General features: G+C 42.4%; 2 protein-coding genes and 1 pseudogene across 2 annotated transcripts in view; 2 read left to right on the forward strand and 1 right to left on the reverse strand.

The window, feature by feature from the left end:
• The window catches only part of LOC145413517 (uncharacterized), a 136,043-nt gene extending 78,529 nt beyond the window's left edge, over window positions 1-57,514 (forward strand). Inside the window, exons 2-9 of the mRNA XM_080283213.1 lie at window positions 25,714-25,887; window positions 27,258-27,772; window positions 32,069-32,209; window positions 37,298-37,437; window positions 39,116-39,363; window positions 46,196-46,335; window positions 51,688-51,946; window positions 57,322-57,514. Coding sequence (XP_080139339.1) covers window positions 25,714-25,887; window positions 27,258-27,772; window positions 32,069-32,209; window positions 37,298-37,437; window positions 39,116-39,363; window positions 46,196-46,335; window positions 51,688-51,946; window positions 57,322-57,476 — 1,772 coding nt within the window. The 3' untranslated portion in view covers window positions 57,477-57,514. The remainder of the gene's footprint in view (window positions 1-25,713; window positions 25,888-27,257; window positions 27,773-32,068; window positions 32,210-37,297; window positions 37,438-39,115; window positions 39,364-46,195; window positions 46,336-51,687; window positions 51,947-57,321) is intronic.
• A 57,492-nt stretch (window positions 57,515-115,006) lies between these two features.
• Window positions 115,007-234,278, forward strand: LOC145413518 (igLON family member 5-like; annotated as a pseudogene).
• Window positions 234,279-239,411: 5,133 nt separating this feature from the next.
• LOC145413519 (uncharacterized) overlaps window positions 239,412-251,384 on the reverse strand; it is an 18,622-nt gene continuing 6,649 nt past the window's right edge. The window contains exons 6-12 of the mRNA XM_080283214.1: window positions 250,913-250,984; window positions 250,424-250,592; window positions 249,908-250,045; window positions 248,538-248,712; window positions 247,065-247,230; window positions 243,990-244,115; window positions 239,412-239,565 (exon numbers count right to left, since the gene is read on the reverse strand). Coding sequence (XP_080139340.1) covers window positions 239,412-239,565; window positions 243,990-244,115; window positions 247,065-247,230; window positions 248,538-248,712; window positions 249,908-250,045; window positions 250,424-250,592; window positions 250,913-250,984 — 1,000 coding nt within the window. The remainder of the gene's footprint in view (window positions 239,566-243,989; window positions 244,116-247,064; window positions 247,231-248,537; window positions 248,713-249,907; window positions 250,046-250,423; window positions 250,593-250,912; window positions 250,985-251,384) is intronic.

The following is a 251,384-nucleotide window of genomic DNA, read 5'->3' on the forward strand; positions in this document are numbered from 1 at the left end:
TGTGTGTGTGTGTGTGTGTGTGTGTGTGTGTGTGTGTGTGTGTGTGTGTGTGTGTGTGTGTGTGTGTGTGTGTGTGTGTGTGTGTGTGTGTGTGTGTGTGTGTGTGTGTGTGTGTGTGTGTGTGTGTGTGTGTGTGTGTGTGTGTGTGTGTGTGTGTGTGTGTGTGTGTGTGTGTGTGTGTGTGTGTGTGTGTGTGTGTGTGTGTGTGTGTGTGTGTGTGTGTGTGTGTGTGTGTGTGTGTGTGTGTGTGTGTGTGTGTGTGTGTGTGTGTGTGTGTGTGTGTGTGTGTGTGTGTGTGTGTGTGTGTGTGTGTGTGTGTGTGTGTGTGTGTGTGTGTGTGTGTGTGTGTGTGTGTGTGTGTGTGTGTGTGTGTGTGTGTGTGTGTGTGTTAATGGACGGATGCTGCCTGCCCGCCTCAAAAGGTGGCGCATACAGCTTGAGATTTTAGTTGAAGAGTTCCCAGCCGTAATGCCGGTGACGAAGAAAGTGATACAGCATTACGGTGAAGGAAAACACAGAGACGAAAAGGAGTCAGCGAAAGGAGGGGAGCTGATGAGACGAAATGCTTCTGACTCAGCCTTGCATTCAAGAGCTTTCTCTGCCAAGTTCTCAGTCTTACCAATCTCCTTTGCCTTTTGTCTCTCTCTTCGCCCTTCTCCTCTGTATTTCCTTCCCCTCTCTTCCCCCTTCCCCTCTTTATTTTCTTCCCCTCTATATTTCCCCCTTTTCTTTATCATCATCCCCTTTCTTTCACCTTCCCATTTCCTTCACCTTCCCTTTTCTTTCTCCTTCCCACTCCTTCACCCTCCTTTTCTTTCTTCCCTCTATTTCCTCCTTTTATCTTTTTTCTGTTGTCCTCTTCTTTCTTACATCCTTCCTCTTTCCCCCTTTCTTCTGTCTTCTTCTCGTACTCATTCCTGTCTGTTCCACTCTTTTCCTAGCTCCTTCCCTTTTCCTCCTTTCTTCCCCTTCTTCTCCTCCCCCACACGTAAGAGCCGAATTCCACACAGGGTCGAATAAGACCCCTGAACAAAGTAAGCAAGCGTGCAAAGTTTAAGTAAACACGAAGTCTGTTCAGCACACCCACCCTCTGAGAAGCTTATTTCGCATCGCAAGGAATGTAATGTGCGTTAGGTTTGTACGTGGGTATACCTGTGTGTGTGTGTGTGTGTGTGTGTGTGTGTGTGTGTGTGTGTGTGTGTGTGTGTGTGTGTGTGTGTGTGTGTGTGTGTGTGTGTGTGTGTGTGTGTGTGTGTGTGTGTATTGTGGTACCGTATGTGTGTATATGTATGCAAGTGTGTGTCTGTGTGCGTATTGGTGTTTGTAGTCCATTGTGTGTGCGTGTCTCTGTGCACTCCATTTTCTGGCCACCTGTGTATTTACATCACCTGGGAATTAGGGACACGGTGTACACTACCATTACGCGTGAAGCAACATTGAACTGAAACTAAGAACACAGACTTTCACGTAAACAATCTGCTTAAAACAAAGGTTTCAAACAGATAGACGAATAGAGCAATAGACAGACAGCTCGAAATTTTTAAGAAATAATAGTTTCATTTCTTCAAACAGTTTCAATTAACATATAAAGTAAAACCATCATCATCACCACCATCATCACCATCATTATCATCGCCTTAATTCTCATTATAAACAGAGTTAGTCACTGGAATCTGAAAGTGCTAATACCGTCGCCATTAACCCACTCATGATCGTGACGACTCTAGTCTTCTCCTCCAACCAACGTCAGCTGATAAGGACACCTAGGAGCCAGAGAGTTGTGCATTTATATATAAGTGTGATTAATTGTTGTTTTGCACGTTATAGGAACATTTGAGAAGCTTACAGTTAGATTTATTCGTGCAACAGTATACGGTATTTGGAGAGATGTGAAGAAGATGCAGGAAAATAAATAGAAAAGCAAGAGGTGTTTAGTATCCATTCCATTAGGCAACAAACCCCTTTAAGTTGAGGACACCTATGTTTTATTCTTGTTATCTTCGGACGATTGTATTCAACTTAGAAGACTTTTCAAATTAGGGGTTAAATATATCCATCATTATTCCCTTTGTAGGACAGATTGTACCTTAAAAATCGTCTGGTAGTAGCAAGAAAATCGTTATCGCAATACTGAGCTTAATAAAAAATATGGTAACTGGAAATGAGAAGTGGTGGTTTATGTGTAGGGTACGAGGATGTATGTATTGATGTGTGTGGTGTGCTGAAGATAGGAGAGAGAGAGAGAGAGGGAGAGAGAGAGAGAGAGAGAGAGAGAGAGAGAGCACAAAAGAAACGAGCTGATCAATTAGACGCATTCAGTTAATTTAACCTTTTCAGCAGTAGTTCCTTATTGTTATTTCACTCTTGCTACCTACAGACGATTTTATTCAGCTAGGGGGAGATTTTTGGAACTGGAGAAGTTAGATGCAACTCTCAGTAACCCCTTCATTGCTAGGGAGGAAGGGCAACTGGCCAGAATAGGACAGAAGGAGGGAGTATAGCAGGTGGAGCGAAGACCAGAACAAAACAGATGGACACACAGCCAGAGCAGGACAAAAGGAAGGAATAGACCAGGACAGGAGGCCAGAACGGGACAAACAGACACATGAACAGAGCAGGTCAAATAGACACATCGTCGGAACAGGACGCAAGGAAAAAATCAGAAGAGGACAAAATCATTACTAAATAGCTTGGAGTTAGCTAGGACAAAATGAAAAAGACGTTCTCGGTCTGAAATAATTAACTTACCTCTTTAATCCGGTGATTTCTTTGTGTGTGTGTGTGTGTGTGTGTGTGTGTGTGTGTGTGTGTGTGTGATAGATGAAGGCTCCCATCATTTACACTCTTGATGTAGCGCTACCTTCAAGTGACTGCACTGAGTGATAAACTAAATTGTTTCCCGTAGTCCAGGAAGCTATTTACTACGCTGGACGGTAACCATTATAACTGAAGAAACGCTAATGGTCTAGTAGGCTAATGCGCTCCAGCTGGAAGTGACCTGTAAGGTTATACATCCGATGGATGAGTGGGTTTATTGCTCATATAATGCCACTCAGTGAAGGGTGACTGACCACTCTTCCCTTAAATGTGTAAACTAAGTAACCTAACCCAGGGTCTCTATGCTCCTCATGGGACAAGGAAGAAGTGTATGATGAATGGAAGGCTACTGTCAGGCGATCTTATTGAGTTTATGAAGACTTCCAAGTGACATAAGGGTTAATCAAGGCAGCATCTAACCCCACCAGTTAAAGAAAAAAAATAAACAAACTTCATCAAGTGATAGCTAGATCATAAAATCCTTCATCGTACTGAAAGCATTAATTAACTAAAGAGGATCACTTTTACGTTCATAGAGACTTATTACTTCGTCTCTTTTGAACGCAGGATGAACAGCGTAGCATATTGGCGTCCATTCTAGGAATTCAGCATTATCAGGATGGAGGGAGGGCGGCTGTGGGTGGGCCTTCAGAAGTGATTAGCCGGGCTTGGACTTGATAACGTGGGGATTAATAATGCTTAGTTATTAATGTGTTTGAGTCAGTGTTAATCTCTCGGAAGTCCATCATTTAACACTGAGCCTCCCAAGACTCACTCTCAGATTAATAAAATCATCTGACTATCGCCGGAATAGAAAACTGGAGTTGTCAGGACCATGAGAGGGTAAACAACTAGGCTGAATTGCGTACCATTTCTGTTATTCACGTATATATCAACATGTGTACTTTTCTGTGTGTGTGTGTGTGTGTGTGTGTGTGTGTGTGTGTGTGTGTGTGTGTGTGTGTGTGTGTGTGTGTGTGTGTGTGTGTGTGTGTGTGCCCAACTACTAGGCTGTCTGTTTATCTTTTAATAACGCAAATATTAATATTAGTAGATTCTTACTATACGGATATGCTTTTCTGTTTGAGTGTTGATTTTTTCTTCATTTATTGGGTAAAAATATCGGCATTTATCCATTTGTTTACATGTTTGCCAGATGTGAAACGGTGTGCATCATCCACTCACTTGGTGTAGTGTTATAGTCTCTCTCTCTCTCTCTCTCTCTCTCTCTCTCTCTCTCTCTCTCTCTCTCTCTCTCTCTCTCTCTCTAATTCCACACCAGATACTCACTCATTTTCTCTCACACACGCCTTAAAGGTGAAACTGGCTCTAATGAGAAAGCAGTCATTGATCCATGCTTCATTAAGTTTCATCCCTCCGTTTGTTTGTTTGTGTGCATGTGTGTGTGTGCGTGTGTGTGTGTGTGTGTGTGTGTGTGTGTGTGTGTGTGTGTGTGTGTGTGTGTGTGTGTGTGTGTGTGTGTGTGTAATTAGGTGTACGTGTGTGTGTAGATATGTCTGTTCAGGTGTGCGTGTGTGTTTGTGCGATTGTGCATGTCTGTGTGTGAATGAGTGCGTGTATGTGTGCGGTCTGTGTATGGGGGGAGATGAATGAGTGTGTGTGTGTGTGTGTGTGTGTGTGTGTGTGTGTGTGTGTGTTTGGGAGAGGGGGAAAGGGGGGATTTTCGCGTGCCAAAAAAATTAAGTGAAAAACTGAGTGTACTTTTTTAGTTTTTTAAATGATGCGCTTTAATTGTCAGTGTGTGTGTGTGTGTGTGTGTGTGTGTGTGTGTGTGTGTGTGTGTGTGTGTGTGTGTGTGTGTGTGTGTGTGAGAGAGAGAGAGAGAGAGAGAGCGTGTGTGTGTGTGTGTGTGTGTGTGTGTGTGTGTGTGTGTGTGTGTGTGTGTGTGTGTGTGTGTGTGTGTGTGTGTTCATTCCACCAGGCTAGTTTCTACAAACAGCAGCTTAGAGCCGTGTGTGCATGAGAGAGAGAGAGAGAGAGAGAGAGAGAGAGGGGCTGTACAGAGAGAGAGATGCTGTCCATGTATGTGTATGTAGTGTGTTCACGTTGCTGTGTAGACATAAAGAAAGAATGTGTGTGTGTGTGTGTGTGTGTGTGTGTGTGTGTGTGTGTGTGTGTGTGTGTGTGTGTGTGTGTGTGTGTGTGTGTGTCAAAGAGAGAGAGAGAGAGAGAGAGAGAACATATATCAGTCCTCCAGCACGTTGTTTCATCCTTTTGCAGATATTAAATTTCATGTTCACCGACATTGTATCGAATATCGAACTCTCCTTTGCAGCAACAACAGTAACAATAACGACAATAACAAGGACAGTAACATCAACAACAACATTACCAAAAACATCGGCTTCATCATCGTCACCCTTTTTCAGTCGTCACCGTGATCATCTTCATAGCCATCATCATCATCATTATCATCATTATCATCATCATCATTAGAAGTCATCCTTTTCACCGCCATCAGTACCACAAAAAAATGCTTCTTATTTGTAATCATCATCATCATCATTATAATTTTCATCCTTTTCACAATTATCATTTACATAAAAGTCATCATCATCACTAATCACCATCATCAGTCATTATTTCGTCCTCCTCCTTCTCCCGTACATTTACAGCAAATTCGATGGGCAGGATCAAGAATAGCAATTTAAAGGCAATAAAGTAAGAGAATTATCATTAGAGTACACAGGTATCCCCTTCAACTTTGGGATGCCTTTTTATGCTTTGTTTTGGCCAACTTCAAATGATTTTACTCAGCATAGGGAGAACTCCTGCATGGAATGGGTTACTGAAGGATCTGACTCTAACCCTTATCGTCCTACAATGTCTTATAAGCAGAATAAAATCATCTAGAGATAACAAGAACAAGATAACACGTACAATACGTCCTTATGCTGAAAGGTTAAGAAGTGGCCAAACTTTCCGATGCTTTACGAAGCTTTATTTTATTTCCTTTCCTTTCTTTGGGGTCATTTTTTTTTACTTTTAATAGCCCCGTAGCAGAGAAGTTAATGGAATAAGTATCTCGTTATCTCTGTGTTTCAAAAAGTCTTTTCTGAAGTGTTTAAAATTTAGGAGGTACCAGGAATAAAACCGTATAGAGACAGCAAGAATAAACTCGTCTAACCTCAGTAAAATATGTAGGCCTACGTAATGGAACAGCGGATTTTAATACACAAGAGTCTTCGTGTTATTAAATATTAGGTTAATTTTCTCACTCCAATACGGCCATCTCTCTCAGCCCCAGTTCCCCCACTCATCACGTATTCTACCTTTGTTCCACCCACCCAGTTCCACTCACTCTTTTCTACCCAATTTACCTCCACTTTCTTCTAACCAGCCTGTTCCACTCGCTTAGTCCCACCCAGTGATCCGATCACTCTTCCACCCATTTTGCCTCCACTCTCTTCCACCCATTCTGTTCCACCCTTCCTGTTTTATCCATTGTGCCTACACTTTGTTCCACCCACTCTGTTTCACTCAGCTTTCCATTCGGGTATTCCACTGCACTACACTCCACCTCCCCCTCCCACTCTCCCCCTCACCAACACAATCACCGCCACTACCCAACTCTCCCCTCCACTCAAATCTCCACCGTCGCTACCCCACTCCATCTCCCACTCTTCCATTTCACTCTATTCTGCCATCCAGCTCTGTCCCTCATCCCCTCACTACACACACACACACACACACACACACACACACACACACACACACACACACACACCTTCCCCAGTTCCCCAGTTCCTCCCTCTTATAATTTCTCTCTCCCCAGTCACTCCACCTCTGTGCTCCCCAGCCAATCCCCCTGTCCAATCCCCACCTTCTCCCCATCCCCAATCCCCCCAGGCCTAGGAGTAACTATTATAGTCCTTGGATTAGCTGATCATCGCCTACTTCAGTGGAACGTGAGGCAACACATTGTGCTGGATCAGTGAGGTGAGAGACAGACAGACAGACAGACAGACAGACAACAAATAGACAGACGGAGACAGAGAGGAATTGCTGCAGTATGTGTGTGTCTTTCATTAAATGATTGTGTACTCTTTCAGTGGATGAGAGTTTTGTTTTTTGAGTGTGTGTGTGTGTGTGTGCTTGTGTGTGTGTGTGTGTGTGTGTGTGTGTGTGTGTGTGTGTGTGTGTGTGTGTGTGTGTGTGTGTGTTTATATATTTGCAATTCTGTGTAGGGCGTCATATTCCACCAGTCATATTCCACCAGTCATATTCCACAAGTCTTCCTGAAGGAGAATAAAATCGCCTGACGGTAACATGAATAAGATAAACAGAGACATTATCGTACTGAAGGGATTGTGTTTAGGTGAAGAGAATAAATTAATTTCAGTTAATATTCAGGACCTGTTACGTGGATTGTCTGTGTGGTCTGTGTATCTAGGTAACACGGTGGAACTCTCTCTCTCTCTCTCTCTCTCTCTCTCTCTCTCTCTCTCTCTCTCTCTCTCTCTCTCTCTCTCTCTCACACACACACACACACACACCGTCCCACCTGGTTTCCGTGGCCAGCCCAGTTAATTTCCTAATGGGAGTTTTTAATGGCGTTTTTTATATCGTTGCCACATTTTTATTATGATTTTTTGTGTGTGTGTGATTAGGGTGTTTTTTTTTTTTATTCGTGTGGCTGCTGGCTTTTGTCGTGTGTTTGTTGGGGGAGGATGCTTGTGTTTGGATACCGGTATGTTCGAAGTGGGTGTGTGTGGGGTGGGGGAGCTTTGTGTGTGTGTGTGTGTGTGTGTGTGTGTGTGTGTGTAAATAAGTAAGTAGTAAGTTAATATTTGTGTGTGTGTGTGTGTGTGTGTGTGTGTGTGTGTGTGTGTGTGTGTGTGTGTGTGTGTGTGTGTGTAAATAAGTAAGTAAGTAGTAAGTATATATTTGTTGCCATTAATAAATTTTATACTGTACATATATACAAAATTTAAATAGTGTGTGTGTGTGTGTGTGTGTGTGTGTGAGTGAGCTTCATCTTGCCCCCTCAGAATCTCATTATGACATTTATCTCTATTGCCATTAGCATCCCCTGTCCCTCTTTCAACGTCTGGCACCTCTCTCTCTCTCTCTCTCTCTCTCTCTCTCTCTCTCTCTCTCTCTCTCTCTCTCTCTCTCTCTCTCTCTCTCTCTCTCTCTCTCTCTCTCTCTCTCTCTCTCTCTCTCTCTCTCTCTCTCTCTCTCTATCTATCTATCTATCTATCTATCTATCTGCGTGTCAGTCTGTCATTGTAAATCCCTCTGTTCATCTGTTACTATCAGTAGCGGTGTTCTTCAGAGTTCTGTCTTATTTCTAACATTCGTCATCCTCTTCGTCGGTGACCTTCTGACCTGCACATCTGTCCCTATCCACTTGCTGCTCCTCTGAACTCTATTCATACCTCCCCATCACGATCGACACGCAGCACCCGTCTAGCTATGCATTTTTACTCTTTTTCTTCTCAAATGTCAAATGCAAGAGTTAATCGTTACGTAGCTGGTCGACTCCACAACTATCTTCCTCTATCAAAGTCTCCCTCTGCATATGATCTGCAATCTTTTAAATGCAATGTGTCCATGTGTCTCAAAATACATTATTCTATACTCTTTTGACTTACTTGGCCCTGAGCTACTAACTCTCAGTCATGAATTCTGAGTTGTAACCATGAATAACATTGGAATATTATGCCTGTCACGAATAAGTACGATAGAAATGATGCTAAGCCGCATTTTTTTTTTCTTTTTTTTTTTAGCAACGCGAAAAAAGCAGCAAAAATGACGAAAATGTGTCAGGTAGGGTAAAATGAGTATACAGAAAGGAATCTTATACTGTACATGATTCCGATTATTTACGAATGCTTATGTAAATTTATGGAACCGAAGGGGTGGATGGTGAAAGAAATGAGAGAAAGAAGGGAGAGGATGGAGTAGTTAAGGTGGTGGAGGAATGATGGGGAAAGTGTGGAAGGGAAGGGAATGACCGGAGAGGGTAGAGAGGAGAGACATGATGGAAGGGAAGGGAGTATAGGGGAAATATATGAGAAACGAGAGGGAAATGAATGAGAGAAAGTGAATGTATGGTGCAGGGGAGAGAAACGGGAAAATGTAGTAAGGAGAAAGGAAGAGGGAAGGGAACAATGATGAGAGAGGGAGAGAGAAATACATTAGTAAAAGGAGGGAAAACGAGGGAAATTAAGGTTATGAGGACTGAGAAAGAGAGCGGAAACAAAGAGAGAGCAGGGGACTGAAAGAGAAGTATTTAGGATAGAGGAAGGAAAGCCCGAAAGAGTAGGAAATAAGAAGGAAGGAGGAAATGGAAATGGACACAAAGGGGTAAGAAGGAAAGATAGAGAAAAGAAAAGGAATAAGAGGACGGGAAAGGAAGTAGGAACCAAAGATTAAGAGAAACAAAAGAGAGGGGCTGGGAATGGATGAGAGACGGGGGGGCGATAGAGAAGAAAGAAGAGGAATAAAGTGGAAAGGGAAGAGAATGGAATAAAAAAGAGAGAAGGAGAATGAAAAGGGGGGAAGAAGAGAACGGGAAATAAACGAAAGACTAAGAGCAGGGAAGAGAGGGAGGGGAATAAAGGGGAGAGACGAGGGGACTGGATATGAAAACGAGGAGAGAGAGGAATATGGGAAAGGGGGCGGGGGTATGGAAGAAATAGAGGGAATTTAGCACCAAGAGATTAAGATAGTAGATGTGGAACTATATGGAGTTTCGCTAAAATACATCACCAAATGGCCCCGTGTGTGAAAACCCTTTGGGAGCTACGATAAAACTTTCATTGGGGCGGTTTAAAATGCGTATTCTCACCTGTTAATGAAGCTCTCTAACACCTTTTCCCTAGCGATTTATTTTGCTTATTACACCTTACTGTCCTGTTTTGTGTTATGTAAATCCCTCCAACATCGCCATACTCTGCATAAATAACGTACAAAAGGATACTGACCAACCATATCCAAAAATAAATCTCTAAGAAAAAGGTGTTAGGGAGCTTCCTTACCTGACTAAAATAGAGGCCTAGGTGTGACTGACTGGCCGTGCCCTCCTTGAAATGCTTTCCCATCTAGAGAGAGAGAGAGAGAGAGAGAGAGAGAGGACGAACAAACGATGAAGAAAAGGTGGAATAAAGAGGGGAGAAAGGGGAAATGTGAGGGGAAGGGAAATGAGATGGGAGTGAAAGGGAGAGAGCCAATGAACATTAGAGAAAGTGAAGAGGGGAAAACAGGAAAGGGAGAGAAGTGGGAAATATGAGGAGAGGAGAAGACAGGGTGCAATAAAAGAGAAGAGGGGAAATGTATGGAGATGAGAGATATGAATGAATGTGGGGGAAGAGGGGAAACGTAAGGGGAAGGGAAGAGCGACATGATTAAAGATGAGAGAAGAAGGAAATGTAAGGCCATGGAGAGAGAGAGAGAGAGAGAGAGAGAGAGAGAGAGAGAGAGAGAGAGAGATGAAGGAAGGTGAGAGAAGAGGGGAAATGAGGGTAAAAACCGAAGGCGAGGGGACTTAATCATCCATCAGTGTGTCCCGTGAAATTGCAGTACGATGGTGCGACTTATTGCTAATGTTTAGACGGGAGTGTGGAGGGGAAATGAAGGAAGGAAGGAGGGGAATGGAAGGGAAGGAGAAGAAGGAAGGAAGGAAAGGAATGGAAGGGAAGGAGAGGGAGATATGAGGAAAGAATGGAAAGGGGAGGGAGGGGAAGAAAAGAAATAAATGAAAGAAGGGGAAAAGAAAATTAACAAAGAAGAATGGGAAAAGAAGGGAAAGGGAGGAAGGAAATTAAGCAAGAAGGAGTAAAAGGAAGGGAAGAACAAAAAAGAAATGAGAGAAGAAGGGGAAGGAGAGGGGAGCAAGACGTAGAGAGGTGGCCTGCAGTCCTAACGGACCCAGGTTCGAATCCCGGCTGGGGCAGGGAACAGTTTAAGGATTTGAATTTCATTAAATCAGGCTTTACTGATCTACCAGAAGACCCGCCGACATGTCGTAAAAATACCCCCGCTAATACCAATACACCAGTCCTGTATGAGACAGCCCTAGCATGTATTCAGTATGGACGGTGGGTGTTAGCGCCGAAGTGGTGACATGTAGAGGTGTATGGTATGTAGGAGGACTGCTGGGCCTTGATAGCAGGCTGTGAAGCCTATGCCCAGAGTCGGACACATAAAAAAAAAAAAAAAATGAAGAACCTTAAGAATGGAGGGGAAGGGGAAAAAGGAAATGGAGGAAGGAAGGGGAGGTTAGTTTAGAAAGAAAACGAGGCAAGGAGGAGGGGATGGTGATGAGGGATGGGCAAGAGACGGGAGAAAGAACGTGAATAAATCATCTCTCCGTCAGTTAGTTTGGTCCGTCTGTCCTGTCGCATGAAACTTGCCAGGATAAATATTTGTACAAAATTATGGAAAAGGAATGAACGAAGGAGCCAGGGAAGAAAAGGGAGGGAAAAGAGGAAATGATAGAAGGGTGTAGTGGACTGGAAAGAGAGGAGGCAAGGAACGTGATGGAAGGGGGATGAAGAGTAATGGAAAAGGAGGGGAGGGCGGAGGTGAAGGAAGGAGGGGGGACGTAAGGGAAAGTGTGTGTGTGTCAGCGGTATAGCCAAAGGTGTATATAGGCTTGTGAGGGTGGAATAGCCCAAAGCATCAGAGAAAATAAACAATTCAGTCCCTAACCTGTGTCTCTCTCCCACCCAACATTTCCACTTGTCGCAATGCTTCATGTACAGAATGGAACGTGGAGGGAAGGGAGGAGGAAGACGGAAAAGGATGGAGGGATATAAATCACACATCCGTCTGTTAGTAAGTCTGCCTCTGTCGCTAGGAAATTGTAGAGTCCAGGATCAGAGTTATTGCGAACGCTCATACAGGACTGTGGCACTGGGGTAAGGAAGAGGGTGGAAGGGGAGGGGAGAGAGAGCAAATGGAGGAAAAGGGGAAGGGAACTGGAAGGGTGGGGAAGACAGGAGGTGACGGATGGGAGAAGGGAAGTGAGAGTGGAGAAATGAAAGGAAAGGATGGGAAGAAGGAGCTAGAGAGGAAGGAGAAGGGAAAGGAAAGAAGACGGGGGGAATGGAAGGAGGGAGGAGATTGTAAAGGAAGTGAAGAAGGGATTGGAATAAGAGGGAAGACAGAAAATGAAGAAAGGAGGGGAGTGGAAAGGAAGAGGAGAAAGAGTATGAAAGAAGGGGGAAGGGAAATGGAAGGAGAGAGGGTCGATGAGAGAGAGGAGGGAAATAAATCATTAATCTGTCAATAAATATGGTCCTTTGTGTTAGCACAAATGTTTATACACAATTATGGAAACGGAAAAAAGAGGGGAAGGTAGGAAGAAGGGGTCAGGAAGGGAGGGGTGAAAGGAGGTGAACTGAAGGGAAGAGAAGAAAGAAAGAGGAATTAAATCATCAACCCCTCAATAACTATTCGTTTAGTCTGGGATATGGTTAGCGATTTATACTATAGGCTACTATGGCAAGGAATTGAAATTTTTGAAAGTCAGGCCTTTCGTAGTTAGGCACATTCTATCAACTTACCTTCACACTGCCATTGCTAAGATTTAGGTTAGATGTGACAATACAATTATCATTATTTATATGTTTTGTCCGCGTCTCAGGATGACAGGCTAACGAGAGCACCGCGAGTATCTCTTTTTTTTTCTATGTGTTCTTGTTGGAGATCACTTTGAAATAGCACTCGAACCATTCGCTGTGCAGCACCCGTTTTCATAAGATATACTCTCATGGCCCCTTCCCACCCCTACCACAGTTACAGTTCATCCCATCTTTTTTTGTCCCTAACGCCCATTTCTCCACCCTTCTCGACATCTTTTAAGGACACTTCACTGCCTTCAAACCTCTATTCCTACATCACCCATTTTCACAGGGCATACCTTCCTACCGTAGTCCCATCGCCCACTAACATTCCAGTCCATCCCATCCATTCCTTTACTCACCACTTTCCTTTCTTTACCTCTCTATGACAGTCCCATGGTTTGACATTGGGCCTGAGATCGACGAACACGTTTATTTCCTACTAACAGAATTTTCCTTTGTGACGAAAGCAAAATGTAAAATGTTTCCTCCTTGTACTGGGCGGTCTGCGAGGTGATGCAATGAACGTTCGTGCAGGCTGATGTAAAGATTTAGCCCTGAGTGCTAATATAAGGCTTCTCCCTATCTGGAAACGTGTAAATTAAAACACCAAGGATTACAGCATTTTGAGGACATCAGATTTTGGGAATTTGATTGTAAAGACCATGATGGATGACAATAATTTAACCTAAGCATCATTTTTCTACATAAGGTGGAGCTTTTGAGTTGAAATTGAACTAACTCTTGCTTTCCTTTCTACCAGTAAATTTCCCCTCCCAGCCAATCATTCCTGTCACTAATGAAAATATAACAACGTGGTAAATAATATATGCTAGAAATCTGCGCATCGGGTATTCAGCCTTGATTCGTAATGTCATTAACGTCTTCGGCAAAAATAACATGCGCCTCAAAAAAAAAAAAAAATCTCAACTACGCCTTTCAAGAAGACTTCAGTGTGTTTATCTGAAAATAATGGAGAAGGGTGGTATATAAATCAAGTCCCCGTCAGTCAGCAAGGTCCGCGAATTTGTTGGTGCCATGGGTAATAGTTATGTTGGCTGAGGTGGGTGATTGCGAGATGTTGAAAATGCTCATGCAAAATATTAGGAAGGAATATAAATGAAGAAAGAGGGAAGGGGAGGGGGTGAAGGAGCGAGGAATGAGGAGAAGGGGATGGGAGAAAGGATATGATGGAAGGAGGAGGATGGAAAGGATTGGGAGAAAGAAAGGAGTGAAATGGACAGAGAGAGGGGAAAAGGAAGAGGACTGGGGAGGAAGGAAAAGAGAAGAGAGGGAAGTGGAAAGAGGGGCAAGAAGAAGAGATGGGACCGGAAAGGGATGGAGGGCAAATGTGAAGAGAATGGAAAGAGAGGGGAGGAGGAAAAGTTTAAAGCGGAAGGGGAGGGGAAGAAGAAATAACAGAAAGGTCGCTTAAATATATGAGTGCCTTGAATAGAGATATATGTTGACCGTGATGGGAGAGTCAGATTTGTGCCAATGCTTATATAATATTTTTGGAAGAAAATGACGGGGAGGGTTATATAAGGAAGGAAATGAAGGGAAGGGGAGTCGCATGGAATAGTGATGAGAATGTTGACTGGAATGGGAGTTATCTGAAATTGTTGAAAGGAAAATGAAAGGCAGGGAAATGGAGAGGGATGTGGAGGGGGAAGTTAAAAGGGGTGAAAATATATCGTTGTTGAAAGAAAATCGAATAGAAGGGGAAGGGGAGATGAAAAGGGATGTGCATAAATCATCTAACTGTCTATCAGCAAGTATGGGCGCGAGTCAGGTTAAATTGTCGAAAAGGAAATAATAAAGGACAGGGGAATGGAAGCGGGGAAGGGAGATGAAAAGATAAAGGGTAACAGACAGCCCCTCCTTACGTCCTTTGAGTCGTAGGGGTCCGAGGCTGGGCTATCCATATTCCACTACATTTAAGAGTAGACGCACAGCCAACTTCCCTTGATAACTTTATATGATCGGTAAACGTCCAGCCGTCTCTTGGGATCTAAATAATTCATCTCTCCGTCTGTAAGTTGAGCGGGTCAGTTTGGGGAACACGAGAGCCTTAGTAATTATTAATGCTCTGAAGGTTTATAGGCATTGTTTAAAAAATATATATATATGAATAGGGGAACAGAACTCGTGGGGAGAAGGAGAGAGAAATAAGAAATATTCGTCTCTGTCAGTAAGATGAATTTTTAAAGTATAAGTTTGAAGATTCGAGTTATTGTCAGTGTTTTGAGTGTTTGTGTAATACCGTTGAAAAATGAAGAAAAGGAGAATGTATAAGGGGAGGAGAGATGAAAAGGGAGGTAAACAATTAATGCTTCCCCATCGAGAGAGAGAGAGAGAGAGAGAGAGAGAGAGAGAGGTAAACAATTAATCTCTCCGCCAGTCAGGTCCCATGAAACTGGATGGTGGGAATAGAGAGAATGTTGACTGGGACAAAAGAACTCAAGGTACTGGGAATATTTATGTGAAACTGTTGAAAGTAAATGAAGAAAGAAGGAGCGGAATGAGAGAGTGGGACAGGAAGAAAGGAGAAGACTGGAAAAGTGGGGAAGGTGGAGGAGAAATAAAAGAGAAAGGAAATAAATTATATGTCCATCATGAAGAAGGTCAGTTGCATGTGGGTCCAAAATTCTGCGAACGTTTAAGTAACACTGCTGAAAGAAAATGAATGGCTTGGGAGGGATGTTAAAAGAGTACAAAGGAAAAACAGCAACATATCTATTGGTCCTTTCGAGTAACGTAACTATCCAGTGAGTCAAAGTAAATGATGGCAAAACAGGAAGTAAACAAAACATCTAACATTCAGGAATTAAAATAATAAAAAATTATCGCAAACCAGGAAGTAAACAAAACATCTATCTGTCCGTCAGTGAGTCCCGGGAAACTGTGGGAGCCGTGGATGGAGAGAATGTTGACTGTGATGGGAGAGACTGAGCTATTGCGAATGTTTACGGTTAAGCGAATGTTTAGGGTTAAGCGGGTCAGCACGGGATTAGAGCTGGGTTGCGTGTCCGCTCGCTCACGGAAGGATAGGGGGGAGGATAGTGGAGAGAGGGTGGTGGGAGGAAGGGCATGGAATTTAAGGGAAGGTAGGAAAGAAATGGACGAGGTAGGGAGGGAGGGAGGGGGGGATAGCGAATGAGGATACACAGGAAATGGTGGAGGGGAAATATTGGAGGAGGAAGGTAGGAAGGAGGAGAAGGAACGAGAGGTGAAGCAAAGGGGGGAGGGGAGGGGAGGAAAGGTTGAGGATACTGAGTGAGAGTAGGAAGGAGGGGAGGAGGGTAGAGAAGGAATGGAGTTTAGGAAGAGAGGAGGGGAGGATAACGAGGGAATTTAGTGAGAGGAAGGTTGGAAAACAATGGAAAGTGTGAAGAGGGGAGTGACAGAAAGAAAATGGGCAAAGGAATGAGAGAGGGAATAGTGACTTTGGTAGTAAAAGTAGGAAGGAGAGGAATGAAAGGGGATATATGAGGGGGAGAGAGAGTGGAAAAGAATGGAAAAGGAGGCAAAGAAGGGGGAGTGTTAATAAGTGCGGGGAGAATAAAGATATGGAGGGAGAGAGAGACAGAGACAGAGACAGAGACAGACAGACAGACAGACAGACAGACAGAGACAGACAGACAGAGACAGACAGACAGACAGACAGAGACAGAGACAAACAGACAGACAGACAGAGACAGACAGAGGTTGGGGGAAGGAGAGGAAGAACGGAGAGGAGGGGGACTGAGTGATTGGAGGAGATGGGGAGAGGGAGAGGGTCAGGGGAGAGAGGGGGAAGGGAGGAGGACGTGTGGAAGGATAATCGCTTAGACAGAGTGATGGAGAGAGGAAGGGATGGGGGAGAGGATGGAAGGGGAGGGGGGTGTGAATGGAAGCAGGGAAGCGGGAAGGAGAGGTAGGTAGGGAGGATAGGAGTGGGGTGGGGGAGAGAGGTTAGGAGGGATTAACGAGGAGAGAGAGAGAGAGAGAGAGAGAGAGAGAGAGAGAGAGAGAGTTGGGGGTGCATCAGGGGCAAAGAGGAAGGAAGGGCTTGTCCGTGATCACGAAAATGGGGATATAAGAGGATGGGGGGAGAGAGAGAGAGAGGAGGAAGAGGAAGGAGGAGAAGACGGTAGGAGTAAGAATATAAAGGAAAAGGAAGAAGGGAAGTAGAGGTGCATAACTAGGACAGAGACAGACAGACAAACAGACAGATACATACATAAATACATACATACATTCCTTGATTCATACATACATACATATATGAACAGGAATAAATACTTCCATTACATACATACATACTTACTCATGCATTCATACATACAGAGAGAGAGAGAGAGAGAGAGAGAGAGAGAGAGAGAGAGAGAGAGGATGGGGGAGGGAGGGAAAATAAAAATGGAGATATGAAGAGAAAACTAAAGGTGGCAGGAGGGTAAATTAGACGAGAAAAAAAAGAAAACGAAGTAGAAATAAATGTACGACAGAGATTATTTTAAAGACAAAGCAAGAACATTAGCAAGAAAGGACAAAAGTGAAAACGGAGAGGTGAAAATGACGATAAAAAGGATGCAAAAGGATGGAAGAAAGGAAGAATGGAAGGAAGAAAGGAAGTACATAAGGCAAGAGGGAAGGAAGGAAGGAAAGGAATGGAAGGGAACGAGAGTAGAAAGAGAAGTCAAGTTAGATATTGAAAAAGAAATGAAATGAAGAATAGAAAAGGAAGTTGACAAAAATATAGCATGATAAAAGGGGAGAGGTGAAACTAACAATGAAGAGGCCTGTCAGGAAGTGGAAGGAAGAGGGGCAAGATGAAGAGACAAAAAAAAAGTGAAGATAAAGATAAGAAAAGGAATATCAAAGGAAGAGGATATTAAACTGACAAAAAAAATAGAAATGTAAAAGGTGAAATGGGAAGAGGTGAAAATATCAACTGGAGTAAATAAATGGAAAGAGGGAGATGGGAAAAAATTGAATTAAAAAAAATAAAGGATTTAAGACAAGGAATATATGGAGGAAAAAGAATGTGGTGAAAGAAAGAAAGGGAAAGGAGGCAGGTAAGAATATTAATATGAAAGATTAGTAGACAAAAGGAAGGAACAAAAGGAAGGAAGATCTGAAGGAAGAAGAAGAGAGGAGAAAGACAACAGAAAATAAGTAATATAGGGATTAAAGAAAAAAAAGAGAGAGAGAGGATATTAAAAAAAAAGCAATAAAAAGGGAAGTAGTAAGTAAATGAGAGGAAGAAGAGAATGAAAAATAAAAGGGTAATGACAATATTAAAACAGAGTATATTGAAGGAAATGAAAGAAAAAGGGCAAAAACGAGAGAAAGAGAAAGGGGTGAAGTGAACATAGCAATAAACAATGAGATCAGTGAAGAAATAAAAGGAAATGAGGGAAGGAAATGAGAGGAGAAAGAAAAATACAAAATAAGGTATACAATCAAGAAAATAATATGAAACTTATTGTACGAGTAAAAGAAAGCACAACAGGAAGAGGTGAAGATGATAATAATAAAGAGAGAAACAATTGGAGAAAATAAAGGAGGAGAGGGAAGGGAAGGAAAGAGAAAGAAAAAAGAAGTACAGATTAAATATAAGAAAAGAGAGTACATTGAAGAAAGAAGTTATGTGGCAAAACGAGAAACAGAGAAATGGGGAGAAGTGAAAGCAGCAGTAAGACCGACAATTAGTGGAGACAGAGGAAGGAAGGGAGGGAAGGGGAGGAGAGAAAGAGAGGTAACGCTAAACGTAAGAAAAGGAAAATATGGAAGAAAAGAAAAGGAAAGTGATAGGAAGAGTTAAGGAGAGAAAAAAGGGAGCAGGAGAAAATAACAATAAGAAAGGAATCAGTGAGGCAAAAGAAAGAGGAAGATAGAAAAGGAGAAGGACACTTATCTAAGGAGTAATATCTTGAAGAAAAATATTTCGTAAAAAAAAAAAAAATAGAAGACACAAAACAATATGAAAAGCAATTAAAGTGAGACTAGTGGACAAAACTAATCGAAGGGAGGAGAGGAGAGGAAAGAAAAAAGAGAAGATAAAATATTAGAATATGAATAAGAAAGAAGAAATAGTGAAGAAATGGAAGAAAGCGAGAGAAGAGAAATAAATGTGATGATGGTTATAAAAAAATAATAAGTAGAATGAGGAAAGCTAGGAAAGGGGAGGAAGAAAGAAGAAATGGTGAGGTGACGACAACTATAAAACTGAAGATTGGAGGGAGAAAATAAGTGAAGGAAGGGAGAGGAGAGAGAAAGAGATGTAAAGAGAGATGTAAAGAGGAGGTGAAAAGAGAAGAAGAAGTTTAAAAAAATAAATAAATAAGAATAAAGGAAGGTGGAAATAACTTCGGAGTAAGGGATTAGTAGACAATAAAAGCAGGGAAGGAAAAGACGAAAAAAAAAAAATTGTTTATAATTCCTGAAGAGAAAGGATGGAAGGGACGGAATAAGAAGAGACACGAAGAGTAAAGCAGGCAGGCAGACAGACAGACAGTGACTGAAATGAAGCGGAAAAATAAAAAATAAAAAAGATCGACAAGAGGGAAAATTTGATGAAAGAAAGGTTGTGTGTGTGTGAGAGAGAGAGAGAGAGAGAGAGAGAGAGAGAGAGAGAGAGATGGGGGAGAGGCAGACAAGGACAGTAGTCATACAGACAGACCGAGACCGAAATAAACGTAGAAGGAGGGAAATAAAGACATCCCCTGACGAAAGAATGAGAATTACACTGCATTGAGAGAGAGAGAGAGAGAGAGAGAGCATAAAAAAAGCTAATATACACAAAACAGATTCGTCCGAGAGAAAGGTTGGACTGCAGTGAGAGGATTCGTCATGATTACAACTCGTCCCCGGCTTAGAGGGTGTATCCGGCCCAGCGCAATTTCGGGACTACCAGTGATTTTCGTACTTGAGTGGAGTCTGGATTTTTTTTTTTTTTTCCTTGGGGGGGGGTTGCGGGAGTGGGGAGGATAGTTTTTTTTGGGGGGGAGTTGGGAGGATATATCTATCTATCTATCTATATACCTAGGCTGCTTCCCCCAAGGAAAGGGAGGTAGCCGAGACAGGACGACTCACTCTCCATTTACTCATCCATTCAAACACATTCATTCGCATATATATATATATTTTTATTTTTGGGGGGGAGCGGCGGTAGTTTTATTTTTAGTTGAGGGGAGGCACTTTTCGTGTTTTTTTTTTTTTTTTGCTTTTCGTTCTCTTTATCTTTCGGTTTTCTTTTTCCCCTTTTCTTATCTCTTTTTTTCTTTTATATTCTCTTTGTTTCCTTCTGTTTTTCATTTTTTTCTTTTTTTAACTCTATTCCACCTTCGATTAATGTATTAGTTGGCAGCTGACCAAGAACGTATACCCTCTAACTGCAAAGAAATGGGACTAGAATGAAAGACAGGATTCCTCTTCCTTTTTTTATCTTTTCTTTTCGTTCGATGGCCGCGGTATTGGAGAGCAGCTGAGCGAAAATTAAGATGGCCTCTAATCGAAAACGAAAGAGACTTGACCGATAGTTTAGACACGAGCCATGAATTCAGCCGATGACCCAAACATTCAGAAGCAGGACAGAAATATTAGAGATGAAGGATAATTAATGGTGTACTTACAGGCATCCTCCCCCCATCCTTAAGGTGGAAAAAGAAGTTGCGATGATGATGATGATGATGATGATGATGATGAGAAGGAGGAGGAAGAAGAAAAGGAGGAGGATAATAATGAGGAGAAGGAGGATGCTGCTGATGATACTGATGATGATTGATAATGTTGATGATGATCATAATGAAACTTACCAGAGTCTGGCAATAGATAGATAGATAGAGACTTGCCATACAAAACTTTTTTTTTAAACATAAAGTTTGGGGCAAGTTTATATATAGCTTTCATTAACCCCCTCAAAACGAGAAGTCTTTACTATGCTAAATGAAATTGTCTGGTTGTCTCAAGAATAAAAATGGAAAAAAATATTTTCGTGCTGAAGAGGTTAAGGAGTCAGATGTTGTGGAATTTGTGTAATTGATGATATTCTGTGAGGTTCTATAGCTCTGGGCCTTCCTCACGAAAATAATAATTATAAATCTTTTGGCGCAACCCTAAGTAATATCCCGAAGTATTTCAGTCTCTTTTAGAGGTTAATTGAAGTGGATATTGGCCTGTTCAGCCGGCGAACGTTAATATTATACAGTTCTTCGAGTCCTGGCGTACTTCTCTTTTTTCTTTTTTTTTCCTTTTTTTTTTTTCTGTGGACAGACTTTTGGAGCTGGAGTGAGAGGTTGGTTATAACCGTCATTAGCCCCTTCACTAACAGGGGCTCTCCTACGTTGAATAAAATCGTCGTGCAAGCATATACTACAAAATGATCCCCTCGAACTGAAAGGGCTGACTGTAATAACTCGACCCCTTCCGTACTGTGGCTTATTTTCTACTTTAATTTATAGGTCATAAACATTTATTTGCCCAGATTTTTGTCCTTTTTTTTTTTTTAGCTTGTTTCACGGAGTTCAGCGGCAGAAAAAGTCAACGCTATGGTTCTAAATCCTTTCCATTGCACTTTTTCGTGATTAGAATATGAAAATAAAAATGGTATTGTTACCAGCGTAAGGTTCAGCTCGGCTTAGGACAAATCTCCCGTACTGTTGTTGTTGTCGTTATTGTTGTTGTTGCTGCTGCTGTTGTTGCTGCTGCTGCCCCAGGCTCAACTGAAACGTGAACCTTGTAGACTGCTGACTGAAGTTGCTCTTCTCTACGGTCCGCAATCCCTTTTTCGGTGGATAGCAAGGGAGACGAGGGGAGTTTGTATAGCCGGGCAGTGAAGCCTACCAAGTATATCGGTTCCACCACACGAAGACGCCTCTCTCCTCCACCTTTCATGTACTGAAAGGGGTTAATAAAGGTTGTATCTAAACCCTTCACTTCGAAGAGTCTCTCCGGAACTAAGTAAAGCCTTGTAATGGTAGCAAGGTGAGGGTTTTAATATACGTCATCGTGGTGAGGGAGGTTAGGGCTTAGCAGACGACAGTTTTCTAACTCGTCCCCTTTAATCCTAAGCTTTGTTTAATTATTGCTATCTCCAGACGATGTTATTCAGCTTCGTGGAGACTTCGAATTCAGGGGGTTAGATATGGTCTTCATTAACTCCTTCAGCACAGAAGGACTTTTGTAATCTGAATAAATTTGTCTAGAAGTAGGAAGAAGAAAGCCAAAATAAAACGCCATGGCATTCAAGGGGTTAAATAGACTAAAATTTTGTGGCAACAGCGAAAAAATAGTAAAAATAAATATCATTACTACAAAGGCTAAATTACATGTTTCTATCTTCAGTATGCGAGGCCTCTCCTAAGTTGAATAAAAGTCCCTCGAGGTAGCAAGAGTAGAAGAGGAGTTATCGTAGGGAATGGATAAAAGATGGTTGTATAGCTCTCTTACTAAAAATCATACATACCTGTACTAAGCGGATTGTTTCCTTCATTCACTTACTCACTCACACTTTCACTCACTCATCCATTCTTTTATTCAGTCATTCACTCACCTCGTCATTGTTTTATTTATTTATTTATCAGTCAGTCAGTCTTATAAGCCGGATAAAATCGAATGGCTATATCAAAAGTTATATATAGAAAATGCCATCCCACTAAATCGGCTGAACTTGACGTATTCAAAAGTTTGGAAATGGTAGAAGTTAGGGATTTTAAAAGTTGAGGAATTCGTGTGTAATAAAGTTTAGTCGTATATCAGCACTACTGGGGTTATTAACACGACGTCCCACATACATACGCGTGCAAACATACATACACGCACGTACATGGACACACACACACACACACACACACACACACACACACACACACACACACACACACACACACACACACACACACACACACTGCTAGACATCAAAAACCTTCAACCATTTAGAACTTTTAAACCTTCAAAACTAACCCAGCTTCTAGGTCCTACAAAACTTCCTCAGTCTCCACCTCCGAAAAAATCCAATGCCTCTCTTTTCTCTAAACTTTTAACATTTCTAAAGCTTAGCCAAACCTCAAAGACCAAAAATCCTCCAAATTTCCAAAAATCCTCAAAGGCCTCAAAACCTCAGGAAGTCCATAAGCCGTAAATAAAAAAAAATACATAACTTAGAAAAAAAAGGTAAAATTCCCAGACCCTACAATTCTCCCAAACGTTAAGCCCTCCAAACGTCCAAAAGTTTCAAAAAGCTCCAAAGCCTTCAAGCCTTCAAATTCTCCAAAACCTTAAATAAGCCAAAACCACCAGCTAGCAAACGCCTCCAAATCCTCCAGATAAATCTTAATCTCTTCAAAATCTATAAAACACCTCCAGTCTCAAGCAGAACCTCCTAAAGCCTTCAAGCCTCTAAAACCACCTAAACCTACTTAACATCAAAACCACGAATCCTTCAAAATATACATGAACTCCAAAACTCAAAGAAATCCTGCAATTCAAACCCAGTAACTTCATAGAAACCATCACTTCAGCCAAAACCTCCAAAAATTTATCACCAGAAAACCACCAAAATCAAAATCTCAAAATCTCCCTATGCCCAAAATCACCATTAAAGACTCCAAGCCTCCAAAAAGTTCCAGACCCGAAAACACTAATACCCTAACATTACCCAACCCCTCCAATCCTCCAAAAGCTCAAAATACCGAAAAATAAGCAGCCCTCTAAACAAAAATGGCCATCCTCTTGCGTGCCTGGCTGCTTTTAAGATTAATTTCGGCTTCGTTGCGCGGCAGTCATGGGGCCGAGTTATGCAGAAACTCAAAAAAAAAACACACACACACAAAAGCATCCAAACCTCCAAAAAAAGAAAACCTTGTACTGCCCATACATGTTGCCGTGAAAATCTTCCAAAGTCCACAACTCCCGCAAACCTCCAATGCCTCCTCCAAAAAAGCAAAATCTCCAGCTATCTAAACTCTCTAAAATAGGCAGCTTCCTCCAAAACTCCAAAAACTCAAACCCTCCATAAGAGCAAAACCACCCAAAAATAAAAACCATAAAAAATAAAAACCTCCAAGGAATTCACCTAAATTCTACAAAATCTTCAATGCCTCAAACCTCCAAAACCTCAAGAAAGGAACCCGGCCCTCAGCTAGCGTGACTGCTTTAAGGTCGTTTCGGCGCCTTTGCGTGGCATCATGGAGCCGAGTTATTCAGGGCCTCCAAAAATCCGGAACCTCATAACCTCCAAAAATTCAAATCCTCAAAGCATCTCGATCTATCTAAATCCTTCAAAATTAAACCTCCAAGACCTCTAAAAATCGAAACCAACAAGTAGCTACATTCTCCAGAATCCTCAGCTTTCCAAAGCCTAAAAAAAGTCAACATCTCCAAAGTCAACACCTCCAAGGGTCAATACCTCCAAATAGTCGAAACCTCCCCCAAAAAAATAAATAAATAAAAAAACTCCAAGAAGTTAAAAACCTTCAAGAACTCAGTACCTCCAAAGAGTCAGTACCTCCAAAACCTCCAAGAAGACAAAACCCTCAGTAACTCCAAAACCCTGCCAGTAATATACCTCCAACCAAGTCCTCCCAAATCCCGAACTCCCTCAAGCCTCCAAAACCTCCAAAATAAAATCGGCCGTCCTCTAGCGTGACTGACTGCTTTAAGGTCAATTTCGGCGTCTTTGTGGCATTCCTGGGGCCGAGTTATTCTGGGGCGCCGGACTGGCCGTTGTACCTTTCAGTATTACACGCCCAATTTATCCCTACTATTACTGCTATTATCTTTTTTTATTGTTATTTTTTATTTTGTCTTCATCGTTTCATGGGTGTTGTTTATGGTGGGCGAGGTGGAGTTTTGTTTTTACCGTGTTGGTGTGGATGGTTTGTCTTTTGCTGTTGATCTGTGTGTGTGTGTGTGTGTGTGTGTGTGTGTGTGTGTGTGTGTGTGTGTGTGTGTGTGTGTGTGCGTTTCTTTTTCTGTTTATGCTGTTTTGCTGTTTATGTGCACATCTCTTTGTGTGTACCTTTTTGTTGGTCTCTTGTGTTTGTATACCTGTTGGTATTTTGTTTTACAGGGCTTGTGTGTGTGTGTGTGTGTGTGTGTGTGTGTGTGTGTGTGTGTGTGTGTGTGTGTGTGTGTGTGTGTGTGTGTGTGTGTGTTGACTGTCTGTCTGGTTGTCAGTTTCCTTATTCCTGTATGTTTTTCATGTCTGCCATTCTGTCTGTACGTCTGTTTATGTCTGTAAGTCTCTTTTCTTACTTCTCTGTGTTTTTTGCCAATCGATCGGTTTAATACATCCACCTTTCTGTCTCTCTGGCTATTTTAATCTGTCATCATAACTGGAGGATTTGCTGCTGCACAGTTTTGGATAACTGCATTGGGTATCTGATGGTAAGCCAGTTTCTTATCAGGCACAATCCCCTACCAACCTCACTTAATAATAAGAGACTGGTTGATGATGATGATGATGATATGACTTCCTCATCTCTTCACTCTTCTTTTACTGCTGTTTACTCAGCCAACCTCATTTAATAACAAGAGATTGGTTGATGATGTTGATGATGATGATTATGATGATATGATCCACTTTTCTACTCTCTTCACTCTTCTTTTACTGCTATGTACTCGTCCATTATTATTTCTTCTAAGGCATAAGCACTGGTGGAAAACTAACTGAGGATGATGATGATGATATTGGTAGCTGTAATGATGGTAATGATGATGTCAGTAGTTATGTTAATGATGATGATGATGATTTACGTTGACATTGATGTTGCTGGTGATTTTTATATAATACTGAAGATGATAACTAATAAATAAGAGTTATGCTGTTGTGTGTTGTGGCTTAAACCTTACCTGAACTTGAACCTGGTAGACTGGAGGCTGAAGATGCCGTTCTCCTGTAGTTCTCCATCACCCTTTCGAGGAACAGGGAGGAGGTTAAGGAACTTTTGTATACCCAGGCAACAGGGCCACCCAGTTATATCTGTGCCACCACATGAAGGCATCCATATCCATCTCCAGATATTAATGACAGTATGTATGATGTGCAGTATAGGGAGGTCCTTACATAATGCTTCCTTTCCACTCCGTCGGGCGACTGTTTGTGTGTTGCTGGGACGGCTGGGAGTTACCAATGTCAATCCTGCATCATTTACTCATTTCCTACTCTTACTGTCACACCCACACCCACACCAGCAGAATGGGCCGTCCCCGTAACCTATAAGATACCACCAGGAGAGTTTCTAGTGGAGCTCTGTTTAAGGACCACCCTGTGTAGGTAAAAAACAGTATTTAACGACCTCCATTCTCTCACCATCTCTAGGGTCGTGCTTGAGCCTAGACCACGAGTACGACATCTTCTACGACCGCGACACAGCCTACTACTACGACGGGGAGGAGGGGGCCGCGATACGACCCTCCTTCATAGCCCGCCAGCAGGCCTTTACCGTGGAGGCGGGGCAGTCCGTCATCATACCTTGTGACGCACAGAACCAAGGTGGGGGATGTTGTTTTGCACTGTCTGTAGATAAAATAAATTGTGAAAGGCGTCATCGTAACGAAAGAGTTAGGCACCTTACTCCGATGACGTATTTTTCATGTTATTCTACCTTCAGACGAATTTATTTAGCACAGGAAAGATTATTTCTTTTTTCGAACTGGGCGGAAATGCACCTTTTGTTAACCTGTCCACTACAAGAGCTCTTTCCCAAGCTGAGTAAAAGCGTCTGGAGGTAGAAAAAATAAACTAAAATTGGGTCACACTACTGAAAACGTCCATATTACTCGTATATCTTCACTGAAACGATTTATTTTTGTTTTACTTTTTTGGGGGGCAATGACAGTACTCGTTTCTTGTTTTTATTTGCTGTTTTTTTTTATATTACTGATTCTCATTTATATTTTTAGGACACTACATTTGGATTTGTCTTTATTATTTTTATTATTATTATTATTTATATTATTGCTACTACTACCACAGCAACATAAAAAACTACTACTACTACGACTACCACCACTACTACTACTACTACTACTACTACTACGACTACCACCACTACTACTACTACTACTACTACTACTACCACTGCTACTACTATTGTTGTTTTTGTTATTGTGCTGTTATTATTATTATTATTTTTATTATTATTATTATTATTATTATTATTATTATTGTTATTATTATTTTTACAATATTATTATTAATACTATTGTTATTATATATTTCTGTTATAATTATTATTTTGTCATTATTCATTCATTCATCATCTAATCCAGTGTTACCCCATGAGGAGCGTAGGAGCCCGGGGTTAGGCAAGTTGGTCCTGACGTTTAAGATGAGAGTGACTAGCCTCATTCATCCCTGAATGACATTAAGTGAGCAATAAACCCCAACTACCCCATAGATATAAACCGGCTCAATCCGATTGGAGAGCCTTAATTGCCCAATAAACCACCAGGCTCCATAATTTGGTTATATGGTTACCACCCAGCGTAGGAAATGGTTTCCTGGTGTAGAAACCATTTGATTTGTCACTCAGAGTAGAGTCACCCGTAGGCAGAAGAGAGAGGAAAGAATGAAGGAAAGACAGAAGAGCAAGAATGGAAAGAAGGAAGAGAGGAAAGGGTACTCATCCGAGAGCAGCACTACATCGAGTGAGTGGATGGTGAGCGCCCTCACCAACCACTGTATTGTAATTATTATTGTTATTATTATTATTATTATTATTATTATTATTATTATTATTATGGTTATTATTATTGTTATTATTATTATTATTATTACTACTACTACTACTATTATTATTATTATTATTATTATTATTATTATCATCATCATCATCATCCTTATTTATTATCACTTTCCAGGGAGCCACAAGCTGATCATCTCGAAATTCTCCGGACGTAGCTTAGGATGGGGAGGCGGCGGCGATGGCGGCGACGAGGGTGCGAGGATGGTGGTGAAGGGGATGAGGAGGGAGGGAGGAAACCCAGGCCAAGGGAGGGGGAAATACCTCGCCAGGCTTGGAGGGGGGATAGCAGGAGGGGCAGGAGGAGCGAGGTTGATCTTCGTGGGGAGCGAGAAGGTGCTGCGAGACAAGCGATTCAGTTTACACGATGGGTCTCGGCTCACTATCTCGCACGCCAGGCCACGAGATGCCGGGACTTATGCCTGCAGTTTCGACCTGGATCCCCCCGTGGTTCTGACACACACCCTAGACGTGCGGTACGCCCCCACCATCCGTGCCATATCGCCGCCTGAGCAGCACGTGAGGCAGGGCACGACGGTGAAGCTCCAGTGCCGTGCTCATGGCAACCCCGAACCAACGATCAAGTGGTTCAGACAGGGCGGTCGGCTGCCGTCTGGACATGAGAGTCAAACGGTAAGACGTAGGGCAGTATTCTAAGTTTTAGTGGAGGCTCCGTAGCACTTGTTTCTTGTCGATTAAATTGCACAGTACAACTTAACAATCTTTAGTATGCTATCTGTACCATTTACACTTTGACATACGTGAGAGTCAACCGGTAAGGCGTAACAGTGGTAATGGTAGCCTGTATTGAAGGGTCTAATCTGGTCAGACAAATGGTGCAGTGGATTTACTCTGACCCGACAAACGGTCCGGTAGGTTTACACTGATCTGGCAAATGGTAAGACGTAATAGTGATAGTGGTATGATTCACATTCATTTGAGCCTGAGGTTGCAACTACTACTACTACTACTACTACTACTACTACTACTACTACTACGACTACTACTACTACTACTACTACTACTACGACTACTACTACTACTACTACTACTACTACGACTACTACTACTACTACTACTACTACTACGACTACGACTACGACTACTACCCGATACAGGTGTTTCATAAATGACCGTCTTAAAGCAGGAGTTTGCCTTTCCTTTAGCTATTTCAGTTTTAACCTCTTTTTTTAGTCTGATGTCTTGATTGCCTTGGTTCCTGCTGCCTTCAGACGGTTTCGTTCAGTTAAGGGGAAACCTATTGACTTGAAAGGGTTAATGATGGTTCTACTTTTTCACCTGTTCTAAAAGTTTCCCGTATGCTGAGTGAAATCGTCTGGTTGTGGGACTAATGAAATACCAAAGTCGTCATGGAGTTGTTGTCTTTGTTTGTGTGGTCCAGGCTCAGCTAAAGTGTGAGGAGTATTAGGCAAGCTTAGAAGATACTTGAGTGAAATAAATTTAGAATGTAACTATGAAAATCTACAAGCGAAATGCAATGTTTGGCACAGATGTTGAGTAGATTCAGGACAGATTTAGTGAGCTGGATAGGTCTAGGACAGCGGTTCCCAACCTGGGAGCCATGGCCCCCAAGGGGGCCATGGGGCATTGACTGGGGGGCCATGGGCCTTATTGGTAATATAAGATATATAAGGTATTTGGAATGGGTAAAACCTGACAGAAATCAAGTATGAAATATACCTTACTGTGCTAGTTTAGCCTTAAGTATATTGGGGTAATTACCGTTTTCTGCACAATATCAAATATTAAAAATATATAAATATACGATCTGAGTTATATAGGGGCCATGGAGCTTCTCATAATTTTCTCGGGGGGCCACAGGACCAAAAAGGTTGGGAACCACTGGTCTAGGAAATAGGAAAAGACAGTGGTAAAACGAGTGTGGGAAACAGCAGAATGGAAACCTACAGAAGAAATGACATGTTTGGAAGATGTATGGGGATAGATTCACGGCAAAAATAAATATAGATAAATTACGGGCAAATGTAGAGAGAGCTGGATAACTTCTGGGCAAATAGGAAGACATTTTAGCGAAACAGATGCAGGAGGGACCAGATGTGAAAACGAGGACTGAGATAACTGTGGGCAGGTGCATGACAGGTGCGGACAGGTAAATCATGTCGCCTCAACGGGATGGACACGCAATCACCACGCAGGAATGAGGGAGGGAGGGAGGAAGTGTGTGTGTGTGTGTGTGTGTGTGTGTGTGTGTGTGTGTGTGTGTGTGTGTGTGTGTGTGTGTGTGTGTGTGTGTGTGTGTGTGTGTGTGTGTGTGTGTGTGTGTGTGTGTGTGTGTGTGTGTGTGTGTGTGTGTGTGTGTGTGAAAGAGACCAAGATTTGCTGAGAAACGTAGTAAACAGATCGGTGAAAGATGTGACTTGTGAAAAGCGATAATAATTTATAGAGAAATGTCCTAAATCGTAGCTGTTTGTAATTTTTTTGTGTAAAAGAGGTAACAGTTTACCGTGAAGTTTCGTAAATAGGAGTTCATTGTAAATTCTGATATGTGAAAACAATAACAGTTTACAGAGAAACGTCATAATAAGAGTCCATGATGCGTAATAGCAATGACAATTTACATAAAACCTCTTACACCAGGTTCAGTAAATTCTGAAAGAGATGAGGATTTAAAGAGAAACTTGGTAAATAAAAGAGAATGATAGATTTTCCAGATCTTACCGTATGACGTGTGTGTGATGGAGTAAGTAATTCATGAAAGCAAAGAAACATTGTAAGTTGAGAGTTGTTTGTAAATATCACCATGAGTTACCTTGCAATATGTGGGCAATGCAGTATGTGAGTGATTTGTGAATGCGACAAGAATTTTCAGAAAACCCTGGTACAGAAGAGGCTGTCAGCGGTCCCTAAGGTATGAGATGTGAGGAATGGAAAGCGTGAGTGATTTATGGAAGTGGCAACAGCGTGCATAGAAGTTTGGAAACAGAAGACCATGAGAGGTAACTGGTAGCTCTTGTTAATATTTAAGGAATCATGAGAAAACGTTAAGACAGAAACGTATATTAGCATATATTCTCATGGAAGATAGATCAGTTACACTCCTATGCTGTTAGGATCCGTATTCTCGTTGGCTGAGGAATCTCCCTAACATGTTTTCCTAAGCGACTTATTTTGTTTATTACACCTTACTGTCTTCCCTGTGCTACACAAATCATTCCAATATATACATAAATAACGCAGGAAAGGATATTAACCACCTATGTCTAAAAAAAGAAAATCGCTAAGGAAGAGGTGTTGGGGAACTTCCTAACCGACGAGACTACAAACCTAGGACTGACTCTTAATTAAATAAAATTGTCTGGTATTTATCTGGAATAGAACACTAGAGATGTCCTGATCATAGGAGAGTTATATATTTTTTATCTATGCGTCTAATGTCTTTTGTGGTGTTTTTATATACTTTTATGAGGTAATTTAGCCTTTCATCTCTGACAACTTTATTCAGTTAACACTAAGCCATTCTATTTGTCTGAGTGAATCAACCTAAGAGTGTTAATACTATCACCTTTAATTAACCCCTCCACACCGATGGCGTATATCTATCTCAAGCCACTCTTATTAAATATTGAAGATACATTTCATGCCGGAAGAGCCTCCATTAAACATTTATCTGTGTGGTCTCTCCAAATCTGAATATAATCGACAGCCGGAGTAAGATGAAAATAAGACACCAACGAGCTCAAATTGTCAGTGCATAAATTATAAGTCAGTCAAGAAGTACAATACCAGTAAAGAAAGCTGTCGCAGGTGTGGAGCATGCGTAATTTGTGGCAACATTGCTCTTGAGTATGAGGAATAACTTACCACTGTCTAATAAACATTGATACAAGTGTGTGTGTGGTGGGATTGATGGGTGCAGATGATGACTAACAGATCAGCAGTTATATAATAAATGACAGTCAGTGTATAGAAAAAACAGTGTATAGAAAAAATTGAAGAGCATTGGCTTAATCAGTGATAACTAGCAACTGTGTATTCACCAAGGTGTATTTACGTTTGTGATATACAGGTTTAGCTAAGCTCTCGTTGCCCTGTCTTCATATCTTTATTTATCCAGTGTAAAAAGTAACTGGAATAATAATGAGCATTGATAAGCAGCAATATAAGCACTGGTAACTAGAGTATGAAAGATTAATACTACACTAATGATCACTTAAATAGCTAGGTATTGAATGAAAGATTATTAATGTTAAACTGTTCTCTCTCCTTCCATTTCCTCCCTCTCCCCCGTTCCCCTTCTCTTTGTTTCGTCCTTCGTATTTTATCTCCCCTTTCTCCCTTCTTCACTCTTCTTCTCCCCTCTCGGCCCTTCTCTCCCCTCCCTTCTTTTCCCACTCACTTTCACAATTCTTCCTCCCCCTCTTCCGTTTTTGCTTCATCCTCCCACCTCACAAATCCTTCTTCCCTACCAACTTTTATCTTCTGTTTTTTCCTTGCTCACTTTCTACCACCCCGTCCTCTTTTTCCACTCCCTTCCATCGTTTTTCTCCCCTTCCTTCTGCTCTCCTTCTTTTCCTCTCTCTTTCCCTCGTCTCTCTTCCTCATCCCCTTCCTCCTTGCCTCTCTCCACACTTTCTCCCACTCCCTCTCGCCTCTCTCCACTCTTTCCCCCCTTCCCTCTTACCTCTCTCAACCCCCCGCATCCCCTCACCCCTTTCCCTTCCTCCCTTCCTTCTTTTTTTCTTTCCACTCTCCCTCCCACACTCCTCTCCTTTCTTCTCTTCCTTCTTACTTCTCCACCTTTCTATCCCTTCAAACCTTTCCCTTCTTCCCTTCCTTCGTACTTCTCTCCACCTTTCTCCCCCTTCCCACCTCTCTCTTTTACTCTTCCCTCTACCTTCTCTCCCTCCCTCCCTCTTTCCCTCCCCCTCCAACCTCCACCACACACAGGGGGCGATACTGGAGATAAAAGATATACAGAGGCGATGGGAAGGCACCTACCTCTGTACCGCCGACAATGGTGTGGGCGAGCCGTCTTCCTCTGCCATGACCATATCCGTGGAGTACCCCCCGGAAGTTACCCCGCACCAGGTGAGAGAGAGAGAGAGAGAGAGAGAGAAATATGTGTGTGTGTGTGTGTGTGTGTGTGTGTGTGTGTGTGTGTGTGTGTGTGTGTGTGTGTGTGTGTGTGTGTGTGTGTGTGTGTGTGTGTGTGTGGAAATTTAATGGTTCTCTGTTATTAACTAGTCATATTTCATTTCTAATGCACATATATTCTGCACACACACACACACACACACACACACACACACACACACACACACACACACACACACACACACACACACACACACACACACACACACACACACACACACACACACACACACACACACACACACACACACACCACTTCATTTACTCATATAGTTGCTACTTTAAAGCCACACTAGTATATTCTGTATGTCTACCACCAGTAAGCATTCTTTACCATGTGAGTAATCTAGCTGATTGTGTACCTGGGGCCTCACTCGAGGTAGTCTGCCTTTCGTTAACTGCACACTGAGTGACACAACCAAATGGTTTCCTGTAACTCAAGAAGTTCATAACTCAAAAAGTTCATTAAGTTCGGTGGTAGCCATATAGTCACAGATGCTCTTGTGGGTTAAGACACTCCAACCGCATGTGGCTCTTAAGGATTTATTTCCGAAAGACGGTTGAAGTTTCTTGCTCCCGTGATGCCAGTCAGGGGCGAGTAACTGCTCATCTCTCCTTAAATACCAAGACAGAACGCTCTTGCCCAGGGCCTCTACACTCCTAATGGGGCAATGAAGGATGATGATACTGATGATGATTATGATGTGTATTATGAAGAAGTTTGCTAAGCTGGGGTGTATTGTGTGTATCAGAAAATATTTGCTAAGCTACTGTGTATTATGTGTTTGTGTAGGCTGGCGGTGACTCATGGAAGCTGCTTTCATGGGTGGAAATAGCCTGGTTTCATTCACACAGTTCGCTGTTCATTATATTGCATCTTACAGGATTAGACCGAGCCAGGCCTAAGTGGCTTTACCCAGAACACTGTATTTATAGCTGGTTTAGTTATCATGGTATTTAACCTCTCTATGATGACCTCAGTTCCTAGTTTATTCTTGCTGCTACCAGACTAATTTATTTAAGTTAGGAAGAGCTTCTGGTAGTGAAGGGGTTAAAGGAAGCTGCTATCAGATTATTTAACTTTTGAAGGGCTTGTAGTACTGAAGGGATTAATGAAGGCAATATCTTACCACTTCAGTTCGAGAAGTCTCTCCTAGCGAAACAATTGCAGGTAATACCAGAAAAAAGTAAAATTCGTCAACGTACTAGAGGGATTAATCCAGTAAGGATTCAGTGGCCGAACAGTTTAATAACAGCATGTTCACAGGTGTATAAGACCTCGTAACACATCTTCCTTAGCGATTTAGGTAGCATATTACTCTTAAAAATCTCGTATGTCTCATAGATGTCATTTGCTTCTTAGTATTAACATAGTTTGAATCAGTAGCAGTCAAATTATGCGAAAGAATAATATACAAAATAAATCGCTGAAGAGGATGTGTTGCAAACTTTCCTAAGCCAAAGAGAATACGGCACTTAACCATTTCACCCCGAGGATGTAGGTTCGCCAGCGTTCTTATGCCACTTTAGACGATATTAAGCAGCTTAGGGGAAGAGTGTTGCGGTGAGGGGATTAATGGAGGCTATTTTTAAACCCTTCAACCCGGAAAGCCACTCCAAAGCTGAATGCAATCGTCTGGAGAGAGTAAGCTTAAAATTATATTGACGTCATTGTAATAAGGGGATTAGTAGCCAGTGTATTAAACTGTACACTGGTTATTAACTCTTTCGATCTGGGTGCCGTCCTATTTAATGTAGTTTTGATGGAGATTTTATTCAGTATAGGAAAGAACTGTCGTACTGAGTACGAAGGGGTTTACTAAGGCTTTATCCAATCAACCCCCCCCCACCTCAGTTCCAAAAGTTTATCCTAAGTTGAATAAAATCGCCAGTAAATGGCATGAACAAAATGAAACGTCGAGAACTCCGACCCTGAACTGTGGACGCAAAACGTCGCTTGGCATTCTCTGCTAAGCTTTGCGCACCGATTCGTCATACAACCTCCATGACAGAATTTTCATTGTGAGTTGAAGTGAGACTAAAGATAAACTAGTTGAATCCATATGACCTTGACCTTTGACCCCTTGACCTTGCTGACCTGGTCAGTTCATCGTCCTTTCAAACTGTATCACTGACAAAAGTTTGATTGAAATTTGTCGATAGGTTTAGGAAATATCGTGCTCACACCCACATGACCTTGACCATTGACTCCTTGACCTTGCTGACCTAGTCAGTTCATCGTCCCTTCGTACTGTATCACTGATAAAAGTTTATTTAAAATCTGTCGAGGGGGTTCAGGAGATATCGCTCCCACACCCATATAACCTTGATCTTGACCTTACTGACCTAGTCAATTCATCGTCCCCTCATGCCGTACCTTACTGGATCAGAAGTTTGGCCGAAATATGTTGAGGGATTCAGGAAATATCACGTTCACAAGATAAAAGGAGTCAACCTTGTATGACCTTGACCTTTGGCCTTTGACCTGATTGACCCAATTAGTTCATCCTCTCCTCATATTGCATGACTGACAAAAGTCTGGTGGAAATCTGTCGATGGGTTCAGGAGATATCGCTCCTAGAAAAGTGTTACGGACTCACGCACGGTCCCACACACCCACGTACGAACAGACCAGTCACTTAATGCGTCCTCCGCCATAGGTGAGAGGAGGCATAATGGAAAATACGGCTCCTGGCTCACTTGATTAATCTTCGGCCCTTAGGTGTTTCCATCCGTGGATTAATCTTCGGCTCTTAGGTGTTTCCCTCCGTGGATTAATCTTCGGCTCTTAGGTGTTTCCCTCATTTCAATAAAATTGTCTTATAGTGATTTCTCCTGTCTGTCATCAGTTTTTCCTCATCCTCGGGAGCACATTCATGAAACATATACTTCAATTATTTAAAGTAGGTGCATATTTTCTTCTTGTAATATTTCACGTGTCTCAGTGGCTGAAAAAAAGATAGTGCTACAGCTCTACATCCTTCCCATAGCACTTCTTCGTGACATATTCTAGTGTTCATCTGTAACAGCTCAGATCTCAAGGTGGAGGGAAAAATTTGTGCCCAGTTAAAATGAACAGATGAAGAGAAGGCAAATTTACACCTAATTTAAGAGAACAGGGTATTGTCTCTGCTCACCTAACCCTTTTCCCTGACGCAGAGGTAATCACGGCCATGGTCACACATATAACGATGAAGTCTTGTTGGTCATTCCAAGCATTTCTAGACGACACAAGCAAGGGTTGTTTTCTACGTGGCTTTGGAGATTTCGTATCGTTCCTGTCTTTGCGCTGTATCTTCACATTACGTTTCGGTATCCTCTTGTGTGCAAGTGTTGTGAAGTATGTCGTGTCAGAAACGATATAAATAACACGGAACAGAACATCAAAGTGTAATAAGCAATATAAATCGCCTGGCAGGAGGTGAAACGAGACTTATTATGCCATTTAGAAAACAGCCCCAGGTCATAGCGAACTGTTCCTCATCTAGTAGTGTCGACTTATCATTTCCTTTCAATGATCAACAGGCTTCCATCGACGTGAAAACCTGATTACTAATTTCCATGCGAGTGCACAAAGACAAAAATTCGCATGATATTACACTGCAAATATTCTTCACACTCAAGGAATATCTGTCAGGTTAACACACTTATCAACGACAATCATCTATAGGGAGTGAAACGTACCAGACCTATCTCAGGTTAGGAGTATTAGCCAACCAAGGAAAAAGACAGGTAGAAGCGGCAAAATATTAGGCGAACTTTTGTCCCCAGGTGCAGAGGAGATGAAATATTAGAAAAACTCTTGTATGTTAGTATAAGAAATGAAATATTAGGCAAACTTTTGTGTCCAACTGCAGGGGAGATGAAGTATTAGGCAGATTCTTGTACGCAAGTGCATAAGAAATGAAATATTAGACGATAAAATGGCCCCAAATGTAAAAGAGATGAAATATTAGGTGAAATAATGATCCCAAATTGTACCAGGTGGAGAGTTTAATCCCATCACGAAACTGAAACGTCCAATGGTGGCACAGAAACTGGGATAAAATGTGCGAAACGATAAGGCCCTTGTGTGAGGCTTAACTCTGTCCTTTGGGAGCCGGTGTGTATATATAGCATTAATCTATCAGTGTGTCTCAATAATGTGTTAGTATAAATGTGTGTGTGTGTGTGTGTGTGTGTGTGTGTGTGTGTGTGTGTGTGTGTGTGTGTGTGTGTGACTTATCCATGGCACAAACACCGATACCTAGTGGTGTGTGCTTGCCTGAAATGAAATATTCCAAAGCGTGCGTTCGGCCCAAAGAAATGTCAGTGCATAGTATGTATTAAACAGCGTGATATAAATCGAGGAATACTGAGAAATTCGGATCAGTCCTCGCACATGTTGACAGTTCTGACGGTGGATGATTTTTACTTTAACTTCCCCTGAACGTGCCATTTTCTTTTCGTCTGGAATGCTTAGTTGTTACAAAAGACCAACATTAGAATATGACACTATACTCCTTTTACTCTAACTTGACCTACAGACCCCCATCTCTCCTTTTTGAGTACTGAGTTGTAACAATAGATTAACACTAGAATATCATGTGAGTCACGAAGAAGTGTTATGAAGAGGATATGGATGCGTAGTACTGTCTTTGTCTGCCGCTAAGCTACGGGAAATAAGTTGCAAAAGGACGAAATTCTGGGCCAAGTAAATGTGAAAGAACCATAGCTGTAACTAATCAGGTATGTAAGGAATGGTCTTATAAAATTTACACTGGTATTAAAAGGCTGTTAATGTCCCGTGATGGAATCGCTCTGGATGACATTGGACTAACTGTGCAGTGATATTTTTTGGATCGAGAGTATAACATCATCATCATCCTACTCCAATCCCATGTAAGAACTAAGTTAGGATGATAGTGATGATGATAATAATAATAATAATAATAATAATAATAATGCTTAGGCAGGAAAAAGGCCAAGATGACTATTATTAAACAACAACAAAAACAACACTAACAACCACTCCCCCGTCAGACTGTGGTGCGTACGGGTGAAGGCGACAACGTGGAGCTGATCTGCATCGTCCGTGGCCGCCCAGAGCCGGACGTGGTGTGGACACGGGACGGACACCCCTTGCCGGACAGACTCATGGACACGAAACTGCATCTGCCTGGGTCCGTACACTCCCTTAGTGGGTAGGTCCGGGGGTTGGGAGATTAGAGAGAGGGAGAGAGAGAGAGAGATTATGGAAGGGAAAAACAGAGAAGGAAATGAGTGAGGAAAGGGAGAGAGCGGGAGAGAAAAAGGAGAGTGGCTGGTGATGAGGTGGAAATAGAAAATATATATATATATATATATATATATATATATATATATATATATATATATATATTAAAGAGGAGGGTTAAAGAGGAGAGGTGAGCTGGATCGAGGACAGAAAGAGAAAGAGAGGGAGAGAGAGAGAGGGGGGGTAGGGAGGGAAGCAGACAGACAGGCAGGCAGGGAAATGTTCTGAATGATTAATAGTCAGATCATTAGTCATAATGGGAATGAGACGTAGTAATAAACAAATCACTGCATTACACAGATAGACCGACAGGCAGGGTAGATAGATCACTCCTTCAGCCAGCCCGGGGACGTGGTTTTCATTTTATTCATGCTATTTTCTTACGATTTTTAAAACTAAGAATAGACTTTTCAAACCGAGGAAGCTGTTGTGGTCCCAGGTTCATCAGAAATGTGAATTTGGTGGACTGCAGGCTACAATTGTCCTTCTCCTTTAACAAAACCAACTGGTCATATAGGTACCATCACGTGAAGGCTACTCTCTCTCTCTCTCTCTCTCTCTCTCTCTCTCTCTCTCTCTCTCTCACTCCAACACCTAACTGAGAGTATAAGATCGTTATAAAGGCTCCATAAACACGTACAAAAGCTGTTCCCAAGTTGACCTAAAAATTCGTCTGATGATAGAAAAAGATATAATAAGAAAGATATGTCGATAAAACCCAGGGATCCATATCTTTTTCCAGTGATGTAAGTGAGCCAATTCCGTGTGTTAAGGGGGCGGGAGGAGGGTAGGAGGTTTTCTGGGGGGGGGGGGGAGGATGAGGGTTGTAAAAGTCTTAGGACATCTCACGCCACACTTCACTCACGGCAAGAGAGCTGGGGGATGAGATTTGGTGAGGGAGAGGGAGAGAGGTAGGAATGGGAGGGAGGGGAGGGCAGGGGGAAGGTAGTGAAGGAATGGGAGGGAAGGAAGGATGGAGAAAATGGAAAAGAGCAGAGGCAAAGGGGAATGATTGGAGGAAAGAGAGGGGTGAAAATGTGGGTAGGAAAAGAAGAGTGGAAGAGAGAGGGAGGGGGGGACAGAGGGGAGAAAATATGAGAAATAAGGAAGGATGGGGGAATGGGAAAGAAAAGGGGTGAAGGTGAATGGTGACAGGAATGAGAGGGATGGAAAGTAGAAATTCTTAGGACCTCTTTTTGCCATATGGCTATGTAATATCTACTTTGTACAAATATATTTGAAAACGCTGAATAATAATACAAAAATAAATATCAACAATCCACTTTGCATTAATATAACACAAAATACTCTGGAAGGAATAGACATAGGTATCTAAATTCCACTATACACTGAAACTCAGAAAATTGCAGATAATTGAATAAATCTGCAACTCACTTTTCACTAATATGTTGAATGTACCGTAAAATTTTTCAAAATAAAAAGGAGAAAATATGTAAACTATTCTTTCAACTAATATATCAAAAGGTTAACAGAAAGTATTATTACTTTTTTTAATTTATCTAAAAATCCTCATTACACTAACGCCCGCATTCCCCCTCTCACAGCAGCCCAGCAAGCAACCAAAACAGCCCCAACAACCTGCACGTACCACAGCGAGGCAACACAGTCCACGTACAGGACCACGGACACACGGACGGACACGGACGGAATAAGGAAGGACATGTGACGGTGGCCCATCTGGCGCACCGTCACAGCCTCACCATACACAACGTGACGGAGAGGGACTTTGGCGCGTACGTGTGCATCGCTAAGAACGTACACGGACAGAAGGACGCCGTGATCCAGATGACAGGTGTGTGTGTGTGTGTGTGTGTGTGTGTGTGTGTGTGTGTGTGTGTGTGTGTGTGTGTGTGTGTGTGTGTGTGTGTGTGTGTGTGTGTGTGCGTGTGTGTGTATTTTAGGACGGGCAGGTTTTTAGTAAATCAGGCGATGTGCGAAAGTTACAGGGAGAGTTTGTGGAGAGAATGTGTGTGTGTGTGTGTGTGTGTGTGTGTGTGTGTGTGTGTGTGTGTGTGTGTGTGTGTGTGTGTGTGTGTGTGTGTGTGTGTGTGTGTGTGTGTGTGTGTGTGTGTGTGTGTGTGTGTGTGTGTGTGTGTGTGTGTGTGTGTGTGTGTGTGTGTGTGTGTGTGTGTGTGTGTGTGTGTGTGTGTGGGTGTGGGTGTGGGTGTGTGTGTGTGTGTGTGTGTGTGTGAGAGGACTAAAGTTGGGTTAAAGGTGTGTATAGGACATGTGTACGGCTGAAGGCTAAAGTGGTCTGTGAAGATGAGCATGATTTTGAGGATAAAGATGCATGTGTATGTGGGAGTAGATTTGTGATCCTAAGAACAGAATTGTGTGTGTGTGTGTGTGTGTGTGTGTGTGTGTGTGTGTGTGTGTGTGTGTGCGCGCGCGCGAAGGTTAAAGTGAGGTGTACAGTCAGAGACGAAAGTTCGCCTAACATTTCACCTCTTCTACGTCTCACTTCCTCTGGCTAACATTCCTAAGCTGAGATGGGCTTGATATAATATTTCTCTGCCCATACATGCTTCTCTGTGATATGAGTCAAGAGGAAAGTGACGGACATGCCGACTGGATTGTAGGGAAACTCTTTTTTTTTTTTCCTTACGTGAGAGAGCAGCTGTGTGGGTGTGTGTGTGTGTGTGTGTGTGTGTGTGTGTGTGTGTGTGTGTGTGTGTGTGTGTGTGTGTGTGTGTGTGTGTGTGTGTGTGTGTGTGTGTGTGTGTGTGTGTGTGTGTGTGTGTGTGTGTGTGTGTGTGTGTGTGTGTGTGTGTGTGTGTGTGTGTGTGTGTGTGTGTGTGTGTGTGTGTGTGTGTGTAGCAGATGGTGTCAGGTAAGCTGGGGCAAGCGTGTACATGAAGGGAGATGTGCTCTGATGGGGTAGCAGGAATGTGAGATTTACTGTGACAGGTGTGTGGGTAGGAAGCTAAACTTTGTGCAGGCTAGAGTGACAGCTGTGTGGGAAGTGAGGCATCTGGGTCGAGGGTCAGTGTGAGGCAGGACAGGCGCAGGAAGTGTGAAGCGAAAAATGTTGATGAGAGGGCAGATGTGTGGAAAGGCAGGTGTATGGATGGGCAGGTGTGTGGGAGGACAGGTGTGTGGAAGGATAGGTGTATGGAGGGCAACTGTATGGAAGGACAGGTGTGTGGAAGGGTAAATCTGTGGGATGGCAGGTGTGAGGGAGGGCAAATGTGTGGGATGGCAGGTGTGAGGGAGGGCAAGTGTGTTGGAGGACAGGTGTGTGAGAGAACAGGTGTGTGGAAGGGCAAGTGTGTTGGAGGACAAGTGTGTGAGGGGGCATGTATGTGGGGGACAAGTTTATGTGGGAGGATAGGCATGTGGGAGGGCAGGTGTGTGTGTGGGAGGGTAGATGTGTGAGAGGGAGGGTAGTTGTATGTGTGTGGTAGGGCAGGTGTGTGGGGGAGGGTAGATGTGTGTGTGTCTGGGGGGCAGTTGTGTGTGTGAGAGGCAGGTATGTAGAAGGACGGGTTTGGGGAGGACAGGTGTGTTGGGGCAGATGTTTGGGAGGGCAAGTGTGGGAGGGCGTGTGTGTTGGAGGATGGGTGTGTGAGAGGGCAGGTTTGTGGGAGGGCAGGTGTGTAGAAATGCAAGTGCGTGTGAGGGCATGTGTGTGTGGGGAGGGAGAGCAGATGAAGGTAAATCAGAATGACTGGTGCGTTGTAGTTAAGAGACAGGCGTGTGAAGAACTGTGTAATCAGGTATTGGAAATCTAGCCCCTTAAAGCAAAGCGACGTCAGTTCTGTTTTTGAGGTGTACAACTACTTAATCAGTGCACTGTGATGGAAGAAGAGAATAATGAAGAAATAGCAGCAAGCCATAATATGGCTGTATGGCACTGTAGGAGTAGAGGGAGAATAAAGGCCGGAAGAAACGTGGAAATATCAAGAAGAGGGGTGGGACAGAAGAGAAGAAGAGGACAGTAAGGAGAGAATGACTGGAGACAAAAAGGCCCCTTTTAGTCACCTGACACGACAAACAGAGATACCGGGGAAGTATTCTTTCCCCAGGAAATGTTGAATTGTTTCACTGTGTTCCTACTGTGTTCCTATTCTGCTGTCCAGTCTCCCCTTACACGTGTTATGCAGTGCTGGCAGAGTGTGTGTTCCGTGTTAGGGGTTGTACCAGTGTATTAGGTTCACTGGCAAGTCATGCGTATCAGTGTATTTCTTCATTTGGCGAGATAACCTCTTGCAATTCGATGAAGAAATTTTGTTTTGCTTGTTCCATGCCATCCTGCCTCTGCTTACCTGCTGTACCATCACTCACTGCGGACCACCAGGTATCTTTTAGAGGCCCTGAGGCAGGCGGTACAGGAATGTCTCACGATGCAGGAGCCCCACTGTCTTCATCCAGACGTGACGGCCCCGCATCACCACTGGTCAACTATTTAAGGGTGACTTGACCTGGCAATCACGTTCATAGTGTTGGATTTGCCGCATCAGCGATGGATGACTCCGGGACTGCTTTCTCTGGAGAAGCCATGAATTTTGACAGTAGTTTGTTCATGAAAGACGGTCCAAAGGCCTGTTGGGACTCCCTGCTGACGTCAGTAATGGCGGCCCATTTGCCGAAGACATGGCGGAGGGGGTCATGGCCATGCTCTTTGGGCATTTCTTTAATTTTTATTGTAGCTGAATTATAGTTGACCTTTGGCAGCCGTTTTAGTAACCTTGACCTTGACCCTGAGTGCCCATATTCGAACTCGTCCAAGGTTTTGGCCATATCTAGATACCCTGAAAGTTTCACGTTGATAGCTCAAGCCGTTCATCAGATATCTTGTTTACCCACACACAAACAAAGCCAGCCAGCCAACCTCACAACTGAAAGCATTACTACTCCGTTCGCTTCGCAACGCGGGTGGGAAAAACCACAAGAATGAAGTACCTGTAGTAAAGATCAAAATAACCAACATGGTCATTACGTTGCTGTTTTTTATTCTTAACTTGGAGCAAATTTTCGTCTTTTTGTAGCTTATTTCACGTAGCTTAGTGGCCAAGAAAGACCATTCTGCTGTTCTGCATCCTTTCCATAGCACTTCTTCGTGACTAGGACCATGTTTTAGTGTTTTTCTAGTGTTACAAGTCAGCATTCAAAACAGAGAGATGGTGATTTTAGGCCTAGTTAACGGAAATACAGCAACGACTCAGCACCCTTTCCATAGCACTTCTTCGTGACTGGCATTATATTCTAGTGTTTATTGTTGTAACTCAGGAGTCTTAGGGGAGAGATGGCTATTTTAGGCCAAGTTAAAGTGAAAAGAATATATTTAAGTAAGGATTGTTTATAGTTCTTAAGTTGAATTATAAATGAAAAGCATCATACAGAACTGCTTGAGGACATGAAGAGGAATAATAATAATTTTAAAGGTGAGATACTGCTTAGACTTCTGAACCAAACACGAGAATGTCCTGAGGGTGTATTGGAGAGAGAGAGAGAGAGAGAGAGACAGACAGACAGACAGACAGACAGACAGACAGAGACAGAGACAGAGAGAGGGAGAGAGAGAGAGGGGAGGGGGGAGATGGAAAGGAGAGAGCGAAATCATTCAATACATGTCAGAGAAAGAGAGTGAAATCATTTAGCATGTCACAAAGAGAGAGAGAGAGAGAGAGAGAGAGAGAGAGAGAGAGAGAGAGAGAGAGAGAGTATGTGGATGATAACTGTGTTCTGAATACTATGACTATCTCACTTCAGCTTTTTTTCATTATTTGCAGTCATGTGTATTCTGTATTCTTTTTATTCATCCTAATATACACTGCACTTTCGTTTTTTTTTTTCTTTTTTTTTTGTTTATGCTTCAAATCTTTATAAAATTCCATCTCTCTCTCTCTCTCTCTATCTCTCTCTCTCTCTCTCTCTCTCTCTCTCTCCTACTTAATCAGTTCACATACTCTATCTCTTATTTGTATCTCTTCCCTTTCCTCCTCGCGTTTTTTCTCTCTCTCTTCCACCCCTTCTCCCCTTTCTCTCTCCCACATGTACTCTATCTTTTATTCCCTTCTTCCCTCGCGTAATCTCCTCCCTTCCTCGTCTCCTTCATCAGTTATCTCTCTATTCTGATTCCCCATCATCATCATCATCATCGTATCGTTCGTATCGTATCGTTTTTAAATGTTCCATAATACTTGCGTGCGTCGGCCTTGGTCACCAAATGGCGGCTCTCCACGCTGTTTGATCTCTGACAGCCTCCCTACTCAGTTCCTTATCCTTGAGGTGACACTATGATTTCGTCCCAGGTCTTTTCCGATCTGCCTTTCTCAACCCTACCCACGACGTTCACTCTTCTCTCCTTGCGCACCCAACGGTCATCCTCCATCCCCTCAGCATACCCAAACCATATCATTCCACCTCTCCTCATCACAACACCAATACACTCCAGTCTCATCCTTCCTCTCAACTCCTCAGTTGTAATGCTACCCCCCTCCCCCCTCGGCCTCGCATTCAAGGACGCACTACACATCCATCTAATCATTACAGTTTCTGTACGTTTGAGCCTACGACTATCCTCTTCCTTTACTGCCCAGGTCTCACTACTATACACCATTACACTCCTATCATTTTTTCCTTTCTCTTTATTCCTCTCTCATCTACTTTTACACTCACTTCCTTGCTCCAGTATACCTCTCTCCGTCTCCCATCTACCCCTCCCTCTTACTCCCAGATCCTATCCTCCCTCCTTCCTCTTCCTCGCAACTACCCCCACTCTTCTACAGCATTTTGTTTCTCTCTTCCATTATGCACCCCCCTCTTGTCCATTAACTGTGTGTGTGTGTGTGTGTGTATGTGTGTGTGTGTGTGTTCGGTTTATATCGAAATTATAGATTAGAGGTAGAGCAGGTCATAGAATTACCTTTTCTGCTTTTTCAGTATGAATTTCCATGCTTGTCCATTCCAGTGGTCATTTGTGATTTTTTTTTTTTTTTTTGCCGGTTACTGTGTAATTGTGTGTGGTGAACGGACTGCCTTCCTCCTTTCATTTCTTTTTTCACACGCTTTGTATGGAACTTTAATGTAATTACACGTAACTGTGCCGCAGACAACCTTGACATCGGATGATCGGCCTCCTGTTGTCTCTAATTCCATTGTGCTCCTATGTGCTACCGACACGAATCCTTCTCATCTAAACCCACTCCTCCTTCACTTTTTCCTTTTTCCTTCTGTAACCGCCCCCTCCATTCCCTCATTCAATTCCATCGTATTCTGACCCACTTCCCTCCTAACATCCCCCCCCCACCAACTAGCTTAACCACCCTTCCCCACTTTCCCATCTTCATCTCCCTCTTCTGGCTTCTTTCATCTCTCTCCTATTTAATAATGTCGAATGCAAAGTTATTAATAATGCTAGTGAGAATGAAAAATTTAGGTACACCATTAATGATACCCAGCTCAAGAATGTGAACCAAGAGAAAGATCTAGGAATAATAACAGCAAACGATCTGAAAACAAGTCGACAGAACACAGAGCCAACAAAGAAAGCTAATAAACTAGTTGGAATTATGGGAAGAGCATTTGAATTCATCTGTCTATCTATGTACCTAGGCTGTTTCCCCTCTAACAATGGGTAGCCAAGACAGGATGACACACTCACCAAAATAGTCATCCACACACACACACATTTACTCGTATTTTAGCCTCTAATGAGAGAAGGGACCGCTCCTTACCGCACCACACAGCACGAGGGCCAACTGCGTAGTGCAATCCAGCGACATCCGCAGCAGGGCCCGACAGCAGAGTATATAATTCTCACCTTGTACAGTTCCTTAGTTCACCTCCATCTGGAGAACTGTGTTCACTTTTTGTCACCTTATTGCAAGCAAGACTTGGAGAAAGTAGAAATGATGCAGAGTTATAAAATTAATTCCCAGATTAAGGAACAAACCATATGAGGAACACTTAGAAGTGCTACAGCTTTTTAAGTGCAGACTACGAGGGGATCTGATTCAAATAAACAAAATTCTTAAGGGACACTACCGTCTGGTAGTCGATAAGTACTTCTCAATAGACCGGTCAAATTACAATAGAGGCAATTGTTATAAAATCGTCGGCAAACGTTTCGAGTCCCATGAAGCAAAACACTTTTTCTTCAACAGAGTTGTCAAAATATGGAACAAATTACCTGCAGATGTGGTAGACTGCAATACGGTAACAGCATTTGAAAAATCGCTTGGATAAGCATCTGGTTTCGAATCCACAGCTAAGCTCATTCGTGGATGAATAATACAGATTTCTGGCTAACTTACTTTTTCCTCTCTTTCAGATAGTGGAGAACGCGACAATAATGCAGTGTTGTTAACAGATAATATTACTTCTACTTTACAGATTAAGTTGATGTAGAATGTAGATTTATTTTTTTCTTTTCGATCTTTCCTATGAAATTTTCGGGAAGTTTTTCTATGTTGCATAGTGGTCGTTCTTATTTTTCCTGTCGGCATCGGCTGAAGGGCTTTCTTGCTTTGCTACCCTTATATTGATCTTATATAATAGATATCATAATTATAGTCCTCTATATAACAAACAGCCCGAAAGGACCATTAGGTCTGTTGCTGTTTCCTGTCCTTTGTACTCTTTTGTTGTCCTATACTCTAACCCTCCTCTCCTCCCCCCAGGCCTGCCCCAGCCCCCACAGGTAACTAGCAGCCCCCAGGGAGGTGAGGGTCGCTCCTACACCCTCACCTGGACAACACACAGCTACTACCCCGTCACCGAGTTCCTTATTAAGCACCGCAAGACACACCTAGGATGGCAGGTAAAAGAGACAGACAGACAGACAGAGATACAGAGAAAGACAGATAGAGCAGGCAGACGGACAGACAAATAGGCAGACAGAGTGCCTGACAGACATATATAAACTGAGAGGAGAGATGGAAGAAAGGAAAGGGGAAAAGAACAGAAAGAGGAGTTATTTGAAGAAGGAATTCGGTTGAAATGAAGGGAGATAAGAAAGGAAGGCAGGGGCAGGAAAACAGTTGGAAGGAGAGAGAAAGGGAGGAGGGGAAAGAGCTAGCTGTGAGGAGAAGGAAAGGGAGAGAAGGAGAAGGGGGAGAAAAGTGAGAGGGAGGTGGGAATGGAAAGGGGGAGGATAGAGAAGGAAAATGAAAATTAAATACGAAGAGGAATCGATGACAGGATTTAGAGGGATGTGAAAAGTGGAGGGGGAACGGGAGAGAATGAGGAGGAGGGACACGAAACCTGCACACATAGTCCAAGTATGTTTCATTAAAGCAAGACAGATTGCAGTCATAATTTACATGCGATATATTTAGTACATTTCTCGATTAAGCGTAGGATCCTCTTTGCTTTAATTTGCATTATTACATTTACCGGTTTAGGTTACTGTTGTACACATATGCTATCTTTGCTTATCGTTTTTTCTCGGTCCATTTCGCTGAATGAGCATAGGTATTTTACTTAATTTGGATTTGGCACTTTTTTATTTCACAATTTCAGTTGCCACTCTTTCAACTGTTCCAATAACATATCAGGATCATTGTGCAGGCGGTTACAATCCTTCACCGAGAATATATATTTTTTTCCCCATTTTAGAGTAATCAGTGAATTTACTTATATTTCTACTTATACTTACACTCATATAACATTCATTTACCAACCAAAAAATAGACCAAGGAACCTGAAGTACCTACCAACCCTCTGCTTCCTCACCAGTAGCTCCTTCAGTCCGGGGAAATCTTTTATATGTTCATCTGGCGACCAAAGAGACAACTTGCCACAATTTGGGGAGACATCTCATAGTGAAGAGATTATTAAAGGCTATAAAAATTACTAACTTCTGTCGTCCTTGAAATCCATCTTAAAGTGGATAAAATCGTCTGAAGGTAGCCAACATAAAATTTATAATATACCATCCTAATTAAGGGACTATACCCTACACGATTCTGTCCATTTTTCAGACTCCGCTCCTATGCTATGTACGCTAACTTTCCTAATTAACTTCTGATGAGCAACCCTATCAAATGTCCTGCTGAGAGGGTAGGTGGGAGGGAAGGGGTAGGTGGGAGGGAAGGGGTAAGTGGGAGAGAAAGGGTAGATGGTAGGGAAGTGATAGGTGGGAGGGAAGGGGTAGATGGAAGGGAATGGGTAGGTGGGGGGGAAGGAGTAGATGGGAGAGGACGGATGTTGGTGGGAGAAGAAGGGAGTTGGTGGGATGGGAGGGGATATGTGGTAGAAGGGAGAAAGCAAATGAGTGGGAGAGGGAGGGGGTAGTTTATTGGGTGGGGAAGAGATAAGTGGGTGAGTGGGGGAATAGATGCATAGGGGAAATGGGTAGGTGGGTGAATGGGGGGAAGGAAAGATTGAGAAGGAAATACACTTATAAGCCTATAAATAAAAAGGAAGTAAACGTGGAAGAGAGTAGGTGGGTAGGTGGAAGAGGGGAGGAAGGAAGGTAGATGGTTGGGTGGGAGGGGGGTGGAAGGTAGGCGGGTGGGTGGAGGAGGAATATGTGGGTTCAGGTGACGGGTGGGAGGTCAGGGGCGGGGGAAGGGGTAACTTGTGGCTCAGATGTGGGGTAACTTGAGGTAAACTTGGGTAATGGCGTGACGTGGCCTGGCTGAGTTGAAGGTGTGGTGTGGTGTGGTTGTGGTGTCAATTGCACAGGTGATGGTGGCAATCGGTATAAGTGGTGGCAATCGGTGTAAGTGATGTTGACAATCGGCGTAAGTGGTGGCAATCTCCTTAAGTAGTGTCGGCAATTGGTGTAAGTGGTGTTGGCAGTCGATGTAAGTGATGGTCTGTGTGATGGTAGCAGTCGGTGTCAGTGGTGTCAGACGCAGAGATGGTGTCAGTATGGGTAAGGGCGCCATCAGTGTTATTGTAAGAAAATTATTACTGACATTTTTGTACTGGTATAAGAAGCCACTTAGGATAGACACCTCACAGGGAACAGGGTTAGATAATTCAATTGAAACTGAACTGTTCTGGATTCAAGTTAGACTGTAGAGATAGCACATAATGTTCATTTGTACAGAGCTGGAGTCAGATTTATAAACAAATTTACAATCAAAATATTATCTTCCTAAGTCACATATTTTACAGGAAGGGTAATACAGAGAGTACAGAATCTTCCTTTAACTCTAGCTCTTGCTGTAAAAAGATAATCCATAGTTTTTACCAGCGAGCAAGAGCAGCGAGCGAAGCTATGTTTACGTTTGGCTGAGAAATGAGAGACCCGACACAACCCGGCCCGGCCCGACACGACACAGGCCGACCGCGATGGTCTTCAGAGGCTATGTGAGACAGAGAAGAGATTCTTTCAGCGGGTAGTAGATACATAAATTCAATAACTTTTGTTTTTAGCTATATATTTACTCACGAGAACAAAGAAACCCCTTGGAATCCCAGATTTCCAAGGGAAAGTACCGAGGGCCTCAGTTGACATGCTCCACTATGAAATCGAATTAAGAAATATTTCCTGTTGTACCACTATATTTTCTTGCATGATTTCTAACAGTCAAATATCGGATATTAAGCTCAGTATTTTACATGAACGTTTTTTCTGTGTTTAGGGGGTGAAAACAACAAGACTAATCACCCCGTTTCTGGGTTTTATCATTTGATCAATAGCCAAGAGTTTACCAATTCAGTTCGTTGACATGGCAAGTCGGGAGCAGAGAACTGAACGTTGCACGTGTGATAAATGCTACGGCGCCTCGCTATACGCACATCCAGAGAGAAAACGTGAGAAAGAAAATATTTTAGCTCAGTTATTCCTCCGTTATTGTTCAGCTACCTCACCAGAAATGTTGAAAGCTTACACCAAGATGAAATTATGACGATAGGCGTATGTATAAACGCACGCTCGCTCGTCACTCTCTCACAAAGCGCACTTTACTGGTGACAGGAGAATGGCTGTTTATTTGTAAGTCCCAGCCCAGGTTTATACAGGGTAGTCAGTATATAGCTCTCCACTAAAAACTCATCTGGCGGCATCTTACGTGTTATGAGGACGGCTGAGTCTGTTGGTGTGGGTGTGGATGTGGTAGTTGGAGTGAGAAGTGAATAAATGATGTAGGATAGTCACTGAAAGGCAAAACTGAGCCGTCCCTACGGTACACGAGAATTCGCCCAGCGGAATGAGAAGAAGGAACGTGAGAAGTGAGTAAGGCAAGGAATAGAGGAGAGAAAGGTAATGAGGAGAGTAGAGGAGAAGAGAATAAGTATGTGAAAAGGAACAGAGGAGAGAAAGATTATTGGGAGAGTAGATGGGGAGGGCAATGAATAGTGAGAATAGGGACAAAGGTGAGAACGATAATAAGAGGAGTAGAAGAGAAAGGAAAATACGAATGAGAAATGGTCCAGAAAACAGAACGATAATGAGAGAAAAAAAAAAAAAGGAAGCGTGAGAATAGGAAACGGAGAGAGAGAAGAGTGAGAAAAGGAGAGAAGAGAGGATCGCTGCACATGGGCTGTTGCATTCAGGTGGGCAGCCAGCATATACGTGAGAATAATTAGGCTTGTGATGAATTATTCCCCAACCAATGAGGCCATCACGTGATCCTCTCAAGTCAAAGGAGTCAGGCGCTTCGATTGTATACAGTGCTGGTGAGGAATGGAATGACTGTGTGTGTGTGTGTGTGTGTGTGTAAGGGGGATAGGAGAGGGAAATGTGTGTGTGTGTGTGTGTGTGTGTGTGTGTGTGTGTGTGTGTGTGTGTGTGTGTGTGTGTGTGTGTGTGTGTGTGTGTGTGTGTAAGGGGGATAGGAGAGGGAAATGTGTAAGGATAACAAGTGCTGCTTTAAAGGGCTTTAGTCTGTGAGTGTCAGAACAGGGAGAGTAAAATGAAAGAAGAGAAGAGAAGAGAAGATGAGAGAGAGAGAGAGAGAGAGAGAGAGAGAGAGAGAGAGAGAGAGAGAGACAAAACTGAGAGGCTTGTGGGTAGAGTGCTTTTTTTGAAATTTCAGTGTTGAGTCAGGGATCTCAAGAAATTACGGGCCATATTCTGGTCACTCCCTTCATTCCGATTACGTATTTTTTATTGTATGTTTCCTACTAACAGACGATATAACTGCACGTAAGAAGAACCTGTCGTAGTAGTAATAGTGTTATTGTTGTAGCCCCAAATTCATCTGAAACGTGAACCCAGCGGCCTGCAGACTGAAGATGTCCGCCTGCAGTCTACCATCCTCCATTTCGGGGGATAGAGAGAGTGTTTAGATATGTCTGCATCCCGGGCAGTGGAGCCGCCAAGGTATATCGGTGCAACTATGTGAAGGCATCTCTTTCTGTCTGTTGTAGTGTAGGGGTTTATGAAGACTGTATTTAGGGTTTTTGAAGACTGTATCTTACTCCTTCGGCTAAAAAAGCATGTAATAAAAATACGTATTGAGAGCGCAGGAATAAAGTGAAAATTGTGACATCGGACTGAAGGATAAGAGGTTACCCATCACCTCTTTAGCTGGGAAATAATTTTAGACTTGTCTCGACCATGAGAGGGTTAACAGAACCCGTATTTTCACTCTCAGTAAGAAAAATACTAGAATCTCCTCGACCATGAGACCATTATTAGGCTTCATATCGTCTGAGGAATAAAATCGTATGGGATTAGTTGGAATTAAATACCAGAGTTGTCCCTACCATGAGAGACAACCCATTCAGACCGAGGGCGTACTTTTATTTTTGTCCGTCCTCCGCCAAGAGATTTGATTCATCAGTAGAAAAGGTCTCGTGGTGAGAAAGGGAAAATGAAGGTTTTATGTTCATCTTCCAGTTCAAAAATGCTTTCGTAAAAATAAATATAATCGTCTGGCGCCTGGCCGCACGGTGAGGATGGAGAATTTGAGACTGACTAGATGAGTGTATGTGAGTGAGGTAGAGGGAGAGAGGAGGAGGGGGACCAAGGTTGAGATGGATGGTTAGAGTGGAGAGATATATGAAAGAGGGGAGTGTGAATTGCAGGGAGGGGAGCCAATTGACAGAAAACATACAGGGCGACGTGGAGGCAATTTTTTTGTGGCCATTCCTTACTATTTAAGGCTTCTAGCAATAGATGGATAATCTGGACAGATAATCTGGAGTTAGTGAGTATAAACTAAAAACAATGATGTGGGATTCAAAGGACTAAAATATCTTTTTCCTGTTGCAGCCGAATCGGACGGTGGTGATGGCGGGGAAGTGGGAGAGTTTGTCACATCCCACCCACTCATCACCCCAGCCCTACGACGACGGGAACGACCACGGAGACGACGATGGTGGGCGACGACGACAGCGACAGACCTACCACCGCATGTCGTACACGCTCCAGGGGCTGGAGGAAGCGACAGATTATGTGGCCGTGGTGAGAGTGAGGAACAAGTATGGATGGTCGGGCGAGAGCGAGCACTTCAACTTTGCTACTAAGAAAGGTGAGGAGAGATGAGATGTGAGGGGAAACTAAAAGGGACGAAGAGAAGCAGGGAGGGAGAGGGGAATGACGGGAAAGAGAGAGAGGGAACTCGCCATCGACAGGAATGACGGGAAAGAGAGAGAGGGAACTCGCCATCGACAGGAAGGAAGGAGAAGAATTGAGGGGAAAGAGAAGTAGAGAATCAAAGGAAGAAATGACATTGTTTGCAAGTAGTGAGAAACCATACTTGTCAGTAAGTGGGTCGGTGGAGGGTTAGTGCCCCTCCCCGTAAAACAACTCAAAGGCAAATGGCCACCCCTTATGGGATTATGGCATCTGGCAATAGATAGATAGATAGATAGAGAGTGAAGAACAAGTATGGATGGTCGGGCGAGAGCGAGCACTTCAACTTTGCTACGAAGAAAGGTGAGTTGGGGGAAGAGAAAAGGGAGGGGAAAACTGAAAGGGAAGAATGGAGGGAGGTAGGGAGATAAGGAAGGGGGGGAGAGAAAGAAGAGGAGGGAAAACTGGGAGGTGAGAATGGAAGAAAGGAAAAGTACTTGGATCAGGAAGATGTGAAAAAATAAACAATGACGAATTTTGTGGTGGCCAGGGTCAGGAACAGGTATGGATGGTCGGGAGAGAATGGGCGCCTCAAATGTGCCACATATAAAGATGAAGAAAGATGGGATGGTAGGGAGAGGAAGGAAGGAGGGAAGAAAGGAAAGAAGGAAAAGAAATTGGAGGGGGGGGGAACTTAGAGGGAAGAGAGCAATGGAAGAGAAAGACTGGAGAGAAAGAGGAAGGAAGTAAACGAGGAGGCGACAGACTATGTGGAGGTGGTGAGGGTCAGGATTAAGTATGGATGGGCGAGAGCGAGGATTTCAACTTTTCCTCGAAGAAAGGTGAGAAGGGAAGGAGAGAAGGGAAAGAGAAGGTGGGTGAAAAGGAGAGAAGGAAGGGAAGTATAAGAGAGGAGAAAGAGGAAATGGCTGAAGGAGGAGAGTGAGAAGGAAGAAAAATGTATGAGAGGGAACTAGGGATGGGAGGGAAGGGGAAAAAGGATTAAGGAAAGCGAAATACAAAGGAAGGTGGAAAAGAGGGAAGGAAAGAGGAACGGAGAGAAGGAAGAGAAAGAACTCAGAAAGTAATAGGAATGGAAGTGAAGGATAGACAGGAGTTGGAACGGGACAGAAGGAATGAAGGAAGAGGGAATAGAATGATTGAATGAAAAAAATGAGCAGGAATAAGAAAGGAAAAATGAGAGAGGGAGAGAGAGAGAGAGAGAGAGAGAGAGACTATGGAGTAATGATAAAGTTAAAGAATAAGTTAGAATGGCGAGGGAAGAGCAAACACTGCAAGTTTCCTGCTAAGAAAGGTGAGATGGGAAGAAGAGAGAGGAGGGGAAAGCTGAGAGTGAAGAAACGAAGGGAGAAGGGAGGGAGGGAAGGAGGAACGGAAAAGAGGGAGAAAATGGAGAGTCAAGGTGAGAAATGCTCATGGATAGTGGAGGTAGAGCGAGACCTGCAACTTTGCCGCTAAGAATGGTAGGTGGGAGGGAAGGAGGGAGGAGAAACAGGAAGGAGAAAAGAGTGAGGAAAACCGACGGAAGAGGAGGGAAGGGAGAGGAAACTGAGGAAGGAGGGAAGGGAGAGGAGACTGAGGAAGGAAGGGAGAGAAGACTGAGGAAGAAGGAAAGGGAGAGGAAACTGAGAAAGGAGGGAAGGGAGAGGAAACTGAGGGAGGAGGGAAGGGAGAGGAAACTGAGGAAGGAGGGAAGGGAGAGGAAGCTGAAGAAGGAGGGAAGGGAGAGGAAGCTGAAGAAGGAGGGAAGGGAGAGGAAACTGAGGATGGATGGAAGGGAGAGGAAACTGAGGAAGGAGGGAAGGGATAGGAAACTGAGGAAAGAGGGAAGAGAGAGGAGACTGAGGAAAAAGGGAAGGGAGAGGAAACTGAGGAAAGAGGGAAGAGAGAGGAGACTGATGAAGGAGGGAAGGGAGAGGAAACTGAGGGAGGAGGGAAGGGAGAGGAAACTGAGGAAGGAGGGAAGGGAGAGGAAGCTGAAGAAGGAGGGAAAGGAGAGGAAACTGAAGGAGGAGGGAAGGGAGAGGAAACTGAGGAAGGAGGGAAGGGAGAGGAAGCTGAAGAAGGAGGGAAGGGAGAGGAAACTGAGGGAGGAGGGAAGGGAGAGGAAACTGAGGAAGGAGGGAAGGGAGAGGAAGCTGAGGAAGGAGGGAAAGGAGAGGAGACTGAGGAAGGAGGGAGGGGAGAGGAAACTGAGGGGAGGAGAGAAGTGAGAAGTTGAAGAAAAGAATAAAGGATGAACAGATACTGAAAAAGGAGAGAACAATATGCAGTGGGGAAGAAAACTCGAGTGAGAACAGAGGGAAGGAAGAGGGAAATAATAAATGAGACAGACAGACAGATGGAAAACAGAAAATGAGAGGAGAGAGAAATGTGAGCAAAAGATGGAAAGAAGAGAATGGGATAGACAAACAGAGAGACAAAGAGAAAAGAAAGAAGAGAGAAAAAGAAGGAAAGGGAAATGTCTAGATAATGAAAGGAGGCAATTGGTAAAGAATATAAAGAGGGAAAAGAGTGAACACAGAGAGAGAAAAATATTAGAAAAAAGATAAAATAGAGAGAGAGAAAGGAGAGAGCAGGGAAAAGAGAGAATATGGGGAGAAAGGAAAGAACACAGAGAAAGAGGAGAGAATAAATTAAAAGAAGAAGAGGTGGATATGGAGAAAATGGAGACTAGAGAAGCAAGGAAGGAAAAAGAGAGGAATGAAGGGACAGGAAAAGAAAGAAATAGAAGAAATAAATAACAAACAGAGAGAGAGAGAGAGAGAGAATAGAGAAAGAAAGGAGAACTGAGAGAAACAGAAATTGCATGGAGTAAAGTTACAAAGTGAGACGAGGCGAAAAGAGGAAGAGTGCAAAGAAGGAGAATAACAAGAGAACTGGAGAAAGAGGGAGAGAGAATATGGAGGATTGGTGCGGATAGGAGGGAAGAGGAGAGGGGATGAGAGGAGAGGAGAGGGGAGAAGAGAAAAGTGAAGCGATGGGAGGGGAGGAGAGGGGAGATGAGGGGAGGAGAGGAAAGGAAAGACGAGGAAAGAGAGAGTGTGAGAAGAGAAATGGAGTCGTGTGTGTAGAGAAAACTAATGAGGAGAGGGAAATTAAAGAAGAGACAGACAGACAGACAGACAGAAAGAAAGAGGCAGAATCGGGAGGGAGAAGAAAGGTAGTGAGGAAAAGAAAGTAGACAAGCAGAGATGAGACAAGGAAGTCTCATAGAAGGAGTGAGAAGAGACAAAATAAAGTGAGATTGAAAGAAAGGACAGAAGCGTCAGAAAATGAAAATGAGAGAGAGGGGAGACGAGCGAAACGAGAGTGAAGAAAAAAGTGAGGAGTGAAAAAGAGAGGCGAAGTGACGAGTAAGGAAAGAACAACGTGAAGAATGGAGAAGAAGAGTAATGACAGGAAAGGCGTTACGAGAAAAATACACGAAAAGAGTGAGAAGAGAAAAAAGAGAGAAGAATAAAACAAGGAGAGCATGAAGTGAGGGACAAACGACACATGATGAGTGGTTTCAAGCAAAAAAGAAAAAATTTAATTAGATGGCTGCATGTGAGGGGAGGACGAGGGGAGGAAGAAGGGAGAGAGAACATGGAAGAAGAAGATGAAGAAGAGGGAAACAGTAAAGAGGGGAAGCAACAGAGAGAAGCAATCAGGGCTGGGGAAAGAGAGGGAGAACAAGGGAGATGAAGAGGGAAGAGAGGAAGATAGCATCAAAGTCGGAAGAAGAGATGGAGAAGAAGGGTGAAGGAGAAGAGCAGGAAGAAGGAGGGAAACAATCTGAGGTTTAAGCAACAGTTTATATATTTTGTCATCTCTCTTTGTATCTGTATCCATCTCTGCTACTTAATTTTTCTGTCTATCAGTCCATCTACCCATCGGATCAGCAGTCATTCAGTCCAACCATCCATCTCTATGCACATGTTGAGCACAGAGATCAAAAAGTGTCAGTGTTCAGTAACCTAACATGTTGCGAAGTTAGGTCAGATATATATATATATATATATATATATATATATATCTATATATATATATATATATATACACACACAAAAAGTAACAAATGCTGGATGCATGCTAAAAAGTGCTCGTTTCCAGGGGAAATTCAACAAATGAGAGCCAAAATCCAGATTATCTCTCTAACGCAAGAGTTAACCGATACTCCTTGTCCCTCATGTATATATGCAGCAGGTCAGTTCTGGAAATGTCTTCCTCAGTCTCTGTTTCCGGTCTTTTAAGTGCAATGTGTGTAGACATCTCGAAATGATCGGATCCTGAATTTCTCTCTCTCTCTCTCTCTCTCTCTCTCTCTCTCTCTCTCTCTCTCTCTCTCTCTCTCTCTCGTCTTCTTCTTCTTCTTCTTCTTCTCCTTCTTCTTCTTCTTTTTCAAGTTGTAACCTTTGGTTCTTTCTTCCTTACTTTAAAAAAAAAAAATAATTTCAGTTCGAGGTGCTTGACACCATGCGTTTAACCCCTTCAGGCCGAGTGACATAACGATTAGTTTATTATTGCGGAAACCAGACGATGTTATTCAAGTCAAATAAAGCCTCTCGTCCTGAGTAGATTTATAACGGCTGTGTCTGACCCTTTCAGTTCGAAAAGTCCGTTCTAGACCAAATAAAATTGTAGGAAGGGAGCAAGAACAAGCTAAAAACTACGTCACTAGGCAACTAGAGATCATAGGCAAAGAGAAATACTGAAGAGGACAATTAGTAAGCTTCATGAAGGACAGGGTAATGGAGAAGGTGGGCGGATATGGTAAATGTGTATGCGAAAAGCGACGTATGGAAGTTGAAGAGGCTAGGGAACTGACAAGGGATCGACTTTTTAGACGAGGCATTTAGTGACGAGCACATAACAAAGGCTTGTCACCCTATTTTAAACTTAACAGCCGAATTAACTGACTGGTAGGCTACATGTGAAGGGTATCTGTTAAGGAAAATAATTTTAAGACAGAAAAATGAGAACAAAGGAACAAAAGAAGAATTTGCCTGTGAGGTGGAGACAAGATTTCGAAGACTTGAAGGATGTGTGGAATGGCTGTCTGGCCTGTTTAACTGGGCATCCTGTTGATAGTTCTCATTCTTTTGTACTTTATCTGTCCATATTGTGTAGATCCTACCTCGTCCATCCTTGAGGGAGGGGGGGGGGGAATAGGTCATGATGATGGAAATAATTAATTATTATATATGCAAGTTACTTAGTGTATGGCGTCTTTCTTGTGTTTCAGCAAAGATCATTCTATCTATTCATTTATTGTCTCTGTGTACCGATCAGTCTGTTCATTAATCTGAGGCGTCTCTTTTCTTTCAGCCATGGCCGTGCTTCAGTCGACGAGCGGAGCTAATTTCAGGGCCTCTGCTTCCTCCATGTTTCAGCTGTTTCCCCTCTCTCTCCTCCTCCCTCTCTCCTTCCTCACCCTTCTCTTCCTTTCCTCTCCATCTTTCCTCTCCTTCATCCTTATGTAGTGTTTACAGGGTGTTTATTCTTGTATTATTTAATTCTTCTTTCAGTCACGTATCTAATGCTGTGTTTTTCCTTTTTTAACATACGTCGTTTTGTACTATCACCCATACTGTTACTTCCTTTTGTTTTCCTTTGCCTTGTTAATTTCTCTCTCTCTCTCTCTCTCTCTCTCTCTCTCTCTCTCTCTCTCTCTCTCTCTCTCTCTCTCTCTCTCTCCTGCCATGCCTCTTATCCCTTCAATATTTCTTTTCCCTTTCTTCTCTAATCTTGTTTACCTTCTTTAGTTGATATGTGTTTTCGCACCGCTATATTGTCCTTATTCCAAATCACATGGGTTCATTATTTACTATTTGTAAGATCAAATTTGATTGTGAAGTTAGTAATGTTGCTTCTAGTTAACTAAGAATTATATGTTTTCTTTCAAGATTTGTAACAGAAAACTAGATATAAGGGGGTTACCTTATTAAAAAGTTGTCTTATACAGTACTCTGACATATGTAAGTGCAACCATTTCATTATGTGCTTGAAATGGTAATATGTATATTGTGACAGAAAAGCTGTGAGTAAATCAAATTGTCAGAATGTACAAAATATCCAAAGGTGATAGTTCCCCTTCTGATTTACGATGACCCCTGAGTTCATCTTAGCTTAGCATCCTCATACACCCCCGGTACGTTCCAGTACGAGGGGGTCATGGCTCTCATCCCGGTTACGTAGAGATAACTAGTCGTAAGCCAGGCATTTAGGATAAACCCTCTCCCTGCCATGAAAGCGCTTCGGAATTTTAATTAGACTAACACCAGACACTTTTTCTTGAGATGGGGAATAATTGGAGCACTCAGGAGGTTAATCGAGATGGTTTTAAAGCCTCCGACTGCAAGAATTACCCTCAGCTGAAAGAAATATCGTCTTGAAATAGCCTGAGTAAAATTCTAAGTGCTAACTCCTTGTATATAACTTTTTTCTAATGCACAGGGGCCAGCACGGAAATTTATGAGGCAAAATAAAGGAACAACGATATCAATAATTTTGTTCTTATGGGTTTGCAATTCACAAAGAAGTTTACAATCCTTTCCCTGTCGTAGCCTGTGACTTTATTTTTGAGGGAAGGATGAGGAAAGGTTTGTTCAGATCGAATATTCCCAGTCCTTATTCTTCTTGTTGAAAAAGTGTGTTAGTTAGTCTGGTGTGTGTGTGTGTGTGTGTGTGTGTGTGTGTGTGTGTGTGTGTGTGTGTGTGTGTGTGTGTGTGTGTGTGTGTGTGTGTGTGTGTGTTTGGAAGGATAAGAAAATGTGAATGCAGAATCTTCCCATTCCTAATTCTTCCTTCCAAAAAGAAATACATGAAAGAATAAATAATAAGTAAATAAATAATAGTCTTAGGTATGACCGGGATTTGACTGTAATTCTGGAGACCACATTCTTGTCAGCTGAGGAGGCTGTGTAGCACATTTTTCTTATCGATTTATCCTGAATATTACCCTCCAGTTGCCTTTTATGCTGTTTATGTCGTTTTCACATTGACAATGATTGCATAAATAACACAAGAGAATATTACGAGGATATATGAGGAAATAAATCAGTAAGGAAGAGGTGCTTGAACAGGACCTTGAGGTGGGGTACAGAAACACACGATCTATTTTCTGTCGTATGTCAGGTTCTTATTTGCAGGAGAGACAAGAAGGATGTCGAATCCTCCTCTTTATCCTGTTCTCACCTCATATATTAATCTTAAGTTACGAGACGGAAATTACAGCAGGTTATAACTGTTTTCTGTAGGATGGTGAATGAAAGGGGTCCAAAATCTTCCCCTGAGTAGTTCTTCCTGTAATATGTATCGGAGTTACGACAGGACATTGATTGTAAATATGTCTGATATTCCCACTCTTGGTTTGTTGCTTTCTAGATGACTTGAAATAGCGTCATTGTGCGTGGACACTACTCTGATTGGAAGAAGAGAAAATTGGTGAAATAGTGACTGATACACTAAAATTTTAGATATTTAAACCGAAACGGCATTAGAAAAGGTAATAAAAAATAATTCTATTTAACAGAATTTGTGTAATGAATATGAGAGGTTGATAGGTGATGAAGGATAACTAGTGATGGTAATAAAAAAGATTTAAAAAATAACAGTTAGTTGTAATTAAGTTTATTTTTATTACAAACACGAAAGCATGATAATTGATGATAATTATGTATTGTGCTGCGATGATGATAATAAGTAAATGTAACAACGAGGAAGCAATAACGAGGAAGGTGATGACAATAAACAATAATAAATACGAAAACATTTTGCCCATTTATACAAGTTTCACCATCTTGTTTTCTCACCGACCCTGCCTTATTCTCGTTGCCTAGGAGGATTTCGTAATGCCTATTCCTTAGCGATTTATTTTACTACTATCCCTTAATATTTTCCGGCATATTACTCACACACACACACACACACACACACACACACACACACACACACACACACCTCGCTGGTGCAGTGGTAACGTTCTCGCTTGCCATCTGGTAGACGGAAGTTCGCGCCTCGCTCAGGTTGCGAAAAGTTTCACTGACGAAGTGGGTGGTTACTGTCCCCCTTGAGCAAGGGGACGGGTGTGTGGGTGTGTGAAGGTCACAGCCTTGCCCTTAGATTGGACTATATGAGCTCTCAGCTCCCTTCCGGGAGGGTAAAATGCTGACGATCACGACCATCAAGTGATCCTGACCGACCCGGTGAATTACACACACACACACACACACACACACACACACACAGAAAAAAATAAATAAATAAATAAAAAGGTGTAATCCGCAAAATAAATCGCAAAGGAGAAGGTGCTGCAACGTTCCCCATGCCAACCCGAATAAACAGACTCCACATGTTTTTAAAATTTCGGACACTGTATATATAACCCGCACTAAGACAATGTAAATACCAGACACTCGAGTGGTGAATTTTGATGGGTAAATTATTGAGTAAAATTGCCCGGCTTTATTTTTGGATATCACACAAGCCAGATATTAACATGATCTAACATAACAGTGAAAATGACACAGTTCGGTCCTAACCTTGGCATTCTTTGGTCCTAACTTTGGTATCCTTCAGTTCAAACCTTGCCGTCCTTTGGTCATCACTTTGCGTCCCTCGTCTTTAACTTTGCTAGTCCTCGGTTCTAACCTTGGCATCCTTCTGTCCTAACTTTGACATCCTTCGACAGCAATCTTGGTATCCCTTGGTCCTATCTTTGTCATCCTTTGGTCCTATCCTTGTCATCCTTTGGTCCTAATCCTTACAAGTAAGTAATAAAACATGTGGTTCTTATGGTTGGGTTAGGTCGTGTCAGGTTGGCTCTGCACAATATCCGCACATAAAGCTGCGTAATTGAGGTTAATAATTATCTGCTGATGTCCTCATCTGGGCATCAGACTCCTTTATTAACCCCTTCAGCCCAGGGACGTCATCTCAGCTTCATTCTTGCCAGCCACTTGTGATTTTGTGCAAAGCTGGGAGGGATGAAAAATGGGAAGAGGGGAATGATACAGCCTTAATTGACTCCTTCTTCACCAGGGGTTTTTCAGAGCCGAGCAGAGGATCAGAGTCTTTTGGTAACAAGCATGAGAGAGAGAGGGGGGGGGGAGCAGTGACAAACTATAAAATTATGTATTGTGGTGAGGGAATCAGCCCCTTCAGTACACGGACACCTATCTCTATTTTTTTTTAATACGGTGCTGGAGAAGGACACCTTCACGTGGTGGCATTGATGTATATTGCCTGGGTATACACACGTCCCTCAGCTCCTTCACTATCTCCCAGAAGAAGGATAGTGAACTGCAGAAGACAACTTTAGCCTGCAGTCCACTAGGTTCACGTTCGGATGTCTTAGGGACACGAGATAGTTTTATTAACGGTTCTGAAACCGCTCTGTAGAGAGATCATAAAGCCTGTATCTAACCCCGCCAGATCCCCCTCTTCCCCTCTAAATATCACCTGAATAAAATCGTCTGTGGGTTGGAAGATTGAGGTGGAAGGGACAGCATGGAACTGAGTGGGTTAAACCATACCATTCCAGCTTGTACTGTTTCATAACCAATTTATACAGCCATTCCATGCCCCGTTACATGAAAGAAATGCATTGTGTTTATTATTTCTTGTTTTCTCAGAGTCAGTACTATTATTTGTGAGCTACGAATGCTTCGTGGCACTTTTTCCATGTTAATTTATTTTTGTATATGGCATGTTGATTTTCACTTTCGTGTTATATGAGTAAACTATGACGATATTAGGTGCTGGAGGGGGACGCCTTGCGCGGTGGCATTGATATAATCGGGGGTCCGGCTGTACAAACATCCCCCGACTCCCTCCTTATCCCTCATAAGGAGGGTGGTGAGCTGAGGATGGCTAACTTCAGCCTGCCCCTCTGCAGTCCACATTCAAGTGAGTCTGGGGCTGCAACAACAACATGACAATACTAGAAAGATTTAAATAACATGCAAGAGAACATGAAGGTGTAAAATACGAAATAAATTGATAAGAATGTGGGCCACGGAGCATTCTAAGCCCACACGAAGATGATCCCTAGCATTTCGAAGTTTGTACAGATTGGTATCATGTACATTTTACGAACTGTATTATACTAAGTTGACGTAGTGTTGCTATATGACTGTAGACGCTGACTCTTATTTCCTGCCTCAAACTATTTTCCTTTATTATGGCATTTTATCATGTAAGGATGTATGACTGAGATGAAAAAATATAATACATAGTAGTTGTTTGTATATGTTATCAAGAGGGTTGCTACTAGAGGCTATGAGAATGCTGCCTAGATTTGTAAGGATGACGATAGTGTAAAATATTGCAAGCGTATTTTAATAACTTAGTCCATAGTTTTTTTTTTCGGTATGGTAATTTTGGTTTTGTTATAATCAGGGAAAGACTATGAGTCGTATTTAATGGCTGATATTTTTCAAGTCCTGTATCGTTAATATATTTTCTCTGTCCTCTAGGGTAATCATTAGCTGTTTGATTGCTTTCATTAATCAGGTGTTCCCTTGTTCATTTCCCTTCTGCAGGAAAAGCTACAAACAGAATTAGATAACCTAGTATATTTCAAACTTTTCCTTGATACTTTTCTCTGCTGCCCCAAGAAAGTATGCAGTCAGAATTTCACAACCTTTTTATCATCTTTTTTTTATTATTGTTATTAATTTTCTCATCAACAGAAAAAATTAAGTACAGAGTATGAAAGCCAGGAACGCTGGATTTTTTTTTTTTTTTTCTTTTCATTACAGCTCGAAACCACGGAAGAGTTGAATTTTGAAAGCCCACGAGATTTTTTTTTTTTTTGTCCACATCTTGATCGTCACAATGAGAATTTATGAACCGAATTTGATAGCATAGCATAGAGTAACTTACGATTTTTTTTTTAATATTTACTCTTTACTGCGGAAAAACATATGCATAGGTTTAAGAATATATATATAATTGGAATAGTGAAGGAAACATGAGGGATGATTACCAGTATACTATAAGATTATTTCATTTATTATTTTTATACTGATCAGGAGTTTACCCTTTCAGTACGATGACGCCTTTTTTAATTGGCTTTTTTTTTTCTTTTTTTTTTTTGCTGACCTCGACGATTTTATTACTCGACTTTGGAATATTCTCTCCTGGAATATTCTCTCCTGCTCTCTGTACCTTGCCTCACCACTCCATCCTTAAGTAGGAAAAGAGGTCTGGTTGATGATGATAATGATAATAATAATGGAGATGGTGTTTCTGATGATAATGACGATGATGATGATGATGATGATGATGATGATGTGTAAAGACAGTTCATTGTTTTTTCTTCACTACTAAATATCTCTGCCTATTCTGAAAAATAAAATCGTCTGGTGTTTAGCAAGAATAAGACGTCACCGTAATGAAGGGGGGTTGGTGGATGCGTGAATCTCTCCTCGACTTCTCTTAACCCTTTCCGTGCGAGGGCGATTTTTATTTTTATTATTTTATTCGTGCTACAACCAGACGATTTTATTCAGCTAAGGGGACGATATTCGGACTGGGAGGAGGGATGTTGGAGGGAGGTTATATAGTCTTCAATAGCTCCTTTTCTTAAACTAAATAAAATCATCTAGAGAAAGTGGAGAATATACTGCTAGACGATTTTCTTCAGAAGAGAGAGAGAGAGAGAGAGAGAGAGAGAATTTCTGATCAGGTGAGAGGTACATAATAGTCTTCATTAATACCCTAACTACAAGAACTCTCCCCTCAAGATGAATAAAATCGTCTGGAGGCAGCAAGAATTAACTTATAATAAAGGAGTCGTCATCGTACTGAAAGGGATAAAGTGTAATATTAAGCCCAAAGGGACAAACCAAGCTTTTATATCATACCCTACTCAGCGCATGTGTCCGTCTGTCTGTCTGTCTGTCTGTGTTCTGTAAATACATGTCCTTTACAACTGATGTGGTTTTTGTCTTTATTCCTTAGCCCTAATGATTTGTGCGTGCGCGTGTGTGTGTGTGTGTGTGTGTGTGTGTGTGTGTGTGTGTGTGTGTGTGTGTGTGTGTATGTGTGTGTGTGTTCTGTATTCCTAACAACTGATAATGTGTTGCATTCAGAAACAATCACAGAAAACAAATCACACTGAAGAGACAGAGACGATAAGAGCTAACCTCCCTGGATAGTAAAAGATAAATATCCCAAATAAAAAAAAAAAAAAAAAAAAAAACAGCCTAAAGCATAATATTAGGTTTTCAAAAACTGTCAGACAGATAACATACAGTCCTCCTAAAAGATCATGAATAAATTGCGAAAAACATAAAGCAATATATTACCTGCCTAAAAGATGATAAATAACCTGCCGACAAGAATGGCCTCCTGGACAGATGGAGTGAAAGATGAGATAATGGAAGTCGGAGGGGAGAGCACAAGATTAATCCTTCAAATCAGGCGACATTTACTTTTATTTTTCATTTTTATTAATCAGTGACTCTCTTTAGAGAAGCAAACTAATTTCATGACCTCCCCAACATAAAAGCAAATTTAAGCAATATCAGCGTAAAGGTGTCTCGTAAGCTCGATGCACTGAAAAAATACTCACAGACACTACCTTGGACAGCAGACGGGATCTCTGAAAACATTCTAAAATAGTTTATCGGAACAGCGATAAATTACGCTAGCTTAAACTGGGCGCCCATCGTGGCAGTTACATTCGTGGAATGAATGTCCCATGGACTTTCAAAGGAGTACGTAATGAGTATAGTTAATATTTTCCACATTTATTATCAATCCACTCTGTCATATGCTGTCTCCAGCTCCATGAAAGCCGCATACAACTTCTTTCCCTTCTCTGGAAACTTTTCCACTAAAAACCTTAGGATGAATATCTGCTCTAGGAAGGGAGGAGGTTGTGCAGATCAGATATTCATCCAAAGGTCTTTAGTGGAAAAGCTTCTAGATAAAGGAAAGCTGTATGCGGCTCTTATGGATCTGGAGTAAATGGGAAGTTGCTGAATGCCGTGAAGAGTATGTATGAGGGTGCTAAGGCTGCAGTGCGTGTTGACAGTGAACTGAGTGAATGTTTCCATCTGAATGTTGAATTGAAACAGGGATGTGTCCAGAGGCGTCACCAAGGGGGGGCTAGGGGGGGCTTAGCCCCCCCAAATCAAGGACTCAGCCCCCCCAAAATTGCAGCCTCCCAAAATAATAATAATAAAAAATCACCAGCTTACATAGTATGCTTGCAGCTCGGCATTGACCCACCTAGCTTTCCCCCAACCCCCTACCGCCAATCCACTTTTATTCGTGCATCCATATTAGTTTAATACAATATTATTTATAGCTATATAATGTGATAAGTTATTCACAATTTACGTAAACCTATGACTCAAATCATAATTGTTATAATATATTAGTTTCCCATATACTTTTTCCAAGCTTGATTTTCTTTGAAATATATTTATTGCACAAAGAATGCAAGATTGTATTAAATTTATCAAACTTATTATATATTTACAATATATATTATGGTATATATTAATCACGGAGCTTTAAAATTGGATTATGCAGTCTAAAATATCTGATCTATGCAATTTTTCACAAATTCGAATGTTCAGAGTATCGGAACTCGGAATGTTTGTTTACATTGAGAAGTGTCTGTGAACTGTGGCTAAATTTTGTGTTGTTTTCGGTTTTATTTGAATGTATTGGTTTCAGTGGCTGTGTAGACGTTACTACGTTCCGGTATATTGCTAGCCACCTCACTGTACCTGTTCATTTTTGTTTTTACGGATATGAGATCTAGCCTATACTCTATACAAAGAGTCAGCAGTACTTAGTTGGTTCAGTCGACACTCGACCGTCAGAACTGAATGTCATTTCCCTTTTATAGGCTATTCTACAATAATACATTTGCGGATATCAGCCATCAGCCACTCAGGTGATGAAAAGGTCATCTAAAAATCCTCAGGGACAGGGTGACATAAGGAAATTCTTTTGCACCCGCACCTCCAAAGATGACTCAGATGAGTGCCAAGAAGTGGCTGTTATTGGGAATGAGGTGCCAGAAGCAACCCCAGATAACCCCAAAGCTGAACCCATTCAGACATGCGTAAGTAGCCCTATATCAAACTTTTTCAGTAGTCATTTGATGAAGCTTAGGCCAGGATTTTTTTAATTGATTTATTTTTAAATTGGCTAGGCCTAGGCTATTTCTCATTGTTGCAAATATATTGTCCTAAACGTACAGAGTGGGAAAGTGAATGGCTTTGTTTTCCTATCACAGTACCGGTAATGGAAGATAAATCTTGGCAATTACCGTATATCTATATACATTGATCTTCTTTGAATTATCAGATTTAATATGGTAAGTCTAAGAAACCGTTATGATACCACATAATACTAGCAGTTTAAGAAAAACTTATCTGCAAAAAAGCATTATACAATTACCTTGTACCGGTACACATTACGGTATATCATAAGGTTTACTGATACGTAGTATTAGGCCCATCAATATTCATGTGTCCTATAAGTTTCTTATTAATAGCCTGTGAGACTTTATTTTACTTTTTCTTCATCTGTAGGCCTCAAAAATTCCCCTAAAACTGCTCAATTTCCGAAAAATTTTCCGGGGGGGCTTACAGCGCCCCCCCGTACCCCCCAGCTGCATAGGTTCGCTTCGCTCGCCCCCCCCTACCCCCCAGCTGCATAGGTTCGCTTCGCTCGCCCCCCCCCTTCTACCTACACCAGGGCCACAGCCCCCCCAAAATCTGACCCCTGGTGACGCCACTGGATGTGTCATGTCTCCATGGTTGTTCACTCTGTGTATGGATAGAGTTATAAAAGAGATTCAACATAGGGCAGTGGATGTTGGAGCGGTCCTGATGAGAGGGAACAGCATTTGGAAACTTCCTGTTCTGTTGTTTGCAGATGATGCTGTATTGTTAAGTGAAGACGAAGGGGAACTGCGTGCAAGGCTTGGTGAATGAATCTGGGAGTGTGTGTAAGAAACGGAAGCTAAAGTGAATGTAAAGAGGAATAAAGTTGTGGTCTTCGAGAGAAGGGAAGTCATTGAATGCACAGCGAGGTTGGATGGTGGTGAGAAAAAGGAAAATGTGAGTCCATTTAAGTACTTTGGTAGTGTGATAAATAAGGATGGAAGTTTAGAGAATGAAGTGTTTGAAAGGGTGCAACATGGAAGAAAGGTTGGTGGTTCCTTGAAAAGCAGTGATACGAAATAGGGAAGTGAGCATGGAAGTAAAAAATTCGTTGCATGGTAGTAGAAAGCAGCGCATATGAGTTATCTGTGGGGAGCATGTGGGGTTGCATGGAGAGACAGACTGACAAATGAGGAAGTAGTGTTGTGGTGTGGACGTCGATGTGATAGAATGTTTTAGGAGAAACAGATCGAGGTAGTTTGGCCATGTGGAGAGGATGGAGACAGAGAGACTAACGAAGAGGGTGTATGTGAGAGAAGTGGTGGGGGAGAGAGGGAGGGGGAGACCGAGGATGAGATGGAGGGATGGAGTAAGGTATAAGAGAGAGAGCGGTGTGAGCTGCGAGGAGGGCAGCGAAATGGCGGGGGACAGGGCAACAGGGAGGCAATTTGTTTGTGGCCATCCTTTACGCCCGTAGTTTGAAGTTTACGGGATTAAGGCGTCTGGCTATGGATAGATAGATAGACAGAAAGATACACATAATGAATTTTTTTACTTATTTAAGTTCTTTATTTACCATTCAGCACAAGCCCCAACACTGTGGGGAACACTGTCCGTGAAGGCCAAGCAGGGAGGGGTACATGAGGAAAACAGAATCGGTATCTTAGGGTATAGAGGGTATAGAAGTAATTATCATTTACAAGCACAATAATGAACAAAAACATACAATGATACATATACGGTACAAAGTTGTTACAGTAATCATCATTACATGTTTTGAGATGAATAAAGTGGTACATACAGTAGATACACACGCGTGTACATCATTATAAAATATGCTATAGTCTGCCATTAAATTATACAATTTTCTCTTATGATACATTGAAAGAAAACAGCACTGGCTGATGATTTAAGGGCTAACTTATAAATATTTTCCTTTTTTTTTTCTCCCTCCCCCTCCCCTTTATTTTTTCATCATATGATTTTAGTTTGCAATATAATACTGAAAATAAGGAAATAGGGAGTGGCTAAAAGAAATGAACGACTGAATGCGAGGAAACTGAGAAACAAAGCGGCTTCAGATGAATGCGAGATAATTATTAGAGACGTTTAGGTTAATGAATTCTGAGCAAATGAATTATTAAAATTTGTGGGTTGCATATAGGGAATGTCTGGTTGGTAATGCTAAAGTTGTGTGTTGTTCTGCGAGGGTAGCAGTTACTGAGAAAGATAAGGTTTGGTACGATATGTATCCATCCATCCATCATCCAATCCTATGCCGCCCCATGAGAAGCGTAGGAGCCCGGGACTAGGCAAGTTGGTCCTGGCATTTAAGAGGTGAGTGACCAGCCTCACTCATCCCTGAGTGGCAATACGTGAGCAATAAACCCCAACCATCCCTTGGATATAAACCTGCACAGGTTCAATCCGATTGGAGCACCTTAATTACCCAGTAAACCACCAGGCGCCATAATTTGGTAATGTGGTTACCACCCAGCGTAGTTTACAGGAAACCATTTGACTTGTCACTCAGTGCAGAGTTACCCATAGGCAGAAGGAAGAGGAAAGAATGAAGGACTGAAAGACAGAAAACGGAGTGTAAAGGCACCCGTAGCAGAAGGAAGAGGAAAGAATGAAGGAAAGAAAGCCAGAAGAGAAAGGAAGGAAGAGAGGACAAGGCAGACACCCAAAGCAACACTACATCGAGTGAGTGGATGGTGAGTGCCCTCACCTACCGCCAGCAGGACATGTAAACTGGAAGATATATGGAGGAAAAGAGAAAGAAGTGGCTAGAGTGGATACAAGAAAGGGGTATAACACTGGTAGAAAGATAAGTAGGTACAATATTGTGGTAAATAGGTAGGTAGGCAAAACACTGTGATAATCTGGTAGGTAGGTAAGAAGGCATTGTGACAGGTGGATAGGTAAGCACACTGGGAAGATAGGTAGATGGGTAGGCTAGGTAGGTAGGCAGGCTGTGACAGGTGAGTAGGTAAGCACAGTGGGAAGATAGGTAGGATAGGTAGGTAGGCAGGCTATGACAGGTGGGTAGGTAAGCACAGTGGGAAGATAGGTAAATAGGTAGGCTTGGCTAGGTAGGTAGGTAGGCTGTGACAGGTGAGTAGGTAAGCAGAGTGGGAAGAATGGTAGATAGGCAGCTGGGCAGGCACTGAGGTAAGTAGCTAAGCTTTGTGGGAGATAGGTAGCTAGGCAAGTATGTAGGTACTGTGGGAGGAAGGGAGGTAGTTAGGTATTTCGGTAGGTAGGTAGGTAAGGAGTGTGGGAGAATGGCGGGTAGGTAGGTAGGTAGGCGCCGCGGTAGGCAAGTAAATAGGCAGATGGGTAGGCAGGTAAATAGTTAGATGGGTAGGCAGACACGTGGGCACTGTGGTAGGCAAGTAAATAGGAAGGTGAGTAGACAGACACGTGGGCACAGTGGTAGGTGGGTAGGTATATCTAGGTGGGCAGGCGGACACGTGGGCACTGTGGTAGGCAAGTAAATAGGTAGGTGGGTAGGCAGACACGTGGACACTGTGGTAGGTGGGTACTGTCGTAATTCAGTAGCCAATGTAGCAGGCAGGTAGGTAGGTTGGTTGGTAGATAATAGGACACTGCAAAATATTACCCTACTTACGAGGTGTAGGGGCTTGAGGCTAGGTTATTGCCACGAAAATCCGAATCGGCAGTCATTTACCGAAACGGGAATGGTGGTAGTTGGTGGTGGTGGTAATGGTGGTAGTTGGTGGTGGTAATGGTGGTAGTTGGTGTTGGAGGTAATGTGGTAATGATGGTAGTTGGTGGTGGTGGTGGTGGTGGTCGTGATAATGATAGTAACTGTTGTTGGTGGTGATGGTGATAGTGGTGGTAGTTAATGGTGGTGGTGGTAAAGGTGGTAGTTAGTGCTGGTGGTGATTGTGGTAGTGGTGGTGGTAATGGTGGTAGTTGTGTGATGGTGGTAAGGGTGGTATTGTTGGTGGTGGCGGTAGTTGGTGGTGGTGGTGGTGGTGGTGGTGGTAACAGTGGTGGTCGGTGGTGGTAGTAGTAGTTATTGTGGTATTTGGTGGTGGCAGTTGGTGGTGGTGGTGATGGTAATGGTGGCAGTTGATAGTGGTGGTAGTGATGGTAATGGTGGCAGTTGATAGTGGTGGTGGTGATGGTGGTGGTGGTACTTGGTGGTGGTGATAATGATGGTAGTTGGTGAGATGATGGTAAAGGTGGTAGTTGGTGGTGGCTGGGATGGTAATGATGGTAGTTGTTGTTGGTGGTGGTAATGGTGGTAGTTGTTGGTGGTGGTAATGCTGGTACCTGTACGTGGTGGTGATGGTAATTGTGGTGGCTAATAATGGTAATGGTTGTGGCTGGTGGTAATAACTGCGGTGGCGATAATCCTGTTTGAGATCATACGACCATTAACACTGGTTTAATCATCATCATCATCATCATCATCCCACAGAAAATCCGTGTGTGTGTGTGTGTGTGTGTGTGTGTGTAAGTTTTTATAATATCGAATGTTCTAGAGAGAGAAAGATTAGAAGAAGAAAAAGGAGGGAGAGGAAGAGGAGATTGAATGCGAAGCAGTAGGAGAGAGGAGTGTAAGGAAGGGAGGAGGGAGGGGGGGTATGGAGGGGAGGTAGGATGCAAGGGGGGAAGGAGGGAGGAGGGATGGAGGGAGAGGGAAGAGGTAAGGGGGAAGGAGTACGGGGGAGGGAGGAGAGGAGGGATGGAGGGGGAGGGGGGATGGATGGAGGGAGAGGGAAGAGGTAAGGGGGAAGGAGTACTGGGGAGGGAGGAGAGGAGGGATGGAGGGGGAGGGGGGATGGAGGCAGCGTGCCTTTCAGGAAGGAGTGGAGGGAAAGAAAAAGACAGGAAGTGGAAAGGGAAAGGAAGGAAGGAAAGGTAACTGAGGAAAAGGAAAAAAGGAGAGAGTAAGGGGGATGGAGGAAAGAATTAGAGGAATAAGAAGGGGTGTGAAGGGAGGGAGGTGGTGGAAACAGGCAAGTTAGTGGAGGGGGGTGAGCTAGTGGGGGGAGGGAGGGAGGGAGGAAACAAGTTGGAAAGAATTTGGGGAGGAGGTGGAATTCGCCGGCTTTTGGTCAGTCTGGCTTGAAGTGTGGCTGGTGAAGGTTGTGTACGATTTGGTAAGATATTTTTCGTTTTCCTTCCCATTAATTCCTTTTGTGAAGATTTTAGTGCGTATTGTAAACACTCCTGAGTAATTGTAAAGCTTATCCAGGTAAATGAAATAGTACTAAAAGATAACAGAGGGGCAACAGGGCTGTGTATGGTCTGTGTGTGAAGAGGAGTGTGTGTAGACTTTGCGATGGGGTGTGCATGTGAAGTCTGCGGTGATGTGTGTGCGTGTGCGTGTGCGTGTTCTTTTTGGAGTTTGGGGTGCGATGCGGTGTGCGTGTGGAGTCTGGGGAGTGATACGGTGTGCGTGTGGAGTTTGGGATGCGGTGCGGTGTGCGTGTGGAGTTTGGGGTGCGGTGCGGTGTGCGTGTGGAGTTTGGGGTGCGGTGCGGTGTGCGTGTGGAGTTTGGGGTGCGGTGCGGTGTGCGTGTGGAGTTTGGGGTGCGGTGCGGTGTGCGTGTGGAGTTTGGGGTGCGGTGCGGTGTGCGTGTGGAGTTTGGGGTGCGGTGCGGTGTGCGTGTGGAGTTTGGGGTGCGGTGCGGTGTGCGTGTGGAGTTTGGGGTGCGGTGCGGTGTGCGTGTGGAGTTTGGGGTGCGGTGCGGTGTGCGTGTGGAGTTTGGGGTGCGGTGCGGTGTGCGTGTGGAGTTTGGGGTGCGGTGCGGTGTGCGTGTGGAGTTTGGGGTGCGGTGCGGTGTGCGTGTGGAGTTTGGGGTGCGGTGCGGTGTGCGTGTGGAGTTTGGGGTGCGGTGCGGTGTGCGTGTGGAGTTTGGGGTGCGGTGCGGTGTGCGTGTGGAGTTTGGGGTGCGGTGCGGTGTGCGTGTGGAGTTTGGGGTGCGGTGCGGTGTGCGTGTGGAGTTTGGGGTGCGGTGCGGTGTGCGTGTGGAGTTTGGGGTGCGGTGCGGTGTGCGTGTGGAGTTTGGGGTGCGGTGCGGTGTGCGTGTGGAGTTTGGGGTGCGGTGCGGTGTGCGTGTGGAGTTTGGGGTGCGGTGCGGTGTGCGTGTGGAGTTTGGGGTGCGGTGCGGTGTGCGTGTGGAGTTTGGGGTGCGGTGCGGTGTGCGTGTGGAGTTTGGGGTGCGGTGCGGTGTGCGTGTGGAGTTTGGGGTGCGGTGCGGTGTGCGTGTGGAGTTTGGGGTGCGGTGCGGTGTGCGTGTGGAGTTTGGGGTGCGGTGCGGTGTGCGTGTGGAGTTTGGGGTCGGTGTGAAGTTCAGGTTTGGGGTGTGGAAATTTTTTCGATGTGTATAGATATTTTAGTGCTGATGTTTATGGGGTTTTCAGTGTGATAACAAGGATTTATTATTATTATTATTATTATTGTTATTATTATTGCTTCTTCCACATGGTTTTCTTGGAAGGTTTAGGTATGTTAATTTTCACCAATTCCAAATATGGTATAGCAAGTATCTCCTAAGAGTAATCCCTAGCCCTTTTTCAGTTAGTTTATGGCTAAGTGTAGTCAGACTGAGATGGTAATTTTGACTGTACTCCATTCCTCCAAGTCTGGCACCATCAGTGATGTCCTCATATCCTGCAGTGTTCATGTAAATCATTTGCTTTAGGTGAATCTCTACTTATTACCTTGATAACCAATATAAAAGGCAATACAAAAAGTTATATCCAGTGCTGAGGACCCTTATCAATGTTAGTGTTGATGCCAGACTCGGTGAAATGGAGTATAACCAGGGAGACATTCGTAACTCATTACACTCTTCCGAAAGATCTCCAGCCCCTTTTCAGTTAGTTGATGGCCAAGTGTAGTAAGAGTGGGAGGGTAATTGACTATAGACCTTGCACAATTATTTGGCCCAGATTTTCGTTTTTCGTAACTTCATATAGCATAATGGCGGCCAATGGTATGGCTCTACATTCTTCCAATAACTTCATAACGATTATCGTATTCTAGCATTAATGAAGCATTACAATTTGTCATTAAAGATGGTGAGATGGCAATTCTATGCCAAGTTTGAGTAAAAGCAGTACGGTAACCAAGGATTCATTCCAAATTCATAACTACGGCTCATCAAAATCCATGCATCCACATTGAATTTTTTGTAGGAGTGACCCAGTGTCAGATAAACCGGCTGTAGTTCTAAAATCGACAACTCCCCATTTTGAATGCTTAGCTGTAACAAAATACTTTTTAGAATATATCCTCTTAACTTGGTCTAATATATCTCAGCATCTTGAATTTTGAGTGTAGATGAATACTAAAATATGATCACGAAGTTTTGTGTAGAGGATAACTAGTTGTTGCATTATCTTGTTCTGCCACTGAGCTATGTGAAATGGACTGCATAAGGCAAAATCTAGGGCAACTGGAAGGTAGAAGTATTTGTGTTATCTACTGTATAATTGCCTACTCTAAATGTAAATAATTTGTACTATATTTCTGCAATCATTGCAGTGGTGTTCTTATGGTGGCCTTGGGTTCGTGTGGGTGAAAGCGAAATATCAAGAGCCTGGTTCCAGAGAGAGAGAGGACTGTTTCTGGTTCAAGAGGAGCGATGGGAGACTCCTGGAGAACTCGAGTAGCGAGGAGCCTTGACTGCTTGGAGAGGGGCAAGTCTATTCAGATAAGTTCAATAATGTAATGAATTTTTTAACCTGATAACTTTCCTCAGCATTTTCGGCTGTTTGTGTATTCAGGTGATCATGGAAGGCCGAACTGACCAGGGATTCGTTCCTATATGATAACAAAGGATGAGATGGAGAGAGAGAGGTGGGAGAGAGAGAGAGAGAGAGATGGGAGAGAGAGAGAGAGAGGTGGGAGAGAGAGAGAGAGAGGTGGGAGAGAGAGAGAGAGAGAGAGATGGGAGAGAGAGAGATGGGAGAGAGAGAGAGAGAGAGAGAGAGAGAGAGAGAGAGAGAGAGGTGGGAGAGAGAGAGAGATGGGAGAGAGAGAGAGGTGGGAGAGAGAGAGAGAGAGAGATGGGAGAGAGAGAGAGAGAGATGGGAGAGAGAGAGAGAGAGATGGGAGAGAGAGAGAGAGATGGGAGAGAGAGAGAGATGGGGGAGAGAGAGAGAGAGAGAGAGAGAGAGAGAGAGAGAGAGAGAATGTGGAGACGAGGGCAGCCAAATAGCAGAGGACAGGGCAGTGTGGAGGCAATTTGTTTGTAGTCACCTTCTACGGGATTACTCGTAATATATCTGGCGTTAGACAGCTGAATTCCGGCAACCACACAGTATTGATGTGGGTGTGTTAGTTTTGTCCATTGAAAACAACCTGGTTATAGTAACCAAGGGGATTCTTTCCAACCTCCGTACTGTAGTCATTTACGTACTGGAGGTGTTGGAATGGACCAGTTCCGTCAGGTAAGAATATTGTTAAGAATTTTTCTCACGGTTAATAAATTGCAGCAAGATAGAGGTAGCTTTATTTATTTATTTTATTTATTTATTTATTTATTTTTTTTTTTTGCCTTTAGATTTTTGTCCGTTTGTACATTATAGCTTAATGCCAGAATGTCACTACTTTGCCAATACATCTTTGCCTTAGCATTTATCTGAGAAGCGTAAATGTTAATCTCATCATTCATTGATACTGATGTTAGAGTACGTTAACAGAATAATACAGCAGACGACGCAAGAAATGTAAGAGAAAGGTTGTGAATGAAACAGACCTAACTGTTTTTTCCAATGTGGGTGAGAGCAGAGATAAAAATTATGTAGGTGAAGTAATAGAAATGTAGTGTAGTCCATTTTACTAGGCACGTGAGGAGTCTGCAGGATAACAGTGAAGGGTGAGAGGTATGAACGTTGAAGGTAGAGTTAGAGGAAAGGGAAGAATAAGATGGTTTGAGAATGTGGAAAGTATGGAGGATGGCAACTGCGGGCTAAGTGTGAGAGGGGTGAATGTTGAGGGTAGAGCTGAAAAGAAGGGGTAGATTGAGATGGCTTGGAAAAGTGGAGAGGATGGAGGATGAAAAAGTGGATGCAGAGGGTGAGATGTGTGAACGCTGAGTTGAGAGTGAGGCGAGAGACTGAAAAAGACCTGGGATGGTCATAATGTGACCTCAAGGAGAAAGGGCAGAATAGAAAAGCTGCTGGAGATCAAGCAGCATGGAGAGTTGCCATTAGATGATCTTTTCCTATGTATGCAAGCATCTTGGAGCCTTTTTAAATGAACGAATGAAGGAAATGATAGTTTTCCCTCTTCTTCTGAATCATGCTTCATCCCAATTCCCATCCATTGGTGGGTAAAGAGGCTGAGAAGATCTAAACAGAACTACTCATCTTACTGTTATCTCTATTCTTGCTTCCTGCACCTTGCCTCACCCCATCATTTGGTGGAAAAGATTGGGATGAAGGAAAATTAAGATTCACGAGATAGTTCACTTACGCATTAGCTTGAATAGGGAAGTAGCATTATACCAATTAAGAATACATGCGTTGGTTATTATGCAGGTTTTGGTATGAATATTTTTCTCTGAGAAAAACATGTTTATTAGAGCCCCTAACTCAGCTGTGGGTTAATGCTTATCGGCACGTGGACCTGAGAGACTTTAAGCTGATATTACCCTACTACAGTCCACCATCCTCCTTTCGCGGGACAGATACATACCTGTGTGGCAAGAATATTGACTGCTACTCCTTGAGATGGATGATGGGTTAGATATACCTTTGTTATGCACACATCAGCATAAAATGTAACTAGTGTTGAGGTAGCACTGTAGGTATAGTTTGAGTTGTAAGGCATAACTGTACTTCAGGGGAGTTGGAGGGGAGAGGCAGCTTGACAGCAAAGGAGGCCACCCCTGCTGGGATGATGCCTGGTGGTAGACTTTCACAAGTGTCACCAGGACCACCAGCACCAATGATATGGGAAAGCAACTCAGCTGGATACTAAAATGGTGAGTACTTTTAAATGTGTAGTAGCTACTTGATCATTTAGATACCAGTCTGTTGAAATAACCATTGAGGGGCCCAGTGGAGTGTACTATACATCAAACTGTATAGATTTCTTCATATCTTGCCACGGTACTGTACTAGCTTTTGCTAATTTCCGGTTGTTTGCAAAACTTTTTTCAACAGGTGCTGGAAAGTTAGAATGCATTGAAACCTATACAGTAGTTAAATAGCTTAGAAAGCTATATTTTGGAGAGTATTGCTGAAATTTATATACTCAGACATGCTAAATGGAAACACCAACACCTACAGGATTTAAATGAGAAGGCTAACAACGATACATCTGGAAATTCTCATATTCACCCTTCCCTACTTGTGTGTTGCATTCTTGATTTTTCTTAATACTTTTAATAAGCTTTTGGAGACTTGGAACAGGTTAGATATAGCCATTATTATCCTTCCACTAAAGAAAATAGCTGGTTAAAACCATTGGGTATTAGCAGGAGTGACTCAGAACAAGTGACAGGATTCCAGGGTTAAACCAAAGTCAGCTTGAAACTCCTGTATTTTAAAGGAACAGCAGTGTCGTGACTGTAAAGCCTTGTTTTCCACTTGACCGTTATTTTCTGAGCTGCATTTGTAATGTTTTATTGACTCAGATTTTGATTTTATTAATGCTAATTTCAGCTTATTCTCTTTACTATACACCTTTAAAATGGAAGACATACCTTTCATTAAACCTGTCAGAGCCATAGGTCCTATGTTGTAAAATGCATGGTGGTAGGAAGAATGAAACCAAAAATAAATCAGAGGCACTAGGGGAACTTCCTTAAAAATACGAACCCATCAGTCATAGGTCCTCCCTAAGTTGTAAAAATGTCTGTAGGTAGCAAAAATGAAATAAAAGCAAATAACTAAGAAAGGTGCTAAAGGAGCTAAAGAATTAGAAGAATGTTTGAATTCATCCCTCTGCCCATCTGATTTTTAAACTATTGTAGGTGGTTTGCAGGCTTAAATTAACCTTCTGCAGTCCTCCATCCTCCTTTCAGGGGATTGGGAAGGAGTTAATTTCTATAATCTGGCAGTAAAGCAGCTCGGTTAGCCTATATCAGGTCCAACACATGATCTCTGCAGCTCCTCCCTTTTAAGTAGGTTCATAGAAAAATTTCCTTCTGCCTGTGACATTCCTTCTGCCTGTGACTTTTTCCTTCTACCTGTGACTTATTCCTTTTACCTGTGACAATTTTTCCTTCTGCCAGTGACTGTTTTTCCTGCTGTCTGTGACTGTTTTTCCTTGTGTCTGTGACATATTCCTTTTTCCCTGTGACTGTTTTTCTTTCTGCCTGTGACTGTTTTTCTTTCTGCCTGTGACTGTTTTTCTTTCTGCCTGTGACTGTTTTTCTTTCTGCCTGTGACCATTTTTCTGTCTGCCTGTGACTGCTTCTCCATCTGCCGGTTACTGTTTCTCCAGCTGCTGTGACTGTTTCCTGCCAGTGACAGTAAACAGTTTTTTTTTGCAGTCCAGGCATGTGTCTGAGAATGAATCTTGACTGTGATCATTTTTTGTTTGGGAAGGTTTTTACTGTTCTAATTTTTAATGTAATCCAGACTTTAAAATACCTGTCTTTAGGATTACTTCAATATAAATAAATACAGTAGATAGTTTAAGCCCACAGGGAGTATAGTGGATTAGCTGATTATTTTTAGGTGTCTGAGCACTGTTCACAGATTTGCCCTCCTAAAAAAAAAAAAAAAAAAAAAATGTATTATCTGTCATCGTAGTTTTCTAGTGGGTTAAGGTGCTCCCATTGGCTGATGTTTGACATTGTTAGGTGGGTGTGTTTGCTGCTGTATTTGGTGTAGATGCCTGGTGATCTAGTGGGTTGTGGTGGTCCAGCTAGATGTGCTTTGGAATATTAGGTCTTTTCAGCTGCCATGAAGCTCAGGTGTAGAAGTGGTACAGCAGTTTCATTTTTTTCCTCTAAGAAAAATTTAAATATCTGGTCTTGGAGAGCTCTGAGCGATTTTCTTATAAGATACAAAGTTTCTCGGCATAACATTTTGTTGACTTAATGTCAGATGTTGGCTCAACTGACACAACAGCTGACTATTCGGTGATTTTCAATTTTGGCCATAAGGAGGCATTTAGGCGACTTTAGCACAGAGTTCCTCAGCCTGAAAAATCTGAGTTGATTTGACGTCAGCTGTTGTCAGCCATTATTTAGCAGCTTTCAATTCTGGCCATAAGGAGACATTTTAATGAAACAATTTCACACTTTGAGTTTCGAAGAGAAACAGTTATAAATTGGCTGCAGTACTTTTGATGCAGGCCCATGAAGATAGTCTCTTCCTATTTTGGTATGGAATTAAAACTTATGATTGTTTAGATGATCCAGTTGGCAGGTGTTTGAATGTTGTGTGTTAGTGTGTGTTTAGACTGAGTTAGTGTGTTTAGGTGCCTGGTGGATTTAGTGGGTTTGACTGGTGACTGGTGCTTGGCGGTCCTGTGGGTTTGGATGTCTCAAGCCTCAGTAACCACAGCTTAGTATTTTAGTTTTGGGGATGGTTTAGTTTCATCAAATGAAAACGAACCAGCTAATGCCTTTCTATATTTGCAGGAGACAAATTGACTACTAACAGGATGGTTGAAGATGGTATCAAGACAGCAAGATCAACCCAGCTATGTAAAGGAAAATGCCTGACATTACAAGAAGTTTGGTAATGTTAAAACTGCATCTCTCCTTTTGCTTTAACTTGGCCTAAAATTACCATGCTCGTCAAGAAGTGATGTGGGAAGGGTTTAACTTTGGCCCAAAATTACCATCTTTGAATCTTAAGCATTTAGCTATGGCAGTAGACTAAAAATAGTGATGCTAGTCACAAAAAAGTGCTGTGGAAAAGATGTAAAGCCATTGCTGTCTTTATTTTCTCTATTGAACTAAGTGAAATAAGCTGTTAAAGGATAAATATTCGCCAAGTTAAAGTGAAAAAACAAGTTGTGTATACAGAAAGGCCTCGTTTATGTACTAGTCGCAAAGAAGTACTATGGAAAGTTAGTGAAAAAACTATAGTTGTATATACAAAAAGTACCCATTTACCTTGCCCCCCCCCCCCCCACAAGTAGTTCACTTTTGTCCCCGGGCTCGTTTATATGCTTGTCATGAAGTGCCAAATTTTGTCCCCAGGCTTACCCTAGCATGAACATGATGATCTGCAGGCTGAATTATTATTTTTTTGTGTCCGACTCTGGGCAGAGGCTTCACAGCCTGCTTCAAAGGCCCACTTCGGCGCTAACACATACCGTCCATATTGAATACATGCTAGGGCTGCCTCACACAGGACTGGAGTATTGTTATTAGAGGGGGTATGTTTACGACATATCGGCGGGTCTTCTCGTTCTGGTAGATCAGTAAAGTATGATTTTATATTATAATCCTTAAACTGTTCCCTGCCCCAGCGGGGTTTTAAATCTGAGTCCGGTGGGACTGCAGGCCACCTCTCTACCGACTGAGCCACTGCCTCCTCCAATTTGCCCCTCACCTGTGGTCCACCATTATCCTTTGGGAGAATAGGGAGGTATGACTAGTAACCAGAGAGACTCATAAAGGCAACCCTCTCCAGTGTCTATCGTTTTCGTTTTCGTTTTTAAAGGCTCCAACATGCTTGCATGTGTCGGCCTTGGTCACCTAATGGCGGCTCTCCACGCTGCACGATCCATTGCAGCCTCCCTGTTCAGTCCCTTAACCCTAAGGTCACACTTAATGACCTCGTCCCATGTCTTTCTCGGTCTACCCCTCATAACCCCACCCCCAATATTAACACTTCTCACCTTCCTCACCCAATTATCATCCCCCATCCTCTCCACATGTCCAAACCACCTCAATCTACCTCTCCTCATCACAACACCAATACACTCCAGTCCCATCCTACCTCTCAACTCTTCCATTGTAAACCCAGCCCCTCCAGGCCTTGGACGCAGGGACGCACTGCACATCCACCTAATCATTGTCATTTCTGTACGTCTGAGCCGGCGAATGTCTTCCTCCTTCACTGCCCAGGTCTCACTGCCATACAGCATTACACTCCTAACACACGCTGCATACAAAGACCCCTTAGCACGTAGGGAGAGCCCCCTCAATGTCAGGAGAGGCAAGAGCTCCCTGAACTTCTTCCAACCACTTCTCACCCTAGCCACAGAGCTAGCTCCAGCCCCACCTCCAGCACACATGATGTCTCCTAAATAACAAAACTCTTCCACACACTCAAGAGATTCACCAGCAAGTTCAATCCTTTCACGTCTGACGATCTCCACCTGCTCACCCCGGCACGCCGTACACATAAAATCAGCATTATCTCGCAGTCTACCTCTGATACCACTACATCTCTTATGCACCCATTTATCACACACACCGCACAAGATGGAATTACTTCCCACGCCCTTGTGGCAAACTGCACATGGCCACTCTCCCTCGTCTTTGACAGTACCGCCACCAACCCTAGATATCATCACTTTTGTTTTATCTGCATGGAGGGTGTCTATGAAGCGGGATAATATGATTAGTAGCGAAGGAGTCTCTATAGTCCACCATAATCCTTAGGGAGGATAAGGAGGGAACCAAGGGGTGTTTTGTTTAATGAGACTGTGAATTAAAGGACTAGTTGTTGTTGATCAACCCCAGTCTGTCTGGCCAAGCAGACAACAGGCAACAGACCCTTGAAGGGCCACCCCAAGCAGTGAACCATGTTCCCCATGCGGCTGACAGCACCCTGCAACAGCAAGGTGCTGGGAAAAGTGTGGAGGTTTGGTTCATGGATGGATGCTGCATTTGCGTCTCCCCATCCAGTTAACGGGCACCATAGCAGGCTCCACATCACCCCCTTGTCTGGTTATATGGTTACCACCCAGCACTGTACATGGTTTCCTGGGCTGCAGGAAATCATTAGGCTTGTTGCTGTGTAGAACTACCTGAAGTGGAAAGAAGAGAAATAAGTGACAGGAAGGAAAAGGAGAAGCAGGAAGAAAGAGGGGGGGGGGAAGACAGACAGAATGATAGGTGTGAAGGAAGAAGTAGGCAGCACTACAAATGAATGCATGATTGTTGCCACCACCTACCACCTGAGGTACTTGTAAGCAAGGAGACATGAAAGCAACGGTTTCCTGTGCTAGTCACATTGATATAACTAGTAACGGAGACTGTGCCACCTCATGAAGGCAACCCTCTCCATTGGTTATGTTGCATCATTATAGCATGTTTTCAAATCTGACAGATCCCTATTATATTCCTTTTTTCTCAGATGGTGGCAGTGTGTAGTCAGATTGGAGGATAAATGTGACTAGTAAATAGAAGTGATAGCTAGGGGTGATGGCGGTACTGTCAAAGTGGAGGGAGTGTGTCCGTGTGTGGTTTGCCACAAGGGTATGAGATGTAACTCCATCTTGTGCTGTATTTGTGATAAGTGGGTGCATGAGAGATGCAGTGGTACTAGAGGTAGACTGAAAAATGCTGATTTGGTGTGTGTGGTGTCAGGGAGAGCATGCAGAGATTGTCATACATAAAAGGATTGACCTTGCTAGTGAGTCTTTTGAGTGTGTGGAGTTTTGGTATTTGAGGGACATTTTATGTGCTGGAGATGGGGCTGGGGTTAACTCTGTGACTAGGGTAAGGAGTGGCTGGGGTTAACTCTGTGACTAGGGTAAGGAGTGGCTGGGGTTAACTCTGTGACTAGGGTAAGGAGTGGCTGGGGTTAACTCTGTGACTAGGGTAAGGAGTGGCTGGGGTTAACTCTGTGACTAGGGTAAGGAGTGGCTGGGGTTAACTCTGTGACTAGGGTAAGGAGTGGCTGGGGTTAACTCTGTGACTAGGGTAAGGAGTGGCTGGAGGATTGAGAGGGCTTTCCCTCAGTGCTAATTGCTAAGGGATCTTTGTATGTGGCATGCCTTAGGGGTGTAATGCCGTATGGTGGTGAGATGTGGGTAATGAAGGAAGAGGATATTCGTATGCTCAAACACACGAAATGATAATGATTCGATGTGTGTGTAGTGCTTCCTTCAGTGACAGGCCTTTGGGGGGGGGGGTGTAACGACTGCGATTGAAGAGTTTAATGGAAGGATGGGACTGCAATCTATTTGGTGTTGTGATAAGGAGGGGTACATAAGGCTGGTTTGGGCATGTGGAGAACATTGAGAATGGCAGTTGGGTGTGGAGGGTGTGAGGTGTGGATGTTGAGGGTAGAATTGTGAGAGGCAGACTAATAAAAGACATGGGATGAAGTCATAGAATGAGACCTCAGGGATACGGAACTGAACAGGGAGACTGCCAGAGATCGAGTAGCATGGAGAGTTGCCATTAGGTGATCAAGGCTGACGCATGCATGCATGTTGGGGTCTTGGTAAGCAATACGAAACTAAGTAACCAAGGAGACTAATTCTTACCTCATAACTAAGGATCATCAAACAATGCAACCCCTCCTCTCCCCCAATTATTTTTGGCCCAGTTGTCAGTTGAAGTGTTCCTATAAAGCTTAATCAGGATAAAAAAAGAAATCATTACCAGTTGTATGGAGGGAATAATGTTAGTTTAGACCATACCTGTGGCTAAACGAGGACATCTGTATATGCACTGTCTGTGTTTGTGGATGTGGGAACATCTCTTGGGCATTCAGTCAGCCAGACTCTGATTTTTCAGCAGTTATTCACTAGTAGATTTTGGATATTCCTGCCCTATTGATCCCACATCCATTACTTGTATTTGTATGTGCTGACCATAAAATATTCATTCCAATAAATCATTGTTGTATATAAATGTTTCAATATTTCATCTAGTGCAGTACACCATTTTTCGCCTTTAAGTATGAAAAACAGCTTGACTTTGACAAGGAAGTCGTAGAATTTCTGATATTTTGGAGGTAGTAATATTAATTGTACTTACAAAATCTTAAATCATTCGTTCTGCCAGCGAGTGAAGTATTTTTTCAACTCTTAATAAAAAAACTAAACGTATAACCCGAGACCTGCAGCTTAAAAAAAAAAATAATAATAATCCCGATGCAGACAGAAAATTACTTGAAACTTATCGAAATTTAGCTTAGTGGCATATAGTAGTGCAGCGTGCCAGTTTTTATTCCCTCGTGACAACTGTTGCATGTTTCTCATTTCTATCGCTACGTCGTTGGTCACTGCTCCCCTGAACTGTGCTTGCATGCCTCCACCATACAGTGGGTGCGTAACACCCGTCTAGCAGCAAACTCTCGACCCTTTTCTGTCCAACTCTCTAATGAGAGTTAAGCATTACTCCCGGTCCTTCATGCATGCAACAGGTAAATTCTGGAACTGCCTTCCTCTTTATTTCCTAGTGCCTATGACCCTCCAGTATTTGTAACGCTTTGTCCGCAGGCATCTCTAAATTAATGGATCTTGAATTTGGCTCTTAACTTTTTTTTGTTGGAGGGAAAAACCTCTCAGGCTTTCTAACATTTGGATCCTTCTTGCTTGCATTAAAAAATATTTTCTTTAATGTAAATTGTTCTGGGAACAACTTTGCCTAAAAACTAGCTGCTGTAGTCTTCATGTATCCAGTTGCATGGATATGAAATGGCTGGGTAGGCTTGGAACAACATACTGATTTTATATATACTTTATTAGTTGCCTACTTGCACCGAACCATGAGCAATAAATTTAACCTTCAGCCCATCTCGGTTAAGATGTGTGTTTATTATATGATCAAGAAATTAATCAGTGGTGTAAAGTGTAGGAGGCTGTTCATAGGGCGTAAAGGTGACCGTTTTTTTTTTTTTTTTAATGGGAATAAGTCTTAAAGGCGAGAAATGTTACTTAACTTTTAATAACTTTTGGCCATATACATTATCACTGGAGTGAAGGTGTTTTTTTAATGAAGATCTGTTATTAGTAGGTATGTTATGCCTGCATTCCACACCTTTAGTCTAATCAGATATAGGTAATTCTGTTGTCTTTCGCCCCCAAAATTAGAACTGGGAGACTGAGGATGATATGGATGGATGGAATGACGATGAAAAGTCAGAATTAAGTAGGAGAGTATGAGCGAGGTGGAGGGGGAGACCGAGGATGAGATGGGGGGGGGAATGTTGTTGAGGCATAGGAGAGAGTATGGTGTTTGTTGGTGGAGATGGAGAGTGAGAGTAACTAGGAGTGTATGCGAGGACTGAGGTGATGAGGGATGAGAGGGGGGGAGGAGACTGAGGGATGGAGTGGAGAGCAGGAGATTAACTAGGAGAGTGTATGCGAGTAAGATAAAGGGATGGAGTGGAGAGGTATATGAGAGACGAGGGTGTAAGTTGGGGGAATGGAGAGTGACAAACTAATTAGGAGAGTGTATGTGAGGGAGGTTGAGGGAGGCTGGAGATGGCTGAGGATGAGCTGAAGGGATGGAGTGAAGAGTTGTATGAGAGAGGGGAGTGTAAGTTGAAGCAATGGACAATGAGACTGAAAGTGTATGTGATTGAGGTGAAGGGGACAGGGGGAGACCGAGGATGAGATGGAGGGGTGTAGTGGGGGGGATTATCAGAAGGGGGTGTATGTTCGAGGGAGGGCAGCAAAACTGCAGGGGACACGAAGGCAATTCGTAACTCTACAGGATTAATGGATCTGGGAATAGGTAGATATCTATAACTTGTACCCACCTTCACATTTTTGGTTATGGTAATATGGCCTTGAGTTACATATGTTCAAAGACTTATTTGTTTGCTGAGATTACGCTCAGAACACTAACTTGGCCTAAAATTTTAACATTTCCAGCTTGGAATACGAGTCTTAAAACATGATGCTAGTCACAAACACTGTGGAAAAGATTTTGAGCCATTGCATTGTCATTGTATGCCTCGTTGTGACAAATCGAAAACAATGAAAAATTGGGCCAAGTTACGGTGAAGAGTACAAAACTGTTAGGTTAATTGCAATGTGATTTTGTTGATGGATATTCAGCATGCATCACGAGGAGTGCATGTTTAGTATCTTTGAACCCCTTCAGTACTGTGATGTCTTTTATAAGTTTAATAATACTACATTCCCGATAATTTTATTAAGGTTTATTGTAGCTGCTCCCAGACTATTTTATTCAGCTTAGAAAGGATTTCTCTTACCATCCCTACCCTCCTCTGCGGGCTCAGGCCTACCCTGCATCCTTGCTATACCCATCTGTGCCCTCCCATATGCCATGTCCTACCTTATGCCCCTCCAGTATGAGATGTCATCCCCTTAAGCTGAGTAAAATCGTGTGGCGTCAGCAGGCATAAAATGTCCTTGTACTGAGGTTACTGTCCCTACTTAGTCCTTTGATGTGCCATTTTGACTACTGTAACTTTTGTGTACGAAACTATTTTGTATTGATCTTTAACATGCATTAATGCAAACACAGGCTGCATGGTTGCAGAGAGTGTTTAGCAATGCATGTTAACAAAGCCCTTCTCATCCTTTGTTGATTGCCATGTTTACTTGTATAGCTCTGCTCGGCTTATAGCTGGGTAGAGCAATACAAGACATGGCATATACAAAGTGATGAGCAGGGCACGGTCTTGGAAGCATCTTGGGGAAGGGTGCAGAACCTATCTCGATAAATGGGCCACGAAAATACGGACTGGCAACCCTCACACCGGGTTACCAGTCCGTATTTCTCTGGCCCATTTATCGAGATAGTTTATTTTTTGACCTCCACCACTCTTGTGTACATCTTGTGGAAATAAAACCAATGTATTATTGCAATGTCTTTAGTATATGCCTTTTCTTTACATTTATATATTTTTTTTACATCTATATTTAAATGTGGACTTTGAAAAAATATCAAAGATAATAATACCAAGACATATATGAATAGTATGAAGGAGACATCACTTCATACTATCCATATATGTCTTGGTATTATTCTCTTTGATATTTTTTTCAAAGTCCACATTTTGTACACATTATGAAGGAAATATCACACTTAGAAGCTGATTAATGAAAAAAATTAGTGACAATTTTTGGGACTTACAAAAATTTTCGACTTTAAGATACCTCAGAACATAGGAAATCTGAATTAGAACTTTACCAACTTACAAAAATAGAGATAAAACATGACATTAGTAAAATATCAGCTTCAAAACACATGAAACAGGACTTATGAACAAGCGAGAGATGAACAAAAACATAAATTCACAGCAATTGAAATGTATAAAAAAGGCTCAACAAATTAAATACAGGGCAATGCAAAGGAGGGAAGAGAGCTGGGCAGAGGAAGGACAGCACTGCAGATAGAGGTGAGTATGTCAGAGGAATGGCAGGGCAAGAATAGCAGAACAGGTCACAAAGCAAGAAGAGCAGAACAGGTCACAAAGCAAGAATAGCAGAACAGGTCACAAAGCAAGAATAGCAGAACAGGTCACAAAGCAAGACTAACAGAACATAGCTGAGATGGCAGGACAGAGTGTGGCAAGAACAGCAGAAGATGGCAGGGCAAGGCAAGGCAGGGCAGGACAGAGTATGGCAAGAATAACAGAACATAGCAGAGATGACAGGACAGAGCAGAGCAAGGCAAGAATGGCAGGGCAAAGTAAGTATGCAAGGGAGGGTATGACTGGGTACAGCAAGGGTACAGGACAAGACAAGGATGGCAGGGCATAACAAGGGTGTAGGGAAAGTATGAGATGGCATGACAGGGTTGGTAGGACAGGACAGGGATGGCAGGAATAGCACGGCATAGTATGGGTGCAGGGGAGGTTATGGCGGGGCACAGCGAGTCTGCAGGGGGAGGGAAGGACAATGCAAGGGTGAAATGATAAGAGATGGCATGACTGGACAGGGTTGGCAGAGCTGGGATGGCAGGACACGACAGGTAAGGGATGACAGGGCAGGACAGGTAAGGGATGGATGGCAGGACAGGTAAGGGATGGATGGCAGGACAGGTATGGAATGACAGGGCAAGGACAGGTAAGGGATGGCTGGCAGGACAGGACAGGTAAGGGACAGCAGGACAGGACAGGACAGAGATGACAGGAATAGCTGGGAAGGGGGAACGTGGCAGGAAATAGCAAGGGTGCAAGGTAAGGTATGACTGTACTGCAATGGTGCAGGGGAGGGCATGGCTGTGTTCAGCAATGGTGCAGGGGAAGGCATGACTGTGTATTGCAAGGGTGCAGGGGAGGGCATGGCTGTGTATTGCAAGGGTGCAGGGGAGGGCATGGCTGTGTTCTGCAATGGTGCAGGGGAGGGCATGGCTGTGTATTGCATGGGAGCAGGGGAGGGCATGGCTGTGTATTGCAAGGGTGCAGGGGAAGGCATGGCTGTGTTCTGCAATGGTGGAGGGGAGAGCATGGCTGTATATTGCAAGGGTGCAGGGGAGGGCATGGCTGTGTACTGCAAGGGTGCAGGGGAAGGCATTGCTGTGTATTGCAAAAGTGCAGGAAAGGGCATGGCTGTATACCGGAAGGATGCAGGGGAAGGCATTGCTGTGTACTGGAAGGATGCAGGGGATGGCATTGCTGTGTATTGCAAGGGTGCAAGGGAGGGGAGGACAGTGCAAGGGTCCAGGGCAGGTAAGTGATGGTAGGACAAGGATCTCAGGACAGGAATGTCAGGACATGCATGGGAGGACATGGATGACAGGACTGTGATGGAAGGACAAGACAGGGTTGGCATGACAGGATAGGGATGGCATGACAGGACAAGGATGGCATGACATGACTGGGATGGCAAGAATAGCAGACACCTGGCAGGGCATAGCAAGGGTTGGTTGCAGGGTGGTTGTTGTGGTTGAGATGTTGGAGGAGGAGGAGGAGGAGGAGGAGGAGGAGGAGGAGGAGGAGGGAGGAGGAGGAGGGAGGAGGAGGAGGAGGAGGAGGGAGGAGGAGGGAGGAGGAGGAGGAGGAGGAGGAGGAGGAGGAGGAAGAGGGAGGAGGAGGAGGAAAGAAGAGAAGAACAAGGAGGAGGAGGAGGAGAAGAGGAAGCAGATGGAGGAAGGGGGCCTAATACAATTCTTACCTATATGAAATGTTAAAACACACAGAATAAACACTCGGATCTGTAGTATAATGCCAACAAGGGGTATCATTAGTTTAAGCTTCTGATATTACTTGTTAGTCAAATAATAATAATAATAATAATAATAATAATAATAATAATAACTTACAAGAAAACCCCTACCAGTAATTCCTCATTTAAGATACTTTCACTAAGCACAGTTTCTCTATTAATCTGTCAGCCAAAAATACGAACAGTTTTCACATAATATACTTCTTAATCTCAAAAGTGTGCTTTGAAAGATCAAGGTTAATTCATTTAAAAAATATTAATCTAAATTTAACACGAGTACATATCTCGATACATAATTTCTGTCTTGCATATGATCCTTAAATGCTCGAGAAAAAGTCCCTCTTGTTGGGACCTAACCCTAACTTCACGGAATGTTCACCTATCACCATTTACAGGAATATATATCAAGCATTAAATGATAAATTACTTTTTGCTGGCATTATACACAAATAAAACTACAATTTACACATATTCAGTTTGTAATTGTGTGGAAAATGTGCCATTAGATCTCAGATGACGTGTTTAAATATATTTCATTCCAATGCACATATATATACTGAGCTGCTGAAATAACCTTGAAATTAAGAGTGCATGTTGGGTCTGTGGAAGCAGTTCAATATTTTCATATTGCTCGTACATCATTCATAAAGGCTTCAACATGCTTGCAATGGCTTTGGTCACCTAATGGCTGCTTGATCTCTGGCAGCTCCCCTATTCAGTTTCTTATCCCTGAGGTCACACATTATGCCTTCATCCCAGGTCTTTGTCTGTCTGCCTCTCGCAATCCTACCCCCGATTCTCACTCTCCGCACCCAACTGTTATAAAAATGTCGTGCTAGGCAGACACCTTCATGTGGTGGCACTGATATAACCAGGTCATGTCCAGTGAAGAGGGCCAGATGCTCACTCACTGATCATTTGAGCCCCTGGCATACTGACTACCTCACATTTTTCTCTACAAAAGTGCTTCATACTTATCAACTCCATGACTTTCCCATTCCAGACCAACACCAATGCAATACTAGCTGGTGTTCTCAATGACAAAGATCCCTCATGGCTAAACACAGAGACAAAGGACAACCAAGGAGCTCTCTAACCAGAAAAACACGAACACGTATGCATCGTAAACAACACCAAACCCCAACAAGACCTCCACATATGATTATGAGGCTGCCTCTTCCCCTCAGCCTCATTATATACCTTCTCATAACAATTTATTTTACTTTCATCTGACAGAACTGGACCAATCCCATGAAACTTGGTGAAACTTTGTTTCGAGACAGGAATGAGTCTCCTTGGTTACTAGATAAACTAACCCCCCAGTCTGGTTCCACTTTGTCAGAGGAAAATAAATGCATTATGGCCATACAAACCACCAAGGAAGTTGTATTAGAGTTCACACTTGGCCTCTGACCCAATTTAATTAACAAGTGACTTTAATCCAAATGAAGTGTGTGACTATTTCTTTGTGTGTGTTTTTTTTTTACCCCTCCCCTTTTATTAAATTTTTCTTCTATAAATTTTTAATCCCGTACAAAATCACTTCCTAGCCACTACAGCCATTCAAAGCCTACAACACTATATGCACTACCTCAACAACATCCTTCTTCCTCCTCTACCCAACACTACACTTCCCTCTTCCTCCTCTCCCCTACACTACACTTCCCTCTTCCACCTCTACCCAACACTACACCTCCCTCTTCCTCCCTTACCCAACAATACAATACACTTCCCTCTTCCTCCTCTACCCAACACTACACCTAACACAATTTTTTCCCCTACCTAAATGACCTCCATCCTAAGAGGACTGTTTTAAAAAGCATATTTTTTTCACACTGTAGAGTAGCTAAAACAAATATCTGTACATACAACGAGAAGGATTTCTTCTTCTATGCAAGGAAGAAGGAAATGAAGGCCAGAGGCCCACATGCTTGTTCCCTCCAAGAAAAAAATTAAAAAACAGACAGCCAAATTCAAGATCAGTTCATTTTGAGATGCCTGGACACACTGCCTTAAAACTGGATATTTTGGGTGGTAATTTCTGGGGAATCAAGCTTTTAATATTGCAAACAGCTTTATGATATTATTCACAATAATATTCCTTATGATGACAAACTTAGATCTTTAGTGGAAAAGTTTCTAGAGAAGGGAAAGAAGTTGTATGCGGCTTTCATGGATTTGGAGAAAGCATATGACAGGGTGGATAGACAAGGATTGTGGAAAGTGTTAAGAATATATGGAGTAGATGGGAAGTTGTCGAATGCTGTAAAGAGTATGTACGATGGTGCGAAGGCTGCAGTGCGTGTGGATGGTGAACTAAGTGAATTTTTCTCTTTGAAAGTTGGTTTGAAACAGGGATGTGTCATGTCTCCATGGTTGTTCAATCTGTACATGGATGGGGTAATAAAAGAGGTACAAGGTAGGGTAGTGGATGTTGGAGTGGCCCTGGTGAGAGAGGATAGTGTTTGGAAACTCCCTGTACTGTTGTCTGCAGATGATACTGTGTTGTTGAGTGAAGACGAAGGGGAGCTGCAAGGCTTGGTGGATGAGTTTGAGAGAGTGTGTAAGAAACGGAACCTAAAGGTGAATGTAGGGAAGAGTAAAGTGATGGTCTTTGAGAGAGGTGAAGTTAGTGAATGTACAGCGAGGTTGGATGGTGAGGAATTGGAAAATGTGAGTACGTTTAAGTATTTGGGTAGCGTGAGGAGTAAGGATGGAGGTTTGGAGGGTGAAGTGCTTGAAAGGGTACAGCAGGGAAGAAAGGTTGCTGGTTCCTTGAAAGCAATGATAAGAAACAGGGAAGTGAGAATGGAATAGAAAAAGTTACTACATGACAGTATTGTGATACCAACTCTAACGTACGGAAGTGAAGCTTGGACACTGTTGGAAGGACACAAGTCAAGAGTGAGAGCAGTGGAAATGAGTTATTTAAGAGGAGCCTGTGGAGTCACGTGGAGAGACAGGCTGACGAATGAGGATAAAAAGGAGCGTTGTGGTGTGGATGTGGATGTGATAGGAAGCGTTATGAGGAACACACTGAGGTGGTTTGGCCACGTGCAGAGGATGGAGGGTGAAAGACTGACGAAGAGAGTGTATGTGAGTGAGGTGGAGGGGGGAAGAGGGAGGGGGAGGCCGAGGATGAGATGGAGGGATGGGGTGGAGAGGTATATGAGAGAGGGGGGTGTGAGTTGCGAGCAGGGCGGTGAAATGGCAGGGGACAGGGTGACTTGGAGGCGATTTGTTTGTGACCACCCCAAACGGGATTAAGGCGTCTGGTAATAGATAGATAGATAGATAGATGACAAACTTGTGAAAGCATGATGATCATTTCAGTAGTGGCTTATATCTTCCACTAAATAGTAACCACTGTCTCTAAACAGTATAGATGTGTGTGTGTGCATATGCGTGTGCATGTGTGTACAATTTCTTCTTGTATTGATATGGCATCCTAAATAAGTGTAAATATCGTGAAATGTGATATTGCCACAAGCTAGCCCTGGCAGAGCTCATAACCTTTACAGGGACATTTTGTGAATCAGATTCCTGAATAACAAACTTGGTCTTATGATTCAATTATTACGTGGCATTCAGCGTCAAGGCAATTTCTTTGCACTAAATCCTGGGTTATATAAATCCATTCTGTCACTTTTTATTTCCCTTCTTTCCTTTTCAGGTGGCTTTACACTGAGTGACAAGCCTAATGGTTTCTTGTATGCCAGGAAACCATTTACAATGCTGGATAGTAACCACATAACCAACCCATACGTGTTCCCTGCATGTCAACAAGTTCTTGGCGGAGGGTTAGTGCCCCTCCCCGTAAAGTAACTGACTCAAAGACAAAAGACCACCCCTTATGGGATTATGCCACCTGGCTATAAATAGATTATATAAGCCAAATATTAGCCGTGGTAAGAACTGTCTCCCTATACTGAGTGACAGTAATCAAATGAAGCGCTGCTCTTATACAGTAACACTAAAGAAAGGTGGGTGAGAGCATGTAAATCAACCCTCCTGAGATATCACTCATTACATTAAGAATTTTGGGAACAATGACCCCCTCCTGTACAGATACTTGTTTTAGCTACTGTCTACAGAACTGCCCAGTAACAACACCCATTCAAAACTTACACTAGTGCTTCAAAAACATCTGTTCTCATCCTACACCCAACACTAATTTTCACAAAGATATGTTTGATACATTTTTTTTCTCCCCCCTAAAATGACCCCCATTCAGAAGGAACTGTGCTGTGAAAAACATTTGGAATTTCACAGTACAAGTCATCGGCTCCGACCACCCGCACTATTCGCAGTCCGCCGATGACTGTGGTCATCAACCATTTTTTTTTTTTTTTTTTATGTATACTTTATTTTTTTTATTTCAGATGTACATAGCTACTACTTAGACATGCAAGACCACTAGAGCCATCCAAAAATCTCCAGCCCAACAGGAACCTTCAAAAACCATCACCAGACATTCACCCTTCTTAAAACAACCCTACCCAGACAAACATGAACACACCTATGCTCTCTCTTTCTCTCTCTCTCTCTTTACTCCAACTTGGTCTAAAAATGCCTTGTGCTCTCTCATGGATGCTGAGTTGTAAGAATACCGTACATAAGCACTAAAATATGATGCTTGCCAAGAAGAGATGTCATAGAAAGAATGTAGCCCTATAACATTTTCATTTTCTGACAATGTGCAATATGATAAATGCTGCAAAAACATGAATATTAGTACCAAGTTAGAATTAAATGAGTATAACCAAACTTCAACACAACCATCATCTATCTCTACTTCAGTGCCATCACAAAATACAACTCACAGACAATACACCATGCCCACAGTGTAATGCATCCTCCCACACCACCACACTCACCACATGTACCATAGTGTGATGCCTCCTCCTACACCACAACACATTCACCACATGTACCACAGTGTAATGCCTCCATACGCACCACATGTACCACTGCATAATGCCTCCTCCCACACCACAACACTCACCACACTACCACAACAGACAATCCTTCAACATATATCTTTGGGACTGCCAGGATTTCCGTAGTCGGTCCAGAGGGATTACAAGCCAGTATTTACTAATACACAGCAAATATTCTTCAAAACTGCATGATCTTGACCTAACAGGCTTATCAACCACTGACAAATGAATGAAATATAAGAACTGTTTTTTATGCTTCAAGGGAAGGTGGGGGGAAACACTGTCAGTACCCGTGATGGGAGGATTTGAAGCCTGTAGTGATTTTTAGCACCAGGGCAAGGTTTCTCTCTCTCTCTCTCTCTAAATTTTATTTCCAGATAGAAATATTTGAGGTAGGAACTAGGAACAAAGAATGAACAAACTTTAAAGTGGGAGAACTATCAGTATCATGTCCAGTGAAGTAGACTAATCATCATCATCATCATCATCATCATCATCATCATCATCATCATAACCAATTATTTTTCAATCACCATCGTAACCATATCCTTTTTCTTTTTCAAGCAGTCATTACCACCCTATTCATTTTCTTTGAATGTATGGATGAAATATATCGGGCCCATAAAACAAAGAGGAAACCCAAAAGGGGAAGAAACTAGCCAACTGAAAGCTCACTGAAATGGCTCAGATGCCCATTCACTCACTATACAAATCCCAGAATCTTTTCTCTCTCTCTCTCTCTCTCTCTCTCTCTCTCTCTCTCTCTCACACACACACACACACACACACACACACACACACACACACACACACACACACACACACACACACACACACACACACACACACACACACACACACACACACACACACACACACACACACACACACACACACACACACACACACACACACACACACACACACACACACACACACACACACACACACACACACACACACACACACACACACACACACACACACACACACACACACACACACACACACACACACACACACACACACACACACACACACACACACACACACACACACACACACACACACACACACACACACACACACACACACACACACACACACACACACACACACACACACACACACACACACACACACACATTCATGCTCACTCCAACACCAAATCAAATCACTGTAATTTACATACAGTATTTCACTCTCTACAGATTCATAAACCAGCACAACCTAATCCAACAGACACCAACATCATCACAAACACCTGAAAAGATTCACAGACCAAGAAAAAGCAAGAAAGTAGGAGAAATACCAACAGCATAGCTTAACAATACGCATAATGATAGTAATTCTTATAATGAATAAACAACTGACTGTTATGTTAGAGACCTTACAACTTTACACAACACAGTCAGACCAACTTAATATTGCATACTGCACAAAATAATCTGCTCAATACAATATTGCTGATTCTGAGATACCTTGGGTTAATAGACGATAGGGACTTAACAGGCAAATTAGTTCTTGCACATGCAAGAAATACACTGAGGTGGTTTGGACATGTGGAGAGGATGGAGAGTGAAAGACTGACTAAGAGGGTGTATGTGGGTGAGGTGGAGGGAGGGAGAGGGAGGGGTAGACCGAGGATGAGGTGGAGGGATGGAGTTGAGAGGTATATGAGGGAGGGGGGGATGAGTTGGGGGGAGGGGAGTCAAATGGTGGGTGACAGAGTGACTTGGAGGCGTTTTGTCTGCGGCCACCCTTTGCGGGATTAGGGCGTCGGGCTATAGATAGATAGATAGATAGACATGCTTAGGAAAATACTGTATGGCAAATGACTGTGTGATCTGAAACAGGAAATCTGCGCCACCTTAGGATTTTTCCATATAGTTATAAAATTTAAGCTGATGGCACATTTTCCCACACATTTACAATTAAGAATAGAAATGTAAAAAAACATATTACAATTCAACACATACATACCTCTAGTCAGTTTGTTTTCATCTGACAAAACCAGGCAACTTTTATTAATTCAGTACTAACTCATGGGTGCATACAATTCAATAGGTCTTTGTGATGAGGTAGTGATGAATCTCCTTGGTTACTAGTCAAATTAACTCCCCAGTCTGACAGCACTGGGCCAAAATATCTGTCAGGTGAAAGCAAACTGACTATAGAATAAATCAACAGAAATAAAAAGGCACCACAAACATACTCACATGAATATATAAATAAATGTAGTCAGCCACAGGAAAAAAATATTAACAAAAAAGGTACACAATATTAATGATAAATCTTCATACATATGAAGGGAAAAATCCCAACCCATTAATTTCTGACATAAATGAAGGGAATCAACTGGGACTATTTGATGAAGGGTTTAACTGGGGTTGGTTAACAAAAGGAATCAACTCATAAAGATTTTTATCTTGGATTTAAATGAAATGACACAGCTCAAGATACTAATTAATCTTTGATACAAATGAACATTAACTAAGGATTCTTGTAGTTAATTCTCAGGGTTTTTCAGAGCAGTAATTCTCTTTTAATGCAGAGATGGAGAAGCTGATGACTGCAAGAAAAAGTAAACAAGAGACTAATTCAAGATATGTTACTTCTGAAATTCCTGCACAGATTGCATTTGAAAGACTGGAGGTCATAGGCAAGGGGAAATACAGACTGAGGAAAACAATTTCATAGCTGACCTGCTGTCAATTAAAATCTTCCAAACAGGTGCATATTTTTCCAGCATATCTTTTCCTGTGGCAAACTGTGCAGTAAATCATATGACATAGCAATAATTAAAATGCAAGAATAACACACATCTATACAAGAAAATGGGCATAAAAATATAACATAAAATATCAATACTTCAGGATGGACAGTATATGCAAAATACCTATTTTTATTGTTGGGTAAAAATGCACTATGGCTTTTTGCGAAGTCCTTTTATATGCCACATTTGTTTATGATCTTTTGGGCTAATAATGCATGCTGTTGTGGTGGTCCCAGGCTCATATTAACTACCCTCAAGAATCACAATGCTAGAGAAACTAAATACTGGAATTTAATGAAAGAAGAGAGGCAATATGAGCTTTCAGATAAGAGCTAAGCTCCAAAATTATCCACACAACACAGATTATCCTCTGATAATCTTTTCAGACGTGTGTGCATCTCTCAGCAGTCAACTTTGGAAAATGACATGCATATATTCTTATCATAATTTCTCAGCTCATTTTGCAACATATCATTCAAGATGCTAGATGACCAGCATACACAGATAAGCTACAACTGACACTGTTTTACTTTGTTAGGGAGCAAATACTGTATAAGTAAAAACGTTGAAAATGACCTTAAATTGGTTCGAAGAGGTTTGGTTACAGCACTACTAAAATGGAATACAGGACCACAGCATCAGCAGCCCACAATTTACTAAACCATAATACAGGGCTGCCCATATGTATCTGGTGGTGTTGGCTCAGTCTGCTGGTATGGGAAATGCAGGTACAGTATTTTGACAACCTTACAAACAGCTATTCAATTGGGGATTAATTTACTATCTTTCTTTTGTTAATGCTACTTGAAACAATACTGTAATATCATGCTTGTCATGAAAGGATGTTGGGCCACAGTGCTATCTTATTCTGGTAGTGAGGTATGCGAAATGAATCTACATAAAGACAAAAATCTCGTGTCTCCATGTGTCATGTATGTGTGTGCCATGCCTCTATGTCACCTCTTATGTTTTTGTGTGTCATGTCTCCTTGTGTCATCATTCTGTGTGTCATGTTTTTCTGTGTAATGTTTCTGTCATGACTCTGTGGCTGTTCAATTTGTACACGGATGGAGCTATACAAGAGAAAATAGGTAAGGAAATGAATATACTGACAGTCTAATGAGAGGGTACGGTGTGGAAACTTCCTGAACTGTTGGCTGCTGATGATACTATACTGTGACGATGAATGTGAATTACAAGGCTTGGTGAATGAGATTGGGGAAGTACGCAGGAAACGGAATTTCAAAGAGAATGTACTGTATATATCAGTAAAGTTACAATCTCTGAGGGAAATGAAGTCACAGCATACACAGTGAGACTGGATGGTGAGGAAACAGAGAATGAGAATCCACGTACTTAAGTAGTGAGATGAGTAAGGATGGAAGGAAGTGCTTGAAAGGGTACAGCAGGGTAGGATGGTTGCTGGATCATTGAAAGCTGTGATAAGGAGTAGTGAAGTGAGCGTGGAAGTGAAGTGAGAGGTGTACAGACAGACAGACAGACAAATGTGGAAGTAAATTGTTGTTTTAAAAAATAGTGATGGTTTGGCCATGTAGAGAGGATGGAGAATGAGAGACTGACTAGAAATGTATGTGGGTGAGGTGGAGGAGGAGACCAACGATGAGATGTCAGGATGAAGTGGAGAGATATAAGAGGGAGGGGGGGGTGGGGTGGAAGTGAGCATGGAAATTAAGCTTGGATCCTGTTGGAAGGACACAAGTCAAGAGTGAGAGGTGTGGAAATGAAGTGAGAAGTGTGTGGAGTTTTATGGACAGACAGATAGATAAATGAGGAAGTAAAGATGCATTGTGGTGCTATTAGGTGAAATACTTTGAGATAATTTGGCCATGTAGAGAGGACGGAGAATAAGACACTGACTAGAACAGCGTATGTGAGTGAAGTGGAGGAGGAGTGGAGGAGAGGAGACCATGGCTGAGATGGAAGAATGAAGTGGAGAGATGTGAGGGAGGGGGGGGGGTGAATTGGAGAGAGAGCAGTCAAATGGCAGATGACAGTGCGACATAGAGTTAATTTGTTTGTGGCCCCCCTTTATCAAATTGAGATGTCTGGCAATAGACAGATAAAAGTCAGAGCCGGAAAATAATTTCTGCTTATTAAAATGAGTGAACTTTAAGCAATTACTAGAAGCAAATGCAAGGAGAGATATTTGATTATTTAAAAAAAAAAAAAAAAAAAAAAAAAAAAAAAATGGATGCAAACAAGCAATCACTACAAAGTAAGAATGGGTTATGGGAAAAAGAAAATGATGCAGGGTAAAGATGGTATTGCTGACTGAGCCATTCACCACACCAATCATCATCATCATCAAAATCAATAAAATAATCATCATTCATTATTATTAAAATCATCACTGCAATCACCACCATCATCATCAACCTAACCTCTTCTTCCCACCTATGGATGGGATAAGGTATGGTCCCAAAAGCAAGGACAAAATGCATGGAACCAGACATGCCATATATGAGCCACCCTGTATTTTTTAGTACCTGTGGCATATAAACAGGACTTACTGCATCTGTCTGTGATGTACAGGCATGTGCAAAAGTATGCCAACAATACTCTGCCAGCACTAACTTGTACTGCATATTTGTTCTTCCCCAAATGACAAGGAGTGACATTCCTTCTTTTTTACTTTTTTACTGATATTTGGAACAGACACCATCATATGGTAATGATCAGATTTTGAAGCACTAACAGCCTTCAGTTCCTTTACAATCCCTCTAAAGGAAAATGGTGGACTACGAAAAAAAGGTAACTTTGGTCTGCAGTCCTTACCACATAAAATATTTCAAACAACACCTTCCATTCCTACAGCTGGCAGAGAAGTGTCTACATACTTAAGCCCATGCTCAGGACAGGGGTCTTGCTACACATTTCATAGCCTATGGCAGCGTATGGCTGGCCAGTTGTCTATAACCTTAGTCGCTTTACTCGAATCTGGCGAAGACGTCTTCTTTCAGGGTTAACAGCAAGATGTAATGAAAATGGTTGTTTGATATGACTATTAATCAAAGTGGACATCTCGTGACTACACTGAGTGACAAGCCAGGAGGCTTCTTGCTCCCCAGGATATAAGTTACTACACTTGGTGGCAACATACAACTAAACAGTCACATGGTGGTGTGAGAAATTATGGCCCTCCAGCTGAATGTGTCCCCATATGGTATTACATCAGTTAGTAGCTGGTCTCAGGTCTCTTGCAAAATGGGGAAACAACAAATTTATGAATGAATGGGTGGCAGTGACTGTATGGTCCAGCATCTTATAGATGTGAACAAAGTGTGCAGCATCTGGCTTACAATATCCACTTAAGGGCGAATGCCCAATCACTGAAGTACTGTGTGGGTTGTAAAAAATAAAGGAACAAAAGAACCATGATAGCAACCCCCTCAGAAAGCATGCCGCCCCCTTACTGTACGGGCACAACGTGGTTATTGCAAGCAAGGGCTACGTGCATGTTTACTCATATAATCATCCACCTGTGTGCCACTTATCCTTCCAACATCTGCAATGAGGACTCATTCTCTTGTCAAAAATTAGAATTCAAAGCCCCACACATACTGATGTTGGAACCGATATATATCGTGGTACACAATGGTGGGATGTGTGTGCTGTGAAAGTGACTTACCCACCCACCCATTCATTCCCCAATCCCCAAAAACCCCATTAGTAGCAAAGGGACCTGAGGCCATGCTACATGATAGTAAATAGCAAATAATTCAGTAAGAAAGTTTTAAAGTTTATTTTTCTGATGCAGACCCTTTGTTCATTTACCGCCAGCATAAAACTTTAATCTCCTCAGTCTGATTTGGCGCTTATTTATTACATAAGTACCAGTACTTAGCATTCTAACTTCCACATGGGTAATCGATTGGGCTGAGGTTTGTAAACAATGAGTAACACCAACACTGCAGGGTTGATTGGTGTGGGTGACTGAAACGGAAAACATAGCAACAATATACACGAGTACAGTATGTTAATCCAGTATAATAATCTGAAGTGTCTGAACTGAAACAACTGGCCAAACCACAGGCTATAAAAACCTGTCCACTGTGCATCAATTACAATACAATCATCATAATAATAATCAGTCAATAATCATATCGTATCCATAATTTACTGGGGTGTCTTTTGGGTGGCTTACTGTAGGAGGCTTGCTAAGAAATCATGCTAGGAAATCACCATAGCCACAAAGAAGACAAGCCACTTTCACAGAACTAACACCAGACATTGTCAACTGAGAGAAATACTGTACTGGCAGTCAAAGGCATCAAAAATAACATGAGGAACCTTTCTATCACAAAAATTTTTGCAGTATATCTATCTAGCTAACACTTACTGCAATCTCTCTACTATCTATGTGTATCTGTGTAATGTTTTATCTGTCTGTGCACTTGTCTATCTATCTATCAACCTGAAATAATGCTGAGCTGAGGTAGCAGCTTTGCAAGAAGACATGCTAATCATGAAGAAGTGCAATGGAAAGGTTTCAAAACTAGCTATCTGCTACTGGTATACCAGGGGAATTTACTTACTGTATTCTTGTTACAGTAACCTGGCATAAAATAAGTATCTCTGCAATAGTGTATCAAGTAGAATGCTAGTCATGAAGAAGTACAATGGGATCGATGTAGACCTGTAGTATTGTGTTATTCTACCACTGAGCTACATGAAAATAGCTGGTGAATGGACAAATCCTGGGCCAAGTTAAGGTGCAAGAGCTACGATAACTGAGAACAGACTAACATAAATAAGTTAAAAATAAATCATTATTACCCTTAGACCCCCAAGAATTACTCTCTGATGAATAAAACCATCTGGTGTTAGTTGGAATAAAGACAGTTGCTCTCCCATTTTTGAACATCTGTGCTATGAATTATTGCTGATGACAAGATTAAAGACTTACCAGCTTGAGATTTCATTAGGCTTTGTAGCTGCCAGCCTGATAGTGCCAGGGATTGATTCCTGGCACTGCATCATCCTATCTTATCATCATCATTGTTGTCGTGGTTGTCATCAACATCGTTGATTAGCAAGTAAAATCAGTAGCTACCTAGATTAAGTTAACTGGCCTTGTATACCCTAATGGTGGAATGATCTAGTTATGGAGCCTAGCACTGCCACTGATCATAGTTATTATCATTAGGCATTAATATAATCACCATCAGTCCTAACTCCTTTTCCCACCCAAGGATGGGGTGAGGAATTCTCTATTAAAATTTCATCAGTAGGGGAGCAACTGTCATACTCTGTCCACCTCAACTTGGCTTAAAAGTGACTTGGAAAGGATGCAGAGCCACATTATTGCTATCCTTGTTTTACTCTGTTTTGGGGATTAGGCTGCCAAAGGACAGAACTCTTCGCCAAGTCAAGGTGGACGAACCAAAATTTTCTAACTCACATTTCAGATGGGTGGTTGTAGCTGTAGTTGTTGTTGTTGTAGCAATGGTAGTTGAGGTGCAGACAGTAAATGAAGATGGATGACCTGAGGGAACCTCTTCAGGGCTGTCAGAAGTATCTCCCCAAAGGTTACAGGCCACTATGTAGTGAGAGACAAAACTGGACCAGATGCAGCATCCCCAGCACAGCAGAAGCGGCAGCACCCCCAGCACGGCAGCAGCAGCAGCACCCCCAGCACGGCGATAGCGGTGGCAGTCCCAGCATGGCAGCAGCGGTGGCAGCTCCAGCACGTCAGCACCCCCCCACATGGCAACAGCACCGGCACCCCTAGCACAGCAGCAGCGGTGGCACCTCTGGCACAACAGCAGCAGCAACCACTGCACCAGCACCTGCAGGAACAGCTGGGGAGCAGGACAGCAGTACAAGTAACACAGGTGGACCCTGAAAATACGGCAAGCTTTTAGGAGCCATTCTCTGGTCTGTTGATAATTTAACCCTCTGTCAGTGAAGCAATTCAATACAGATCTTAATAATAATCACCAACACGAATGGTGCTGAAGCGGAATTAATAGGATGGATGGGGGGGGGGGCTGCCTGATTATATTAACATTTTTCAATCCTATCTCTATCCCCCAACAGAAGAATGGTGGACTATAGAAGAGTAACTCAGCCAGTAGCCCACTGGGTTAATGTTCTGATGAGCCTGCAGTTGCAACTACTACAATTACTAGTACACAAGACCTATGATGAACTGATCCAGTTTGTCATAATTTTGTCTGGCTCAATTCCCTGGTTACAGCCCCTCAAGTACTTCCTTATTCCCAGAAAGGAGGATGGTGGACTGCAGCAGATGGGTACCTTCATACCTGCAGTCCACCAACTTCCCATTTCAGATGAACCTAGGACCACAATAACTACTATAGCTTGGGAAAAAGTGGCAAATCTACTTCATAGAGAGAAAAGGAACTAGAGTATCTATCTACCAATCTACCTACCTATCTATCTATAATATTAATAATAATTATAATAATAATAATAATCCATCCATCCATCATCCAATCCTACATTGCCCCATGAGGAGCGTAGGAGCCCGGGGCTAGGCAGTTGATCCCGACATTTAAGATGAGAGTGACCAGCCTCACTCATCCCTGAGTGGCATTACATGAGCAATCAACCCCAACCACCCCTTGGATATAAACCTTCACTGGCTCAATCCAACTGGAGTACAATAATTACCCACTAAACCACCAGCCGCCAAAATTTGGTTATAAGATTACCACCCAGCGTAGTAAATGGTTTCCTAGTGTACAGGAAACCATTTGGCTTGTCACTCAGTGTAGAGCCACCCACAGGCAGAAGGAAGACAAAAGAATGAAGGAAAGACAGAAGAGGGAGTGTAAAGTCACTACTAATAATAATAAATAAAAATAATAATCAAATTATAATAATAACAATAATAATAATCATAATCATCCGGACCTCCTTTCCCACCCAAGGGCAGCGTGAGGATGATGATGATGATAATGATAATAATAATAATAATAATAATAATAATAATAATAATAATTTGTGGTAGGTGGGGGCGCTCACCATCCACTCACTCAATGTAGTGCTGCTCTCAGGTCTCTGCCCTTTCCTCTCCATCCTTCTTTCCTTCCATTCTCTTCTGTCTTTCTTTCCTTCATTCTTTCCTTGTCCTTCTGCCTACGGGTGACTTTACACTCCCTCTTCTGTCTTTCTTTCCTTCATTCTTTCCACTACCTTCAGTCTGTGGGTGACTCAACACTGAGTGACAATCCAAATGGTTTCCTGTGCACCAGGAAACCATTTACTATGCTGGGTGGTAACCATATAACCAAATTTTGGCGCCTGGTGGTTTAGTGGGTATTTATTGCGCTCCAATCGGATTGAGCCGGTGAAGGGGTATATCCAAGGGGTGGTTGGGGTTGACTGCTCATGTAATGCCACTCAGGGATGAGTGAGGCTGGTCATTCTCATCTTAAATGTCGGGACAAACTGCCTAGCCCCTGGCTCCTACACTCCTCATGGGGCAATGTAGGATTGGATGATGGATGGATGGATGGATGGATGGATGGATAATAATAATAATAGTAATAATAACAATCTGTCTAAACTTTGACAGTCTTAATTCTGCAGGGGAGGGGGGATGCTATCAACAAATAGTCTCAACGTCGTCCTGTCCTCTGCCATCATGTTGCCCTCCCCCAACTCACACCATACTGGTATATAAAGATGATAAACATTTGTATGAAGAAAACCTTGGGCCCTATAATCTCTGGGCTTACAAAGCCTCTCAGTACCTCTTCCTAGGCAATTTATTTTGTGTATTACATCGTAGAATGGATGTGGACGATGTGCAGATTGGCCTGGGAGGAAGGTAGAGTCCCGGAGGATTGGAAGTCATGTATAATTATTCCCTTGTACAAAGGAAAAGGGGAAAAAGAGGTGTGTGGTAATCATAGGGGCATTTGTCTTCCCAGTGTAATAGGAAAAGTGTATGGTTGGATACTTATTGACAGAGTTAGGGAAATAACAGAAGATTTAGTAGGAGAAGAACAGGGAGGCTTTACGAAGGGAAGAGGTTGTGCAGATCAGATATTCATTCCTAGATCCTTAGCGGAAAAGTTTCTAGAGAAGGGAAAGAAGTTGTAAGCGGCTTTCATGGATTTGGAGAAAGCATATAACAGGGTGGATAGACATGGATTGTGGAAAATATTAAGAATATATGGAGTAGATGGGAAGTTGTTGAATGCTGTGAAGAGTATGTATGATGGTGCGAAGGCTGCAGTGCGTGTGGATGGTGAACTGAGTGAATTTTTCTCTTTGAAGGTTGGGTTGAAACAGGGATGTGTCATGTCTCCATGGTTGTTCAATCTGTACATGGATGGGGTAATAAAAGAGGGACAAGGTAGGGCAGTGGATGCCGGAGTGGCCCTGGTGAGAGAGGGTAGTGTTTGGAAACTCCCTGTACTGTTGTTTGCAGATGATACTGTGTTGTTGAGTGAAGACGAAGGGGAGCTGCAAGGCTGGGTGGATGAGTTTGGGAGTGTGTGTAAGAAATGGGATCTAAAGGTGAATGTAGGGAAGAGTAAAGTGATGGTCTTGAGAGAGGTGAAGTCAGTGAATGTACAGTGAGACTGGATGGTGAGGAAATGGAAAATATGAGTATGTTTAAGTACTTGGATAATGTGATGAGTTAGGATGGAAGTTTGGAGGGTGAAGTGCTTGAATGGGTACAACAAGGAAGAAAGGTTGCTGGTTCCTTGAAAGCAGTGATAAGAAACAGGGAAGTGAGCATGGAAGTGAAAAAGTTACTACATGACAGTATTGTGATACCAACTCTAATGTATGGAAGTGAAGCTTGGATGTTGTTGGAAGGACACAAGTCAAGAGTGAGAGCAGTGGAAATGAGTTATTTAAGGAGCCTGTGGAGTCACATGGAGAGACTGGCTGACAAATGAGGATATGAAGGAGCGTTGTGGTGTGGATGTGGATGTGATAGAAAGCATTAGGAGGAACACATGGAGGTGGTTTGGCCATATGGAGAGGATGGAGGGTGAGAGACTGATGAGGAGAGTGTGAGTGAGGTGGAGGGGGGGAGAGGGAGGGGGAGGCCGAGGATGAGATGGAGGGATGGAGTGGAGAGGTATATGAGAGAGGGAGGTGTGAGTTGGGAGAAGGGCAGTGAAATGGCGGGGGACAGGGCGACGTGGAAGCGATTTGTTTGTGGCCACCCTGTACGGGATTGAGGCGTCTGGCAATAGATAGATAGATAGATTACACTGTAGTGTTCTCTTGCATATTATTTGTATCATTTCTGGATAATTTTCTGTGCATCCTGGCAGGCGGCCGGGCTCAGCTGGCCACAGGAACGCATGTGACTCAAACTTTTGGCCCATCACTCCTGGACAACACATTGGAAGACCCATCGTTAAACCGGGGCTCGGCCATTGTTAAGCAGGGTAGAGTGGTATTTCTACCCCAATCACTAATCCGGGGTATCGCACATAGGGGTATTGTAAATTGGGGTTTCCTGTACTCTCAAAGCACGATGCTCACAGACATCAACAAAACTCTGCACTAGTCTACCAAGTTCTTGTCCGGTATTTGCAAGCAGCCAGCATCATCAACATACAACAAATCTGAGATATTCCATCCATCACCTTTCATTACCAATGCCATCTCACTTTCCATTACTTGTGTTTTTACTTTTCTCATCACCCCATCCATATATATATACTGAACAACCATGGGGACATCACACATCCTTGTCATGCACCCACACCGATCGTGAACCAATCACTTAGATGCCCATTTACCCTTACACATGCTTCACTACCATCATGAAAACTCTTGATGGCACCTAGCAGCTTACCATCTACACCATATACGTGCAAAACCTTCCACAATTCTTCTCTGTCTACTTTGTTGTATGATTTTTCCAGATCCATAAATGCCATAAACATCTTACGGTCTTCTCACAAGCCTTCTCCAATATCTCTCTCACTGCAAATATTTGCTCCACATATCCTTTGCCACTCCTAAAACTCCCCTGTTCATCACCCACAAAGACTTCTGGGATCTTACTTTCTCTATAATAATTCTTCTATATATCTTCCCAACACTCAATCAAATTGTGCCACGATAATTCTTGCACTCACTTCACTCACCTTTATTTTTGTACAGGGGTACAATCATAACCTTTTTCCACTCTCTTGGCACAGATTCACTCATCAGTGCCCTCTTACATATCTCCAACAAGCACTTCATTCTGCTCTCTCCACACTTAATCATCTCTGCATACACCTCATCAACCCCAGCTGCTTTCCCATTTTTCAACCACTTCACAGCATTCTTCACCTCTGCGAGTGTCACGTTTCCTGGCACTGCAACCCTTCTCTGCACACCCCCAAAACCAATCGTGTTTACAGTCACTCTGCTCTCTCTCTATTGCCATTCATCAGGCTTTTGAAATATTCTTTCCATCTGGTCCTTACTTCATCCCCATGGGTTAATAATCAACCACTTACATCCTTCACACTTTCACATTTCTTTCCACTCTCACTTCTACACTTCTGCATCTCTTTCCAGAAGAACTTCCTATTTTCAGAGTAATTTGCATTCATTTTTCTTCCTAGATCATCATTTACCTCCTCCTTTTTCCTCTTCACTAATCTCTTTAAGGTCTTCTTGCTCTCAATATATTCAGTTCTTATTTCAACTGAACCCCTGTTCTGTAACCACTCGAGCCACTTCTTCTTTTCCTCCACTGCTCTCTTAACCTCTTCATCTCACCATCCCATACCTTTCTTCTTTGTTCTTACTCTTGCCACACCACATACCACTTAAGCATTCCTAACTAAGCAACCCCTACATGCATTCCACAGGCTGTCCAGATCCAATGCATTCCAATTCACTGATTCCAACTCCTCCCTTAATTTGGTCCTGTATTCTGCTGTCATTTCTTTGAGCCTCAGCTTCTCAACTTTCAGTCTTTCTTCCTGACCGCTCCTCTCTCTCCTGGTCTACCTCACTCCTCTCAGCTCGATCTCGCATACCACAATCATATGATCTGACAGACCTCCACATCGTCCTCTCACGGCTCTTGTATCAGCAACTATTCCCAGCATCAACCTCCCTACAAGCACGTAAGCAATCTGGCTCCTTTCAACATGATCCCCGTTCCTTCTATACCAAGTATATTTATGTGTATCTTTAAGTTTGCAGTATGAGATAAAAATGTACAACCACCTTTCCTGACACATATCCTTCAGTTGCTTCCCATTATTATTTTCTCCTTGTACTCCATTAAAATCTATGTTATCCTCAGGATCATACCTACTCTTCCATTCATATCACCCATTATGATCGCTTTCCAGATCCTGGGCATTTCTTCCACTGCTTCATCCAGCTCATCCCAAAACCTGTTTTTCTCAGTCTCTCCTGCCATCACATGGTGCCCACACACACAAGCACTTCACAACACCTATCTGATAACCCATCCAACGCCTTTCAAGTTAAATAAGTGCTGTGAACCCTCATCATGTACTCCTCCATACAAAACTCACCCTCTCACCTTTTATCTACTCCAATAATCTTTTATCTATTCATCATCTTTATATACTCAGGAAAATATCAAATATACACCAAAAGGTGATACTGGACCCTGGTTTGAATATATCTACACTAACCATCTGTCTATTTATTGCCAGATGCCTTAATTCCATAAGGGGTGGCCACAAATAAATCTCCTCCAGGGGTATTACACATTAGTCTTTGCCTTCCAAACCGTGATTAACAAAAGTACCGGTATCTTGTTAGCAGCAAGAACAATATCACCAGGGGACAGCAAGAGTTAATTACATGGCAGTAAGAATTTGGGGGTGTGAGTTGGGAGCAGGGCAGTGAAATGGCGGGGGACAGGGCGACTTGGAGGCGATTTGTTTGTGGCCACCCCAAACAGGATTGAGGCATCTGGCAATAGATAGATAGATAGAGAATAATAATAAAAATCTAGTAATCCAAACTGCAGTCCACCAGGCATACTTGTTGGATGAACCTAATATGACAAGAACAAAATCCACATACAGGATACACTGGCCACAGTTTACATATTAAAGGGGGAAAACACTGTCACCACATGCTGAATTAATTTGTCTTTCAATAAAAAAAATTAAAGAAATTAGACTGTATGACACTCCACAGGCTGTTGTTGTTGATCAACCCTGCTCTGTCTAGACAAGCAGGCCCATCAACTGCAGGTAAGCAACCACCTCTAAAGGGTTGACCTGTTCACTGAGCCAGTATTCCCTAGCAGCTGAGACTGATTCACCCCAGTAAGATGCAGGAAATGGTGTGAAGATTTGGTTCCTGGATGGACATCACATTTGCAACTCTACACCCAATTAACAGGGGCACTATAGCCGGCTCTACTTTGCCCCGTAAAATGGTTACCGGTATATGCAATTATTACTCCCAAACAAGTCTTCAATACTTTATTTCTATAGCCTGGATGCTGCCACACACTGTACAAAAAGAAAAAAAAAAAAAATCATATCTTGCAGCTTCCCTCTAATATAACATCTCTTGTGAACTCACCTATTACAAGCTATACTAAATGGAATTTCTTCCCCATTTTTGCACACAGCAGAAGGTACAAAACACTGTCCTACATTATTTCCCTCACACCAGCTAACTGTGACCTTTATTTATTAGTGGCCCACAGTAAGAATATTCAGTTCCTTTGCTTCCATTTCATCCTTTTACCTGTAGCGTTTCTCTCTAGCCCTATGCATACTGTCAGCAGAGATAATTCATCAGTATATAAAAGCTCCCATGGTAGTAATTAACTGAATGACTTACATGCCAATAAAACAGCAAAGGATTCAATACAAAATTCTGATGCATCCCACTGACAGAATTCCTTGCTTCACCCTCCAGTTACTCTCAGACAGTTGTCCCTTCTTACAGCACTTTCATCACAAGCCCGTTTTCCCATCCCTCAATTTTACTGTCAACCATGAGACTGTATCAAATGCCTTCCCCAAATCTGCAAATACAGCAGTGTGCCATTTAGGTTTCTATTTTTTCTTCTCTCTTACAACTGTCTTGTCAGTTACCTCCTTCTGTCTCCTAGTCTTGTGAGCCTTATGCTTAATCACCTGGGAAACTCTCTAACACTATCTTTCTTCCATGTATTAAAACACTATTTTCTGAGCTGCTTGCACTTCATGCTTCCACCACAAAGTCACCTTGTACCTAAGAGTTCCCTTGTCAGGCCAGTTTACATCTTTCATGTCCCTGATCAACTTCCTGTTCCTTCTCAATAACTCAGCCAAAGTTTATTTTGCCTACCCCCTCCCTCTACTCTTTTATTTCCACACCTCCCTCCACCATACAAAGCTTCTTTATTTCATGACTTTACTTCCTCCAGGGTTTCTTACACTTGAAGTCAGAGTCCAGTGGAGTATTCTATGACACAAACTGCTCACAAAACGTGTCTTTCACATCCCTGACTAACTTCCTGTTCCTTCTCCTGAGAGGCAAAAACCATCTTACCGGTAATTTAGTTTCTATTTGTACTCTTAAACAATCAATCATTTCTCTTCTTAAATACAGTGCTACAGCATACAGCATTAAGTCTGGGGCTGCTACAAATTCTTATTTAAAAAAAAGAAAGTGCTGAAATGTCAGTTTTAAAAAATGCAAGGACATGAGACACTTTTTAGAGAAGCCAACAACTGAGGTAAAAACTGTAAATGAAGTGAGAAAATTTGGTGATGTAAATTCTGATGTGTCATCAAATAGAAATGATTGTATGGAAAGAATGGATGCAGATCCGGTGGTGAGATGGATCTACATACTGTACTGAGTTTTGGGGTGGGGAAAGCAAAGGAAGGAAAAAAAGATGGAGGGATACAGAAAATGATTATGTAAGAAAGCAAGGTATGGAAACTGATGGGTGAAAACAGTAACTTACATTACACAGAGACAACTTAACAATTGATCTGATCGAAATTTTTTGGCAGGTATTGTTATTCTGAAGCAAAATTATCATCCCAACCTCTTTTCCCAACCAAAGGCAGGGTAAGGTTGGGTTAAGAATGCTGAAAAAAAGAGAAAAATATAATCCAGTGAATTAATGAGCACCACAGCCAATGCTATGGAGTACAAAATGCAATCTGGTATTGCAATGGAATGCCACCAAGCAGTGGCACCAATACATAAACATTCCAAACTTCCTATACTCAAAAAAGAGGATGGTGGACTGCAGGAGGGCCACATCAGCCTGCAAACCACCAGATTTGGTCTAGATGAGCATGGAACCATTACAAACACAAAATGCAATCACATTCACATACTTACTAGACAGTGAAGTAAGCTAGCAGGGTTTCTTCTCCCCTTTTCCACACACTCTTCAGGCAGTCTCCACTGAGTAAACTCATACCTGAAAATTAACATTCCACATTAACTTTTTCAGTCTGATTAAATTCTGTAACATTTTCTGGTGAGAGCAATAACATTATAGCTGAGATTTATAAAAAAGCATTATCACTTGCCACTGGCAAATATAAAATAAAGCTTCTTCAAAAATAAAAATAAAAAACATACCATATGTAGCTAAGCTGAACATAACTACCTTTCAATACTGTGCACAGAATTATGGTGGAGAAAGATGTCTTCATGTGGTGGCACAAATGACTGGATGGCTAGGCAGCCTGGTTGTACAACCAATCCTCACTTCCCTCCCTATTTCCTCTAAAGAATGCTGGGCAGCATAAAGCAAATTCCAGTCAGCGGTCCACCAGGTTCATTTCAGATGAACCCGGGGCCATAACAAAATTTAACCTATACTATACATACTAATGGGGTACATTCTTGATACAATGAAAAAGAGCATTTTTTTTTTTTCCCTTGTACTTACCTTGACCTAATGCAAAAAGCATTGGGTTGATATCTATTATGGTTCTAATGAAAGAAACGAACAAATGCACAGACAGACACAGCCTGACTTTTATTATTTAGATTCACTGCCCCAGCAGGAATGTAGAGGCTAATTTATTCAGTCCTGTCATTAAAGGACAACCATTCACTAGCCAAAACCACCATTTTCTTTTTAAGGAAAAAGGAACCAAGGGCCCAAAGCATTAAACCCCATTCATCCCTATCATGTTCCTTTCCCTCCAATGATGTATTTCTAATTCTGTTCTTGAATGCTGATTTGTAACAACTGATTAATGGAAGAATATTAAACTATTTGTACTGAACTGCTATGCTGGCCAAAGTTGCCCTTTCTGAAAGGGGAATGCAGAACGTTTGGATAACTGGATTTTTCCATTTCGCTGCAATAACAGTGTTACCACAGTAAGGCGTCCCTCTCCAGCACAAAAAATATCAATACAACCTGACATGTACCGAAGCTTACCCATCTAGTATAATTTTCGAATTTGTATCCTCAAAAAACACATGAAAATACAAAGATACTCTAACACAATATGCTCTCCAGTACTCCTATAATAGGCAGAAGTACTCACACGTCTAAAATATACAAACACAGGGAAAAAAAAAAAGAGTCAGTAAATAACAGACACGTCTCACCGGCAATATGGCACCATAACAAGGCGAAGAAAATAAAGATTACGAGCTTAATAAATTCAATAATTTAATTGTAACTTAACAGTCAAGATGTATTGCTGTATTTAATCAGTAAAGTGTTTTCAACTTTTTAGCTGATCCTTTATGGAATATACTAATAATATATGTAAGGGTGGATTTACCTTAAGCGCAAGAACGCGAGCAGAGCGAGCAGTCACTTAGTCACGAACGTTCGCGTTTATGACCGTACATGCTCCCGTAAGCATTTTTTCTTGTTCTGGGACCTTTAGTAGATGAAGACGTCAGTATTCCCACTACAGTCTCTTACATATCATAATGTTAAGGCAAAAAAGGTAGTTGCATGTACTGGAATTATTCTTCAGCATGATGTACTGACTCTCATTCGAACATTCACACAATCTCGTTCAGGTTCGATTATGCTCGTCATATCGGCCGCCCATGCCCACTACTGTGTTCGCTAGTGTTTGGTCACGTTCGTTCGCTTAGTGTAAATCCACTCTGACGGGCGACCTATTGATATCTTTTAGCTACATTTCAATTGCCGTCGCCCACTTACACCCCTCCACGTATGCTATTTCCACGCCCTCGCTCCTGGAGGGATAGGATGTTTTGTATGTGTGTGTGTGTGTGTGTGTGTGTGTGTGTGTGTGTGTGTGTGTGTGTGTGTGTGTGTGTGTGTGTGTCAGCTCAGATAATTATCAGATTTTAACCTAATTACACGGAAATATTGAGGTTCAGCCAATGAGGAAATCTACTGGTTCCAAGAATAATAAGTCAAAGGTCAAGGTCACAGGGCCAGGTCAAACGTTCACCAAGCAATATCAGTTTAGACAGCCTTCATCCAATTTACCTCATACTTAAAGGACTGAACTGCCGGAGGGTCAGCAGGGATGGGCGTGACAGGGTAGCCTGTGTGCTGGTGGGATCTCTGCCAGAGAGTGGAGGTATTTCCTACTTGGAGAGGTTAAAGAGGGATGAGAGAGGGATATATATATATATATATATATATATATATATATATATATATATATATATATATATATATATATATATGAGATGGAGAGATGGGGTGGAGAGGTATATGAGAGAGGGGGGTGTGAGTTGGGAGCAGGGGAGTGAAATGGCGGGGGACAGGGCGACTTGGAGGCGATTTGTTTGTGGCCACCCCAAACGGGATTGAGGCGTCTGGCAATAGATAGATAGATATATATATATATAATGTATGTATGTATAGTCCTGCACTACTTCGAGCTGGAACAGAGCACGGGAGGGTGATGGTTATGCAGGCAGATCTGTGGGTGAGAAAAAGAGTAAAGTCAAAGCAGTTTGGTTTGGGCAGTGCTGAAGATTAATCAACAAACATGCGCAGCCTGGCCAGACCAAGAAATGAAAGCAGATATTATCAGCATGGGTTGACATAGAAGAGAGCACCAGGAAGCTGAACCTGGAGCTACGGGTGCTAAAGCTAAGCTAAAGTTAACCCTAGAAAAAGACACGGGAAACAAGGGTAGGAGAAAAAGGGGTAATGGTGGCAAGGGATGAAATACAGTGAGAGCGGATGGTGCGGAGGCAGTCTGCATTGCTTTGGTGTCTTGCTGGCTGACTGTTTTTTGCTGCTGGGCTTCCTCTCTGATGATTTGTCGCTTTGAAGTAGGTAGTGGCTGTTGGTTAGGTTGGGTTTTGTGGGTTTGCTGGTGGTGGTTGGGTTGGGCTTTACAGGACAGTTTGAGACAGCCCTCAGCACGAGTGGGATTAGGAGTTGGAAAAGGATGCAGATGATGCTTAATGACGAGTCTTGAAGACGATGACCAACAGGAAAAACACGGGAACTGCAAAATGATGGATGAGAGGCATTTCAGTCACCCAGGTAGAAGATAAGTGAAGAGCAGAGGGTAGGTAAAGTGGCAGGGTTACCTCCGGTTGGACTAATATGATCATTACATAACTCTGCACCACGGGGCATCACTGACAGTGAGACGAAACAAGAGGAAGAGAAACGAGAAGAGGCTGACTTGAGCTTCCTAGCATGCGTTATTTTTTTTTTAATTGTTTTATCGTCTTGCACACGAAAGAGACGGACAGACAGACAGACAGAGAATGGAGTGAAGAAGATTGATGAGTGATGAATTTTCATAGGCAATAATAACTCCAGAAACACACACACACACACACACACACACACACACACACACACACACCACACACACACACACACACACAAATAAAACAGCATACAGAAAGAGAAAAACCTGAAATGAGATTATCTTAGACGTGAAGAGAATATATGAGAAGAGTGAAGTAGCTAATTGAAGATATCTCTCTCTCTCTCTCTCTCTCTCTCTCTCTCTCTCTCTCTCTCTCTCTCTCTCTCTCTCTCTCTCTCATTACTGGTGACTAGAATTAATTAGATTCTCTTGTTACCTTGGAAATAATAAGAAAAACAGTAGGAAAAAAATTATTTAAGAGTTATCTTAAATATGGAGAGAGGAAAAGGCAGTGAAATAGCTCATGGAACTCTCTCTCTCTCTCTCTCTCTCTCTCTCTCTCTCTCTCTCTCTCTCTCTCTCTCTCTCTCTCTATTTATCTATCGCATTCTTTCTTTTTTTCTTCTTTTAAAATTTGTCTGCCTATCGTCAGATACCTAAATCCAGTAAGTGGCAGCCATAAACGAATTTCCTCCATGTTGAACGTCTTCCGCTGACAGGCTGCCCTCTCTCCACCCCATCCCTCCACCTAATCCATGGTCTCCCACTCCCCCTTCTCCCCGCCACCACAGTCACATCTCCTAGTCAGTCTCACATAGTCCATCCTCTCTACATGGCCAATATCTACGCCTGTTGAAAACCACATCGAGCATCTCTACTCCCAAACCTCATCTGTCTTCTATGCTGAATATAATAATCCGAACATAACAAGTGAGAATATCAATAAAACACTATTTATAATGACCTCCTAAAGCACTCAAACACCTGTCATTATTACCTACGCCACCTGTTACCTGAAAATCTTTTAGTATGTAATTAACCTGAGCACACCTGAGTCATCGATGTAGTAGAAGTAGTAATAGTTGTTGTTGTTGTTGTTGTTGTTGCCGCTGCTGCTGCTGCTGCTATTGTTGTTGTTGCTGCAGTAGTGGCCACAACACGATCACCTGAAAAGTAAACCCAGTGGACTGCAGGCTTACGTTGAGCTTGTCCTGCAGTCCACAATCCTGCTTTCAGAGGATAGGGAAGTAGTTGATGGACGCTTGTATAACCGAGCCATAGAGACGCATGGCTATATCGGTGTCACCACTTGAAGGCGTCCCTCTTCAGCACCATTATCGTAACCACGCCTGGGATACACAATATCTTTCTCAATAGATAATGGGTTGTAGCTTTTCTGGCCAACAAGAGGCTGCCTTGGCCAAGAGACTTATTAATCAAGGATATGTGAAGTATGGTCATCACAGCAACCAGACTCAGAATATGCCACATCGCACACCAGAGCAGTAGAAGCAATGGACAAGCTCAAGGACCTGACGCAAGCAGCACTTCGAAGGCAGTGGACAGAGGATGACAATGACCAATAATGTCCCACTCAAGATACTGACATGGAACATCAACGGAATAAGGTACAGGTACATCGAACTACAACAGTTTGCACTAGAATGAAAAGGACGACACGCTGCACCTTTCTGGCTGCCAGCAAATCACTATGAATAGCTTCGAGAGATTATGTATCTGTCAAACCTATGTGTATAAGAGACATAGAGGTTTCATCACCTACTTCAAGAACATGATACCAACCAAGCTAAACACAACCTTCCTTCTCGATAATGATAGACACCAGTGTATGCATTGGTGTGTGTGTGTGTGTGTGTGTGTGTGTGTGTGTGTGTGTGTGTGTGTGTGTGTGTGTGTGTGTGTGTGTGTGTGTGTGTGTGTGTGTGTGTGTGTGTGTGTGTGTGTGTGTTCCTTTAAGGGCTTTTGCCATATGAGTCTTTTGTCCTAATGAGCTTTGTCCGATAAGAGAGAGAGAGAGAGAGAGAGAGAGAGAGAGAGAGAGAGGACGTGAGGTGAGGTAAGTCTCTCGAGCCCCTCCAGGACAAATTTTGAATTTCTCCTCTACCACTATCCCCACCACCATTACCTGCGTACTCTTTATCTGTTCTAAGCAGTTTTATTAACACAAACTCTACAGTATATAGTACAAAAAACACCATCTGTTTAAATGCCAGAGTTTATCCCAGACACCAGGAAATATCTCGGTGTTCGCACTACTGCCCTAAATGTGTTCCAAAAACACACCCCGCATATATTCAAATTTTTAAATTAGAAAATAGGTACGGATAATTACCGAAATACAGATGAATAGGTTAAAATATGTCTGTCAGTACATTTATTTGCACTCTAAATCAATATTTATGCAAAATAGAAGGCTGTCAAGGCAAGCTGGCAATCTAAATGAGAGGCACTTCTGCTAACTTTAGCATATTTTCGCTCTAAATCCTGATTTTTTGGTCAGTACTTATATGCTTATATTAAACACAATTTCTTATCGAATTTCATATGTGTATAAACCTACATGGTGACAAAAATTAAAATATTTTCCAATTAAACTTGCAAATTCCATGCCAGTTCATGAAATGACTGCCGATTCGGTAATTAGTCGCATCGGTCTGGTTTGGTGGTGGAGACTAGGGTAATGAGTGGTTTATTGGGGTTGTTTGGAGTAATGGCTGATTTTGGTGGAGTGGATTGGGCTACTTGGCTTAGTGGGGTGGATTGCATCAATGGTGGGGCTTACTGGGGTGAACTGGGGATATGGTGGGGTCTGCAGGGTGAAGTGGGATTCTGACAGGGTTTGTTGGGGTAGATTGGGGTAAAGCTGGAGCCTGGGTAGTTGACTGGTATAATGATGCTGTCTGGTAGGGTGGATTTAGGTAATGGCAAGATTTGATGGAGTGCACTGGGGGTAATGGCGGAGTGTTTGGGGATGACTGGGATAATAGCATGGCTCGGTGGGATTGGTTTCATGATGGGGTCGTTGGGGTGGACTGGGGTAATGAGGATTAGGGTAACGGAGGGATTTAGTGAGATGGATTAGGGTAATGCCAGGGATTAGTGAAACGGACTGAGGAAACAACGGGGAAGTGGGGCACAAGCGGGATTTGGTGTGATGAACTGATGTAATGGTGGTGTTGGGTGGGGTGGAGTGAGGTTGAATTGGCAGATGGGGTAAGGTAGAGTAATGCGAGGTTGGATGGAATGGAGTGGGATACTATCAGGGTTTGGTGAGGCGGAGTAGGGTACGTTGTCTGGTAAAGTATGGCGGGGTTGGATTGGAATGGGAGTGCGGTAATAATGTAGTTAGGTAAGAGGGACTGGGCTACCGGTAGGGGTGGGTGGGATGGGGTGTAAGACTGGTTAGGTAGGGAGTGGTGGACTGGGGAAATGACGGGGTTCAGTGGTGTGGACTGGGATTTTGGCGGGGTTTGCTAGGTGTATATGGGTAATTGTTGGGATTGGTGGGATGCGCTGGGGTAAGGGGGGGGGGATTGTTTGCGTGGATTGGGGTAATGGCGGATTTAGTGGTATGGACTGGGTTAATGGTGGGTTTTTGTGAGATAGAATGGGGTAATGACAGGACCTGACTGGATGGGAGGTAATGGTTGAGCTTAGAAAGGGTGATTAGAGAAATACCTGAGTTGGTCAGGGGTACTTCGATATTGGCAGAGATTGATGGGGTAATGGCAGGGTTTTGTGATGGACTGAGGTAATGCCGGAAATAGGTGGGGTAATTGGGGTTATGGCGGAGCTTGGTGGGCTCTATTGGGGTATTGGGGAATGTTTGTTGGTGTGGATCGGGATTATGGTAGATTTTGGTGGGGTGGATTGAAGTAATTGTGGGATTTCTTAGGGCAGCTTGATATAATCACGGGGTTGTTAGGGTGGGCTGGGGTAAAAGCCTGTTTTGGTGGGTGGACTGGGGTAATGGAGGGGTTTGGTGGGGATATTGGGGTTCTGGTGGATATTGATGGGGTGGATTTCGATATATTTGGGTAATCTGGGGTAATGGTAGAATATGGTTTGAAAGATGGGAATAGTGAGGGTTTGGTAGGGTGGACTGGGGTAATAGCTTGCCTGGATGGAGTAAATTGGGATATTGGTGGGGTATAGCGGGGTTTGGTGTGGTGGAACCAATGAATGATGGCTGTTTTTCGCGGATTAAGGTAATGGTGGAGTTTGCTGGGGTGGACTGGGGTAATGGCAGGGCTTGTTGGGGTGGATTGAGGTAATGGAGGGCTTGTTGAGTTCATTGGGTAGTGGCTGGAATTGGAGGGGAGATTTGAGTAATAGCAGCTTTTTGTGTGTGTGTGGACTTGGGTAATGACGGAATTTGGTGACATGGGCTGTGGTAATGACGCTATTTGGTGGGGCTGACTGAACTGGCAGATTTTGGCGGGGTGGATTTAAGTAATGATGGGGTTACTGGTGAAGGCTAACGTAGTGGAGGGGTTGGCATGGTAGGCTGGGGTAATACAGGATTTTGGTGGGATGGATTAGGCTAATGGAAGGGTTGTCTTGGTGGATTGGGGTAATGGTGGGTCTGCTGGGGTGAATTGGGGTTTGACAATGTTTGTTGCGGTGGACTGGGGTAATGCTGGAGTCTGGGTGATTGAATGGGGTAATTGTGTGGTTCACTGGGGTGGATTCAGGTAATGGTGGAGTTTTGGCGGGGTGGACTGTGATAATGGCTGGGTTTGTTTGGAGCGGACTGGAGCAATTGCGGGGATTTGTGGGATGGATTTGGGTGACAGCGGGTTTGTTGGGGTTATTTTGGTAATGGTAAGGTTTAGTCAGGGGGATTGGGTTATGGTGGAGTTTGATGAAGGTGAATGGGGTAATGGTGGGGTTTGCTAGGGGATTTATGGAATTAACAGGATTTGGTGGAATGGACTGAGACAACGGTGTGGTTTTGAGGGGTGGATTGGAGAAATGGTGGGGTTTGTTAAGGTGGACCGTTGATATTGTGGGTGTTAATGGTGTGGATTTGGGACATCGCGATTTATGTAAGTAGACTAGGACAGAGGCAGCATTTAGTGGGGAGCAGTCGGGTTATGATCGGGTTTGTCGGAGTGGTAATGACGGGGTCTGATTGCACCTACTGGAGTAATGTCGGGGTTTGATGGGACGGATTGGGGTAATGAAGGGATTCGTTGGAGTGGACTGGGGTAATGGGGAGTCTGCTGGGATGGAAGGTGATAATGGTGCAGTATGAGCTGGTGGACTGGGGTAATGGCGGGATTTGTTGGGATGGATAGGGGTACTCTGGGGGTTTATTGGAGTGTATTGGGGTAGTGTGAGGTTTGGTGGGGTTAATTTGGGTAACAGATGCTTATATGGGGGGTTAGTGAGGGAAATGGTGCGGTGGGGCGGACTTGACCGGAGGGTTTTCGTGAGACAAAATGAGATAATGGCAGGGTAGGTGGAGGTGGAGTGGGATAATAGCGGGGCTGATGAAATGGATTGTGATAATGCTTCGGTTTAGTGAGATGGATCGGAGCAATAGCGGGGTATATTGGGGTGGATAAAAGCGGGGTTTGCTGGGGTGGAGTGGGGTAATGAAGAGAATGTTGGGTTGGATTGTGGCAATTGCAGGAATAGAGGGGTGGACTGGGGTAATGGATGGTTTTATTGGGATGCGCTGGTATAATGATGGGATTTGGTAGGGATGATTGGGGTAGTGGCGAGTTTTGGTGCGATGACATGAGGAGTTGGCGCTTCTTTTTTGGGGGGGTTTAATGAGGTAATGGCGGGATTTCCTAAGGTGATTTATGGTGCAGGCAGGTTTTGTCAGGGTGAACTGAAGCAATTGGGTGTGTTGGAGGGACGTATTAAGGTAAGGGATGACTTTACTGAGATAAAACAGGGTAATGACGGGTTCTGGTGGGAACATTTAGTAACGGCGAGGTCTGGTGAGGGAGACTGGGATAATGGCTTGATATGGTGGGGTGTACTTACGTAAGAGCAGGGTTTGATGGTTTGGCCAGGGATAACGGCAGTGTGTGTGTGTGTGTGTGGGAGGAGGTGTGGGTGTGGGTGTGGGTGTGGGTGTGCTTTTGGCGGGTCGGGGATTGCGGTAATGGCAGGGTTTAGTTGGCTGGATTGCGGTAATGGCGGGTTTTGTTGAGGTGGAATGGGGCAATAACGTGGATCCGTTTGGTGGACTAGGGTACTGGCGGGGCTTTTGGGGTGGATTGGGGTAAATGGTGGCGTTCGATGGGGTGGAATGAGGCAATTGTGGGTCTGAGTGAGCTACGCTGGGGTAAAATTATAAGGGATGGTTAGGGGGAATTGGGTAAAATAAATAGATTGAGTTAGTGTAGGGTATGATGCGGTTCTGTAGGGTCGAGTGGGGTAAATGTAAATTTTTGTGGGTTGGGGTGGGGTAAAATTAATATATGAGGTAGGGAATAGTATGGTGGGGTTGGGTTGGCTGGATTTGGGTTTAATGGGGTAAAATTAGCCGTTGGGGTAGGGCAGAGAATGAATGGAAAGAGTGGTGTGGAATGCAGGTAAACTGACAAGTGTGGTAGGTTGGAGTAGGTCGGGGATGGTTAGTGTCTGGTGAATTAAAACTGAGGGGTGAGGTAATGGAGAGTATGGAGGATTTAGGTGGGATGTTGTGGGGTACTCAGGGACTTCGGAGTTGTGGAATGGAGTAAAATCGAGAAGTGAGGTAGGTTAGAATGTGGTGAGTTTGGGTAAGGTGGAGTGTGAGAAAATTAACAAGTGAAGTGGAGTAGATTATGCCTGGGTTGGGTAGGGTAGAATGGGATGATGGCGGGATCAGGCGAGGTGTAGGATAGTAATGGAGGGGTTTGGCTGAGTGGAGAGGGATGAAACTGATAAGTGAGGAAGTGTCCTATGTGGTGGGTTTTGTTGGAGGGGACTGAGGTAATGGCGAGATTTGTTGGGGTGGATCTGGGTAACTGAAGGATTTGGTGGGGTGAACTGGGGCAATGGCAGGAACTACTGGCGTGGACTGGGGTAATTCAGGGTTTGTTGGCGATGGCCGGGGTAAGGCGGAGTTTGCTGGGGTGGACTGGAGTAATGGAGGGGTTTGCTGAAGTGGCTTGGAGTAATGACTGTGTTTGTCGTTGTGTATAATATGGATTATGGCGGGGTTTTTGTGGGGGACTGTGGTAATGACCTGATTTCCGGGATGTAATGCGCATTTTTACTATTGCTATTGTTACAGCCTCCCGAGTGGCACGAGGGAGTGTGTGTGTGTGTGTGTGTGTGTGTGTGTGTGTGTGTGTGTGTGTGTGTGTGTGTGTGTGTGTGTGTGTGTGTGTGTGTGTGTGTGTGTGTGTGTGTCTGTCTGTCTGTCTGTCTGTCTGTCTGTCTGTCTGCCTCTGTGTGAGTCTGTTTGTCTGTCCGCCTCATAACAACATTATGGAAAAATATTGGAAGGAATTACATAAAAGAATATTGCTCGAAGGCCATCAGGGAAACAGCTGATCAAATTTCATTAAAAAAAAAAAAAAAAAACAGTCGTAGGTCCAGGTGACATGACAAGGTCAAATCACCCCACTTCTCCCCACCATCCCACATCCTCCTTCCTCCTTTTACCGGAAAAAAAATCGAATAAATTCACAGCGTTAAGGCTTCACTCCCTGTGTATGTGCGTGTGTCTATGTGTGTATTTACATTTCTGCCAAAACAAATGGCCATTTGAGAGAGTGGGCTTGGCTTAAGAGGGCAATATTTTTTTAGTGGCTGTACACCTTAGTTTCATCGTCACCTGTTTTTTTCTTGCCCTGACAAAAGTTGAAGCAAAAGTCGATCATTTATAAGTCTTGGGTAAGCTCGTGCTACATTTCACTTCACAAAATTAGATTGGACAAGAGTGTGATATGGCTCGACTCGGATCGAATCGAATAGTCTTATGCTCTAATTCCTGCATGCACTATTACAGTGTAATAGGTTACCGCAAGATGTGTTTCTAAAATAGTGACTATAATAATAATAATAATGGTGCTAAACTTTGTAACAGACATGGAAGCTGACTAGATTATGGCGAGATTCGGCACTATCCCCCAAAATGCCTCTTCGGAGTGGGGGACCAATAATAAAAGTAGGATCCGAGAAGCTGGCAGGAATGAGAGCAAGGCATTGGATCCTCTTATCAATGCAAATAGAGTTAGAGTTCAAGGATTTTCTACCCGTGTCAGAGTTTCCCCTGTGATATGGAGGAAATGGGTATAGAGAGATGGGTGATGATGAGAGAAGAGATGATGGAGTGACTGCGGTGATAAGTGGTAAATGTGGTGATAGTTGTGGTGGTGGCGCACGAGGGGGGGGGGGTTCAGTAGTGTGTGTGTGTGTGTGTGTGTGTGTGTGTGTGTGTGTGTGTGTGTGTGTGTGTGTGTGTGTGTGTGTGTGTGTGTGTGTGTGTGTGTAAACTGTGGTAGTGATGATGATAGCATAGGCTGAGGTGTTGGTAGTAATATAATGGTAGTTTATAATATTAATGATAATGATGATGGTGGTTATGTTAGTGAAGGTAGTGACGATAGTACAGGATAACGTACAGTAAGAGTATGGTGGCATGATGGTAGCTGTGGTATTTTTTTTTAATGGTGGTGATGATATAGTATGTGGTAATCGTAGTAATTTAATGGGGATGGCAAGAGCGACTGTTGTAATGATAGCTGTAACACTTATTATAGCGCTATATAATGCTTTCACCTTTATTTGACCCATATTTTGGACTCTTTCAATTTATTTCACGAAGCTCAATGGCAGAAAAAGATAATGCTACAGTTCGACATTCTTTCCATAGCACTTTTTCGTGACTAGCATCATATTCTTTAGTTGATCTATTTCTGCAACTTCACATTCAAACTGGAGAGATGACACCTTTAGACGAAGAGTTAAAAGTGTGTAGTGACTAAAGTTACGGTTGATGATGATAGCCGTTTGGTGTGTGTGTGTGTGTGTGTGTGTGTGTGTGTGTGTGTGTGTGTGTGTGTGTGTGTGTGTGTGTGTGAGAGAGAGAGAGAGAGAGAGAGAGAGAGAGAGAGGGAGGGAGGTGTGTGTGTGTGTGTGTGTGTGTGTGTGTGTGTGTGTGTGTGTGTGTGAGAGAGAGAGAGAGAGAGAGAGAGAGAGAGAGAGAGAAGGGGTAGGGGGAAGGAAGGAAGGAAAGCAAAGCCTAAGAGAGAGAGAGAGAGAGAGAGGAGGTGGAGGAAAGTCAACCAGTCTCTCTCCAGCTGTGGTCACGAGAGGTCGGAAGCCCCGCTCTCTTTTCTCTCCCTCTCTCTTCTCGCTCTCTTTCCCTCTCGAACTTTATCTCTCCATGTTAAAAGCCTGGGAAGTTTTTTAATTAGAGTGTTCCTTAAGAAACAGGAAATTTTCGCTACTTGCCCGACAGTGAACACTAAAAGAGTTACGGAAAAGCGCAAAAGAAAAAAACATTAATGACGGTGAACTTTGTGGTGATGTTTTTAGCTGTGGTGAATGTAGTATTTATGGTGGTGGTCAAAAGTTCTCTTACATATATGTGTATATATATCCGCCCAGACGATTTTTGCTCAAAGTACGAAGTAATAGTAGTAGTAGTAGTAGTAGTAGTAGTAGTAGCAATAGTAGTAGCAGTAGTGGTAATAATAGTAATAGTAGTAGTATGAGGATTAATACTAATAGTAGTAGTTACCACTCCACCCTCATTTTGACGTGAACCCCGTGGACTGCAGACTGAAACTGCCCGTGTCCTGCAGTCCACCGTCCTCCTCCTAGGGGGTTGGAAGGGAACTGAGAAAAGTCTATAAAACCAGGCAGTGGAGCTGCCCAGTTATACCAATGTCACCACGCGAAGATGTCCCTCTACAGCACCTGTCTCGTAGTGGAGGAGTTAATCAAGGCTAGATCTATCCCTTCCAGTTCATGAAATATTCCAAAGCTGAATAAAATCGTCTGCAGATAAGAATAAACAAAAGAAAATGCTCACCGCGATTGAAGAGGCTAGGAATTAATGTAATTGTTATTTTACTTTAGCTGTACTTCATTCACTTTAACTTAGAACAGATATTTTGCAATTTATTTCATGCAGCTTAGTGGTCAGAAGAAATATTGCTGAGACTCTACATCCTTTTCATGGCACTTCTTCGAGACTATAGTTCATTCACATTAACTAGGCCCACTCACTCATTCACTCACTTTCATACTCATTCATTCATTCAGTCATTGCCATTAATACGTATACTCACATTCACTCCCTTACTCTTTCATTCATTTCCCTATCACTCATGCACTAACTTTCTCATTCATCTACTCATTCATTCATTCATTCAGTCACTCACTCATTCTCTCACTGCCTTACTCATTCCATTGATCACCCACTAAATAACTCACTCATTTACTAATTTTCTCTCATTCATTTACTTTGTCACTCTTTCTCCTACTCCCTTCTTCAATCATGAACTCACTCAATAACCCCCTCACGCACTTATTCGGTCACATCCTTATTAATTAACCGACTTTTTACCTCATATTTCTCTCTCTCTCTCTCTCTCTCTCTCTCTCTCTCTCTCTCTCTCATCTTAATTTCCTCTTCCTTCTCTTCTATCACTCCTCTTTTTCCCTTCTTCTCCCTCTCTTACTTCCTCCTCCTTCAGTTTCTTCTTCGTTCTCTCTCTCTTCTCTCTTCCCTCCTTCCTCTTCCCTTATTCCTTCCTCCTCGTCCCTCCTTCCTCCCTCTCCTTCTCCTACTTCTTCCTTCTCCCTTGTCATTCGTCTACCTTCCCTCCTCTCATCTTTCTTCCCGTCCCCACCATTCGCTTTCTTTCTTGTCTCCTCGTTTCTACTGTTCCTTTTCTCTATCCCCCCCCCCTCTCTCTCTCTCTGTATTTATCTACCTATCTATCTAAATGTTTTACTGTAGGCTTCGGAATCAACTGTTTTGCTTTTTAATGTTTTTTTTTTCCATAAACTTAAACATACGAGTATACCTGAAATAGTGGATTTAGCCTGTACAACACATACTTTGGATATATGCCGGAGAGAGAGAGAGAGAGAGAGAGAGAGAGAGAGAGAGGAGGGAGAGAGATAGGGAGAGGAGGAGATGTACCGCCTGTTAAAAATTGTGCAGCTTCTATATAGGCTGTACACGAGGCCAGCTCCTAAAAGTGCCATTAATCCTTTACCCAACACCCTCTTCCTCCTCACCCGAGACCCTCTCTCCTGATATTTTTCTTTCCTCCTTCATCTCTCTTCTCTTGCTCTTCCTCAGCTTTCTTCATCTCATCTTCATTCCTCTCCTCCCCTTCTCCATTCACTCTACACTTTCCTTGCCCTATTTTCCTTTCTGTTTTTCTTCCCTTCCTCCCCCCTCCTTCCTTCTGTCATCTCCCCTCCCCCTCCTTGTCTTCTTCATTCCCCTACTTCATTTTCCCTACTCTCCTCTTCCCGTTTCCCTCTACCCCCACCCTTCTCCTCCCAGCCTCTCCTCCCCTGATTTCACTTCCCTCTTTCCCTCCTCACTCTCCGTTCCCATTCCCCTTCTCCTTTTTACGTTTCCCATTTCTTCCTCCCAATCCCTTCTTCTCCTCACCCACCCAATTCCTTTTTCTCCACTCCCCAACTCTACTTTTCTCCCTCAATCAACCTTTACCTTCAATTCCCCTTCTTGAAATATTCCCCTCCCCTCTCACCCCGTCCCTCCCCACCCCCTATTCCCATTTTCCCCCTTCCCCTTCCCTTTTCTCCTCCCTTCTTTGCTTTTCCCCTCCCTTCCTCCTTTTCTCAATCCTCCCTCACTCTCCTCTTTCTCCATCTTCATCCCTCTGTCCTCCCACTCTCACACTCCATTCTCTTTCTCTTCTTTCCACTTTCTCTTTCCATTCTTTCTTGTGTTTCCCCTTCTGCATTTTCCATTCCTCCCTAACTTTCCATTCTGCCCTCAGTCTTCTCTCTCTCTCTCTCTCTCTCTCTCTCTCCACCCTTCCCCCTCATTCTTTCTTTCCTCTCCCTCTGTCTCTCCTCCGCTCCACATTCCTCTTTCCCTTACTATCCATCCTCTTTCTTCCCACTCTCTTCTCTTTCCCAGCTCCCTCTTCTCCCTCCCTACTCCTTCCACTTACCTTCCTCACCCTATCCTTCTCTGCTTCCCTCCCATTCCTCTATCTCCTCGTTCTTACTATTCTATCTTCCTCTCCCAACTCCTCCCCTCGTCCTTGTCTCCCCTCTTCTCCTTGACCTTCCCCCCCACGTCCCCTACTCCCCAACCTTAAACACGGAAAATTCAACTCAAGTACAAAATTATTTACAAGTCTCCCCATCAATCACCCCCTCTTCCCTTTACCCCTCTTCTCCCTTTCCTCTCCCTCTTTCCCCCACGTCCTAACCCTTCCTCACTTCCTCCCCCTTTCCCTCTTCTGCTCTCATCTCCTCCCCCTTACCTCCTCTCTCTTACCTTAATTCCTCCTTACTTTATCCCCTTTCTTGCCTCACTCCGCCCCCTCCCCACATCCTCTCTCCCTCATCTCCTCCTTCTTCCCCTCCCCCTTCCCCGCCTTCCCTCTTCATCTCCATATTCCCCTCCTCCTTCCCTCATCTCCTCCCTCTTCCTCTCCCCTCATTTTCCTTCATCCCTTTCTATAAGCCTTTATACCTCTCTCTCCTTCTCTCCCTTACCCTTTCTTCTCCTCGTCCTATCTCATTCCCTCTTTTCCTTCCTTTTTCCCTTCCACATGTCAGCTTTAACATCATTTTCGTCCACTCTGTCTTTCTTCCTTAGGCCACCTTTTTTTCCCTCCCCTCTTTAAGTTCCCCTCCTCATCCCCATCACCATTCCATATTTCTTTTTCCTGTCCCTTTCATCCATCACCTTCATTTCCCTACCCTGTTCCTTTCCTTTTCCTTCCTTCCTTCCCTCTCCTCCGTCATCTCCTCCCATTCCTCTCCCTTCCCATACTCACCCTTCCCACACTTTCCCTCCCCTCCCATATCCCTATTGCTTCTTCCTTACATCCTTCTCACAAGCGCACCACAGCATAGAAAACTCGCCCATAGTACTGAATTATTTATTGAATAATTTACAGGACCAGCCATAAATCACTCACCCTGCCTTGCCCTGCCTGCCATATTGACGAGGGCCACAGGACCCTCTCTCATACTTAGGAGGGGGGGGGGTCGTCTGTGATATCGAGAGAGGTTGTCTGTGAATAAGAGTGAAAAGTCATCTGCGAAACTGAGGAGAGGTTGTCTGTGATATCGAGAAGATGTCGTCTGTGAAATCAAAGGGGCCGTCTGTGAAACTGAGGGGGTCGTCACAGAAATCATGGGAGGAGGGAGTGATCGGCTGTGAAATCGGGGGAGGGGGTCGTCTGTGAATAAGAGTAAAAGACCGTCTGTGCAATCGAAGGAGGATCATCGGTGAAATCGAAGCGGGGGTCGTCTGTGAGTAGGAGTGGAATTTCGACTGTGAAATTAGGCTGGGGCTCCTGTGAAATCGAGGAGGGGGTAGTCTATGAAGCTGAGGGGGTCGTCTGTGAAACTGAATGGGGGATCGCCTGTGAAATCGAGCAAGGGTATTAGCTGTGAAATCTAGGGAGGGTCGTCGCTGAAATGGAGGAGGTGTGTTAGCCTGTGAAATTGAGGGAAGTCACCAATGAAATCGAGGAGGGGTCGTATGTGAAATCGAGGAGGAGGTCGTCTGTGAAATCGAGGAGAGGTAGTCTGTGGAAAAATGGGACTCATCTGTAAAAAGAGGGGTTCGTCTTTGAAAAGAGGGGTTCGTCTGCGAAAGACGGGGATCATCTATGAAAAAAGGGGGAGTCGTCTGTGAAATTGAGAGGAGGTTGTCTGTGAAATCGAGAGAGGGTTGTCTGTAAAATCAAAGGGGTGGAGGGGTGCGGCTGAGAGTGGGGTCAAAATTCATGAGGTGGGTGTTTCTTGATATACTGCTGGCCCGGAAGCGAATGGGGCCTTGCAGGTAGGCAAAAAATATAGAAGTACCGTATATAACTTTTCTGGCAGTTTGGAGAGCGGTAATATTGTGAAGTAAAATTTCATGAGGGCCAGAAGGTTAATAAAATCTAAAAAATGTTTCGATATTAAATTTCATAATGAAAATGCACAGAGATAAAAAATTTTGGGACAAAAAATAGCTCATAAGCTCAAAGTTCATGAGGTGAAAATTCATGTGATCAAAATATATGGGGTTAAGGTTCATGAGGTGGTTAGTGCGTGATGTAATGCCGCCCAGGGTGAGTGGAGTCATGCAGGTACAAGGAAAGGTACTCTATATCAAGGGTTCTCAAAGTGTGGGTACTGAACGAACGCCAAATGGGTCGTGGAAAAGCTTTTAAATTTCACTCCAGTTAGAATATAAGCTGGCGATTATGTCCTGTATGTCTTGTCTGTGGCTAAATCTGGTCTTGCCGTGAAATGAGAATATAGAGTTAATTTATATTCATAATTATTTAATAATGAACACGCTTTCGAACATTTTACTTTGCTAGAAATATGCCTGTAATGATTTTCCACCATATAAAAATTCTTTTTCATTTGCTCCATCTTCATATTCAGTTTAGCCTGACTTCCAACATCTACACGAAACTGGGACGTTCAGATTGCGAGTATGCAATCTCACCGGGGATATGAATCATGGAAGAAAGGAGGTCTCAGGAACTGCACGTACTTCCCCTTTCCCGTGCCCTAGGAAGTTGGAGGCTGCTTCCAGCACAAAGGCTGGGTGGTGGCATCGTGAACTCACAACTTCACTATCCAGGAGGGACTCTCAGCTAGTAACATATGCCCTTGTTTAGTTGCCTTTCGTGACACAAGGTGGAATACGTGGGCAATAGACCTTCTTTCTTGTCCCTCAAGACAATGAAAATGATGTATGATTCATAACTCTGTGGTTCACCGTGTAGACCAGTTTCAAATAAAAAGATGACGAATAGTGATGAGGTGTGTTGGAACGATGGTGATCTCAGATGATAGGCTAGAGATAAACAGGCAAGTTCTATAAGGAATCTTGGGGGAGACCGTATAAACATAATGCTGTGGCTGGCCACTGGGTAACCAACAACCAGAAAGTGGTCTGTGCGGCGAAAAAGCGTGAGAACCCCTGCTCTGTACTGACTTTTTCTTTTGTGGAATCAAAATTCTTGTGGTCAAAATTCGTGAAATCAGAGTTCACAGAGTCATAATTCATGAAGTCCATATTCATGAGGTACGATTTCATGAGGTCAGAATTCATTGGGTCCTAATTCATGAAGTAAAAAAAATCGAAAATAAAAGTTAAATTAAAATTCATGGAGTACAAAAAAAAAAAAAAAAGTGGTCAAAATCTGTGTGGTGTAAATTTATGGGCATGAGTTTCGTGATATATTGCAGCCCTGGGTGAGTGGGAACATCAAGCACAAAAAAAATATTGTCTGGTGTCAACCTGAATAAATCAGTTTAGGCAAAGATCGGCAACCCTCGGTAGGTGTACCAGGGTTAACTAGTTTGGTGGATGTCCACAGCCTGCTAAAATAAATACCTCAAAACAGCAATTCAAAAAAACAGAAAAAGTATCCGATTGGTTCATCAGTCCACCCACTTTGATCGTTTAAATAAACGCAGAACATACTTTGCAGAGGCAGATAAAGTTCGTCTGAACTCTGCTTACATTCCTACCCATTACGGCGAACATTCAACACCCATCATGCTGCACATTCCCACTCTTTTTCTGTCCAGATCTATAATGCAAGAGTTAACTAGTATTCTCAGTCATTTATATATACACTGGTCAGTTCTTCAATTGTCTTCCTCTTGTCACCTCTCCCTCTGACTATAACATTTTTTTTTTTTTTTTTTTTCAATAAAATAGCGGTAAGTCATAGTATATCGAAATTAGTGGATCTTGAATTTTGGCTTCTGTTTGTTCTGCTTTCTTTGGAAAGAACAGTTTTTTGCAGACCCTGCCTCGGGTTCTTTCTTTTTGCATTAAAACAGCAACCCTACAAACGGACTAACAGCTGCTTCCAAGCAATTGTTTGCATCTCAGCTAAGGAATGTCCATCGCAGTATGCATCACTGGGAACCTATGCAGCACACTTGTATGGTTACCATTCAAATACTCGTAATTATTCTCATCATGTCAGTGGTTCGTGCGCTTGTCACAAGGTAAACATCACTGGGAGGTATGAAACTCGCTAAGAACTCCACGGTAACCGTTCCAGTAACGAACCCGTTATTCGTTCGTGCGGTAAACAACACCATCGTCAAAGGTGACTGAGAGCGGAAACTGAGGAGTGAAGATTTCGATGGTAAACATCTTCACAAAAAAGAAATTGTGGAAACAACTCCATTAAACCACTTCACTACGACTACGTATTTTCATTCTATTGTTATCTACAGACGAATTTTATTATGTACTACAGAGAGGTTTGGAAATGAAGGGGTTCAGCGTAGACACCAAAGAACCCTGCACTACATGACGTCTTCACTAAATTGCATCTAATCGTCTGGTAATTACTTTGTAGTCTCTTATTTGCACCATGAGACGATTTTATGCAGATTTGAAGAGACTTTTGTGCTGGAGTCAGTTGTGGCTTTCGCTAACCCCTTCACTTTTAGGGGCTTGTCCTAAACTGAATAAGATCATCTGGTGGAAGGACGAATCAAAATAAGTACGTCATCTTGTAGGAGAGCTTGAGATAAAACTGAGAGCAAGACTAGAGAGAGAGAGAGAGAGAGAGAGAGAGAGGGTAGGGGGGGGGGGAGAAAATCAGTAAACACCACCAATGAGTTTTACCCTGTGCAAGAAGTGGCAGCTATTTTTCTGTTGCATTGTCAATAGCAGAAATCTGTTTTGCCAGTACATTGCATCTCCACATTTTCTGACCCTTTTACAGCTGCGAAATGTTTGGACCGTTTTATCTTAAGCCTATAACAGAACACTTTATTCGTCTTGGGAGTGACCGCTTGTTCGTCGGGAAGTTCAAAGCAGTATACAGTACTAAGTTTTTTATGACAAAGGAAAACGTAGACTATCATGAGTTAGTGTGCATAAAAACTTGTGTGTGTGTGTGTGTGTGTGTGTGTGTGTGTGTGTGTGTGTGTGTGTGTGTGTGTGTGTGTGTGTGTTATTTTTACTATTTCTTGAGGTTACTCATTTCACAGCTGTAATTTATAAGGGAGGGGGGGGGTTAGCTAGGGATTTTTTCAGCTCAAAACGGTATTCCGAAATTTAATCCGTTCAGCCAAAGCAGATCATTTTTACATCACTCTCACTACCAATTTGTTCTTTTTCATAGCCTGGAAGATACAACTGCTGAACAACACTGATAACTATAGCTGACATAATGTTACTTTCCCTTTCTTTCAGGCAGGTAGTGTAGAATAAAATTTTCTTTCCCTCCTTCTTATGAAATTTCCATGGCAGGTTTTTTTTTATGCTGCATGGCGGTCCTTCTCACTATTTCCTGCCGGCTTCGGCTTAAGGGTTTGGTGTGGAGGGGGGGCCCTTTCTGTTTTTCTATATTTTTGTCTATAGCTGATAAATTAGTTTTGTTTGTTATAACCTTATATATTTCGGACAGCCACGAAAGGACCAGCAAGTTTGTTGCTGTTTGCTTTCCTTTGTACTCATTTTGTTCCTTCAGATGATTTTATTCAGCTTAGGAGATATTTTCTAACTGGGTGAATCAGCTACAGACTTAAGTAACCACTTCACTGTTCACTTAACCTTTTATTTCCCCCACCTTTAATTTCCCTAACCATTGTCCCATCCTCACCTTTTCCCTTCCCCTTCCATCCCCGTCCCTCATCCCCACGTTATTTCTTCCCCTTCGATCCCCACCCCTCATCTTCCCTTCATGCCCCCCCTTCCATCCCCACCCCTCATCCCCCTTCCATCCTCACCTCTCATCTCCCTTTTATCCCTCCCCTTTCTATCCCTACTCCTCGTCATCACCTTTTCCCTCCCTTTATCATCCGCCCCTCTCATCCCCCTTCATCCCTCCCCTTTCTATCCCCATTCCTCAACCCCACTTCATCCCTCCTCTTCCATCCCCATTTCGAATCCCCCCTTTATCCTTTCTTCCTCCTTCCTCACCTCTCATCTCCAACCTTACTATCTCTCTTTCATCCCAACTCCTCATAATCACCTCTCCTCTCCCCTAAGATATCTCTTTGACTCCCCCCCCTTGCTATTTGTAATACCCCTCCCCCCTTCCCCGATCTCCTCCCCCATTCCCCTTTCCCAATCCCTTTTACCATTTTCCAAAATCACTTTTCCTCCTTCCTCAATCCCCTCTCTTACTTACCCAATGCTCCTTTCTCCCTTTTCCAGTTCCCCTTCCCCTGTCCGCTCTCTCCCATTTACCCTTTCTCCTTCTCAAGTCCCCTACTCCCTCTCCCCCAGTCCGCCTTTCCCACCTCCACAACAGCCTCTTCTCCTGACTCTAATCTGTCCTGGAGGAAAATGACAGACATGTTCTAAGCGTGAGGCAGACGCTGTGCAATAGTTGGAGAACTTTTGTCCCATACTGTGCCCCGGCTTCCCCGCCTCCCTCTTCCCCCCCTCCCACATTCTTTTTTTTTTTTTTTTTTGTCTCCCTCTGACCCCTCCAATTTTCCCTAACACCGCCTCTTCCCGTCTGTTCTTGATTTCGTCGCTCCACATCTAACCTTGCCTTCCATTAGCTGACACATCATCATTATTATCATCACCATCCTCATCAAAATCATTATTATCATTGCAGTATGACCATCATCATCATCATCATCATCATCATCATCATCATCATCATCATCATCATCATCATCTACGTTATCACCATGATGATCCGGATCTTATTCCTACTGTCACAGGTAGGTTATGTAAGATCCATGACCAGGAGAGGGAAAAGCACAGAAATAAAATAATCATCATCAAAGTACTCATTGAAAAGCCCACAGCTCCATCATCAATTCCTTCAACACAAGAACGCCTTTGTGAATTTATTCTAGTTATCATCAGACTACAATATACTGCTTAGAAGACCCCTTTGTAGTGGATGAATAAATGAAGGCTATAATGAAATCCCTCCAGTTAGATGGGTTTTTCCAGAGGATTAATAAAATCGTTTGGTCGTAGCAAGGATGATATATTACACGAGGAAATTTTATTGTGAACCATTCGTAGTGATTGAATTGGAAGGTCTGACTGGCGAGAGAGTGACCCATGTTTGCTGGGCATTTTGATGATTGTTTTTCTATTTCAGTGTTTTGCTTTTTCCTATACTGGATCCTAACCAACCCAGTTATGATACTGGAATTAAGACGATTATGATTTTGATGGTGGTGATGATGATGATGATGATGATGATGATGATGATTGATGGTGATGGTGATGATAATGATGATTATGAGGAGGAAGAGGAGGAGGAGGAAAATTACAGCAACGATGATGATTATGATGTTGATGACGAGGATGATGATCATGATCGTGATGATGAAGATGACGACAGCATTACAGCTTCCTAATCCCATGAATTCAGTGACGCATTTTCTACTCCATTTTTGCTTCTTCCTCGCCATTTACATTCAGCTTAGGAGAGCCCATAGGCAGGGAAGGAAACAAATTTCAGTAGTTAGAGATGAATAAAATTGTCTAGATACAGCAAGGTGGAAATATAAAATACGTCCAAGAGCTAGTATTAATCCAACTCCTACTTCTACTAAGTAGTAGGAGAAGAAGTAGTAGTAATAATAGTAGCAGTAGCCGCAGTAGCAGCAGCAGCAGCAGGAGTAGCAATAGGAGGGGTGGTAGTAGCCCCAGGTTTATGTGAAGGTGAACCCAGAGGATTGCAAGTTGTAACTGCCTTTCTGCAGTTCTCCATCCTCTCCTCAGGGGACAGGGAATGAGATGAAGGACATTTGCCTAACCGGGGACAGTGGTGCCGTCCGGTAATATCGGTGCCACCGCTTGAAGGCGTACCTCTCCAGCACCTCCTCGAGCTGAAAGAATTAAGTATATCTGAATCCCACTAACCCGTCCTGAAATACGCCGGGACCGAGATTATTTCAGAATTCATGCGTCTCTTTCAGCAGTAGGTTTCAGTCCTTTGTAATTCACTGGTGCCACTTTGGAATTCGGAGTAGGATCGTACATTCTGAGAAAGCCATCTTTAGTAAGTTGGGGAGTCTCCGGATGAGGCGCATTTTACGGAATGAAGTTGAATTTTAAAGCTTATTTTATCGAGTGAAGGTAAATCTCGAGGAGTGTAATTAAACGGGTGAGCGTTGCATGAGGGGTGTTGTAAAGGCTGATGTGGATTGAACCGCCTGAAGTATTTTGTACTGACTGAGACGTATTGTGCTGGGTGAAATGTATAGTATGGAGTGGAGTGGAGTGTACTAGCTGGATTGTATTGTGCAGGTTGAAGTGTAATGTATCAGGTGAAGTGCTTTGTACCAGTTGAAGCGCATTGAACTGAGTAATGCCTATTGTACTGACTGAAATGTATTGTAGCCTACCAGCTGAAGTGAACTGTACAAAATACTGTAGCAACTGAAGTGTATTTTTCCGGCTGTTTCATTGGTTGTACATTATTTAACGGCTTCTACCGGCTGAAGGGTATTACATAGGCTTTTGTATATTTTATTGGCACTTCAGGAGAACGTTCTGTGGAAGTAAGTCTCTCTCTCTCTCTCTCTCTCTCTCTCTCTCTCTCTCTCTCTGATACCATCATTTTTCTCTGGCTTGCTACTACGCTAAGGTAACTGTTATGACTGTCGTTGTTATTATTGTGGCCGCGCTCGAAAAAGAGAATATGTGGTATTGTTTTCCTCGGCGTGTGTCTGTCCGTCTGTCTGTTTGTCTGCCTGTATGTCTGTCTTTATAAACAAAATGTCTCGATCAGATTTGGTCCGATTTAGACCGTTCTTGATCAAGGTGTGAGGATTTTTGCAAGGGCTGCCCTTTGAGATGAAAAGTCAGCGTCATTACATAAGGTTAGTTAAATCACTTTTGGATCCGACTGAAATGAAACTTGGCCGAAGAGTTGACGGTAAAGCAGTAATGAAGTTATTCAACTTTGAAAATAGTCAGTCAAGGGTCAAGGTCATAGGACACGGTCAAAGGCTCAACTCTATTACTCAAACGGTTTTGATATGATCTGGACCTAACCTTGTGGAAGGGTTGTGGGTCAGGCTAGGATGAAGTGATTCGATTTGGCAAGCAACAGGTCAGAGCTCAAGATCACAGGACAAGATTAGCACAACTTCATCCAATAATTATTTGAACCAAACTTGGTAGAAGGGTTAAGGGTCAGGCAAGAATGAAATAATCTGATCTAAGAACAATCTGTAGAATGTTATCGTCACAGCGTAAAACCATGTTCAGAGCTCAGACCACATGTAGGGCACGGATGTTGCACTCTGGGCTCCCTTTATTGTTATCATCATCATTATTATTATTATTATTATTATTATTATTAGTTTCCTCCTCTTCCTCCTCCTCTATCTTCTTTTCTTCCTCTTCTGTCTTCTTTTTTTTTCTTCTTCTTCTTCTTCCTTCTTCCTCACTGAGACAAAGGGTGGAGGAACTGCGGAGGATGATTACCCCGTCAGGAAGAGTCATTTGAAAGAGAGAGAGAGAGAGAGAGAGAGAGAGAGAGAGAGAGAGAGAGAGAGAGAGAGAGAGAGAGGAAATGGATAGACAGAGGAGATAGATAGAGAGAGAGAGGGGGGGGGAGAAGTGTCTATCGAGACCTAGATTCACAATGAGAGAGAGACGGGAGGAGGCAGACAAGAGTAATATCGAGAGCCAGATTCATATTAGGAAATGAGATAAAGGAGAGAGAGAGAGAGAGAGAGAGAGAGAGAGAGAGAGAGAGAGAGAGAGGAAGGGATGGGAAAATCTTGCTTTAATGTCCTTGATTCACTTCCGTCTGACAGCCAAGTTGAACACACAAACTTTTCTGAACATTTTCTCTTACGATCAGCATTCGCCCGCAGTAAAATGTTTGGCGGCGACTTATGGATTTGAGAAGTATTGAATTACTTCTTGAGATACTTACAATTTATCGGAGCTCAGTGTCAAGTGAGAAAAATTAAGGCAAACTCGAATGCAAAGTTGTTTTATTATTCAGGACTGTGATTGGTTGAGGTGGGTCAGAGGGGCGGAGTTTGTGACGTCACGTGGTCCCTCCCTCCCCTCCATCTAGCAATGAAGGACCGCCTCTCCTCCTCCGTCTTCCTCTTGCTTCTTCTGCTTCTCTTCCTCCTTGATAGCGAGAGAGGAGGAAGAGGAAGAAGGGGAAAGGTATCAGCGGAACCAAAACCAGGTATGTTCCTTTATTATACTGAATCAATGTTCTCCTTAAGTTTAACCATTTCAGTACGGTAACGTCCTTCTTGTTGTATCACTACCTGGTGAGTTTATTCGAGATAAGATGCAGCTCCTACAATACATAAAAACTATACTTAACCACTCCAGTTCGAAAAGATTGTTCCATGTCAGTTAAAACAGCCTGGATGTAAACAGAATGTAACAGAAAATACATCACGAAATTGGGCAGGCAATGTATATCTGAAAGCAACTTGGAGTTACAGTCGTGAGCTATTGTGCTGTTTGTTTACCCTTCTGTCGTACCCCTGGCTGAAGGAAAGTCGTAGTCAGAGTTTCACACCTAACGAAGATCTATTGTCTAGAGAGAGGTAGCAGATCGAAGCTTTAATAGACTGCAGGAGGAGAGCTTCAAACTACACGTAAAAGGTCTTAATCCGGAGTAAAACCCTGGCTTGTACTTCCTTCAGCCAGATGAGGGGTAGCGGGCGAGTAAAACTATGAGATGTAATCCAAGTGGCTTTGGAGATTTTTCATCACCTCTTCCTTAGCGAACTGTTCGACGTATTACACCTCAGTATCCTCTTCTATGTTATAGATGCAATTGATGTGATGATGAAATACCATAAATAATATAAATGAGAATGTTAAGGACAACAGTCCAAATAAATCGCTAAGGAACAGGTGTTACGAAGCCTCCCATGCCACTTACAATAATTGCCTCACGATTGACCAGGATGATGTTTATTTCCAGTTTAGGATATGATGGCCTTGCAAGTCAGTTCATCTCTGCAGGCATTTTACGAATTCTGACTCATATCTTCATGCTCCATTAAGAACAAAAACTGCAGTTTTTCGTGTCAGATTTCTAACTATTTGTCGCTGTAGTGAAGAGCCATGCTGAAAATAAAGTGTTCATTTGAGTAATATCGAAGTTCTCTCTACTATGGTTTGCCATAAAATTTTCTTCCTCATAGAATACACTGGAAAAGCATGACTGCCTGAAAGCGTTTATTACATAAGCAAGAAATTATATAACTGTCTTTTTTAACCAAAAAATAGAGTCTGATCAGTCGAAATTGAAACACCGTGTAGTTATTCACAAATCTGTATTCTAATCCAGCGATGAGCACTACCCTTTGTACAGTAGTCCATCTTCTTCTTACTCCTCATGCCTCACTCGCCTCTTCCTTACTCCCCACCCCTCACTCGTCTCTTCCTTACTGCTCATCCCTCACTCGTCTCTTCCTTACTCCTCATCCCTCACTCGTCTCTTCCTTACTCCTCATCTCTCACTCGTCTCTTCCTCATTCCACATCCCTCACTCGTCTCTTCCATACTCCCCACCCCTCACTCGTCTTTTCCTTACTCCTCATCCTTTCTCGTCTCTTCCTTACTCCTCATATACAGTTTTGGACATAAAAATTGACCCACCGCATTACGATAAATAACGGGACAGTGAACAATAACTTTCGAAATTCAGTGATGCAACCTATGGAGACCAACCAAACTCCCAGAACTTTTCGTAAGTTTCATAATTATCCGACTAAAAATTTGATTGGCTTTATCCGTAACTGCACCGTATTATGCTTGGTTATGTGTTATCTACTGCAGTCCCTCAATTCCATAAAACATTTTCACTTGCATTTTGGGTTGTCAGGTATAAATACGAGCTGTGTGTGCTTACTCGCTTGTTGTTTTTGTTCTTCTTGGAGACAGTTTGAATCTGACCGTCTTCACTTCCCTGTGACACATAGTTACCAGTTTGCAACGGTGTATCACCCCTACACTTCCCCAGCACCCGCCTCCATACTTGCTTATGCTTCCCACCCCTCCCCACTCTTTGTCTTCCCTACGCGCACACACACACACACACACACACACACACACACACACATATCGAACTTAGAGAAATCTGTTCCACCGCCAACACAGACCCCCACACAACACCCCTCCTCATAATGTGTGTCCGTTCCGCCGTGCCCAGTCACCCACCTCCATCTATACCCTTTGTAGCTCTCCCTTTGTAACTCAACCACACATTATTGCCTGTTCACCCTTTCCTTAGCACCTTAATTCTCACCTTCATAGGCTATACTTCTCCCGGTATGCCACATCATTCACTGACATCCAAGCCCATCCCACCCACTCCTTTCCAACCATCCCACCATTTATGCTTTGATATGTACAGTATATTATAAAAGTGATCGTCCTGAGTACCAGCCGACGTACAATACATATTTTCACAGTGTATACGCACCCCTATCGTGTCTCGCCACCCATTATCATCCCTGTCCATTCCCACCTCCTCGCTCGTCGCCTCTCACCCCATCCAGCCTTGAGAGTTCTGAACTGACATATCTCTAAAAACCATTCTACCTAGGAGATTGAATTTTGGAACAGTCATTTAAGTAGGATTATGATGATGTTGATGGTGGTGGTGGTGGTGGTAGTGATGATAATGATGATGATGATGATGACCATTAACCATGTCGGTGACGAGGACAGTAATGACGATGTTGACGACGATGATGATGATGAAAATGATCCTCCTCTTCCCCACCATTTAAGGTACGGTAGTGATCAATGCATAATAATTCACCAACTCTCATCCATTCTCCCACGCAACTCCTTAATGCCTCGCTTGATCGATGTACTCACTCCTTCAATGGCACATTCTTCACCTAACCCATCTTTCTCATTCCCACTACGACCTCATTCTTTGACATATTCACTCTTCCATGGGCAAAACTCGGTCAACGTGGCTGCTGCCCTTCTTTCTTCCTTGCTACGACCCCCGTTCATTCACTCCATCTCTGGCACATTTTTGTCACTAGATATCCAATAGTTTTCCAGCTCTCTTACTACGACCCCCATTCCTGTATATCTAACTCCATCAATATAGAAACTCGTTCATCTCGCGTATATTTTTTCTCCCTAGCTACGACCTCCATTTCACCACTCCTCTATTACCTCTCATCCATTCTGTCTTAGATCTACCTAATATCCGAAATGACCGATATATGTTTCTGTACTCATTGCTGCGTCCTCCATTCCTTATACTCGTTTTCATCGGAACTGTAAGCATATGAGAAAAAAGCGTGCATACTTTCTTGTTTTTGCTGCTTTTATTGTTCTACGAGAAAATGCTAAAATCATCGCCACGCCCGATCCGGCCAACATGAAGGAACATTTTTACAGGACGTCTCACACCACTCCATCCCACCACCCAGATATAACCACCATCCCTCACTCCATCTCCACCCATCCCACCACCCACCAACGACAACCATCCTCCCAATCCCTCTCCACCCACCAACAACCATCATTCCCCAAACCCCTCTCCACCCACCAACAACCATCATCTCCCACCCATCTCCACTCACACCACCAGCCACCAGCAACCACCAGCTCCCCCATCCCACCACCCATCAACAACCACCATCACCCAACTCCTCTCCACCCACAAACAATCACCATTCCCAACCTTTCTCTGCACACCCCACCTTCCACCAAAAATGACCATCCTCCCTCACCCCTCACGACCCACCTATCAACGGCCACCATTCTCCCACCAATCTCCACCCTCCCTCAACCTCCATCCCATCCACCTCTCATCAACAACCAACATCCTCCCCGCCTCAACACCCACCACACTCTATTTCTATCGCCATAGCCTAGAACTCCTCAGAGAAATTTGTTGAAGACTCCTTGTAGGCCAGCGGTTGACAGTGAAGTTATTGATGGTGGAAATTGGTAACAGATTTCTTGGCTGTTATTAATGTTGTGTTTGACGTTTTTACACCATAATAGGACGTATTTACATCATGCATCTGTGTGTGTGTGTGTGTGTGTGTGTGTGTGTGTGTGTGTGTGTGTGTGTGTGTGTGTGTGTGTGTGTGTGTGTGTGTGTGTGTGTGTGTGTGTGTGTGTGTGTGTGTGTGTTTCGCATTTTTTATTCCGTGCCTCCTCCATGTTTCTGTTTGCTCGCTTGTCTCTTCGTTGTTTGTTTCCGTGTTTGTGTATGCTTTCCCTCGCTGATGCAGACGGAGAAGTGAGTGCCTGAAGAAAGGCGTGTACAGGTAACTGGAATATGACGGAGGCGAGAGGAAAGACAAATAAAGAGAGGACACGAAGACGAAAATGAGGAAGGAATGAGGTAGGAAGAATTTAGGAGGAGAAAACAATGAGAGAAGTGTACGAGAAGAGAGAAAGGAAGACACAAAGATGGAAGTGGAAGAGAAGATAAAGAATAAGGTGGAAAGAGACTAAAAAATGCGTAAAATTTAAGTAAAGAGGGACTAGGGAAACAGAAAGAAGGGGAAGATGTGAGAGGTGTGCGTGGAGGAGGAGAAAACGAAGGGATGAAAGTAAGAGGGAAAGATGAAAGATGAGAATGAATACACTGGGATAACGAGGGAATGCGAGGAAGGAGAGGGAAAGGGGAAGGGACAGTAAAGGAGGAGGAAGGAAGTGAGGAAAGGAAAGGTAGCTGAGGAAAGAGATAAAGAAGAATGATAGAAAGGCAAAGGAAAGAAACTGAAAGACAGAAAATAGGTACACGAGGAAGGAGAGACGTAGGGAGAAAGGAGGAAAGCGAGAGAGAGAGAGAGAGAGAGAGAGTGAGAGAGAGGGAGGGGGAGAAGGAGTGGTGACAAAACGGAGATGAAGAAGAAGGAAGGAAGGAAAGAGAGAGAAGAGTGAGAAGGAGTGATGAATGGGCTTGGGGACAAATTGATCCAGGGAGTATTGAATGTGGGAGAGGAACCAGAGGGAGGAGAGAGGGATAGAGGGGGAAGGGAGGGAGGTGAAGGAGAGAAGGGGGAGGGACAGAGAGAAGGGAGAGAAGGGGGAGGGACAGAGAGAAGGGAGAGGGAGGGAAGGAAGAGTTAAATGGAGGGGGTGAGAGAAGAAGAGGCGATGGAAAGACAGAAAGATGGAGAAAGGGAGAAAGTAGATTAGGGAAGAGATAGAGGGGGGAAGATAATACATGGAGTATATGGTGGAGGGTAAAGAGGAAGGTGGTAGATGAGGATGAGGAGTGGAAAGAGGGGGGAGTAGATGGAGAGGAGACTTGAAGGAGTGAGGGGGCAGACTGAGAGAGGGATAGAGAGATAAAAAGGGCAGTAGGACAGCGAGGAGGGAGAAAAGGGAGGACGGAAGGGGGTTAGATGAGGAAGCAAGAAAGGAAAGCATAGAGAGAGAGAGAGAGACAGACAGACAGAGCGAGAGAGAGCGAGAGAGAGAGAGAGAGAGAGAGAGAGAGAGAGAGAGTGGGGAGGGAGGGAAGAAACAGGTTGATGGGAACGGAGATTAGGTGGGGGAGAGAGAGAGAGAGAGAGAGAGAGAGAGAGAGAAAGAGAGAGAGAGAGAGAGAGAGAGAGAGAGAGAGAGGGGGGGGAGGGAGGAAGGGAGAAAGAACACATGAGACAAAGAAGACAAAAGAAAAAAGAACCTGAATGATGTCTAGGGAGAGAGGGGATAAATGAAGTGACAGAGAGAGAAAGAGGCATGGAGGGAGGGTGGAGAGAGGGAGAGAAAGGTGAGGGAGGACAAAGGGAAGGAGAGAGAATGGGACATATTGTGGAGGAACAAGAGAGGGGAGGGAATTAAAATATGTAGGGCAAGAAGAGAAAAAAAGAGGAGAAAACAGAAGGATAGAGGAAGAGGGGAGAGAAGAGGCAGGAGAGAGGTAGGAAGTAGCAGGCTGGGGAAGAGAGAGGGATGGAGAAGAAGAGGTAGGCAGGTGGAAGAAAGAGAGAGAGAGAGAGAGAGAGAGAGAGAGAGAGAGAGAGAGAGAGAGGGAAGGGGGGGGAGAGGGAGGGGGTAGAACAGGAAACAGAAGAAAGAAGAATGTTAAATGAAGCAGGTAGCTCTAAATGAAACACAGACAGACACATAAACATACCCGGCCGAAAACACAACCTCCCTCCTGTTTTGGCTGCGAAGATAACAAACTATAATTTACATATACATAGCTTCAAGACACACCAGTGAAGTTTTATAAGAGCTCAGACACGAGGTAAGATCACGTGTCAGGGTTTATGAGTTAAAAAGGGAGAGGAGGAAGACAAGGAGGAGGACGAGGAGGAGGACGAGGAGGAGAAGAAGAAGAAGAAAAAGAAGAAAGAAGAAAAAGAAGAAGATGAAGAAGAAAAAAAAAACTTTTTCAAATAAGGAGACTTGTATAACACATCTTCTTTAACATATTTGGTATAAAAGGTCTTTCCCTAGCATTATAAGATCATCTGGTGGCAGGAAGAATAAAGTTTTAAAACACGCAGTCGAAATGAGGAGGTTAAAGTCGAACCATGAAATTTCGCAAAGTTCCAGTCGCCCAAGAATACAACCCGTATTAGTCTGTTTACACCCAGGTCCCCAGTTGCACAGGTGGATGAACAGGACTAAGGAGAAAACAAGTGAGCCACGATGTCTTCAGCGACATTTTTAATAATTATACGTTTTATCTGAACTCCTCTTCTTAATTATATATATATATATATATATATATATATATATATATATATATATATATATATATATATATATATATTGAAAGATATGCGACACAGTAGTCCATTTTCTCTTGATCCCACACTCCCACTGCAGCTATCTCAGAACTACCTAGATATAAGGGCATTCAGAAGAACACATACTTCAGCCACGTTGACTAGTTCACACTGGGAAGAGTATTCTAAGTGGTATAGGAGGTTTTGTAATACCTCTTCTTTAGCGATTTATTTTGTGTGTAACACCTTAGCATTCTTGTGTATGTTATTTATACCTTCTTAGCATCGACATTACTTGCACCATAAACATACAAGAGAATACTGAGGTGTATTTTGCAGAATAAGTCGCTCAGGAAATGGTCATACGAAATCTCCGAAACTAACCAGAAATACGGCTCAGGGTGTTTCAGATCGATCCTACATGAGACACAGAGAAAGCCAATATCAGTGTATTTCTCAGGTAGACTTCATACACTGAGTGACTCCATTTTAACTAACTTCACTTCAGCCTTGACCAAACGGAAACTTCCCACAAAGATTTTCAGTACGATCCCACATGCTGTTTCCAAAATTGGTAGACCGACAACCATGCAGACAGGGAAACAGACAGACAGAAGAGAAAACAGTTAGCCTCTTCTCAGGGATAATCTACCATTTCTATAAAAATCAGATGGTACAGATATGACACAGATTGGCAGAGATGGGTAGGACCTTGGCCGCATGATATTGGGTCAACAAATCCGCACGTGACAATCAGAGATCCGTCCTTTAGGGGGAACAGGTGGCTCCAGGCAGACGGATGGGACATGAGGCAAGATGACATGGTGGTGGTGGTGGTGGTGGTGGTGCTGGTGGTGGTGGTGTGTGGTGTGATAGTGGTGGCGTGTGCTGAGTGGTGGTGGTGCAAGATATGATGATGATGATGATGTGTGGTAGTGGTGTATGCTGATATTTTTTCCCTGGTGATTGTATGTGGTTGTGGTATGGTCTGGTGGTGGGTTTGGTGGTGGTATGGTTTGCTGGTGGTATGGTTTGGTGGTGGTTTGGATTGGTGGTGGTATGGTCTGGTGGTTGTATGGTCTAGTGGTGTTATGGTTTCGTGGTGGTATGGTCTGGTGGTTTGTGGTTGTCGTGGTACAAGATATGATGTGTAGTATGTGGTGGTGGCGTGTGTGGTGATGATGCGAGATATGGTGCTTGGTGTGTCGTGGTGGTGCAAGACAATATGGTGTGTGGTGATTTGTAGTGTGTGTGTGTGTGTGTGTGTGTGTGTGTGTGTGTGTGTGTGTGTGTGTGTGTGTGTGTGTGTGTGTGTGTGTGTGTGTGTGTGTGTGTGTGTGTGTGTGTGTGTGTGTGTCCTGGTGGTGAATACTAGTAGAGTTAGCGATGCGAACAGTAACTAGGTAGATATTTCTGACCTTCTTAAATCTTCCTGCTTCCTTTTCTTCTTACCTATCTACCCACCTACCTGTCCCTCTACATACCATCCTATCTTAATGATATCTTCTCATCCACTTACCATCTTCCTTTCTGCCTACCTGACTTCTTATCATCATCTTATCTACCTATTTACTATTTATACTCCTTGCCTATCTCCCAATTTATCTACCTGACTTACCTAACTACCATTCTACCTACTCACCCCTCTTCTGCTCAGTCTTCCTGCCTAGTCTAATCAATCAGTTATTTGATTGCTTTCCCACCTACCGTCATCCGTTCCAACCTATTTTCCATTTTGTTTTGATTCTGACTCCGAGTATTTACTAGACAGTTCGTTCCTTGAAGATCAGTGGCCCTCCTCTGTGGAAGACACCTCTGTCTGCCACCACTCAGGCACCAATACCCACCCTTCATACTGAATACATGCCAGGGCTGTCTCATTCATGACTGGTGTGACGGTATTAGCGGTGACGTTTTTATGATATGATTTTCCTGTAGGTGTTGTGGAATATCAGTTCTTACATCTTCCTTTCAGACTATACTCCATTAAAATTTTCTGTTTTCTCTACCCGGTGCTGGAGTAGGACGCTTTCGCGTGGTGGCATCAGTATAACAGGGCAGTGAAGCCATCCTGTTATATAACTTTACAAACGTCCCTCAGTCTCTTCCTTAGCCCCCGGAAGGAGGCTGGTAGACTGTCTGAGAAAAGTAACTTAGGCCACCAGCCCACCGGGTTCACATGCAGGTGAGCCTGGGACTACTACTACTACAACTACTATCACTCACATACCTTCCTATCTACAAATTTACTTAAGCCTTTCACTACAGTGACGTATTAGTTCAGTTTATATTTGCTGCAAATACTGTTAAACAACCCTTGCAGTTCGAATGTAATCACCCAAACAGAATGAACCGTCTGCAGATACAGGTGTATGGTATGTAGGAGGACTACTGGGCCTTGAGAGCAGGCTGTGACGCCTATGCCCAGAGTCGAACACATTAAAAAAAAAAAAAATGGCTTGAATAAAATATTAGACTTCACGTGGCTGAATGACCTAATTATATATTATTCATTTTTACTAACCTGTTTTTTTTTCTCTCCTTTTTCTCCGAATCATTGAATTAAATTTTGTTTTCGAACTTTCTTCTTTTCTTTTGCTTCCTAAATATCTTCCGGTTATATCTGTCTTCATAATTCCACCCCTCTTTTTTTCTAATCTCCTCTCCTCTCATATCCTCTTCTTTCTTCTCCCATCCCCTCCTCTCCTCACCTCTCCTCTCTTCTGTGTTCTCTGCGTTTCCTCTCCTCCACTCTCTCTCTTCTTGTATTCTTTCCTTTCACTGTTTCTTCTCTTCCTTTCTCTTTTCTTCTTTTTTCCCTTCTCCTCTCTTTTCTGTTCTCTTCTCGTCTCTTCTCCTCGCTTCTTTTTTTTCTGTTTTCAGTTTATATTTCTTTTCTGTTAGTTATTTCTTCAACTTTCCTCGCCTCCTTTGCCCTTTCCTCTCCTGCCCTCGTCTCTCCTCATTTCATCTCATCTCATCTCATCTCGTTTCTTCTCATATCATCTTACCTCTTCATTCTTCCAGTCATCTCTCTTCTTTAATCCACTTACTGCCCTCTCCTCTCCTCTTCTCTTCCTTCTCTTCTCCCTTTCACTTCTCATCTCTTCTCTTGTTCTCTTCTCTCCCTTCTCTTCGCTTCCTTTCCTTCCTCTTCTCAACTCTTCTCTGCTCTTCTCTTCTCTTTTCTTCTTTCTCCTTTCTCTTCTTTTTTCGGTATCGTTCTCCTTTCCTTCTCGTCCTCTTACTTCCTTTTTTCTTCTTTTCTCCTCTTTTCTCGTCTCTTCTCTTCTCAGCTCTTCTGTTACCTTCTCATTTTACTTCATTTCCCCTCTTATTTTGTTTTTCACTACTTCCTTGCATATTTATCTTCCTCTGAATATTCTGCCCTCTCTTATATTTCTTTTTTTCCTCCTACTTTTCTCTCTGCCAGTCACATCTTTCTCTAGTAATGTCTCTCTCTCTCTCTCTCTCTCTCTCTCTCTCTCTCTCTCTCTCTCTCTCTCTCTCTCTCTCTCTCTCTCTCCTCCGTTTTATCAGCCCTTACACATTTTTCTTTCTTTACCAAAATAAATGCAACTTTCCTTCAGCCACAAATTCTCTAAAATATCGACATCGTACAACGCAAAATGTAGAGTCACCGTTCTGGCTCAGTATATATATTTTTCTCTCATTCTTTATAACGTTACAAACTTTTCTGGCATTATATTTTCTTGTATTCGCCTCTATCTTCCATTTGCTTCACTTGTATCATCATTGTTCCCAGCCACGCACCCTCAGTAGCTTAGGTCTCTCTCATTCCCTCTCTCTCTCTCTCTCTCATATATATATATATATATATATATATATATATATATATATATATATATATATATATTTATAATTCACAGTGAAAAGTGGTTCATCTGTGCACGTGATGAACAGTCCTTTTTCTGCACGTGTTCTCTTATCTGAATCTTATGATTTCTTCACACTTGGTTTACGGTTATCCAGCCAGTCTCAGACCAAAGTTATCTGTGCTGCATTTCCGTCAGATCTACTAAATATTCGCATAGCTTATTGCCCTTTACACATCTACAGTGGAACATCTTCTTTCCATTTCTGCTTTCTCTGAAATATTCATTTTAAGGTTCAACAGATCACCACCTCATCTGGCTCTCCACTCAGTACAGTAATTTACCCGGTAAGCAAATCTACATCTTGTACAGCAACCTAACCCACGCACACATATCCCTGACTGCGATGGAGGGAGTTCCCATATATTGTACCAGTTTCTTCTACATGATCATTCAACAACATTTACTAGTATAACAGTCCTTCATCATCTATCAGCACGCTTGGTGTCTCATACTCTCGTGCTTTGTTTTGGATACACCTAAAATAGGCTGAACTGACTGAATGCTTTACTTAATCCAAATCAGCTGCTGACTCTGAATAGGGTGTCTTTTCGCCTTCACGTGTAGGAGGCTCACCACATAATGCACTTCTGAACAGATTGGAGCCAAAGTCTTTTTCGTCTCATCATCTCCTCTTCTTTCACTACTGCCTTCAACCTCTCTCCCTTCGCCGCAATTTGCAACTTTCTTCTGCCACTGCTCGTAGTTTTCTGGTCACTGCTCTTCTAAACTCCGTGTTTATCTCCCAGTACGGCTGGCACACAGTACCCTTCGAGCTCTACTTTTTCATTCCTGGTCTGCCAATCTCTCTAATGCAGCTCTGAACTGTCTTACCCAGTTTGTCATTCTCACTGCATTTGACCTCCAGGTTTTAACCCTTTCATTCCGAGGATGAGTTTTTCATACTATGCTTGCTTTCCCCATACTGTATATTCATCCTGATATGACGCTTCGAGCTGCAGGTGTTTAATATGGACTTCATTAGCTTTCATATCATTAGAGGTCCTCTTGTAACTGAAAATTATCTTAGGAAAAATACGTTAATTGGAAAATAAGTCATCGTGCTGAAAAGGAAAAAAGCAAGATGTTCAGGTACTTAAACTAAACGAATACTGATTTTTTTTTCTTCAACCTCCATCGAAATTGATCTCTTTTTTTCTTCTATTAAACAACCAGACTCCCTCCTCCCTCCACCCACACCCTCCTCCGTCACCCACTTCTCCCACTCCTCCCCCCTCCCCCCATCCCTCCCCCCGTCCTGTCCACCCAGGCACCAGTTCATTTACCCTCTATCCTTCCCATTCTCTCTCTTCTCCCCACCCCTCTTACTCTCTCCTAACCCTAACTCACTCCTTTCTCACTCCTCCTATCCTTTCCCCTTTCTCCCCAGTCGCCATCCACACTCTCAGCACTGCCTTTGTCGTTCCCTACCTTAACTTCATCCATCCCCTTCCTTCCTCTTTCCCTCGTCCCTCCCCCTCTCTTTCTCCTTCCCATTTTCACTTCCCCTTCTCCACCCACACACCCCTCTCCTCTCCCATCCACCCATAGAATCCCCTGTCCCTTTCCATACCCACCCCCACTCCACAACACTGCGTCGGTACTCCCTTCCCCACACACATACCAAACTATCACTCTTACTCCTACCCATGTCCCTGTCTCCCCACCTCACAACCCCTCCTTTATCTCCCATTCCGCCTCCCTCCCCACCACACACACACACACACACACACACACACACACACACACACACACACACACACATTCCAATCCTTCGCAAGAGCACAATATTTTTTCTTCCATCGCCAAGACTCCCCCGCAAAATGTGCAAGAATGAAGAGCGGAAGGCAAGTCGAGGTTCGTCTGGGAAAAAAATAAAATAAAATAAAATAGTATGGCCTTTATTTTTGAGAAGATAAAGATACAAAAAATATATGATTTTTTTTTTTTTTTTTTTTGAGTGGGTAGAGATGCCTGGGTGCGTGCAAATGGCTGAGGAGTGGGATGGGTGAGTTTTTTGGAGTGAGAGAGGAAGATGGGTGGTGTGTGGGACAGGGTGTGAATGAAAAGGGAGGTGAGAGAGAGAGAGAGAGAGAGAGAGAGAGAGAGAGAGAGAGAGAGAATGGGGGAATGAGCGACTTAAAATAAAAAGAGATTGGTGAAAGGTGAAACAGAATAGGAAGGGTGTAGAAACAGAGAGAGAGAGAAAGAGAGAGAGAGAGAAATGATGAGCGAGGAGTAAAGAAATGAAAGAGATAAGGAGGAAATGAGGAGGAGCGAGGGAGTGTGAAAAGGTTGGGTGATGTGTGAGACGGTATGAATGGTGAGAGAGAGAGAGAGAGAGAGAGAGAGAGAGAGAGAGAGAGAGAGAGAGAGAGCTGTACAGGAGAGGTGAAACGAGAACTAGTTAGAGGAGATAAGAGGGAAATGGAAAGAAAAGAATAATACACGGTGAAATTAGAAACAAAGCGAATGAAAAGAAAGGTTGTGGAAAACAGAAGAAAGAGGACAATGCGTAAGAAGTGCGTTGTCTCTTGTCGTCTAGGGTACGCATATAATCCACCCCATCCCTTCATCTCATCCTCGGTCTCCACCTTCCCCCTCTCCGCTTCCACCCACTTTACACGCACACTTATTCTCCCAGTTTCCATTCTCTCCGTATGACCATTCTCTCACTACGCTTTATCATGTGAAGCATGAGATGTGGATGAATGTAAAGAAGAAGAGAGAGAGATGAAAGAAAGAGATAAGAATAAATACGAAAGATAATAAATGGTGAAGGAGAAAGGCGAGGAAGAACAGGAGAAGGGAAAGAGAATTGTGTTGGTATTGCTGCGATAGTGCTGATGGATAGTATGTAGATGAGGTTTAGTATGAGCTAAAATGATGAATTATGAGTGCTGATAAGATGTAGTGTGTATGAGGAAAATGCGAAGGATGTTGCTGCAGTTGCCGTGGCCTCAGGTTCATCTGGAAGTCAACCCAGTGGACTACAAGCTGAAATTAGCCTTCTTCTGTCCACCATTCTCCTTTCGGAGGATAGGGAGGGAGCTGAGTGACGTTTAGATGATTATGTAGCTCCGCCGCTCAGTTATATCGGTGCCACCACGTGAAGGCGGCCCTCTCCAGCACCCAAAAGATAGAGATGGAAGAGAGAGGACGATGAATACAGGACTAGGAAGACAGAGAAACTTTTAAAAAAATGGGAGAGAGCGAGAAAAAGACGGAATGGAGAGAGGATGGATATGGGATAGAGTAAATGGTGGAGGGAAAAGACAAGGAAGAGGAGGGAAATAAAGAGAACGAGAAAAATTAACACTGAAACGAAATAGATGACTGGAATTGAAGGAGAAGAGGAGGAAGACGAAGAGAGAGAAGAAGGAAAGTGGTGAGTGGTGAATCAGAAGCTCAGTAATTGAGGAAGGAGAGAGGCAAAGGACAGAGCAGGAAGTGGGAAGGAAGAGGACGAGATGTGGGAAATGATGAAATGAGAGGAGGCTGCAAATCAAGAAAAACTATGGAGAGTGACGAATGGGGGAAGTGGATGGATACGAGAGAGAGAGAGAGAGTAATTGTAGAGAGAGGAGAAATTTCTTTTTCATAAAATTGCTGCTGGGAAAGACTAATTAGCCAGTGTTGAGCATATTATTCTAAGCATCATTTCCTACATAAACATCCGTCGGAAATCAGTATAAGTCCATAGAATAGCTGGGTTTATTTGAGTCGGAAATTGCTTATCCTTGAAAAAAATAAAAAAATCAGGTTAGGTTAATTAATATCTTGGAAACAGCAATTTCCGATGAGTGTTCATAGAGAAAAGCTGCGTAGAATAATAGGCGCTATTATTTAGGAGTATTAGTTCTTCCCGGCATGTGTTTCGTGTAGATGTAAAAATTTATCAAAGAAAAAGGAGAATGATGAGTATGGAGAAAGGTGGGAGTAAAGGCAAAGAGAAATAAATGAAACGAGGGAGTGAGAGGTGGAAAGTTACGAGACAAAGGAAATACTCGTAGCTATGGAGAAAAAGAATGAAGAATGGGAGGAAGTGAAGAACGAATGGGGAATTGTAAAACGGGAGAGATTTTAAGAGGTAAAGGAGCATGGAGAGGAAGAATGTAGAGTGGCAAGTGATGAATAAGAGAAATTTAGAAAGAGGGTGAATAATGAAATTCGAAGGGGTGGTTAGAAAGAAGGCAATAAGTGAGGAAAGATGAATAAGGAAAAGCTTGACTGAAAGGAAGGGTGACGATGAGGAAGGGGAAAAAGAAGTGAGTGTGAAAGGAAAGCGGATTTGAAACACTGGTATAATGACGAAGACGAAGGGGAGTGTGTGTGTGTGTGTGTGTGTGTGTGTGTGTGTGTGTGTGTGTGTGTGTGTGTGTGTGTGTGTGTGTGTGTGTGTGTGTGTGTGTGTGTGTGTGTGTGTGTGTGTGTGTGTGAGGAGGAGGGGGGAGTGAGGCAACGAGTGAGACATGAGGAAAGAGGCGATGAAGATAAGAAAGACACTGGTGAAATTTCAGAGAACAAAAAATGAGAGAGAGAGAGAGAGAGAGAGAGAGAGAGAGAGAGACAGACAGAGACAGAGACAGAGACAGACAGACAGACAGACAGACAGAGACAGAGACAGAGAGAGTCATATTCTCATCAATTAGGATGCTTACTAACACCTGCTCCCTATCATATTATTTCTACGTACAGAATTTCGGTAATTTCTCGTATATTATTTTTGTCATGTGTGTGAGTGTAGCAAAAGTATAAATATAAAAGAAAATGACACTGATTTGAAATAAAGAAAATAAATCGGTAACGTGGAGGTGTTTGGAAACTCTCTGACCCCGGAAGAATACCGGTAAGAGACAGAAAGAAAGACAGGGAGAGACAGGGAGAAAGAAAGACATAGGAAGGAACAGAGAGAAAGACATAGGTAAAGACAGAGAGAAAGAGAGACAGACAGAGACAGAGAGAAAGAAAGACATAGGCAGAGAAAGAGACAAAGACACTGACAGACATGGAGAAAACAAGAGAGACAGATGCAGACAGACGCGGACAGAGCCACAGACCTTGGCAAAGACATTTATATAAAGACAGGGGCAAAAACAGACAACAGAGTCAAACACACAGATAGACAAATAGAAGCAGACAAATAGACAAACATAGACAAGATGGACATACTCGTAGACACAGACAGACAGATAAAAAAACAGACAGGGGAAGGTGAAGCAGCAAGGTGGATAAAAGTAAAGAAGCGAGAGAAAAAGAGAGAAGCAAGTGATAAAGATGTGTAAAATCCAAACAGGACTACTAAAAGTGTTTTGATGTTGAGAGAGAGAGAGAGAGAGAGACAGACAGACAGACAGACAGACAGACAGACAGACAGACAGACAGGCAGACAGAGACAGAGACAGACAGACAGACAGACGGACAGGCAGACAGGCATACAGAGAGACAGACAGACAGACAGACAGAGGTAGAGACAAAGACAAACACACACACACACACACACACACACACACACACACACACACACACACAGCTACAGACACACACAAAGCCAGAGACAGAAACACCTACAAACACGGAGACAGACAGGCAGAGGGACAGAAGCTTGAGCGTAGCCGTGACATAGGGCTTGTAAAAATGTCATGCCAAAACCTGATGAGCTAATCCAATTTGGCGGTAACTCTTCTCGGCTGGTGCGGCCTAATTAGATCTAGTTAAGTTTTTGACATGGGAGTGTGTCTTAACCTCTCGTCGCAGCCCGGGGACCCTCCATCTTCCTTCATGCAATGCTAATTTGGGGACGGGAAAATCGTGGGCTATTAGTATCATTATCGTTATTATTTTCATAGCATTGTCGTCATCATCATCATCATTATCGTCATCGTTATTGTTGTCGTTATCGTCGTCATCATTGTCGTGCCTTCACCATTATTTCTGTTATCCTCTTCGTTATCGACGCCTGTTATCCTTCTCTCCATCGTCCAGGCATCATCATTATTACACCAGCGATTCACCACGCCGGTAGCGGGCGTTGTTTTGGGTGGTGCGCGCGAACGTGCCTGTGTGTGTGTGTGTGTGTGTGTGTGTGTGTGTGTGTGTGTGTGTGTGTGTGAGTGTGTGTGTGTGTGAACAAACTAGCTCATAAAGTTTTTATTTGATTTTAACCAAACTCGATGAAAGGGTTAAGGGGTAGCCCATGGAGAAATATTTTTTTTTTTTTTTTTTTGGTAGAATACGTCAAAAGTCAAGGTCACATGGCGAGGTTAAACGTTAACCCAGCAAAATCGACTTGTACAGTTTTTACTCAGTTTTAACCAGACTTTGGTAAGGGTGAAGGTATGGCAAGAATGACATTATTCAATTTTGAATACATTCAGTCAAAAGGTCAGGGTCACAGGGCAAGGTCAAACACCAAGGTTACAAGTCAAGATCAACTCAAACAGTTTTTATTTTATTTCAACCAAACTTAGAGGTAGCGTTAAGAGCAAGAAAAGAAAAAAGGGATTCAGTTTTGTGAACAGTCAGTCGAAGGTCAAGGTAACGAGGCAAGGTCGAAGTTCGACCTGTACGTCTGTGTGTAAACTAAATAACTAAAACAGCTTTTATCTTATCTGAGTCAAGCTTTGTGGATGAACTGAGGATTATCCATAAGGTTAACCAATTTTTTGGAATAACAGATTAATGGCCAAGGCCATATGGCAAGGTCAGCTTAAACAGTTTTGTCCGGTGTAGTCTTAACTTTGTAGAAGGGTTAAATTTTAAAAATGGATAGAGATTTGATTATGAGAATAATCAGTCAGAAGTCAAGGTCATTGAGTAAATCCATACGTCAAGGTCACAGGGAGCAGTCAGTTCAAACAGTTTTAATCTTATCTGAACCAAGGCTGGAGGAAAGGCTGAAGCTTAGGCAAGAAAGGAGTAATTCGATTTTAAGAGTGATCTTTCATAGGGTTAAGTTTTATATTCGGTCCTGAGACCAGTTGGTGACGACGGGTATTGCACTGTCTGAGTGCTCCTTCATGTTATAGTTAATAATGTCGTTATCATCGCAACTATTGTCATCTCTATCGTCATGTCATCGTCCGTAGTATCATCATCATTATCAGTAACATCATCAGTCAGCTCAGTTTAAACTCAGTATATGTTGGACCAGCTGTCTCGTTACAATTTGCAGCCTACTTGGTCCTCCTCTGTATTGTCTGCGTCGTAAGAAGCCAGGTGCATAAATGTGACCCGTGCTGACTCTGTTCTCCCTGTTCTGCTTGAAGAAAACATAATTCAGACTTCACCACCCCTGTAAATTATCACACTATCTACAACACTCAGCTGTTCTTGGTTCAGTACCCCTCAGTCTGCATCATACACACACACACACACACACACACACACACACACACACACACACAGAATTTTTTAAGAACCACCATCCCACAACAACGCCTTGCCGAGAGAGAGAGAGAGAGAGAGAGAGAGAGAATTTCCCAAGACTCTCTCCCTCCCACAACAACTCCTCGCCTCGTATCACCCTCGTTTTCACAAGGTATACTTATCACTCTCTTTCCATTCTCCTCCTCTTTCACCCATTCTACTTTTCGTCTGTGGCAGCAAGAATTGAACAGGAAAAAATCATCGTGCTGAATGTGTTAATGAAGATGGCGTGGATAAAACTAAATAAAAAACGTTCAAGACGTAGATGGAGTGTTAATGAAGGAGATGGGGTGTTAATGAAGTAGATGGAGTGTTATTGAAGGAGATGGGATGTTAATGAGGTAGATGGAGTGTTACTGAAGTAGATGGAGTGTTAATGAAGTAAATGGAGTGTTGTGGAAGTAGATGGAGTGTTACTGAAGTAGATGGAGTGTTGTGGAAGTAGATGGAGTGTTAATGATGTAGGTGGAGTGTTATTGAAGTAGATGACACAGATGAGGCTGAAAAGGAAGGTCAAAGAGGAACACAGGGGCATATAAAAACATCTCATTGTTCCCCTCCTTCACTATTGTCATCACCTTCATTATTCGCCCTCAGTATTGTGATTTAACATTTTTTTTTTTTAATCTACAAAACAAGAGCATGAAAAAAAGCATCAATTACGTACATACAAGATGCTTAATGAAGAGGGATATTGTCATCGATACTGTACGGCTGTAGAGAGATAAGAAATATAATACAAAAAGTCAGTGAAAAAGGATGAATAGTTGAATGTAAAGAAACGGGTAAAGTGTAATGATAAAAAGAAAAACTTTATGCCTATTTATTTTTCCTCTCGCACACCATTCTTATCACCTTCATTAGCTAGTCTCGTGTGGATAAAACGACATAATACACAATTAGGAGCGCTTAGAAAGTGCAACACCTCCGCCCACCAACTGGTCCAAGGGCCGAAAATTATATTTAGCCCTGTGACGTTGACCGTGGGCCGATTGCCCTCAGACTCGAATTACATCATTCTTGCCTGACTCTTAACACTTTCATTCTGGTTCAAATCATATCTAAACTGTTTGAGTTGATTTTTGTGTGACCTTGACTTTTGACTTTTCCCTATGACTTTGACCCTCGACTGATTGTTCTCAAAATCCTTGCCTTACCCTGAGCCTTTACACAAAGTTTAATGCGACCTTGACTGACCAATTGTTCTTAAAAATAGATCAGCTCCTTGGTTATTCTTCAACTCTTCCATCAAGCTTCAGTCAAATCGGATCCAAACTGCTTTTTTTTTTTTTTTTCCACAGACACATGGGTAAAATTTTGACCTTTCCCTGTAACCTTGACCTTTGATTGTTCTCAAAAGCGAACACTTTTATTTTTGCCATACCGTCATCCCTTCTACCAGTTTTGGTCTAATTCACGTAAAGGTTTTTTAGGTTGATATTGCTAGGTCCAAATTTGACCTAACACTGTAATCTTGACCTTGAACTTAGAGTTTCCAAAAATAATAGGTCAGCACCTTGGCTGGCTGTCTATTCCTCCACCCAAGTCGGTAAAATTGTACAAAACCTGTTCGAGTTGTTTTTCATACACACACACACACACACACACACACACACACACACACACACACACACACACACACACACACACACACACACACACTCAATCAATCAATCACAACAGGACATTCATTCTCATTTTCCAATGGAGTGTGTAAAAGGGGAAAGCAACAAAATGATATCTATAAATGCGAAAAGAAAGGACCTTAATGAAGTGGTTGATAGATATAATGTGAAAATATAAGTTGAGGGTAAAATAAGAAAATAAATACCCTAGAAAGCGGCTCATTATTCCGGACTACACTAATGCCAATGCCCTCATTATTTTCCCCCAATATGCAAAAAAGAGCCGATAATAAGATAGTTGTTATTTTAAAAGTATGGAAAACAACTAACCGATATTATGTACGTGGTAGAAGCAGCATTATTTTGTCCCGACTCAGTGCTGAATATAAACTTGAACATTGGAAACAGCAAAATCTGGTAAAAAGAGAGAATAACAATGAGTCTTAACAACACTGGTGAGAAATCAATATGGAAATCATGGAGGAAGGCAAAGTGGAAAGATAAAGAACCTAGAACGGCCCATTGTCATCAGTATTTTTTATCCTTAATCCTAAAATAAAAAGAAGAAAACAAAATATTAATAAAATCAGGAGTACGAAAAAAAACATTCCAGCGATGTAGGTGGCAGATAATTTCAAGTGTTATATAACCACAAGTCGCTATAATTTAAAAAAAAATAATAAGTAAAGATCACAATAAAAGCCATCACAATATTAAAATACTTATAACCAATAACGCTGAGAGTAAATAATGCTAAATAAAAAAGGGGGTAAGGTGATAAAATAAAGAGCATAGATAACGGGCCATTGTTCCCCTCTTCACCATTGTCATCCCCTTCATTATTTAGGCGGGACTCGATAGGGCGATAATCAAGACGACAGGCCTCTTAGAGCGAAAATGAACGATAATTTATGGAGCCGTGCATAGGTACGAGCCGAGTCCGTGTCATTAATCATGGTTATGTGTCGGACAGATGAAGCTGCTTGATGAAAAACGCGGTGCTTGGGTTGTCATTAATTTGTTCTTCTTTCTGGACGTGTGTTAGGATTTCCTTTTCTTTGTGACATGTTTTCTTTCTCTTTTTGGGTGTATGTTATAATTTCTTCCTCTTTGTGGAATTTCCTTTATTTCTTTCTCTTTGTGGAATTTCCTATATTCTTTCTTTCTGTGTGTGTTATCATTTCTTTCTCTTTGTGGAAGTGTGTTATCTCTTCTTTCTCTTTGTGGGTGGGTGTAGTCATTTCTCTCTATTTCTGGATGTGTTATCATTTCTTTCTCTTTGTAGGTGTGTGTTATCATTTCTTTCTCTTTCTGGATGTGCTATCATTTCTTTCTCTTTATGTATGTGTTAAAATTTCTTTCTCTTTGTATGTCTTATTTTTTCTTTCTCTCTGTGGGTGTCTTCTGTTTTAAGCTGCCGGATCTATTAATTACCTGCATTGAGATTCTTGTTCTTCCTTCCTTGGAAACATCTTTTAATTTTTAGGGATTACTTTTCAGAAATGTTGACTAGCTGCCCAATGTTGTTGTTGTTGTTCTTATTCTTTGTTCATATTATTATTAGTAGTAGTAGCCCAGTAGTTGCAATAGTAGTAGTAGCAGCAGTAGTAGTAGGAGTAGTAGCAGTAGAAATAGTAGTTGTAGCAGTAGTAGTAGTAGTAGTAGTAGTAGTGTTATGACCATTATTAGAGTAATTGTTATGTGGTGGATAGTGACGTCCTCCATCCATTCACTCAATGTAGTGTTAGGCTTAGGTAAAAGTGTAGATTAAGGGTCCCTCATCCTCTAAAGCCTTCATAATGGTTCACAAGGCCTCGCATCCGGGTCCTGTGCTTGTCTTTGGTCCAGGAAGACTAGTCAGATCCGTACGGCTGTGTGGAATGTGAGAAATGTGAACGATGAGTGTCAAAGGGGGGAAGTAGTGAATGGATTTAAGAAAGCAAAGCATGACGTGATGGCTGTGTGTGAAACTGAAGAGGATGAATTGAACAAAAAATAAAATGTACAACGCCAGGTAAGAGCACACATAAGGAGGGATTTACCTAGTTGATGAATGATGAACGGCAGAGAGGAATGAAATATTATAAATGTATCAGCTCAAGGAGTACGCGTGCAAAATTTAAACTGATGACAGTGAAGGTGGCGCCGACTGCTGTTTAGATGGCTTGTAATTATAGAAATGTGGAAGACAATTGGATAATGACAGGAAAAAAACGGGAGCTATAAAGTGTATATGCTGGGAGACCTAAGTGGAAGAGCTGAAACTGTCCCTGTGAATTACATAATGGGTTGCTTTGAAGTACCTGAGGAGAACGATAATGGACGGCGATTGTAGGCTGTGTCAGGAGAGAAGGCTATGGATTAGTCAATATTCTTTTCAAACACAAACAAGCACACAGGTATGATTAGTATAGAGAGAATGGTAGTGTTGGACATAGCCTGATTGTCTGTTTGTCTGTAAATGAAAATATTCTTGGAAGCGTTGTTGACACGAAGGCAGTGAGATGACGATGTAATTTTGGCATGCAAGGTGAAATTGACAGGAGCCTGAAAGACAAAGCCGAGAGGACTACCCATAGTGAAGGACTGAAAATAGAGACTGAGAAAGATCATCGGGGAATTAGAACCAGTGCACTAGAAGCATATGGATTTAGAATTTTTTGTAGACTGCGTTTAAGGAATGACTGGTTTGGAATGATAAGGCATTGTGGCGTTCCAAACTTAAGAATTAGTACAAAAAGAGCAGCGTATTGGTACAGCTAATTTAAAAAGGTACAGATAGGGACACATGCATCTTCCCAATAGTTGACGAATTCATAGCGGAATAATCGGAAACACGCACTGGTAGGGATAGGGTATTCACTGTATTTCAACAGTTGTAAATTTTCTTAAGATGCATCTGGAATGATAATTGTTTCTAGGTTGTACATCTCGGGCGATAAGGAGACTGAAACAGCAATGTAAAAGAAAATATTAATAAAATGAAAAAGAGAGAAAAGAAAAAACTAATAGATGAGAGAAAGAGAGAGAGAGAGGGGGGGGAGGGGGAGAGAGACCTAAACCGCACATGTAACTTTAACCAGGCGTCTGGAAAAGGAACAGGTATAGGAAATCTATAGTTTTAATTAAATTTCAGGTGTATTAATTTGCCATCCAAGGGCTTCTAATTTTATCATACCTCAAAGATACAGCATAACCATTCACGACAAAAGAAAGAACAGAAAGAAAAAGAAATTCATCATTATCATCATCCCGGCCTATTGTTCTCACTTTTGGACAGTATGGAAAAAAAAAAAAAAAAAATCTTCTGATAACCCCACCAACATCAGCAATATTCCATCATCCCAACACCCGACACTCTCCAAAAGATGATAATGATAATAGCAATAATAATAATAATAATAATAACAACAGTGTACTAGCAGTAGTAGCAGTAGTTGTAGTAGTAGTAGTAAGCTTCGCCATATAAATGGCGAAACTTTTTTTCATTATTATTATTATTATTATTATTATTATTATTATTATTATTATTATTACTGTTATTATTTTTTTTTTTTTAAATATTATTACTACCACTTCGGTATTTTTCTTTGAATATTTTTTACTTTGATCACGATGATATTATACATGGAAGTACCCTAGCATAACCCAAGTCCCTGTGTCAAATATAAATGACCTTGACCTATTTCTGAAGGTGATATACTCATTTTTATTCTAAAAATTGCATTTTTGAAAGTGAAATGTCTCAGAAACTGATTGAGATACAGCTATTTGGTTGAAAATCCAATGATAAAAATACTTGCTGAAGTTTTGGTATTTTTCCATTTAGCCTGGTGGAAAATACCAAATTCAAATCTGCTCAGTATTTTCTTTGCAGCACGTTTTAGAGAAAACCACAAAAGCTTTAAACCTGCAACTTTCCAGATTCATAGCTGTGGTCCCTCTTATGATCTGAAAGGAATATGGTTACAGTTATGCATACAGTTAGCCAGTTATTGAGACAAACATAAAATTCACACACGCGTTCTTAGACACCTATGTCTTCAGATCCCATGTTGATGTCACACAAGTTACCTTGGGATCTTCAAATCTTATTTATATTATACATACCTTAATTACCTGAAGTAGGTAACGCTAAGCTTCCTAATTGTGGCTGCCCGAAAAGAATAGGTAATTAGTTATTATTATTAATAACACTTCCTCCAGCGAAGTTGCAGGTTATGTCGTCACCCTTGTTTGTCTTTTTTCATCGGGGGAGGGGGGTTTGTCCACAAGATGTCTCTAAATTGCTGGATTTCAATGAAATTTTGATGATATTGGGTCATGGGCCCAGGAAGAGTTAATGAAATTTTGGTGGTGTTCTGAGTTCGAGCTCCGATTCAGGACTTTTTTTTTTCTTTTTTTTTTTTAAGACATCTCAAAAATCTATTGATACATTTCAGTTAATTTTGTGGATGTGTGGATCACGAGCCAAGAAAGAGTTTATTAAATTTTTGTGCTGAGTTTTGATGTAGGCGTTGACGGAGGTATGAGCTCTCTGTGTGAGCTTAACTTGCTGCTACTACTACTACTACTACTACTGTTGTGTTATTGTTGTTGCTATATCGCCCGCATGCGACGTACATTACATCCAGTGCATAAAATATACGCTCTTGTAAAAAAAAAAAAAAAAGAAGAAGAAAAAAGAAACAAAAGAAACAAATCCGCGCTTTCACAACACTTCTTTTGCTACTTCATGCATACAGATAGATAGGCAAATAGATAGATTATATATTATATATCATATATATATTTATCTATCTATCTACTGTGTATATAGATAGGTAGATAGATAGATAGGTAGGTAGGTAGGTAGGTAGATAGACAGATAGATACATAGATATTGCTTTATTTTCATGGCATGTACTGGTCTTCGTCTATTCTTATCGCTTATTATCTATGCTCCTCCCCTCCCCTCCGTTCATCGTACTTATCTCTCTTTTGATCTCTCCCTGATCTCACTACCCTCTTCCACTGTTCTCTCTCTCATTCCCTCCCTCTCTCTTATTACCGTACTACTTCGTTTTCATTCTCTCTCTCTCTCTCTCTCTCTCTCTCTCTCTCTCTCTCTGTTAATAATAACTAGAAGGCAGTCAGAGAGCGCCTGCCACCGTCAACATTAGTAAAATCCGTAATTTACTGTTGTAATTCCTCTTTCTTACCAGACCGTCAGTCTTGCGTCCTTACATAGTCAAGTAATTCCACGGTCTTAGTCTGCCTGTTACTCAATGTTAGGTAACTCATATCTACGCCACCACCAATTAAATTTACTATTTAGTCCTGTATCCGAATCAGGATCCACCTCAAAATCTAATAAGCTTATCCTTGACCCTTTGCCCACCTAGCCAATGGATTTCAGTGAAATCCTATAACAACTTTTTAAGATATTCTCAAACAGACAAGCAAACAAACAGAAACGAGTGAATATAATATAATCTCCGTTCAACTTTGTTAGTAGATGTAAAAAAAAAATAATAATAATAATAATAATAATTCTCCGTTCTCTGTTCCTCATTCTTATCACTTCTGTTTTCCATTTCCCGTCCCTCTTCTTTGTTATATTTCTATCTTTTTTGCATAATCAATTCTTGCTTTTTTATGTTTTACTTCTTTAGCTTTCTTTTCATATTTACTATTGTCTCTTCGTCTTTCTATTACTTATCATCTTTTCTCTTCTTCGTGTCTGCTGTTATATTACTTTCTCCTTCCCTTATCTTCTCTATCCCTCCCCTCTCCCTCGCTTCCCCATCTCCAATCTTTTACCTCATCATGGCACTGGGAGGGCACTAAGCGTACCGCCCTCCGCCTATCGGCTCATAGTCGCGAAGCTCATAGGTCCATCTCTTTCCCAACTCTGCATTCCACCCTCCTTCTTTCTCTCCCCTTTGGTTATCTCCTTCTCGTTTGTTCTTATTCCTCCCCTTTCCCATTCTCTCTTCATCCCCCTCACTCTTCTCAACCTCCTCCCTAATTTCCTCTCCCCTCCCTCATTTCTTCAGGTCTCCTCCTCCTTTCCTTTCTCTTCCCCTGACCTTTCCCTTCTCCTACCCTCCCTGTTCACTTTCTCTACCGTCATCTCTCCCCTTCCCCTAACCTCCCCTTTCAACTACTTATCCCTTTCTAGTTCCCTTCTCTCCCCTTTTACTCCCTCCCCACCATTTTCCTATTTCCTACCCTCTACTTCCCACTTTCCTTCTCATCCTTCTTCCCTCCTCCCCCTTATTGTCCTTCCTGTCATTTACTCATCTCCTTATTGTTCACTACTTTTTTCACTACTCTCCCTTTCTCTCCATCCCTCACCTTGTTCTCACTTTCCTCCCTCTCTTACCCCTTCCCCCCCCCCTCCATCTCCCTTCCCTGCCATTCAGTACTCTTCTCCCCCACTTCGAATTTCGTTGTATGAATTTATGGAAATTATAGTCAGTGATTCATGGAATAAGTTTCAGGCGTATGGGAAAGTTCTTCGGCATAATAGTCAGTCTGTGTGGCATGATGACCTTGTAGCCGCGAATGATGTGCAATATGGAAAGTACAAATCTAAAATCAAACTCCTGATAACGGCACGTATTCCTCTAGGATATATAATTAGTTTTTGGAGTTTGGTAATCCGGGGGGCTTATGCTCCTGTAGCAATTCAATAAAAGTTTGTAAGGTTCGTGCGAGAAACAACCTAACACATTATTCTTTAAATTAGAGGGTATAAAGGTGAAGATGTACAGGATGTAGACTCACAAATAAATTTATTTTGGTTATCATCGCAAATGACTAAAAGAATCGAGAATAACTAAAGATGTCCAAAATTAATTCCCTAGATATTGTTATCCATGACAGTTTATTCTATATGTCATGTATTGCTCTCCTTGTGTCTCCAACCTTACATATTTATCTACTTTTAATTATTTATTTATTATAAAACGTGTGCTTGCACAGATGAACGTGTATGCCCATGCAGTAATATATCAGGATGGTACGTGTTTGTTTACCTATTTGCTGTTTGTGCTATTGTAGATATCATACACTTACGAAGGCTGTAGAAGATGAACTGAGGAATAATGATAACGGGAGACTGACGTGTTGTATAACTGTATGTGGAACATTACTGTTGGCATCGGTGGGTGTTTGAATCATCTGAAACTATGTTACCGGCATGCTTATGTACTCAGCACTATGTTACTCATATGTTTTAAACAGACATGAGGTTATCAACTTCCAAGTTTATTTAGTTGCCCCAATCATGGTCATGACAAGTCGGTTCATTTATTCCAGCTAACTCTGGACGATATCATTCAGCCACAAACTAGCATAAGAGTTTGAGAGTGCTTATAATGTCACTATTTTCTGCCTCTAGACTATTTGATTCAGCTGGAAGTGTGTCATAGACGCTTGAGAAGATTAAACTTTAAGCATATTAGTGGCAAGTATAGAAGCAAACATGCTGTGTTCACTAACCACACTGTTTTCATGGTTTCCACTGCAATTACGGAGTTGGGGTGTGTTGAATATTTACCAGACTTTAATGGAGGCTAAATTTTGATGAATGAACGACCAAATGGATATGTAGATAAATAAAAACAAACAATATCCTGCCCCTTACCTCTTCTATCCTTCAACCTTCCCACCATATCCATTAATCCTTCCCTCTCATCCCTTCCTCACCATTTTCCCTACCCTTTCCGACTTTCCCCCACCAATCTTGTTTTCCCCTACCCCACTTTTCCCCTCTCCTACTTTCATCCCCTCCCATTCTACCCCAACTCAGCCACTCCCCTCCCACCTCAAAAAAAAAAAAAAAAAACATTCTCCTTGGCACCATAAACCGCCATTAATGTCCACTTAACGCCACAACTTGCCACTTGGCCGGCTCAGGGTATTTACCAAAGCCTTATGGAATTAAAAAGGAGTCAGGCGGGTGGCGCGAAACTGACAGAGGTCACACTTTTATGCGGAAAGCAATCACAGATTATATGAGAGTTTATTCTTATGCTAGTTGTAGGTCTACGATTCGGACATGTGAGGGGTGGCCGTAAATTTTTAAGGTTTTTCATAATCACCATCATCATCATCATCATCGTCAACTCCAAAACGCACGTAAGGAAGTTTTTTTTTTTTCTTTTTAAGATGTAAATGCCATCGGGGAAGTAGATCGGTCTCGTCCCCTTAATGCTCAAACTTCGAGATTTCCCAGTGAGGTGTCAAATCGTCTGGCGTTACTCAGAGTAAAATAGCCAATCGTCCAATGAGGCTTAACCCATTCAGTTCTGTGACGTAGTTTTATATCATTCTTGCAGACGGTTTTCTTCAATTTAGGATAAGCTTTTGGAACTGGAATGGAAAACAGAGGTCTGTGCTCTGTTTTTGCATGTATCTGCAATGTTGAAAGAGCAACCATCACATTTATAGGACACTAAATTCAGTCACCTTATCGTAATATGGAAATAACGTTTATCTCTTACCCTTATTTTTTTTCTTTCCCTTCCCACAACCCCACTCATTCACTTACCCACCTAATCACCCACCTCATTCACCCACTTAGCCCACGTACTCACTCCCCCTCATCCATTCATCCACCCACTCACCCACTCTCCCAATAAGCTCTCACCTGGCAAGATTGTATCAGGTATAAGTCCTTTATTGGTGAGACACGCGCGGGGAGAGGGAGAGAAGAAAGGAGGAAGGGAGGGAGGGAGGGAGGAGGAGAAAAAAGGAGGGAGAGGGAGAAAGTGAAGAAAGGAGGGGGAGAGAGGGAAGGCGGGAGGGACAGAGAAAACAAGGCATTGAGGAGAGAGGGAGGGAGAGAGAGGGAAGAGGGGATATGAAGCAGAGAGGGATGTGTGAGAAATGGAGAGAAGCAGGAGGGGAGAAGAGAATGGAGGGAAAACTCAAGCGAGGATGGGAGGGTATGAGGGAAGGTAAGCAAAAGGAGGAGAAGAACGCAGAAATGGAGGAAAAAAAGAAAGATGGGAGCGAGGATGGGAGAGAAGGAAGGTGGGAAAGACTGGGAGAAGGAAGGAGGGATAGAAAGAGCGGGTGAGAGAAGAGAAGAAAAGGGACAGGGATGAAAGAAGAGAAGAAGAATTAAAAACGGAAAAGGAAAGGTGGGAGAACATGAGAGAAGAAGGCATGTGAAATGATGATGGAAGGAAGGCCGGAGGGATAGAGAGAGAGAGAGAGAGAGAGAGAGAGGAGAGACGATTAGGGAGAGGAACAAAGGACATCAAAGGCATTGCAAAGTTTATTGTCTTTCTAATCACTCCTCCCTCTTTTTTTAGTTTTTAAGATTTTATGTAAACTGAAAGTCCACGTACAAACACACACACACACACACACACACACACACACACACACACACACACACACACAGGGAGAGAGAAAGAGAGGAGAAAAAACAGAGAAACTGTTTAAAACGCAAGTGGAGTCGGAAGTAGCCGGACAATATCTTTAATTACTGTTGTAAAGAAAGTGAGAGAGGGAAAAAATGAGAGAGCGTGGATGCATGAGACCAAGGGAGGAAAGTGGATTTTTTGCCGTGTGTGTGTGTTGGAGGGGTGGGGCTTGAGCTGAGAGAGAGAGAGAGGGAGAGAAAGAAGGAGGGAGGAAGGGGGAATGAAGGGAGGGAGAGAGAATGGAAAATGAGTGAGATGTGAATGAGTAAGACCTGATAGAAAGCCAAAACAGAATTTAATGAGGGTAAGTTACAGGAGAGAGAGAGAGAGAGAGAGAGAGAGAGAGAGAGAGAGAAAGAGAGAGAGAGAGGTAAATAAGTCGATGTTAAAGAAAAAAAAATAAAATGAAAGAAGACACCAGGTGGATGGATGGTTAATGAGAGGTAGGGGAGATGTGTGTGAGATAGATGAAAGGTCAGTGAATGATCAACCGCTTCAGTACGATGGCGTCTTCGCTTTAATCTTGCTACCCCAAAATTTTAAGACATTTTTAGAAGACATTTTGTAGCGACGTGGTAAGAAATCGTCTCCATTAATTACTTTACAGCAAGACAGTCTTCCTAAAATGAGAAATATAGATTTGTGGTAATAGGAATGAAATAAATATAGGAGTCATGGGACTGAAATGGTTAATGGGAGGTAGTTCAGCGAGAAGAAAAATCAGTGAAAGTTGAGAAAGAAGTATAAGAGAGAGGTATATCACAAATAAGAGATAAGCGAATGGTGGCTGAACATTTTTTATCATCAGTAAGGAGTGATTAGAAGTGGGTGAGAGGTGAAGGCATCATCAAAACCAACTTAATAAGAGAGAGAGAGAGAGAGAGAGAGCAGCGGCAAGGGGCAAGACGTCAAGATCAGCAGGAAGACCCTATACACACACACACACACACACACACACACACACACACACACACATATATATATATATATATATATATATATATATATATATATATATATATATATATATATATATATATATATATATACAAGCACTTCACACCCTACATACAGTCTCTACCAGACAGCCTAAGCCACTTGATAGAAATACATTGGCTGTATCGTCCCCACTTCGGTTGGGATAGGCCGGTCCTGCAGTGGATACTCAAACGGCTGATGATATATATATATATATATATATATATACATATATATATATATGTGTGTGTGTGTGTGTGTGTGTGTGTGTGTGTGTGTGTGTGTGCGCGCGCGCACTTGTGTGTAAATATTTGGTAGGTATACAGTAACAGGAAGGTCAGGGAAGCAGTGCAGAAAACATATATATAGCCTGTCGTAGTTGTGCGTGCCACTCAAAACGTAAGCTAGGCAAAGTAGAAAAAGGGAAGAAAGAATACTAATAACAGATTACAGTAAATATATTCTCTTTGTCTGCCACGCTGACCAGTGACAGGTAATCTATTCCCTGAGGTCTAGCGGCCTTCCCACTTACCACACCCACCCTCACATATCATTCATACCTCACATGCCACCACTTGGGAAATTATATAGATTTGTCTGCAGATACTGTGTCTGTTGCAGGTCTTATGTGATCGAATTAAGGAGAGTGTTTCAGTGTATGTGAGTGAATTTTATGGAAGAACAATGAAAGTTTCTTTACCCCTTCACTCTCATGGCGTACTGATTACAGGGTGGTTCATATACAGAACTCTCAAATCTCGTGTGATGCGAGGACGGCTTAGCCTGCTTTTATGAGGAGAGAAAAGGTTTTGGCTTTCTTCAAGGAAGAAGGAACCAAAAACTGCAAGCCTACAAGGTTGCTCCCTTAAAAAAAATAATAATAATAATAAATAATTTTAAATGACTAGAGGTCATAGGCACTAAGAAATTCAGACAGGAATACAGTTCCAGAGTTGATCTGTTGCATACATGAATGACTGGGAGTAACGATTAACATCTTCAATAGCGAGATGGACAGAAAAGGGATGAGAGTTTGCTGCCAGACGGGTGCTAAGCGATCACCGTAGTGGTGGAGATGCAAGCAGACAGGTCAGAGGAGCAGTAACCATTGAAGCAGTGACAGAAACTAGATAAAGATGCAACAGTGCGGCGAAGAGACAGAGTTTGAAGGTAGCCAATAATAGAAGGAAAGTTAATAAGACGCAAAGCCTTTGACTCCACATTGTTCAGAAGAGCTGTATGTGGGTAGCCTCCCCACACGAGAGTGATGTACTCGACACAGGTGCGGATAAAACACCTACATAACAAAAAAATAAGAACGAGAACCTGGGTCAAGTTAAGATGAATTAATTATAGATATGGAGGGATTTTTTTTTTTTTTTCGAGGCTAACGACCGTTCTATTAAGACCGAGTGCGCGAAGGAGCAGGTTAGTTCAAATTATCTTACTGTCATTATCTGTGAAATGCGAAGATGCAGGCGTGTTTTACCTGTCTGCTTCATTGCTGAGTGAGATATGTAACATGGGATGCAGACTAACCACGTCATATGCTCAAAGATGTTTCAGAAGTCACTGTAAAAATTTGGGGTTTGCACCCAGACCCTTACGCTCTGTTTTAATTACAAGACTGTATCTCTTAGAGGATGCTTCGTCGGGCAAGAGATAGACTGAATGAATTATGAGACAGGAAAATAAAAACTGGACAAAAACTCTTGAATGTAGAAGCAGCATGGAAGGAAGACGACGTGTTTTGGGAGTGGAAGGGATGCCCAAGATTTTTCCTTTCCTTTTTAGATTCTTTACTTCCCCTCAGAACAAGCCCCAGCACTCCGGTGAACCTTGTCGTTGAAGGTTAAGCAGGAGCAAAGGGACACACTGACACATATATGGAGAAAATGTTATCGTACTGACCGAGCTGGTTATATTCTTGAGTATTTCCTACATTATGCCTGAGAGAATGGGAGATTATATTAAAAAATGTACAAACGCTGCGGGCTAAAAGAAGACAAGAGATGGATAACAAAAACAACTAAGAGAGAGAGAGAGAGAGAGAGAGTAAAACTCGTGAGAATGTGGGAGTGATAGAAGGATTGAGGGATGGAAAAGACAGTCAGCCAGACAGACATAATGACTCACATACATACATACAGACAGACAGAGTTAAAAACAGACACAAAAGAAAAAGAAAATTCTACGCTAATGAAAGAACATAACAAAGAGTATGAGAATACATGGCTGTGAAAAATGCATATCACTGAATGCATGTTCCCACTAAGTCTGGAATGTGAGACGGAAATAAGAGCGAGAAGTAAGATTTAGAAGTTGTCGGGAAAAGTGGTTGGAAGAATTTGCAGACAGGCAGACAGAGACAGAGACAGGCAAAAAAAAAGACGCAAGCAGACAGACAGAGGCAAGGTAATAGACAGGCAGCGAGGGAGAGAGGAAATGAGACAACCGGAGATGAGAAGATCAATCCACAGCGGTAACCAGAACACACACTTAAAGGAATAAGAAACCATGAATATTCAGGCTTGGTATTAAATATGAGGTGGAAGAGGGAGAGTGAGATTTAAGAACAGTTGCCAGAGTAGGGAGGTTGGAAAAATATGCAGAGAGACAGACAGACAGACGGAGACAAAACAGAAAGACAGACACGCGCAAGCAGCCAGACATGCAGAAAGCGGTCGAGAAACAGAGACAGACTGATAGACAGACATACAAACAGATAAGAAGATGGATGCATAAGAGATTATATGAATGCACAATTTGCACAGTTATGCGAAGATGAGAAAGGTCTTGACTTTATACTATTTCCAAATGTTTTTATGGAAAGCTTGAGGGACTTCTTTTTATGTAGAGAATAATTCTTTTTTCTCCTCACTACGAAATGCCTCCCTTCACCCCTGAATACGATCGCCTGGTGGCAGTGTGACAAAGACGTTATCGTAGTGAAGGGGTTATAATCAAGTGAATATTCTCGCTTGGTATGAGGTAAAAGTAAGAGCAAAATGTAAGATTTCTAAGTAGCTGTCAGAGAAGAAAGCTGGAAGAATATGCAGAGACAAGCAGACAGAAAAGAGGCAGAAAGGCAGTCATTAAAAGGGACACACCCGGGACCAACAAAGAGGCATAGACATATTATATAAACTGACAGACAGGTAAAAAAGAGACGGAGAGAGACAAGTATATGCACAGACAAAATGACAGATAGGCATAAACATAAAGACAGAAAGACAGACAAGCAGAGACAGACAGATAAGCAGTGACAGAAGGAAAGCATACACAGAGACAAAAAAAAAAAAAAGGTAGAAAGACAGAGGTATGAAGAGAGTGAGACAGAGAAGAATGGAAAGTCCAACAGGCAGCCATAAACAGAGACAGAAAGACAAACAGGTATAAACAAGAGACAGTAAAACAGACACGTATAAGCAGAGACAAAGACAGATAGGTATGAAGAGAGACAGACAAATGTACAGAGAGCGAGATATTGAAGAGACAGTGGTAGGTGACTGGTAGACAGAGATACGAAAATGAGTACATAGTGAAACGAATATGAAAATTCAAGATACGGAAGTATAATAGCTGTTACTGCATAATTTAGGTAACAGATGAAACGTAAGAGCGAAAAGGAAAATTTAAAAGCAGCTGTCAATGAAACATGCTCATGTCGGCTCGAGACCTTGAAACGAGTATATATGTCAAGAATATTAAGTTTAAGCCTCTCATGCGTTTCACTATAATGGCGTCTTTTATTTGTAATCCCGCAACCCTTAGAATATTTATTTTTCCTGCCTCCAGACTATTTTATACTTGCTTCCCCTGAACATTTTTCTTTTCTCAGCTGAAGGGAGATCTTTGTATCATGAACGGGATGATAAAGATTGTACCTGAGGTCTCTACTCCTAAAAATCTCTCCTTCCTCACTCTGAGTAAAGCCGTATGATGGTAGTAAATGTGAGATGTAAAAAAAAAATGATTGAAATGAAAGGGTTAACCAGAGGAGATGTAGAGGATGGGGAATTCTTAGCCCTTCGACTGACAGAATCTTCCTCGACGGACAAAATCGTCTGGAGCTGCTTATATAAAATTCTAATATGTTCCAGTAACACAGAGGATTACTCTAAGTAATACTTGAAATTCTTGACTGCTAGGATACGTCTCAGTTGAACAAAATCGTGTGGTGTTAGTCGGATGAAAATACTCTCGTCCCGGCGCTGAAGGGGTTAATCTCAAGATAAACAATGGGTAAACAGTTCCGAAGTGATGGCATGCCGAGTGGGTGACGGGATGAGTAAGATGGTGAGTGAGAGACCGAGTGAATGAGTTAGTGAGACTTAGTGAACGGGAGTGAGTGAGAGACGGAATGGGTGAGTGGAAGAAAGTGAGCGAGTAAGAATGGGTGAGTGAGAGGTGGAACACAGCAAATCCATCGGGGAAAGCTCAAACTTGTGAAACTCGTACAGTACTTGTCACTACTTGTCACATAATCGGGAACCTGGGTGTAAAATTGACTGTTGCTGCGTGTGTTTTAAAAGACTGAGACTTATTAAAAACAGGTATTCTGCTCCATGACCTTCTTGCGGTCGATACTATGTATAAATCTTTATTTCATTTATTTATTTTTTTTCTTTTTACGTGAGGCAGTTCAGTAACACCAAAACCGTATGCTCTTCTCTTCCTTAGCGATGTGTTTTCTCTATTTCGCCTTCATATTCTCATGTATGGTACTTATGTTTCTGCATTACATAAATATCATATTCAAAAAACACACAAGAAAATATTAATGTGCCATACACAAAAATAAACCGGCAAGGAAGAGGTGCTGGGGAGCCTCCACTTTTTTAGCTCCTCTTCCTTAGCTATTTATTTTGCATATTTCACCTTACATTCTCTTCCATGCCAGATGTTTTTTCAATACATAAATATCGTATAAGAGAAAATTAACGTCCGTTACACAGAAATAAACAGGTAGGGAGTTGCTACGGACCCTTCTTAACCGATGGGACTATGGGTCGAAGTCAAGCAGCATGAGGATAAGTTTTCTCTTGCCTTGGAGCTGAAAATACGAAGTGACCAGTAAAAAGCTCCCCACTAGAAAATCACATGGCAGTACCTTATGTGTTGCAGGGACGGCTCAGTCGGCTGGTGTGGGTGTAGTTGTGGCATTAGAAGTCGTTCATAAATGATGCAGGGTAGATACTAATATGGATGAGTCGTCCCAGCAACACACGAGAAATCACCTGGTGGAGTAGAAGTGAAACGGCATGAAAGGATGGAGTGTGGTCAGTGGCGTCACCAGGGGTCAGATTTTGGGGGGGCTGTAGCCCTGGTGTAGGTAGAAGGGGGGGAGCTAGCGAAGCGAGCCTATGCAGCTAGGGGGTACGGGGGGGGAGCGCTGTAAGCCCCCTCGGAAATTTTTTTGGAAATTGAGCAGTTTTAGGGGCATTTTTGAGGCCTATAGATGAGAGAGAGAGAGACAGTGAGAGAGTTTTAGCCTACTTTCCCACTCTGTACGTTTAGGACAATATATTTGCAACAATGAGAAATAGCCTAGGCCTAGCCAATTTAGAAATCAATAAAAAAAATCCTGGCCTAAGCTTCATAAAATGACTACTGAAATAGTTTGATATAGGGCTACTTAGACATGTTTGAATGGGTTCAGCTTTGGGGTTATCTGGGGTTGCTTCTGGCACCTCATTCCCAATAACAGCCACTTTTTCTTGGCACTCATCTGAGTCATCTTCAGAGGTGCTGGTACGAAAGAATTTTCTTATGTCACCCTGTCCCTGAGGATTTTTAGATGACCTTTTCATCACTTGAGTGGCTGCTGGCTGATATCCACAAATGTATTATTGTAGAATAGCCTATAAAAGGGAAATGACATTCAGTTCTGACAGTCGAGTGTCGACTGAACCAACTAAGTACTGCTGACTCTTTGTATAGAGTATAGGCTAGATCTCATATCTGTAAGAACAAAAATGAACAGGTAAAGTGAGGTGGCTAACAATATACCGGAACGTAGTAACGTCTATACAGCCACTGAAACCAATACATTGAAATAAAACCGAAAACAACACAAGATTTACCCACAGTTCACAGACCCTTCTCAATGTAAACAAACATTCCGAGTTCCGATACTCTGAACATTCGAATTTGTGAAAAATTGCATAGATCAGATATTTTAGACTGCATAATCCAATTTTAAAGCTCCGTGATTAATTATACCATATTATATATTGTAAATATATAATAAGTCTGATAAATGTAATACAATCTTGAATTCTTTGTGCAATTAATATATTTCAAAGAAAACCAAGCTTGGAAAAAGTATATGGGAAACTTAAAACTAATATATTATAACAATTATGATTTGAGTCATAGGTTTACGTAAATTGTGAATAACTAATCACATTATATAGCTATAAATAATATTGTATTAAACTAATATGGATGCACGAATAAAAGTGGATTGGCGGTAGGGGGTTGGGGGAAAGCTAGGTGGGTCACTGCCGAGCTGCAAGCATACTATGTAAGCTGGTGATTTTTTATTATTATTATTTTGGGGGGCTACAATTTTTTGGGGGGCTGAATCCTTGATTTGGGGGGGCTAAGCCTCCCTAGCCCCTCCCTGGTGACGCCACTGAGTGTGGTTGGCCTAAAAAATGTCAAAGTAGTGGAGATTCATAGCAAGGTTGATAGGACAGCCGTGTGGAATGTAAAGGTAGGGTTTTGTGGATAAGAGTGCTGAGCAGTGAGACGAAAATGCCCTAAAATAAGAGACATTCAGCTTTTACTCCATCATTACCCTTCACTCCACCAGTCTAACCCTTCCCCCATACACATACATTCTCTCTCACAACACACAGTCTTCACACACACACACACACACACACACACACACACACACACACACACACACACACACACACACACACACAGCACTAACCCCTTCCCCTCACACGCATTCTCTTCCCAACACAGCCTCTCTATACCTTGCACCCACTCCATCCCACCCTTCATTAAGAGGCACACACGACTCATCAGCCACTAATGAAGGGCAATTAAGGGGCTAATCTGGGGTCATTATTGAGCCCGGATTCACAAGGGAAGGGTTAATCACAGCCTACCCCTACTCCCCTCACCAGAAAACCGACCTCTCAGCTCCAAATTGTCTTGAATCTGTGCCTACTTTCCTATACGTATTTTATTTATTTACCTATTTAATCACTAATCAGTCTATCTATCTGCCTGTCTGTCTGTCTGTCTGTCTGTCTATCTATCCATTTATCTATCTGTCTGTATATATATTTTTTCTTTTTATCTATCTGTCTGTATATATATTTTTTTCTTTTTATCTATCTGTCTGTAAGTCTATCAGTTTATGTATGTATCTATCTACTTATTTATTTGTGCTTATTACGGACGGTTACATGTAGCATACTAGAGGCTTTTTGAGTCAGAAGAGTTAGATGCAGCTTCCAACAGCCCCTTCAGTAGTAGACGTGCTTCACAAACCAAATAAAATATTCTGGAGGTAACAAAAACAGAATACGAAAAGACGTCGTACTGAAGGGTTCAACCACTTCAACCCAATGATGTACCATTTTATTCCATTCTTGCTATTTCCAGACGATTTTATTTAGCAGGAAATACCCCTAGTATTAAAGGGAATAGTTACATGAATATCTAAACCTCTCGAAACCGAAAATGCTAATAAGATTTTCTGGATATAGACAGAATACACCACTGAAATACGTGACCTGATTAAGATCTTTTATGACAGTTCACCTTCTCTTCCCCTTATCAGAAAAACCGTCTTGGCAAATCGTCTATATATACCAAACTGCCCCATGCCAGTGAGTACAGAAAGTATCCATCAATTTCCACTGTTATTCATCATGCTAGTCCACTCGTCATAAAATCGTCCTATCCAACTGCATGTCTTGGTAATTCGTCTGCCTTTACCAAATCATCCTAAGCCTGTGAGTACAGGTAATAAATTAACCTCCATTATTTTTCATTATGACAGGACCGCTCGTCACAGAACTGTCTCAGTAAATCGTCTGTCCTCATCAAAATATTTACTGATACCAACTCGCCTTAAAGTAATGCGTAGTGTCCATTAGCTTCCATTATTGCCCTATGTAAGTCGTCCCCTCCCTAGTAGACAGCCTTAACAAATCATCTGCCTTTTTCGGATCGTCCATTGATACCAAATCCTCTTAAGCCAGTTCGCAGGCAATGCCCATTAACTCCCTTTAGTGGCTATTAGACACGTTCTCTAGCCAGAAAAACACCATAGCAAACCCTCTTGCTTTACCAAATAGTTTTGAACCAGTGCGTAAAAAGTTTCCATTACACCCACTATTGCTCACCATAACAGGTTCAGTTAGACCACAAGGCCCGTGTATATAATTTTTTCTTAAGCCTAGGGTGTGTATTAAATAATTTCTTTATATATTTATCTTTAAATATACAGCTGCCAAGTCCCTTTTGACAATAATTAATCGGTATGGAAATTTGTTTATCGTAAAAACTTTACAAATACAAGCATAGTTATGATGGAGCACTTGGTCATGGCTGCTAACATACAACAGAGTAGTAGGGATTAACCTCTACACTCCGACGACGTATTGATATATCTATTCTCACTGACACCTGAAGATCTTATTCTGCTGAAGGTAGATCTTTTCTTGGAGGTGCTAGAAAGTCCCCATTGACATTTCCAATATCAGCTTTCTCTTCTCTATCAAACATAATGGCCTGGAAATACTTAGAAAAACCTGAAATACGTCAACTCACTGAAAAGGGTAACGCACAAGTGAACAAGAATAGGAATTATTTTTTATTTTCATTTATCCTTCAGCTGTATGACTTCTGCACTATCTTTAACACTATTCTGCTCTATACTATTGTTAACGTTCTTTCCAATTTTTTCTTGGCGTTGTAGGGGAGTTTCGTTTCTATTTATTTGTTGAAGGAGAGGGACAATGATTGCCTGAGAATCCTTCCTCCCCATTTTCTCTTCTCTGCAGTGAACATACCATAACAAACAATAATAATATGCATGTTTTGACACGTCATCCAGATATTAAGATAATGGAGAGGGTCTCAATAAAATCATTAACGTATATCATATCGACACGTTTTACCGCCATTTCCTGCGCTGACGAGGAACCTACAGGTGGTGGCGCTGTGCACCTTTGGTGGAACAGCTGCGACGTTCCAAACCTCGTATTTCCCTGCACCTCGCCTCGGGAAGGACCCTGGTCCATTCCTGGTGAATTGCTTCTACCACAAGGGGACGCCGGGTCCCTATACGGTGTATGTACTGTACTGTACCTGTGGACGGCCAGACAAAAGGTGTTACTTACCTGTGGTCGACAGGTATGCTTAGCCAGACAGACCGGGATTAAGCAACAACAACAACAACAACGACGACGACGACGACGACGACCACAGCGACGATAACAACAATAACAACAACACCAATAACAACATCCTCCTCTCCCCAGTGTAGTGGATGGCTCACAGGCCTGCTGAGAAAAGTAAGCTCATCAATTACCACCTGTTACGCTAATGACAAGGGGGACTCTGAGACTGGAAATGGCACAAGAGCAGGAACAGGTACACAGACAGGGATAGAGACAGACAGGGACAAGGGCAGTGACAGGGATAGAAACAGAAACAGACAGAGACAGAGAAAGATTGAGGGACAGGGATACAGACAAAAATAGACAGGAGCAGGGAAGAAGACAAGGACAGGAAAGGAGACATAGACAGGGACAGGAAGAGAGGCAAAGACAAACAGACAGACAGACAGGTTGCAAGGACAGGGACAGGGCCAGGGTCAGACAAAAGAAACATCCAATCATCCTGTCGTCTGAGATAAGGAGGCCCGGCTAAGAACTTAACATCACTGTCAAAGGAAAATGCCGGGAGACAAGAAATTCGGAAATGACGTCTTTTAAAATGTATTTCTTGGCCATTGAGCGTAGGAGAAACTTTCGGAACTGGAGGGGTTGGATAAAGCCTTCATTACCCCCTTCATTACTAATGGTCCTGTTGAAGTCAAACTGTGTGAAGGTAGCAAAACTAATACGGTATACAGTAAACTTACACATCCTCTACTGGAATGGGTTGAAATAATGAAAACCTTATCTAACGTATGATATTTTGTTTTGGCCAAAAATGGATTACTTAACACTATCATCATCATCATCATCATCATCATCACAACCTTACGAGACTGACTGAAGTAAGATCCAGAAACAATGAACTAGCTATCAAACAGAGCGCCTAGTGAAATGGAACGCAGCCATTCACACATCCTAGCCCTCGAAATATTGGCTCCACCTCAGTAACAAAAACCAACTGCACATGTATGTTTTCCACTTATTCCCTTTAGATACACCGAAATGCTTCGATGGATTCATAAGAAAAGGATAGATTGCTAGATGACGATGATTATGATGACTATTAAGGCAAGCAGAGAGAATTGAGAGAGCAATTTTAGGCACACTGGGTGACCATTTCCATTCAATGATTCACAGAGTAACACTCACAAACTTCTGTGACTCCTTTCCAGTCAAATAAAATTGCATGGTGTTTGCTGTAATAAAGTACTAGAGCTGTCCCGATCATAAAGAGTTATTGGTGACAGTATTAACTTTCTCGGACCCCTTGACTCACTGGTAGCCGAATATTATAGCCTAGCATCAGCTGGAATAGAATACGAGAGTTGTTCTTACCATGATTGTTTCGTCATTTCTCCCTCATGTCTAGAACTCAATAATAACAGTCTCAAGATCTGTTTGCCTGTCTTCCATACCTCTAAACTAAGTCCTTTTGCAGGCATAATTAGTTGACAAACACATCACCTAACTTTTTCAGCCGGGACTGTCTTTGCAATCCCATTCTTGTTACTAACAGACGATTTTACTCCGGATAGGGAAGATGTTGTGTTGGGTTTAGCGGACGCTATACGTAACCTCTCAACCCAATCAATATTCGCTAGAAAAGTCGTATGCGCACTGATATAGGTGTGTGAGAGAGAGGCTGTATGTTGGGAAGAGAATGCGTGTGTGATGAAGGGGTTATTGCTGTGTGTGTGTGTGTGTGTGTGTGTGTGTGTGTGTGTGTGTGTGTGTGTGTGTCCACAAGGACGTCTTTTTATTTTTTTATTTTCTATTTTTTTTTTGCTGCTATCAGACGATGCATAGTAGTAATGGAGTTTATGAAGACTGTATACTGTATACTCTCTCCAGGTCCATAACTATGTGATTTGTTTTTTGAATCGTAATAGCTTGGATTGCGACTATATAAGTGAAAAGGTATTAATCTTAAGTGAATCATTAACAGAAATAACTAACTAACAACCGATAGATACGAGTGAAGAAAAATGGGAGAGGCATATACCAGACATAGTTTTCTAATCAGAAAGTTATGTAAAGAATTATTCATTATTGTGCTGAGATGATATTAGAGAAAATGTTATTAATGTTGTATGAGGTAGTGATGGCTTCATTAGCATAAAAATTAATCCTAGATGTGATTAGGAGCGTGTAATTAGGGAGTAGGCTGTATTGTTACTTGTTTATTTTTAGGGCAGTGGTGATGTGGGCTGTTGTGCATTCTGATTATGTAGAAAGATAGATACCTCACTGTGGATAGATCAAAAGTTGAGAGACAGACACCAGCACATAAATACAGACATGCAGACATACATGCATACTTGAATACGTGCATACATGCTTACATACATACATACATACATAAATGCATGCATACATACCTGCATAGACATGGATAAATTCAAATCCATATGCAAACTGATAAATCGATAGAAATACTTAAAACAGATAGACAGATAGATAGATAGACAGATACAGAGAGAGAGAGAGAGAGAGAGAGAGAGAGAGAGAGAGAGGGAGAGAGAGATGAAAAAGCCCTCTTTCTCTTTCACACCTGCCTTCATTAATTAGGTGCAGAAAAGAACTTGATGAGCCTTGCAGGTGGGATTAGTCTCCCTCTCTCTCTCCCTCTCTCTCTCTCTCTCTCTCATTCCTTACTCCATTCTTCCCCTGTTCTCTCTCTCAACCTTCCCCCTCCCCTTTCGCTCTCTCTCTCTCTCTCTCTCTCTCTCTCTCCCTCCTCCCCTTCTTGCTTTGCTACCCATATATTCAGCTCATAGAATTAGATATCATAGTCATATTCTTAACTGCAACAATCAGCTCAGAAAGGAGTATTAGGTCTGTTGCTGTTTCCTTTCTTTTGTACTCTTTTGTACTCCTTTGTATTCCCTCCCCATTCACTTTCTCTTTCATACACTCCCTGCCTCCTTCCTCTCTCTCTCTCTCTCTCTCTCTCTCTCTCTCTCTCTCTCTCTCTCTCTCTCTCTTTTGCTCCATTTCTACCTCTGATCCTCCCACCCTCCCTCCCCTCCCTTCCAAATCTCCCTCACCCTCCCACCCTCCCTCCCTCACTTTCTCTAATTTTTCTCCACTTCGATTTTCCGTCCTCACTCTAACCTTTATCCTTTTCCACCTCACATTCTTTTCTCCTCCTTCCCTTATCCATCTCTCTCTCCCCCTCCTTCACTCCTCTCTTTCTTCCTCACCGCTGTCCATCTACCTCTCTTTCACCCCTCTCCCTCACCCATCTCTCCCTCCCTCATGCCACTTTCTCTCCCTCCCTCTCCCTAACCACGTTCCCTCACCTCTTTCCCTCTCCCTGTCCCTCTCCCTCACCTCTCTCCTTCACCTTCACTCCTTCCTTCCCTTTGTCCCTGATGCATCACATCTTTCACTTTCTTCATTTTCCTTTTCATCTCACTTTCTCTCCGCCAGTCCTCTCCTTTCTCTCTCACATTCACTTCTCCTCATTTATAGCTCGTCCTCTCTCTCTCTCTCTCTCTCTCTCTCTCTCTCTCTCTCTCTCTCTCTCTCTTTCTATATATATATAATATCCTCACCTCCCTATCCTTCTTTTCTCTTCCTCTCTGTCTTCTCTGCTCCCCTTCCCCCCATTCTCTCCTCGTGGGATTCTTGCTTCTAATTTCCCCTCTCTTGTTTCCCCTCACTCCCTGGAGACAGAAAGGGAGAGACAGAGATAAATGATAAAGATGAGAAAGAGGGAATGCGTGATAAATGGGAGAGTTGATAATGGTAAATTGAATAAGACAGAGGGAGATAAAATTAAATCAAAGGAAGGAAAGACTGGCTGATAGTATATGAGGAAAGAAGGAACGAGATATAAAAGAGATTAGGATGAAGGAAGCACGGAGGAGAGAGAGAGAGAGAGAGAGAGAGAAATCACACACACTCAACTCTCACTCAGCTCTACCTCTCCTCTCACTCCCCCATCGACCTTCATTTCCTCTTACTCTCTTACCTCCCTCCTTCTCTCCTCTCTCTCTCTCTCTCTCTCTCTCTCTCTCTCTCTCTCTCTCTCTCTCTCTCTCTCTCTCTCTCTCTCTATCACACTTCACCGTCCCTCCCTATCCCACCCACTTTCCTTCCCTGCCTCCATCCCATTCACCTTCCCTTCCGTCCTCCTTCCCTCTCTCTCTCTCACACCGCATCCCACTGCTTCGCACACTTCTTCTCCCAGTGCTTTCTCATGTTCCTTGTCTTACCCTCCCTACCCATTCCCTCTCACTCCGCATCATGCTCACTCTTCCACTCCCTATCCTACTCCCTTCCCCTTCCCTCAATCCTTCCCCCACACTCCATTATATTCACTCCACTCCCTCTGCCACTCCATCCCCTTCCTCCCACAACCTTTTATTCCCTCCTTCTCTTTCTTTCCTACTGGCCTATCCTTGTCTTTGACAGATCAGTTTCGTTAGGTACGACCTATTGTGTAACAAGCAGCCTCGAAAGGATCAATAGGTCTGTTGCTGTTTGCTTTCCTTTGATCTGCTTTGTACTCCTTCTCCACAGTGTACCATTCCCTCTCCGTCTCCCTTCAACTTCTTCCCCCTTCCTCCAACACTCTTCTATTCCCTCTGTCTCCTTCCCCCTTCCTTCCGCACCTTTCCACTCCCTCTTCTTTCCCACCCACCTTCCTTTCCCCCTTTTTCTCTCGTTCTCCCCTCCCACTCACGCCCTCCTTTGCTACCCAACATCTTTCCCACTCTTTCTCCCACTCCCTTTCTCTCTCATTCCTTCTCACTCTCTCCTATCATCCGTCCCTACCCTATCCCTCCCTATTTTTCTTTTTTCTTTCCTCACCGTATCTTTCGTACTCACCCTCCTTCCTTCTCTTCCACACCGTCCCTCGAGTTGGCCACACGACCCTACTAACTCACCAACACCAGAACCCTCTCTCATATTTACAGCCATATTGAAGGGTCGCCTAAAGCTTTTGTAAGGTGCCAAGAAGTTTGATACAGGTGATTCAGGGGTGATGGAGCGGGATATAGAAGCTTAGGGCCTTATTTGTGTGTGTGTGTGTGTGTGTGTGTGTGTGTGTGTGTGTGTGTGTAAATTAACCGCTTCAACCCAAGGAATGATTTACCTCTTACTGTCCCCTTCAGACGGATTTTATTTAATTAAAGAGAGATTTTTCGAAGTGGAAAGGGTTGCATATGGACTTTAATATTTCCTTCACCGCTAGCGATCCGTTCGAAGCTGGCTGGAACCGTCTGGGGACAGCGAAAAATAAGTAACATCACATCCTCATACAAAAGAAATGAAACATCCATTTTCCTTGCATTTTCAGGCTTATGTTTTTCCTGAGTTATTAAGTCAGGCAGTTTCTCATTCCGTCTATCTTTTGTAGCGTCTCTGCCGTCTTCATTTTCTTGTGGGCCGTCCAGTTTGTCTTTACGCCTTCAATTTTTTTTTTTCACCTGTCTCTTGTATATCAGGGTAGTTAATGTGCCAAGCAATGTGGAAATAACAGCACCTTGATTTTTCTTTTATGAGGTATTTTTCACACTTTTAATAATTGGCTCCTTCATTCTGGATAAAAAAGACATAAGTTTCTTCACTGTTGCTATGTTTGTAAATATATATGGCAAAACCAAATCCGTTGCTGTTGAGAGATTCGATTTTTCAGAAAGTTTTTGACACAATTCTTCACTGATGCCTAAAGTATCGTTGAGAAAATGAGGCATATGGTTTCAGAGGCAGTTTGCTTCTTTGGAGGAGAAAATTCTGATTCTGATTCTGATTACCGACGCTCACTTGTCTTCCCTATCGTTACCTATTTCCTCTCGTCCTTTTTTTTTTCACCTCCCTCTCCTCCTCTGCCCCTTTCCCCATTAGTTCACTACCCACTCCTCTGTCCCCTCCCTTTTCGCTCCTCACATTTCCTGACTTCCTTTTCACTCTCCCTATCTTCCTACTCCTTACGTCTCCTCTCTTACTTTCCTCCCTCCCTCCTTGTACTCTACCCTCTCCTCTCCTCTCTCTCTCTTTGTATTCTCACCTCTCCTCTCTTCATTCCCTCTTTGTACGCTACCCTCCCCTCTCATATCCCTCTCTCCCATCCCCACTCTTCTCTCTCCGCTCTTCTTTCCTTCAGTCCTCACTCTCCTCTCTATTACTTCCTGTTCTCTCTTCCTCCCTTCCACTTTCTCTGACCTTTGAATTTACTCTGCTAATCCGAAGGAAAAGTTTGCTCAGTGGTTTCCTTCACATGGTTTCCTCTTCCAGTTCATTTAATCTCTCTCTCTCTCTCTCTCTCTCTCTCTCTCTCTCTCTCTTGCTCTCTTTTACACACATACACACACACACACGCACGCACCCACGCATGCACGCACACTAGCTAGTAAATCTAGCTGAACTATGAGTGCATGTGTCTGCAAAATTCTACTCACCCAGCCTGCCACTTTCAAGAACAAAACCTTTGCAGGAACACAAGTATCCAAAACACCCCTTCAGAGGACATCAATCTGCACCAAAATCGGCTGTTAGACCTCCAGCATTTACTTGTCCAAAGTCTTGCTAAAAACGTTTGTCGTGGTTCGGATGCTTCATAACATATATACAAACTTTAGGCAGTATTATGACTATAATTATTATTATGAATATTTCTGGTCCTATTTTTCACGTAATTGTTTACTCTAGTTAGGCTGTGAAGTGCAGTTAGGTTGTGAAATACGAGTGAAGGTAAGAATATTAATATGCAAACTTTTACACAGTTTACGCTCAAAACAGTTTATGAATTTGGGCCTATGACCCTTTTCTCTTGTCTTATCTAACCACATTGCATTCTTACTCTCATATTCGTCAACGTTTTGACAAGTGCTGGAGAGGGACTCCTTCATGTGGTGGCACCGATATAACCAGAAGGCTTCACTGGTTGGGCGTACAAATACAACGTCACTCATCTTCCTCCTTTTCCCCCGAGAGAAGGCTGGTGGACTGCAGAGGGAGGGAAGCTTGGGAATCCAGCCGGTTCACGTTTCAGATGAGTTAAGGTCACAGCAACAACAACTTGACCTTGAGGGCATCTTCTTTTAAATTTTAGTCTAGCTTTTTCCAGACGATTGTACGCATTTTAGGAAAGATTTTAAACTAAAGAGTTAATATAATTATTTTCAGTTACCCCTCCACATAAAAAAAACGCCTCCCCTAAAACGAATACCATCGTCTTGAGGTAGTGGTAGTACAACAATATAAAACGTCTTCTCTTTCCATCCTCGTTTCTCTTCTCTCTCCCTTCCTCATCTTTCTTCCTCCTCATTTTATTCTTTTCATCTCCTCCTCCTCCTCGTCCTCCTCCTCCTCATCTTCATCTTTCTGTTGATCTTGATTCGCTCATTGTACTCTATACCCTCCATCTCTTTCATCCCTTCATCCTCCTCATCTTCATCATCACCCCATCCTTTCCTTCTTCCCTCTCTTATATCCATTTCCTCCTTGTTTTTCAATATTTTCCTCATCTTCTTTTCTCATTACCTCATCCCTTTTGTCATGTCTATTCCCTCCCTCCTTTCATTTTTCTCTGTTCCTTCTTTCTCGTCTTCTCCCAAGGACCTCCTTCCTTCCTTCTGTGCTTTCTTGCTCTCCATTCCTCTTTCTTCTGTCCCTCTGCTCTCCTACATCCCTCCTTCCCTCCATCCCTCTCATTTCCATTTCCTTCTTTCCTCCATCATTCTCCCTTCACATCCGTTCCTACCTTCCTTTCATTCTTATTCTTCTCCTCTCGCCTTCATTCCCTCCTTCCCTCTCCTCATCTCATTTCTTTTCTCCTCTTTCCTCGCTTTCCTCCTTTCTCTTCGCATCTCTTCTCTCTTATGTCCTCTCCTCTCTCCTCACCTCTTGTGTAATCTCAAGTTCTTTGTTTACCTCCATTCCTTCCTTCTCGTCTTTCTTCCATGCCTCTCTCACCTCTCTCCAATCACGCCCTACCATCCCTCCGGAGTACCCCTGCAGGTGAGATCTAATTATAACATACCTGAGGAGTTCCGCCAGGTATTGTAGGTCCTGACGTGTGTGTGTGTGTGTGTGTGTGTGTGTGTGTGTGTGTGTGTGTGTGTGTGTGTGTGTGTGTGTGTGTGTGTGTGTGTGTGTGTGTGTGTGTGTGTGTGTGTGTGTGTGTGTGTGTGTGTGTGTGTGTGTGGCAGGTGTGTTCATGATGGACAGGTGTGCAGGGGAGGCCACACCTTCAAGTAACTTGTACATATGCTTATCTTAATGTAAAACTTTCCCCACATATATCTCTTCATTTCCTCCTGCCTCTATGTCTACACTTTGCGCTGAGATACTAAAGGCCGTATTCTCGTGGGATTAGGAGCCTCACTGCCACTTGTGCTCTGATCGGAGAACCCCGTGCCCGAAAGTGCCACGGTTCGAATATAAAAGTTTTCAGGAGGTTTTCCCATCAATGAATGGCTGCCAGGGATATAAGATGGTTAAGTAATCAAACTGTGAAGTATCCACTGATCTAGCAACCGCTTCTTCACCCCAGTTAGTTTACAGTGAGCGGCTGAGATTGTCTTCCAATCCCAAGCACATCACTGGGGATTGCAATCTGACCAACGTGGGCCTTTTTATACTAACACGAAGGTGCCTCTCAGCAGAGAGCAATGTGGAACTCTTGTGGCACCCCATCCCAAGGGCTTTCGACCATCTTGGTGGGCAGTGACACAAACACACACATACACTTCCAGACCGATATATACTCCTCAGCTGTCACAGATCATCTGCCTTCATGTCTACATATCTGTTTATCACAACACACACAACCATTCATACCTCACATGTATCATTTAATCCCATTTTATGGTAGGCGGGCCGGCCCCCATCGACTCACCGGATATAGTGCTACATCAGGTCCCTCTACACCGAGCGAAAAGCCATCTTGTTTCTTCCAGCACAGGATTCCATTTACTACGCTGAATGTTATCCATATAACCCAATGGAAACCTGGTAGTTAGGTGGATAAAGGATCCAGACAGGATGTATTCCATAAGAGATTACATTCGACGGGGGTTGGAGTTCACTGCTTAAGTAAAACCGCTCAAGCAACAGCAACTATTGATTCTTACCTTGAATGTCTAAACTATGTAGGTTAGCCCAGGGCCCCTATGTCTTTGATGGGGAAACAAATGACTGGATGGCAGACAGATACACAGGTATCCTTTTTCATTTTCATCTATATCTATCTCATCCACAACCTTTCCATTATGCCATAATCCTTTGCACTTCTTTCATTTATACCTTTTTCCTCTTTACTGTGGTCTTTGCTTTTCAGATACATTTTCCCCAGAACTGTACTCCTTTATATGATTTTCCTTTGTATTATAATTTTGGGTTAAGCGGAAAGGAACAACGGGTTAGACATATTCCCCCACTAAACCCTTCTCCCTCTGCTCTACCCTGGATGGTAGTTTGTACGTCTCGATGTGCCCTTCCACCTAACTTAACCTAACCTAAAGTCTTCTCTCACTGACACCTTTACTATCTTCTCTCTCATCACTAACACCCTTCCTCTCTTTCTCTCACTCCCCACTAACACCCTTTCCTTCCTTCTTTTTCACTAACAGCTCCCTCTTTTCTCCCTTTGTCACTATAACACATTTTTTCTAACCTGATACCTCTTTAAGCTCAACCGATAGGCAAGTACAGTCAGATTGGAATTTAGATTTGCTTGTAACTAAGGAGACTCATTCCTGCTTATAACTATGGCTCGTCAAATTTCATGCAGTCACGACATAGTATACAGGTTGTGGGACTGGCCCAGTTCCGTCAGGTAAAAATTAAATCAACTATAATCCCCCCATTCCTCTGTCCTTAGCTTGGGAGAAGCGCATCAGTTCGGGTAGTACACAACACGGTGCCCTGATCATGGAGTCTAACCTAAGCTAACCCACTATAACCTAAGCTAACACCCCTCTTCTCTCTCCCCTGTAACCCTCTTTTTTTTTACTCTCTTTTCTTCTCCTTTCTTTCCCCTGCTTTCTCCACTCCCATTTGTTTCTCTCCCCCTCTTTCTCTCTCCCCATCCTTCATTCTTCCATCCCTCACTTTCATCCCCTCCTATTATCTCTTCCATCTCATTCTCTCTTTCCCTGATCTCTTTCGCCCACTCATACTCCCTGCCTTCACTCGTCACCCTCATTCTCTTTCATCTCCTCATCTCTTTCGCTCGCTTACACCTCTTCCCTTCTCTCTCTTCACCCTCATCTTTCTCTCCTCCACTAACATCTCCTCCTCTCTTCTTGCCCCAGGTTGGAAAGAGCAGACCAACTGGGGTGATGTTCGACACGGCGGCCCCTCCCATCGCCGCGGCCCCCACCTCCTCCCCCACCTCCCCACCAGCGTCGCCGTCACAGCTGGCAAGGAGGCAACGTTGCCGTGTAGGGTGGCAAATCTGAAGGGACGATCGGTTAGTGAATTTGTTCTCTCTTTTTGTTGTTGTAAGGTCTGTGTTATCTGTGTACTTAATGACTTTCTCTCTCTCTCTCTCTCTCTCTCTCTCTCTCTCTCTCTCTCTCTCTCTCTCTCTCTCTCGCAATGGCCACCCCGTTAGAATCAATGCTTGTTTAGAGACTCCTCGGTTACTTTTCTGCACATTTTTTTCAGTTCCCTCTCCCTCAATTAATTTTTACTCTCTTTAACTGCCTCATAAGTCCTTTTATTCCCTTCAATCCGAGGACATCATTTTAGGGACTCCACAATGATACCATAATTAGGACCGTATTCTAGGAGGTTTCGTTGCACCTGATCCTTAGTAACTTAATCTGCTCACCGATATTGCCATTTTTTTTTTATTCGCTTGTACGTTCCCGAGGCAAATTATTTCAGTACTAGATATGAAGAAATAACATAAAGGAGAATATCAGGATGTAATTTGTATTTATCCGAATTCTGTATGTTCGCTGGTTTGTTTGTTATCGTAAAGCAAAAAAATCGCAACGAAGCGCAATTTCTGTTGGAGCAAGGCACCGTTAAAATTCTCTGACTTGAAGAATAAAACAATTTCCAGTCCAATCGGGCCACCGGTTCTGGAGTTATGAATGAGGGACTTTTGTATGGCCAGACAGCTCCAGCACCCGGCCATATCAGTGCCACCACGTGAAGGTGTATTCTCTAGCTCCTACCTTGACGTAAACTACCTAATCGTGTAAATCGATAAAAAGCAGGATGAACACTGTTTCACTGGGCCACGTTCAGGGCACTATGTTTCTCACTGTCACCTACATTACGTCTGGCGGAGAGATACGGCTTGCCTGGAACTTGGCCTAATGAAACGGGGTGTTCTTATTCCGAGTTCTATCCCGACGTACACGACTGGATAATTTAAGTTAGAATAGGTAACTTGATAGACAGATAGACTGATAGATGAATACATACTTATGTACATACATACATATATCGATTAGATAGATATTCAGACACAGACAGACATACAGACAGACAGACAGTTAACCAGGCAGACAGACAGATAGGCAGATGATAATTGTACCGGTATGCATCGTGTAGAAAAGGTTCATTCCTCCACTCCAATGACTTTATATTTTATTCTTGCTGCTGCTGGACGATTTCAATCAGCCCGAGGGAAATTTCTTATAGTGAAAAGAGTAGTCGTTATATGTAAACTTTCACTTCAGAAAAGTCTCTTCTAAGATGTAGATAGCAAAAATGTACCAAAAAAGAAAATAGAAAAGAAAAATAAAGACGTCTTAGTACTGAAAGGGTTATCTACTTCAATACAATCACCTTTAGTCTATGTCATCCGTGCTGTGAAATAACCTAGTAATGGACCTTTCAAATCTCTAGTATGTAACCAAAATTCAGCACAGATTCAAACTTTATGAAGAGGTTTTGTGAACAGTGTAAATCTGCTGTCTGATAAATGAGGCTGTATATTGGAAAACCTGGGAGAGAGAAGATTTATGGAACGGTTTATCATATACATTCTTATGCGGTGGGGAAGGGGCAACGAAGGTCAAATATGTGGTAAGAATTATTTAGAGCAACAACGAATCCCAGGTTGTATTTTAAAAATTCAACAGAATAGCAATGAAACTCAGATTACTTGTATGCTCTGTCTTATGAATTATTTATAACACCAGTGAAGCTATCAATATGTAAATTTTTTAGACTAACAGCAAAGTTTAGATATATTATACAGACTTACTTTGAGCAATAACGAAGCCCAAATTTTTTATTGAGTACTAGTTAACGCAACAACGAGGCTCAGATTATACTGTAAAGAGTAATTAGCTTTGTTATTTCAGAACAATAAAGAAGCTTTGACTAAAGTGTACGAATTCATCAATTTTGTTGCGTCAGGGGATAATGACTTCATATGAAGCAGTCAAGGAATACGATGATGGTAAATATTATTGCAAGAATGAATTATTTCTATAACAGAGGATTATTATTATCATTATAAGGATGGAGTGGGGTCGGATTCTGAGAGCAAGAAAAAACCTAACAGAGGAAGAGCTAATCAACAACATGTTCAGTTTTTTTTTTTTTTTTTTTTTGTTATGTGTCCGACTCTGGGCATAGGCTTCACAGCCTGCTATCAAGGCCCAGCAGTCCTCCTACATACCATACACCTCTACATGTCACCACTTCGGCGCTAACACCCACCGTCCATATTGAATACATGCTAGGGCTGTCTCATACAGGACTGGTGTATTGGTATTAGCGGGGGTATTTTTACGACATGTCGGCGGGTCTTCTGGTAGATCAGTAAAGCCTAATTTAATGAAATTCAAATCCTTAAACTGTTCCCTGCCCCAGCCGGGATTCGAACCTGGGTCCTTTAGACCTGCAGGCAACCTCTCTACCGATTGAGCCTTACTTTCATTCACTCACCTTTCAAGCCCCCTGGAATTCTGACACATCCTCATAAGTCTAACTATCCACAGAGACGCACCTAACGTTACTTATACCGTATATCAGCTAGCGCAATCCGACGACTGTCACGTCACCGGGTTTGAAGAGGGGTTCCAAACTCTTCTCATACACTCCGCACAAAACTCTGCCAACTAACTCATGCCCCAGTCAGTTCCCTAGCCTCGTCGCCCTCCATAACCTCACTTTCTCACACTCTCCTTTACCATTATCTATCCACCCTAATCTTGGCCTACCACGTCTCCTCTCACCTTCGAACTTGGTCATAGAATAATGTTTTTTTTTATTAACTCCTTTCGTACGCTGATATCGTTGCTGTTTTATTCTTGTCATCACCAAACGATGTTGCTTACTCACAGGAAGGACATCTGGCAAAGAGGGGAGTCGCAGCAAACACCGTCACCCTTTGTTATATATATATATATATATATATATATATATATATATATATAGATAGATAGATAGATAGATAGATAGATAGATATAGATATAGATATATAGATAGATATAGATAGATAGATAGATAGATAGATATCGGAATTACATCACTTCCACTTCTTCAGTAGTAAGTCGTGGTTGCATAAATTTCGAGTCTTGGTTACGAGCCTTGGTTACGAGTATGAGGTACGAATGGGTCTCCGTAAGTAATCAAGTAGACAGACCAATCTGACCATATATATATATATATATATATATATATATATATGAGAATGAGATTATAAGGGGACATGTGGCCTCAGACTTTTTCGTGTAAATTATATATAAGAGAATACACAGCTACATTTTTTCATCTGTCATGTTTACCGATGCAATTAACTAAACAAACAAGCACACCCTTTGATGATTGGACATCTAAAAGCAGTGGCATTGTCAGAGGGAAGGAGACTTAGAAATTCTGTGTGAAAGTTGTGGTGGAGCAGGGAAAAAAAAATGAATTAGGAGAAGGGGAGTGGTTAGGATGGGTTAAGGTTATGGTGGATGGTGCAGCAGGGCTGGGATAATACACTTATAGCAGGTTTGTTTTCACCTGTCGGAAGTACATCACTTCCACTTCTTCAGTAGTAAGTCGTGTTGCATAAATTTCGAGTCTTGGTTACGGGCCTTGGTTACGAGTATGAGGTACGAATGAGTCTCCGTAAGTAATCAAGTAGACAGACCAATCTGACCATATCAAGCCACCAATTGAGCTGAAAGTTGTTTGGCACCTTCATCAGGTATCGTTAAAACAAGTACAATGGTCGTATATGCGTGATAAAAATGTAAAGCAATATTTGTCCTAGGAATAAGAGGAACACTAACAAATTAAAAGCACACAGCAATTATACAGTATATACGATTCTTCACGTCGCAAGTAAAAAGAATTATAACCAATTAAGAATTATGTCTTTGAGTATATTAAAAGAAACTGGAGACTGTGGACTTTTGCAGAGGGGGCTCCTCATCTGCAAATGTGATGGGGCAGCCGGTGGTGCATTAGCCTGCACATCCACCACGCGATTGGAAAACCCCGAATTAGATTTACGGCTCGATCAGATTTTTGGACAAAGTATGCTTCCCTCCTGTTCGCTTTCAAGTAGTAATAGTAGTGGCAGTAATAGTAGTAGTAGTAATAGTTGTAGTAGTAGAGGGGACCTGGGTGTAAACCAACTACTTCAGGTCGTATTCTTGGGGAGGATTGTGACTTACTAACAAGGCTTAATGAACGTCGTGAGGTCGACAAGTATTAATCTAAGCCTTACTTTTACAGATGCCAAACGCCCATAGGTATTTAATCCACATCATCACAGAGTGCACCCTCAGACAATGGATACAGTGAACAGACAGACGGAGCTAAAAACCGTAAAACGTTCATAGCTCCACGGGCCATAATTTTCATGGAGGAGTGCGCTAAAGAGGCGAGGTTATTGCCTATATATGGACTCGTAAAGTGTGGCTTATTGGCAAGACGGGGTGGAGCGGTGGAGGTGGTGGTGGTAGGCCTAAGAGCAGAAAGGAAGTTGGGCGGTGGAGTACAATCAGGAGCAAAAATACTACTCAACTGTGTCTGCTTTACTATTGAGATATATTCGGTACTTTCCTCCCTAGAGCATTACATCAGAAAATTATCTACGAGCAAGGAAACGGGGCATAATCGTTACTTTCCTCCGTGACGCATTATATCAAAGAGCGTCATCTTTGGACAGAAAAGCATCCTAGGCCTCTCTCATCTTAAGAACATTAGCTAGCAATGGAAAGTGAGAAGCAGAAAAAGTGAAATATAAGACTAACTAATGTATCTATGAACAGTCTCGAGCTTAGAAATATTAGATAGCAGAGGAAAGTAAGAAGCAGAAGAGATGAAATATAAAGCGATTCTCCACCTTAGAAATATTAACAAACTGAGGAAAGTGAAAAGCAGAAGAGATGAGATATATAAAACGAACTATTGTATCTATGGACAGTCTCCAGCTTTGAAATATTAGCCAGGAGGGGAAGGTGAGGAGTAGAAGAGTGGAACTATAAGGCGAACCTTTGTCCCCGTCTGTGGTTCCGAACTGGGAGTGGGTGTAATCAAGAAAGAGCGTGATGTGGGTCGCAGCTGAGTGGTGGTGTGGGAGAAGGGAGAATGGGGAAACTGAAGGTAATGAGGTTAGTGGCTGATGAGGAGTAGGAAGAGGAGGATTGAGCTCCTTAATTGTAGCAATGATAGTGGTGGTGGTGGTGGTGGTGGTGGTGATAATGATGATGGTTTTGATGAAAAGTAGAGCTGCTTACTTATAATGATAATGATGATGGTTTGGAGGAGAGTAATCAGAAGAAACAGATCATAGTAATAACAGGATGTTATTGTTACATTAATGATTCCGATGACCATGAACAGGCATAACTATATATAGTGATAATAGCTCAATGACAAAGTGATAAATATGATAATGGTCTTACGAACAATGTGAGGCATTAGACACTTAAATTATCGGATAAAGAAATACTGACACGGATTTTGAGAACGAAGAAAACTGGAACTTACAATAGTCAACGCGATTTGCATTTACGCCTCGAGGACAAGCAATAACAAAGGTAATAATCAGATATGCAGGATGTCTGAAAAATATTTGTGTAGCAGGAGACGAGATGCGTGGTAGTGTGGAGTGTGGTAATGTGAGGTTTCATAGTGCTGGTTGTGGCTGCGTGTGGTGTGGCAGTGTATAGTGTGGTAGTGTGTGTTGTGGGAGTGTGCAGTATGATAGTTTTCATGGTGTTATTTGCGGTAGCGTGTAGTGTGCCAGTGTATAGTGTGGTAATGTGTGATGTCGAGGTGTGTGGTGTGGCACTGTGAGGTATGACAGTGTGAGGTGTGGCTGTGGTGTGATAATATGCAGAGTGGTAGTGTATTTTGTTGTAACATGCAGAGCGGCAGAGAAATGTGACAGTGTGAGGTGAAATAGAGAGAGGTGCGGAAGTGTGTGGTGTGGCACTGTGAGGTGTACCAGTGTGTGGTGTGACAGTGTATGGTGTGACAGTGTGTTGTGTGGTAATGTGAGTTGTGGCGGTGTGAGGTGTCGCAGCGTGTGGTATGATACTGTAGTGTGCTGTGCGAGAGTAAGATGTGGCACTGTGCGGTGTGGCGGTGAGATGTGGTACTTTCTAACGTTCTAACACACACACACACACACACACACACACACACACACACACACACACACACGGGGGGGGGGGAAATTCGCTGTAATGTAATTACGTGTCGCTTAACCACTTCATTATTAGATATAAATAGTAAACAGAATAAAATTGTCAGTAGGTAGCAGACTAACGTGGATACAATGCCCTCTAAGTGAGGGTGTTACAGGAGGTTCATTTGAAACCTCTTAGGTGTATATATATATAGATAGATAGATAGATAGATATAGATATATAGTTATAGTTATTTATTTATTTAGCCCATTGGATCCCAGGGGTGCTGGGCGAGGCATGGCACTGGGGTGGGTACTAAGCGTATCGCCCTCCGCCTATCGGCTCATAGTCGCGAAGCTCATAGGTCCCTACCCGGGGGTTCCCTCCTTTATAAAGACTTGAAGAATCCCAGTTCTGTCCAGTATTCAGGACACTGGGCTCCAATGGGATATATATATATATATATATATATATATATATATATATATATATATATAAATGTATTGGTGAAAGTGAGCCACAGGAACCTAAAACTGTTAATACTGTGAACTCACGTTCTGTACAACTGTGATCCAGCAATGCAGCTGACGCCAGACAGTTATAATCAGCTGGGATAGATTGCAACAACAACGTCTGTAAATATTATTTTTGTAGTTGGTTTGACTTCACCTGATGGAAGTCGGCCACCTCCACAACTTGAATACTAAGTAGTGGTTGCATAAAATTAGATAAGAATTTAAGAGGTAGGAATGAGTCTCCTTGGTTACTTATCAGACCGACCTTCCAGTCTGCCTACACTTAGTTCTCATATGAGTAGAAAAAATGTATGGATCTTTGTCAGGTTAGAACAAATCGTCCCTAATTAATTACGAAGCTGCAATTACTGATGACCTTAGGAATTAATCATGTGTGTGGGGGATACCATTTTTGGCCTTGTCATCAGTAATTGCAGTTCCGTCACGGCTGAGAATTGGACCCATGCTAAAACAGAATTTCTGACTCAAAACTGGTTCAAGAATAACTTCCTAAAATTTGGCCCGTATCTCATAGGTCACCTTATATATACAGGGTGGTCCGAAAATAGCCTCCAACCAGAAACTCATCCAGCAAGGACGGCTCAGTCTGCTGGTGTGGTCGTGGGTGTGGCAGTGGGAGAAGAAAATGGATATATGATGCAAGGCAGACAAATATCGATGCCTCAGATTCTCCGCAGCATATGAGATATCGTCTGGAGTAATGGAAGAGAAGCGTTATATATGAACCACTCTGTATTTAGGCGACTCTCACTCTTCCCTAATAGCCAGCGTTGTTGTTTAGGAAGTTATAATGAGAGTGATTTGTTCAGGCACTGGATATAGGGGGCACCGCTGAATATTCTCTCTCTCTCTCTCTCTCTCTCTCTCTCTCTCTCTCTCTCTCTCTCTCTCTCTCTCTCTTTCAATGTGTATATCTATCTATCTATCTATCTATCTATATCTATCTATCTATCTATCTATCAATATCTATCTATCTATCTATCTATCTATATGTGTGTGTGTGTGTGTGTGTGTGTGTGTGTGTGTGTGTGTGTGTGTCTGTCTGTCTGTCTGTCTGTCTGTGTCTGTGTGTCTGTGTGTCTGTGTGTCCGTGTGTCTGTGTGTGTCCTAAAACATTTACATAAATACTGGAAAACTTAGAAAAATGAATACTTCACACACACACACACACACACACACACACACACACACACACACACAGGAGGCGGGGAAGAGGTAATGGAAATGCCAATAGATGTTTAGGTGATTTGTTCATAAATCCTCTGGTAGGCTTATGCAGCACTTAATTTCCTCTCCAACCTACCTTCCCTCCCTCCCTCACTCCCTCCGCCACTCCCATCTGTTTCTCTCCGTCCCTCTCTCCCTCCCTCCCTCGAATCCTCCCATTATGCCTGCCTCCTTCCTCCCCCTCTTCTTCCTCCTCCTCCTCTTCCTTCCTTTCTTCCCTCTCTCTTAAATCTATTTCCTCTCTCTACGTAACCCCCTCCTTACCTCTTCCCCACCATTTCGCCCTCACACAGACTCTCTACTCTCTCTCTCTCTCTCTCTCTCTCTCTCTCTCTCTCTCTCTCTCTCTGTATATATATATATATATATATATATATATATATATATATATATGTGTGTGTGTGTGTGTATGTAGACAGACAGGTAGATCGATAGATAGATAGACAGACAGACAGATAGGTAGATCGACAGATATACAGATAGACAGATATGGTCTTCTCTCGTCTTGTCATTGCCTCTGTTTCTGTTCTTGTCTTTTTCTGTCTTCCAAAGCCTTGTTTCTTCTTCTCTGACTTCTATCCTTCCCCTCCTTTTCTTCTACTGCCCTCCCTGCTCTCCCTCTCCACTCCCTTCTTCCTTGTCAATATGTAGGGTGTGTGTTTCCCCCTGTGACTTATGAATCATCTCCTCCCACCCACCATTCACATATTGTATATTTTCACGCACTCCTTTCTTCTCTCTTCCTTTCCCTTTTTATCTTTCTCTTCTCTCTTCCTTTCCTTTTTTACCTCCCTCTTCTCTCTTCCTTTCCCTTTTTACCTCCCTCTTCTCTCCTCCTTTCCTTTTTTATATTTCTCCACTCTCCTCCTTTCCCTTTATATATCCCTCTTCTTTCCTCCTTTCCCTTTTTATCTCCCTCTTCTCTTCTCTTCTCTTTTGTCATCCATCCTTTTCTCCTCTCCCACTCTTCCCTCTCTCCCTTGTCCCTACCATCTTTTCATTCTCTCCTCTTATCCTTTTTTCCCTTTCTCTCCTTCTACTTTCCGTCTCCCCTTTCTTCTTTGCTATTTTCTTACCCTCCTTTTCCTTTCCCTTTCTCTTTCCCTACTTTCACTTCCTCCTCTTTCTTTCCCTCTCTTCCAAAGCTTTTATCTTCTCCTACCCTCTCTCTCTCTCTCTCTCTCTCTCTCTCTCTCTCTCTCTCTCTACGTGTGTGTGTGTGTGTGTGTGTGTGTGTGTGTGTGTGTGTGTGTGTGTGTAGGGTGTTTACTTGCGTCCATATGTTGGTTTTCTTTAGTGTGGAGTAGGAGGGGAAGACACACAACGAAGTGCAGATCTAAGGTAAGGTATGAGGGAGGGTGGCCATGGTGTGGGGAAAAGGTCGTTACTGAGGTGGGACAAATGTTTGCAAACCCTTTTTATCATGACAACCCTCACAGTATGAAGCGTGAGGCAACAGACAGACAGGCACAGATTGACGGATGGACATACAGCCTGAGTAACAGACTGACTGACTGAGTACCTGAAGGGCTGACTGACTAATGCGTAATTGACTGACTGACGAAGCGACTACTACTGATTAAGTGGGCGACTGGGTGAGTGACTGATTAACTGAGTGACTGATCGTCTGACTGAGTGACTGACTGATTGACTAAGTAACTGACTGATTGACTGAAAGACCGACTGATTGACTGACAAGTTGACTGAATGATTGACTGAGTGGTTGATTGAATGACTGACTGATTGACTGAAAGCCAGACTAAGTGACTGGCTGATTGACTGAGTGAATGATCGCCTGCCTGTGTGACTGACTGATTAATCGACTGATCGCCCGATTGACTGACTAATTGGCTGAGTGACTGACTTATTGACTGAATGTTTGGCTGAATGAGTGATTGACTGAGTGACTGAGTGACAGACTGATTGACTGAGTGACTGACTGATTGACTGAGTGGCTGACTGACTGATTGATTGACTGAATGACTGTTTGACTGACTGATTGACTGACTGAGCGAGTGTTTGACTGAGCGAATTATTGACTGGGTGAGTGACTGGTTGACTGAGTGGCAGACTGAGTGACTGAGTGACTGACTGATTGAACTGGTGAATGACGAAGTGACTGATTGACTGAGCGACTGACTGACTGACTGGCTGGCTGTTTGAATGATAGATTGAGTGACTGACCGACTGACTAATTGCTGGTAACCATTTGATCAGTACTTCACTACCAAATTATCCTTCTAGTTAGGTATCCCCACAATGACGGACACCCTATTGGTCAGTTTCTGCCGTCTTCTTTTTCTTTTTTTCCTCCAAAAAATTTTCATTTCTTTGCCTTACTTTCATTTCTTTGCCAGTTCGTCTCAGACTTGGTACAACTTTTTCTTGGGCAAATACCGTCAAACTATTCTTCCTTTTTTTAAGACTTTTTGAAGCGTTTTATGGGTTTAAAGATCAACCCATACAAACATAAATTTTAAGCTCCATCATGGTAATTTGCACGGAGTTATGACAGTGTAATATAGCTGTGTGGAGACCATGTTGCATTCTCTTGGCAATGTTGATAGTCTTATTTAATTCATATCTGTGTTACTGGGCGAATTTGATAAGGTTATGATGCAATGATAACGTGACAAAGACAACAGAGAACGATGATGTTGGTGATGATGTTGATGTGATGATGATGAGGAGGAGAAGAAAGAGGAAGAGCAGGAGGAGAAGAAAGAGGAAGAGCAGGAGGAGAAGGAGGAGGAGGAGGAGGAAGAGGACAAGAATGAGAAATAACAGCACATTTTCTCTTTACTTAGCTGGTGTAGTAATTCATTTACCAGTTTCCACGGTGACATTCCCCAGCCGCACCAAAATTACTCCACTTACAAAAGTTAGTCAGTCCTAAGTAACATCTCCACGCCAGAATTCAGTTTTCTTTATTTTTGTGCGTGTTCCACAAGACTAATGAAAGTCAAATACTGTTGCACTTCTATCCTTTTATTTTTGTGTCTGTTGTAAGAAATAATATCTGGTAACTCCTTCGGTCCGAAATTACACACACACACACACACACACACACACATATATATATATATATATATATATATATATATATATATATATATATATATATATATATATATATATATATATATATATATATATATATATATATATATATATATATATATATATATATATATAAGTACTGCCGTCAGTTTGATTCTTTTTCAGTTTAAGAAAGTTTTTTTTTATCCTTTTTGTAAGGGGGCTAATGCTCTGTATAAAAATAATTTCACCTTGTCAACCCCAAGGCACCATTATTTTATTCTGGATATAACCAGGCGGTTTCATTCAGCTTAGAAAGGACGTAATCGGACTGACTAGGCTCATCTGAGGTTATTCCGATGACATTGCTTTCTCAGCATATTGTCTGGGGATAGTCAGTCGCTCCAACTGGCAGATAAGATATTTTAAGAAATCTCTCCTTGAATTAAATCGTCTGGAGGTAACGAGGACAAAATGGAGAGCCGTCGATGTATTAGCATAAAAATCCGAAACTGCCAGCGACAGTGATCTCTCTCGTGCTGGCAGATTAAACATGTCAGGCGAACACCACCTTTCATTACAGCTTAATTGCAATACAGTGTAGATCTGTCACTAATGCAGACATTGGCTATGGGTTCCAGCTGACGATTAACAAATGAAGTTCGCAGAGTTGTCAGTTATTCACTTTGACAGAGATCTTTTCATTGGAGCTGTAAAATGGTAGAATATCATATACAGTATAGGGTCGTGTATCTGTGTATAATGTATTGGGATCATAGTCTCATGATGCATTAAGATTTTTGTTATCTTTATTTCTTCTTAGTTTTGGCATAAATTGCATAAATAACGAATTTAAGGAAAGGGTAGAATTTATGCCAATCAGTTGTACAACGACCATTAACACAAACCCCAGCTGTATTACTAGGTCGCCGGGCAGGAAATCGAACTCGGATTCTTCTAGATACGAGCTGGATGTGCTAGCCAGTGCATCTTCGGCTCATACAGATACTCAAGAACATATTAAAATCCCATACACATAACTTTACATATATTTAAGAGGTGCTATTCTCTTTCCACTTTAACATGAGACCTAAAATTGCCATCTCTATTGTGAAGGCTATTTTTTAACAAGGGATTAGTGCTGGAATATAGTACTATCCACGAAAAGGTGTTGCGAGAAGGAATTGCTATAGATCCGTAGTACTGCCTCATTCTGTCATATAGTTACTGAAGATAAGATGCAAAACGGAGAGAGTGTGAGCCAGATTAAGGTAAACAAACTATAGTCACCAAGAAGAGCTTTTGAAAGGATCTTGAGCCGCACTTATTTCTTTTGCTGCCATGGAACTACGCAAAATAAACTGCAGAAGGACGAAAATCTCCGTCAAGTTTAGATGGACAGACTATAGTGAGCCTCCCCTACCCAAGATCATACGGGTTAAACTGTATGCAAAAATTAAATCGATATGCACTTGCTGAGTTTTGTTATGGAATAACTAATAAGATATAAAGAACAGGAAATAATGGACAGGAAAAAAGAAGAGAGAAAGAGTGAGAGAGACAGACAGATAGACAGACAGACAGACAGACAGACAGACAGTGACAGAGAGAGAGAGAGAGAGAGAGAGAGAGAGAGAGAGAGAGAGAAAGAGAGAGAGAGAGAGAGAGAGAGAGAGAGAGATTAACATATGAGGGTACGTACTTGAATTATGCAAAAATGAAAACGATATGTAATTACTGAATTTAATGATATACTAAATAAGGAATAATGGGCAAGTACAGAGAGAGAGAGAGAGAGACAGACAGACAGACAGAGACAGACAGACAGACAGAAACAGAGACAGGCAGACAGATAGACAGACACAGTTAGACAGAAAAAGACACAGACAGACAGACAGAAAAATAGACACTGTTAGACAGATAGAGACACAGATACAGTCAGACAGACAGATAGGCAGAGAGAAACAGACATATACAAACAGACACACAGACAGACAGAGAGACAAAAAGAGTCCGGCAGATAGACAGACATAGAGAGACAGACACAGACTGACAGAGAGATAGACAGAGATTCACTCGCGAGGACATGAAGCTAAAGTGCATGCAAAAATGAAATCGGTATGTGATTACTTAATTTCATGACGGAATAGCAAATGAGGAAAAATGGCCTTGTAAATATGGGAAATGAGAGAGAGAGAGAGGGGGGGGGAGGGACGAGGGACGTACAGAGAATTGCAGATACACAGATCGCACAGACCTTGTGGCCCCTAAGAGGTTATTAGACCTTACTGCTAACGATAACCGTATACACTAATGGCAGAGGGTTATGACAAAATTATTATAGGAGATGGCAATTCCCTCCTCCCCACCCTACAGATCGTCCGACAATATGCCATTTGTGAAAACCTCTAGAAGGAGGACCTTGCACTGAAATGTCCTAACGAAAAATTAAGGGAAAGAGAGAAAATGCACTAACAGGTGACACAATATGCAGTCTTACATTAGTTTTATTCTTAAGTTTTCGACACACTGTTCTTTTTTTAACGATTTTTTTCTATTCGTATAGATTGGTCCATATACAGTTGAATTCCATTGCTTTGCACTACTTAAGCACTAACATTTCAAGCTTTTTTAGTCGGTCAGTACCAAAAATATAAGAGATCCATCTAGATACATACGTCGGCAAGATTTATTCCCGGGACCACCACCCTACTCATTTATGCATTGGAACGTGCACCACACATACTGTACAGGAAGGTCCCTTGCTGTACACATAATCATATGCACACCTAGGAAGAGAGAGAGAGAGAGAGAGACCTACACAATATCGTCATGAACCATAATTATATTAAGCTCAGGAACGACTATCAGAAAATCGACCATGTGTGGACAGCTAAATCAACTGGTATCGACTAACCCCTGACCCAGCAACCTAATTAACCAATTCAGTACGGGGACTATTTTATTCTTACTTCCCTCAGACACTTATTCAGTCTATTAGGACACCTCTTGTTATCTTCTTCAACGCCTTGATGACTTTTATTTAATCTCAGTCTTTCAGGTAATTTTATTCAGACTTGTGGAGATCTTTCTTGTTAAGTGATCAGAAACAGGCTACAGGCACCTTTTTAGTAGGATGTCATAAAGCGAGCAGAGAGAGAAATATATTGTTTCATTTTATTTATCTGAGTAAAGCATTTTGATCTGACGGTGGTTTTGGAGGTGGTGATGACGGATGACGAGGGTGATGATGATGATGACGATGCTGATTGATGATGATAGATAGGTAGACTGAAATAATGATCATGATGATGATTATAACGGCAACGATAACGACAAAGACTACGTTATTATTATTATTATTATTTTATTATTATTATTATTATTATTATTATTATTATTATTTTATTATCATTATTATTATTATTATTATTATTATTATTATTATTTTATTATTATTATTATTATTTATTATCATTATTATTATTATCATTATCATTGTTATTATTCCATCACTGTTAAATCAGCTCCAACCGCCTCCCATGAACCTGATGATGATGATAATGATGATGATGATAGTTTTTTATTTCACCACCACTGTTACTTCACTATTCCACCAGCCCCTCCCGTAAACCAAACGAATAGGATGGATGGATTAATGACAAATGGTGACTGATAAATGGATGGACTGATAGCAATGATAACAATAATGATAATAATACAGGTGAGCTTATTATTTCACCCCCATCACCCCCAACATTGCTTCACCTCCCCCAAACGGCTCCTATGACACTAATTGCTCTCTCACATCCACCAGGTGTCGTGGCTTCGGCGGAGAGACCTTACCGTGCTGGCTACAGATGGACTCACATTCGCCTCGGACCAGCGACTAAAGGTGGGAATGCATACAGAAATAACAGATAGCGAAGAGGAGAGAGGGAAGGGGGAGCGAAGAGAGTTATATGAGATGGTGGAGGTCAGATGTAAATGAGTGGATGTGTGATTGAAGAAAGAAATGGCAAGAGATGGACGCCACATGTGAAAGATTGGGATTGAAAGTGAAGAGAAAATTAGTAGGAAACTGAGGCTGTGTGAAAGATTGGGAGCTAAGGGGGATGTAAGTGTGAAGAGAGATATAGTAGGAGGTGGAGGCTAGGTGTGAAAGAGTAGGAGATGAGAAGTGGGAGTGAAGAGGGAAACAGTAAAAGGCTGAGACTAGGTGCATGAGATTGGGAGCTGATGGGGATGTTGAAGTGATGATACAGTAGAGTAGGAGCATAAGGATAGGTGTGAAAGACTGGGAACTGAAAGGGAGGTGGGAGTGAAGAGAGAAATAGTAGGAGAAAGAGGTTTGGTGTGAAAGATTGGGAGCTGAGTGAGAAGTGGAGTGAAGAGAGAAAATAATGGTGGGATGGAGGCTAGATGTGAAATGTTAGGAGCTTAGTGGGAAGTGGGTGTGAAGAGAGAAAATAGTTCGAGATGGAAGTTTGGCGTGTGAGATCGGGAGCTGAGTGGGGAGTGGGAGTGAAGAGAGAAATAGTAGGAGGTGGAGGCTTGGTACGAAATGTTGGAAGGTTGTGGAAGACTGGCTGTGGACGACTGGAAGGTTGAAGACTGGATGGGGAAGATTGGTTACTTTTTTTCTTCAGTTTGGGCTTTTAATCACCTCTTCCGTATCCATTTCTTTTTGCATGTGCTGCGTTAACATTATCTTGTATCGGATCTGTGCCAGCTATATCATTTTAAATTAAAGTGATCTAATAGACTCAGAATAGAATATATGTGAGAAATAGGCAAAAAAAAAAAAAAAACTAATGAAGAGGAGCGAAAAACCCTAACCTCACATATATACGGACGTGGGTGTTGTTTGAACGAACCCACCCTAATGTGTTGCCAGCTAATGGACTAGCCTAAAAATCAGACCAGTGACACGAGGTGGGAATGCAGAGAGAAAAATACCAAGTGAAAGCAGGATATATGAGACTGAGAGCTAAAAGTGACTGCGTGGGAGACTGCAAGGTGAAGGACATTACGTGTGGGTGACTGCGAGGTAAGGGAGACTGGATGTGGAAGATGGGGCTGAGGAAGAATTTGTGTACATTTGGAAGATTGGGATTGTCAGGGAACTGTATGTGGAAGACTGGGAGCCGACGAATTTTGTGAAAAGATTTAGAATTGAGAGAGTGACTGCGAAATTTTGAAATGGAGAGGGGAGAAGATGGGAGTGGAAGGTAGGTGTGTAGGACTGGGGATTATGGAATATTTTATGTAAATATTTACAATTTAGGGGTTGTGTGAGGAAAATTGAGTGTTTCAGGAGGAATGTGAGTGTGTGTGTGTGTGTGTGTGTGTGTGTGTGTGTGTGTGTGTGTGTGTGTGTGTGTGTGTGTGTGTGTGTGGGTGGGTGGGTGTGTGGGTGTGTGTGGGTGTGGGTGTGGGTGTGTCTTAGAAGTGCTAGTGCAAGGTGTGGCAGTAGATGTATATATGCAGGATCTGGTAATGTGTGGTGTGACATTATGAGGTGAATATGAGATAAGACCGTTTGAGCTGTGTATTACAGTGTGAGGTGTAGTAATGTTTTGCTTTATAGTGTGAGGTGTGACAATGTTTGGTGTGTCAATGGGAGATGTGACTGTATGGAGTGTGGCAGTGTAAAGTATGACAGTGTACGAGTATAGTGTGGCCGTGCGAGGTGTGGCAGAGTGAGGTGTGGCAGTGTGAGGTATCTTAGTGTTAGGAGTGGCAATATTGGGTGTGGTAATGTGAGATGTAGAGGTGTGTTGTGGGATGTGACACTGTAAGGAGTGGCAGGGTAAGATGCGGCAGTTTGTGGTGTGGCAGTGTGAGGTATGTGAGCGTAAGGTGCGGCACTGTGAGGTGTGGGAGTGTCAGGTATGGTAGGATCAGGTGTATTGGTGTGAGGTATGGTAGTGTGACGCGTCGTAGAGTGAGATGTGTAAAAGCTGTGGTAGTGTGAGGTGCGGTAGTATGAGGTGTGGTAGTGTCGGGTATATCGTGTGGTTTCTGCTTCACACTGACTTTTTCAATACTCCATATAACTTACCTGGAATGCCTACTGTTTTCATGTTAGTTTTTACCACTGCAGTTCAATATTTCTTGTGTGTGTGTGTGTGTGTGTGTGTGTGTGTGTGTGTGTGTGTGTGTGTGTGTGTGTGTGTGTGTGTGTGTGTGTTCATCTATTTTTTTTTCTCTTTACCTCCAGCAGAGAAATTGAAACAGAATATGTATTCACCCATGTCTGTTTATGCACAAGCTATTTCAAAAAGTTATCAGATTTTAATGAAATCAGATGTTAATTATTTTGCTCTAGTGGAGGCATGAGCTTTCATAGATTGTGTAACAGGACAGACCAAGGCCGTGGAATTAATTATGTGAGACTAAACTTATTCATTTGGTAAAAAAGAGGAATTACAGCAGAAACTCATAAATGTAATTGGCGTTGACGAAGGTATGCCCTCTTTGAGTGTTTTATATCATCATCTCTCTCTCTCTCTCTCTCTCTCTCTCTCTCTCTCTCTCTCTCTCTCTCTCTCTCTCTCTCTCTCTCTCCACCTGCCTGTCTGTCTCTGTGAAACTAACTGTGAGCTCGTGAATCTGAAACTTTCTTGAAAAACCTTCTCCCCGTCGTTCCTCTAGACTCCTCTCCTTTCACTCTCACTCCTTAACTCTCTGTTCTCTCTTTTTATCCCTCCACTTATTTCTTTTCCTCTCCTTTCTCTCTCACTTCGTAATTTTTTTTCTAACTGTACTTCTTTGTCGCTTCCTCTGTTTCTCCTCCTCTCCAGCATCACTTTCATCTCTTTTTTTATCTCCTTTCCTAAATCTCTTCCTGTTCTTCCTTTCTCCTTCCTCTTTTTTATATCTATCCTATTTCTGTTCTTCTCCTCTCTCTCCTCTTCTTTAATTCTTCTTTTCATTTATTTTATATCTGTACTCGACTTACTTGTTTTCCTTTTCCTATGTCTTCCTTTTCCTATATTCTGCCTCTCCCTCTCTTTTTAAAATCTCCTACTTCTCTTCTTTTGCATCTCTTCTCATTCTCCTTTTATTACTTTCACTTTCACTTTTCTCCTCCTCCTTCCCTTCCTCCTTCTCCTCCTCCTCCTCCTCCACCTCTCCCTCTTCTTTTTCTTTCATCTCCTTTTCTTCTTCTCTCACTCTGATTTCTCTTTACGACTTAACTCATCTCTTTCTTACGCCCTCTCACCCTTATCCTTAATTTGTCCATTCTCTTTTATATCGTCTAATCCATCTCTCCTCCTCCTCTTTCTTTTTTTTTTTTTTTTGTCCTTCTCTTTTCCTTTCGTTTTCCTCTTTTTCTTCCTTCCCATCGTCTTTTTTTTTTTTTGCCTTTCCTTTTCTCCTCCTTTCTCCATTTCTCTCTTTCCTTTCGCCTCTTTTTATACTTTTATTCTCTATTCCTATCCTCTCCTTTGTGTCTCCAACTTCCTCCTTCCCGTTCCCATTTCATGACTTTTCCCATTTTCGCTTCTTCTCGTCTTCTATTCCCTCTCTCCTCTCCTTCTTTAGATGTTTTCCATTTTCCCTTGCTCCTCTTCTAATCCTCTTGTCTTTCCTCTTTTATTAATTATTCTTTTTCCCTCTACATTGAATTCTACGTCCTATTTCCTTTTTTCTTTAATTTTCCTTCCTTCATCAATTTCCTCTTTCCTCCTTTCCTTTCTTAGTTATTCTCCTTTCTTCTCCTTCCTCAAATCTCTTCCTTTATTCTCGGATTTTCCCTCTCCCTTTTGTCTTCTTTCATTCCCTCTGTTTCCTTTTTACTTTTTCTCCTCCCTCAGAGATTTGACCGTTCACTTGTTTCTTTTTCTCTTTCTCTTCTTCCTTTTCCACTTTTCCCTTTTTTTCATACTTTGGTCCTTCTTTCTCCACTTCCATTTCCTTTCTTGGTCATTTTCCCTTCTCTCTACTTAATCACTTACCTTCTCCTTTCTTAGTTTTTCCTGTTTCTCTCTCTCTCTCTCTCTCTCTCTCTCTCTCTCTCTCTCTCTCTCTCTCTCTCTCATGCCTCCTTGCTCCCTTCTGCTTGTCTCCTTTCGTTTCCATCCTTCTCTCTAACTCTCCTCTCTCACCTTGTCTCTCTCCCTCCACCTCTCGCTAACGCTGTTCTCTCTCTCTCTCTCTCTCTCTCTCTCTCTCTCTCTCTCTCTCTCTCTCTCTTATTCATCCACCCTCTTCGTCATTTTTTTGCTTAATCTCATTGTTATCCCCTTCATTCCTCTCTCCTCCTCCCTTCCTCCCTCATTTTCTCTCACTCTGTTTTTCTCTCCTTCCCCCTTCTCTCCCTCCATCTTTTCTTCCCTGTCTTCCCCTCCTTCCATTTCTACTTTCCCTCACTTTATTATCTCTTTTTTCTCCATCCATATATTCCTCTCTCTCTCTCTCCCTCCCTCCCCATCTCTCCCAGCTTACTCTTGTCTTTCTTCAAATCTCCCTCCATCCATCTTTCCTCCTTCTTTCTCTACTTTCTCTTACAATCTTTCGCTCCGTCCCTCCCATCCTCCATCTATCTGTCCACTCTTCCTTCCTCACTTCTTCCTTCCTTCTCCACTCTCCTTTTCCCTCCCTCTTTCTAACCATACCTTTCACTGTCTCCCTCCCTTCCTCTCTCCTTTCCCCTCTTCCATCTTCTCCCTTTTCTTATTCTCATATTCTCTTTCTTGTTTCTTTCTTACCTCCCTTTGTCATTCCCTTTCATGTCCTCCTTCCCTCTCTACCTCATCTCATCTTCTCTTCCCCCTTCCCTCCCTACAAATGTCTCTCTCATCTTCTCCCTTTTCTCCCATCCATCCCTTACTCCCTCCCTCACCCTCCCTCTCTCCCTTCGTTCCTTCTTTCTTTCTTCCATCCCTCCATCCAACCATCCATCACCCACTCTCTGCCTCTCTCTTTCCTGTATCTCCTTCTCCTCTTTATCTTTTTCTTTTTCTACTTTATTCTCTCTCTCTCTCTCTCTTTCTATCTCTCACTCGCGGAAAGAGAGAGAGAGAGTTATATTCAACCAGACGTCTGCATGCAGCACGCACTGATTCTCTCATTGTGTGTAGGAGAGAGAAAGAGTGAGAGAGAGAGAGAGAGAGAGAGAGGAGAGAGAGAAAGAGTTATATTCAACCAGACGTCTGTATGCAGCATGCACTGAAACTCTCATTGTGTGCAGGAGAGAGAGAGAAAGAGAGAGAAGGTGAACAAACTGGAGAAGCAGGAATAGGAGGAGGAGAAGGAGGAGGAGAAAAAGAACAAAAAGAAGAGTGAGAGTAGGGAGAAAAAACTGGAAGAGAGGGAGGAAGAAGCTGAGAAATAGGAGGGAAAGAAAAAGAAGGAAATGAAAATAAAATGGATGAGAATGAAAAGACGAGACAGACAAAGGATGAAGAGGAGAAAGAGGACGAAGAGGAGAGAGAGAGGGAGGGGAGAGAATAAGAGAAGGGGGAAGAAAATGGAGGAGGAGGAGGAGAAGGAAAGGGAGGAGAAGGAGGAGGAGGAGGAATACGTGGAGGTGGAAAAGAAGGTTGATGAGAAGTGGAAGGTAGGTAAGAGGTGGAGGAAGAAGAATGCAAGTAATGAAGTGAAAGATGAGAGAGAGAGAGAGAGAGAGAGAGAGAGAGAGAGAGAGAGGGAGAGAGAGAGAGAGAGTTCATGGTGGAGTGAAAGGAAAGGAAAAATACGGACATAATAAAAGGCACAATAGGAGGGAGAGAGATATAAATGGAGAGTCACTTTGATATACGAAAGAGAGAAAAGCGCAGTCAAGGTGAGAGAGAGAGAGAGAGAGAGAGAGAGAGAGAGAGAGAATTAACAAACATTCAAGATATATGGTGACCGACAAGGGACAAGAAAGAAAAGGGATTCGTCGCTGTACACTATCTATCTATCTACCTATCTGTGTGCCTTTATTTATCCTTATCTCTATCTCCATCTCTATCATCATCATCATTATCACCATCATCATCATCGTAATTATTATCATCTTCACCACCATCACCTCTTTTGCCACTAAGGTGAGAAGAATCAAGAAACAGGAAGAGAGAGAGAAAAAAAAAAAACTATCATCAGAATGCCCAGTAAAAATGAGCCACGCATCCATTCAATCATCGTTCAAGCCCTCAGAATTTTTGGCTTCACCTCACAACCCAAACGATATGTAAAAATAATTCATACTACATATGAGATAGCGCAGTTCCATCGGCTGTCTAGTTTATAAGGAGGTGCAAGTCTTACCCTGTGCATCTTCCTCCATACAGGGCGGTCCATACATAAAGCTCCTCTTCCACTCTGCCGGGCTATTTCTCGTGTGTTGCTGGGACGGCTTAGTCAGTGATATCAATGTCTACCCTGCATCATTTATTCCTTTCTTATTCCCACTGTCACACCAGCAGACTGAACCGTATCCCAACATACAAGATCCCGCCAGCTGCGTTTCCAGAGCAGTGCTTTTTAACGACCATCCTGTATTTCGTCCACTCGTTTCTCACCTCTGTCAGTTCTTTTGCTGCCTAAGTTTTCGTACCTCACTAGTTCACACATTCCCTTTCATTATCCACCCATCGTTTTCTCTGGTCTTAAACGTCTTTTCCTGCCTTCATGCCCATTCACATATACACCATTTTCACTTCCCTATTTACATCCATTCTTTCTGTAATATCATGCCATACAAGGACTATCTTCTACTCCTTCATTAACGGAGTCCTTACTCCATGTCAATTGTATTACGAATCACTGAATTTCTTATCCTATCCAGCCTACGCAGCCCACATACATCTCGGAACAGTTCCATTTGTACTGCTCTCATTCTTGACTTTTTTACTCCTATTCCAAAATCTCACCTTTTTACGTTAATGTGAATACCATTCTCTTTACATTCTATCTTAGTCGAAAATTGACATCTGTCCATCATGAATGCTAGGCTGTAACAAAGCAATAGTGCTTGAATTATGATGCTTATCATGAAGAAGTACTGTGGAGAAAATGCACGGCTATAACACCATTTTCCATAGAGCTACGTGAAATAAGTTGCAAAATCACAAAACTCTAGGCCAAGTTAAGGTGACAAAAGTAAAGCGTACCTTCAGATAGTCCTCTCGCTGAATCCGTACTCAAACCTCTATTCCATATCAAGGTTTTCATACAACCAGACATCTCACTTCTTTGATTCACTCTAAGTTCCATTTGTTTCACACATTTACCTTACTCTTCTATTGTTCACCTAAGCAAGCTCTTCCACTCCTTCCAGTCTTTTTCTTTGTTCACCAACACAGCACACTGCGAGTCACCTACTCTCTCACCAACTGCAACTTTACTCTTGTGTACTTCACTTTCAGATCTCACCACTCACATTCACCGTTTAACAAATACCTCAGCATCCAGATATTAAATGTTCCATCCCATACTATGTATTATAAGCTTCATTCCCGTCTCTTCAGCTCTTGCGTTCTCTTATCAAAAATCCGTAAAGTTATATATTAAATAACCATGGCGACATCACACATCCCTGCTTCTTCACCGATATTGACCCTGTCACTCAGAAATCCATCTACTCCTACACAAGTTTCACTTCCAGCGTAACAATTCTTTATAGTATTTAGAATTTTCCCTCCACACCATGCAAACAAAAGGCCCTTCATAATCCTTCTCTGCCCACTTTTCGAGGTTCATAAATGTCATAGATTTCCTACAAGTCTTTTCACTTGCTTCTTCCACCTTCCATGTGTGTGTGTGTGTGTGTGTGTGTGTGTGTGTGTGTGTGTGTGTGTGTGTGTGTATGTGTGTGAAAGGCTATACTGTTCATATATCACTGCAGATGTGGTGGGGTTAATGTTTGTTTGAATTTTGTCACAGCCATAATGCCACCCCCACCATCATCAACATCATCATTTCCAACGTCTTGTTCCCTCCTAGCAATTGCCTACGTGTGACGGGCGTGACTGGCCATCTCCAGGATACTTTGTCTTAACAAGCCTCTCTTACTTTCTCAGAGTTCTCTCTCTCTCTCTCTCTCTCTCTCTCTCTCTCTCTCTCTCTCTCTCTCTCTCTCTCTCTCTCTTTCTACCTATCTATCTATCTATCTATCTGTCTGCCTGTCTATCTATCTATCTATCTATCTATCTATCTATCTGTCTGCCTGTCTATCTATCTATTTATCTATCTATCTGTTTGTAGTAATTATAAGAAACGCAGGATAGTACAAGCTGTATGTATAGAGAGATAATTTAACCATCCAGTATATTACCTCTATGCCGGGAATCGAACCCGGAACTCTCACTGAAGGAATATATAAATTAGATCCAGTGATGAGAGGATTAGTGGCCAGGTCCTTGCCGCCCCTTGTAATCCCTCACTCAGGTCGGGAACAGAATAGAGGGAGAGTCAGGTGCGTCCACATCAGGTGTGGTTGGAGAGAAAGAGAAAAAAAAAATGTGGTTACCCTGCATATAAGCACATTTTCAGTAATTGTATGTACCACACTTGGCCTGTAGATCCACTGAAGAGAGTGACAGCTGTCGCCAAAACTGTTTGGAAATACGAGTACCGGTACATCTTTTTTCGTCTGCCAGTGTGGGTTTTCGCATCTTATTTCATGGTCACGGAAAGTGTGACTCTTCAGCCGTTATATAGATGGATAGATAGATAGATAGAGACATATATAGATATCGGACTTGTAATTGATTATTTCGTAGTCGAAGCCGAGCTGTAGTAGACAGTGAGTAGATTTGCAGGAGATAACCTCAGTTCACTTGTAGTCGGTGACAGGAGGTAAAGATTAGTCCTGGGGTTTGCAGTTCGTAGTTTATTTTTTCAAGGGGATATCTCAAAAAATTACACTAAGTTAACTTCGAGAGCCTGACCCCTTTTCCCCCACCATGTTTTTCTATCTAGAGTCTAGACCTCCTTCTCGCTTTCTCTCCTGTTTCCTTCTCGTTTCTGTCTCCCTTCTCCTTCTGGCTCCAAATTCCTTCTCTCTCGTATAGGAGAGTTTGTGTCACGTGTACTATACACGGTTCAGTGGAATCTTCTCGATTCTGGGGGCTTTCCTATCAGGCGTCACGAGGTGTAGACTGGCATTCCTCCTGAGAGAGAGTACGAATGTCACTTCCTCCAGGCCCTAGCCATGACTTTGATTTAACCTCTTGATTACATATGTGTGTTACTAGCTATTATGTATTGTATTATGATACTGTAGAGTCCTGACATAGATAGATATAGCAATGTTGGGTCAATATTCATGTCAGGTCAAAATTCAGGTTGATCAAATGTCAGATAAGTCATTTTCAGGTCGGGTCAGGTAGTCACATCAAAATTCAGGTCAGGTATAACTTCCAGTCGTCAAAATTCAGATCAATTGTAAGTGCAGGCCAGGTCAAATATAATTTCAGGTCCGGCCAAAAATATTCAGGTAGTCAGGTCAGCATTCAGGTGATCTGCCCAGTAAGTAAAGAAATACAGTTGAGATCAGGCCAGGTCACAGAATGTATCTAATAAGGCTGTACGAAGTCACAAGTGTATACCGGTATAAGATCATTTCAGTTAAAGTCAGTTATGTTAGGTATTTTAGGTCAGGCCATAAAATATCTGAAGGGTAGATTAGGTCATGTCACTATCTGTAGCAGGTTACATCAGATCAGTTTAGGTCAGGTTAAATTGTTTTAGGCTATATCAGAGTATATCAAATCAGATTAAAATCCATTATGTCATTTCAAGGTCGGAATAGAGAACATCAGGTCAGATTAGACTCTATCCTCAGTTCAAGATGAGATTAGGGTATATCAGGCCAGACTGAGTATATTAGGCCTGTTCAACATAAGGTCAGAGCAAATCAAGTCAGATTATAGAACAGTTCAAGGTCGAATGAAAATAAATCAGGTGAAATTAGGTTATATCAAGTCAGTTCAAGATCGAATTAGAGTATATCTGGTTAGATTACATTATATCAGATGGTTCCTGGTCAGAATCTATCACGTCATTTCGGATAAGATTATTTTAACTCAGGTCATCTCGGGTCAGATAAGATTATATCATCTTAGAGCAGATTAGATCAGTTCTATTCAGTTCAGTCCAGTTCCAGTCGCAGTAACTTACACAAGGGCTTATTAGAAAAGCTTTGGTCAGATTAGATTTCTCTGGCCAAATCAGAGTATATTAGATCATTTCAAATATTTTAACGTCAGATTAGGCAATTTTAGGCTACACCGTATTATACCACTTCAGTACAGATTAGTTCAGTCCACGTCGCTTCATCAGTTCACATTAGACTATATCAGGCCAGTTCATTTCAGGGCAGGTGAGGTGGGGGGAGTGCTAGGAAGAGAGCCTGGAGTACAAGTTGGTCAGTATGTCACCCTGGTAAGTGCCGGAAGGTGTGTGGGGGAGGGAGGTGAGGAGAGAATGCGTGTGGGGGCTGAGGAGGGGTGCATGTGTGTGTGTGTGTAGTGTGTGTGTGTGTGTGTGTGTGTGTGTGTGTGTGTGTGTGTGTGTGTGTGTGTGTGTGTGTGTGTGTGTGTGTGTGTGTGTGTGTGTGTGTGTGCAGTGTAGTGTTGTATAGTGTCTATAGCAGTGCAGGCAATGGAACTTACTGTTACGCCTTTCTAACTTCAAGGATTTCAGTTATATCACGAACGTACAAATATGTGCGTATGTGTATGTATATATGTGCAGACTTACCCTCTCTCCCCCCAGGTGCTAGCGTGGCGTGCGGGCGTGGTGTGGGCGTGGGACCTTGTGATCGAGGGCGTGGGTGTGGGTGACGCCGGCGTATACGAGTGTCAGGTTAACACTCGGCCCAAGCTCTCACACCCCGTCACTCTGCACGTACACGGTAACTTCTCAACGATCGAGTTACTTATTGTATTTTAACTGTAACTTCTTTGCACCCTAGAACATCTTTTTCTGCTTTATTTTTGCTATCTTCAACGACATTACTTGACTTACACCCATCTCTTTACACGCATACGGTAACTTCTGTAGGATCACATTTTTTTTTTTAATTCTTTTTCTAACTCTTAATTCGAGAACGTCTTTTTATGTTTTACTTTTGCTACACACAGGCGATATTATTTTACTCAAACCCAGCCTATCACATCGCGTCACTCTAAGCTTTTATGGCGACTGTATAAAAAAAAAAAAAAAAAATCGGATGGCACTTCAGTTTCCACTGCGGCACTAATTTTATTCCTGAAATCTTTAGAATAGTAGTTTTTTTGCAAGATAGTACTTTTTTACTGGATGGTCCTTGTAACTCAATGGTACTTTTTAAAGGATGATGTATATCTTTTTATTTGATCATGTTTTATAGGATGGTACTCTTTATACGAATTTTTATGATACCTTTCTGCAGCGTCACTTATAGAATGGCAATTATTTTTTCTGTGATCTATCTGGTCTCATTTATTAGCTGTACTTCTTTACTGACACTTTTACTGTTTCACTTTATTACTGTGTGGCGTCTACGATGATGGATTTTATAAATTCCTTTTTTTCTTCGCCCAAGAGAGGACACTGAGAGTCCTCATCAAAAGATAATTCGTTTTACCAATATTTTTATTGTGACATTCCCTTGCCAAGAAGATAATTCTGAGCATATCTTTTCACATGTGATTTCTGTCCCTCATATAAACCTTGCCAAAGTGCTACTCTTCCTTTTTTTTATTAAGTCTTTCTTTGTCAAAATACTATTAGTCTCCACTGACAGAAGTGCATTTTACTTTTTCTTTATCAAATTACTCAGTATTTCCTCGGTAGAATTCCAACTGATACGTTTTCCTTGCCAAGACAATACCAGCTTTACTTCGGCAGTATTATGAGCACTAGTTTTTCTTTGTCAGCCATATATTTCTTCCATCACATTTTCCATGTGTTCTTCTGTGACACTATTTTTCTAGTTCAAGGGATGCCTGTGGTTTATTGTTCACAGTTTGCTGCTCATCCGGATGGAGCAATAAGAGAATGTCTGGCGGGTGGATGAATTATTATTATTATTATTATTATTATTATTATTATTATTATTATTATTACTGGATGAGATGACGGACAAACAGTTTTTCCCTGACCTCTCTCTCTCTCTCTCTCTCTCTCTCTCTCTCTCTCTCTCCCTTTGTCTTTTTTTTTTTTTTTACTTTTACTTTCGGCTGAATCCTCAATGCCTCCTTAATCTCTGTTTTTTTTTTTCTCCTTTCAAATCCCGTCTTGCTTTCAAACCATTCCATTTTCTCCATTGTACCTCTTTCTTCTCTTCTTTTCATTTTCCTGGCATCGTATTTTTCAAGGCTCGTGACCAATTTCCAGGAGAACCATGTTTCAAAAGCAGTTTAGAAATACCAGAAATGCATTTGTTTTTGTTTTCATTCTCCTTAATTCTTTGTCTAGTTTGACTGTGAAGTGTATCTGAGTTATGCGAGTGAAAACAAGACTACACTCTTTTCACTCTAAAACTGCCATCTCTCCATCCTGATTACTGATTTGTAACACTAGATTAACTTTAGAATACGGTGCTGTTCACGAGGGAATGTCGTGGAGAGGATGTAGAGCTACAGCATTGTCTTTTCCTGCCAATAAGTTAAGGAAATAAAATGACGAAAATCTGAACCGAGCTAAGGTGAAAGAGCTACAGTATAATAATCTTATACACAACTAATGTTTAAAGGAGTTTATAAATGCAGTCCGTGAATAGCTCTGGGCAAGTTATCTTATCGTCTCAACTTCTCCTTTGATAAGTTCTCTGTATTGTCACTTCCGCTTCCTCAAAAGGTTCTCATATTCTCTCCCACTCCATCCCTCTTTCTCTCTATCACCCTTCTCTTCCCGCTCTCTCTCTCTCTCTATCTCCCCCATTACCGTCCTCCTCCCCTCTCTCTTCCCCCTATCTACCACACCCTTTCTCTCCCCATAACTATCATCCCCTCTCTCCCCATCACCCTCACCCCCGCTCTCCCCCATCACCCTCACCCCTGCTCTCCCCCATCACCCTCACCCTCTCTCTCCCGAACACCCTCACCCTCTCTCTCCCGAACACCCTCACCCTCTCTCTCCCCAACACCCTCATCCTCTCTCCTCCACCCCATCCTCTCCCATAATCACCCTTACCCTCCTTGTCCTCCCCATCTCTCTCTCTCTCTCTCTCTCTCTCTCTCTCTCTCTTGTTTTCCCGTTTTCTTCTTTCTCTCCCTTCTAAGTCTTTTCACCTTCTCCCCTTTCCCTCTTTCTCTCTTTCCTGTCTCACTTCTCCTCTCTGTCCCTTCCTCCTTCTCCTCCTCTCTCGCCTTCCTCACCTTTTCCCCAGGCTCCCTCACACCTTCCTTTCTAACTTCTCTTCCCCCTCCCCTTCTCTCCTCCTGCCATTCACCTTCCCCACTCCCTCCCCCCTGCTAAAGGATTAATGCCCCAGTCGCGACCCCCACAAATTCTCTCTCTCTCTCTCTCTCTCTCTCTCTCTCTCTCTTGCCTCACGAATCTGTCAGACTTTTTCAACGATATATTGAATATGTACGATGAGACTATATCTGTTGACGTTGTCTACCTCGATTCTCAAAAGGCTTTTTGACACAAAAGACTCGTTCAGAAGCTAAAGGCACATGGATTCAGTGGCAGTGTGCTCGGGTGGATCGAAGATTGGCTCACCTGACGAAAGCAAAGAGTAGTAACAAACTAGGAAAATAAACAAATAGTAATTTAAAAAGTGGGAAATTGGGATCGCTAAAAAAAAGTAAACAAACAAAGCAGGATTGCTGGTAGCACGCTTTTCAGTTCTCACATGATTTTTACACACAAGCCTACTGGGGCTTTAGGGATGAACTAAAAAAAAAAAAAAGCTAAATAAAGCCATGAGTTAAAAATTAATGCAATTGTATATAATCTCACTGGTGCGTGTTAATTACACAAAGACCCTTTTCCCACAATGGCGCTTCATTGCCCGCGTAAGTAATCTACTAGCTAGAGTTTTCCACTTCGTAATAACGTAGTACAGTATAAAATTTAATATAGTCACACTGCTAGTGATGCTCTATTGATTCAGTACTTGAATGGCTTCTCAAGTGCATGCAACGATGTAGAGGAATCTACGTATCCTGAAAGTGGATGATCATCTTTTGATGGACATGTGCAGTGACTTATGTACGACTGGCTAATTTTTATCCCACCTGAATAGATTTTCTTGTAGACCTGTGAAACGATAATGTGAATAATAATATGAACAAACTGGCAAATTTCAAACAAAACAAACTTTCTTATAACACTTCTTTTCCACATTATCAGTGCTTGGTTGACCTAAACTATTGAAAAGGAACCCTCTGGATGTTTTTTAAAGAATAAGTTTGCTTTTTAAGATGGTTTTAAGGTGACTGTTCTATTAGAGTTTTCAGCAAATTCCTGGGCGATCCCTATTATGAACCACCACCATGGTTCATGATAGAAGAGTCAGACTGAATAAACATTACAAGTGGAGTGCCGCAGGGTTCAGTGTTAGGTTCTGTTCGTTTATTAATATACATAAATAATAATAATGAAGGATTGTGTAAGATTTCAAAATTTGCTGACGACACGAAAATAGGTAACAGAGCAAATACAGACTTGCAGAGGCAGGCATTTCAGAGAGATCTTGATCAACTGTTTAACTGGGCCCAAACATGGAAAATGGATTTCAGTATCAATAAATGTAAAGTGCTAAACATTCGCAGAAAACATGTAAAAACCATTTATAACGTGAATAATATCCAACATGATAGGGTAAACCACGAAAAAAACTTAGGAATTATAATAACAAATCATTTGAAACCAAGCAAACAATGTACAGAAACTGTAAGGAAAGCCAATAAATTGATTGGCTTCATAAGTAGAGCATTTGAATATAAATCCGATAATATCATCCTCACTTTGTATAATTCCTTAGTACACCCGCACTTCAATTTTGGGAGCCATACCATAAAAAGGATATGGAGAAACTTGAGAGAGTACAGCGAAGAGTGGCAAAGATGATACATAGATTGAGAAATAAACCATAAGAGGAACCTTTAGAAGCCCTGAATCTCTTTACCCTAACTAAACACAGGTTATGAGGAGATTTAATTAAAGTATTCAAAATATTCAAAGGTCACGATAATATGGGCATCAATAAAGATTTCCTCAAACTACGCTGGAGGTGATGGTCATAAAATTATTCGTAAACTATTTCTGTCACATGAAACCAAGAATTTTTTCTTTAACAGAGTTGTAATTATATGGAATAAATTGCCCACATATGTAGTAAACTGTGATGCAGTATTAACCTTTAAAAATCGCTTGGGTATGTATCTGTTATCTGACACCCAGCTGCAGTAAGTATGTTCACTCCTGAATAACACATTTCTGTGGAGTAAAGGCTACAACCTTATGCGTTTCCAGTCCCATGAAGTAAAATACTTTTTCAACAGAGTCATAAATATCTGGAACAGGCTTACTTTTACCAGCTACATGAAAGTTCATTCCCATCCTGTCTACTGTACAAGACACCCTGTACACATAGCTTACCCGTACGTAGAGTCGCGTCACGTCATCATATATTTATCAGTTTGTTAAAGGCACATAAGGTAGTATAAGCACAGACTTCGATCTGCACAGATAGCCCTGAGTTAACGGCCATTAGCTTACACTTACTTTCGACCTGTAATGGGCTGTGGATCACTTAGGGTCCGTGTTAGCTGAGTGACAATCATCGGGATTTTTTTAGTGTACCAGGGATCTTTGCTTAAAGAGGTAACTTGTGTACTTGTCCCGCATGGGAAAGTTCCGTGTCACAGTGCAGTGACCGGAGCTGGGGCCTGATTGGCTGCTGCCTACCGTAAAAGCGCCAGGCAAGGCTGCCGCACCACCCCTGAACATCTACACTATGCAATTTCCACACTGTGTCTACAGACGCCCCATTAGCCCATCGTACTCGTATATAATGTCATGCCTTAATTATTTATTCATTTGATTTCTCATTTTACTTTAATACTTTCTCTTTCAGGTCATTCAGACTGGTAGCTTATAGATACAGTATTCCAAATAGAACTTTTACCTTTCAGTCTTTCCTATGAAATTTCCATATCAGTTTTTCCATTCTTCATAGTGGACCCTCTCACTTTTTTCCTGGAGGGTTTGGAGGAGGGAGGAGCCTTCTTACTTTACTATCGTTATCCTTCTGCATGTAGAATTAGATCTCGTAGTCATAGTCTTCCCTGTAAAATGCAGCCTCGAAAGGACCATAAGGTATGTTGCTGTTTGATTTCCTTTGTATTCCTTTGTATTCTCTCTCTCTCTCTCTCTCTCTCTCTCTCTCTCTCTCTCTCTCTCTCTCTCTCTCTCTCTCTCTCTTCGTTTTCCTCATCTTCTGTTTCACTGAACGATAATTAAGCACTAATATTCCGGTGAGTTGACTTCGTCTAAGGTATTATCGCAACAGACACCTGAACTTTAATTTACTTCCAGTGTAGACTTTCAAACACACCTGCAAGTCCTCGTCCACGCTTGTATCTTGTGCGGACACAGCCTTACTCATCTCCCAATTTCACTCCTCCCTCAGTGCCCACTTCTCTCCCCTCTCACCTACCCCTCTCCCCACACCTCCTACCAGATATCTCTCTGTCACCCACTTCCTTAATTCCTTCTTGCTTCCTTTCTTCCTTCCTTCTCTCCTTCTTTCTTTCCTTCTTTACTTCCCCTCTCTCTTCTCTCTCTTCCGTCACATACTTCTTCTTTCCATCTTCCTCCTCCCCTTTCGCTGTTCCCCTATTTCCCTTTTCTCCCTCGCATGATCTTTCCTCTCTCCCATCCCATACCGCTCTACACCCTTTGATTCCTTTCCTATTTCCATCTCTCATTCCACCCCTTCTTCCTCACTTTCCCACCTACCTCCCTCTCCTTTCACATTTCTCAAACCCCTTCTGTCTCACCCCCCTCTTCTCCTCTCTCGTCCTGCCCCTTCCCTTCTCTCTCCTTCCAGACACATTTCCTTTTTCAATTCATTTATCCCTCTTCCCTCCCTCTCCCTGTCCCTCTTCCATCTCATCCTCCCCTCCTTCCCTTTCATTTCTCACCCTCTTCCCTTCTTCCCTCCCTCTTCCTCCTTCCCATATCTCTTTCTCTTTCTTCCCCCTCTTCCTCTCCCACACCTCCCTCTAGCTCATCTTCCCCTTCCTCTTCCCTCTCTTCCCTTCCCACCCCTCTCAATACCCCTTTTCCCCCCTCCCTATACCCCTTTCCCCTTCCCTATAGCCCTTTATCCTTTCCCTATACCTTCTTTTCCCCTCTTTCTACCACTTTCTCTCCTCCCTCTTCATTCTCTTCTCCTCCCATGTTTTCCTCTCCACCGTTTTCCCTTCTCCTTCACCCCCCTCCCCCAGCATCGCCCCAGCCTGCCCCTCACAAGTCCGCGCTAACTTTCGCCATCGTGCCCGTGTTATGTGTGTCCCTTCTGGCGGCCGCGGACACACACCCTCACCCCTCAACCCCCCCCCCCTTTTGCTTATTAATATCAACCCTTCAAGTTATGCACTCCTGTGCGTGCGTGCGTGCGTGTGTGTGTGTGTGTATGTGTGTGTGTGTGTGTGTGTGTGTGTGTGTGTGTGTGTGTGTGTGTGTGTGTGTGTGTGTGTGTGTGTGTGTGTGTGTGTGTGTGTGTGTGTGTGTGCGTGTGCGCGCGCGCGCTTTTCATAGTCTTAAAGAGGAGCTATCAAATTACTCATTCTTTTTACCAGTACATGATTTTATTAGTATCCCGGGTTAAATCTTTCTAAGTGAAATGGTTAGAAGTAATGTCAGCGAACCTCTCTAGCTGGAAGAATTCAGTTTCATGTGATTATGTGTACCAGCAGTTGATTCCATTTAACTCATAACTCCCTCTCTCAGACTATCTCCTTCACTCTCTCATTTCTATCTATGCCCCCAAGTCAACTCTTCTTCTCAGTCTTATTTAGTTTTAATAGAGTAAAAGATAAAAATTAGAAAAAGGTTTGGCAAGTCAAAGAAAATAACATTCAAGTCAAAATATACTAGCCTGAGCGGGAGTATCGGTAGTGAGAGCCCGAGTATGCTTACTCGTAGAAGAGTGTCAGGGAGTGGACGTGTTTCGGAGGGATGAAGCCCCTCTGAGCGTTGAGGAGGAGTGAATAAAGAAAGGGCATGACCTCAGGCTGGGTATCGCACTCCGTGAAGAAGCCACTGCAACCAGACTGAAGGCGCTGGAAACCGAGGCAAAAGGATACCGAAGAAGAGCGCCTTGAGAATCAAAGCCGGCAGGCGGATGCGGCGCGGAGGCGGAGGGCACAAGAGAAGAAGGGATTGTGAGTGGAACGCAGCGAGTCTCACAAGTGAGGAAACCAATAACTGAAGATCCTGAGACCACACAACTCTCATCTTCAACTGTTGCTTTCTTCGCTTGTGCGTGTTGATCCTTCATATTCGTGTGATAATGTCTCCTTCCCCTTTTCTGGGAGTAAGACTACCTATACCGCCTTATGGATATTTACATCCTTCATTTTCGGGAGATGTGATGTTTTGAGTGTCTTAAAACAAATTTTAAAATTTTCTCTGGAAGGAGGGGGGAAAAAGTACTTTCTTCAGTTTGTCCCTGTCATTCACCCTCACTTAGCTCTCTCTCTCTTCCTCCAACTCTCAACTCTCCTCCTCACTCCATCTCTCTTACTCACCTATTGTCACCCTGCTCTCCGTACAGGCGGCGCAGCGGAGATCAGTGGTCCCCGTGAGGTGTACGTGGAGGCTGGGTCGTGACTGGTGTTGAGGTGTGAGGTGCTGGCGCCCCCCTCACCCCCCACCCTCACCTGGCATCACAACGATAACCCCATCACACCACATGGACCCAGGTAAGTGGATATTTACTGTATACATTCCATCATTTTCACCTGTTATCCCCATCTGCATGAATATTGGTAATTTTTCTTTCTCAGAGCCATATCTGTTACTTTCTCCTTGGGAGTATCGTAAGGCTTCTATGACATCTGTGCTACATCCTCTGCAGCACTCCATCTATGCTTGACATCTGCATCTCCCTCCCTTACCTTTCATTTTTACCTGGCACTTTTACCTGACACTTACCTGGCATTATTACAGGGCACTTTTACTTGGCACTTTAGCCTGGTACTTTGTCCTGGCGTCCTCACATGACACTTTAACCTGGCATCTTAACCTTTACCCTCACTTTGACATTTTAACCAAGTCCTTTAACCCCTTCATCCAGATAACTTCTTTTTTTTTTCTTTCTTTTTCCTTCTTTTAACTAACATTTTTCTATCCTCAGACGATTTTCTTAGGTGGGCCCCCTGGTAGTAAAAGAGATGAACTAAATCGTCTGGAGATTGCAGGAAGGAAACAAATAATACGCCATCGGATCAAAGAAATTGTTGTGACATCCTTGCCTGTCAAAACCGTGTAATGCGATTTTTTCAGTGTTTTTGTTCTCAGATTAAAACACAACTTTAATACATAGGATCAGTGAAATTCCAAACGCTTTTGAAAACATGCCAAACAATTTTTGAGCCATTCCTAAACTACAGGTTATTTTTTGTTCTCTGAGCTGGATAAATGAATTGAAGCTGATTTTTTTTTTTTTTTTACTGGGTAGGTGAAAGATTAATGTGATCGGTGGAAATGCTTGCTTCTTCAGACCATTACTTACTTGTTTCTGCTTTTCCTTTGTTTTTCTTTGCTTTATACTCCTTGTTTTAGTGATACTTTTCTTCCTGCATGTTCTCCCTGTTTCGTTCCTCCGAGTTCTCATATTTTCCAATCCTCGGGTTTCATGTTAATATTTTGCTCTTAACATCTCCCTCTCTCTTTCTGCAAGACTCCTTTCCCATTTTCCTCTGCATTATTGGAACTACTTTACTCTTCATATCTCCCTCTCTTTCTACTGTTACTACTTCTTTTCCCTGGAACTCTCGTTATGGAAAGATCCTACCCCGAATCCCGATGAGTCGTCTGTCAAATGAAGGTAGCTATATGCTTGTGTTCCATGGACCTGCTCGGCCAGACAGACTGGGTTAGATAATAACCATTTCTCCCCCCCCCCCTCTCTCTCTCTCTCTCTCTCTCTCTCTCTCTCTCTCTCTCTCTCTCTCACATTACCGGTAGGCTACTATTTTTTTTCATTCCCCTGTCATATTACTATTGCTGTTTCTTTTCATTTCTCTTTCTTATCATGTTTCTATTTTTTTATTACTCATTCTTATTATTGTTAATATTTTCTCCTCATTTCCCTCTATTATTACTGCTATTTCTCCTTATTTCCCTTTCTTAGGCTATTACTACTATTTCTCATCCCCTTATAAAATATTACTACTACTATTTTCAAAATTTTCGTTCTTATTGCTCTTACTATTTTTTTGTTTTCGTCTCACTCTCATATTATTGCTAGTATTTTTCTCATCTTATGTCCTTCTGTTTTCTACTTATTGCTACCTATTTACTTATTCTCCTTTCTTATAGTTTCTGTATCCATTTCTTTCTTCCTGTCTTGAAATTGTTACGCTAATACTCACTGCATTTTTCCTTCCCCTCGGACGATCGGGACAACTTTGATACTCTACTTATCGCCCGGAAAATCTGTACAACTGAGAGTTTAATAGCCTTGGAGTGTTAAAACTGGTAAAAAAAAAAAAAAAAAAAAAAAAAAGATCGCTGACATCTCCCTGGCAGCGATGCATCTTGCGTTCCTTCTTCTTCTTTTTCTTCATCTTCTTTTTCTTTTACTTTTCTCTTTCCTCTCCTTCTTTTTCTTCTTCTTCTTCTTCTTTCCTCGAACGTCTGAGGACATTCATCCCTCTCACACTCGAGGGCAGTGTGTATCATATTACAGACGTACAGGATCGTATGCCGACTGGCTTTGGAGATTTCATAACACCTCTTCCATAGCGATTCATTGGGTCAGTTCCATTTCAGTATCCTCTTAGATGTTAATGGCCCACACCATATCGATAACAAAACGATAGAAGTTGCATACAAAAGACTATTACGGCTTAAATATGCAAAAATGAATTGCTGAGAAAAATCTGCTACCAAACCTCCTTAGCCATTTATAAAAATTTTACATATATCAACGCCCGTGGCCGGCAGGAAAGTGTCAGCTAACATTTGATTGTAATAGAACTGTAGTATTTGCTGATGTTACTGTATTACTGTCTCCCTCTTCTTCTCTTATTAATATTTTCCTCCTCTCACTCCTTCCCCTCTTGTTTACGTAATTTATTTTTTCTGTCTGTTCCCCTCTATTCTTCGTATTCTTTTTTTGCCTCTGTCTTCCCTCTCTCCTCCACCTCTACACTTGCCACCTCTCTCTCTCTCTCTCTCTCTCTCTTTCACACACACTTCATTACCTACTTAATTATTCCCTCTTTCGCTTCGTGCCTCTCTCCCTTCGTCTCCCTTGTTTTCCTCCGCCTCTCCCTCCAGCCTTTTCTTCTCCTCCTCCTCTCTCTCTCCCACTTTTTCTTTCCTCCTGAGATCCTCCTCCTTGTCTGACACGCCCTTGGTTTCTCACTCTTTCTCTCTCACTTTTTTTCTCCTTCTTTCGTCTTATTGCTTCACCAGACATTTCCCATGAATCTCTCTCTCTCTCTCTCTCTCTCTCTCTCTCTCTCTCTCTCTCTCTCTCTCTCTCTCTCTCTCTCTCTCTCTCTCTCTCTCTCTCTCTCTCTCTCTCTCATCGTTTCGCTATATATGTGTTTCTCAAAGCTGTGTAGAAACTCTCAACTCTGATATCAAGTTGGAGACTATAACTGTGAATTTCTCTCTCTCTCTCTCTCTCTCTCTCTCTCTCTCTCTCTCTCTCTCTCTCTCTCTCTCTCTCTCTCAACGTTTCGCTATATATGTGTTTCTCAAAGCTGTGTAGAAACTCTCAACTCTGATATGAAGTTGGAGACTATAACTGTGAATTTCTCTCTCTCTCTCTCTCTCTCTCTCTCTCTCTCTCTCTCTCTCTCTCTATATATATATATATATATATATATATATATATATATATATATATATATATATATATACACCTGTCTATCTGTCTCTCAGTCTGTCCAGTCTTGCCTTCGTCGGGTAGTAATCATGTAGTACAGGATGTTTGGGGAAACTTGTACCAAATTTTAGGTTATTCTCAGGCCAGTTTTGAGTGATAAATCCTATTTGAGGATGGGACCAGTTCTATAAACCGTTTGAGTTACAGCTGCTGATGATCTTTTTGGTGAAATATGAGGGAAAGCTACTGCTCGTTTACGACCATCAGTTACTGTATCTCCATTAGGCATGTTGATTTTAAATTTATTGCTCAAAAACAGGCTAAGAATTTCCCCCTGAAAGTTGACACAAACTTCCTGGTTCACCTTATATGCAGAGAACTAAAAAAAAAAGAAATACTATTGATTCACACAATATGCATCGTAACTACAGCATACTTTTACATTCCATAATATTCCCAAGTATCAACACAACTTGTGCTGTATTTGCACAGTAACATTCTGCCCGTATCCCTTTCCATTAAAAAAAAAAAATCGTTCTCCACTATTATTATTTTGATATGAGAGATGCCTTCACCGCCAAAGATCCTTCCTTAGGTGGGTATATATCACTTGGTGGTGGCATGAAAAAAAAAAAAAAAAAAAATCATCTGGAGATTGGAGAGGCTGGGATGTAGCACAGACATCAATTTTAATCCATACAGTTCGATGACGCATATTTTGCTTATTTCATGTCACCACCAGGTGATTTTATTCAGCTGACGAAAAGACCCCTGACTGTAAAAGGGTTGGGCCTAGATCTACCTCCTCCAGTTCGAACAGTCTCTTTTAAGCTGGATAAAGTCGTCTGGAGGTAACAGTACTAAAAACATGCAATACGTTGTCGGCGTAAAGCGATTACTTCATCATTGTGGTAAAGATATTAATGGAGTCAGATTCATAAGGCCCTCGGCTGCTGTGCTCATCATGATAACACTGACCTTTGAACATGTAGCTTGATACACTATCCTGAGATACATGGCCATTGCATCATCTAGGTTACCACAGTTACCTTCTTTTCAGTCCTGCTTTAGATACATATTTTACTTATCAACCCACAAAGGATGGAAGGGCACCTGAGTCGAGTGGCACCAGCTATCCGCACCAGGAATCGTACCCTGGCTGTATCAAGTTGGCAGTTTTGGATAAGGGTGGAGGAGGAGAAAGTGGAGGAGCGAAGTGCTTTAGACTCCTCTCCCTGCTCTCATAAAATAGATACCATAAATTATACCCTACTCTACCCTGTCATACGCAGCCTGCTGGGGAAGAATTAATAGGTTGTTTATTGCCGTTATTTGTACTCCTCTGTGCTCTCTCTCTCTCTCTCTCTCTCTCTCTCTCTCTCTCTCTCTCTCTCTCTCTCTCTCTCTCTCTCTCTCTCTCTCTCTCTCTCAGCTCTGTCTACTCCTTCACCTCTTAATTTTCCTCACTAATTACTTTTCCTTCTTTACTCCCTCATGCCTCCTCCTCCCTCCTTTCTTTTCTCTTACTCCCTCCGTCTCGAACACGATTCATTAACTCAGATTTATCGCTCTTAATCTCTCTCTCTCTCTCTCTCTCTCTCTCTCTCTCTCTCTCTCTCTCTCTCTCTCTCTCTCTCTCTCTCTCTCTCTCTCTCAAAACAGGCCACCATTTCCACCAAAATCTTCACCGCGATCTCTCCCACCTCCATCTCCACCAGAATCACCACGTTTCCTACCATCGACATCAACATCATCGTCTCCATCACTATCTCCGCCATCATCTCCACCACTATCTTTACCATCACCATCAGCAGAATCCCCACCAGTGTCTCTACCACCACCACCACTTCCCCCATCTCCACCACAATCTCAACCGCCTCCACCGTCTCCATCATTATTTCCACCATCGTCTCCACAAGAATCTCCACCACTATCTCTACCACAGCCTCCACCGCCGCAATCCCCATCATCTCTGCCATCATCTCCTCCTTCACCATCTCCATTACCTCCACCACCATACCCCTCCGGACAAAATCACTGTCTATACTTTTATCTCTGACTTGTTTTCTGTTACTTTCTCTTCCTGTCATTGTCTTGTTTTCTTCTCTGTATCTCCTACGTAAGTCTATCTATCAGTCTACATGTCTAACTATCCTTCTGTCTATCTATATCTGTCTGTCCATCCATTCATCTATCTATCTATCTTTCTATCTGTCTATCTTTCTGTCTGTCTATCTGTCTGTCTGTCTGTCTATCTGTCTGCCTGTATCCATCTAAATAAACTACCTGCCCTACAGGTAAGAAGGAATGTTGTCTCCCTTGCATTATTTTACAGATATTTTTATGGCAAATGCTCAGACGAAGTTGAGTCCATGGTGCCACCTCTCCATACCTTCCCTCGTACTACACGGGCATCTGGTAACGCTCATGACTGGAATGTCACTCAGCCATATTGCAGAACTTCTGCCTATTAGAATTCTTTCATTCCCCGAACTGCATCTCTCCGGAACTCGCTTCCTCAGAGTTGTTTCCCTCCAAACTTCAACCAACAGCTGTTCAAGTCTGTTACAGATGTTTTACGATCAGAGGACACCAGTAATCTGGTGAATGGATTTTTTTTTTTTTTATTCATTGTTTTTCCTTCTTCTGTTCTCTTATTTGAAAAAAAAAATCCATCTCACTACCTAACTGACTGCCTTCCTGTCTGTCTGTCTTAATCCATATACCCGTCTGTCAGTTTATCTATCTGTCAATCTACCTATCTATCTATCTATCTGTTTACCTGCCTGTCTGTCTGTCAACCCGCCTATCAGTCTATCTCTCTATCTGTCCATACATCCATTCAACCATCCATCTATCCAACCATCTCTCTATTTATAAACTCAGTTACCTACCTTCCTCTCCATCCATCCATCTATCCAACCATCTGTCTATCTGTATACCTACCTAGTTACCTATCTACCTGTCCACCCATCCATCCATCTACCCCCACAGAGGCGGCGTCAGCGTGGAGGTGGAGGTGGAGGGGGGACGGGCTGCCTCTAGACTGACCCTAGCTGACGTTCTGGCGGCTGACGCGGGCAACTACACCTGTCAACCGGGAGAGGGGATGAAGCACGCCACAGTCACGGTGTTTGTGCTCAAGGGTGAGTGGGGGGTAGATAGATCGAGGTAGATAGATTAAGTGGTTAACTAATAGACTGTTAATAGATAGAGAGAGTCGGATAGATAAAATACAAAGAGATGAATACATAGATGGAGATGAATATGAAGACAGAAAGGTAGACAGAAAGACAGAAATAGATCGACAAACATATTTACATACGTAGGAAGGAGGGGTAGGATTAATCAGACTTAGTTGGTGTTACTGAGAGAGAGAGAGAGAGAGAGAGAGAAAGAGAGAGAGAGAGAGAGAGAGAGAGAGGGAGATCCAAAGTTATGATATGGATGATAATGATGAAGAGCAGGACGGGAGGGTCGAATCTTGAGAGGAAGAAAATTCCAGTGAGAGAGAGAGAGAGAGAGAGAGAGAGAGAGAGAGAGACGTGTAAACAATGAACACAGTAAATTGAGTACTTTGTCTTTACCCCGAAATTGACAGAGTTCTCCCCCGTAGGCTACACAGGGAAATTGTTGTTACTGCTGTTTTTTGAAGGAAAGTTTGTTACTATTATTGCAGTTTAATGTTGTGGATGACTTACATGGTTGCGTTTGTTTTTGTTATTGTTATTGTTGTTGTTGTTGTTGCAGTTTATTTTGGTAAGCGTTGAGAAAAGTTTGTTGCTGTTATTGTTTTTGTTGATGTTGTTGTTGTTACTGTTGTTCTCCTTTGCCATCCTATTCTAAAACTTAAAACTGAATGCGCGACGATGTAAACAGACCCCACGAACTCAGATTTCTCACGCATAATTCTCTCTCTCTCTCTCTCTCACCTTTAATTATTAAATGTGATTAGCCTGCATCCCACATTAAAGTAGCACTACAGTAATTCCAGACATATTCCACCATCAACATCTTCTTCGGAAATTAACCTTCAAATTCTGAGCTTATCCAAACCTTCTCGCTCCCTGGTTAATTATACGGATCCTACAATTTCTGTTGATGTTAAAGCCGCACCGCTCGCTTGGGACCATAGTGTCTGCGTGATCTGTGTGTCTGTGTAACTTTTCCTGCATCATCATCGTTATTATCGTTATCATTATCATCACTGTCATTATCATCGTCATCATCATTCCCATCATTACTGTCATTATCATCATCATCATCATCATTATCATCATTGTCATTATCATCATCATTATTATCATCACTGTCAGTATCATCATCATTTCTCTTCCTCCTCCTCTTATCATGATCATCACTGTCATTATTATCGTCATCATCTCTCTCCTCCTCCTCCTCCTCCTCCTCTTACTCATATTTCTTCCTCTTCCTTTGCCTTCATCATCTAGCCTACTTCTCTTATCTCCTCCTCCTCCTCCTCTTTTTTCTTCTTTTTTATATTTCATTTTTCCCTCTTTTCCATCTCTCTTTTTCCTTCTCTTCGTAGTTATTACCATCAGTATTATTATTATTCCTTCCTCCCTCTTCCTCGTCTTCCTCTTCCCCATATCACTTCCTCTTCCGGCTCCACCTCATCTCCATCTTATCCTCCACGTCTTCTTTTTCCCTTTTCCTCCTTTTCCATCTCCCCCTCCTTCCCATTCTTCTTTCCTTGTTTTCATCAACATAATCATTTCAATTTTCCATCCCTTCTCTTCCTCTTCTCTTTATCTCCTCCTCCTCCTCCTCCTCCTCCTCCTTCTCCTCCTCCTCCTCCTCCTCCTCCTCCTCCTTCTCCTCCTCCTAATCTCAGCAGCTCATCACGCTTCCTGCCACATCCCAAACTAGACTGAGCTCAGCTAATGAGATAAGTGGTTCAGCTCTTTCTCTCTCTCTCTCTCTCTCTCTCTCTCCTTTTTTTTCTCTCTCTCTCTCTTTTTTTTTTTTTCTCTCTCTCTCTCTCTCTATCTATCTCTCTATCTATCTATCTATCTGTCTATCTATCTATCTACCTATCTATCTGTGTCTGTCTGCCTTTGTCCTTCTATATATTTACCTCTGTATCACTCTATTTATATTTTCCTATCTCTGAAATAAGTCAATAAGGAAACATATGAAACAGAAAAAGAGGAAATAATTAAAGGCTTGAGAGAGAGAGAGAGAGAGAGAGAGAGAGAAGAAGGAGATGAAAGACTGAGTAAAAAGGATTCGATACTGAGAGAGAGAGAGAGAGAGAGAGAGAGAGAGAGAGAGAGACAAACGAGGTCACAGTCCCCTAAGGTCAGCATTGTGACCCGTAATGCCTAACCCTTAACTCATCTCTCCTTTCTTCCTCCCTTTTGTTCCTTCCTACCTTCCTGCCTTCCTTTCTTCCTTTTCTTACTTCCCTCCCTCCTTCTATCCTTTCCTTCCATACTTTCTTCTCTCCCTGCCTCCCTCTCTCCTCCCTTCCACCCCTTTCTTTCTCTCCTTGCCTCCCTCCCTTATTCCTTTCATCCTTTCTTTCTTCATTTCCATCCTTTTTTCACTGATTCATTCGTTTTTTCTTCCCTTCTTTCCTTCCTTCTTCCTTTCCTTCCTTCTTTCCTTCCTTCCTTCCTTCCTTCCTTTACCTTCAGTGCACCCTCTCTCTTTCTAAATATGCTCGTATTCTTCCTCCGTCCCATCAAATTATCTCCTTAATTCCTTCTCTCTCCTCCCTCTCCTTGCCCTCTCAGCTTCCTCTCCCTTCCTCTCCTCTCTATCCTTCCTTTCTCCACTCTAGCTTTCGTCTTTCTATTTCTCCTCTCACTTTCCTGTCCCTCCCTCTCTCCTCTCGCATCTTCCTCTTCTTCTTTCCTCTCACCTTCCGCTCCCTCTCTCCTCTGTCCCCTTCCCCTCCCTCTCACCTTCCTCTCCCTCCCTCTCCTCTCTCTCACTTTCCCCCTTCCCCTTCCCTCTCACCTTCCTCTCTCTCCCTCTACCTCCCTCAATCCCCTTTCCATCCTCCTTCTCCCTCTCACCTCCTCCACTCTGCCATAAAGGTCCTGAATAAACCAGATAACTTAGAAAATTCGTGTTTATTTGCTTCCTGGACATCAGTAAATATATTAGTCATGCAACACTACTTTGGGGGTGATTTGTTTCCGTTTATTTGACTATACAGACAGGGTGGTCCAAATATATAACCCTCCTCTTCCACTCCGCTGGACAATTTCTCGTGTGTTGCGGGGACGGCTCAGTTAACGTTATCAGTGTCTACCCTGCATCATTTATTCATTACCTACTCCCACTGTCAAAATCACGCCCACACCAGCAGTTTGAGCCATCCCTACAACACATCAGATACTGCTAGGTGAGCTGTTTAAAGACCACCATGTATAGCTGAGGTACTTTTTATTTCACTGTCTGCTATAGTTGTTTCACCTTAACTTGGCCCGGATTTTCTTCCATTTTGTAGCTTATTTCATGTAGCTCAGTGGCAGAAAAAGACATTGTTACCGCTCCATACCCTTTCCATAGCACTTTTTGACTATCCTCATTTTCTAGTACATGTTCATTGCTTCAACTCGGCATTCAAGATGGAAAGATCATAATTATCGGTCATGTTAAAGTAAAAGGAGTATAGCATTTTTCTATACTGATCAGAATGCTCCGATTTTTAATCTCAACAGATAAAATTTGCTCTAATTCATTTTAACGAGACAGAGATTTTCAACCTTCTTCTCCTTATTTCCCGTAACTAAATGGCATAGTGAGATAATACTACGGCTCAGCATCCTTCCCATAGCACTTCTTCGCGGCTAGCACAACATTCCAGTGTTAATTTCTTGCTATAACTCAAGATTTAAAATGGAGAGGTGGTAATTTTAAGCCTAGTTAAAGTGAACAGAGTATATATCCACTCATTCGCGACCATTCTAAAGTCCATCTACTCCTGTTTCCTCTCCCCTTCTCCCTCCGTCTTTTTTTTTTTCCTCCCCCTCTCCCCCTCTCTTCTCTTCCTCTTCCTCGTCTCCTTCCTTTTCCTCTCCCTCCGCATCTCCCGCTCCCTTTCCCTCTCGTTCTCCGTCTTCCTCTTCCTCTTTCTCTCTCTCCCGCACTCTTTCCATGTCTCATCTTTCCCTCACCCTCTCATTCACTGCCTGCTTCCTTTTTCTTTTCTCTCTCCCTCATCCTCTAACTCACCCTCTCCTTCTCGCCCTTTACCTCTCGTTTTCCGTCTTGCTCTGCCTTCTCTTCCTTTTCCTCCTCTCTCTGCCTCTCCCTCTCACCCACGCACTCAAACTCTCATTCACGCTCTACTTATAGTCCTCCGTGTTCCTCTCTCTCTCTCTCTCTCTCTCTCTCTCTCTCTCTCTCTCTCTCTCTCTCTCTCTCTCCCAGTCTGTGTTCTGTATCACTGTTATCTTGATCTGTGGTATGTTAGTCTGTTATCTATCTTATCTATTTTAATGTTATCTGTCTTCATCTGTGTTGTGTCTTCATCTCTTGTATGTGTTAATAAATGTTTCCTTAATCAGTGCTATGTTTAAATGTGTGTTTTTTCCTAATCTGTGTTGTCTTAGTCTGTGTTAACCCAACTATCGAAAGGTTGGAAGAAGACGCCCTTGTTCTGTTATGTCTGAATATGTGTTATGTCTTAATTTAATATGTCTGTGTTTTGTCAAGTTTTTATGTCTGATTATTTGTTATGTCTTAATATGTTGTCTGAATCTGTGTTGTGTCTTACTCTGTTATATCTGAATGTGTTACGTAGGTTTGTTACGTCTTAAATGTGTTATTCCTTAACTTGCTAAGTCTGAATATGTGTTATGTCAATCTGTTGTGTCTGAAATGTATTGTTTCCATATGTTTTGTCTGAATTTGCGTTATATCAGTCTTTTATGGCAACCTGTGTTATATCTTAATCTGTTGTCAACCTCTGTTACGTCTTAATCTGATATGTCAGTCTGTATAATGTCTTCATCTGTTATATCATTCTGTTATGTCTGCATGTGATGTCAGTATGTGGTATTTCCTAATCTGTTATGTTAGTCTGTGTTGTCTGAATCCGCTGTTATTCTGTGATACGTGTAAACCTATGGTATTTAATTTGTGTGTGTTTGTATACAATACTCATATATCTCAAAAGGTTGTTGTCAGATTTCAAAGCAATTTAGTGGATGGGTTGGCAGTGGGTCAAGGAAGAGTTTATTAGATTTTGAGAAGGATCTGAATCCGGGTGCAGGAATAAATCGTAATTATTAAATTTTATTAGCGTTGGCATAGATGCGCGCTCTCTGAAAATGTTTAAGAGGCCAGACTAAAACCGTGAAGTTAACTAATTGATCATGTAAGGCCGTAAAGTTATTAGTCTGGTACGAAAGAGGAATTACAGCAGTATATCACACATTTTATTGGCGTTGGCAAATGTACTCTCTCTCTAAGTGCTTTTTACTTTGAGTGATGTCTTAATCTGTGTTATGTTTCATTTGTATTATCAATCTGTGCTATGTTTTCATTTGTGTTTTGTCTTAATTATTCTTTATTAGTGCCGTATGATTGCCTAAACTAGTTGTCAATATTCGCTTTCTTACTCCTCCTTCCGCATCCGCTTTACTCCTCCTCCCCTTCATTTTTTCACCTTCTTTTTACTCCTCCTGTTCGCCCTCCTCCTCCTCCTTCTCTTCTCCTTACTGCTCTTCCTCATCTTCATCATACATCATCATCATCATCATCATCATCATCATCATCATCATCATCATCATCATCATCATCATCTTTTTTTTCTTATTGGCATTGTTATTTACGCTTTGTTAACTCTTGCTATTCTTCTTCCGGCGGTCTATTATCCTCATGTTAATAAATTTTGTGATTAGATCTTTTCACTCGAAAACACCTGTAATTTATTACCCTCCCCCCCTCTCTCTCTCTCTCTCTCTCTCTCTCTCTCTCTCTCTCTCTCTCTCTCTCTCTCTCTCTCTTTATATAGATAGATAGATAGATAGATATAGATATAGATACACACACACACACACACACACACACACACACACACACACACACACACACACACACACACACACACACACACACACACACACACACACACACACACACACACACACACACACACACACACACACACACACACACACACACACACGCTTACACTCTGGAACATTTTCCAGTTACGATATCCCAGTAAGAACCCAGTTTCCAGCAGAATGTCTGTATCTCTGAAGATATGTATGTTTGCACGTACAGTTATGCATGTATGTACAGTACGTAGGCACGTACAGTATATATGTAAGAACTGCCTGTGGCTGTCTTGGCTGTGTATATGTATTCCTGTCTACGTGTGTGTATGTGTACGTGTACATACATGTGGGTGTTTGCGTATGTGCTTAACTGTTTTTCTGACTGTCTTTCTGTATGTGTGTATGTATGTGCGTAGGTGTCGGTGTACGCGTGTGCGTATGACTGTTTCATCTGCCGTTTTATCTCTCTTTTATTTCCTGACTTAGGCTCTTCATTTAACTTCTCTCTTTCTTTCTCTCTTATCTCATTATCTCACTCTCTCATTTTCACTCACCATTCTCACGTTCTTCCTTCCCCACGTTAGCCATTCGCTTAACTTTCTTCCTCTCCCCCTTCCCCTTCTGTGTGTGTGTGTGTGTGTGTGTGTGTGTGTGTGTGTGTGTGTGTGTGTGTGTGTGTGTGTGTGTGTGTGTGTGTGTGTGTTTATTTTCTTTCCTTCTCGTTCTCATTCTCAATCTCTTTCCCTGCTCTTTGTAGTTTTGTTCTTCCCTCTTTCTTTCTCATTTTTCTTTCCTCTGCATTTTCTCTCTCATTCTCCCGATCACCTCACTTTCTCTCTCTTTTCCCAGTCATTCTTTCTTTTTCACTCTTCTCTCACTTTTCCCTCATCAGTTTCTCTCGCCTCTTGCTATATTTTCTCACTCTCCGTTTCTCCTTTCTTTTAATTTAAGGACTTTCTCTTCCTCTGTGTCATTTATTTCTTCAATCAGATTCTCTCTCTCTCTCTCTCTCTCTCTCTCTCTCTCTCTCTCTCTCTCTCTCTGATTTATTTACTTCATTTCTCTCTTCCCTCTCTCTCCTATTTCAGTTTCTCTCATTTGATATATTTTCTTTCTTTTTTTCTACCTCCTTCTTTACTATCTCATTTTCTGTCTCTCTTTCAAAGTGTTTTCTTACTTTCTCACGCCTGTTTTTCACACGCTCTCTGTTTCACCTTTGATTTTTTCGTTCATTCTCTCTCAGTTCTGTATCATCATTTTCTCTTTTTTTTTCTCGCTATCAGTAAATGTCTATATTTTACTATACGTCTAATCTGTTTTTCTTTTCTATCTAATGTATATCTATCAGTATATATCCATGTGCTCCTCTCTGTCAGTATAACCACCAGTCAGTCTGTCTTTCTGTCTATCTGTCTCTCCATCTACGCTCATTCTTTCACTCTGTATATACGTGTGTCTGTCTATATCTTTATTGTATCACTCTCTCACTCACATTCTCTCTCTCTTTCCCAACAGATGAGGAAGCAAGGGCCATGTCACATGATTCCGCTTCTTCCCTTCAAGTTTCCTCTCTTCCTCTCCTCCTCCTCCTCTTCCTTCTTCCTCCTCTCTTCCTCCTTCTTCTCGCTCCTCCGCCTCCTCCTCCTCCTCCTGGCTGTCTTAGATGATCCCAAGCACTGGAAGGAAGAGGAGAAGGAGCAGAAGCAGGAGGAGAAGGAGAAGAGAAGAAAAGAATGTAGGAAGGATAGAGAAATGGGAGCAAGACTTCAAAAAGGAAAGGCAGAGGAATGGATGAAGAGAGCGACAGGAAAGAGAAGAAAGATAGGAGAGAAGAAATAAGGAAGAAACTACAGGAAATAAGAAGAAACAGAGGTAGAGAGGAGGGAGAGATTGAAAACATGACAGGATTGAAGAAATTAAAGAGAGAGAGAGAGAGAGAGAGAGAGAGAGAGAGAGAGAGAGAGAGAGAGAAGAAATGGATTTTGGGAGACAGGAGAGATGGAAAAAAATGACTGGACTGAAAATAGAAAGAAAGAAATAGACACGAAAGTGGAGAAAAAAGGAAGGAACGATGGAATGAAACTTAGGAGGAAAAAAAGAAATAGTGAAAAGGAAAGTAAGGCGAATGAAGGAAGATGGAGAGTTGAGAGAAGATAAAATTGTAGCAAGAAAGAAAAAGAAATGGAAAAGAGAGGAAAATGAGGAAAAAGAAACAACGTAATGAAGATGTAAATAAGAAGAAAGGATAAACAAAGAAGAAACTGAGGCAGGGAGGGAAGAGATATAAAAGAGAAGAAAGAAGAGCTAGAAAGAAGAATGTAGAATAAAGGAGATAAAGTGAAAGGAACCCTGCAAGATGATGTGAGAAGAAAAAAAGAAGAATACAGGAGGAACGAAAAACTGAGATGGAGAGGATAAAGAAATGAGAAAAAATAAGGCGGCAAACCGGAGGCGGAAAGAATTCTGGAAATAAACACGGGCGGACGACAAGAACTGTAGAGAATAGCTAAAGGAAACAAAGAGGAAATTGCTATAAACTGTAAATGTGCAGTACAGGAAGGAAGGATACAGACTATTAGAAAAAATTCTGTTAATATGAAAAAAAATTTATATATCCTAGGAAACTGCACAGGAAAGAGTTTGATTAAGAGAGGAGTGGCCAGTTGTTCTGTCCTGAGTGGCATTACGTGAGCTATAAACTCCAACTTACCCTCGGATTTAACTTTTCTGGACAACAACCACCTGGAGCTCCCTAACTAACCAAAATACCAGGCGAAATTCTGAACCATCAGACTAACCCGACATTTTCCAAGACAGCGTCAAAATTCTCTTTCCTGTTTCAGATTATAAGACTGCAGAATTAAGCCGCATTTCGGATTTTATACTTGCTACCACCAGAAGATTTTATTTACGTAAAGGGTGACATTTCAAGTGGAGGGGTTACGTATATCCCTCATGAATCCCCTCACTGTTTGACATCATTACAAAATCAAATAAAATCATCTGGAGATAGAAAGAATAAAATAACAAGTACTGGAGACGAGATTCGGGAGCTTCAGGACTTGTAAGTGTGGTGTGGTGTGATGTGAGAGGATGATTTTGTGTAGAGTGAGAGGGTGGTATGGTTTGTGGTGTGGTGTGGTGTGGTGTGGTCTGGCTTCGCTAAAGTCTACTGGAGTGACGCACCTCGCTTCCAAAAAGCGTTAGTGATAGAGGGACAGAGCCGCTCTTATAAGTGTATTTACCAGCTCCTTCAGAAGAAGGGTAGAATAAAATCGTCTGGTGATAGTGCGATTATAAAAAAAGACTTCATCAGTCTGTAGAGATTAAGTACGCAGCTAATGTCAAATTGATAAGTGTGGTATGATTCTCATTAGGCTTGACAATCTGGAAAGAGTACAGCAGGATGCACTGTATAACATGTTCACGAATTTAGCGCAGTTTGACACATGTAACATTTTGGTCAGTCGACAAGTTTTGACCCATGACAGCTTCGAAACATTCTAAAGAGGAATTTTTGACACGTTTTGACAGATTTTGGCGCAGTCTGACACGTTTCAACACTGTTCCATAAGACACAGTTTCAATACATTGTAGGGAGATATTTAATCCTGACTGTACTACGGGCAACAAAATCCTGTCGTCCGTCTAGCTTTCCTCTCCATGGACTTTGAAAATCAGTCTAGTGAATCCTCAACGATCTACACTAATGACACTGATCTGAAGCGAAATCAAGTAGGCAGTGGGAAAGAAGACATTATAGCGCTTTTCTTTTTTTTCTTTTTTCAATTTTGTATATTACACATCGAAATTCTGTTTGATGTTCATATATTTCCAGTGTCGAGATAGTTTACCTCAACGACGACCAAAAGGATAAAAAGGGGTTGCAGGAAGAGGGGCTACGAACTCTCCTATGCCACTCAATCATTAGAGGTCAGAGACAGAGAAGTAGGGATGGCGACAGGATTTTTGTTGTTGGTAGTACTTTATAACACCATTTTCGGCACGGCTGGGGATGTGTGGCGACGGAAGAGGCTGGGCTGTGAGGATTGGAAGTCGAAATAGATTGAGAAGTAAGCAGACACTAAAGAAAGTTATTGTGAAAAAGTCGAAATGCACTGAACAATATGCGGCAACGAGCAAGATATTGTTCACCAGTACTGATATTCGTCTAGGTATGATGAAGGAAGAGAAAGAGCGAAAGGAAGACAAAGAAAGGAGAAAGGAAGGGAAATGAAAGGAGAGGGGGGTGAAAGTAGGAGTGAGAGGGAGCAAAAAAGGGGAGGAAGGGAAAGAAAGGGTAAGGAAGAAAATAAAACTCAGAAAGAAGGGAGGGCATGGAGAGGGAGGGGAAAAACGTAAGTAAGGGGATGAAGGAAAAGGTAATGAAAATGAAGAGGAAAAGTGAAAGTAATCGCGAGAGGAACAGGAAAGGGATAGTTAGACGAAGAGGAGGAGGAGGAGGAGGAAAACAGAGACTGAAAGGGAGAGGGAGGAGAGGAAGATAAATGTAGGGAGGAAATGGAACACAAAGAGTAAGGGGAGCAGGTGTGTGTGTGTGTGTGTGTGTGTGTGTGTGTGTGTGTGTGTGTGTGTGTGTGAGAGAGAGAGAGAGAGAGAGAGAGAGAGACAGGAAAGGAAGGGAAGGGAATAGGAGAGGAGAGAAGAGGAGAGGAGAGAAGTTAAGTTTTTAATGCGTTCTGTTTCCCATCCCTCTCCCTCCTTTAGCATCCTGAGTTAACAAAGTTCATCAGTGCATAATTAGGTTATTCTGACTTCCAAGGCCTTACGAAAATTACCGTTATGACTCTGATTAACAACGTCAATCTGGGGAAGTGAATTAAAATTTATTCTTCTTCTTTCCATACGATTTTATTAAGAAAGGTCTGTAGTAATGAAGGGGCTTGTTGAGGCTGCACCTATCCTTTCCAGATGGGAAAGTCTCCCTTAAGCCGAGTCCTGTTTTGTCCTCTGGAGAAAGCAATTTAAAGGTAAAGCAGGGGCAGACGGTGGCTCAATCGGTAGAGAGTTGGCCTGCAGTCCTGACGGACCCGGGTTCAAATCCCGCTGAGGCAGGGAACAGTTTAAGGATTTGAATTTCAGAAAAATCAGACTTTACTGATCTACCAGAAGGCCCGCCGACATGTCGTAAAAATACCCCCGCTAATACCAATACACCAGTCCTGTATGAGACAGCCCTAGCATGTATTCAGTATGGACGGTGGGTGTTAGCGCCGAAGTGGTGACATGTAGAGGTGTGCGGTACGTAGGAGGACTACTGGGCCTTGAAAGCAGGCTGTGAAGCCTATGCCCAGAGTCGGTCACATAAAAAAAAAAAAAAAAAAAAAAAGACACTGCAAAGCGCTTAGCCACTGTGCCACTCTCCGTGGCCTGTGACAAGCCATTCACCCAGTATTCTGAGATACAAGGTCAATGCATCATTCAGATTACCCTTATATGTTACCCTAGGTACTCATTTTACCTACCAACCCACAAGGGTGGATGAACACCTGAGCTGACTGACGCCGTCTGTCGCTCTAGGATACGAACTCTGGCGCTAACGATGGAGCAGCTCCGCAGTCAGCAGTGCTAACCACCTCGCAAGAATAACAGAAAAAAAAAAATACATCACCGGGTTCATGAAATTAAATATGGATGGACCATTACTTTTTCGTGTAATAATCGTACGCTTTTTAATGGAACAAGAAAGAACTCAAAGCTGAGAGCCTGCAAAATTTGTCCTTTACTAACAAAACCTAGGAAAGACAAAGCCACACTCAAGAGTCTTTCCATTCCGATATACCTGGACACATTTAGTTTCGAAGACTAGAGATCATAGACACTGGGAAAGACAGCCTGACGGTTAGCCTTTTCACTCCGATGATACATTTTCTTAATTCTTGCTACCTATAGACGATTTTATTCGGATCAGAGAGGATTTCTCATACTGGATGGGTAAATGAAGGCAGTATTTAACCCCTCAAGGTCGAAATGCCTCTCCTGATCTTAAAAAAATAGTCTAGGCATAGCAAGAATAACTGAAAAAATATGTCATCGGAGGGAAGTACGAGTAATTAATAGAATGGTGCGGCAAAGGTTGAGAGAGAGAGAGAGAGAGAGGTTGGGGAGACGAGAGGCTCTTAAAATTGGCATCACATTACCACATTATGCATCACACCATTTACCTTTTTGCTCCCATGATGAATTTTATGTTCTGTTATTGCTCCCACCAGGAAATTATATTCACCTTAGGAGAGATTTTTTTTGAACTGGAGGGGTTAGATACACTATTCATTAATAAACACATATACTGCTATAGGTGTGTCTTGAAGAAAATTATATGGTGTCCGCAAGCATAAGATTAGAAATATGTCATTAAAGTCAAGACGTGGTTATTAATATTGCATTAGATTTCAACTTTCTTTTCAACCCGGAGGCATCTTTTGTAGTTTTATTCTCGATTTTATTCAGCTTAAGGGAGACTTTTCAAACTGGAGAGGCAGGAATGATCTTGGTTCACCGCTCCACCACTAGATATTTTTTAAAGTTTGTCATAATTGTTTGGGGGTGGCAAAGAACAAAATGAAAAATACGCTGTGGGAATGAAAGGCTTGAATATCTTTTGGGGTTGGTGCTTACGGAAACAGTCACGATTCTGTGTTCAAAATATGGCTGAAGTTTATTTTCTTGATGTACTGGACATTACTTACAAAACTAAACCTAACTTTACCTTTTCTTATCTTACCTTACATTGCCTTGCCTTACCTTACCTTATCAAACATTACCTTCCCTAACACTACATTACTTTGCATTACCTTACCTAACATTACCTTAACTAATATTACCTCACCTTACTTTTCTTACCCTACCTTACCTTATCCTACCAAACTGCACCTTACTTTACTGCATATTACTTTACCTAACCCAAACCAACTTATGTGTCAATCTGCAAATGAATGAAGCATGAGTGAATATGCTGACTCAAGAAGAAATCACGGTATGACCCATGTCACTTCCTTTCGATATAATTTTTTTTTTTTAACCAGGTCAGGAATTTGTCAACAACATGCGTATGTGAGCAGTAAATATACTTATATATATACAAACAATGTATTAAAGGCAATATATATATAAAGGAGAGTGTTGATTGGTCATGCATCCTATGAAAACACTGAATTTGCATACACACTACAATAAATGCCAGTGCATTCTATATACTGTTCTGTACATAGCCCAGAATGATAAAATTATTAATCACATGAATATCTCTGATCTGTGTTAGTGTGTTAGGACTTATACTAGAAAAATTTAGTTTTTTGTGATGTTGAATAAATGTTGTATATAAATTACTGTTGGCTAATAGACATATTATTTATTTCCACTTTCTTCATATTTGATATTTTGATTATAAATTATCAAAACTTATACATTGTTCAGCAAGCGATGTTCAAGTGTACTATACAGATACTCTCGAAGTATTATAATATATCATGAAAAAGAGTTTTATTTATCCACATTTATCGAATTCGCTTTGCCCACCCCCATTCCCTAACCTGACCTACCTTATGTCTGTCAATAATACTCTTATAACAGCTGCATAACCCAGTGGACTGCAGCTGAAGTTGATCCTTTCCTGCAGCCCATCCTCCTCCTTTCAGGGAACAGGGAGGGAGCTGAAGGAGGTTTGTATAACCAGGCGGAGACGTCGCCTGGTTATACCAGTGCCATCAATGAAGGCACTCCAGCACCCTACCCTTTACCTTAGTCATCGCAGTGAACAAGATAATCATTTCCCTAGTTAGACCCCTCTCCTGTGCCAAATAAAATACATCAAAATGTAATAAGAATAAAGTAATATACAGTTGGCGGCCCTGGGGTATATGGGTTAAGAATCACTACACCCTGCCCTGTATCCAGAGTTAAGAATCACGACACCCTGCCCTGTATCATGAATTAAGAATCACTACACTCTACTCTGTATCATGAGTTAAGAATCACTACACCCTGCCCTGTATCTTGGTCATGGAGGCCCACTGTCCGTCACACACACTGTTGAAAGTCATTTGTAGCACCGGTTTGCCCCCCAGGTCACCAGGCCCACGGCACTTGGGCTGACGGTCCCAGATCTTGTTGGGGTTGCGGTGGAGCCAGCTGTGGAGGAAGAGGGGAGAGAGTGAGGTTGAGTGGGAGAGAGAAGGGACTGAGAGAGCAAGATCAAGAGGGAATGAGAGAGAGGGGTTTCTGAGAGAGGGACTAGAATGAGAGGGAAAGAGAGAGGGGTAGGAATGAGAAGGAAAAAGGGAGAGGGAGGTTTTGAGAAAGGGGCAAGATTTGGAGGGAAGGAGAGAGAGACGGACATGAATGAGGCTGAGGGTGAGAGAGTGAGGCTGAAAGGGTAGAGAAAGGGAGGGAGACTGAAGTAGAGAGGAAGAGAGAGGAGGGAAGAGTGAGTGAGAAGGGGGCTGAGAGAGAAAGATAGGGGAGGAAGCAAGGGTGAGACTGAGAGTGAGAAAGAGGAAGGAAGAGTGAGGTTGAGAAGGAAAGAGAGAATGGGAGAGAGGGGTTGAGAGGGAATGAGAGTGGGAGGGTGAGATGGAGAGGAGAGAGAGAGAGAGAGAGAGAGAGAGAGAGAGAGTGGAGAGTGACAAAGAGTTTGAGAGGTAATGAAAGAGGGAAAGAGTGATCGATTGAGATGAAAGAGAAAGAGGGTGAAAGCGAGGCTGAGAGGGAAAGAGAGAGAGAGGATAGGAAAGGGAGACTGAGAGGGAGAGAGGGAGGAGAGCAAGGTAAGAAGGAAAGAGACAGGAGATAGGGAGGCGAGAGAGTTTCAGAGAGAAAGAGGGACTGGGGAAAGTGAGGCTGACAGGGAAAGAGAGAGCGAGGGAGAGAGCAAGTGCAATTGAGGGGAAACGACAACCAAGGAATTGAGAGACAGGGAAGAGGGAATAAGAAAGAGAGGGAAAGGGAAAAGGGAAATTGAGAGAGGGATTGAGAGTGAGGAGGAGGGAAGAAAGGGAAGAAAAAGGCGTGAACGAGGGGAGAGGGGGGGCGGGAGAGAAAGGAAAGAGAATAAGAACGTGACTAAAAGGAAAAGAAAGAAAGGGAAGGGTTGAGGATGAGAAAAGAGACAGGAAAAGAAGAAGATGGAGGGAGGTGAGAGGGAGAGAAAGCAGGAAAGAGAGGGAGTGAAAGAGGCTGGGTAGAAAAAAAGGATAGGACAGAGAATATGAGGGTGGCAGGGAAGAAAAAAAAAAAGAGAGATGGAAAAGGTGAAGGTGAGATAAGGAAGGGGAAGGATGGATGGAGAGATAAGAGAATGGGAATAGGAAGAAACGGAGAAAGGATATCAATAAATCAGAGACAGAGGGGAAGGAAATGGTGGGAAGAGAAAGACGAAAAGAGAAGAAAATGACAGTAGGAGAAGCGATGAGAGGGAGAGAGGTAGGAGAGGAATAAGAAGGGGCAAGAAGGAGAGAGGATAGAGAAAGACCAAAGGAGAGAGGACAAAAAGGGAGAGACATGATGAAAAGAGAAATTAGGGGAGAAAAGAAAAGGGAAGGAGGAAGGAGGTGAAAAAAGGAAATAAGGAAGAAGAGAAGAGAGTGAAGGAAAGAGAAGGGGTGATAAGGAGACAGGAGAGAAGGAGAGGATGAGGGAAGAAGTGTGGAAGGAAGAAAAGGAAAATTGAGAGGTAAAGGGACAGAAAATGCAGAGAGACAAATGGAGGAATATATAGAAGGGGAGGTGAAAGAAGATAGTGAAAGTGAACGAGGGAGAAGGGGGAATGGAGGGAAGAGAGAGAAAAAAAGAAAAGATTAATGGATGACAGAGGTGGGAAGGAGGAAGGATGGCTGAGAAGAGAGAAGTTAATAGGAGAGAGTGGAGGAATGAGAGAGAAAAAACAAAGGAGATTAATGGAAGAGAAAGAGAAACGAAAGAGATGAATGGAAGGAAGAGGAGGGAGGGAAGTTACCGTAAGCAAGCAAGGGAGGAGAGAAAAGAGAAAAAGAAGATATGATAATGGAAGAAGGAGGAGGTGGAGGAAGAAGAAGAAGAAGAAAAGGAGGAGGAGGAGGGAGATAAATGAAGAGAAGAGTAAGAAAGACAATGCGAGGGGAAAGTAGATGAAGAGGCAGAAAGGAAAGGAAATGGAATAGGGGAGGAGGGAGATACAGAACAGGAAGGGAAATATGGGAAAGATAGAGCAAAACGGAAGTTGCAAATATAAGAGGATAAGAGAACAGAAGGGGAATGTGTGTGTGTGTGTGTGTGTGTGTGTGTGTGTGTGTGAGAAAGAGAGAGAGAGAGAGAGAGAGAGAGAGAGAGAGGAGAGTAGGAGGGGGAGAGAGAGAAGGGAAGAAACAAAGAAAAAAGGAGGGAGAGGAGAACAAGTAAGAAAGCAGGAGGAAGAGAGAGAGCAAAGGAAAGAAGCTGAGAAAACTTCGGGAAGTGATAATAGAAAGGATATTAAACAAACTGGAGAGGAGAGAATACGAGGAGACACTGAGTAAATAAAAGTGGGAGCGGAAGGAGAGAGGTAAGGAAACTGAGAAAAAAAGTAGGAGAGAGAGAGAGAGAGAGAGAGAGAGAGAGAGAGAGAGAGAGAGAGAGGGAGAGGGGGGGAGGGAGGGAGAATACTGGAAAGACAGTGAATGTAAAACCAAGAATGACACATATACGAGTAAGAGAAAAATACAGTATATAAATGGTGGGAAACTGAACACGATGCAGGAGGAGGCCAAAGGATTAAAAGGAATTGATGGAAGAAGAAGAAGAAGAAGAAAAAGAAAGAGAGAGTAGGATCGAAGATGAGTTTTAAAATGAAGAGAGCAAACATGAAAGACTTACAGCTATACGTACCGTAAGAATATCATCGCTCCACATTTTAGTCTATGAATTACGAAACCCCTACGTAATGCAGGATTCAGAAAATAATGTTGGACACCTAATATCGCATCACTGGGTTTCGTAAGTCTGCTCAGTGTCTGCGTTTTTTTTTTTTTCGTAATGAAGTGATTCAATATACAGGATGGTCCGTTAATAGTGTTCAACTAATAACTCACCTTGAAGTGTTTAGCGTATTAAAACGACGGCTCAGTCTGCTAGTGTGGGCTTGGATATGGCGGTAGGAGTAGGAATGAATAAATTATTCAGACTAAGCACTGATAACACTGACTAAGCCGTCCCAACAACACACGAGTGGAAAAGGAGTTTTATATAATGGATCACCCTGCTTCATGTAAGTGTTCATGTAAATATATGAAGAGTGAAAGCATATTCTTCTCAACAGTTGATCTCTTCCTCTGAAAGGTAAATATAATCGGACTACTGATTAAGTTATCTATGTTGTCAGTGTAGGTTATTATTCTGTTTCAATGAAGAGTGATTGATGCAAGGAGAATTATTCTTTAGATTATTTATATTTCACTCCTCCTTCCCCACTTCCCCACTCACTTCTCTCCCTGTTTTACTCACTCACTTCCTACCTCTTGCTCAGTTTCCTTTCTTCCTGCCTCTTGCTTCCTCCCTTCCTCCTTCCCTCCTTTTCTTCGTCTCCCATTCACTTACTTACCCACTCTCTCGCTCATTCACTCACTCCCTCTCTCGTTCATTCACTTGCTCCATCTCACTCACTCATTCACTCACTCTCTCCTCTTACCCACTTACTTCCTCCCTCTCGCTCAGCTTCCTTTCTTCCTGGCTCTGGCGTCCTCCCTTCCTTCTTCTCTCCCTCTTCCCCCCCCCTCTCTCCCTCCCCCCCTCCTTCCCTGATTCCCTTCCTGTTGCTTACTCTCTTCTCCCTCCTCGCTTCCTCTCCTATCTGCCTGCATTCTTACCTGCCTTTCCTTTTACCTGTACCCTGCCTAATCTAATTTCTGCCTCCCTTTCAACCGCGTCACATCTGTGCCTGCCTAACTCCCTGTCTGCCTACCTCCCTGCCTAGCTATTTACAATATTTTTCTTGCCTCTCTCCCTGTCTACGTATCTTCTTGTCTCTCTACCTCTTTGCCTTTCTACATCCCTGCTTTCTTGACTATTTTCCTACCTGCCTCGCTCCTTGCCTCCCAACTTTCCTTCCTTCACCATCCTTCCTACTCTCTTTCTCCATGGTTACCTTTCATCCTCCTTGTCTAGCCTCTATCTTCCCTACCTCCATGCGTACCTATCTATACTCTTGCCTACCCTCACCATTCGCAACCCTCACTCCTGTCTGCCACATCTCTGCGTTACTCCATTCTCCACTTCTCAACAACATCCTATCTTTACCTCCCTCACTCTCTGGCTCCTTGCTTACCCTCACCCCTGCCTACCCTCATCCCTACCTACCTTCACTCCTGCCTATCCTGCCCCCACCCACTCTTACCTTCACTCCTGACTCCTCTCATCCCTTCCTGCTCCACCTTTGTCTACCTTTTCTCCTTCCTACCTTCACTTTCACCTACATTATCCTCACCTCTGCCTGTTCTACCTTCACCTCTTCCTATCTTATCCTCACCCTTGTCTACCTAACCTCTTACATGCCTACACTGCCTCCCTGCTTCCCCGTCTTCCTGCCTACCGTGTCTGTCACTCACTCTGTCAGGTAAAGGATGAAACAGTCGCAGTGCCAGGGGTTCATGGACAGCTTCACCTGTTCCACACGCTTTAGTTCGTCAAGCAGACCGTCAGGCAGGCTCATGAACTTGTTGCTGTCGATCTGCCTGAAGAAGGAGAGAAGAGTTAGCTCTAGGGGAAAATTCAGACTTAGCAAAAATTGAGGGGGGGGGGGAGGGAAGAAGAGATGGGTTATTTCTAGGGGAAGATTTAGACTTAGCAGAACCTGAAGAGAAAAATGAAGAGGGTTAGATCTAGGGGAAGATTTAGACTTAGCAGAACTTGAAGGGAAAAGGTGAATAGGGCTAGTTCTATGGGAAGATTTAGACTTAGAAAAAATTAACCTTCTTTACTGACGCTCATGTAGTTGACAGACAATACCTTAAGCCCGCAGGAGAATCACTAAAACAGACAACCAGCTTTTGCTAGGTCTAAATCTTCCCTTAGAACAAACCGCAACAAGTGAATGAAAGAAGAAAGATTAGAATCATGCCTGTTAACTGTACAAGGGCTATCAAAGCAATCAGTAGCTAAGTCTCATTCTTCCCTGAAAACTCGAATTTACAGTTGAATTTCCTCTGAACAGGAGAGGAAGGGGACAATGTTGGGGGATGGGGAGGAGGAGAATGGGAAGGTGAGGAGAAGGTGGGTACGATGTTGGGAGGAGAAAGTGAACAGAGAAAGGCGAGGTGAGTAGGAAGACGGATGGCTTAATTACTTAGCTGGTAATATGTCAGTCTGTCAAATTACGATAAGCCCTTCACTCACTCATTCACATCTGCACACACATCTCACCCATAGTCCCGTACACGTGAACGTATAAACACTTTTTCCCACACAGCTCAACAAACACACCTTGCACACGCTGTTTACATACCTTTACATTTTCAAAGGCCTTGGTGATGCTATCATGTATGCCTTGATCACCAGATGGCTGGTCTCCAGGCTGTTTTTTCTATTTTTTCAGCGTCACAGGTTTGTCCCCAAACGTAAGACTACATCCCATGTTTTCTTAGGCTAGTCTCTTGGCTCCCGTCAACATTCATATCCATAATCCTCCTCGCCCCGGTAACTCTTTTCAATCTCTCTACATATCCGTACCTTCTCAGTCGTCCTTTTCTCATCTCTTCACTAATGCACTTCATTTTACATCATTTTCTGAGTGCTACACTATCCAACCTATACCCCACGGAGGCATTACTCATCCAGCTCACCATCCTCATCTCAGGGGTGGTTGCTTTTCCTTGTTTAGCTTTGGCATTTGCGTTCCCCTGCCCCACAGGAACAGTGTTTTGTTTATATACGTATAAATAATGATTAATGAATAATAGAGGAATAACAAATTGAGCTTCTCGTCATGGAAAAGCTTAAAGTCTTATCTGAGATCACTGGTATGTTTGCTAACTGTGATGAGAAACTGTATACCAGCATCGGTGATATTTGTTTAATTTACCTTCAAATACAGCCTTCCTTGTCTGATTTTGACACATATGGTGGTGTTGACATTTATTCATTTTATCATAAAATACCGTACCGTATGGATTTTTTTGGCGCCTCTCTCTCTCTCTCTCTCTCTCTCTCTCTCTCTCTCTCTCTCTCTCTCTCTCTCTCTCTCTCTCTCTCTCTCTCTCTCTCTCTCTCTCAAAACTAACAAACCGTAATCCGTATTCAATCATCATTTATCCATCAAGAATCATTTATATCTATCATCTGTCCAGCAATCCCTGTGTGTATTATCTGTTAACCAACCTAATTATTTTACTGTATCTATATCAGGGTTGCGATTAAGGCAGTAATGAGGGGACTTGATTTTGAGAACAAGAAATCAAAGATCAACGTAATAGGGCAAGATCAAAGTTTGATCCATGCATGTCATTTTCAAGAGCAAAATAATTAAAACAATTTCCACCTGATTTGGACCAAACTTGGTGGAAGAGTTGTGGGTCACCGAAGGTGTTGGGCTATTTTTTTTTTTACCAGTAAACCAAAAGTCAGTGTCACATGACAAGGTAAACATTAAAAGTTTTTGTCCGATTTAGGTCATCTTGGTAGAAATGCTCAGGGTAAGGCAAAGATTAATGGATTCGACTTTGAAAACAGTTGAAGGTCAAGGTCACAAAGCAAGGTCAGAGGTTAAAATCACATAGCAAGTTAAATTAAACAACTTTGACTTGATTTAGAACAAACTTTGTGGAAGTCCTCCATCCAATATATTACCAATATGCCGGGAATCGAACCCGGGACTCTCAGGTGAGAGGCAGGCAGCATACCACAACACCATATTTTGGATTATTTTTCCTGTGTACAATGCAGGTTTCTCTCTTCCTTGTGGAACCGTTAACGGTAATGCCAGGATGAGGGAATAATCAGTCAACAGTTAAAATCGTAAGTTAAGGTCAACATTTAACCCATGTGTGTCTGTGTGTGAACAAAATAACCAAAAGTTTTCCTTTGATCTGGGCCAAATTTGGTAGGTCCGAGGCTCAGCTAAGGGTTGACCTATTTTCTTTTAGAGCAATAGGTCAAAGATCAAGGTCACAGGACTAGGTCACATTAAACAATGTTTATCCATTTAGACCAAACTTCCTGGATCGGTTCAAGGTGAGATAAGGATATAGGGATCCGATTTTGTGAACGATCAGTCAGAAGTAAATATCACAGGGTAAGATCAAATGTTCGACCTTATAACTCAACAGTTTTGATTCGATTTGAACCAAACTTGGTGGAAGGACTGAAAGCCAGTCAAGGATCAAGAGATTTAATTTTAAGAACCATAGATCGAGGGTCAGAGTAACTTAGCAAAGTCAGCTCAAGCAGTTCTGATCCTATATGGACCAAACTTGGCGAAAGGACTAGGGATCAGGCAACAAGGAAAATGATTCGATTATGAGAACTGTTGGTCGAAGACCGAGGTCACAGGAAAGCATAAAATATTTGGACCGTTGACCAACTGTAGGGAGCGAGTGTAGTTTTTCCAAGTGCTGTGTGGTGTTTATAAAGTGAACTGATATTTCTCTTCACAACTGTAGGCTAACCATACATTCATACATACTCACAATCTCAAAAGGTTTGGTGTGCGCCTGAAGATGGCTTTAGGCAACTTCTTGAGCAGGTTATTGTTAAGTAGTAGCCACGAGAGACTGTTGAGACCTGAAAAGGCCGCCAGCTCTATGCTTTCTATCTTATTGGAGAAGAGGTACAACTTCAGTAGTTTGGGTGTGCCTGTAAAAGAATGATATATACATTTTATTAATGTTTCCTAGCTTCCGTGATTCCCTCTCTGATAAAATAAAACCGTCTGGCATGAACTTTATATACAAAGAAGAAAGAACCAAAGGCTAAAAGCATTAAGAAAAGCAGTTATTCTTTCCAGGAGAAATTGGACAGGAGCCAATTTCTAGATTTATTCATTTCGAGATGCCTGGACACTACATTTACAAGAAGAAGCACTAAAAGAATGCATCATCCGCGCTGTCGGACTAAATTCCCGTCCACACTGAAAGTTGGTCCCTCTGACTGTGAGGTATGGTCATGGAAAAGCGTTCAAAAAATTATTGTCTTGTAAACGTGAAACACTAATGAACCCTTCCCGTTTCTGATCTACTGGGGGTTCAGAGGGAGAGTGAGGGCTGCACTGGATATTGCCATCAAGACATTTGTAATCATCATGAAACTGTGGCCCAGGCCGAGAAGGCCTGGCTGAAGTTGTTCCCTTCGTGTAGTCCACCATCCCCCTTTCATGGGATAGGGAGTGACCTGAGTGACGCTTGGATAACTGAGCAGCGGCTCCGCTTGGTTCTGTCAGTGACATAGCACAAAGGTACACCATGACACAAATACGCTCCTGAGTTGTAGTTCTTGCTTACCCTCTAATCCTACCCTGGCTAGAGGAATGTTATGGTCACGGCTTCCCACGAAACGAAACCCAGTTGTCCAGTGTTAAGGTGGTAGCTGAAAGCTTTGGTAGGCTGCGCATGGAAAAGTTTACAATGGCACTTAGTAATACAGTCTAGAATAACTTAAAACCAACAAAGACGGGTCTTCATTCGATGTGTACTTGGCTTCGTATAGGGTCAGTAGAAAGTATGGTAACGAGTGTATGCCTTGTCTATGTAGAGTCGCGGACAGAGCGGCACTTAGATTCACCGTAATGGAGACTCTTCCATGGGAAATGCCTGTGAGATGACTGAAAGTTCCTCTTGTCATTGACGAGCTGAGCTACTACAATTGTCAATTAGGGTTCCTGTTACTCTACTGTGTGATGCAAATGTATCCTGTGGATCATGAAGCAGTTCATAATAGTTAGCTCTATTAGGGGCCTTTGTTGCTTTCAAATAATCTGTGGTTATCTGGAATGCCTATAAAACAAACATTATGATATGGTTTCTATATGAAGTGCGATAATGGAATTATAATCATGTGCCGGACATGGCCTACAACTCTGCACAAATTTCAACTCCCTCGTCACCATTTAATGTCTTGTTATTAATGACATAAAACACCCCACAAAACCCTGACCACCTACTCACCCAGGAAGGTCTTGTTGTTGATTTCTTGTATGAGGTTCTGTCCGAGGAAGAGTGACCTGAGGTTGACAAGGGGTAGGAAGTCTTTGTAGTGGATCTGCGTGATGCGGTTTCCGGTCAGCTCCAGAAAAGTCAGATTGCCTAGGTCACGAAACACACCGGTAGGGATGGACTCAATCTGGAGAAGTGAGTTCAGATCAGTTAGGCGCGGAGAGTCGGTGCTGGGAGAATCATGAAAAGTGATTAGGTCTGAGTAGGATGTTTTGCTAGGTTAGGTTAGGTTAGGTTAGCTTGGGTTAAGTCAGTTTAAGGTGTCAAGTTAGACTAAGTTAGGATGGAGTAGGTCATGTTGGTTAGATCACGGAAGGAACCTGTTGAAACTGACCCGACGTGAAGGACTGGGATCACCTAAGGACAGATAGATGTTAGTGGTAAAGTCATGTAATGCTGCTAGTTTTGGTTAGTTAGTTTACTTAGGTCAAGTCACGGAATGTGCCCGTCGAGATGGGCTCGATCTGAAGGTGTCAGATCAATTATGGGAGGAAATTTGGCGCAAAATCATGGAAGGTAATTAGGTTTACTGAAGGCGTAGATTCCAATATATGCAAGTAGGCTCCAAAATAAGGACTCTAAAATAAAGGCTCCAGAATAATGGCTGCTAAGTGGACTCCAAATAAAAGCTTCGAGGTAAAGACTACAAAATAAAGATTTCAAAATAAATACTCCTAAGTCAAGTTTCCAAAATAAAGACTACAAAATAAGACTGCAAAGTAAATACGACAAAATAACGGCATCAAAACAAGACCTCAAAATAAAGACTCAGAATGTAAATTTAAAAATTAAATCTTCAAAATAAAGAGCGCAAAACAAAGACATCAAAATATGGTCCTTAAAATAAAGACTTCAAAACAGACATAGAACTAAAGACCGCAGTACGAAGATTCCAAAAGAAAGACGTGGACTCCAAAATAAGAAAGTAGACTGAAATAAATTGTGTAAAAATTAAGTTCCTAAGGGCTGTAAAGACCAGTGAATATACCTGATGGGAGATTCCAAGCAAAGACTCCAAGATAACAAAGCAGACTGCTGAAGAATGACAACGACTCAAGAAGAATGACGCAGATTCCTAAATAAGGACGAAAAATCCAAAATAGAGACGCAGAATCATAAATAAAGACCCAGATTCCAAAATAAAAACGCTGACTCCAAAATAAAAATGCAGAATCCAAGATAAGGAGTCAGGACGCAGCCTCCAAAATAAAGACGCAGACTTCATGAAAAAAGGAACAGACCCCAGAATAAACACACAGACCCCTCAGTAAGACGCAGAGTCCACGATAATGAAGCAAAATCGAGAACCAAAATAGACTCACGTAATTGTTGTGAAGATCGAGTTCCCGTAGGTTGTATAGGCCGTCGAAAAGACCGTAGGGTAGACGCATCAGCTCGTTGTCGGAGGCTTTCAGGAATTTCAGGCGATTCAGCTTGATGAACACCAGCTGGGGCAGCACCTGGGGGGAGGACGAGGAAGAGGAGGAGGAGGACGAGGAGGAGGAGGAGAGAGAGAGAGAGAGAGAGAGAGAATTACCAGAACTGTCTGTATTCTCTCCATTTATCCTTCTATCTATCAGTTTATCTCTCTATATATCTACCTATCTATCTATCTCTCTGTCTATCCATCTATTTATCTGTCTATCTATCTATCTATCCATTTAGTTATCTGTCTATATGTAGATTCATGCATCCTTCTCTTATCTGTCTACCAATTATCTTATATCTTATCTGTCCAGCCATCTATCAGTCAATCACTCGGTCTGTGTATCTACCCATCTGTGTATCTATCAGTCCATCCATCCATCCATCCAATCATCCATCCATCCATCCCCCACCTTAATCTTATTCTTGGATAGATTAAGGTCCTCCAAGCTCTCCAGATCAAAGAAGATGTCCTCCTGAAGGCTCTCTATGGCGTTGGATTCCACGTTCAGAAGGTACAGGTAGAAAAGCTTTTTGAACGCTTCGCCAGGTAGGCCCTCCAGGATGTTGTGGGAGAGGTCACTGTGGAGGAAAGGAGAGAATGAGAGAGAGAGGGAGGGACGAGAGGGAGAGACGGAGAGAAGAGAGGGTAGGAGAAAACAGCAGAGGTAAAGGAAGAAGAGCTTTTTGAACGCATCCCCAGGTAGGCCCTCCAGGATGTTGCGGGAGAGGTCACTGTGGAGGAAAGGAGAGAATGAGAGAGAGAGGGAGAGAAGAGAAGGGGAGACGGAGAGAGAAAGGAGGGGGGAGAGGGGGTAAGAGAAAAGAGCAGAAGCAAAGGAAGAAGAATTAAAAGATATAGCAAAAAAGTGAGATAGTGTGTGAAAATAAAGTTAACTCACATGGTCCTGAGCGAACGGGCGTCCTGGAAGATCTCAGCAGGGAGGTAGAGAAGGCGGTTCTTGTGCAGCTTCCTAGAGGACAGATGAAATTACTTTAAAGATTTTGTAACACTTCTTCCCCTGCGATTTATTCCACACATTACTCCTAGATATCCTCTTCTGTTATTGACGCAAACGAGGTAAATAGAATACACAAGAAATTTAAGGTGTAATATGCATAATAAAAAGCTAAGAATATATTTGCGCTTCCTACAGTTACGGTAATTGTACTGATATTATTACTGGACGGTTTTCACATTATATTCTTAATGTCAGAGACTTTCATGTATTTTGGAAACTTTTCGAACTGGAGGGTCTGATAGTACCTAAAGTAATCCCCATGCTACTTGCTGTTCTAAGTTGCGTAAAATCGTCTGGAGAGAGCAAGAATAAAATCAAAGGGGTTGTTTTTTCGTATCTTTAAGACACAAAA

This window comes from Coenobita brevimanus, chromosome 96 (assembly GCF_032717465.1).
Source record: "Coenobita brevimanus isolate Jiangsu-jjx chromosome 96, ASM3271746v2, whole genome shotgun sequence".
In the NCBI taxonomy this organism is placed as follows: domain Eukaryota; kingdom Metazoa; phylum Arthropoda; class Malacostraca; order Decapoda; family Coenobitidae; genus Coenobita; species Coenobita brevimanus.